Below are 247561 nucleotides of genomic sequence, written 5' to 3' on the forward strand. Positions count from 1 at the left end.
CCTTCCGCATTTGCCGCTTCACTGCTGGGCTGATGAAACTGTTCGAGCAATTGGAAATGCTATAGGTAAATACGTGGACAGATCAGAACCAAAGGAAAATATGTATGCATGCGCAAGGATCTGTGTGGAGGTAGACTTGGGCAAAGGCCTTCCAGAGGCAGTTAAACTCAGAGTGGACCAGTGGACGCATATTCAACAGGTGGACTATGAACAGCTCCCCTTCAAATGTAAGGTATGTCATGAGTATGGTCATTTTGCAAATAGGTGCCCTAAATCCAAACCAGAAGTCAATAACAATTTGTCTGAATCTCATGAGGAAGCGTGGGAATTAGTAAGAAAAAAGAAGAAGTCAAACCCTCCTCCTGAGCCTGAGGCACCTCATGCCGGATCCCCTCTCTCTTCCCCTGTCTTCCCCTCGTCCTCCAATCCCTTTGGATCTCTTGCTTCAGAGGAACCCCCTTCTCCCCCTCCTTCCCCCAAAGATCCCAGAATCTCTCCCTCTTCCCCCCTCCGAGCTTCCCCTCCTCACTCAGTTGATAGGAGCTTATTCAAAAATAAATCGAAAGTTTCCGATGATGGCCCTCAATCTGATCAACCAGTTCTGACCCGCATTGAGCCCCCTTTGATCTCTTCGACCCCAGCTCAGCCAGTTCTCGGATCTCAGCCCATAAGAACCACCAGAAGTTCCTCCAAAGACCTTGGTGCATCCGGTGACACCCACAAGAAACCTGGACCAGGCAGAAAATCAGCCAAGCAACATCGGGAAGAAAGTTCGCAAAAGGACATAGCTCTAGGGATTCAGACCCCTATGGATTCATTCATTACAGGTTCTCAAGAGAAAGATACAGCAGCCAAAGAATTTGAGAGGCGAGCACCTCCTCGACCGAACGCCTTATGATGAAGCTTTTATCTTGGAATAGTAGGGGTATGGGGCACCCCTCCAAAACAGCGGCCCTAAGAGACCTTCTTCATTCAGAAAGGCCTGAAATTGTTCTAATTCAGGAAACCAAGCAAAACCAGAATGATATGCAGTTAATCATAGATGCACAAAAATCCTTCATAGGGATCAGTAGCAGTTCCAGAGGAGCCTCTGGAGGAATCACTACTATGTGGAATAAGCAGCAGTGGAATTGTGTTTCCTCCGTCATCAATTCAAATTGGATCAGGACCAATCTCGTCAATAAGGAAGAAAGCTGTGATATAATCATTTACAATGTCTATATCCCCAACCATTTTAGGGAAAAGGATCAATGCTGGAAGGAATTGAAGCAGGAAATAGACAAGGAGCAGAATACAAATCTTATCATTGCGGGAGACTTCAATCTAATTCTCCACGCGAATGAGAAAAGGGGGGGAGTCTTCACCCCCGACCCTTTCAGAAGACAGTTAGAAACCATCATGGCTGAATACGAATTGCTGGACATCATCCCAAAGAATAGAAAATACACCTGGAACAATAGGCGTATGGGGCCAGGTAACATTATGGAAAGGCTGGACAGAATCTTGGTTAATGTTTCTCTCCTTTCCTATTTTGCTGCAGGACACACCAAAATTCTAAGCGCTACAGCTTCAGATCATTTCCCCATCCTTCTAACGATGGACTCCCACGCCAATTTGGGACCAATCCCTTTCAGATACAATCCACTGTGGAGAAACAGCCCTGAGGCTGAGTCTATTATAGAAGAAACTTGGAAGAAGCACGTTGAAGGCTCCCCAAACTACATTTGGGAAACTAAAATTCGAAACACAAGGAAAGCTCTCAAGGATTGGGCAAAAGCTAGCTACAAGGAACCAGAAAAAATAAAGGAAAAATTACAGCAGAGATTGGAAGACATTCATAAGCAAATAGAAGAGCATGGATTCACTAATCAACTCAAAGGCAAGGAATGGGAACTGCAGGGACAGCTAACTCAAATTAAAAGGGCGGAAGAAATCAAATGGAGGCTCAAGTCGCGAGAAATATGGTTAAAGGAAGGTGATAAAAATACGGCATATTTCCATAAGCAGGCCACTGTCAAAAAATCAAGAAACATTGTAACTACTATCACAGATAGTCAAGGCAGCAGGCATGAAGATCAGGAATCTATTAAAAGGGCAGCATTCCAACATTACAAAAGTCTTCTCACTGAACACCAAGGCGCCAGGGACTATACGGCCTTTCTCCAACACCTTCCAGGAAAAATCTCTGCTGAGGAGAATGAGAGGATGAACAGAGAAATAACTGAGGAAGAGATAAGAAATGCTATCTGGACTCTTCAACCAGATAAATCTCCAGGTCCAGATGGGTTCTCTATAAATTTTTACAGAGACCATTGGCATTTGATTAAAAAAGATCTTGTAAAGATGATAAAAGGAATCCAAAGAAAAAAGAAAATGGGGGGGTTCACAAATTCAACATATCTTGCTCTCATTCCCAAGGAATCCAGGCCCACTTCCTTTTCCAGGTTTAGACCAATCTCCTTGTGCAACACTTCTTATAAGATCTTTGCTAAAATCATAGCTGCTAGACTCCAACCCTTGCTTCCTTCTATCATATCTGAAAATCAGGGCGGCTTCATGACCAACCGATAAATTCACGACTCCATCTCCTTGGTTCAAGAAGCTATCCATTCTAGTACCTCGAGACAAGAGAAAGGCTTCGTCCTCAAGCTCGACTTAGCCAATGCATTCGATCGAGTAAGACATTCCTTCTTGTACGCTGTCATGAGAAAAATGGGCTTTAACTCTGACTTCATAAGCACCATTGCTGCATGCATCTCTGGTCCATGGATCTCGCCTCTCATTAATGGCCGCCCCTGTGAAGCTTTTCAATCTTCAAGAGGACTAAGGCAAGGATGTCCACTATCACCCTATCTTTTCATCTTGATGGCGGAATCCTTCAGCAGCAATCTTGACCACAACCGAAGAGTCGGCCTCATCTCTGGCATCAAGTATGGGAATGGAGTTAAAAATATCAATCATTCACAATTCGCTGATGATACCTTGCTAATTGGCGGGGCTTCCACCACAATAGCAAGGCGCTTCAAATCTCTCCTTGATCAATTCATGGAGTGCTCTGGGGGAGAAGTCAACTTTCAGAAAAGTTGCATCTATGGATGGAACATCTCTAAACAAACAACTCACAATATTGCCAACATATTTGGAGTAGCCTACAAAGAAATTTGGGACCACTTCACATATCTGGGGATGCCGGTTACCTTGGGCGCCCTCAAAGCCTCCACCTGGAATGAAATAATCGACAAAGTCAAAAGAAAGATGCAGCAATGGGGGACTCAATGGCTCAACCCAGCGGGCAGACTAATCTTGCTTAAATCAGGTATTTCCTCCTTACCGTTGTATCGTTTCACTCTTTACCAAGCTCCAGTTTCGTTCCACAACAAGTTAGAAATTGCTCTCCGTAATTTTTTATGGCAAGGAGGAAAAAAAGAAAAAAATAGATACAATTTGGTCAACTGGAAAAGTGTAATTCAATCTCCAGATAGAGGTGGATTGGGAATCAGAATGCCCAAACTGCTAAATCTCGCCTTTGGGATTAAAATGGCTTGGAGACTTATCAGTGAACCAAAAGCCTGGTGGAAACAGGTCCTTGAATGCAAATATCTATCAGATCACAGACAAAGACTTCTTGAATCTGATATCCCAACAAGAGACTCCACTAAAATCTGGCAACTCTGCAAAAAAGCAATCCCCACTCTTATTCAAAACACTTCGAAGATTCCGGGGGATGGGAGCAGCATTAACTATGCCACTGACAGAATTATGGGCCTTCAACCCTTAATTTCTGTTGAAGAAGCCATTCCCATCATTCTTTACCTGCACAGTAAAGGCATTCAGAAGTTGGATCAAATCTCAAAATGGGACGCAGAGAGCGGTGCTTGGCTTAGCTGGGAATTCCCGGTTATTCCCCCACACTTGGACTCTAGCTATCAAGTCCTCCTTAAAAATCTTCAAAATAGAGCTCCTATTAAAAAAGGAACTCTAGATGGACTTAGATGGGACCCCTCGGGCTCAGGGTACACCATTAAATCTGGCTACCAATTCATCTGCAACAACAATTATCAAGCACCGGTTTGGAACCAATGGCGAATAATCTGGAAGTCTGAGGCCATCCCAAAGGTCAAATTCTTCATTTGGCTGCTGCTTAAAGGGAAAATTCTCACTTCGGAAAATTTGCGAAAGAGAGGGATATATGGTCCATCAATCTGTCCTAACTGCTGCTCCGAGGAGGAAACCATCCATCATCTTTTTCTTGACTGTGCCTTTGCGAAGAAATGCTGGATTATTATGGCCAACCTTGGCAATATAACATGGCATCCTCAGCAAAACATTGCTGAGACAATCCAAGATTGGAAAAGAACCTGCCCCTGGAAAGATAAGCGGAGCAAGATTGTCAAAAGAACCTGGGACTGTTGGCATTATGATTCAAGTGTTGTCCTTGATGGCAACTCACTCAGAGGATGGTACAGGTGCTCAGAGGTTGGTACAGGTGATGGCAACTTAATCAGAAGACAGATCTCAGTACAGCATGCCAAGGAAGCTCATACACGCCGTTTCGTTAAGCCCAAGTCGCGTGTACACGCTAGTTCGATTCAGAAAAAGCGCGTGTATGTGGAAAGGTTCCTTTGGTTCATGGTGGTTAGTCTTTGGAAGTTGTGCCTATGATTTCGGACCATTATGTCTCGACGGGCGTGTCGATCCCTAGTTTTAAAGTTGATGGTATTGTGTTACTATGGTTTTGGCTCTTGGTATTGAGAAAGGCCTAAGGCTATATAAGGAGAAGAAGATCATTAGGCAAAATCATCTTTCGACAAGGCTTGAATATCTAAGAGAGAAAGAAATCTGATATGCAGGTTCTGAGCTGCTTGATCTAAGCCAAGGAGAGATCACATCGGTTGATGGAAGACTAGATCTAAGGAGAGATCGGGATCTAATGGTTTGAAATGCACTATCATGATATGGTTGATTATGCGTATTTCTAGATCTGCATATTGTCGCAATGTTACGTTCTGGGTCTAACTAATGTCTGGTACAGCTGCAAATTGAGAAAGTTTATTTTTAGATCTGTACGCAGGTTGGCTTCGGTAAAAGAGCGTGTATACGCGGGTTCTGCTCATTAAAGTAGCGTATATCTTTTGAAGCTTGATTTTGGGTTTACAGTGGGGTCTGACTGTTATTGCAGAGTTCTGTAGTCTGCTCTGTGTTCTGGTAACTGGTGATTGACAGGGTTCAGTGGTTCAGTGATTCAAAGTTTGGTTGTTTTATGCTTCAATGATCTGTTGTGAAAATTGAATGAATTGTGGTCTTCAGATTGTAATGATGTGCTTCAGGAATATCCAAGTCTGAAAATGTATGAAAAGTGATACCTGAAAGAAGGAAGATTGTAGGTCAAGCACCTACGTACTAGTATCTTGGCTAGTACAAGAGCAAAGGGGGTTGGAGCTCCCTTCCAAGAAAGTTTGGAGAACGAGAGAAGGTTGAAGCCTTCTGCAGGTTGTAGCCTGCGTACTGGTATAAGGCTGCACCAGTACAAAAGATTGTAAACTGAAGTTTCATATTAAAGAAAGATAGAGACAACTTGCAGCAGGTGGTTTTCACCCACATTGGGTTTCCACCTTATATCTTGGTGTTCATGTGTGTGGCTTTTTATCTGTTCTGTTATACTGCACATGTTTACTGCTAATGTGATGAATAATGTCCTGATGCACTTAATTGAAGAATAAGCTAACTAAATTGAGAGTTTTCTTCTTATACGCTGTTTTACTTCGTCACAGTAGCGTGTACACGCTGGTTCACTTAACTGAAGTAGCGTATATGTTTCTGGGCATTTAAAAAGTTTGATTAATCTGATAATACTGATTCACCCCCCCTCTCAGTATTATTTCCAACAATTGGTATCAGAGCAGGTCCTTCAGAGAAGCTTGATCGCTTGAAGGAAGATCATTCATCATGAGCAACTACGAGAAAGAAGCATCAATCAGGCCACCGGTTTTTAATGGAACAAATTTCAATTATTGGAAGGTAAGAGTTACTGCATATCTTCAATCTCTTGGTACAGAAGTTTGGGACATTGTAGAAACAGGCTATGCTTTTCCTTCAGCTACTCCTACAGATCCAGCTGAGAAAAAGGCATATGAAACAAATGCAAAAGCAGTCAGTACTCTATTAGGAAGTATATCTCAAACAGAATTCATGAAGGTCATGCACTTCAAATCAGCAAAAGAAATATGGGACAAAATGATCACTAGCTATGAAGGAGATGAACAGGTAAAGCAAGCTAAACTTCAAACACTCAGGATTCAATATGAGACTCTCAAGATGTATAATGATGAAAGTGTGGCTAATTATTTTCTTCGGGTAGATGAGATTGTTAATTGTATGAAAAAATTGGGTGAAGAAATAAGAGAAACTATAGTAGTTCAAAAGATTCTAAGATCATTATCCCCCAAGTTTGAATCTAAAGTATCTGCAATAGAAGAAAAAGAAAATCTCCGTGTTCTCACTATGTCTCAGCTACATGGAATTCTAACCGCTTATGAAATGAGAAAGGGAGGTCCATCTGACAGAAGGGAAGCTGCTTTTAAGGCATCAGGAAAAGAAGATTACTATGAAGCAAGCCATGTTCCAGAAGAAGAGGAAGAAGAATCAAATTTTGTCAGAAATCTTCAAAAGGGTTCTGGAAGGTTCAGAGGTAAGCTACCTTTCAAATGCTTTGCTTGTGGGAGAGTAGGTCATTATGCTGCAAAATGTCCTTATAAGGATAAAGGAAAAGAACCTGCTAGATGGAACAAGAAACAAAGTGCAAATAAGAAAAGCTACTACACCCATGAAGATAGTGATGGTTTATCAAACAGTGATGAAGATGAACAAGGTAATAAATATAAGCTGTTAATGGCATTTGAAGATGATGATTATGAGGATGTTGTAGATGTGGATAATCTCTATAATGAAATCACTAGACTCAAGAGAGGCATAGAAGAAAAGAATGTGATCATTGATACTTTGCAATTTCAGATTGATGAAAAGGAAAAACATCTTGAAAAACTAGAAGGTGAAATTGTTGGTCTCAGAAAAGAAATTGAGAAAACAAAAGCTATTAATCTTAAATTTGTCAAAGGATCTGAAACTTTGGATGAGATTATCAGTGTGCAGCGGTCTCCTCTAAACAAGACAGGTTTGGGCTATAATGGAGAAACCTCTCAAGCATCCACCTCAAAAAGTTATCTTGATGCAGCAAGAAGAAATGAGCGGAAGAACAATGAAGATAATCAGGTAAAGCAGGGACGAATTACAAACAGAAACTATCAGGAACAATCCTCCTTAAGGATGAACAAAAGCTACAACCAACCACAGGTAAAATCTTCTCAGTTTGGCTCAAGAATAGATGAAAATAGAAATTACAATCAGTTGGCTGGTAGATTCAATAACCGCAGAAGCTTCTTCAATGGACAATGCTTTTCTTGCCACAACTTTGGTCACAGAGCAGCTCAATGTGTTGCATATAAAACAATCATGACTAGGGAAGCTCAAAAACAAAGAAGTATGACAGGGATTACAAAAAGGACCTATAACAACTTTTCGGTGCTTGAAAATGAAGTTGAATGTTCTATTTGCAATAATTTTGGTCATAAAGACTCTGAATGCAGGAGCAGGTTTCAGGAGAAAAAGGAACAAGCCACAAGCACCAAAACATGGAGAATAAAGGAACCTCAAACAGAAAGATGTGGGATAGCATTTTATGCAGAAGGACAGGAAAATCTATGGTACATTGACAGTGGATGTTCGAAACATATGACAGGTGATAAAGAAAAACTTGAATCTTATTCTACTTTAGAAAAGGGAAAGAAAGTTTCTTTTGGAAATGATACTCCTGCAACTATAAAAGGAAAAGGTATTGCTCCTTTGAAAGAAAAGGTCAAGGCTGGAAATGTTTTGTATGTTGATGGATTGAAGCATAATCTTCTAAGTGTCAGCCAGATGTGTGATCAAAAAAACAGAGGTTATTTTCAGATCGAATGGATGTCTTGTTCGTGATCTTGATACAGGTAAAACAGTTCTCAAAGGCAAAAGAACTCCAAATAATCTGTACATATTTGAAGAAGGACAACAACAATGCTATCTTAGCAAGGATGAAGAGCACTGGTTATGGCATCGAAGGTTGGGACATCTAAGCTTCTCACAAATAAGGAAAGCATGCAAATATCAGGCAGTTCGCGATCTTCCAGATATCAAAATTCCAGACAACACCATATGCAAATCTTGTCAGTTTGGAAAGCAAACCAGAACTAACTTTCCAGAGAAGGAAGGATCAGCTAGCTTGCCTCTTGAGCTAGTCCATACAGATGTATGTGGTCCATTTAGGAAAAGGACACCTCGAGGAGAAGAATATCTGATATTATTCATTGATGATTTCTCAAGGTTTGTTTGGTTAGGGCTTATGAAGCACAAAGATGAAGCATTCGAAAAATTCAAATCCTTCAAAGCATTGGCTGAAAATGAATCAGGACACAAAATCAAGTGCCTCAGATCTGACAGAGGTGGGGAGTTCACATCAAATGAATTTTTCGATTTCTGCGATGAACATGGGATAAGAAGAGAATTCTCTACAGCTAGAACTCCTCAGCAAAATGGGGTTGTGGAAAGAATGAACAGAACTATCCAACAAATGGCTCGTGCTATGCTCGATGAATCAGGTACTCCTGCAACCTTCTGGGGTGAAGCTGCACATGCTGCTGTTATCATTCTTAACAAAACAAATGTCCGAGTAAACAGCACTCAAACACCTCATGAGCTTTGGAGTGGTAAAACTCCTTCCGTGAAGCATTTCAAAATCTTTGGGAGCAAATGTTATATTAAGAATACTGATGAGCAACTTGGCAAACTTGAACCTAGAGCAGATGAGGGCATTCTTCTTGGTTATTCTCCACATAGCAAAGCATACAAGTGCTACAATAAAAGACTTGGCAGAATTGTTGACAGTATTGATATAGTGGTTGATGAGAAGGGATATATTCCTAGGCAAGTTCATCATGAAGACATTGAAGAAGATGAAGGTTACTCTCAAAGGCGAAATGATGAAGAAGAAGAACCTCAAGAAGAAGAAGAATCTCAAGAAGAACCAGAGGAGCAGACAAGAATAGAAGAGAAGACTCCATCCAGATATGTCCAAAAGAATCATCCAGAAACTCAGATTGTGGGGCAGAAAGAAGCAGGAGTACAAACAAGAAGGACACTTGCAGAAGCTTCAAGCTACTTGGCTCTACTCTCCTCCATTGAACCACAAAATGTGAAAGAAGCATGCAAAGATGAATGTTGGGTCAAAGCAATGGATGAAGAACTTGAGCAAATCGAAAGGAACAACACTTGGGAATTAGTTCCTAGACCAAAAGATAAGAATGTAATAGGAACAAAATGGGTCTTCAAGAATAAGTTAAATGAAAATGGAGAAGTAATTAGAAACAAGGCCAGACTTGTTTGTAAAGGGTATGCACAGCAAGAAGGAATAGATTTTGAAGAGACCTTTGCTCCTGTGGCAAGACTAGAGGCCATCCGAATGTTCCTTGCTCTCTCAAGCTTTCAAAACTTCAAGGTATTTCAAATGGACGTGAAATCAGCCTTCCTGAATGGAGACTTAGAAGAAGAAGTATATATTGAGCAGCCAGATGGGTTCATTCTTGGGAATGATCCAAACCTTGTATGCAGATTGAAAAAGGCTCTCTATGGGCTCAAACAAGCTCCAAGGGCTTGGTACTATCGGTTGGACAAATATCTTCACCAACAAGGCTTTTCAAAAGGATCAGCAGATAGCAATCTCTATATAAAAGTTGAAAATAACAAATTGCTAATTCTTGTTGTTTATGTAGATGATATTATTTTTGGCAGCAATGAAGAGACTATGAGTCAAAACTTTGCCTTGGTTATGCAGAAAGAATTCGAAATGTCACTTCTTGGAGAATTGACATATTTTCTTGGATTGCAAATCCAACAAAATGAAGGAGGTATCTTCTTGTCTCAAACCAAATACCTCAAGCAGATCTTGAAGAAGTATGGCATGGAAGAGTCAAAGCCAGTATGTACACCCATGGTTACAGGATGCAGCCTCAGTGCAAATGATGAATCAGCAGCAGTCCACCAACCCACTTATAGATCCATGATTGGGAGTTTGCTTTATTTGACAGGTACTCGACCAGATATTACACATGCAGTAGGAATGGTTGGAAGATTTCAAGCCAACCCAAAGGAAACTCATCTTCAGGCAGTCAAAAGAATCTTCAAATATCTTCAAGGGACCCAAAACTATGGCTTATGGTATCCTAGAAATACAGATCTCACTCTTCATGCTTACACAGATGCAGATTGGGCTGGAAGTGTGGATGATAGGAAAAGCACAAGTGGAGGTGCTTTCTTCATGGGTTCCAGATTAGTATCTTGGTTCAGCAAGAAACAAAGTTCGATTGCCTTATCTACAGCTGAAGCAGAATATGTGGCTGCAGCATCTTGTTGCACACAACTTCTTTGGATGATGCAGACCTTGCAGGACTTTCAAATCACTTGCACTCCACCTGTCTCTATCTTATGTGATAATACAAGTGCAATCAGCATTTCAAAGAATCCAGTCATGCACTCAAAGACCAAGCACATACCAATCAAGTACCATTTTCTTCGGGAACAAGTGCTTGAGCAGAAGGTCAAGTTGGAGTATGTTCCTTCTAAGGAGCAAGTTGCTGATATTCTCACAAAACCACTGCCCAGGGAAACTTTTGAATATCTCAGACAAAAGCTGGGAGTAGTTGATGCTTCATCCTGTTGTTGAAGTTTGTTTGTTCTACAGAAAAGTTGGTATACGCAGGTTACGGAAGGGGTATGAGCGTATACACGCGGATTCATGCTGGGTAAGTCGCGTGTATGCTGGACGCTTGTTGCAGAAAGAATATCCGCGTACATACGCTGTTTTATACAGGATAAAACGCGTATATGAAGTTCTGAACAGCAAGGGAAAACTCTGAAGTTCTGAACAGCAATAGGAATGTCAGAATTATTCAGGCACAGTTTCAGGGAGTGCAACAGGCACAGGTTCAGGGGGAGCAGCTCAAAAGTCTCATAAAGCATTGTTGGCATTCAGATGTTTTGGTTGTTGGTTTCAGGAGAAGGAGCTCAGAAAGAAATTCTAGTTGCTGATCTAACAAGATGTTTATCAGATGCTGCTGGTGTCCTTCCTAAGTCTTGGTCTAGATCTGTTGTCTCTATGTCATGTATCTCTCTTGTCTCTTTTATGGTGTCAAGGTCATGTAACGGCCTTTGTTGGTTTCCCCACTATGTCTGGGATGAATGCTGTAATATAATTGGTTGTTTCTGATATGTTATGGTTGTATGTATTGAGTCCTTTGGTGATAGAAAGGTCCCTTATGGTGTATAAGTCTTGGTTCTTGTTGAAGAACATCTTTTGCAGATCTGGCCTACTGTCAGGGGGAGCACGAGTCAGCACAGCCAAGCAGAGGTATCAGCATGTCCTCAGGGGGAGCATAGCCCTTTGCCCTTGATGTCAAAGGGGGAGAGTGAACTTGGTGTGGTGGTTGCCATCAAGTCCAAAGGGGGAGATTGTTGGCATTATGATTCAAGTGTTGTCCTTGATGGCAACTCACTCAGAGGATGGTACAGGTGCTCAGAGGTTGGTACAGGTGATGGCAACTTAATCAGAAGACAGATCTCAGTACAGCATGCCAAGGAAGCTCATACACGCCGTTTCGTTAAGCCCAAGTCGCGTGTACACGCTAGTTCGATTCAGAAAAAGCGCGTGTATGTGGAAAGGTTCCTTTGGTTCATGGTGGTTAGTCTTTGGAAGTTGTGCCTATGATTTCGGACCATTATGTCTCGACGGGCGTGTCGATCCCTAGTTTTAAAGTTGATGGTATTGTGTTACTATGGTTTTGGCTCTTGGTATTGAGAAAGGCCTAAGGCTATATAAGGAGAAGAAGATCATTAGGCAAAATCATCTTTCGACAAGGCTTGAATATCTAAGAGAGAAAGAAATCTGATATGCAGGTTCTGAGCTGCTTGATCTAAGCCAAGGAGAGATCACATCGGTTGATGGAAGACTAGATCTAAGGAGAGATCGGGATCTAATGGTTTGAAATGCACTATCATGATATGGTTGATTATGCGTATTTCTAGATCTGCATATTGTCGCAATGTTACGTTCTGGGTCTAACTAATGTCTGGTACAGCTGCAAATTGAGAAAGTTTATTTTTAGATCTGTACGCAGGTTGGCTTCGGTAAAAGAGCGTGTATACGCGGGTTCTGCTCATTAAAGTAGCGTATATCTTTTGAAGCTTGATTTTGGGTTTACAGTGGGGTCTGACTGTTATTGCAGAGTTCTGTAGTCTGCTCTGTGTTCTGGTAACTGGTGATTGACAGGGTTCAGTGGTTCAGTGATTCAAAGTTTGGTTGTTTTATGCTTCAATGATCTGTTGTGAAAATTGAATGAATTGTGGTCTTCAGATTGTAATGATGTGCTTCAGGAATATCCAAGTCTGAAAATGTATGAAAAGTGATACCTGAAAGAAGGAAGATTGTAGGTCAAGCACCTACGTACTAGTATCTTGGCTAGTACAAGAGCAAAGGGGGTTGGAGCTCCCTTCCAAGAAAGTTTGGAGAACGAGAGAAGGTTGAAGCCTTCTGCAGGTTGTAGCCTGCGTACTGGTATAAGGCTGCACCAGTACAAAAGATTGTAAACTGAAGTTTCATATTAAAGAAAGATAGAGACAACTTGCAGCAGGTGGTTTTCACCCACATTGGGTTTCCACCTTATATCTTGGTGTTCATGTGTGTGGCTTTTTATCTGTTCTGTTATACTGCACATGTTTACTGCTAATGTGATGAATAATGTCCTGATGCACTTAATTGAAGAATAAGCTAACTAAATTGAGAGTTTTCTTCTTATACGCTGTTTTACTTCGTCACAGTAGCGTGTACACGCTGGTTCACTTAACTGAAGTAGCGTATATGTTTCTGGGCATTTAAAAAGTTTCATTAATCTGATAATACTGATTCACCCCCCCTCTCAGTATTATTTCCAACAGGGACATCATCCCCCACAACCTGCTTTGGAAAATCTGGCTTACTAGAAATAAAAAAAAATTTCAAAATCAAGAAGGCAATGTTAGAAAAACTTGTAACAGTGCTCATCTTCTGGCACAGGAGACGATGGCTGTCAAATATTCAGGCATCATTAAAGCTACTGACTATACAACTGAAGAGAGAATCATGATCAGGCACATCTTAGGTAGCACAGGCCAACATCAGAGTACTCTGAGAAGTGGAATGAAACCTCAGCACAAGACCAAAGAATGGGAAATAAGGCTTTCTTCTCAGGATTTCAAGAGATGGATTTTGAGCAAAAACTGTCCAACTTTATTCTTTGATGGAGCCTCCAAGTCCAACCCAGGACCAGCAGGAGCAGGAGGAGTTATTTTAGATGAAAAAGGAGAAGAGATATGCAGCTATGAATGGAGTTTAGGAGTAAAAACAAATAATAATGCCGAGGCTCTTGCTCTGTTTCAAGGACTGCTGCAGTTAAAAAATAGGGGAATCAAAATTGCAACTGTTTTAGGAGACTCCTCCATAATCATCGGCTATATGAACCATCACAGGACTTCCTCAAACTGTAGTCTCCAACAGCACCTCCATCGCATCACCCTCCTCATCGATTATTTTGAAACAATTCGATTCTACCATATTCTACGAATACACAATGGAAAAGCGGATACTCATGCTAATAAAGCAGTTGGAAACCAGGAAGGAACTCTAAGGCACAGTCAACGAACTACCTTCCAGCCCCTGCCATGAACCAGGCCAACTCTGACAATGCCCAAGCGCGCAATCCCAGCAAGCGTGTGAGGGGTATGGTGAATCCCGTCTCTGGATACAGCTCGAAAAGCTCTATCAATCAACCTCAGAAAATGACCGGCAGACCAGTGGATATCCCAAGCAAATCTCATATCTACAGGGAAGGACTGAGGAAGGACTTCACCGCCACAGTCAATCGTCCTAGAAATCTCGAAAAACATTTAATTGCTGCAGAGGATCGGGTTGCGGATACGAATCCAGGGCGCTGCAGTCGAACTTATCCCATATATTTGAGCATAGGAACTCATATCTCTCAGCATTGTGACCAAGAGCAGCTCTGCGAAAGTCAAGGAAGCGTCCAGGATCAGCCTCGACAGAGAACTTTCGCTCTGGTATCGGGTCTCTTTTTTCTGTTTAACATTTCTCTAATAAATCTGTTGATCTCTTTCAGGAAAAAATCCAAAGGGAAGCTCAGAGCTTCAGTTGCCCTCTCTCATAATCTTCTTCTTCTCTCACAGCTTCTGTGCTGGCCGTCGTCCTGCTGTCCGCCATCCGGCTCCCTCTCCTTGCATCTTCCCGACTCATTTCCCCTCTTTTCAAACTCTTATTCCCTTGTCCTGTGCGCCTTCATCCAGATCTCTCTCTTTTATCTTCCATTGAAGTTGAGATCTGGGATCTCGAATCTCCTCTGCCTTTTCTTAACCCCTCACTGCTCTTTCTTAATCCCTTACAGACCCGCCAATAATCTTCGATTTATTTCTCGGCCCCCTCCCTCTTGTAGCCTGAAGAAGTCAATAGATTATTCTTGTGATCCCGCCTCTTTTAGAATCCATCCCATTTCTGTGATGGCTCGTGCGGAGCAATGTTTCCATTGCCGAGACCTACAAGCAGAATTCGACGAAGTCAGAGCTCAACAGCGAATTCTGGAAGATCAAGTGCGAAATATGGAAGCTAGGCATGCTGAGCAGATGCGATGTCTGGAAGGAAAATTTGAGGAGCAGTTCAGAAACATCCATGCTAAATACCGCACAGAAATGGGTCTATTTCTCCACAGGGTTCATTCGCTTCAGGAGCAGTTCAACGGGCTCAACAATAGATGCATTCATGCTGAGGAATCGTTGGCAATTTTAAGGGAAATTTTGGAAGCCAAACAGAAAGAGAAATCAACTTCTTCAAGCGTAAAGCCAATGGAAGCAGATCAGCACCCAGAAGACTCTACTGCGAGAAATATCAGTCATATTTCCATTGATTAATTATGTATTGCAAATGCAAACTTTTGAATCATCAGTTCGTCCGGGTCTATAGTAGTTCTAGTTCTTTAGTAGTCAGAATTTTCAGGAAGCAGCTCAGGGATAGGAACCTCAAGCTCTATCCTTGGATTTGTAATGCTTTTGAAGCAAACTATGTACGGCTTTATGCCTTATCACTCTTTTCAATCAATATATAGCATCCGACTTTTTAAAAAAAAAAAAAAAAGTTATTTATCAATAAACATCGAAATAAAAACAAATGCAGCCTTCACACATATATAGATCAACAACTGAAATGACTGAGACAACACAAGGGACACCGTTATTTTTGGAAAATCGTCCCCGGATAAACCCAATGCAGGAAAACATATGCAATAGATGAGGGTTTTATTATTATGCAGTACTCTGAATACAACTAGGGTGCCAGAAATGGCTCACCCAACAAAGAATATCCTTGACAGTAGTACCTTTCTTCGGAGACAGATATTCCACCTAATTAGCAACCAGATGATGAGCCTCATAGAAAATTCTATTATTCCTTAGATGGACAATGAAAGTTGCTCCAAGATTCCATCTGGAACTGCGTCACCCTCTACGGCTATACATCAGCTCACCATCATTCAGTCTACCCCACGAAAATCACTCGGCACAGCCTCTTTATCCCTCTGCATTATCCTGCGTCAGACTCTTGGCCCTTTGCAACCTCTGCATTGACCTCCTCAGCCTCTGCGTCAGTGCTAGTTGTCTTTGCATCAGTCCTAGTTGCCTATGTGTCAATTCTGGCTGCCTCTGCGTCAGCCCTCGTTGGCTCTGTGATTCCTCTCTGACACTATCTTTTCCTCTCTGCTATGTATTCTTGGCCTCCTTCCAAACTTCCCCTCGTTGCAACAGATCACTGGTTCGATTCTCTCAGCAAACCTCGTCCCAAAAAATCGAACTGACTGATCAACTTGGTGTATCTCCAACTGACCCTCAAGCCTTCTCTTATACTTTTCTTATTGACAAATCAACGTCCAAGATTAAGTCTCTAATCAACGGCTAAGATTAGAACTGGCTTGTTTCTCATATTTCGGAACCTTATCACCCAAATTATATTAATACTCATTAATATTTTAATTTTTCTAGGTTTAGACTTAGGACCCCATTAAAAATATTTTTTTTTTAGTATCTCCTCATGCGGGTGGAATTTCTCCAAACGATTTCTGGGTCTTGGATATCTCATGTGCTTTAGCCTCTCCACCAATTTTCATGGATAGAGAATGCCTGATGCTACCCAAAATCAACACTTCACATGTCTCATGGGAAAGGAAAATAATTACATTCTACTTCTGTGCATAAGAATACTATAATATTAGAAAGAACCTCCATGGCTATTACCATCTCTTCTCACACGAAGAAGGAAATCATTTCATAGATACCACCACAATAACTATTATTTCTTTACCACTGCAACTACCTGCATTTTTCTAGAGGACAACTAGCACAATCACTATTATTTTTGTGCATGCAATTACATAAACTTTATCCAAAAGAAATTATCCCCTCAGCTATTGTCCTTGTGCATGCAAATGAGTATTCATTTTCCAAAAGAACCTAACACAACGGCTATTATTCTTGCATACAAATACATAAAATTTTCCAAAAGAAAACTAACATAATAGTTATTATTTTCATGCATGTAAATACATATTTCTTTTCAAGAAATCTAACACCATAACTATTCTTTTCGTGCACATAAACACATATCTTTTTCAAGAAATATAACACATTAACTTTTCTTTTCGTGCACATAAACACATATTTCTTTTCAAGAAATCTAACACATTAGCTATTCATTTGTGCATGTAAACAAATACTATTTTTTCAAAAGTAACTAATACCATAGTTATTATTTTTGTGCATGCAATTACATGTCTCTAACATAATAGCTATTATTTTGGGCATGCAATACATATTTCTTCCCCAAAAAATCTAACTCATTAGCTAATTATTTTATATATATAAACACATTCTCTTTTTCAAAAAAAGTAATGCAATAGTTATTGTTTTTGTGTATATGAATACGTGTTCTTTCTAACACAATAACCATTACTTTTGTGCATACAAACACATAATATTTTCAAGAAGACAAACATGGGTTCTTATCTGTACAAGATTCATATGTTTTCCTTTCCAAAATATTAGCACAACTAATTTATCTTTTACCTTGCAGTCTTTCCAAGAAATAACATGGTTAATCTTTTATGCAAACGATATTCACATGCACCTTTTTTTAAAGAAAATAGATACTTTCTTTTCTTTTAAATGCAAAAGATTTGTAACTAATTTCTTCTTTCAAGAAGAATAACATGAATACTTATCTCTTGTGTTTAGTACCCATGCATTCTTCCTTGTCCTTGAAACCACGCAGTTGTGGATATCATTGATCATCACAAATATTGTATAATTTTGTCCTTAAATCAAAATTACTAGACTTACGTTCCCCACACAGTTGATCTTAAAGTGAGGTACATCGCATCCACACTTTCTTACGTCGACGAGATACAAATATGTAATATTGGCACAACTACTACCTTAATTTAGGCAATATTCATAGTTTGTGTCCAAGAATACCAAGTATGGGAGTAGAGAGGCACATAATACAGTTATTCCAATAAAGAAAAGGAGGGGTCAAGGCTTGGATTAAAGGCCAAGAACATATATTTCCATTGGAAGAAAATATGATGATAAACATGGGACATGACCTTTGAAAAATAAAAAATATTTCCCATCACTCATATGCAACCACCTTGCCAAATTAAGTGCAGAAATCTCCCAAATAAAATATAGCAATTAGCCACCTATAAAAATTATTGAATATTTTAGCTTGGAATAGATCATGAGGCAAGTTCAAATCATTTCAAAACCCTAACAAATACTTGGCATTAACCAACTGAGAGCATGTTAATAATATACTTTTATCTTAATAAATTAGATATATCACGTAAACATTATGGTTGGGGATATTACATATTCCCCTCCTTAAGATAACATCATCCTTGTTGTTCATCTACTCATCTCCCACTGTGATTTTATCTCATTATTTAGATTGTTTTTATTCTTCACAACCATATTGCATTCATGCCATAATAACCAAAGCAACCAGAAGGGGGTCCTTCCCCTTCCCCTTCAAAATGAAGGATTTTGTTTCTAGGAAATACTAATAAGAAAAAACAATAATGTTTTATCAATAATCATAAGCATTTACAACTACAAAATATTCAATTTTTACTTAAATAATTTATCCATTGGTCAATTTATTAGAAACAAAAACAAAGTCTCTATACCAACTTATTATTACTGGCCAGTTACTCTTGGAAATCATGGTCACTTTCCACAAAAAAATTAATTACAGGTGTTTATCAAATGTGGCAAGCACTCTAAGAGTGGTTTGATAACCCAACAATAAGCACCTAGGGTGGTTTCACAGCCTCCATGGCAAGCACCCTATAGTGTATGACCAATAAATTCAATATAATCATAGTAATCACAACATTTCAATTATTAATTATTTATGCAATGTTAGGTGATATTTTAATCACAATACTTCTACAAGTACTCAAAGAGCACCTAGCTCTCTAATCATCGAAATGATCAATAACTACACCAAGTGCATATTGTCTTAGCCCCCTCTAAATATATCCACAAGATTGGAAATACAATAGGGGAACTACACTTCCAGTAATTCCTTTCTGAGCACTAAGCTCCTTTCCTATCAAGATGTACATAAAATTCTTACACAATCATATAGAAAATTCATTTTTAACACATCACTTATCTGATTAGTTAACTTGGTTTTCTATGAAAACCATAGTGGGCAAACAAATTCTCCTCCTAACCAATGGTAACTAGTTTCCACAACCAAATTGAGTGAATTTCACATCTATGACAATTCCCTCACAATGACCACACTTGGTCTAACACAGGATTCGTCTTAGCAGTGTCTTGATTATTCCTCTGATAATGTCTTGTCCTAAGGAATTTAGATCTCAATATCTCACTCTTTGGGCCTCCTCCAACAAGCTCCAAAATCAATAGGGTTGTCTCAAGCTTTTCCCCTCTCACCATCTTGGCCAACCCCTTTCCCTTACTGAGATCATCTATCTATAGGGAGAGGAAATATAGGCAGGAAATTACCTTTGCTCATGACCCTCCTTGGGCCTTTCCAAACTCTCCTATAACTGTTTGGGATGTGGAATTATCTTTTAGCATCATTTCCCACTGTAATTTACATAACCGACCATATGCGCATTAATATTAAAGCAGAAGGAACATTTATGTACATCATGTATTCATACTTGACCCTCAGCGTGGGACCCATAGTCTATAAAATTAATTTTGACACGAAATCATAACTGAAATCTCATCTCATATGGGTGGTATTCATAATAATCAACATGCAATTTAGAAAAACATTACCATATGTTGCATATCATAACGGTAAACATTACGCCTTCACTTTTGTAGTTGAAAATCACATTGCAATGTTTTATCTTCCACTAGTTCTTATATTCCATGTTATTTGAATATTAGTGACATCATTATGTTTCCATTAAGCTATTCCTGCTTAATCACACTAGAAACATTAGTCACAAATCATTTTGATAAAACCATACCTTCTACAAAATATTTCGCCAATTTTACTTTGCAGATGCATCAATGTTCTCAATATTTCAACAATGTAGAAAGGTATTGGTCCTGTTTCTTTTTCCATAAACCATTTCCATGCATTAAAAGTAAGCATAAAAAATAAGTATACATCTTCCATATGCTACATCCAAAGAACTTTAAAAAAAAAACTTCCATGAAGTTGTTTTCCAAGCAACAGTTAAGGGAACATGATCTTCAAAAATACCATAGTTCTAATTCATGCAAAATGACATTTCATTTACGCATGTCTAATCGAAAATCATTAAGAAACATTACTAAATTCAAGTCAATCACAAAAACTTTTCTTGGTTAAACAAATTAGTAATTCCAATATATTCAAAATGTCATCCAGATTTTTGTTTAGCGACGTCAATGGAGACACCACATGTCCACAACACAATGGAATTAACTGATTAGGTTTAATATATAATTTTACCAAAATATTCACACACACTAAATGGATTTTTAAAAGATGAAATTAACTTATTTATTAAATATGGGATGCATACTAGCTATCATCATCATTGAATCATCAACTCGCAGAGTTGTGAATTTTGAACAAACAACATAGTCAACAACATCTGATTACCACTAGTTGTATCTTTAAGTTGGTAAAACATACATAATTTATTTCATATCATGCATTATAATATTATCAAATAGTTTTGACTGCTCTTATCAAACCAATTATCATTTATGTATGTTCATATGCAAAGCCACAACCCTTTTTTCCATTTCTATTTTTTATTTATGACATAACAATGCATTTCTATCAAATTAGTCGCTTTAAAGACACTACTGTATCATGATCTGAGTTCTTCAAGAGCTTACAAACATATGTATGCATTGTTAAACATTTACCACTTCCACAATCATCATGGTTTTCTTCCAAATGCATAAAAGCCTACAAAAAAAATGATTCATCATTAGTAAGTGAGTGTTGATAACAATTATGGTAGCAACCCAATCAACCTTAAATTCAACTATGTATAGACACCATTATGCATGTTTCAATATACCTTCGAGGATAAGTTTATTAGTTAGCCATACAATACTAATTCATCAAAGGTAGTGCAATATACTAAATAATTAATGTTACCAACCATCATAAATTCAATCAAAATCCATGAGGGTACTTTCAATGTCTTTTAAAAAATTCCATTGTCCTCTTCAAGGATAAACCCTTTTCTATATTCCTTTTCTATCACACAAAACAATACATGTATTCATTCTTTTATTATAAGCAATGCATTGTAATTCTAATCACTTTTCTTTAAATGCACCATTAAGCATTATTATAAGAGTATGCATGCAAAGGTTGGTAGTTAATCCACACTATCACTAGTGAGTGCTCAAGATTGTCCATAAATGCAACATGAATTTTATGATCATTTATCCACATAAAGATTCAAATATCGTGAGCATGTTTATTTTTTTAAAAAACATTACACTTATCATTTTTCAATGTGGTAATTAACACCGTCATGCATCTCATATCAAATTCAATCTACAACATGCATTGCCATGTAACTTTTGTTAGTGTCATATATGAACTTATAGCCATTGGCATCATACCTCTACTTCTTTTCTGCTTACAGATTCCCAAAAGGTGTCAATGTTGCAACCTAGCTCTGATACCACTTGTAACATCCCTTTGTAAAACTCGTGTAAAAATACATAGGATTAGAAATTTTTTCACATAATGTAATATTTCCAATCATCTATTCCATATTTCTTAACTAACCATTAGATAAACCATTGTCATTACATGAAGTAACTTTAGGAATGTAATAGTAAGTTACATAACATAACAACCATTGTATCATATTCACATAAGCTTCCTATTGTAATATTGCATCATTATCATGGATCTTTTAATTAGTATAGTTACTCACATATTTGATAATGTAAGTGTCACTTCACAAAAGGAAGCAAAATCATAAGAATAGCACAATAGGAAAACACATCAATAGACACAGATATATCATGGAAACCCCGAAGGGAAAACCCAACAAACGCTTATTTGATTCAACATTATGTGAGGGTGTTCACCCCTCACTCATTTGTTGTAAGGGAGTCCATCCCTTAACCATTGTTAAAAGTCTTACAAAGAAATATCGTCTTTAAAAACAAAAAACAAAAAACTAGCTAGAAACTATTACACTAATCATGATATCATTTACCCCATAGTTCCTCAAACACTATGTCTTTGTGTCCTGGTTGTTCCCTGCAGTAGATCATCTTGCAATTGGCATTCCCTCAATCTGCATGGACCATTAGTTTATTTCCTGCAATAACTTTAAATATAATCCATCCTTCACATAAGATACAATCCTTTCCTATAATTACTACCATCAACAGTTATGACATCATGATTATAAAATATTTATCAAACCAAAATAATAAGTCTTCACTAGATATGCTTCAAACATCTTTTCATATGCATAGTTAAAATGTATACAAAGTATCGAGACATGCCTCTTTTATTGACACTGCACATGCATTAATTACAAACACAAAAATACCAAAACATGATCTATTTATCTTTACATGTGTTTGGTTATGACACATGTTTGTCCATCCAGGTTTCACATGCATAAAGTAAAATACATAAAGACTACCAAGGCATACTCATTATGTCTGCTTCACATGTATCATGAGAAAGGAAAATAGCTACGTTCTACTTCTACCCACAATAATATTTTAATGTTAAAATGAACCTCCGCGGTTATTACCATCTCTTCTCACACAAAGAGGGAAATAGTTCCAAAGATAACACCACAATAACTATTATTTCTTTACCATTGCAACTACCCACATTTTCTAGAGGACAACAAGCACAATCACTATTGTTTTTGTGCATGTAATTACATAAAATTTATCCAAAAGAAAATAGTCCCTCAACTATTGTCCTTGTGCATGCAAATACATATTTTTTTACAAAAGAACCTAACACAATGGATATTATTCTTGCATGCAAACAATATTTTTTTTCCAAAAGAAAGCTAACACAATAGTTATTATTTTCATGCATGCAAATACATATTTATTTTCAAGAAATCTAACACTAGAACTATTCTTTTCGTGCACATAAACACATATTTCTTTTCAAGAAATCTAAATCATTAGTTATTATTTTCGTGTACATAAACATATATTTATTTTCAAGAAATATAACACATTAGCCATTCTTTTGTGCATGTAAACAAATATATTTTTTCAAAAGGAACTAATACCATAGTTATTATTTTTGTGCATGCAATTACATATTTCTCTAACACAATAACTCTTCTTTTGTGTATGCAATACACATTTCTTCCTCAAGAAATATAACTCAATAACTAATTCTTTTATATATGTAAACACATTCTCTTTTTCAAGAAAACAACTGCAATTACTATTGGTTTTGTGCATCTGAATACATGTTCTTTTTAACACAATAGTCCTTATTTTTGTGCATACAAACACATAATATTCTCAAGAAAACAAAAATGTGTTATTATCTTTGTATGCACAAGATTCATATGTTTTCCTTTCTAAAAGATTAGCACAACTAATTTATATTTTAACTTGCATTCTTTCCAAAAATAACATGGCTAATATTTTATGCAAACGATATTCACATGAACCATTTTTTTTAAAGAAAATCAATACTTTCTTTTCTTTTAAATGCAAAAGATTCGTAAGAAAATTCTTCTTTCAAGAAGAATAACATGAATACTTATCTATTATGTGAAATACCCATGCAATGTTCCTCATCCTTAAAAATCATGAAGTTGTGGTTATCATAGCTCATTGCAAATATTATATAATTTTGTCCTTAAATCAAAATTAATGGACTTATGTTCCCCACACGGTTGATATGAAGGTTAGGTACACTGCATCTACACTTTATTACACTAATAGGATATAGATAAGAAATATTTCCACAACCACTACCTGTGTTTAGGCAATATTCATAGTCTGTGTCCAAGCATACCGAGTACGGGAGTATAGAGGCACACAGTATAGTTATTTCAATAAAGAAAAGGAGGGGTCGAGGCTTGGAGTAAAGGCCAAGAACATATATTTCCATTGGAAGAAAATGTGATGGTGAACATGGGACATGACCTTAGGAAAACAAAAAAAATTCCCATCACTTGTATGCAACGCCTCCCCAAATTAAGTGCATAAATATCCCAAATAAAGTATGGAAATTAACCACCTCTAAAAACTCCCGAATGTTTTAGCTTGGAACAGATCATGAGGTAAGTTCAAACTGTTTCAAAACCCTAACAAATTCTTGGCATTAACCAATCGGGAGCATGTTAATAATATGCTTTTATGTTAATAAATTAGATATGCCATGTAAACATGTTGGCTAGGATATTATAGTGTGTGTGCATGTGTGCTTACACTAACAAATGTTGTCTCTAAATGTCAAACTTGACAATGAGGGAGAGACTAATATCGGTTAAGTTAGCTTTGGGAGGATGTTTTGCAGTCGTGTTGTTAATTTACATAGAACACCATTTTTTAATTATATTTTTCATTTCTATTTTAATAACATTTTTCATTTTTATTTGTTTATCTTTATCTTCACAAATTTGATATGTTTTATATATTTTTATTTATTTTTATACCTTACACACTTAAATTATATGAATTTATATATTTATAATCCATTATAATAGAAGTGTAATATTTCAATAAAATGCAAAAGTTAAATATATAAAAGAAAATGTAAATTCAAAAAAAAAATTAATCTTTAAATTTATATAAATATATATGGGGTTGCCTGCATTGATGAAATACACTAATGAAAAAAAAATAAAAAATAAATATATATATATATATGGTTTCCTACGCTAACTAAATGTTGTCTTTGAATTTCAAACTTGATAACGAGGGAGAGACCAATATGGGTTAAGTTAGCTTTGGGAGGATGCTTTGCAGCGATGTTGTTAATTTACATAGAACACCATTTTTTTAATAATATTTTTCATTTCTATTTTAATAATATTTTTCATGCCTATTTGTTTATCTTTATTTTTACAATTTTGATATATTAATTTTTTATTTATACCACACACACTCAAATTATATAAATTTATATAATTATGAATAGTTATAATAAAGGTGTAATATTTCAATAAAATATAAAAGTTAAATATATAAAAGAAACAAAATATTTCAGTCTTTAAATTTTGTTGTTATATCTATATATATATATATATATATATATATATATATATATATATATATATATCTATATATATATATATATATATATATATATATATATATATATATATATATATCTATATATATATATATATATATATATATATATATATATATATATATCTATATATATATATATATATATATATATATATATATATATATATATATATATATATATATATATATATAATCTAACGTATACTTATGTGTGTGTATGATGATTATTAACGTCCACTAAGACCAATGAGGCCTATCTGCTATAGCTCCAAACCTCACTCTTGATGTTTGTGATGCTGCACTCATGGCCTAGGGCAACCCCTCCTTCCAGACCTGGTCCAAAATTTAAAAAACAGTGTTTTACTCCCTATATGCGACATTGCCCTGAGCTAAACGCGTGTGTACGCGGGTATGTGTATACCCAACCCGTGTATATGTCTTAAAACACTTAAAAAAATTAAATCTCCTTAATTTCGGGCGGAGATCACTGGTTTCACCTGTTGATTACCTATGAGTGCCCATGGCCCAACTATTCCCAACGAATTCCCAACTAAAAAACTACTTTGGGAGAAGTATAAAAGGCTTCAATGGGAAGGCCTAAGGAGGAGAGAATAGAGAGAAAGATCACTCTGCTGAGATTATCCCTGACTAGGTCTGTAGATCCTAGTGCTTCCAGCACTTCCCCCATTTACAGGAAACCCTTGTTTCCTTGTGGGATGATGTCTTTCTACTACTTGAGATATCATGGAGTAAGTCATGGAAGGAGTTTGTTGAAGGCTTGAGATTGGATGAATACGGAGGATGGTTCTGCTTGGAGCCTGCGAAAGGACGACTCAGGTGAAATCATTCATTTCTGTACTTTAGTTATCTATAATAAAAGAAACACTTGTCTTGTTCTTGATATAAATCGTCTTCATGTTTATGATATCAATGTTATGATTCATATATGAATGGTTGTTATAATTGCATAACTAACTATCTTTTAATATGTCATGAAGATGATTTCTTTATGATGCTTGGTCAATATACTACTGTACTTTCTTGAATTGATTGTTTTGCAGGTTGAAGAAGCAAAAGGAACTCCAAGAGGGTTTGGACCCTAGCTGGATCTTCCCAAACGAAGGACCCCCAGGTGCACCTCATTTTGTTCAATTTGTTTATATTAGCTTCATGGCTATATGGAATGTTTGTTTCTCTGTGTAAATAACCTCTGATCTGCTAGGGTATTAACCCAAGACCCTAGGGGAATTTATCCCTTAACAGAATTGGCGACTCTGTGGGGGACAACAGTATTGTTGTTCCTAGTTTGGGTTTATTCAAGCCAATCAGGGCTCAGCTGTCTGTTTGCTTGTTGTTACATGTAGTCTGTTCCTGTAGGAACTTTAATTGTAAGTTTGATCAGTTTCTTCAGAATGTTTTTTGTTTTTTCTTGTAATATTTTATATACGTTGTTTTTCCAGTTTACAGAAGCGTACATACGCATGTTTCCTTAAGTAAACCTGTGTATACGCATGTTTCCTTAGGCTGAGTCACGTATACACGTAGTTGTGCACTAACACAGTCATGTATATCCTAAAATTTTCAAGATTTTTCAAATCTTTTTGTTTCTGAAGATCTGTCTACTGGTCTGAATCAGTCCTGAACTGTTATTTTTCTGTGTCAGTCTTTATTTTTACAGCAAGTATATGATTTCAAATTCTCTCTGATTGTGGAAATTGTTGGTCTTGTTTTGTTTTATTGCAAGCGTCATCTTTCTTGTTTAAGCACACAAGATTTCTTGCTAGGAATCTTGGCTGCTCTGTTTTGTCAGGGCAGAAAGGTTGATTTCAATCTTTGTGTCAAATCTTGTTTTGGTGACTTTGTGTTTGCATGTCAAAACTACATTTTTATGACCATCTGCTTTTCTTGCTTTCAGAAAGTTGTTGGTTCACACTTTCCTGAAAGTTGTCTTTTCAATCTTTTGGTCTTTATTTCCAAGCTCTTGTTGCTACTTTGTGATTGTTAAGAGCATCTTGAAACACATTTTTCGTTGAGTTTTCACCCGTTTTTGTGTTGTCAACTTGCAAAGTGTTTTGTTGCCTATTCTTCAATCATAAAGTTTCAGTCTTGTCTAGAGCACTTCTGAAAAGTCATTTTTGTTTTGCTTTTGAAGAAAACTTCTTGAAAACTTGGTTTTTCTTTCTTGAACTTTGTTTTGATTTAGTTTCCTTTTTGTGGGTGAAAGTGCATTTTTGTTTGTCTTGAAACTTGCTTTTAATGTTTGGACGAAAATGAGCATTAGCAACTTATATTCTATCTAAACATCTTAAGTGGCAAATTAAAATTGATAAACAAGTTACTTTCATTTCTTGATTTAGAGTAGTCTTAAGTTTTGCATCAGCATGTACTCATTGCATTAGGATAAATTTGTGCATATTTTTAGGAAATCCATAGTTTTGTTAATTTTTGTGAGTGTGAAGCTTAAGTAATAGAAAATAAAAGAAAAATGTGTTGCTTTCTTTGAAGTTCCTCTGAACCTAGTAGAAATATCTTTCATCAAAGAACAAAACGAGTGCATTTGCATATAGTTTGGTTTTTATTAATTTCTTTTGCATCAAAACACCACTAGTTTCATTTCCGCTTACCCCTTGACTTAAAGAACAACCCATTTAAGAACAAGCGCTAATTAAAATATACTAGAACTTTTTATAATTGTCAAGTTAGACACACCAACAAGTTTTATGATATTTTAGGGCCTCGGATTAGGCGAGTGGAGAGATAACTCTCCAAGGCCATTTAAACTGTCAAACATAGGAGTCTGAATAGTGAGTGAAAATCCAATAGCGTTAGGGAGACCAGGAAAGCTCCAGATCTAGGAGTTAAGCACGAGGGTTTTTGAAGACAAGGAAGAGAGATACCCCCTCTCCTACTTGTCGGATCTTACCTCAAGACTATTCCGCCTGGCTTCTGACACGAGTTGGTAACCTTAGTTGCTTCTCCTAGGGATCTACATAGGTGGCTGCGGAGGGGAATCCTGTGGCACCTGAGGTCGACGTTGTATCACTCTCAACGGTACTATTGGAGGGCACCCTTGCGAAGCTTGGGGGCTTGCATCGGCGCAGGTTGTTGTTAGGAGGTTAGCGTAACTTCCTCTGTTACCTTCGCTAGTAGGACTGGGTCGTCATTATCCCAGACTATCTTCGAAAGGCCCCTTACTTCACTTTCTTGTATTTTGGTGTCCGGTCCTCATCACCCGGAGTGGAAATACTTGAAAGTTGTTTAATTGGCTGATATCTTTTAGGGACTTTTTAGTGTGTGCTCTGTGCTCTTAGTTGGCCTAGCTTTCATTTTTCTTGAGTCTTTAACTAGATCTTAATAAAAAATTCAAAGTGGTTGACCGATCACCTAGACGGTCTCGAAGACTTCGTGGTCTTTCACCACCAAGTTTAGAGACTTATCCTAGAAGGCGCAGAGGTAATACTTCCAGTGGGTTTCATCTCGTGGCAGCTGACTCATCAGGGATTGATCCTCCTCTCGGGGGCATTAGTGTTCAAGACAGGCCTCGTACTTCCCTAAAACAAGAGAGGAACATTCCATTTATTTCTCAATTTCTCTTTCAAACGGAAGATAACATAGAGGTAGAAGAACTCCGAGAGTCGTTAGCGGCTCCGAATTCTCCCCTACCTTTCAGTTATCCAGAAGTATTACAATACGTTGGGACTCCGACACATAGACCGTCAAGTCTAGGTCACATTACACACTTACCATCGATGACCACTACTGGAAGCATGGCTTCTACTACAAGTGCTACAACTATGCAGACTCCAACATCAGTACAAGGGGGAGGAACTATTTGCATCCCCTCCACTTCCTTATTTGGGTATTTTTCTAGCACATCCTTAGTTGGGTCTACCTCCATTCCTTCTATGAGTGGAAATTCCCAAGCCAATGCTTTTAGTTCTGGATTCTTCCCGTTTAGCACCCATTCGCAGGGTATTCTATCAGTTCCGTTTAGTGCCTCCACATCCATGATGGGTGGATCGACTTCATTTCAGGGTTTTCCTTTTGGAAGTGGTCATATAGCACATTCCAACCCAACAATAGGATCTATGCCTTTTTCTTCTATAGGACAAAGCAACAATCCTTTTCAGGGCTAGACTAACCCTGTGGTTAGTGGCATGGGAACTGGGAATCTATTTTTTGGCCAACAAGGGAATAGGTCGTACTCCACAGTTGGTTCATTTCGAAGTATTCCTCCCTTAGCTTCTGCTTGGAATCCTTATCAAGGTTTATCAACTCCTTATAATCCTTTAGGAGGAAGCTTCGTCGGTTATGGAGGTTTTTCGGCTGGAGTTGGTTAAACTCCGAGTTTTGCTGGATCACAAGGTTCGCCTTTTGGTTCAGCTAGTTTTGCTAGTTACTTCGGGCAGCCTGGTGCCTTCCAAAATCCAAGCCAATATTTTAAGAACTTTGGGAGCTCCACCCAGTCTGGGTGGAATCCCCAAGGTCCTCCTAGGCTTCCTTTTCTGGCAACTTTGAACTTGCCAGATCTCACGAAATTAACAAATGATCCAATCAAATACAATCCGGACCAAACTCCCTTTGGACATTCCAAAATTCTAAGGGAAGGGCGGTGAAGACCCAGGCGACCATGTAACCACATTCCATTTGTGGTGCTCATCAAACTCCCTTATTGACGACACGACTAGGTTGAGACTTTTTGAACGCACCTTGACTGGTAATGCGGCCAAGTGGTATATAGAGTTGCCAGGGGGTAGCTTTAAATCTTTCGCCAACTTAGCTAATATTTTCTTAAATCATTTCTAGTTGCATGTTCGTTATGATGTTGGAACTGAACTTCTGGCCACTTTTCGTCAGGACACGGCAACTCACATCTCTGATCATATTCAGGAATGGAGACGGAGAAAGAGGCTCATTAAAGCTGAGATTCCGCCGAAATATCGTCTCGAATGGTTTTTGAAATCTTTACAACCTGAAATCTCTAAGGATGTCTCCCTGTCCGAATTCTATTCGGAGGAGCAAGCTATTTTTAGGGCCCAGCAATTAGATATGATTTATTCTCAATCTGGGATTCTACAAAAAATCTTGCCTGATGCTCCCGGGACTAAGGTCGAAATAGCCAAGTCGAAGCCAAGTCCCCATGCGGAGGGTATCGTTGGATCAGTAGACACAAATGCGGTGAACTTGTTGAGCCAATTGCAGCAGTTGTCTTTGCAAACTGCTCCTAACAACTAGGTCACATCGTCTAACCCTTCGTCTTCCCAACCCTCTTCGATTAATGCTGTCCAATCTGACAATCCCAAAGGAAATCAAAATTCCAATGGGAAAAAGAAAGGACGAGGTAAGAAAAAGAGTCAAGATGGGAAGGCTGACGCAAATAAATCTGGCAATAATGCTGGTGGTGGTAGAAATGAGTCTAGAAATAAAGTCAAGTTTCCATGCAAGTTATGCAGTGGAGACCATTTAACTCATCTCTACCCAAAGATTCAAGACGCTCAGTGCTTGTTAGGGCAACAAGGGACTTCTAGTTCTCAAGTTGTGTTAACCAACCCTTTTCCCCAAGGGCAACAATTGCTTGTTGGCGCGAGTTCAAATCCTGGTACCTCCGCAGGGGGCAACCAGGAAGGGGAGAAATCATCAAATGTCTTCATAATGGGTTCTAATGTCCATGTGGCCACTCGGTCATGTGATTACGGTGAAGTTGAAACTTCCAAGGACAAAACTGCTCCCGGAAATACCGACCTTCATATTGGGTGACCCCTGTCGATACTATACCACGGATACCGAAAGGTTCCGCTAAATGCGCGACTATTAATCCTAACGCTAGGGCCGCCCAGAATTACTCCATTTTTTAGGATCTGGCTCAGAGTCCATGCGCCATGTCTGCTTTAGAGATTCTCCAGTCGTGTCTAGCTCAACAAAGTGCTTTACTTTCAGCGATTAGGGTAGTTGATCCAACTAACTCTTTAGTGCTCACTTTCGACATGTTAAATATCAAAAAGCGACTCCCTGCTTTTCAAATAAAGTCTACATACCGGAAAATTAACATTTTTCGTACCGTTATTGATGAAGGAGCTTCCACGTGCGTCATGTCGATGTCATGCTGGAAGGCCATTGGATCACCTTTGGTTGTTCCTTCACCTATCCTCCTGACTGCATTTGATGGGCATTATCATAAGCTGCACGGGATTATCCCAACCTTTCCCATATGTGTTGGGGGGAAGGTTGTTAATATTGAAGTAGAAGTCATCGATGCTAACCTAGACTACAATATGATCTTAGGAAGGAACTGAGTATACAAAATGGACGTCATTGTTTCGACTCTATTTCATGTCATTTGCTTTCCTTATGAAGGGAAAATTGATAAGATTGATCAATTGGATTATTGTCGAGTTGATCCTCAAGCAACTTCTGACTCTACTGTTCCTTTAGTCGATAACCCTCATCCGCCTACTAAGAATCTAGGAGTTGGGATGTATTCTTCATTGATGGGTACCTTTGATTTTCCCTCTCCTATCGCTAGAATCAATGTCGTTTCATCGTCTAAGGAGCCCCCTTGAGAAGAGTTCTTCCGAACTCATTATTTTTCAGACCCTTGGACCTTGCCTTCACCTAAAACCACATTAGTTGAAGGACAAGTCAATGGAATGGCATTTCCTATGTCTGCAGCTGAGCTTAGATATCAGTCTATCGTCAACTCTGCAGACAACCATTCTACTCCTTTCTAGGAAGAGGAGCTAGATGGTGATGTGGCCCCGGCTTTGACCCTTGATTCTACCTCTACCATGGACTGCTTAGATACGGTGTTACCTTCTAAAGAAGCAATCCTAGAAGTAATGATGGGTGTGGATCGACCTTGGGAAGACTTACACCATTGTTCATATTTTCTTCCTCTATTGCAGGAAGTAGAATCTAGGTTCTCTGAGCTCTTTACTAGTGATGTTTGTATGATATCAAATCCTTTGGCTCCAGTACACTTTCGTGCCGAAGGTAATATGTCAGTGATTTCAAAAACGATATCTATAAACATCTCTAGGAACCCTAACTAATCGAGAATCTCTTCATCGGTCTTGAATGTTCCCCTGAAGAGATTCAAATTTACACCGACCTTTTCAAGGAATTTCGGGATGTATTCGCTTGGTCTTATGAAGAAATCCCTGGCATTGATCCTTCTATAGTTCAACATGAGATCAAGACGTATGAACACGCCAAACCAGTTCGTCAAAGACTTCGACCAGTTAATCCTAGGAAAGTAGCAGCCATTAAAGCTGAAGTAGAGAAGCTGCTCAAGGCGGGTTTTATATACCCTGTTCCTCTTACCGATTGGGTTTCTAATCCAGTCCCTGTGGATAAAAAGCAAGGAACAATCCAAGTATGCATCGACTTTAGAGACCTAAACAAGGCTTGTCCGAAAGATAATTACCCCACACCATTTATTGATCAGATTATCGATGAGTGTGCGGGTAATGAGATTTTCTCCTTCATGGACGGTTTTTCCGAGTATAACCAGATCCCTATCCATCCTGAAGATCAGCATAAGACAACGTTTATATGTCCCTAGGGTACCTTTGCATACAGAAAGATGCCTTTTGGTCTTAAAAATGCTAGAGATACTTTCCAGCGGACCATGTCATATGCTTTCCACGACATTAAACATATCATCGAAGCATACTTGGACGATCTAGCTGCTCGTTCTCGAAAGAGAACTGATCACCCTAGTCATCTTCTATTGGTTTTTGAGCGATGTCGGTTTTACAAAATCTGGTTGAATCCCAATAAGTGTGTTTTCGTGGTTACATACGGTCGGTTATTAGGGTTCATTGTGTCAAATGAAGGGATTAGGTTTGATCCCTTCAAGGTAGAGGCAATAATTCAGTTGCCTCCCCTGTCCTCAATTCAGCAACTTCAAAGTCTTCAAGGGAAGGCTAATTTCTTAAGACAGTTTATAGCGAATTATGTCGAGATCGCTAAAGGGTTTATGCGTTTGCTACGTAAAGGAGTTCCATTCTTGTGGGATGAATTTGCACAGCGGTCGTTCGATGCTTTGAAAAAGGAATTAGTCTCTACCCCGCTTTTGAGTCCACCGGATTATGGTAGGGACTTCCTTTTATATCTCGCTGTAGCAGAATCAACCATCGGTATGGTTCTCGTTCAGGAAAACGATGCTCTTACAAAGCATGTGATTTATTATTTGAGCCGAGGCTTGATAGGTCCTGAACTTTGCTATTCTCCTGTTGAGAAGTTGGCCTTGGAAGATGTCCATGCTATCCAGCGGCTTCACCATTATATTTTGCTACACAAAACTTTTGTCTTAGCAGCAGTCAATCCATTTCAGTTTGTCCTCAGTAGGCGAGTGATTGGGAGCAAATATAATCGATGGATAGTCATTCTACAAGAATTTGATCTCAAGTTCTTGTCCGCCAAGTCTAAGAAATCTATGGTTTTTGCCGAGCTAATTTCTGAGCTGCCTTGTGGAGAGGATACTATTTACGAGGAAAGTTTTCCCGATGAACATTTATTCCTCATCTCTTCACTTGACCCTTGGTATGGAGATATCATTTTCTATCTCCAAACTTTGAATTTCCCCTCTACTTTCTCTAAGGATGAACATCGAAAGTTACGTCACCTGGCTAAAAATTATGTTATCATTGGTGATACATTATATCGCTAAGGGGTTGATTCAGTCCTTTGGCGTTGTTCAACCTTATAGGAAGCCGATTCAGTGCTCAATGACTGCCATAGTGGAGCTTGTGGTGGTCATCTATCAGGGCTTGCTACAGCTCAGCGTATCTTGCGTGCCGGCTATTTTTGGCCTTTTCTCTTCAAAGATTGTGTTGAAGCGGTCAAACACTGCACCCCTATCAAATTTATATTCGGAAGATGTGCACACATCCAGCTCCTCTGTTTCCCGCTGTCACTGTCGGTCCTTTTACTAAGTGGGGTATTGATTTTACAACTTGTAATCCGCCTTCAGCAGCGAATCACAAGTACATTATCGTGGTCGTAGACTACTTCATGAAGTGGGTTGAGGCCATGCCCACTTATAAAAGCAATAGTGAAACAGCGACATTGTTCCTTTTTAATCAGATTATCTCAAGGTTCGGTATCCCGAGAGAGATTGTCACTAACCATGGCAGTCATTTCCAGAATCAACTAATGTCTGAATTGGCTCTCAAATTGGGTTTTCGACAGGAACATTCGTCTCCTTATTATCCTCGGGCCAATGGACAGGTCGAGGCAGTAAACAAAACTCTTAAGATGATCTTGCAAAGGACAATTGACAAAAATCGGTCCAATTGGCATCTTATGTTGTATCCAGCTCTTTGGGCATACCAAACCTCCGTAAAGACTGCTACAGGTTTTACACATTTTCAGTTAGTTTATGGGATGGAATCTATCTTTCCTATTGAATGTGAAATCCCATCCCTTAAGTTAGTTGTTGAGCTCCTTCCAGAGACTTCTAGTCTCGAAGAGCGCCTCCTTCATTTGGAACATCTCGATGAGCAGGTCGAGATGATGCCGCAATAAATGAGGCTCATAAGAAAAGGGTTAGAACTCAGTATGATAAAGTTGTCCGTCCTCGAGTCTTTTCTGAAGGCGACCTTGTCTTGGTCTATGATAAAGATAAGGACACTTTGGGGGCAGGTAAGTTTAAGCCTATGTGGTACGTTTCCTTCATAATTAAACGAGTTTTAGAAAAAGGATCGTATGAGTTAATCGATTTTGAAGGAAACAAGTTGGCGGAGCCCCGAAACGGGCTCTACCTTAAGAAGTACTTTGCTTAAGTAGTAGCTAGGCAATAGCTTCTTTGTACATTTTGTATATTTGTACATATCTCATTGAGAGTTTTTGATATCAACACTTTTTGGTCTGTTGTGGCAGGTGTTGATGGATGACTTGGTTTATTTTGGATTTGTCAATGATGCTAATCGGCACACTGGGAATCTCGCTTCCGCAGCTCGGGTACTCTACCATCCAACTGGTCAGTTGCTGGTATCAAGGGGAGTATGCATTGGTCCTGCTTGAAATAATATGGTTGAGTATACTGCCATCATTAATTTACTATCCGAAGCAATTTCTTATGAAATTGACTCATTGGTAGTTTATCTTGATTCAAAATTGATAGTGTCACAATTGAATAACATTTATCGGGTAAGGGATCCATGTTTATATCGCCAGTATTTAAGGGTGAGGTTGTTGCAAAGATCATTTACTTATATTAATTATTTACACATTCCAAGATCTCATAATTGGTTAGCTGATTCTATCACTAATCAAGCATTAGACTGGCACATCAATCATTCATCACAATAAAATCAAACATCAAAAGGTCAAACTGTATATATATATATATAGATATATAGATATATATATATATATATATATATATATATATATCATAAAATATCTCGAGTGTACATAAGTCTGTACAAAATAATATACAAAATTGGGACTCAAATGCCCATAATCATGTCCAGTACATCTAATGCCTCGGCTCAGGATGAGCGGCTAAGTAGGCAACTACTTCATTGCCCACACGTCTAAGAGTGCGGACCCAATCTCGTGGCATGCCAACCACATGACACTGCATATCTACAGGAAGATCCTCTACGGCTGCAATCGGTACTCCATGAGTTAGCCTCACCAAGTGCTGCTGAACTGTGTGAAGAAGTCGCTCTGTGTCTGTAGCTGCCTCTTCGACCCCTCGACCACGACGTCTGTGCTATGGGAACCCATCTGGTCGTACTGGCCCAATATCTGGAACATGATCATTATATTAGTCATTTGAATCCTATCAAAAACAATTTTCAAAGTTCATTATTATATTTGAAAAAAAAAATTCATAAAATCAAAAAACACTTATCAATGTCGCCCCATGCTGCGGTCGGTAGTAATACTAGATCAGGATCTCCTCGGAAATCCAACCCAGCATAAGGGTAGTCATCTATGGCGATGATCTACTGATCCCACCAGGAGAAGAAGTCATCGTCAAATGCAGTCCGTGGGACGTCCCCACCTCCTAGATATTTCATCAGGTTAGCCCACCTGCCCATTCGTGGATCTCGTGGGGTGTTGATTGAAACCGGTACTCTAGGACGAAGTGCAAGGACCCTCTCAAAAAAGAAAGAACACAAAATAGTCCCATATCCAAAGTTTTTGGTCTGACCTCTCTTGATGGAAGTGAGTTGGTTTTTCTGGCTGGCCAGAAGAGGAGTACACCAGTCGAATACGGTGGTGAGACAATCTACCGCCAAGCTCATGGCTAGTCGTGATGCCTGGTGCAAAGAAGCTGATTCGTTCACTCTAGCTATAGTGAACAAGATTATCCTCAGCGATAGACTCTCCACATGTTTTATTGGAATTTGACTTCCAATCTTCTCTGGATGTCCCGGGCAATATATATGTACGTAGTCCTCGATTGAGAGACTACCTTGTGTCCTGCCCCTGGAATGTACTACCTCTCCCCTTCGGGAAAGGCCTGTGATGAAATAAATGTCTTCCACTTCAATCCTAAGTGGCATCTGGTCAATCATAAATGAATCATCCTCGATGCTCCAGTAGTGAATGAGCATCTCAAGTAGGCAAGTGTTTGCTTTCATATTTGGCATTTTGAAGGATTTCAGCAAACCACATCCCCGTAAGGCATCCAAAGCATTAGGATCATTCATAACCTCATCATCCACTAAGGTATGCTCTCTTTCTCGCCAAGTGACTGGCATCCTGAAGAAAAAATGAATTTAGACTGTTAGTTTCTTTTGTTTGAAATGTTCGCAGCGTATACGCGGGTCCATTTACACACAGTCACGTGTAGGGCCTACGTGTACGTGGGTTTCATATATCCAACCCGCGTATACGCCGCGGTGAAATTTTTGACAACAAATTCAATGGTAAAACTTAAATTAAAAATTCCAAAACTAGTCACAATTGAATGCAAGACAAGTATAAGGGTTACCTAGTGATGTTGGAAGGAACTGAATGGTTGAATTTGGTGTATGGAAAAGTTTGCTCCTTTCGCTCCACTCCTCTGCTCTCAAACTCAAATGGTGAAAATGGTGAGTCCAAAAACTATTTTATAAGCTTTGAAAATGCAAAAAATTTTCAAAACTTGATTTTGTTTGGTCTCATGTAACTTTTAACTTGGGAGATTGGAATGTCGAGAATGGTTTGATTTTCAGGACATTTTGGACGTTTTCCGACAGTTTCGAGACAGTTCCATAACTTCTGACCCGTCATGGCAGGTATTGTTTTCTCACTGGCATATAGGTTAGGAAAGCCATTTTTCTGTTGCATTATGCATACTAGCCTCCATTTGTCGATACGCTTGCTATAGGGTCGATCCCATCGTGTTATGGTTCGTAAACCACCTTCACTTGCCAATTTTTTAATCATGACACTATGGTAGAGCCATCCTTTTCATGGGCACCGTAGTTAGCACCTCACTGACATTTGTTGCCCATGCTGCTCCGATCTGAGTAGGTTCGGGAGTCCTCTGTAGTCCTACCATGACTTATGCGATGAAGACTCATTCCTCTTTGCTTCTTCGCTTCGTTCTGGCCTTATACCCTAGAGGCTCCTTTGTGTTGAGTTGTACTACTGCATTGCATTTTGACCATTTGCACCTTTTGGCCTTGAGCTGGCTTCACTTGGACTCATGTTTAAGCCAACTTTTGACCATGACAAATGCAAAATAAAACTTACATGCCTTTGACTTCTGCAACTTGACACACCTTGACCTGTGGAAGGAACACACCTTTGAGTGTCTTTGACCAGTTTTCGCCTCCCTGCATTGAGCATAGGATTGTTCCAATCCCAGGAACTAGATCATCTGCTTCACCGACACTCGTTCTTTCCACTGTACTATAGCATTCTTTTATTCTTTTTCCAGCTTAAATAAAAAGACAAAAAAATTATATATTCCAAAAAGAGCGGGAACGGGACAATATTTTCATGTCGCCCTTGAACAAAGCACTCCAAAAAAAAGTCTCCTCCATCTGGGTGGGATTTAGTTTGAGTTAGGTACGCCTTAACCTTGTTATTGAGTCAGTTCTCCCCCGATTGGTTATCTCTTCCAATCATATGGAGGGTTCGTTCGTGCCTCCTGCACAACGAGCTTATACAGAGTCATCATATGCTGCCACATAGTCACATTGAGTCGTGCTTTTGTTCAAGGGAAGTTAGCTTGAGTCGGCCTCTCTGCGGTGTCTCATGACTCATTTTTCAGTCAGCCATCCCTGGTTGTCAGTATCATGTCTATCATCACATTAGCTATATTGGTCCTTTACTCGTGCCGGTTTGAGAAGATCCCCATTGACTTCTTGCTGGCGGGTCTTGTCCGTATTGATGACGACATCTTGCTCTGAGGATGGGCCTAGAGCTGCACCCTGGCCCTATTTTCATTATTGATAGGTCACCTTGTGCTCAGCATCGATCAGTATCATGGGTCTTTGACTGAGTGGTTTCCCTTGTGTTCAACATCAGCTTACATTATCACACATTGGGATTCGTGCAGTACCTTGGTTTCCATTTGACCCTATTGGTGGACACCTCGCCTCTATGTCAGCTTTCATTATTGGTTGGTTCAGAGGGTTTCTTTCGTACACTAGCCACATCTTGTGTACGCTGGAAACGTGCTTCGGTTGGGTTACTACATCTTTTTTCGTCCAATTCCTTCCACATTATTGGCCTACAGGTTACACTCGTGCTAGATTGATGAAGGATGCCTTAATGCCTTCCTTCTAGCGGATCTTTCCCTATCGACTATGACTCATTAATTTGGGGCAAAGATCTAGAGTCCATTTGGCAGTACCTTGGGGTTTGTAGTCATTAGTGGCAGATCCTTCACTATCGACAGTAGGAAACCATCATTGTCTCCTGATTGATAGATTCTTACAGGTGTTCGACTTCAGCTCATCTATTCACACTTGTTAGATTGTACTAGGTACCTTGACGCTCATTATCATTATCGGTGAGTAGTCTCGCGTTTGTTAACGGTATACATCAATGACTAGTAATCAAACGATTTCTCACATGGTCGACTTCAGATCATTTATTCCCATGATGTAGAAATGTACCACGATGGTAGGTGAAGACCTCAAGTTGCATCAGAATTCATTGGTTCACTTGATAGTTGCTCCTATTGCTACTATTTGATACCACTCCACTTTATATGTTGCAGTCATTCATGGCGACATTTTATATGCTGGCACCTGAGTTTGTAGTGTAGTACCATTTTACTCCATCATGTTCATTTGGTACTTTTTGGGATCAGTCTTTGATATCAGTGATCCGCTTCATCCTTCAGCATCATTGACATTCTTATATGTGATATTCAGACATGTACTTGTTCGATCATGATCAGATGATTCATTATGTATTTTCCAGTCTTTTATACTTGTATACTTAGTGGATCCGCTTGTACTTGGTATGCGGACATGCTGTACTTTCTTTGACCATGGGTATGCCTACCTTAGACAGTGTTTCTTTTTGATCTTTTTTTGTGGCTTGGCAGCTTGAACTCTGGTGAAGTCCTTCTCAGTTTTTGACAGATTTCCTTTCCATGAACTTTCTTAATACATTTCGTCCATCATGTACCCCTTATGACCTCATATATTAGGGGGCATCTGTTATAGCTCCAAACCTCACTCTTAATGTTTTTGATGCTACACTCATGGCCTAGGTGTTGTGGGGAAAAGTATCCGACTCGGAATGACCCTATCCCTACTCTAAGGGTGATAGTTCCTTAGCAACAACTGAAAGTAAAGCTTTGATATTTTCCTTTATGAAAGTACAGAGAAGGAAGAAAAGATTGACCAATCGATATCCTTCGCTTTTGTCGATCTTGTCTTCTCTCTTCGTCCCTTGCTCCCAGCTCCTTGTTCCCTTGCCGGCCCAGCTACACAAAGATCCTGCACAAACAAGAGAGGGAAACTACAAGAAACATGTACTCATAACTGATGCATGGATTAGAGTGAATCAGATATACAAGTAAATACAATACATCAATGCAATACAAGTATATAGGAGAACATTCAAAGCTTTATTGATAGAAGTAAAAGGTTCTGAGAAGGTTACAACCATCAATGGCTCCAATCCAGCAGCACCTCCCCAGCAGCAAGAAATCTCCTCTTCACCTCTATAAAAGAAATCACCCAATAGCTCTAACTGTAAACCAACAGCACTTCCTTGCTTTGCACAAAATTCCAACCTCCCTAGACCTCATGAGAGAGCTCTATATATAGGAGATTTGGAGAAAGGATGAGTCAGCTTGAGGCTGGCATAAAGCTGACTAGTGTCCTCTCCCACTTTAGTTAATCTTCAGTTCTTGAGTCCACTTGGAGAATCTTGCTTCCACTTGGAGATCAAGACCTTCTTACTCATCATAGGGCGAATTCCTTGAACCAAGTGTCAGTTTGGAAGCTTCCTGGGCAGTTGACACCTTGCAGAATGACTGTGCCACTTGGCCAATCTCGCCCAGCGCAGGTAGCCTTCATTAGATTTGACTTTCAGCGCAGGTACAAGGAGGAGCAGTTGACATTCAGCGCAGATGCTCAGTGGAGCAGCTGACATGATCCAAAAATAGCCTGTTTTTGAGTGTTTTCAGGTGGAGAACTGATAGGAAGTGCTGTGGTTTGCTGACCTTGTTCCTCTAGGGGTAAGAACAACATGTTTTAGGGACTTTGGATCCCTGTAATTATCGACATTTCATGCTCCATGCTGCGAGGCACAAAAATGTCTATAACAGTTGCCCCCTAAAGTATGAGGCCGTTTATCGGGTGAAATGCTTTATCCAGAGGGTCCGAAGTTCATTCAAGTGCTGAGAGGTGCCCTGTAATACAATACAATACAATACATTATTTTTCATTCTGTTTTCATGATCTAGCTGAGGCGGGCATTCCCATGCTCAGCTTTATAAATACATTTTGGTACATAGAACAGATGATCGTCTGATGGAAGACTGATAATTCTCTGCTGAAATTATCATCCTGTGAATAGGATGATCATCTGTTGCAATGATGTACATGACAAATGCTTTTATATTTCCTGAATATATATCGCAGCCCGGATGGATGAAACTAGATCCGGGGTCTTCAAACTCGTTCGATCTTCACTCTAAGTACAGGTCGATCCATGTGAGAATTTCGTTGAAGTCGAACATGGAAAGACATCGCTTGATTACCGGTCAATGATGAAAACCATTCACAAGCGTGAGAGGAATCACCGATAATGATAATGACCCTCAAGGTACTGCAGTACAATTCACGTGGCGTGAATAAAGGACTTGGCGTCGAACGCCACGCAAAATCTTCTGGTCGAAGGTCATTGATGTATACCTATCGCCGGAAGTGAGAAACTTGCCATTGAGGCATGCAAGCTTCAAAGTACTGATGGGGTTGTTCCTAGATCAACTTCTTGGATAATGAGCTGAAGTCGACAAGAAGCGATCCGTCAAAGGAGGGCCTTAATGAATCCCACATCAACGACACGGAACGGAGCTAATGATTTTAGTGGAGGTGAAAACAAACTGTGACATATGATTCAGGGTGGCGATCATGAATGGATGAAGGATAATGTATGGCAGTGGATGGGACACGGTTGACACTTTCAGAATGACCTCTCTTGAACATATAACGACACTGATGCGATGGATCGGTAGCATTACCCAAAAATGTGGATGGTTTGGCGAAGACCATGGTGATGAGACCGGTGAATGAAACAACCCAACCCGATGTGGTACGGAAGAAAAGTGTCATGTTCAAGAGCGACTTGCTACCATTAAGCTTTGATGTTCTCCCAATTTTTCCCCAGTCATTTCTGACCAGTACCTCTTTATTTTTGTCAAGCTTGAGGAGGATAACATATGCTTGTTCTATAACCTGCCCTTCGGGCAAGCCCATCGCTATGATTTAACGAGCTTAGCGATAGGGAAACTCGTTCTCATCTAAAGACAAGTTTGTCGCTATTTAATCATTTTAACGAGTCTAACGACAAGGAAAACTCGGTCCTTTTCATTTTTAGAGAGTCTGAAAAGGTACAAAAAGTTAACTCCAAACTTCCTTTTTCGTCATCTAATCCCTTAAGTCCGAAAAAGTATAAAACAATACAGAAGGGATGGGTGTTCGGTACTTTTAACGAGCCGAACAAGACAAGCGCTCGATCTTTTTGTGTAATAATCCCTCAGGTCCAAAAAGATTAAATTCTAAATGAGGGATAGCTCTTCCGGTCCTTTTAACGAGCTGGAAGGCCAAAACTCGGCAAACTTTTCATATTTTACGAGTCAGAAAAGAGCTCAAAGATGACTCGTCTTTTGAGGAACGAGTGATAAACAGGGATAGCAACTGATTCCAGGTACAAGTTGGAATTTTCCAATCACGGCAGTGTCACAAGGATGGCTAGGTGAAACCACTCTTCGCAGATGTTCCTCAAAATGGGTAAACACACAAATGGAAGTGAATGATCGGCCAAATGACGGTGGAGGTGACGGTGCACAAACACGACCAAGGCTTTTATGGCTGATGAATTTACGATCTCAAAAGGGTATTTACCGGTTCATTTTTTCTGAATGAGCTTGAACTCTAAAGGAAAGCCTGCTCATAAACTTATGTTTATTTTTTAACGAGCATGAACTATGCGCTAAAACTGCTCGGATCTTGCGTTTATTTTTTAACGAGCATGAACTATGTGCTAAAACTGCTCGATGATAAGTTTGCATGCCCCCAGCATAATAATGCAAATCGAGGTGCATGCCCCCCAAGCTTCATTGCATTCAACTTTGTTGATTGGAATGAAGGTTTACCATTGAGATCTGGAAAGGGGATTGTTTCATTTTTTAATGAGGTTGACATAGTAAAAGAACTATCCTCATGGTTTTTCATTTTTTAACGAGGTTGACCTGAGATAGGAACTATCCTCGAAGCCGACAAAATATCTAGGAATCTTCCGAATCCAACCAGAAGATTGGATTAGATTTCATTTTGTAGGTTTCCACTGTGGCCACTCCCGCCAGATTACTTGGAGGCGGTAGGGCGAAAGTACCCATTAAGGCAGGGTCTTTTAGGAGGCCTACTCCGATATTTTGGAGCAAATGATTCCTTCCATGGATCATTGGAATGCTCTCTGTAACTTGTGAACTGTCGTGGAGAAAAGTTTGTTGGTCAACGATTGTAATTCCCCCTTTGAAGGGGAATGCAATCTTCCTGAAGTAGGTTGACACAACTGCGGCCATGGCATAGATCCATGGTCTTCCAAGTAGGATGTTGTAATCGAGGTTTCCATCAATTACTTCAACATCAATTCCTACTGTTTTGCCCCCCAGTTCAACTTGCAAGTTACTTAAAATCCCGTATGGATTGTATGATCGTCCATCAAATGCTTTTAACGTCATTGACGATTTCGACAAGGGTGGTGAGCCTAAATCTTCCCAGCAACTCATCGACATAAGACATGTAGATGCCCCCTCATCAATAATTGTTCGATGAACAGTTTTGTTGAGGGCTTTCACTTGAATAAGGAAAGCTAGTTGAGCTGGTAACTGAGGGTCATATCCTTTATGATCAAAGGCCACAAGATTGGAATCCATTGGGCCAATCCCACCTATTGCTGATAATAAAGCTTGCTCTTGGGAGGGGCAATTTTGTTGTACTTCAAGTGTCGACATAGTGGACGGTGATTGGGCCAGGTCCTTTACTATATTATAATTCTGTGCTCCTTTGGCACGAGGATTAAATGTCGATTTGTGTACTACTCCCTTTGGCGACTTTATCATCGGCTCAGGAACGATGGGTGGCACAACTTCGGTCAAAGTTGTTGTTGAACTACTAGGTCCTTCATTAACCTTTTTCTTCGACAACTTTGGATTCCCGTAATCTTTATTCCTTGTCAAAGCATTATTCTGTTGCTTTGAGGTAGACAACATAAGCACTTGGGATCTGGAAGCATTTTGATTAGCAACCATATTTTGACCTGGATTAGGAAACGGATCAGTCAATACTGCTGGGGTTTTTGAACTCTTGAAGAGTTTCTTAACTTCAGCTATATGTGGACAATATTTCGTCCAATGATCCTCATCGCATATATGACACCCTGCCGGGGGTTTCCTTTTTCTTCCTGTCTTTTTCTTCTTGCCCCCTAGTTGCTTCAGTTGTTTGCCCTTGTCAGTCGACATGGCATTTACTTCTGAGGCAAGAAGTTTTTCATTTGCATTTTGACTGTAAATTTTGTGCTTGCCAATCACGTCATCGCTGGCGTGAGAGTCATTGTTTGATTTAGGAGGAGGAGGAATTGAGAATTCCGGTCTAGGGGCGTCAGGTATTTTGTCGTAGAGCGTGCCAGACTGAGTATAAACCAAGTCTAGATATTGCGCACGAGCTATAACTTGCTCTTCTGTTACGACTCCTCCCTTGGCCACATCTTCCGTTATGGCCGGAAGTAATGACTTTATAAACCATTCAGCTAATAGCTGATCGGGAACATATGTTTTTACCATCCTACGACGACATCGCCATTCATGTATATGATCAGATATATGAGTGGCCGTTGTCTGTTTGAAGTTGGTAAGGAGTTCTGTTCCCGTCTCATACCTTATTGGTAATTGAAAATGGGTTAAAAAGGTAGTAGCTAAGGCACTGAAGTTGTCGAACGAAGCTCTAGGCAATTCAATATACCATTTTGCCGCTGGACCCGTTAACGTCCTTTGAAAAAGGCGAAGTCTTATCGAATCATCATTCAGGGTGTTTGATGAACACCATAGATGGAATGTCATCACGTGATTCGACGGGTCTTCACCTGGATTTCCATTAAATTTAGGAATGTCTGATGGAAGTTTGTGTGGAATCGCTGGCCACCAAGGGGCATAAGAAATTGGATCATTCGTCAGCCGGTTTAGATCTGGTAATTCTAGAGTTGCTACAAAGGGCAACTGTTGATTCAGGTTAGGCGAAGCATATCCAGGATAAGATGGAATCGCCTGAGCAGTGGGTCTTTGCATACCAGCATAATGTTGGCAACTTTGACAAGGTTGATGGGTATAACCATTATAGTATGGTTGCCCATTGCTTACAAAGACTTGTTGCTCAGGTCCTTGATATGATTGCTGGAATTGTGGTTGTTGAGTTCGAACCAGCTCTGGTTGTTGGACCATTTGCTGATGCCCAATACTAGATGATTGACCAAGATGAGGAGTCACAGTACTTGTTTGATCCTGAGTCGCTCCAGATAAGGAGGCACTGACCTGAGGTTGCGATTGAGATGTCGAGACAAGAGGCTGTTGTATGGCAACCTGAGAAACTTGGGGTTGACATACAGTAGGCAGCGCTTGTACTTGCGACGCAATCACCATACCAGGTATAGTGGCAACATTCGACACAGGGTGGACTGGTTGCATAGAATATACAACTCCTGGTTGTTGAGGCAGTATTGGTACCCAACTGCTGGATGTAATTCCAGTTTGACCTGAACTTTGTTGTGAACTCACGGATGGGCATCCTCCCGGAGGAGGTAATGAAAAGGCATACTGCCCCCCATATGGTATCAATCCGGAACTCAAGGGGATCGATTGCCTAGATTGACCTCCAAATGGATCAATTTGGCGAGTTTCAACATAAGAAATACCAGATGATAATCCGGATGAAGAAATAGGAACTAACCATGTCGTTGTCCCTGATGGGACTCCGGCTTGTTGTTGACAATTTGCCGGGACAGATGGTATACCAGTGAACATCGTTGGAGTAGCAGCAGGAGGCTCTGCTGCAGCTGTGTCGGACGACACAGTCCTAGATGTCGACGGTTGTTCAGACATATCTAGTCTATCCAAAAGATTTCTTAGCGATTCTACAGGAACTTCCACTTGTGGTGGACTAACTTCGAAGATCAACGAGGGAAGGGTGATGATTATTCCGCTTAAAATAAATTTTATGACGACGCTTTAGACACAACTTGCTTTTTCAGTTTTAAAGAGTCGAGAAAAAGCTAAAGATGACTCTAGTCTCCTTCGATGTATTAACGGGCCCGAAGTGACAAATGCTCGGTTGGACCTTTTCAGTTATAGAGTTTGAAAAGGGCCAAAAGAAACTGCTCTGGAGATCTAGGCAGAGGGTGTGCCAAACCTTTCGCGAAACCACAGAATACGTTTTACGGTACGGGTGGTCGATCTTCGTGAATGTTGTGTTCACTGCATCGCGATCAGTAGGGCGGCTGACACGGCTTCCTATGGATAAAGGATAATTGCCTATAGGGGTCTCCCAATATATACTCGACGGTACGTGGGAGCACAAGTACGTATTAGTGCCACCGACTCTCAGGAGGAATCACCCACCTTCGTAGAGATCGACAGTCACTACGTTTAACGACGCCGGAACACGTCTCTACCTAGACCTCTATTGTGAGCGTTATGTTACAAAGCGTTTTTAGATTCATTCAATATATTTTAAGTTGATCTTGTTTAGCAGTTTGTCTTTCAGGATCACCACGAGATGTATTGGTACAAATTCCTAAATGCAGCTAAAATGATAAGCAAGCTTTACAATCTTTTTAGCTTTGAAAATCCTAACTACTGAGGGGAGAGAAAAACATTATCTTTCCACACAGAGCACAAAGCACAAACTAATGCACTTTCCCCTAGATCAATCACGCAAACTTATCAAAAAATGCAAATGCAAGATGCATGTATTTCTTTTCTTTTCCCTTAATGTTGATGTAGACAAAAGGAAACTGTCGTATAATTTTCGAATTCAATTTGAAGCGTAAACAAACAAGTTTTGTCTAAAATCAAAAGACGCCTTACAAGCACTTGTTTCGACACTAAAAATATATGAATTCAAACCATAAGATGAAAAACAAACAAACTCAAACAGCCATGAACAGTAATAAAACTAGCTCTTAAGATCATAAAGACACTTTTACAGTTCAGGATCTAAGAGGCCACAGCTATACTGGTTTGATTTTCACAATGGGAAACTGTAACTGGAACAAGAAATACGGAAAGAACAATCACAGTTTCATCACACAACTGAGGCGGAATAATGTCAAGGAAAATTGGTTTACAGCAAGTACAATGACAAGCAATCAGCAGCAAAACAACAGTGAAAACAGGGCTAAGACACAGTGGGAAACCTCAGGAAGACATAGTCTAACTGGATCAGCGCAGGCTCTGGTCTGTCAAATTGACTCTCAGCGCAGTTCCCGAAGGGAGTACCTGCGCTGGAATGCAGACTGCCTGTGGACAGCCTGCACTGAGACACGAGAGTTGCGTTTACAAGGATTTCCGTGTCATAAAAAGCTCAAAAATGCACTGTTTTTGCTGAAATAAAAAGCTATAGGTCAAGTACAAGCTAAGGGATGATCAAGAGGATGAAAAGCTATCACAAAGAGTACAAGAGTCTTTTGTAGATCAGCTCTTCAAATCGTGAATCTGCTCAAAAATGAGCAAGAGTAGCAGCCCCTCTACTTCGCTTTTGATATAGTCAAAAGCTTTTCGATTCGATACTCTTTGGTTCAGGAAATGAATAGCAAAGATACTACAAACACCAACAAGATACTAGGCTCCCCAGCGGAGTCACCAGTTTGTTGTGGGGAAAAGTATCCGACTCGGAATGACCCTATCCCTACTCTAAGGGTGATAGTTCCTTAGCAACAACTGAAAGTAAAGCTTTGATATTTTCCTTTATGAAAGTACAGAGAAGGAAGAAAAGATTGACCAACCGATATCCTTCGCTTTTGTCGATCTTGTCTTCTCTCTTCGTCCCTTGCTCCCAGCTCCTTGTTCCCTTGCCGGCCCAGCTACACAAAGATCCTGCACAAACAAGAGAGGGAAACTACAAGAAACATGTACTCATAACTGATGCATGGATTAGAGTGAATCAGATATACAAGTAAATACAATACATCAATGCAATACAAGTATATAGGAGAACATTCAAAGCTTTATTGATAGAAGTAAAAGGTTCTGAGAAGGTTACAACCATCAATGGCTCCAATCCAGCAGCACCTCCCCAGCAGCAAGAAATCTCCTCTTCACCTCTATAAAAGCAATCACCCAATAGCTCTAACTGTAAACCAACAGCACTTCCTTGCTTTGCACAAAATTCCAGCCTCCCTAGACCTCATGAGAGAGCTCTATATATAGGAGATTTGGAGAAAGGATGAGTCAGCTTGAGGCTGGCATAAAGCTGACTAGTGTCCTCTCCCACTTTAGTTAATCTTCAGTTCTTGAGTCCACTTGGAGAATCTTGCTTCCACTTGGAGATCAAGACCTTCTTACTCATCATAGGGCGAATTCCTTGAACCAAGTGTCAGTTTGGAAGCTTCCTGGGCAGTTGACACCTTGCAAAATGACTGTGCCACTTGGCCAATCTCGTCCAGCGCAGGTAGCCTTCATTAGATTTGACTTTCAGCGCAGGTACAAGGAGGAGCAGTTGACATTCAGCGCAGATGCTCAGTGGAGCAGCTGACATGATCCAAAAATAGCCTGTTTTTGAGTGTTTTCAGGTGGAGAACTGATAGGAAGTGTTGTGGTTTGCTGACCTTGTTCCTCTAGGGGTAAGAACAACATGTTTTAGGGACTTTGGATCCCTGTAATTATCGACATTTCATGCTCCATGCTGCGAGGCACAAAAATGTCTATAACACTAGGGAAACCCTTCCTTCCAGACCTGGTCCAAAATTTAAAAAACAGTGTTTTACTCCCTATACGCGACATTGCCCTGAGCTAAACGCGTGTGTACACGGGTCTGTGTATACCCAACCCACGTATATGTCTTAAAACACTTAAAAAAATTAAATCTCCTTAATTTCGAGCGGAGATCACGGGTCTCACCTGTTGATTACCTATGAGTGCCCGTGGCCCAACTGTTCCCAACAAATTCCCAACTAAAAAAATACTTTGGGAGAAGTATAAAAGGCTTCAATGGGAAGGCCTAAGGAGGAGAGAATAGAGAGAAAGATCACTCTGTTGAGATTATCCCTAACCAGGTTTGAAGATCCTAGTGCTTTCAGCACTTCCCCCATTTGCAGGAAACCCTTGTTTCCTTGTGTGATGATGTCTTTCTACTACTTGATATATCATGGAGTAAGTCATGGAAGGAGTTTGTTGAAGGCTTGAGACTAGACGAATCCAGAGGATGGTTCCGCTTGGAGCCTGCGAAAGGACGACTCGGGTGAAATCATTCATTTCTGTACTTTAGTTATCTATAATAAAATAAACACTTGTCTTGTTCTTGATATAAATCTTCTTCGTGTTTATGATATCAATGTTATGATTCATATATGAATGGTTGTTATAATTGCATAACTAACTATCTTTTAATATGTTATGAAGATGATTTCTTTATGATTCTTGGTCAATATACTGTTGTACTTTCTTGAATTGATTGTTTTGCAGGTTGAAGAAGCAAAAGGAACTCCAAGAGGGTTTGGACCCTAGCTGGATCTTCCCAAATGAAGGACCCCTAGGTGCACCTCATTTCATTCAATTTGTTTATATTAGCTTCATGGTTGTATGGAATGTGTGTTTCTCTATGTAGATAACCTCTGATCTGCTAGGATATTAACCCAAGACCCTAGGGGAATTTATCCCTTAACACTATCAGACCTTAAGAAAGAAAGAGATTAAGTGAGACTTTTTAATATGTATTCCTATGATCAAAGAGGAGGGAAATAAGAATTCCTAGATCACCACAATTTTTCTAACTAAACAAGTCAAGAAGGTTGGTAGTGTGAAAGATGTTTTGAAAATGAGAACATATGTGAGTAAGAGTAGGGAAATACAAGAGAAAGTGCTTTTCATCTTAAACTATCTTAGTATTGCACAGTTGACAAATTGTTTCATCCCAAGGTGTTTTGGGAATGGACCAACATGTGGTATCACTTTGAAGCTCATCATAGTTCTTATATTTGCAATGCTCTTTTTCTTATTAGCATTGGTTAAGATAGAGAGATAATTCTAGTTAGTGAGAGTGGGGTTGATCACCTCCTTATAATACCTTAGCTTCCTTTTCCCCTCTATATCCTTAAAATCCTAAAATTAGTCCTTAAATTTGGAAGTAATAGTATTTTTTATATTATCTTTATTCTCCTAAATGATCTCCTCCTTTAACCCCCAATAGTCGAGCCAAGACTGGGCATCCTTGTTCCAACTACACTTGAGCCAAAGGTGGGCGTTTGGATAGAGTTAGAAGAAATTTTGGGGAACCTCTTGGTTTCCATGTTGTAAATCTTCTTCGTATACATCAGAAAGAAAAGCATAACCATGATTTCAATGGGGTAAAGGATAGCTTCAATCAAAAGGATAGGATAGGGAGTACTACCTTTAATCTTGAGATTGTAGGTTATAAATTGCTTTTGGATCAACTCTATCTTTCTCTACGATTATCTAGATACATTGCAACCCCAAACCTCACATCCATATGAAATAACAGGGGTGATGAGAGTCTCAATGAGAAACATGTTTTTACTCCAAAACCAAAGATAAATTGTCTTGCAATTGTTTTCAAGCTCATAATAAGCATTCCAGTCGCCAATAATCATTTTCTCAATGCTATAATTTGAGTTGAGCTTATGATGAATGTTAATACCTAAATATTTGTATGAAGAAACCTTCTCCAAGTAATTTTTGTCATAGATAAAATTGTCACAGATGATCCTTTTGGATTTAATTATCATGACTTTAGTCTTGTTGTACTAACAGTCATATCCATCTTGGAGTAGAAATCATGGAGGATTTTAAGTTGTTTGTCGATATCCTCATGGATTTTGGCTAGAAGAACAATATCGTTAGCATAAAGTAGAATAGTAATGACCATATAAGTAAGCTTGGGGCTAGCGCATCCTACAACTTCCAAATATACTTCAAGTTTATCAATAGAAATTCTGAAAAGGGTATGGGATAAGGGACACCCTTGCTTAATGTCGATATTGCATTTAATTTATTTATACCAACCCTCGATGGTCTTAATCTTAGAAACAAAATTCTTGTATAGTCAAATCATGACAACCCTCAACTCAAGAGGAACCATTATCTCTTCAAGTATTTTTTGTAACTTATCTCAAAGAATTGTGTCGAAATATTTTCTAAAGTCAACAAAACAATAGGAGAGATCAGTTTTACTATTGCGACATTCCTCGGCAATGATCCTAAGAGTGAAAAGATGGTAAATAATTGAGTGATGCCCTCTAAAACCATCTTTCCCTTCATCTCTTTTACCATGGTTTTCAATCCATACACTAACCTTCTTTTCCAAAATGAGCCCATGGAGTTTTGCTAAAATGTGGCTAATCATAATGGTTTTATAATTAGAGAGAATATTTTTATCCCCTATTTTAAAGATAGGCACAATCAAGCTCTAAGTCCAAGGCTTAGGGAATTTATGCTTTACTACCAAATTGAGAAGCTTGTGAATATGAGGGATCAAAATAACCTTCCCATTTTAAAAATTGCAGTTTGGTAGTCTTCAATATCTCTAGCTTTCCCATTAGGGAGTTTCTTAATCCCAAACTCCACGTCTTCCAGGTAAAAATATCCTCCTCTATAGGAGTTTTGAAGATGCTTCCCATGGTGTCTGGAGAGTCATAAATATTCTTAAGATAAGTATCCCAACTCTTCACGGGGATCGAATACTTTTTTGTTTTATTTTTTGAGCAAGTATATTCCTCCAAAATTTCTAGGCTCAACTTTGGAAAGGTGGAGAAGATGCTCTTGCCTCTTATTAATGCAGGACCTCTTCTTATTTTTTATAAGAGTTTTGTACATACTTATTTTTTCAAGCTTTGCAGTTTTGTTATGAGCATCTCTAATCACTTTTTGGCAATTTAATAATCATTGTCATACTAAGGATTGGAAGTTCTATTATTCTTTTTATACAACACCTTGGTACATAATTTGTTAATGGTAGTGGAAAGGGTTGCAATAAAATTGTGGTAGATGAGATCAATGTTGTTGTTATATATTAAGAAACCTATATCCCTCTTTAAATCTTGTAAGAAGAGATCCACTTTACTTTTTTCAAAATGAATATGTCTTTGACTATCACAATTATTTTGCATGTGGTTGGTGTGCATGTCAAGATTTAGACTTCATATATATATATATATATATATATTCTAACTTATAGATGAAATAACATTATCATTGAAATCCAAAAATACAATTTCAAGTAAGATTGTGATTTTTGTTGTTTAAAATACATTTTTAAATGCATAAATGGATTTAGCACCCTAAAAAACCCTTGTCGCACCCTAATTATATAGATTAAATAACTTAAATTCAAGTTTTTAAAAATATCTACCACATTTTGGTTAAAATTAACGAGAAAAAGATCCCCCAAAAAAAGACCATTTCATTTATAAGTTAGATTATGCTTATATATATTCAAGGAAAAAATTCAGACACAAATTCAATACAAAAATATTTAACCCCCATTGACTTTAAATGTCTATGTGTTAATTTTATATTTATAATATACACACTTAAATTTAATATATATCTATATATATATATATGTGTGTGTGTGTGTGTGTGTGTGTGTGTATATATATATATATATATATATATATATATATATATATTCCCAAGGTGGGAAAACCTATCATAACTCAGTTTTCAAACCAACAGTGAGGGCAACCATCTTTGGCTGTTAACTACGAATATAGGTTGAATCATCACCGTTATTCAAGGAAAAACCACACCACCTGGAATACGCTGCTGGTGGTCCGTAAGGGGGCATGCTTTCACTCAGATGCCTCTCGGTCTTGGGTCATTAACATGTTTCCTTACATCTGAGGAAGACAAACTCTTAGTCAAGAAGACACAATTTTAAGACATACTATAGGTCCACAATAAATTTATATATTAATAAATAGAAATGTAATATTTCAATAAAAATATAAAAATTAAAGATATACCAAAAAAATCATATATATATATATATATAGAGAGAGATATTATTTTAATTTTTAAATTTTGTTGTCATTTATTATTTTTCATAAATATGAGCGCTAATTTTTTATTTATACATTTATATACAGTAATAATAGAATTGTAATATTTCAATAAAATATAAAAGTTAAATATATAAATAACATATGTTAATTTTTTTATTTATACCATACATATTTATATTATATAAATTTATATATTTATACATTTTTTTTTTGTCAAGTTGTCGTGAGCCTCCAAACTTGACCTATGGCTTGAGGAGTCGCAACCTAGGGGCATCTAATCCATTAAAGTCACCCGGGGAACGCACACGTCTAAGGCCACACCAACCCTAAGTTGACTAGATTTTTTCAGCATGTCTCCTCCCCCTAGAACAGGGCACACCCACATGTCGTGAGGTTTGATCCTGGGTCGCCTTGCTAATGAAGTCCATCCTCAACCGGTTGTGTTAGTGGGACTTGACATATTTATAAACAACTATAATAGAAGTGTAATATTTCAATAAAATAATATATATAAAAAAAACATATGTGAATTAAAAAATATTTTAATCTTTAAATTTTGTTCTCATTTATTATTTCTAAAAATATATACGTTAACTTTTTATTTATACCATATACACTTAAATTATATATATTTATATATTATAATACAAGTGTAATATTTCAATAAAATATAAAAGCTAATTTTTTATTTACACCATATACACTTAAATTTAATAAATTTATATATTTATAAAAGATTAAAATAAAAGTGTAATATTTCAATAAAATATACAAGTTAAATCTATGTATACTAAAAAATATTTTAATTTTATATTTTGTCGTCTTTTATTATTTTTGAAAATATATATATGTGTGTCACTTAATTTTTTTATTTATACCATAAACACTTAAATTATATAAATTTATATATTTATAAATAGTGATAGTAAATATGTAATATTTCAATGAAATATAAAATCTAAATATATAAAAGAAACATATGTAAATTGAAAATATATTTTAATTTTTAAATTTTGTTGTCAATTATTATTTTTGAATATATGTGTGTTAATTTTTTATTTATACTATACGCATTTAAATTATATAAATTTATATATTTATAAATAGTTTCAATAGAATTGTAATGTTTGAATTCATACTTTTGTGATCTATATCGCTTTTGGGAATGTTTTTCAAATTAATCACATTATCACTGATTGGTTGATGTTTTGAACCATCTAATGTGATTCATCCTCACGATAAAGATGAAAAAACTAATATATCCATAGCTTTAAATAGCATAGATACATCCAGTTCCAAATATAACTATTTGAAAAAATAAAATTAATAAAATATTTTATATTTAATTAAACATCAAAATCAAATTACAATATTTAATCATTTTATAATTTTTTAAAAATATTAAAAAATTAAACAATTAGTTATGGAAACTAATTGTTATACAATTAAAAACCTATAGGAAATAAAAATAATAAATAAGAAAGAGAATTTAACTCGTATTCTAATAATAATATAACCAACTATATTACCCTAATATTTATATATTTAACAACTTGTATAACTAACTATTAATTACTCTAATATTTATATATGTAATAACTTTTATAATTAAATTAATTTATTTTATAATTTAGTTTAATATATATTTATAACTATAAGTTTATTAAATGGTCCCTTTACTTTTATTTTTATTTATTTATTTATTTAAATATAGGTTTTTGCGCCTAATCTAGTCCTTCTAACCGTTTCCCAGTCAAATTTAGCCATTAGACATTATAGCTGTTATCTGGTCGAGAATTATAGCCGTTGATGTTCTAATCTAACTATTTAAGATGCTAAGATAGATCTGATTCTTCAACTTGTCCTGGCGATGAACCACACTGGTTGGTTCGAAACACGTCGACAAATGAAATTTCTTGTGATTTACGCCGAAAAATCTCTCATAAACTTGATATGGATCACAGAAGCCTCAATTCAACAATGTTATTATTCTATTTATGGGATTCAATATACTAATAAGGTCAAATGGGATTAATGTTTTATAAAATAACCATTATAACATAGAAAATAAAAATCAAAGGTTAAACTATATATGGAAAATAAAGAAATCAATCCACATGAATGTTAATATAATTTTATAATGATGAAAAATATACTTTTATAATATTATTATATATACTATAATATTATGATTATGAATTTTATATATTTTTATTTATGTTTTATATATATATATGTGTGTGTGTGTGTGTGTTAAAATAAAGAATTATCTAATGTGATTCATCTTCATGACAAAGAAAAAAACTAATTTATCTATAAGTTTAAATAATAGAGATACATCCAGTTCCAAATATAACCATTAGAAAAAAAAAATAATAAAATGTTTTTATATTTAATAAAAAATGACTAGATTAGAATATTTGGTCATTTTATAATTTTATAAAAAACTATTAAAAATCAATCAATTAGTTATGGAAACTAATTGTTATACCATTAAAAAAACTATATAATTAAGAAATAAAAATAAATAAATAAATTCACCAAAGTAATATTTTTTCTGTAAGCTTGGTAGGTCCTTCCATTTTCATTAATAAATAAGCAAGTTACAACCACATAAAACAGGTTAGGTGACCTCAACTTGCCCAGTGGGAAATTAATTTTGTTGGCCACCTAACCGCATGATAAGCCATCCAGTAGCAAAAAAAAATAAGTCTTTTTACCTAAGCTATATAAGTTTGTATATCATGTCCATGCCCATACTTTATTTACCTGTAAACATATATGACTTCAAACTGAAAAGTAAACACTATCCACATAAGCACTAATCAAAAATGAAAATCAGCAAAAATTCTAATCATCCTGCTCGACAAGGATAGATTCATCGGAGCTGGATCCTTGGCATTGGAACCAGGCAGCTCTGTCTGTGAGAATAGACAAGGGAAGTGTTTCTCAATGCGGCCAAGACGTCCATCTTGTTTTTGCATTTGGAATTGCGGCTTCTGGAAATCCTGTTTGTGATTGAGAAAGTCTTGTACAGTTGTCACCATGCTCAATGAAATTTGCTCCATGCCCTTCCCCAAGAGACTTTTCATGATCTAGTACAAGTACGGGGTATGCTTGAACTATGTCACTCGCCCTCGAGTATGCCCTGGGTCCAGCACAAGGATGTGCCAATCCTCCATCTCTATCACTGTCGTGTTCGCATGGTGATTCAGGTTAGCTTCCCATTCCTCAATTAGACTTATAATCTCCATGTTGGTCCCCTCCCTGTATGTTGTGGCCGCTTCATTAATGAGGATGTTGACCGGTCTTCTGCCTCGTCTCCCGCTTGAGGAGATGGGATCATCCTCTTGCTCGGCCACCCAAGGCCTCCTACCTCGGTCCCTAGCCTTCACTGCTCTTGCCATCACTACACAATCTCAGATCCTGGTAATGAAATAAGATTGACAAACCCCTATGCAGGTGAGGGAGTGAGCCCAGAAGCCCTTCACGCCCAGGAGGGCCTAACTCTCTATACAACTACCATGGAGTAAGAAACCAAAATTGACGTAAAATTATGCTTTGTCTCTCCACCACACGCAGACCCTACAACCAGCCAAAATCTACCACCCCACCCAGGCATGCATTCTCCTGCGCCCCACGCCCCTTTTCATAACAACCAGAAACAAAAATCTCGATCCCATTATGCCCAGCCCCCGCACCATTATGAAAATTCCCTTTCCTTGAATGACGCACCACCACGAAAACAACCTCGTGGATGCTTTGACATAGTCCATGGGTGAGGAGTGTCGAAAGCCAGCAAGCCATAGGCCCATTTGCATAGCAACCCAAAACGAAAATTTCAAGCCCCTCATGACCAACTCCAACACCATTATGACAATTCCCATATCCCGAGTAACGCAACACCTCCTCAATGACTTTGCAGACATTAGGGTGACGCAACACCTCAACAGTGACCTCGCAGACGCTTCGACACAAGCCTTGGGTGTGAGGCACCGAAAGCTAGCCAGCCACAGGCCCATTTGCAAAACAACTAGCAACTAACATTCTCAACCTAGCATAGCCAGCTCCACTATCATCATGACAATTCCCAAACCCCGGTGGACATTTCCCTGCAACAACAACCTCACAAACACTTCGACACAAGCCATGGGTGTGCATCCCTATAAGCCAGCCAGTCAAGTCATCCCCATAATCCAGAGTAAAGTAGGCTCCAAAAGTAAAATAGAAATTGACAGCATCCCGACCCTTGACCCCCTGGTCTTTGAACTAATCTAGACAACAACACTCCCCAGGGTTAACACCCCTGCCCCAGAGCCCAATTAACCCCATGCGGGAGAGGAGGATCTCATAGATAATCGACACCGAAGTGGTTCTGGTGAGGATAAAATCCTTCTTCCAAACTACTAACACCATACATTTCCCCCAGCCCAATTGACCCCCTCGCTGGTCAATTTCCCCCATGCAGAACCCAAATACAAAACCAGACACTCGGATGCATGATGGGGGGGGGGGGGGGGAGAACAATTTACATACTCGATTTCCCTCACCTAGAGCTGAAGGATCCACTATTGCTTTTGGAGACATTGTGCTTCACTGTTTGCAGAGTCCCTTCGTCGGAATCGCTGCACTACACTCATTTAGCCGCGAAAACAACCTAAAACCCTCCCATTACACTTGCCATCGGACTGAAAACTTAACAAAATACCTCTTCCACCTTCCATTGTGTTGATAACCTTCTAAATGTAGCCACCGCACCCATCGCCTCAAGCGTGTGGGGGGCGGTGGTGTACCTTGACATACTTGACATTTAAACTGCCTTGATGGGGTTGCCCTCCAGCTCGCACCCCGATAAGGGGTTTGACCAAAGTAATATTATTCTAAAAAGTAATCTAAATATAATTTTAAATTTACATTATTATTATATAAACTCTTAAATTTATTAAAATGTTATTATTCTATTTATGGGATTCAATATACTAATAAGGTCAAATATGATTATTTTTTTATAAAATAACAATTATAACATAGAAAATACGAATCAAAGGTTTGACTAATATATAATATGTTAAATAAAGTAATCAATCAAGGTTAATGTTAATATAATTTTATAATAATGAAAAATGTAATTTTATAATATTATTATATATACCATAATATCTTATGATTATGAATTTTATATATTTTTATTCATATGTTAAGATAAAGATAGAATGTAAATAAATAAATAAATATTTTTAAATTAAAATAATTATCAAAACAAAAAAACAAATTTAGGGCATTGAAATCTAAAAAATGAAGAGAAAGAAACCTATAAACTATAAAGACATGAAAAAGAAGCAACGAAAAAAGAGGAGGAATAGGATTCAGTCATGAAGGAATGGTAAGAATCTAACTGTTACTTAATTTCCAACCATCGTCCATGTTGAGATTATTCGTCTGCTTCTCAATTTCAATGGTTTCCCTTAACTTCCTATGATGAAAGTGATCAATCTTTGTGATGACCCAAGAATTCTCAATGTAGACATGGTGTCTAATTTTCTCTGTATGCTCAATTATAGTTGAGGAGTGGGAATGATTGTGTTTAATGTTTGTTGCATGCTCTTAAATTCTCTGATTAATGGAACGACTAGTTTCCCCAATGTAGGGAATCCCACAGGAGCAAGGGATAGAGTAAATATTTTTCATGTCTTTAGGGTTTACCGAGTCCTTAATGGATTTAAAGGAGATTCAAATGGTATTAATGGTTTTGAAGATGGCGGAGACTTTATTCTTTTTAAGAATATGAAAAATCTTATCAGTGGTCCCATGGATGAATGGAAGTTTAACATTGGTAACCTATTCATCATGAGATTTTTTAATCCTAGGCACTTTATTGGCTATATGAAAAGCTCTGAGTCCTTAATTTTTGCTATATCCATTATTTTAAAAAACTTTTAGAAGTTGGGATTTCTCCTCTTCTAGGTGATTATCATAAAAAATCCTTAGAGCATGGGTAGCTAATGTGTTAAGAACTTTGAATTTCTGAGCTGGAAAATGGTGAGAGTCGACATGAAGATATTGTTCAATATGAGTTTTTTTCGTGCTCTATTGTTTGAATATTTCTTTTGGGAAGATTCATTTTAGAAAACATATGCATTTACATGCCTAGGAACAACATCCATTGTGTTAGTTTTCTTTTACGAATTTACATGCACCAAAAGTAATAGTTGAAGGGCTAGTTTCTTTTGATAAATTTTATGTAATCACATGCATGAAGATCATAACTAATGTGTTAGCTTCCCTTAAAGGAATTTTTTGACAATTGTAGCGATTTGCCTTGGAAATATTGTGTGTTTGTGCGAGGGGAATAATAGTTAATATGGTATTTATTTATAGACATGTTTTGATAGTTATATGCTTATAATTAATGCATGTGCAGTGTTGTTAAATAAAACATGTCACAATATTTTGTTTACATTTTGTGAATGCACATGAATAGATGATGAAACATCACTAGTATAGATTTATTATTGGTTTGATTAATACTTGATCTAATCATGATATCAAAGGTTGTTGACAGTAGCAGTTGCAGGAAAAGACTGTGACATATGCAAAGATGGATTATGTTTACCATTATGGTAGGAAATAAGTTAGTGGTCTATGCAGATTGAAGGAATGTCAGTTGCAAGATAATCCACTGATAGGAAGAACCAAGCCCCAAAGACACAATCCTTAAGGGTTTGTGGGTAAATGATGTCATGATGATTGTAATAGCTTATAACTAGTTATGTTGTTTTTGAAATGAGATTTTTTGTAATATTTTATGCCAATGGTCAAGGGATGGGCTCCCTTGTAACCATTGAGTGAGCGGTGGTCACCCTTACAAGCGTTAAATAATAAAATTAAACAATTGTTAGTTTTCACCCTACGAGGTTTCCAGGGTATATCAGTGTCCAATTATGTGATTGTTTATGGTGCCATTTTTATGATGTTAATTCCTTACATGATGTGATATTTACATTATCAAGTATGTGATTAACTAATCTAGTTAAAATAATCACGGAAATGATGCAATGTTACATCAGGAAGTTCATGATAATATGTTACAACAATGGAAGTTAATGGTTGTGTAAATTACTATTCATTTACTAAATATTAGTCTATGTAATGATGATGGTTTATGTCATTGAAGTAAAATGGAATAGTAATCCAGAAAGTTACACGTTGGTAAATTTTGTTAAAAAATTCTAACTCCAAGCTTTTTAATGTGAAGTTACCAAGAGATGTTACAAAACATATGTAAATTAAAAAAAAATATTTTAATCTTTAAATTTTATTGTTATTTATTATTTTTTAATATATGTGTATGTTAATTTTTATTCATACCATACACACTTAAATTATATAAATTTATATATTTATAAATAGTTATAATAGAAATGTAACATTTCAATAAAATAAAAACAAATTAAATATTAAAAAAGAAAACCATATATAAATTAAGATAAATATTTCAATCTTTAAATTTTCATATATATATATTACACATTTAATTATATAAATTTATATATTTATAAATTGTTCTAATAGAAGTGTAATATTTCAATAAAATATAAAAGTTAAATATATAAAAGAAACATATCTAAATTAAAGTGGGTATTTATTTTTTAGTCATACCATATATAAATAATATTAAGTTATAAATAATTATACAAATTTATATATTTATAATTATAATAAAAATTAAATATTCCAATAAAATGTAAAACTAATTTTTTTATTTATACCATATACTAATTTAATAAATTTTTATATTTATAAAAAGTTTAAATAGAAGTGTAATATTTCAATAAATATGAAAGTTATATATATATATATATATATATAGATATATTAAAAATATTTTAATTTTTAAATTTTGTTGCCATTTATGAATTTTGAATACACATATTAATTTTTTATTTATAAATTTATATATTTATAAACATTTAAATACAAGTGTAATATTTCAATACAGTATGGAAGTTAAATATATATGTTAATTTTTTATTTATGCCATAAACATTTAAATTATATAAATTTATATATTTATAAATAATTATAATAGAAATGTAATATTTCAAAAAAATATATAAGAAATATAGGTAAATTGAAAAAATATTTTGATCTTTAAATTTTGTGTTAATTATTTATTTATATCATAAAAATTTAATGGTATATATTTATATATTTATAAATAGTTATAATAGAAGTGTAATGTTGCAATAAAATATAAAAGTTTAATAGATAAAAGAAATATGTATATTAAAAAATATTTTAATTCTTAAATTTTAAAAGGTATATATTTATAAATAGTTATAATAGAAGTGTAATGTTGCAATAAAATATAAAAGTTTAATAGATAAAAGAAATATGTATATTAAAAAATATTTTAATTCTTAAATTTTTTGTCATTTATTATTTTTGAGTATATATATATATATGTTAATTTTTTATTCATATAGATTTAAATTATATAAATTTATATATTTATAAATAGCTATAATAGAAGTGTAATGTTTCAATAATATATAAAGTTAAGTATATAAAAGCACCTCAACTCCATCTCTCCGGAAATAAAATTTACTATGGAGCTAGAAGAAAACATGAGCATCCCATTTTTAGACATACTCATCATTAGGAAGGAGGATGGCTCTTTAGGACATAAGGTTTTCAGGAAGTCAACCCACACAGAAAACTACCTCCACGTTGATTCTCAGCATCACCCAACCCGTGTTCTAAACACTCTTGCTATTAGAGCCCTTCAAATTTTTGACGTTGAGCATCTAGATGAAGAGAAGAAGCATTTAGTTTCAACTTTTAAGGGTATAGGCTACAAAGAAAAAGAAATTTCTACCTTATATTCAAGGAGTGACAGATAAGATTGCTAAAATCCTGAGAAAGAAAAACATAATCACGCATTTCTCGGCACCTGGAACTATTGGGCAAGGTATGAGGTATGTCAAAGATAATATTGATAGACATCAACTTAAGGGAGTCTGTAAAATAAATTGTTCATGTGGAAAAAGTTACATTGGTGAAATAGGTCGCTCCTTGCAGACAAGACTCAAGGAACATGGAGCTGATATTAGGAATGAAAGGTCTCGTACTTTGGGCCTAGCAGAGCATTCCTCAAAAACTAATCACCATATCTGTTTGGAAAATGCCTCAATTGTCGCAAGAGAATAACAACATCATAGGCGAAAGATTAGAAAAGCTCTTGAGATTATCAAACATCCACATAATCTCAACTGGGAAAATGGTGTTGAGATTAGTGGAAGCTCGCTTCCCTTAATTAGAGAAATTAAGATCACCAATACATCTCAGATATAGAGCTCAGTGGGTAGATTTCTCCCTCTCCTATTCCAATAGTTAGTGGTATTAATATCATTGTTACTCTTAATAATAATTTTCAAAACTATTAAGTATGATAATATTAATAATTATTATTATTTAATTATAACATTTACCATAATAATTATGATAATAACTATTACTATTATCATTAATTATTATTATGAATTGTTATTATTAATTATTAATTAAGATCTATTAATAAATAATAATAATTATTTAATAATAATTAGTATTTAGTAAATAATAATTAATAATTAGTATTTAATTATAATATTTACAATAATAATTACGATAATAACTATTATTATTATCATTAATTATTATTATGAATCGTTATTATTGATTATTAATTAAGATCTATTAATTAATTTAACTATTAACTATTATTAATGACTAATAACTATTAACTATTATTAATTATTAATAATAATAATAACTATTATTAATTATTATTTACTATTATTAATTATTAATTATTAGTAACCATTAACTACTAATTATTATTAACTATTATTAAATTAATTATTAATTAGTAGTAACCCGTTAACTATTAATTATTATTAACTATTAACTATTATTCATTATAAATAACTATTCACTATTATTCATTACGAATAACTATTGACTATTATTAATTATTAATTAAAATCTATTAATAATTCATCTAACTAACTATGAATTAATATAGATTAAATAGTTTTTAAGAACAAAAGAAATTATCTAATCATTGATATTTAATCAATAATTATAATGATTATAATAATTATGATTATTATAATAATTATAATTATTATTATAAAACAATTATTATTTATAAATAGCTAAGATGTATTAATTAATTAAATTATTAATAAAAAAATTTATAATAATAATTGCTATTTTTAAATTATTAATATTAATTATTAAGATTATAATTATTAATCAATATTAAGATTTAGTTATATTAAGATTAAGCATTAGTATTTGATTAAGATTAAGGGTTAAGTATTTATTTAATATTCCATTAATAACTGGATTTAATAATAATAATTTTAATACTTTAAAATTAGTAAACTAACTTTTTATTCAAAAAAAAAAAACTAAAAACTTTAAAAAGATAATAATAAATATTATTAATCAAGTCGACCTTCATCTCATCCTTAAATCAACTCACCTCATAACTATTTAAATCTCTCAGTTAAGCTCTTCTACTATCAACATTCAAGAAGTCCTGATGATGGATCCCTGTTGGGATTTGAAACGTTGACGAAAAATGGTTTTTACATGGGTTCTCCGATAACTAAGTCAAAAGATATAAACCACAAATGTCTAAAATCCAGTATATAAAAGCAACATATGCATATTAAAAAAATATATATATTTAAATTTAAATTTAAATTTTATTATATATATATATATATATATATAATTTTCGAATGTTTTTAGTATGTTGAACTTAATACAGAATTTTATTTTCAAAATTTTAACTATCGATTTTTTGTTGAACTTTAAAGTCATCAAACTCGAACATGAACATGAATTAGGTGACTTAGCTTGGCATTGTTTAACAGGAGTTGTTTGATACGAAGTCTAGATGATGGCAATCATCCCTAATATGACAAGAGAGGACTTGTGCTCACACTTAGAGCCCCAACATTGGACATAGATAATTCCACTTCATCCATCTAGCCCTTGAGAGTGTAACATAGGGCACCTAGAGGACAGTTTTGGCATGGAGGGACTTTGAGGAACTTCTTGAGGTCTCCTCTTAAGACTTGGAGTTGATTATGATGATGGCACATCTCATTAGCCCAAATGATACCTTTTTGTACCATTTATGGCCCAAAAAGGACGTGACATCATGATTTTAGAGGACATCGGCCCACACTTATGGGCATTTATGGCATGATTTTATTGACTTGAGCTATGGGGTTGCCTTGTAACCCCTTTTCTCGTCAAACACTCAAATTCAAACTTGTTTTAGGTTGTTTATGTTAATATTTTTGTAAAAGTGAAGAGATAGACCTCATATAAGTAGAGGATCCCTCCAATTCATTTTTTCATCATCGCACATGTGAATTTGGCCTCCTTAAAGAGTGTGTGATTTCCTTGTCTACTTCTATACTTAGTAAAAATGTGATTTTTTTGGAGCATCTTATTATTGAAGATTGATTTTTTCTTCAGAGATGTATTTTTGGGATTGAAAGAAGGCTTTCTTTGAAGAATTTATAAGTTTATTCCTGATTTTTTTATATTTTACATGTGAATGAATTATTCTTCAGGGTTATAAATGTTCAATGACTAAATGTATATTACCTGTTAGAGATCTTGGTAAATTTTTGCATGCTAAAATTATTCACCTATAGAAGAACTCCTAGGTTGCATCTTCTATATTTAATTTCTCCCCTTACAAGCAGATAGTTTTTTTTTTCTCAGTAAAACTATGTTATTCTATTATATTATGTACAGATAAACATTACAGACAGAAAAACATGTTGCCAAAGGCTGTCTGTGGCACTGTGGGTTGGCAGCTTGCAACTCCAAAATAGCCCTTACAGGGGCGACATTTCCATCCGAAGTTGTAACCAGTACAGCAAAACACATCATAGTTTTCATTCCAGACCAAAATCACCCACGCAGGGGCTTTGAAGCAAAAACTACCCTCGCAGGGGCGACCTACTAACTGAACCAAAGCATATAAAAACCTGGACATGAACTTCAAAGACCCAGACATAAACATATAACTTATCTCATACCCAGACACAGATAGCAACCGAGACAGAAGACTTAAACAGAACCTGGACAAAAAGATGGTCGACGGAGCCTGCCGCTGAGTGCTACTCCTCAGGCTTCTCCTCAACAATCGGAACCCATCCATAATACTCAGGGAGGCCTTCCCCTTCTTCCCCTGCAGCGTTCTTGGAGGACGACGCCTCCTGCTTCTGAGGTTGGGTGGGAGCCTGCTCTGGAGCTCCCTCTGTTCTTTCCTCAGCAATTGCCGGTTGTTCAGCGAATAGCGTTGCCCTGCTGCCCTCACCGTCTTCATTTTCCTTGGTATCCTTAATGAATAGGACGGAGAGGTGTGCACTAATGCTTCCAAGAGTAAAAACTGCAGTGCCAAATGCTGGAAGGGAGGGTGGTTCTGTGGTGGGGCTGCCTGCGTCCATGAACTGGGTGGCCTGCATGTGGGTAGCCGCGGCTCTTCTGTGACAGTAGCAACAGCAGCAATGGTGGTGGGAATCCGCTGCTGGATGGCGTGAGGAGCTCCCTCGACCAGAGCCGCGTCTGCATGGCATTCTTTCCCTTGGCTTGACCAATTTGGCAGTGGAGCTGGCGGTGTAGAACAGAGCTTCAATTGTTGGTTGCCCCTGCTCGAGTCTCTTCCCAATGAAGCGAAGTACTCTCTCCTCGACTCTTGGCAATAACACAGTGATACCCGCAACTCTGTCAACAGGGAGTTCAAACACGCAATATTCCTTGACCTCTTGTGCATTGTCTGTAACAGCCGCAACGTCTGCCAGAAGGAAGAGATTGCCCACACCAGCCTGCGCAGCGTGCCTCTCACTCTGAAAATGGTTCTTCCCCATACAATCCTCCGAATTAACCCTCTCAACATTCTCTTGAATCTTGGGCGCCATAAATGCGCTCTGCAACCTCCACTCTTCGCCTTAGATTTCATTGAAGGCTCTGAGCTAATGCCTCAGAATTTGGCGGCAATCTGAGAGTCCTCCCGTATATCAACTTGAGGCGGCACATGTTGGCCATGTGGCCTCTCACCTTCTGCCGTGCGAACACCCGCATCCGGGGATTACAAGCAGATAGTTAGGGTTTTACAAGTTCAAAATTGTCTTCCCCCCTTACTCCAAACAATTTTCATTGCCCCTTAAGATTTTTCCTTAAAAATCCCTTTGCCCAAGTTAGAATAGGCATTAGTTAGGTTTGTGTTGATAAAAAAAAACTTTAAAACTAAAATACTAAATTTCCTTATTTATTCTCACCTAGGCTTTTTAAGACAAGTCACTAGGGCTTTTCTAGGGCCAAATTTCTTGTAGGGTAATTTTGGATGGATGTTTGAGGAGGAAAATATAGGGTTTTCCTCTTTAAAACACTAAACTGCAAAATCTAGCATTTGTTGTGGTGAATCCTCCCTAAATAGGGTTGAAATCACCCTCCTAAATAATTTTGTGTCCTAGATACCCTAAACCCTAGCTAAGCTTCAATTTGAAACCTATTAGAGGGTTTACCTCATTGCTTTATTGATTCAATCACTAAGTAAACCCTTGCCCTAACTCCTACAACTCTAGGTACTCCTTTATTTTTGCACATCAATAAGCCATAGCCATTAGTGGTTCTTATATTGTGTAGGGTTAGTATATTTGTTGCTTTATAAAGAGGATTTGGGCTTATTCCATCAGTAAGGTATCTTTCCCTAGCCCATTTATATCACTTTGAGCCCTCTAATTACAATATCCTTATAGGTGAATACAAAGAAGCCTCCCTTGTGGTGAAATTGCACTAAATAGTAGGAGGAAGATTGTTGAGGTGACAGTGGTAATCCTTCCTTATTATTTACATAGGGTCTAATCTTCGCCTTCTCAATCCCATCATAAGGATTGCTTGATTTTGTGGCAACACATTTGGTGTCGTTGCCATGGCAGAATTGAGTCAACTTCCTCAAAATATAAAGTTTATGCTTCCATAAAATATTTGTGAGAATAATTTTGAAACAACAACATATATTCTCACCTGGAAACTCCAAAATTTAAAACAACTATTTCCTCTAGTAGCTCATCTGTTGAATCCATAGCTCCAAGGAAGAAAAGAACTATCTGCAATATGACTACTACTTCCACTTCCCCTAAAGTTCTCAAATCTCCTGTGGTTAGGCACCTCTTCAATACTTTATCTACCCCTAACACCTTGGCTATTCCATGACTTAGTGCAACATGCAAACCATTGGATGTAAGTGGGTTCCTTGATGCTCCTCAATAAATTTCCTAATAAATATCAAGAATGACTACCCAAATTCAATGGTATTAATGCTATTACAACTAAAAAACATATGCATGAATTTTATTAAGATGTGAGTGGAAATTTGATAGAAGAGGAAGATATTGTTATGATGTTGTTTTACTTGTCCTTAAAAGGACATGCTAGGGATTGGTACCTAGATTTACCTGTAGGAAGTCATAAAATTGGGACCATTTCCATCAAGCATTTTACAGAAGATTGGCTATGATCAAAGGATGCATGAATCTCTTGGATAAGTTCTAGGGAGCTAAAAGCATTGAAAATGAAAGTGTTCATGAGTTTATGCAATAGTTTGACAAATTGTTTAAAGAAGTTTCTCTCTTATATAAACCAACTAATCAAAATATCCTTGACCAATTCATAGAAGATTTCATGTGACACATGGCTTGTGAATTAAAATATAAAGGACCTCAAATCATAGATGAAGCTAAAACCTTAACTGTTACTATTGAACATAATATAATCTCTTTAAAGATTGATATGCTTTCATATCCGAAGGTTAAACTCGAATAAAATTTCCTAAATTGACACTGCCCTGCAAGCTCTTACTAAAAAAATTGATACAAGGATAGATGGCCATGATGAACAAGCTTTTAATCCTCGAAAGGAAAATAAGATCTCAAAAAAATTTCCCTCCCCAACCACAACTTAATAATGAGAGGCCTCCTAAGTGAAACCCTTAAAATTGTCAGAATACCTCACAACATAATGTGCTTAATACTCTTTCTCCAACTAATGTGATTTTCCAATAAGGGTTTTCTTGGTGTCAAGCATGTAAGGAGTTCCATATTTAAGAGGGGTGCCCTTATAACTGAGTGAAAGAAGATAAAATATTGGAGCACTTAAATATGATCAATGATCATGCTCCATTCATTTCCTTGTTAATGGATCATTCCCCCTTTCTCAACAATATCATGAAGAGACTAGTAAAGAACTTTGTCATGATGGTGATGAGATACTGAATGTTGTTGAAGGAGGAGGTATGTTTAAAGGGTAGCATTACTCTACAAATATTAGTGGGGAAAGCCACCCTCAAGAAAGTAGGAGAAATAGTAATATCTATCAAAAGAGTTTTGGGCCACCTATAGCTCCTAAGAATATCCCAAAACCAAATACATCTAACTTCAATGATAAACATTTTTTGGATGTAGACTTAGGGAGTGTTTTATCAAAAGTAAATGTGTCACTACCTCTTTTAGAGTTGATTAAACTTGAACCCCAAACAAGGAAAGTTAGAGAGATACTTAAGCATGAAAAAGAGTCTAAGAACCCTCCTATGATACTTTAAAATATGTATAATAATCAAAGAAATGGAGGGCATGATCCGTTCCTATTATCCTTAGTGGTAAAGAATCTAACATTATATAATAATTGATGTTTCAAATGCTTGGGGTATGAATTTGTTTAGGAAGTGGTGTGCCTTTATAGGTGGAAAATTACAGATGGATTTGTCATATGCTATAATACTCACCATTGATGGGAAATCATTTATCTTCTATAGATAGCCACAAATTCCTGAGCATGTTGAAGATGTAGAATCTTTCCCATTCTCCGAGCACCCTTGTAGAGCTAAGCCTAATACACCTCCCCAAAACCTGTAAGTTGAATGGAAACACTTTGAACCAAAATTCCTTGAGAGACCCAAACAAACTAAGTCAATGTCAAAAAAAATTTGTCAATTGAAAACAATGCATGCAGGTGAGAGTAAGAAACAAATGTAACAAATTGTCAAAAAGAAGATATGGGTGCAAAATCAAGGCAACGATTTCAAATTTAGTGGTATGCTCTTTGTTGATGACAACCCATATCCTTTTAGAGTCCATAGAAAAGTAGGGGTAGGTTACTTTTATCTTGAAAATCTTGATGGTGATCCTTCAGAAAGAAAGTACCTCACTTTGGTTAGTGGAACTTGATACATTTACATTTATATCATAACATTTCATTTGTGTGCTTACATTATTGTGTGTGCATCCTACTTATTCATTATTCCTACTGATGTGTGCATAGTAGATTAGACTGCATTTAGATAAATTTTCTTTCAAGTATTATCTTGTTTATATCCTATTAGCACAAGGGTGAATATCAGCACCCTACTCACATGTTATCAACAAATTGCAATTGTTGGGGTTCTCATGAAATCTCCCTTCAAGCATATGGATCATGTTCTCTACAATGAGAACATATCCCTGAGTTGGAGCTAGATGTTACCCACCAAAAAGTGGGTAAGCCCATAAGATAATTTTGTTTTCCTTATTTGGATAGCCAGCTAACAACCCAATATTTCTCAATACATGATGACATACCATGATCCTCCACCATTCATATTGATTTAACACCTCTCACCATCTGACATTCCTCTTGAAGGAAGGTCGGTCATCATTTAGTTGCTACTTTAACCATCATGCAATCATGTTCTTTTACTTTATGTTTTGGTCATTCTAACATGAATTAAGGGGTGACCAGGATGATTGACTGATCTTAACTATAAACATGGTCTCTCTCTTTACCAGGGAGGTTATTTTTTGACCTTAGTCTAGTGGGACCTCTTCTAAGGCCTTACATTTATAGGAGGGACACTACTTGGGAGACTTAGATTGAAGTAGTGTGTGCATGATTATTCCATACAACTTTTCATCATTCCCCATATTCCATATCCATTGCTTAGGCTTGTGGTCATTGGTTCGTGGGAATTGGAATTCACTTATCCTCATCCTTAAGGTTGGGCTTGAAACTTAGCCATAGAGGTTGATGCAACTAAAAGAACGTTTAAAGCATAAACTGGCTACAATGAAAAAAAAAAGGTTAAAATGCAAAAGATGCCCTGAAAATTAATTAACACATGGGCAAAAGCTTAGCATGAGCTTTACCCCCCTCATTAGCCATCACCCACTTCCTTGAGCACTTGATTCTCCATCACATAATAAATAAACTCTTACTTGTCCCAACAATAATGAGTGATAAATTGAATCATCATTGTGGGATAAATAAATGTTAAATCATTATAAGCAAGCTTGGGCTCCTAAGTTATGTTTTTATTCAAAGCATTATAAAAAAGAAGTAAAAGGTGCACCAAAGGGATAAAAAAAGTAAGTCGGAAAAAGGGGTAACTCATGCCTCCACGATTTTTCCCTCCTTACTTCTATACACTTAGGATGGTGAACCTCCATCAGTTGGTCCCATGGCCATAGTACCTTGCCTTGAATTCTTCTCCTATGTTCCCACTATTATCATAAGCACCTACGGATTGAAGGGCTTCCCTACAACATGTCACCTCCTCTTAGGGGTTGGAAATGTAGGAATTTACAGGGTAAGTTCCTCAGAAAGAATACCAAAAGGACACCGCTCACAACCAGATCTCAAATCAATACACCAGTATTTTTGACGTGGTTAAAACCCTCAGAGTGCAAGGAGGGAAACAGTCCACGGCCTGTCCCAACGTGGGTACAGACAATTTATTAATCAAAGAATGAAAATTTACATAAGCTTCTCTCATGCACGGATTACCCGAACAATGACCCTCCATGCGCTTTAAATAGAACTCATGGACCAATCGGGTGTCAAGCCACGGATCAAGTGTCGATAATACCGAGGTGAGAGTGAACCGTCGGATCACTACATATCGTGACCGTCGGATTGTAAGTTACAAAATGTACAACGGTAAAGAAACACACTTTACCTAACTCTATACCTAACTCTAAACTAGACCAAGTTGAACTTAACTATATCCTATGTGTCGGAATATCCTAACATCCCCCCTTAAGAACAACTTGGGATAGGATTGAAGGATTTACAAATATGACACAATAGGAGAAGGAAGGAGGCACTAGAGCCTATCCCCCCTTAGTGACAACTTCCTGAACTCCAAGCATATATCGAAGTTTAGTGAACTTCGCCTCTGTGAGAGCCTTTGTGAAGATGTCTGCAACCTGATCATCTGTTGGACAATATTGCACTTCAAGAACATGGTCATGAATGAGCTTTCTGATGAAGTGCATGTGTAGTTCGATGTGTTTGCTGCGCTGATGCTGAACTGGATCTTTGCATAGCTGAATGGCACTTTGATTATCACACCAAAGTGTGGTTGGATGCTGCTGCTCAAAGCCAAACTCTGATAGGATCTGACGAAGCCACAAGGCTTCCTTACTAGCTTCCACGGCACCACGATACTCTGCTTCTGCTGACGAAAGAGAAATGGCAGCCTGTTTCTTACAAGCCCATGTAATAGGTCCTGAACCAAGAGTGAAGACATAACCGGCAGTAGACTTCCGATCATCAGGGTCACCAGCCCAATCAGAATCAGTGAAACCAACTAACAGAGGAGCTGCTTTGGCACTGTAATGAATCCCAAACTGTACTGTACCTCGAACATAACGAAGTATTCTTTTGGCTGCTTTCCAATGACTTTCACGGGGGTTTTGCATAAAACGAGCAACAAGGCCAACAGCAAAGGAAAGATCAGGACGAGTATGGGTTAAATACAAGAGTTTTCCTACAAGTTGACGGTATAAGGTAGCATCAACTTCAGGAGAAGTACAAGAGACTGAAAGTTTGACTCCAGACTGAAAGGGAGAAGGGGCTGGCTTACAGTCTTCCATGTGAAAATGACGAAGAATATCACAAGCATACTTGGACTGGGAAAGGGAAATACCCTCCTTGGATTGCAAGACTTGAAGACCGAGAAAATAGTGTAAGTGTCCTAAGTCTGTCATTTCAAATTTCTTTTTAAGGCTAGACTTCACATGGTTTATAAGGTTGGGATCACTACCAGTAAGGATAAGATCATCAACATAAAGAACAAGGATGATAAGAGAGTTGCCCACTTTCTTGGTGTAGACAGTATTGTCAGAATGACACCTAGAAAAGCCAGATTCTAAAAGAAAGCTATCCATTTTGGCATACCAAGCCCGAGGAGCTTGCTTGAGACCATAAAGGGATTTCTTAAGTCGACAAACAAGGCTGGAGTCTGTTTGTATGAAGCCAATGGGTTGTTCCATATAGATTTCTTCCTGCAAGTCCCCATGCAAGAAGGCAGATTTAACATCCATCTGATGGACTTCCCATTTTAAAGAGGCAGCAAGGGAAAGAACAAGGCGGATAGAGTTCATTTTGGCAACAGGGGAAAGGTTTCAGTGTAGTCAATGCCTTCAACCTGTGAAAAGCCCTTAGCAACTAGACGAGCTTTATGTTTATCAACTTTCCCATCTGGTCCATACTTGGTTCTGTAAACCCATTTGCATCTAACAAGTTTGCGTCCCTTTGGTAGAGGAACAAGATCCCATGTATCATTTGTCATCAATGAATGATATTCTTCATTCATAGCTGCTTCCCAATGTGGATGGCCTGAAGCTTCTGCAAAAGTGTCAGGATCATGATTTACTGGAGCTTGAGCCAGTAAAGAAGAGGCTCTTTCAAACTGAGAACGTGTACGTCGCTGATCTGTAGGATCACCGGCAAGATCACCTGCTGCATCCCGAGTAGCACGGACCCATCTTGGAAGTTGAGGATCCTGAGAAGGTGGGGGAGGATTATCATCCTCGCTTTCATCATCAGAAGAAGAAATGTTTTCAAAGATAGAAGAGATAGGAAGAGGTGGCACATCCGCCGGACTAGGCTCGCAGGCCGATTTATTTTCATCAAATTTTACATCTCTTCTAATGATAACATTTTTGGACTTAAATGGAATAAGTCTATAACCTTTTACATCTTCAGAATATCCAACAAAAGTACATTTCTCACTCTTAGGTTCTAAAGCTTTATGCTTTTCATCTGGAATATGGGCCCATGCTTCACTTCCAAACACACGAAAGTGACTTACATCTGGTTTAATGGAACTCCAAGCTTCTTCTGGAGTGATATTCTCTAGAACCTTAGTAGGAGTGCGATTGATTATATAATTTGCACAATTAATTGCTTCGGCCCAAAAACTAAGACTGAGTCCTTTAGATTGCAGCATACAATTAGCCATTTCCTTTAAGGTGCGATTTTTCCTTTCAGCTACACCATTTTGTTGTGGAGTGTATGGAACAGTATGTTGCATTTGAATTCCATTTTCGGTGCAAAAGTTGATGAATGCGTTTTTAACATATTCTCCACCATTATCAGTTCTTAGCTTAAGAATTTGATGTCCAGATTGTTTTTCAACAAATGCTTTGAAGGCCAAAAAAGTGCTAAATACTTCGCTCTTGAGTTTTAAGAAGTATACCCAAGTGCGTCTAGAGAAATCATCAATGAAAGTTAAGAAGTACTTGCAGCCAGAGAATGAAGCAACAGGAAGAGGACCACATAAATCACTGTGCACAAGCTGTAAAGGGGCTGAGGCGTGCCAAGAGGCACGTTTGTCAAAACTGTCCCGATGATGTTTTCCGAGTACACATCCGGAACAAACACCATCTTTGCAAGATACCATAGGAAGACCTGTCACCATATTTTCTTTACATAGATGCTGAAGGGAGCGATAGTTTAAGTGACCAAACCGCTCATGCCAAAGTTTGCTCACTTCATCATTATGAGCAACAAACACTGAGGGAAGATGGGATGACCCAAAGTTGTGAAACTTATACAACCTTTTGGAATCATCAGCAAGACCAGTAGCTAGAATCTGTTTAGGATCTTTTAGATCCTTGATTACAACATCATGAGGTGAAAATTCAACAATTTTACCTTCACCTGAATGAGTTATCTGATAGACAGATAGAAGGTTGCAGGATAAGTTTGGAACACATAATACATCATTGAACTGACCATTGTCTAGATGAACAGTTCCAGTCCCTACAACATTAAGAGATCTATCATCACCAACATATATATTTTTGGTGTTACAATCATTTAAAGAAGAAAACATGGCTTGGTTTTTGGCCATGTGACAAGAGGCTCCAGAATCAATGAGCCACTCATGAGAATGAGAAGAAGAAGAAGATACATTTAATGCATAACCAGACTGAGATGATTGACGATGACATGCAGAAAGTGCCGTTCCGGAAGTTGAAGTTGAAGTAGGCTCCAGATGGATGTTATGTTTCTTCATTGCGGCTTCCAAGGCTTCCATCTTCTTAAAGCATTTAGATTCTAAGTGGCCATCTCGATTACAAAAGTTACAATGTCTGTCAGTCTTCTTCCATTTGTTTTTATTGGTCTTGTCATTTTGCTGAAATGATCTTTCATCTTGAGGCTGAGTTGGTTTAGGACCATTCCTTTGAGGATAAGACTTCTTAGGATTCTTTGAATTTGGTTGCTGCTGGGCGGCTAACGCTTTCGAGGAAGAGTTTCCAAGATTAAGAAGACCAAGGTGTAAGAGTTTTTCTTGTTCTCTTATTAAGGAATCACAAAAGGAGTCAAAGGAAGGGGGTTTGTAGTCTTTGCCTTGACAAATGAAAGCTTCCCTTGTAGAATGGAAAGTGGAAACAAATACAGAGTAGGCTGGTCCCAACTTAGTAAGGATGGAATAAATAAGGTTACCATCTTCTTTCTTAACTTTAACACCTTCCAAGAGATATCTAAGGGTCTTGAATTTGGACAAGAAATCTTCAATGCAAGAAAAATTATTAGGATCCAAAGTAAGCAACTCATTCTCAAGTTGATGGGCTCTAATTTCATTTTTAATCCCAAAAACTTTAGCAAGTTTTTCTAATGCTTCATGAGGAGTTTCAATTTCTGCAATGTGGAATCTAAGATCAGGAGAAACAGACATTCCTATCAAACCACGTGCTTGATCTTGTCTATTTTCCCATTTTTCGGCCTTGTCTTCATCTTTGGGTTTCTTCTCTTGGTCTGTGGCTATTCTGAAGAGACCTTTACTTCTAAGTAAATCTCCCATGTAGGCTACCCATTGGAAGTAGTTAGTGCTGTCAAGAATGACTTGGCATGGACTTTCCATTTTTTGAAAAAAAACTGAAGCTGAAGATGCTGAAAGTAAGTGGTCCAATGGATAGATCTCGAAAAAATAGGCGGTTTTAAAAAAAACGGCTCTGAAAAAGGCTTCCGGATGAAGAAGTTATGGCTTTTTGAAAAAAAAATGTTGACGTTGCCGGCAAAGTGCGCGAATGTGCGGGAATGAAAAAAAATCCGCCCCCACAAAATGGAGACTTGAACCCAAGACCTCTACTCTCTTAAAAAGTCTTTGAACCAATTGATCTATACAAAATATTTGAGAGAGAGAGAGAGAGAGAGAGAGAGAGAGAGGGGGGGGGGGCCTCGATTTGCGTGCTTGCCTTGGGAAGGCTCTTTTCCCCTACAAAACACAAAACACAAAACCCAACACGAATATGCAAAAAAAACCGAACCTTACGACTCAAAATTAGCTTTAGCCAAAAAACTAGAATTTTTTAAAAAAAATCTCAAAGTTAGCTTTTAACCGAAAAACTAAATATTTTTCTCAATGTTTCTGATTTTCCAAGATCACACTAAGGTGCAGGGAAAAGAGCATACGCATGAGAAAAAATCTTTCTTTCTGTTTCTGATTTGCCCAGATCGCACAGAGTCGCAGGGCAAAGAGCATACGCAGAAATGAAAGGTATAGATCCGGGAAAAAAAAGGCTAAATAAACCGAAACCGAAATAAGCAGAGAGAAAATGACAGTAAACTGCAAAAAAAAACACTGTATACCTCCCGATCTGAAAAATGACGCAGCTAGGGCTACCGGAAACCTTTTCGCGTGAAACGAAAGGGGTTCCTCACTGAAACAGATGCTCCGAACGCAACAGAGCAGTCCTCTCGGCCCGAAAGCAGTCAGAAACAGCAGATCTAGGAAATGACAGCCGCATGCAGTTCTACCGGCTTCAGATTTGGATCACCAACGGACGCGGCCCTCAAATAGCTCTGATACCATGTAGGAATTTACAGGGTAAGTTCCTCAGAAAGAATACCAAAAGGACACCGCTCACAACCAGATCTCAAATCAATACACCAGTATTTTTGACGTGGTTAAAACCCTCAGAGTGCAAGGAGGGAAACAGTCCACGGCCTGTCCCAACGTGGGTACAGACAATTTATTAATCAAAGAATGAAAATTTACATAAGCTTCTCTCATGCACGGATTACCCGAACAATGACCCTCCATGCGCTTTAAATAGAACTCATGGACCAATCGGGTGTCAAGCCACGGATCAAGTGTCGATAATACCGAGGTGAGAGTGAACCGTCGGATCACTACATATCGTGACCGTCGGATTGTAAGTTACAATATGTACAACGGTAAAGAAACACACTTTACCTAACTCTATACCTAACTCTAAACTAGACCAAGTTGAACTTAACTATATCCTATGTGTCGGAATATCCTAACAGGAAACAACTAATAAGGTTGAACATGTAGCCATCCTTAACACAAATAGGGAACAATTTTGTGGGACTTGGTCTAGTTAGACATTTGTAGGTGATCTCATTTGAAGTGTTATTATGCTTTTAATAATTAAGTATGGTCCAATGTGATGCATCTATGGTCATTGTCCCTAATGATTGGTTTCTTTCACTTGACCTTGTGATGGTTTTTCCAGGTGGTTCCTCACACAACAACAATAGCCTTTGAGGGCACATCACAACACTCCACTACACAACATGCCCAAACTATTTTGCACCTTCTTGAAAGTAGCGATGACCTTGCAAATGCAGAGTTGACCCTCTAGAGCAGAGCATTGAGCATTTTGATGTTTCCAAATGATTATTGAAACCTTATTGCACCCCCTAGATGTTGAAATGTTGGGTCCTCTTGCTTGGTGTGGATTTACATGATGTTGCACCTAGCGATCCCAACATGTGCTTAGGCTAGCATTGACACTGTTTAATGGGTGTTGTTTGATCCGGAGTCTCGATGATGATGATGATCCCCAAGATGACAAGGGAGGACTTGTACTCACACTTGGAGGCCCGATGTTAGAGAGAGATAGTGCCACATCACCCATCTATCATTTAAGAGGGTAAGGTAAGGTACCTCGAACATGGTTTTTGGGCATGGAGGCACATTGAGGCACTTCTTGAGGAGCCAATTATGATGATGGGACATCTCATTATCCCACATGATACCTTATTGTACCATTTATGGCCCAAAAATGGCATGGAGCCATGCTTTTAAAGGATATTGACCCACACTTGTGGGAATCTATGGCCTTATATTATTGATTTGAGCTATGGGGTTGGCTTGTAACCCCTTGTCTTGTCAAACACTCAAAGTCAAACTTGTTTTAGGGCTTGTAGGCTAATATTAAAAAAACATGAAGGGATAGGCCTCATATAAATAGAGTATCCATCCACTTAGTTTTTTGATCATCACACATGTGAATTCGGTCTCCTCTGAGACAGACTGAATTGCCTTGTCAATTTTTACACTTAGTAAAAAATTGATTTTGTGGAGCATATTACTATTGAAGATTGATTTTTTCTTTGGAGACATCTCTTTGGGATTAAAAGAAGGCTTTTCCCCAATGAATTTGTAAGTTTATTGTTGGTTTTTCTATATTTTATGTGTGAATGAATTGCTAGGGTTTCTAAATGTTCCATAACTAAATGCTTAATTTTGATTGGAGACCTTGGTAAATTTTTGCATGTTAAAACTATTCTTCCATGAAACCTATAGGCTATATTTAATTTTCCCCCTCACCAAAAAGATATATAGGGTTTTAGAAATGGAATTTTTTCTTTCCCCCCTTACTCCAAATGATTTTCATCTTCCCTTAAGAATTCACCCTAAAACTCCATTCACCCAAGTTAGAATAGGCATTGGACAAATTTGTGTTGATCAAAAGCATTAAAAGTAAAATATTTTTCCTTATTTATTCTTTTCTAAGCTTTTTAAGGCAAGTTATTAGCGATTTTCTAGGGCCAAATTGCTTGTAGGGTAATTTTGGATGGATGTTTGTGGATGAAAATCTAGCACTTTCCCCCTTAAACCTATCAAATGCAAAACCTAGTATTCGTTGTGGTGAATCCTCCCTAATTAGTGATGATGTCATGCTCCTAAACAATTTTTGCCCTAGATACCCTAAACCCTAGCCAAACTTCAACTTGAAACCTATTAGAGGGTTTACCTTGCTACTTTGTTGATTTAATCATTAAGTAAACCCTTTCTGTAAATCCTACATGTATAGGTACTACTTTATTTTTACACATCAATAAACCCTAGCTTGTAGTGGTCCTTGTCTTGTCTAGGGTAAATATATTTGCTCCTTTATAACTTAGGATTTGAACTTATTATATCATTAAGGTATCTTTCCCTAGCCCATTTATATCACCTAAAGTCCTCTAGTTAGAATATCCTTATAGATGGATATAGGGAAGCCTCCCTTATGGTGAAACTCCACTAAACCACAAGCGAAGGATTGATGAGGTGACAACGACAATCCTACCCCATTGTTTGCGTAAGGTCTATCCCTCACCTTGTGAACCCCCTCCCAAGGCTTGCTAACTTTTGTGGCAATAAGCATCAATAATGAGATCTTTGCAGGTACATTTTCACTCTATTTCTTTTCTTTTTTTTTGTAGATTTTACTTTCTCTCACTTTTTTCATTCTTTTTTCTCATACTTTCTCTTATCCTCTTCACTTGGCAGTGCGAGCATTGTGTTCCCTCTTTGTAGGAATATTACAACAATGGATGAAATTTAACATACTTGGACCTCCTCACTTCATTCCTTCTCCACATTTGAATGGTTATCGTTGGTCCATCTATGGAGGATGTAACTTTTGGTAGAGAAATCAAAATGGGGTGCTCTTTAACTCACTTAAAATATCTAGAGGATTCCTATGCAATGAGAGACCCAGGGAAGGTATTTGAGGTTTCCATAATGTTTTAGGACCAAAAGACCATGGGAAATGCTCAAAAATGGTTTCAAAATTTTAGGATACAAAATAGACAAACATGATGTTTGTTGAATGCCCCAATTTTCTTGGATGATCACCTAGTAGAAACTCAGTTGCATTATGGATATCCTAAAGAAGCGAGTCTTATACTATCCCATTCATTCTTCCACTTCACAATCCAATTTTTATGTTCACATGGAGAATAACCATGCTCATTACGAGTGGATAAAGGGAGAAGGAACTAACGTAAAGAGGTCAAAGTGAACTAAATGGTTACTCTACCTATAACGGGTGGGATTATTTCATGTGTAAAATATAATCAATGGAAAGTTTAGTCGAGGAGAGAATGGGATAGTGAAGGAAGACGAGGGAGGGAAGTGGGGGAAGAAAAACTAATTCGGCCTCAAAAGGTCTATGTTTGAGTTATTGATGGAATTGGAAAGTGCTTGAGAATGGAGGATACAAGGAAGTGATTGCTCCATCACTCAAGTCATATTTGTGTTATCAGGTAGATATGGTTTTTGGATCACCACTTGATGTGGCAGTGTGGGGGTGTGATAGCTTGCCCCTCACAATAGTCATAGGTATTCTCCACCTTGCACATCAACCTACACAATGACCTTTCCAATGACGATTGCACCAACAATAACATCTTTACATGTATGATTTCATTCTATTAATTTCTTGATATCCTTCACTTGGCAGCATGAGCATTATGTTGCCTACACATAGAAATATTATGAAAACCATATAGGCAGGATGGTGCTCAACATATTTCAACCTTTTTGCTTCATTCTTTCTCCATGTTTGAAGGGTTTCCATTGGCCCACCTACAGAGAACCTAACTTTGCTAGAGAACTTAGATTGAGGTGCTCTTTGGCTCCTTTGAAAGCTCTTGAGGAGTTCCATGTGACAAGAGGCCAAAGGAGAAAGCCAAATTCTTTTTGCAACATTTTAGGGCTATATGAGCATCACAAGTGCTAAAAATGGATTTGAAATTCTAGGATCTAAAGTTGATAAATACAGGGTTTGTAATGAAGACACTAGTTGTCCTAGATGATCACCCCAACAAACACTCACAATTGCATTATGTATATCCTTAATAAAAAAGTCTCCCATTGTCCTATTCATTTTTCTACTTCACAATGCAATCATTATGATCACATGCAGAACAACAACACTTGTTGTGTGTAGAATTATTGAAGAGAAAAGAAACTAAGGTAAAGAGTTCAAATTAAACTAAATGATTACTCGTATATTTAATGATTTGTTAATTTTCTATTTATTTTTTTAACTAAAATTTAATACAAAAACTACAAATCTTTTCCATTTTTTTAACTAAAATTTAATTAAAAAACTACAAATCTTTTCCACGCTTTCTTATATTATATTTTATTAAAAAAATACAGTTTTAAACAAATCATTGTAACATTTCCAAATTATTAAAATAATAATTTGATAAGGCCAAGTGCACGCAAATTCACTCGAAACCAAAATAAATGTCAAAGTGCATGCACCTTCCAACCCTGTAGAGTGCATGCCATATCAAACTCTCACGTCTATTTTGGTAAATACGTCCTAAGGTCACTTGCTATTTTAAGCAAATTAAAATGATCTGATGCTGCAAATTGGAAGAGCTGCATCTTGTGCTTTGGATTCCCGATTTCCCGAGCATTGATGCTGCAAATTGGAAGAGCTGCATCTTGTGCTTTGGATTCCCGATTTCCCGAGCATTCAACGCAGAACACCAGCACTGTCAAATTCAAGTGCTTCCCAGATATCAAATATGACGATGCCGACCCTTCCCATTGCGGAGAAAGTAGATCATGTCATGGAGATGTTTGGAGATGTCCGAAATGATCAATATTACTGGCTCAGAGACGACTCTAGATCGAACCCCAAAGTCCTCTCCCATTTACAGCAAGAAAACGTCTATACCAACGCAGTTATGGATGGTAATAACAGCATTCGTGTTTATTGATCGAACTTAAACTTGGGGAGTTTTTATTTTCAAGAGAATATGCTATTCTGTCATTCTGTCAATGGGCTTATGTATTATTATCATTTTGTCAATGTGTTACTTTTATGTCGTTCTTTTTAGTTTTCTATCATGAACGTCAATATAAACATAACTCCAGGTTTGTTAGGCAAATGCATTCTCCGCATGAATTGGGATGTCAGCTGACCATTAAACATTTCCACAAAACTTTGTCTGCATTTTGTTTTCCCATTCGGAGGCTTTGTTTATTTCATTTTGATTAGTTCCACATGGTCATCCCTATAGGATTGGAGCTCTCGAACCCATTTGAGGTTATTTGATGTGTAATTTAATGTTTGTGTCCAACCCAATTGAAGTGGTCACGGGTGTTGAAATCTGTCATGTTGTCAAGAGCAAAAATACAGAATATGTGTTTGTAGTGAAGCGGTTTATGTCCTGCACTACGATGCAAACCATACACGCAGAAATATTATAAACTTTTATTACTCATTTCTGCATATCCATTCATTCTACAACAATTGTATTTATATGAATAATAAGGAATTGCTTGAACCAAGAAAGATTGGTTCATATCCTCCATTCTTAGAAAATATGAAATCCAGTCACTTAAATATCTCTAACTATCCCCAAAACTACTCAACTCCTCCCACTATTTGCTTAGTAGAAACAACCTCGTCCCTTGGTAGATCAATTTAGTAAATTCTAGATCCTATCACAACTTGGGAAAATAAATTTAAATGATGCTCCTGCATAAGAGTACGAGGGAACGAAATTATTTTATGGACTCCTGTCCATAAAGTCTTCATTGTTGTTAACTTCACTCGGAAGTCTGAAATATTTTTCTCCTAGATCCTGAGGTCTATTTTTTGGATGTATATGTGCTTTACTTCTCATTTGTGCTTTAGTGTTTTCGTCTAGAAACTTGATTTCTTCTTGAAATTGATCAAACATAATAATATCTTTATATAACTAAAGTATTTTCATGATTTATTTTTTCAGTTTTCATCTTCAATATGATATTGTCTTCTTTGATTACACCCACACATGAAGCAAACATGTTAAAGAGAAAAAATTGTTCGTTAGGCTTTTTAAGCCCACCCTTAGCCATCAAAATGATTGCCATGTATATAATTGCCATGATGACTTGAACGAAAATTGTCTACTTATTCTTTTGCCTTTTCTTCCTTTCTTCCACATATGTACTATTAAATTTGGCAACTAGGGCCAAACTTCACTTTGGACAGCTCATATGAGACAGCTGATATTGTTATTGGATTCCTCTCTCCAAGAGGTGTAGGATTGATCTAAAGATCATCCCATTCTGACATGTACAAATGGAATTATGAATTTATTTTGATTATGGACAAATTGTCAAAGTCGGTCAGCCATCTAATTTGCACCCTCAAGCCCACAACGTTGTATATAAATACAAGGAGCCTCCTCCTCATTTTGGCATCTCATCTCACACTCATTCTTCTCTCTCCTTCATTGATTGGGTACGAATTTCAGAAGCATCTCTCCACATGTGCGAAGAAGAGAAGGGTTTTATGTCCCTGCAGCGTTGACTGAAGTTGTAGAAGGGCTGTTTTGAGGTGTGTTGACCTGTTTTGACTACGGTTTTGTGTGAGGGATCTCTGTTTGGGTAGGCTGCATTTCTGGGCACAGAAATCTAGGCTATTTGACCATTGTTTGACCAACATTGACTGCTGAAGGATTCTCTGCAACATTGACTTTTGTTGACCAGATTTGACTGGACTTTTTCAAACTGTTTTTGGGCTGATTTGACTAGTTGTTGGAGACTGAGTTGACCAAGTTAGATTGAGCTGTTTTGGAGGTCATAATCTGCCCTGTTGACCAGCGTTGACTTTCTAGTTAGGGCTTTTTGTTACGGCTATTTGACTGGTCAGATTTCACTTTGATTGGGCAAGTGAAAATTGTATATTGTACTCTCTCTCTCTGCTCTATTTTTGAAGAATTATAAGAATAATTGATCAAGGGTTTTTCCACATTGGGGTTTGTCCCTGGGTGGTGCCATATCTTGTGTCCTCTTGTCTTGTCTTCTACTGTTATTGTTTATCTTCTATCTACATTTTACTATCATGTTGATGTGATTGCTAAACTGGATATTGACACTGTGCTAATAAGAAAATTGAAGTAAAATTTCTCTTACGCATAGAACATACCATTGTTATCTAAAATTAACATGGTATCGAAGTTGTAGTGAAGACAAGGCCTAAGCAAGAGTGAGAAGAGCAATCACTAAGAGGAGCAATCACTAATCAAGGACAAGAGTCATTGGCCTGCACATCCTACTTCAATTCTGATGACAAGCTTCATGATACGTCTGATTATCATGCATGGAAGATGTCTCTTGATTTGACTTTAGAAGAGCAAGATGTTATGGATTATGTGCAGGGAAAGATTTCGGAACCTCCTTCAAAGGCACCGACTACTGCTAAGACAAAGTACAAGAAAGGTGAAGTCAAAGCCAAGAAGATCATTAGGGATTCTATTCTTAAGAATTTAGTTGCTTGTATCTCAGATTTGAACACATCAAAGGAGATATATGACAGGTTGGTTGGCATGTTCAAATCTAGCAATGCAAACCAACTTCTTTTCCTCAAGAACAAGTTGAAGGATATAAAGAAGGGAAGAAATGAAGACATTCAATCCTACTCCATGAGGATTATTGAGATAAAAAATGATTTTCTTTCAATTGAAGAAGCTATTGCTGATAGGGAGCTTACTCTCATTTCCCTTGGAGGACTCCCTCATGAATGACACATGTTCAACACCACTATTCTTAACAATGACAGAATTCCAAGTTTCGAAGAATTGTTGACTAGATGTTCTCAAGAAGAAACAAGGATGATGGAACTAGATATGCCTTCAAATAGGAATGATCCTACTGCATTCTTCGCTCATGCTAAAAAGAAGAACAATGCAGGTTCAAACAAGCCATGTCAAGGAAGGTCGGGTTTCAAAAATGAAAGGAATGGAAGATGCTTCATTTGTAACAAGTTTGACCACTATGCTAGGGAGTGTCCTAATAGAAGGGATACATCTCGTGATGATGACAACCATAACAACAACAATTTCGGGGCAACAACAATCAAATGAATGGCAGATTCAACAATCGAGGAAAAAGGAATGCTCCCGCTCCTCATGAAGGAAATGGTCACCCTCCCAAGAGATCAAGAAGCACCAGGTATGATGAATCTAATGTTCTTGATAACAAGAAAAAATAATTTTATCTTATATCTGCCCTCTCTACTGCATCTCATTTGAACACTTTGGGATATTGGTTGATTGATAGTGGTGCCTCAAGGCAGTTCACAAGGTATAAGGAAGCTCTTTCAAATCTGATTGAAAATGATATAAATTTGGAAATTATCCTTGGAGACAATGCCATCTATCTTGTGAAGGGAGTTGGGAATGTTACTTTTCAATTGAATCAAGGTAACACCATTCATCTACAAGAAGTACTATATGTACCTGATCTAAAGTAGAACCTGGTATCTATTTCGACGATGGAGGACAAAGGATTCAAGGTGGCATTCATCGATGGAAAGGTATGTGTGTGGAATAAAAATTTTAAAGATGCAATTATACTTGGATTCAAGGTCAATAGCGTATATCAAGTTGGAGGAAGTCCATTGGGAGCTATATCTTGCGACACATCACTTCAATCTGAATTATGGCACCAGCTGTTTGCTCATCTACATTATAAGGATCTACCCGATGTGAGGAAGATGGTGACAGGTATGCCTGAATTTAAAGTATAACATGAAGGTGTTTGTCAGGGGTGTGCCAAAGGAAAGCATACAAGGGGACCATTCCCCTCAAGTGATAGAAAGACTATCGACATATTGCAATTTGTTCATTTTGATCTATCTGGTATGATGCCCGTGAACTCATTGGGAGGATATTTATTATGCTATCTTTATGGATGATTTCTCTCGCAAGACTTGGAAATATTTCTTGAAAAAGAACGACGAAGTATTTTCATGGTTTCGTTCTTTCAAAGCTTTGGTTGAAAATCAAACCGGGAAGAAGATCAAAATATTAAGGACCGATAATGGAACCGAATATGAATCAAATGAGTTCATTAATTATTGTAGAGAAGCTGGCATTAAGAGGGAGACTACTACCGCATATGATCTTGACCAAAATGGTGTTGCTGAAAGGAAGAACCGTTCTATCGTAGAAGCCACTCGTGCCATGCTTCATGATCAAAGCCTTCTGAAGTTCTTATGGGTCGAAGTTGCAAACACCATCGTGTATGTTCAAAATAGATGCCCTCATCAAGCATTGGACTCCAAAACTCCCGAAGAAGTTTTCACCAGTAAGAAACCTGATGTTTCTCACTTTAGAATTTTTGGTAGTCTCGTATATTTTCATGTGCTGAAAGAAAAGAGAAGCAAATTGGATGCTTCTGGGAAGAAAGGAACATTTGTGGGCTACAATGAAACTTCTAAGGCATATAGAATCTATGTGCCTGGTCAAAGAGAAGTGGAGATAAGTCATGATGTCACCTTTGATGAGGATGTTGCCCTTGGGAAGATTAGTAACCTTCCTCTTCCAAGGAAGGACAAAGAAGCAGATTCAGGAAAGTAGGGAGAACCGCAGGATGAGCCGATGCCCGATGTTGAAGGACCAATGGATCCCGTTGATCCACCCCCTCATGAGCCCTCCTCCTAAAAAAGGAGACCCTCGTGGTTTAGGGAGACTCTTGAAGATTCCGAGAGACATGTTGTGCCTAAGGGGACATTTCGTAAAAGCAAGAAGCCGAATAGGTACCAAGGGTACTTAACTATAATGAGCACTATTGTTCAATCTGAGCTTGGCACGTTCGAAGAAGATGTGGAGCACCAAGTTTTTAAGGATGCTATGAATGAAGAGTATGAGTCGATTATGAAGAATGATGTCTGGGATGTGGTCCCTAGACCCAAGGACAAATCTGTTGTCACCTTGAAATGGCTCTACAAGATCAAGCATGGAGCTGATGGAAGTGCTAAAATATTCAAGGCTAGATTTGTTGCTCAAGGCTTCTCTCAAAAGGAAGGTGTAGATTATGATGAGATATTTGCTCCAGTTGCCCGCTACACCATCATCCATTCGATTATAGCCCTTGTTTCCTTGCAAGGATGGAATCTACACAAGATAGATGTCAAGACTGCCTTCTTGCATGGTTCACTTAAGGAGGAAGTCTATGTAGAACAACCTGAGGGGTTCGAAATTCAAGATCGCCAGACACATGTATGTACATTAAGGAAAGCCCTCTATGGGTTGAAGCAAGCTCCCCGAGCTTGGTATGAGAGGATCGACAACTATCTGATGAAACTGGAGTTTACAAGAAGTGAAGTTGATCTGAACCTTTATTTTAAGGTTGAGAATGATAGACCTCTCATCTTAGTACTCTATGTGGACGATCTCTTTCTGGCAGGTGCAGACCCTCTTGTTCATCAATATAAGAGGGAGTTTGCTTTCGAATTTGAGATGAAGGATCTAGGATTGATGCATTACTTCCTAGGGTTGGAGGTCTGGCAAAAGCCAGGTGAGATTTTCCTTTCTCAAGGAAAATATATTGTGAAGATACTTGAAAGATTTGGGATGGTGGATTGTAAGTCCGTGACTACTCCAATGGAACTTAACTTCAAGAAGTTATGTGGAAGTGTTGCTGGGTTCGATTTGGGAAATCCTTTTAAGTATCGTCAACTCGTGGGGGCCCTAATATTCTTGGTGAAATCCCATTCGGACATATGTTTTGCAGTGAATACATTGAGTCATTTTAAGGTCGAGCCTCATCGCATACATTGGATTGCTACCAAGAATCTCTTGAGATATCTTCGGGGCACAATCACTTATGGATTGAGATACACTATTGGGAATGTGAGGCTCCATGGTTACTCTTATGCAAACTAGGCTGGCAGTGTGGTGGATCATAAAATCACAACTGGATGTTGCTTCTCTCTAGGTTTTGCTTCGATATCATGGATGAGCAGGAAGCAAAAGTCGGTTGCCTTGAGCACCGCTGAGGCTGAATACATTGCTTGTTTAGTTGAGGAAGCTCTTTAGTGAGCTATTTGGACATGTGCTGGATACCACCGTGATCTTCTGCGACAACCAGAGTGGGATTCGTCTTTCTGAGAATCCCGTGTTTCATGACTGCTCCAAGCATATTGATATCAGGTACCACTTTATCCGGGATATGGTACAACGGGGAGCAATAAGGCTCCAACAAATTGGGAATGATGATCAGGCCGTCGATATTCTTATGAAGCCCCTGGGAAAGGTCAAATTCTTAACCTTCTGTGAATGAATTGGAGTCGTGGAGAGACCCTCTTATGAGGGTACCGTATGAGATGGATGTTGAGCTCTAGGAGCTCCCGGGGGCTTGGGGTACTTCTTGGAGCGATCAACGACCATAGGGTGAGTGGTTCACCTTCCCCTAATGATGCGCGATGTACATGGTGAGTGGTTCACCTCAGTGTTGGGAAAATCGAGATTTTATCGCGATAACATCGAAAAATTGCGATTTTTTCATTTTCCTGATAATATCACGTGATTAATTCAGTGATTTTTTCATTTTGAAAAAATCGGGATTAAATCCCAATTTTTTAGGATTTTTTTTTTGCCGATTTGTTGATGAAGAGGAGGAGGAGGAGGAGGAGCAACAAGAGGAGGAGGTGACACAACCTACCCAGGCTCTACCCCTATCACCAGTAGAGGATGTGGTTTACCTCCTGTAGCTCCTAGTTCTTCAACTTCTAGAGCACAACAGAGTCCACTGCCAACTCCACCGGCATCTACATCTAGAGGGAAAGCTATTGCATTTTCTCGCAAGAGGGGCAGAGGAAATCAATAGTATTAGTTATTTGGTTCATTTCATTGTATATGACATTATGACTCATGATATGAGATACATTATTATATTTTTTGTTGATATTTTGAGGCTGAGTTGGGACTCAGGAGTCAAAACTGCCTATGCAGGACATGATTCACTGTTATGTGTGATGTAGCACTAGAAATGATATTAAACATCTTATATATTATTTCTTTTATCATATTTATGTGTCAATGTATTTATTTTATGTTGTAGATGCTTTAGATATTAAAAAAAATTGAAAAAAAATGAATATTTTTGTATTTTACGATTTTTTCCCGATTTTTACGATTTTTTCTTATTTTTTTACGATTTTTTCCCCTTGCCGAATTAATCTCGATAACGATTTTCGCAACATTGGTTCACCTTCCCCTGTGATACCCCATGTTGAGATATGCATAGGTTGAGTGGTTCACCTTCTCCTATGGCATATGAGCAGGATGAGTGGTTCACCTTCTCCTGCCGACACATCCTACCGATGTAGTCTGGGACTCATGGGAAGTACTTTTTATCTGGCCAATGAGTAGGGAAGTGAGGATAGGGACCATAGTACTACCGATGGATGCATCGTGTACTACCATACTCCCTATGCTAGGATGTTGATATTGATCTGGGATCAATGGAAACTGACTTCGGGTCAGTTAAGAGTGGTATGACACACTCTCTATTATTGGAGACTAATTTCAGGTCAGTGGAGAATGGTATGACACATTCTCGATCATTTCTTCTTTCTTCATAGTTCAACAGAGCAAAGCAGAGACAGGGATGGTATAGATTGTCAAACAATTTGGCAAGTGAAGTTCTCTCTAGTTGAGAGGGAGTGTTAAATTTGGCAACTACGGCTAAACTTCACCTTGGACAGCTCATAGGCAACTGATATTTTTATTGGATTCCTCTCTCCAAGAGGTGTATGATTGATTAAAGATCATTCCATTATGACATGTACAAAGGAATTATGAATTTATTTTGATTATGGACAAATTGTCAAGGTCGGCCAGTCATCTAATTGCACCCTCAAGCCCACAACATTGCATATAAATACAAGGAGCCTCCTCCTCATTTTGACATCTGATCTCACACTCATTCTTCTCTCCTTCATTGATTAGGTACGAATTTCAGAAGCAGCTCTCCACACGTGTGAAGAAGAGGGGTTTTTTGTCCCTGCATTAACTAGCGTTGACTGAAGTTGCAGAAGGATTTTTTGACTTGCGTTGACCTGTTTTGACTACAGTTTTGTGTGAGGGATCTCTTTTTGGATAGGCTGCATTTTTGGGCACAAAAATCGAGGTTGTTTGACCAGCATTGACTATTGAAGGTTTTGCTGCAACATTAACTTTTGTTGACCAGATTTGACTAGACTTTTTTGGACTGTTTTTGGGCTGATTTGACTAGCTGTTGGAGGCGGAGTTGACTGAGTTTGACCGAGCTGTTTTGGAGGTCATAATCTGCCCTATTGACCAACGTTGACTTTCTGGTTAGGGCTTTCTGTTACTACTGTTTGACTGGTCAGATTTCACTTTGATTGGGCAAGTGAAAATTGTATATTGTACTCTCTCTCTGCTCTACTTCTGAAGAATTATAAGAAGAATCGATCAAGGATTTCCCCACATTGGGGTTTTTCCTTTACTAGTGCCATATCTTGTATCCTCTTGTCTTGGCTTGTCTACTACTGTTATTGTTTATGTTCTATCTGCATTTTACTATCATGTTGATGTGATTGCTAAACTGGATATTGATATTGGGCTAATAAGAAAATTGAAGTAAAATTGCTCTTAAGCATAGAACATACCATTGTTATCTAAAATCAACATGTACGGTCCACTACCTCATTTTGTACATCATATGCATGAAATTGTACTTGTATTGCTTGTTTTTGCTTCTCCTTTCAGAGATCCCCAATTACTTTCTCTTCCACAACCTGCTCACAATAATATTTACTCATATTGTTTTCAACATCAATTTGAGGTTTTCACACAAAAACCCCTTGTTTATGTTGCCGCAAAATATAGCATTCCATGTGAGGGGACTCATTGGGCGAGACTAGATGATCAAAGTGGATATTAGTGGTCACCCACCTATTCCACCTAGATTTCCAGTTGGTTTCATCTGTTTTCTTGATTATAACAAAATTTACTATTTTTAACAATTTTTTAGGTCCTGAACTTTTGGAGCTGTTTTGACCCCCTAAATGGCATTTTTTTGAGGTCCATAGTAGGCCCATAGCCATAGGCAAGGGCTTGAGACAAATCCTGTAGTACTTGGAGAGATCTTTCCAAGAAGGTATCGTACGCGCCAAATGGAGATCATATGACCAAGTTACGACCCGGGGAAGTTGGATGCCCAACTAACCCCAATGGGACCCACAAACTCTTGGCGTTCCATCTCCTGGGGTTAGGGTTTTGGTGTTTAGGGTTTTCCCTTATTGTTCAATAATAAAAAAACCCTTGAGCCTCATTGTAACACAATTCAGAGAAATGTAGCCGCCACATCTCTTCTCAGAGATAAGCTACCATTGCCCAAGTTAGTTTATTTCTCTTTTGTATGTAAGTATATTTCAGTTCTTTGATATTAATGAAATGAAGTTTTGTTTTTGCTGCACCTCGGTGTTTATGTTTGTATCTGTATTCTGTAGTGTTTATGTATAAGTATGAATCAGTGGTATTAGAGTAGTCTTCTCTTTCTCTGTTTTTCTTTGCATGTCCCCAATGAGGTCGGAGTATAAGCAGTTAGGGCTCGAACTGGTTGAACCTTTGCAAGACCAACCTTGCAAACCCTAACGACCTGCCATGGCATAAGAAAAGAAAGATGAGGGAGCAGGAGATCTTTTCAAAACATTGCTCGAGGAAGCCCTCGAGCGAGAAAGGAACGAGATGATGGATAACTATGCCCAGATCCTTCGGTGGCTACCCACAGGAGACGCTTCTTCATCTAGTAGCCACTTTGGAGGAACCACCTCCATTTAAGGTACAAGTAAACTTTGACATTCCCATATTTGAAGGCCAGATAGATGCAGATGTCGTAGATAGATGGTTAAATCTATTGGAAGGATACATTTCGGTTCATGACTTTTCCAATTAGGAAAATATTGCTTTTGTACTCCTCAAAGTTGCCCCCCATGTCAAGGATTGGTGGGAAAACCTACTGTGAATAGAAGAACAAGAGTGAACCCTCACTATTTTCAGCCGCACCCACCTGGAATTCTTTCTGAGACACCATCAAGGAACAATATTACCCTGTCGGGAGCTATGAAGATAAATACATAAAGTGTACCACGCTACGACCGGGAAGGGACCAAGACATGCCAGAGTTCACAAATATTTTTCATACCCTTCGCACGAAGTTGGGTATCAAGGATTTTGAACGGAATTTGGTACTCAAGTACCGTGACTATCTACACAGGTACATCCAGGACGAGATGGAGTTCCTGGACATCTCCTCGCTTGGCGCCGCCTATTGATATGTTGTCAAGATCGAGCATAAATTTAAACAAAAGAAGAGAGAGTTTGGATTTGCGAATCTAAAAGGGAAAGATGCTTGCAAACCGCAGAACAAAGGACAAAGGCAAGGCAGGGGAACCCAGGACTGTGAAAATTCCAAATTGGAATCCTATTGCAGCAATTAGAAATTATTCTCCTAATTGTTAATTTAATTTTAACAATTTATTTGTTGTTTGCTATGGCAAATATTGAATAAATCACATTTCAACCTACATAAATAAAATGGCAGAAGAATAAACGTTGGTAGAAATGCTAGCACACACACATAAAATAACACAATTGTTTTTGGACAAAAGTCCCCGAAAAAACCCAACTTGGGAAAACCGATGCAGCAGATGAGGGTTTTATTATTATGCAGCAATCAAAATAATCCGAGTATAATCTGGATGCCAAATATTGGAAAAAATCTAGTGAGGAATTTTCCTAACTCCACAGGCAAATCAAGGCTCTAAGTGCAGCTCCAAGTGAGCTGTCCAAACTGCCTCTGCACAGGTTCTGTGTCACCCTAGCGCAATCCCTTTTGTGCTCTATCTGAATCAGCCTCTCCTCAAGCCATCTAGTCTGTTGTTGTCTAGGAAAATGTCTCTCCTGGCCCTATAGAACCTCTATCTAGCTTCTGGAACTGAAACTCGGCTTTCCCCAACATAATCGAAACTGCCTCTAGAGACTACTACGTTGCCCCAATGTCAGCCTCTCTGTGGCTCTTCTGGCTCTGTGCAAATGCACTCACCGGATCTGAAAATCTTCGTCTGACTTCACTGTATCTGCCCCTCTTACTACTTTGATTTTTGGCTCTCTCTCCAACAACTGACTGCTGCTACTCTGGAAATCGATCTACTCACGAAATGAAACCTCTCAAGTGTGTTCTCCATCACCACATCGACCTCCTCTTATAATCATTTGTTGGAGCACCAATGTCCAAGATTAAAACATAATCGATGTCTAGGATCATCTTTGGATCGATCCGAGTGACTTTCTAGATGATTCATGCCTTGACTTAATTACTACTGATTAATTAACCATATTCCCTAAGTTTAGGCTTCGAAAATATTTAAAAACTGGTTAATAATCTAATTAAGTCATTTTTAGGCGGAATTTCTAGAAGTCTCATGTATTATAGCCTCTCCACCAAATTTCATGGCTAGAACACATCCGATGCTACGAAAAAATGACACTCCCTCTTAGCGAGGAATGTGTTATAGTGCTACTGCACACCCTGTAGCAACACCTATTCTGCATCATCTCCTATCACGTTGCTGATATCTGGCCATACTACCCACCAACCACTGCGGAACTCTGATATTTGTTGCATTTGTGCTGTAGGTGACCCTGCTGAACTACTGCCAACACTGCATCTGCACTACAACTCCCTCTCATCTGTTGCTGCTGCAACTGCAACATCTACAACTGAAAAGCATCGAAAATACTTAATCAACTGTGATCAGTATAATGCATCTATCACCCGAGTCTCTGAATGCTACTAGTATCTGCACTGTCACTGAAGAATCTGCGCTATTGCTGACTCTGCACTATGCCAATTGTACTGTTGTTGACTCTTCACTGTGCCAATTGCACCACTGCCAACTCTGCACTGTGCTCCCCAACATCTGACTGCTACTAGTCTCTGGAACTGTCACTCGATCTCTGATTGCATCAACTGCCAATGATCCATCCTACTACTGAAAACTGTGGGCACCCGTAGCAAGGTATTGATCCATGAGGTGAACTCCTCAAGGATCCTGCCCATTTGTAGTACTCTGGGGCCATAGCACCAAATCTCCTCACCTCACTCCTGGAGGTATATCAACAAACATGGCGAAGTCTTCCTCCAACCTGGGGGAATGCTTATCAATCTCTGCTGAAGCTGCCTGCTGGTCCTACTTCTCCTCCTTGTCCTTCTTCTTGAGAGGATACTGGGTACTGTAGTGACCAAGCTCACCACATCTGAAGTACTTGACCTTCAACAAGTCATTCCTTTTCCTCTGCTCCCCCTGCCCCTGACTAGGACCCTTAGAAGCGAGGACCACATTCTTCTCCTCCTTGACCTGCTTCAACAACTGACAATTAGTCCCAAACCTCCTGAATCCTAGTGTGGAAGGGGTTTATGACTTCCCCCTTCTTCATTTGGATGGTCCTCAACTTCTCCTTGAGGTACATCTTCTGCTGCTCAAAAGTATCCCGATACAACGTGGCGAGAGAATTCCACATCTGTTTGGCAGTATCTTTGCCAGCTATATGTGAAACAACATGATCCCGGACTCCATCTAGGATAAGTCGTTTTGCCCGTGCCATCTCCTTTTTCTACTCCTTCAGCTGATCTGCATCTCAGGGAATTGTTGTGACTGCAACAATATATGCTTTCAGGCCAAACTCATCTAGAAGGAAGCCCAATCCAACCTATCCTGATCACGAAGCCTAGCAGTGGCCATCTTAACAAAATGTTGAAAATATCCTCTTTCCTTCTACTCAACTGCTGCTCTGCTATTCACACTCCCTTCTGGAGTGAGAAGATCTGCTCACAACGACTGTTGATCTGCAAGGAAAAATCAAACTTCTTGAGACTAGAAGTTCCTTGATGAAAATTTTCCCTCTATGTGTGCTCTTCTTCCTTCCACCCAACGCTGGCTCTGCTCTAGCGTACGATGCAAAACTTTTGTGTCCAGCTAGAGATATGCTCAACAAAAAAATCTGAGTTGCTCCCTCTACCTCTGGAATCACTTGATTTGGAAAGATTGAATTTTTCTATCCCACTCAGAAAAATCGAACCTCCACAAGTAATTCAGCCTCTTGGTAGAATCACTGCGTTGCCCTTGGGAATTTCGGCCTGCTGCCGACAATGAGTAGCGAAATTCCTTTTCTCTTTGCCTCTGCAAACAAAACACCTGCCCTTCTTTCCTCTCTTAGATCCAGGCTTTCCATGGAAATGACCTTTAGACCTTGCATTATTTCTCCTTTTGGCATGAGCGGAGAATGCAGTGGGGTTGCTTCTAATAGAAGGCATTTCTTGCTCCACCATTCTTGTTTCTTCTTGAATGCATCTCGACATCAATTCTTCAAACCTTGGAATTCGATCATTGTTGAGTATAGTGGTTCTAAATACATACCACTCAGGTGGGAGTCCTCCAAGGGTGGTGAGAGTAAGTTCCCTGTCAAGAATGACTTCTCTAATCGAAAGTAGATCATTCTTGATCTTAGTGATCCTTAAGAAGTAGGATTGAATATCCTCGTCCTTGCCCTTCTTAATATCTTTCAACTTATTCTTGAGAAATAGAATTTGATTAGCATTACTAACCTTGAACATGTTGATCAACCTGTCGTAGATCTCCTTGGAGGTCTTCAATTCGGAGATGTAGGCCACCAGACGCTTGTCAATGGAATCCCTGATAATCTTCTTTGCTTTGACTTCAACCCTATTGTACTTGGTCTTCGCAGCAGCTAGTGCATTTGAAAGAGGCTCAGGGATTTTACCTTGCACATAATCCATCATTTCTTGTTCTTCCAAGGTCAAATCAATAGACATCTTCCATCCATGACAGTCAAATTTATCATGGAGCTTGTCTTTAGCCGGGAAGTGGGATCAGGAACCCATTGAGCCTTTTGTCCTTGTCCAACTGTTTTTGGTGATTTCTCTTTCACTCTTGCTTGGGCTTTGTCTTCACCTCAGCTCTGATTCCATGTTAATTTTAGGAAAAATGGTATGTTCTATGCTTTAGAGCAATTTTACTTCAATTTCTTTAATAGCCCAGTATCAATATTCAAATTAGCAATCACTTCAACATGATAGTAAAATGCAGATAGAACATAAATATAAACAGTAGAAGACAAGCCAAGACAAGAGGACACAAGATGTGGCACCAGCCAGGGACAAACCCCAATGTGGGGAAACCCTTGATCAAATGAGGCTAAGGAATTATGTATTTATAGCAAACATGGAGGATGAATAGACGTGACTGTTGGGCTTCTGAGCCTACATAAGTTTGTTGGCCGACCTTGACAATTTGTCCATAATCAAAATAAATTCATAATTTCATTTGTACATGTCGGAATCAGATGATCTTTAGATCAATCCTACACCTCTCGGAGAGAGGAATTCATGAAAAATATCAGTTTTCATAAATAAGATGACCCATGTGGAGTTTGGCCCTAGTTGCCAATTTTAACACTCCCTCTCAACTAGGGAGAACTCCATCTGCTAATCCATTTGCCAATATGTGCTATCTCTGCCATCAATGCACTGCTCTGCACTGCTCTGCTCTGCTCTACTGAACTATGAAGAAGAAGAAGTGATCGAGAAGTGTGAAGATGAGTGTGTCCAAATGAGGCTAAGGCATCATGTATTTATAGCAAACGTTGACGATTAATAGACGTGACTGTTGGGCTTCTGAGCCTACATAAGTTTGCTGGCTGACCTTGATAATTTGTCCATAATCAAAATAAATTCATAACTTCATTTGTACATGTCGGAATTAGATGATCTCTAGATCAATCCTACACCTCTCAGAGAGAGGAATCCAAGAAAAATATCAGTTGTCATAAATAAGATGACCCATGTGGAGTTTGGCCCTAGTTGCCAATTTTAACACTCCCTCTCAACTAGGGAGAACTCCATCTACTAATCCATCTGCCAATCTATACTATCTCTGCCATCAAGGCACTACTCTGCACTACTGAACTTTGAAGAAGAAGAAGTGATTGAGAATGTATCATACCATTCTCTACTAACCCGAAGTCAGTCCCAAATAAAAGAGAGTGTCTCATACTATTCTTACTGACCTGAAGTCAGTTCCAATCAAAAGAGAGTGTCTCATATCACTCTTATTGACCCGAAGTCAGTTCCATTGATCCCAGATCAATATCGGTCATCCTAACTAACATAGTGAGTACAATAGTACACGATGCATCCATCGGTAGTACTATGGTCCCTATCCTCATGTCCCTACTCATTGGCCAAATGAGAGGTACTTCCCATGAGTCCCAGACTGCATGGATAGGATGTCTCAGTAGGAGAAGGATGAACCACTCATCTTGCCTACATGTCGCCGAGGGGTATCATAGGGGAAGGCTGAACCACTCACCTTGAACATGCTGATCAACCTACTGTAGATCTCCTTGGAGGTCTTCAATTCAGAGATGTAGGCCACCAAAAGCTTGTCAATGGAATCCCTAATAATCTTCTTTGCTTTGAATTTAGCCCTATTGTACTCGGTCTTTGCAGCAGCCGGTGCATTTGAAGGAGGCTCAGAGATTTTAACCTGCACATAATCCATCACTTCTTGTTCTTCCAAGGTCAAATCAAGAGACGTCTTCCATCCATGATAGTCAGATTTATCATGGAGCTTGTCTTTAGTTGGGAAGTGGGATGAGGAACCCATTGAGCCTTTTTCCTTGTCCAACTGTCTTTGGTGACTGCTCTTTCACTCTTGCTTGGGCTTTGTCTTCACCTTAGCTCTGATTCCATGTTAATTTTAGGCAAAATGGTATGTTCTATGCTTTAGAGCAATTTTACTTCAATTTCTTTAATAGCCCAGTATCAATATTCAGATTAGCAATCACATCAACATGATAGTAAAAGGCAGATAGAACATAAATATAAAAAATAGAATACAAGCCAATTTTAACACTCCCTCTCAACTAGGGAGAACTCCATCTGCTAATCCATCTGCCAATCTGTACTATCTCTGCCATCAATGCACTGCTCTGCTTTGCTGAACTATGAAGAAGAAAAAGTGATAGAGAAGTGTCAAGATGAGTGTGTCCAAATAAGATGACCCATGTGGAGTTTGGACCTAGTTGCCAATTTTAACACTCCCTCTCCCTTCACGGGATAGGTGGCATCATCTCCAAGGATGATCTCCAAGTTTTTCTCCTTTTCTATCAGATTAGAGAGGGCTTCCTTGTATCTGGTGAAGTGCCTTGAGGCACCACTATAAATCAACCAATTTCCCAAAGTGTCCAGAGCAGAGGCAGTGGAGAGGGTCGATATAAAATAGTACACTTTTTGCTTATTGTTAATAACATTGGATTCTTCATACCTGGAGTTCTTGATTTCTTGGAGGGTCGACCATTTCCTTGATGTCCCGCATTCCTTTTTCCCTTGCCATTAGACCTGCCATTCCTTTGATCGTTGTTGTTGAAGCTGCCCTTGGAATGATTGTGATCATAATCATGTGATGTGGCCTTTCTATTTGGAGACTCCCTTGCATAGTGGCCAAACTTATTGAAAACAAAGCACCTGCCCTTCCTCCCTTACATCTAGGCTTTCCATGGAAATGAGCTTTAGACCTTGCACTATTTCTCCTTTTGTCTTGAAATTTCGGCCTCCTGAAATTTCGCTCTCCTGAAATTTCGGCCTCCTGAAATTTCGCTCTCTTGAAATTTCGAACGTGTGGAGGGTGAGAGGCCCATAAATCCACACCCAATCAATGAGGAGAGAGAGAGAGAAGTGTGAAGATGAGTGTGTCCAAATGAGGCTAAGGCATCATGTATTTAATAGAAAATGTTGAGGATGAATAAACGTGACTGGTGGGCTTCTGAGCCTACATAAGTTTGTTGGCCGACCTTGACAATTTGTCCATAATCAAAATAAATTCATAACTTCATTTGTATATGTCGGAATCAGATGATCTGTAGATCAATCCTACACCTCTCGGAGAGAGGAATCCAAGAAAAATATCGGTTGTCATAAATAATATGACCCATGTGGAGTTTGGTCCTAGTTGCCAATTTTAACAATCTAGCTCTTAAGCTCAAATCTAATTGACTTGAACTCTTGTAAGAAGATCACGTCAATTGGAATCATTGCAATACACCTCTAACAAACTTCTTGCAATTGGGAATTGTCATCTCTCACATATTCCATGACAATAAGGAGAGCTTATTTCCAACAGGAGATGAAGTCCTAAACTAAAATATTAGTTAGCCATTCAAAAGCCCTAAGCATTTGACGATTTTGTGAGTGAATCATCTCATATAGTATTCCATTTGCTGCTAAGGACTTAGATCACTAATTGGCTTGTCCATGTGAGTGGAGGAGGAATTCCTCTTTCACTTCCGAAACTTGACTTGTTGACCATGCTTAATCCCCATACTAGTAGATCCCTCATGCACAATAGTTCCATTGCTTTTAAGAATTGAAACCCAAAGTAAATGTGGTTGTCCCACCACGAAGGATGCATTAGAAACCAATGATTGAACTCCCTAACCACTAGAAGGCTAGGCAACACTAGCTCCATAAATAGAAGAACCACTTGCACTTGAACCCAATCCACCAAAGCTTAACTACCAAGACCACCATTGGGACAACCAAGTGTGGTGTCGCCTGCTTTTGAACCTGTACTACCACTTGAGGAGCCATTTCCTCTGACACTTGTACCCCTTGAAGAGCCAACACCACTAACACTTTGCTTCAAGGTCTTAGAGAAACCCCTTGCCCCTATGCATTGGTAAGAAGGTGTTGCACCTGCTCCCATACTCCTCGATCTTGGGGTATGAAGTGAGTAGTGCTACATCAAATGATCCTGAGCTTGGTAGGAAAAGGAGGCATTTAGTAGGTTGAGATACCAAACTTCTATTATTTGACTCCATCAATAGTGCAGAATAAAATGAAAGGGGGAAGCTTCCACTTCAAGTCGACCTCCACACACATGTGTTAGTTATGAATGAATTATGTTAGCCATTATGGATGATAACTTACCAAACTAGAGGGGAAACAAATCAACAAATGGGTGCATATCCATTGGAAGGATAGGGAATTCTAACCAATAGGATAATTTGTTTGTCCACTAGATTCTTATTTAAAATACGCCCTCCATTATTAAGCATAAGCAAGGGAACTAGAAATGTTCTAAGTATCATGCTGTAACACTTGGCGAGTTGCAACATTTGACTTAAACAAAACATAGACAAATTTTAAACGCAAACCCCAATAAAAGTTTAAGGATACACCCTTGGACACCTAGCTCAATAGATACTAGCAACTGAAAGCATCTTTATCCAGCATGTGACATAGAAAGAACAAAATGACTCCTTGAGCTTCCAAATGCATGCGCTCCTAATACTACTTGTTGTTAGTAAGGAATATGTTGAAGTTATTAAAATCTAGAGGGGGTGGAACATCAGTATGAATAAATGACTAAGAGGGGATCTTGGTCTACTTGGACATGGGCACTACATGAGGTTGCACTATGTTGGAATGAATTCAACTTTCATTAAGAATGATATACATATAAATACAACATTTATATTGTTGGATTCAACTTCCAAGGTTTCTTGGACTTCTAGTAACTATTCACCATAACCCTAACAGATTGAGTGTCCAACATTCCCCCCCTTAATCCGAAGGGGTATATATGAGTCCAAGAAGAGAGATAAAGTGCAGAAAATCATAGTAGCCAATGGCTGATATGCTCTCTGAAATGGTGGTTAGAAGACCACAAACCAAATGAGGTAGAATGTGTTTTAACGAAGACCACAAAGTAAATAAGTTAGGAGAATTCGAGGTGTCTATCAGTGGTGGTTTAAGGCTGACCACCAAATCTGGAACTAAAGCTCGAAGTGGTGCTTGGAGCAATTCCAAATTTGGCTAGAAGTTGAAGTCTTCTACTGGTAGAAGTGCTCCTTGATAATGGTTTGAAGATGACCACAAACTAGTGTCAGTTTGAGGATGACTGCAAATTGATGTAGCAGAAACCAAAGTCTTCTGCAGGTGGTGGTTTAAGGCAAGCCACCAACCAAAAAGCATGCTCATGGAGCATGAATCTATCACTGAGTACAACTTTGAATTTGGTTATGGCCGACTCTAGCTCTAGGCTCTAGCAACTAGCTCTGGTTCAAGCTTTGGCTCATGCTCACTTGATAAATCTTCGAAGCAAGTAGTTGACCATCAATTCCCCCTTTATCAGATACAAGGTGAGAAGATGAAGAAATATCAACTGCAAGACGTCTCAATACTTGAGAACAAATTCCGTGATATGACTGATATATCTTCTTCACTGTTGAAGACCATTTCCAAGAAGTGATTCCTCCAAGGTAAATCTTCATTCTTGCAAGGCCCTTGTTTCTGGAGCATCTGTTTGAATGATGAGTGTACCTACCACAATGCTCACAAGGGTGAAGATCAAAGCACTGATCTTTCACATGGCCAACTCGATCACAATGTTGGCATTTGACAATTTGTGGTTGTGGAACAAGAGCAAGTGAAGATAAATCATCTTGAATAAACCCAACACTTTGAAATTGGATGGGCTTGGAATAGTCTAGAATATGAAAGGAAACATCCTTGTCATATCCATGACTAGTTCTTTTCCTATTGTTAACAACTTCTTCCTAAGGTCTATTGATGGGCTTGGGAAGTGCAGGTTGAACCTTTACATTTTTATGCAAATCTGCTCCTGAAATGACCTCACAAATCTTATTAATATTTGACTGCTAATGGGAGTCACATTCAAAAAAGGAGTTGTTCTGAACAAGAACTAGTTCAAAATCATGACTCTTATGTTGCAGTTCATCTCGTTGGAACCGAGATTCGAGTAGTAGAAAATCAATCTCATCTTGTGAATTTTGCAAACAGGTTTGAATGTCAAAGAGAGTGTCCTTGCTGATTTTTACTATGTAATGCGCAATGGATATTATCAGTGCATTTAGTAACTCTAATACTCCATCAATTCGGGCTATTTTACAATAACTCAAGCTTAGAAGATTAAGGGTGTCGGCTTCAACCAAAAATGCATCCGTTTACAATGCAATTTAACAAATAAAAGATAGATGGAATGTTGGAATTTCTAAGTCTAACATGTTAGAAACCCTTCATGCACTTTACTGATTTATTCCTACCTACTTGTTCTGTTAATTAACAAGTTATTTACCATGTAAATATTGGAAATAAATACAAGTACATGCTCAACACATTACAGATCATCAACTGAAGGAAACCGGAACAAGCACACAAGTGACACCATTGTTTTTGGACTAATGTCCTTGGAAAAACCCAATGTGGGAAAACTGGTGCAACTATCTGAGGGTTTAATTTATTAAGCAGTTTCATAATACAATCTGGGTGCCAAATCTAGCTCACCCAATAGAGAAAAAATTTCGGCAGTAGTACTTCTCTACTCGGAAGCAGATATTCTGGTTGAAACCCCGGTTAAACACTCCGACAGCTCCACAGCTCCAATCTGCCCCAAGAAACCCCCAAGTCAGCCTCTAGGGACTGCGTCAGCCTCTCTTTGGCCCAACGTTAGCCCAGCGTCACTCTGGCTTGGCCTGCCTCAGCCTCTGGAGGCACTACATTAGTCCTCTAGCCCTCTGCATCATCCACGCTGGCCCTCTAAGGCACTACACAGCTCCTGGCTGCCTCTGCATGAGCCCTAGCTGGCTCTATGTGAACCCTTGGCTGATTCTGCATCCCTCTCTCTAGCTACAAAGCTGATCCTCAAGGTGCTATCTCTGCCTCTCTGCTTCTGTATTCACTACCCCTCAGCTGCAATTCTGATCACTCTCTCAACTTTCTCAGCAAACCCAACCCCAAAAAGTCGAAATCTTGATCTCTTGGTGTGTTCTCCAAGTGACCCTCAAGCCTCCTCTTATACTTTTCTCGTTGACAAATCAACGGCCGAGATTAAGTCCCTAATCAACGACTAAGATTAGATCTGGCTTGATCCATGACTTTTGGACCATTCTAACATAGTTTTATATTAATTCACATTAATATTTTATTTTCCCTAAGTTTAGACTTAGGGACTCCATTAAAAATATTAATTATTTTAATATATCCCAAACTGTTTAGAATTTTCCCAAACGCTTTCTGGGTATTGGAGATCTCATGTGCCTTAGCCTCTCCACCAATTTTCATGGCTAGAGCACATCTGATGCTACCCAAATCAACATGGAACCCAAATGTTAGATAAAAGAAAATTTCCAATCAGAAATTTGTTGTTAAAACTAACAACTAAAATATAGAAATTGAGAAGCCTCCAATAGGTAGGACCAACCTTTGAAATAAGGCACCATTCTCATATAAGTAAAGGCATGACCACTATATAATCTAGGTTCCATAATCCCTACATGACTTGTGATCCTACGACAATCTGCATGCTTGATGATCACTTCAGGGCCCGGGCATATTCACTAGCTAGATAGCGATGTTTGTCAATGGGCTAATAAAATATTAGTAGAAATTGAAAACTAGGTTTCTTTCCATCTTTTTATTTGTTCTTGTAAGTTCTGAATCTCGTTATAGTATTTGCAAATACAAAATATAATACAATAAAGCAAACATGAACAACAGAAAGTACAACATTTCATTGCACCTTATAGATCGATTTTTCATAATGATCCTTTAAACAAAAGTACATACTTCAGATGTACACATCAAGCGATGTTCATTCTTCTAGTATATATCCATCAAAGTCTGCCAACGAAGACTGTCTTCTTGGTTGTTTTATAATGCCATCATAGTCTTCTTCAAAGGCTTCAATCCTTCAGCTCTACGTCTTAAAAAACTTTCTCAATCTTTGATCCTTACAATTGTAGTAGCTTCCTACAACAATAGTGATATAGAGACAGGAAATGCCTCACAAGCAATTGTCATATACCTTAATAATCCTTATTGCTGTAGCAGCCTATCAATATCCAACAAAATTCTGTTATGAGTATCTTCCACAGATCTGAGATAAAGACAGATTGACCGAGCTTCTTCCCAAGTAATTGTCTGAGGCCTTGAAAGGTATCCAAAGTCTGCTGTCCGAATTATGGCAGGACTGTTTTCTGTCCCAAAGTCTGCACTTCTTCCATAAAAACCAAGGCACAAGAGTCTGCAATCTGTCCACAGGAGACTGTTCTTCAAAGAATGTCTATCCAAGCCACACAAGATTGTCAAACAGTGATCCGTGCTTCTCCAAAAGGTGAAACAGGTCCTGAGATAAAGAGATATTTATTACAAATAATCCTCCAAAGGTGGCTGTCACAAGTTCTGTTCTTCTGTCCTTAAGTCCAAGCTCTTTAAGAATATTTTAATCACTGAAAATGCCCAAACTGTGATCTTAAAACATCCTCCTCGACCTCCTAGCTGTTTTGTCCCTTTTCTCTGTGTTTTCACTGAAATTACTTGAGGAAAACAGAGGTCCGAGCCTCTCTTTATATACCCTTTCCATCCTTGAAATGAACAGTCACGTCCTCTATTTGGAGGCCGACTTGTGTAGGCTGCTCAGGTCGGCTCCATGTCTAGATTTAATAAATTAAATTAAAAAATTCATAACTTTCAAAGCGCTTGGAGTTTCGGGCTGTGTAATAGCTCATTGGAAAGGAAAAACTATGCTCTAAAAGATGGTCTAGGTCTCATAATGAGATTCTGCCTCTAAGGAGGTGAAAAATAATTTTTAATGTGACTGGTCATTATTTTGTGCAGAAATGATTAGGACAATATGGGCTTCTTCTTTGTCACCAAGTGTTTTTAAGTGAGGTCTCCACTTGTTATGTCTTTAATCATCATGTCATCAAGTATCTCCAATTCCTTCATTTTCCATGTCATCAAATGTAATGTCACCATATATGAACAATAGGCATCTAGGACAAGACTTATTCTTCAAGGCTTGACATCTTCATTCATGGTATTCTTGTCAAACAAGAGTCTTGACTATCATTAGCCATCTCAAGAATATTGACATCTCGGTCAATGCCATATTGACATCAATGACAACCTAGATTAACAATCTCCCCCTTTGTCATTGATGGCAATATTCTTGTGCTTCCAACATTCTCTCCCCCTTTGACATCAATGGCAAACGGGGTGCCCAAGTACTCCCCCTGTCAAGCTGCTTCTTTTCTTCAAAAAGTAGTTCTTCATAGGTACGTTACTCCCCCTGTCATGGTGCTCTTCTTTCTGGCAATGTGATCCATGATAGATGTATTTCTTCATGTGATGAACCAACTCCCCCTGCCTGCATAAACTCTTCTAGCTCATGAAAACTTGTTGTCTTGTAAACAAGTGGAAGAAGTATTCAACAATAGTTCATTGGATAGATAAGAGATCATGTTCTTCAATGGAGTGTTCCTGAGAGATGATCTATGAATGTCCAGATATGACTCATCAAGGTTTTCATAGGATCCATCCATGAATAGCTTTTGCAAGAATGCCTAATCATCATAAGCTCCCCCTAACTATATGCATGATCTTCCTTTTGGTAGAGTCTCCCCATAAAATGCTTAGATTGTCGAAGATCAAGTCAACAACATGTGTTGTTGGCTAGAGAGTTCAGGAGATTTTTGAATTGTATTTGCTTCCTTCTCCATACTTGTGTAACTTTCTTCTTTGGCATGGTTCTAGCTTGTGTAGGAGCCCAAGTCAAGTTACAATCACATGCCATATGACCAATGTTATGACACTTGAAGCATTCTATGTTGTTCATGAATAAGAATTCATGATTTCTTGCAAAATTGCTTCTCGGAGATTGACAGGGACCATAATATTTATCTTTGTGATATGCCCTACAATCTTTTGCCATGTGTCCAAAGTTTGTACAAGCATAACAATAACCAAGAAATAAACTTTGGTACATGGGAGATGGAGATTTCCTTGATGTACTTTTGAAGCCTTTCTGCCTTGGGATTCCTTGATAATATTCATCGCCTTTTGTATTCTTGACATCATCTGCAAGTCTTCTTGGAGCAGGATTTCGTCCATTGTTGTCTTTACTCTTCTCTTTGCTTTTGTTGGAACTGGGAGCATCATTATTTCCACCAGACTTCCTCATGTCCTTGTTGTTTGATCTTTGAAGTATGGTCACCCTTGCTTGAGGATTCGCCTTCATAGCCAAGACCTGATTTATCAAATGGAGACCTTTGATGATTGAGCATGTCATCCAATGCTTGAGAGCTCTTCAAGGTTTTGTCCATTCCTTCAACCTTTTTCCTGACGGAGACAATCTCTTCTTCCAATTTTTCACAGTCATTATTCCTTTTAGCTAGTTATTTTATTCTTCCTTGATACGAGTAGCTTCATTTTCTTCTATTTTAAGGGAGATGATATCTGATTTCATTTTGAAAATTTCTTCATTTTCCTTAGCTAGACTGCTCTCCATTTCTTCCTTGATCCTTGTAGCTTTACATGTTTCGGCCTTGAGAAGGTTGATGTTGGATTTTAGTTTGAATATTTCTTCATCCTTGGCTTTTAGTTGGCATGTCATGGTGTTTCTCTCCTTTTCTGCTTCATCAACCTGTCCTTCTATGATTGCCAATGCTTCCATTGTCTTCTCAGCTCCTTGTGCTAGCTTTCTTGCTTCTTCTAGTTGAGATTTAAGAGAGGAGACCTCTACCTTGTATTGACCAATCTCTTCTTCAAGTTTATTCAAGCTCTTATGCCTTTGTTCAAGGTGGCTTGACAAGGTATCTTCCTGTTTCTTTGCCTTATCCAATTGATTTGTCATGGATATGACTTCTTCATGATGCTTTCTCTTGTTTTGATGAAATTCTTCCTTAATCTTGGCGAGCTCCTCATCTCTTTCTTGTACTTGAAGCTTGACAAGGTCAACTTCCTTTCTTATCTTGTCCTAGTCACCAATTTGCGCTTTCTTCTTAAGTTCCTCATTTTCCTTTTTCAATTTGTTAATCTCTTCCGTGGTAGCCATAAGCTTAGTGAGGAGATCTTCTTCAAAATATTTTTCATTCTCTTCATCTTCTAGGTCTTCTTTAGCCTTGATGTTATCACTCTTATCTTCAGCTTCCTTGATGGGCTCTAGATTTCCTTCTTGTTTTCCATCATTTTCTTGACTAGAGATCATTGTCAACGCTCCTTTTGAGTGAAGATCGTGAAGTTTATCCCATATGCCTTTTGCTGACGAACATTTTTCAAAATTGGCCTTCATAGAATCAAGTAGCCCATTCAAGATTGCTTTCATTGCTCTTGTATTATGTTCCTTGGATTCTCCATCCATCATGCTATCAGCAATCACCGATTTCTAGACTTCAATGCCTTGAGTCTTTAAGAAATTCCTCATTCTTGCCTCCCATATATCAAAGTTTCCATTGAACAATGGAGCCTTCACAAATTGATTGACTTCAATTTCGGTGGTTGAGGGAGACACAACTTTAGGAGGATTGGAGACTTTCTTCCTTGGCTTCGCCATTTGTGTTCTAATGATCAACCTTCAAGCTGTTAAGCTTTGAGTGAAGGTACTGGCTCTAATACCAATTGTTGGAAATACTGAGAGGGGGGTGAATCAATATTTCTTTTCAATTGTTATTTTTACCAGTTAGATCACTTATATTTAGAACACAAAATGAACAATAAGAATAAATGCTTTTATTAATTTCTTCTTTACAATAAATCAAGTACAATATATGTAGGGCTCCAACCCTAGATGAAGACATTGATCTTCAATCTCCCAGGCTCCAACCTGTATTTGCCAAGCACTGACTTGGACTTCCAAGGCTCCAACCTTGTCAATTTTGAGGCACCAACCCCAAGGGCTCCAACCCTATATCCGGTTCAGGCTCCAACCTGGTTTCTTGAGGACTTTGATCCTCTAGGGCTCCAACCCTATCTTCCTAGGCACCAATCCTATCTTTTCGAGGCTGCAAACCTTCGTTTACTTTGTCAAGATGTATTTTGTTATACTTCATGGCTCCCAATGTCTTCTTCAATGAGCCTTGTCTATCTTCGTCTTCACTGTAGTCTCCATGTTATGTTATCAATGACAACCTTGATCTTTTCACATGAAGGTGTCCCCGCTGTCCTTCATGGTACCCAAACAAAATCTCCAAGGTCACCTCATGATGACATCAGCGCTGCATTATGATCTTCAATACAACACTTCAATGTGTCTTCAATGAACTGCACCAAGTTCTGCACCAGCTCTAATAATAGTTCTGCACCTTCTTCAAATCTGGTCCAAGGTTAGTCCCAAAGATTACTTCAAGTTACCTCCAAAGGTCTGCACCAAAGTTTGCACCATGACTTCTGCACTGCACCAATATTTCAACACCAGATTATCTCAAGACTATTGGACCACTGCTGCACCAAGACTTCAGCACTAGATTGTGACAATTCTTCTTTACAAATGTCCTTGCACCACACTGCACCAGACCATTGTTCAAACTGTTCCAATACTTCACTTTACCAATCTGCCTTATTCTGCACCATCACCCTTCTTCATAAACACTTTACTGTAGCATCAAAATTCTTGCACCATGTTAACTGTATTAAGATGTTCACACCATACTGCAACAATTGTCCAAAGAAGATCACACTGCACCAGAACTTTTCCCTACTCCACACACCATATCAACTGCTGCACTAAGACTGTCTTCTGGGTTGTTTTATAATGCCATCATAGTCTTCTTCAAAGTCTTCAAGCCTTCAGCTCTATGTCTTAAAAAACTTTCTCAATCTTCGACGCTTACAGCTGTAGTAGCTTCCTACAACAATAGTGATATAGAGACAGGAAATGCCTCACAAGAAATTGTCATATACCTTAATCCTTATTGCTGTAGCAGCCTATCAATATCCAACGAAATTTTGTTACGAGTATCTTCCGCAAATCTGAGATAAAGACAGATTGACCGAGCTTCTTCCGAAGTAATTGTCCGAGGCCTTGAAAGTTGAAAGGTATTCAAAGTCACTAGAGTCTGCAATCTGTCCACAGGAGACTGTTCTTCAAAGAATGTCTATCCGAGCCACACAAGATTGTCAAACAATGATCCGTGCTTCTCCAAAAGGTGAAACAGGTCCTGAGATAAAGAGATATTACAAATAATCCTCCAAAGGTGGCTGACACAAGTTCTGTTCTTCTGTGCCATGAAGAATCGACTTTGCAATATTAAAATGACTGAATCAGATTTTGTCACCTCTTATCTTATGAAAATAACTTAGGTCAAAGATGAACTTATAGCCATTGAAGAGAAAATTGAATATTCAGAATTAGTTACAGTTGCTCTAAGTGGCTTTCCTTCATCATGGGAACCATTCATTCAAGGAGTTTGTGCATGTGGAAAACTACCATCATTTGATGATCTATGGGATGATTGTATTCAAGAAGAAACCAGGTTACAAGCTAAAAATGAACCTCAAAATGAGAAAAATACCATCATTTGATGATCTATGGGATGATTGTATTCAAGAAGAAACCAGGTTACAAGCTAAAATGAACCTCAAAATGAAGAATCTCAAGCCCTTGTTGCTCACACAAAGAAAGGGAATGAAGGAAGGAATCATAGAAATTCGATAAAAGGAACTTTGGAAAATTTAATAAGAAGAACTTTGGAAAATTTGACAAGAGGAACTTTGGAAAATTTGACGAAAGAAGTCCAAATAGATCAGATCAAAAGAAGAAAGACATCAAAAGTCAAATGCTTCATCTGTCATAATCTTGGTCACTATGCATCATGATGCCCTGAAAGAAAGAGGAAGGAAAAGGAGCAAGCTTCTACTGCCAATGTCAATGAAGAAAAGAATGATGTGAAGCCACCTCTAAAGAAGTCAAAATAATTCTTCATTTGAAGAATTTGACAATTGAAAGATAAGTATTTATCTTCTTCTCTTTCTCATTTTTTTAGATCTTTATTTTTCTATTGGTTGTAGCCTTGGTACTTTCTTCCTATTCTTGATATAATAAAATGGATATTTTTTAAAGGACTGTTGTAGTACAAGGAAGTGTAGTAGGAAGAAGGAATTTCCTATAAAGGAAAAATAAAATGATCTATAAATACTTAGGATCATGGATGATCAAAAGGAACTGATCTCTAAAGGCAAAGGACAACCTATTGAAAACTTCTAGAAAGCAAATTCTAGAATTAGATTTGGAATATTGTATATAAGGATTGTAGAAGAATTTGAAGGATATTTACAAGGAGGAAAGGTTAAAGAAAACAATTCATATAAATCTCAAAAGATAAGTACTATGTATCCTTCTATCTTGATTTTTTATCCCCTTCTCTTACATTTCTTTGTTTTTGTACGTTTTACTCAATAATAATTACTTCTTCTATGTTAAGGATTGCAGGAACATTGTTGATATGTTTTCTCAAATAAGAGGGAGTAACAGTGGTATGAAATGTTGATTTTTGGGTAGCATCGAATGTGCTCTAGCTCCGAAATTTTGTGGAGGGGGTAGAACACATGAGATCTCCAAGACCCAAAAATCGTTTGGTGAAATTCCACCGGGATTGTATTTTATTAAAATAATTAATATTTTTAATGGAGTTCCTAAGTCTAAACTTAGGAAAATAAAAATATTAATGGGTATTAATGAAAATATGGGTGAGAAGCTTCTAAGAGATGAGGATCAAGTCTAATTTAATCTTAGCCATTGATTATGTGAAAATTTCTCAATCTAGACACAGAAATCCTACTGCAATCACTAGTTTAACATGTCTGACTTGTTATTTCATTTAACAAGTTATCTAATTACACAAACAATGATGTAAACACTACTGCAGACTCCACTGACATATAGATCATAAACTGAAACGATAAATGAGACAAACACACAAGGGACACTGTTATTTTTGGACAACACATCCCCAGAAAAACCCAATTTGGGAAAACTGGTGCAACAAATAGAGGGTTTGTATTATTAAGCAAGTAGAATCTGAGTACAACAGGTTGCCTCTCACACCGGCTAACCTTACAGAGAAATCACGACAACAAGAAATACATACGAGGGTTTACCTCGCTCCCCAAGTCACAATTGATCCAATGAGTGATCTGACACCCTCCTGGCAAACACTGCGAAGTCCCTATGCAATCATTGTGTGGGCCTGCGTCTTGCCTCTAGAGGATTGCGTCACCCCTTCTGCTGGATCGATTTGCTGGGTGAGGACTGTCATTCAGCCCTCTCGTCTCAGAACCTTGCTTCCCCAGCAAAATCTCAGACTACTGATGAATAGTCTGCACTGCCACTGCAAGAGCCCCTCCTTGACTACGTCAACTCTGCGTGAGCCCCTCCTGAGCTGCGTAGGCCTTTGAGCTGCCTTCCTTTCGCTCAAACTGCCACGTACTCTTTGGCTCGAAACTTACTATCCGATCCAAATCTCTCCTTCTGCCCCTCTCACTGCAACAGATCACTTGTTCGATTCTCTTAGCAAACCACGCCCCAAAAAATTGAACTGAATGATCAACTTGGTGTCTCTCCAACTGAGCCTCAACCCCCCTCGCATAGTTTTCCTGTTGATGAATCAACGACCGAGATTAAGTCTCTAATCAACGACTAAGATTAAATTAGATTTGATCCTCGTCTCTTAGAAGCTTCTCACCCATATTTTCATTAATACCCATTAATATTTTTATTTTCCTAACTTTAGACTTAGGAACCCCATTAAAAATATTAATTATTTTAATAAAATACAATCCGGGTGGAATTTCACCAAATGATTTCTAGATCTTGGAGATCTCATGTGTTCTAGCACCTCCACAAAATTTTGGAGCTAGAGCAATCCGATGCTACCCAAAAATCAACACTCCCTCTTAGCGAGGAATGTGCTCTAGCAATACTTCCCAGTAGAAGTATCACACTGATCCACATCATTGGTCCTCTGTGTTGTTGATGCTCGGCCTGATGCCCTTCATCCACTGCGCTACTGCAATCTATATTGCTGCCCATGGCATTGCCAATGTCACTGCTACATCTGTACTACAGCTCCCTCTCAATATGCTGCATCATGCTGCCAATAGCACTGCCACTGCTAACTACTACACTGCAACTCAATTGCTGAGAAGTAAGCAATTGAAAAGTCACCCAAAAGTTGACATGCTAGTTAGTCTGGATACCCCGTGATGCTGAAGCTTCCTCTGCTGATAATATGTGCTCACCCTCTAATGGTACTGCGCTGCTGTTGTATTTGCTCTATGCCTCCCGCACTACTGCAACACTCCACTACGCTGGTTCAGACTCTGGCACTCTAGCTCTGCCACTATTGCTCCATCATCCCTTGCACCAACTTACTCCCGCCATTCTACTACTGTCATTAAGGGCTCCTGTTGCCATTTTTGATCCAAGAGTTTGGGTACCTAAAGGATCCTGCCCTTTTTAGTCCTCCTGACTACAGATCAATATTGCCCACCTCTTCTCTAGAGGTGCATGAGCACTCATGGTGCAATCCTCATCATCGTCCTCCTTGTCAGCTTTCGTTGAGTAGCCTTTGAGTCAGACTTCTCTTCCTTGCCCTTCTTCCGAGGGCACTGAGTGGCGAAATGTCCCAGTTCTCCACATTTGAAGCATATGACTTTGGATATATCTTTCTTTTTCCTCTTCTGCTGCCCTTGCTGTCTCGTTGATGCGAGAGTTGCATCCTCCTCTTCCTCCTTGACTCTGATTCCTTTGCTACTGCTTCCTGCCTTGGTCAACCATCTGATCTCTTCTCGTCGAAGAGTTGCCTAATCTCCTCCCAACTTGGGAGAGAAGCCCTGCTCAAGATGCTCTAGACAAAGGTCTCCCAGCCTTCAGTGACTGCATTTAGGGCATTCCTAACCGTGAATTCAGGATGTTCTTGGATCCCTTACAACCTAAGAAGGAAGGGATTGATTTCTTCTTCCTTCTGCATCTAATACTGTCTTAGCTGGTTCTCAAGCAACATCTTTCGTTGAACAGAAGTTCCCTCATACAAAGTGGTCAAGGTCTCCCACATTTCCCTTGTTGTGTCCTTTTCAACAATATGTGGGACCACATGATCCTTGACCCCGTCCAAGATCATGCACTTCGCCTTTTCTTGAGCCTCCTCATATTTCTTGAGAGGTTTAGCATCGACCAGAACAACAACTGTCCTCGAGGCATAATCCTTGATGTGATTTTTGTCCAAGACTGCCAGGATCCCGAGCTTCCAGATGACAAAGTTGGATGCTCCATCCAATCTATCCTGATCCCTCAGTCCATTTACTTCCATCTCTGCCAGTGTTTTACAAAACGGCCGAACCGAAACGGAAACGGCCGTTTCGTACCGTTTCGAACCCCTCCGCATTGACCCGGCCCTTGACCCGGCTCGGTTGACCGGGTCAGCTATGACTCGGCCGGGTCATCCAATGACCCGGCCGAGTCATAGCTGACCCGGTCAACCCGGCCGGGTCCCGTCATGACTCGGCCGTACCGATACAAACCGGCTGTGGCAGCGTATTAACCCAAAAAAAATGACTTTTTGCTGTTTTTTAATAAAGTGCTGTAGGGTTTGTGGAGCTGAAAGGGTTATTGTGATTTGTTTAATGCTTTTGGGGTCCATTTCCCCTCCCAAACTCTATTTAAGACAGCCAAATGCTCTCATTTCACTCACAGCAGTCTTATGCATTTGAGTGAGAGTCTTCTTTGAGAGTTAGTGAGCAGTTCTTGAGCTTGTTTTGGAGCAGCAGTGAGGAGTCTTGGAGGAGCATTGTAGCTGGAGTGAGGAGCTTCTTGGGCAGCCATTTGGAGCAGCATTGAGGAGCTGATTTTTGGAGCAAGCTTGAGGAGGCAGTTTGTGCCTGGAGGTATTTTTTTCCACCTCTATAAATCTGTTTTTACTTAGTAAATTTTAGGTGCATATCAAGATAGCTTAGAGAGTGTTTTTAGTCAAATAAATGAACATTGAATCAATTTTTATTTTTTTTTTCATTTTCAGATTGTTTTCCTAGTCAAAAAATGGCACCTAGAGCAAAAGATCCTGCTTGGGCATATGTTGAAATGGTTGATGATGAGATGTGTTGCAAGTTTTGCCATAGGAAAATTAAGTCAGGTCCTGGGGGGATTAATAGGCTGAAACAACACTTGGCAGGGATTAAAGGCAATATTACTGCATGTAAATCTGAGGAAATTGGGGAGATTAGAAAGAATTTGTTGGAAAGCTTTGAAAAATTTAATGCAGAAAAGACTAGGCAAAAAGAGATACAGGATGAAATTGGGAGGAAGAGGGAGATACAAAGAATGATGGCTGCCAAGGCCAACCCCCACTATGAGTTTGAGGGTTCTTCCTCTATCCCTCAAACTGATGCATCAAACCCTTTCCGTTATGTTCCTCCCTCTTATGCTTCTGTTCAAGATAAGGGAAAGGGTAGAATGAAGGGTGATGGGACTATCAAAAGTTTTTTCACTCACTCAGCCTCCTCTCCATCAGATGCACATGGTCCTGAAGTTAGTAAAGGTCTTTCTCAGCCCACTTTAGATGACCATTGGAAGAAAGAATTGAGGGAGACTGCTTGTGACTACATAGCTAGATGGTGGTATGATGCTGATATCCCCTTTAATGCTGCTCGTTCACCATATTATGAGCCTATGTTTGAGGCCATACATGCTGCAGGAAAAGGCTTCAAAGGCCCTACTATGCAAGAGCTAAGGGGGGTTCGTTTGCAGAAAGAAATTTCATCAATTAATGAGTATTTGCAAGATTTCAAGGAATCATGGGCAAGAACAGGGTGTACCATCATGTCAGATGGATGGACTGATCAAAGAAACCGTACCATCATAAACTTTCTTGTCTTCTGCCCACAGGGAACCATGTTTTTAAAATCAGTTGATGCATCTGATAAGGTAAAAGATGGCCACTTGTTGTTTCAGCTATTGGATGAGGTTATTCAGGTTGTGGGGGTGGCTAATGTTGTTCAAATCATCACAGACAATGCCTCTAACTATGTTCTTGCTGGTAGACTGTTAGAGGAAAAACACAAGACCATCTTTTGGACCCCATGCGCTGCACATTGCATAGACCTCATGCTTGAGGATATTGGGAAATTAGATTGGGTCAGAAACACTGTAGATAATGCCAAAAGCATAACAAAATTTATCTACAATCATACACTGGTTTTGAGTCTCATGAGGAAACACACTGGAGGCAAGGATATTATTAGGCCTGCCATCACTAGATTTGCTACACATTTTTTGACATTGCAATCTATGCTTTCCCAACATAGAAACTTGCAAAAGATGTTTTCCAGTGATGATTGGAATAATAGCAGTTGGTCTAACAAACCAGAAGGCAGAGAATTGAGAAGGAAAGTCCATGATGAAACTTTTTGGAGAAAGGCAACAGAGATTGTGAAGGTTGCTGAGCCACTAGTTAAGGTGTTGCGGTTGGTGGATGGGGAAAGGTTGGCTATGGGCTTCATTTATGAGGCTATGGATCAAGCAAAGGAGCAAATAAAGGCAGCATACAAGGATAGAGTGGCAAAGTATGGGCCCATTTGGGCAATCATTGATGAAAGATGGAACAATCAACTCCATCGCCCTATACATGCAGCTGGGTATTTTTTGAACCCACGGTATCATTATAAAGCTAAGGAGTCAGGAGCTTTGAGGGGGGAGGTCAGAGATGGACTGGTTGATTGCATTGAGCGCATGGTCCCATCGGAGTCTGATCAGCTACTGATACATCAGCAGGTCACATCCTTCACCAATGCAACAGGTACCTTTGGGAAGAACCTAGCAAAGATTGCAAGAGAAGCAGATGAGCCAGGTAAACAAAAATTTCAATTTTCAATTTCTCAATTTCAAGTTAGATATAATTTGTAATTTTGTTGAGCTTCAGCCTTCATCTAACTCATAATTCATTACACTCCTATGTTTTTTGCAGCACAATGGTGGGAGGCCTTTGGTGGCCACTGCCCTGAATTGCAAAGGTTTGCAATTCGTATTTTGAGTCAAACTTGCAGTGCATCTGGGTGTGAGCGCAATTGGTCTGTCTTTGAGAGGATTCACACAAAGAAGAGAAACCGTTTGGAGCAAAAACGGTTGAATGATCTAGTTTTTGTCCAATACAACCTTCGGCTCAGACGGAACCAATTGCTGAACAAAAGACCTGATTCAGATCCCATTGTGTTGGAAGACATTGATCCAACATCAGATTGGGTAGTGGAGAGTCGTCTACCAGAGTTTGATCCTGATGAGGATCTTGATGAACTTGATGTTGGAGATCCACTGCACCGTGTTCAGTTGAATGCAGATCCCAATCCACCAGCCTCAGTCTCACAGCCAGCTAGTAGGACTCCAGTTGTAGGTGCTTCGCCTTCCTCTGCTCAGCCACGACAGAAGCGCAGCCGCATTTGTACTCTATCTCAGCTTGCATCTGCTTCACAGCCTAGTGGTACTGGTACTGGCACCACTTCTACAGTTGCAGTTGGAGACGATGATGATGAGGAGGAGCCATGGGGCCCCTTGTCTGGCTCTGCCTCTGATGATGATGATCCAGAGATTGGTCGAGATGATCTTGGCTCCTCTGGCAGTAGCCAGTAGCTACTAGCCTCCTTGGTTATTTGTATTTTGTTTTGACTCTTGAGTCTTTGATCATGTATGACAGACTACAGTTGACTATGTATTTACTATTGCCATTGGGTACACCGTACCGGCGTACCATTTTGATATAATGGATTGGTTCATGAGCCTACTTTGATCATATGTTGTCTTCCATGTATATTATAATGTTGTGTGTTTCGAAACTTGAATGAAAATATTTAAAATTATGTTTAAACTATTTAAAATTATGTTTTTTTATAAAAAAAATAAATATTTAATGTATTTTTTACAACGACCGAGTCATTGAAATCGAGCCGGCCGAGTCATTGCCGTTTCCGTTTCCGTTTCCGAGTCGATCCTCGGCCGAGTCCGAATCCGAGTCCGTTTTGTAAAACATTGATCTCTGCTCAAATGAGTGTCAAATCGATTCTCTTCTCCTTCTTTCGTTGCTGCCCCAACAAAAACTCAGATCTAGATTTCTTTAGCGCTAGAAATCCTCTAAGGAATGAGCTCCCTCTAGACTCCCCCTGAGTCCTGATTTCCTTCACGGAAATCCTTCTGCCAAAAAAAAATGTCGAATCACCCCTCCGATCCTCCTTTGCTGCTGCTCAGCAACTCGAATTTAGATTTAATCTGATAAGGCAGTGACTCCCTCTACCTTGGTTCAGTCTCCTCAGACACTGTTCTGCACCAGCAACAACAACGTCCCACCAGCACCTTAGATCTGATCTGCACTGCTCCCTCTACCCCAGTAACTAAAGAATCTGAGCTCCTCAGGCTTTACGCAGTCACTGTGTGAGCTAGATCAGCTCCTCCTTGCTTTTGTGTTGTCCAAGAGAGCTGACACAATCACTGCGTGGGCTCCTCCCAGCCACTGCGTCACCCTCTTCTGGTTCAGAATGCTAACACAGGAACTACCTCTATGTCACTTCTTTTGCACTGCGTCACTCTTCCTCTGCGTTTCAGGCTTTGGAACAACGTTTTCACTCGGGACAGCGGCCTCTCTGCAGCAGATTCACTAGATCTCTCGGTTGATGGCTTCAATGTCCTATGATCTGCAATCCTCTGATACCATGTGAAAATTTCTCAATCTAGACACAAAAATCCTACTGTAGTCACTGGTTTAACATCTCTTACTTGTTATTTCATTTAACAAGTTATTTAATAACATAAACAATGATGTAAACACTACTGCAGACTCCACTGACATATTGTTAAAATGGCAACTAGGGCCAAACTCCAGGTGGATCATCTTATTAATGGAAGTTGATATTTTTCTTGGATCTCTCTCATCGAGAGGTGTAGGATTGATCTAAAGATCATCCGATTTCGTTAAGTATTCATGGAGATATGAATTTATTTGTGTTATGGGACAATTCGTCAAGGTCGGCCAACAACCAAATAAACTCCACTTGTGCTCAACGTTTTAGTATAAATAGAGGTGGCCTTCAAGTCATTTTCAACACACTTGGGATCTCTTCCTCTCTACTTGTCTTTGGGTTTTAATAGGAGGAGAGATCCTAAGGGATAACGCTGCCCTAATCTAGAGGGCAGAAGCCGGAACTGCCGGGAACTGTCGAGAACTATCGGAACTGCCGGGAACTGTCGGAACTGCCGAGAACTGCGGGAACTGCAGGAACTGCCAGAACTGCCAGAATTGTCGGGAACAACCGGGAACAGCCGGAACTGCCAGAACTGTCAGGAACTGCCAGAACTGTCGGGACTGCTAGGAACTGCCGAAACAACTGGAACTGCCGAAACTGCTGGGAACTGCCGGAACTACTGGGAACTGCCGGAAACTGCCGGAATTGCCGAGAACTGCCGGGAACAGCCAGAAACTGCCGGAATTTTCGAGAACTGCTCGGAACTGCCGGGAACAGCCGGAACTGCAGGAACTGCCGGGAATTGCCGGAACTGTCGGGAACCATCGGAACTACAGGAATTTCCGGAACTGCCGGGACTACCGAGAACAGCCGGAACTGCTGGAACTTTCGGGAATAGCAGGAACAACTGAAACTGCTAGAAATGCCGGGAACTGCCTGGAACAACTGGAACTGCTAGAGGAACTACCGGAACTGCTCGGAACTGCCGGGATTGCTAGGAATTGTCAGAACTGTCGGGAACTGCCAAAACTACCAGCCACTGCTGGAACTGCCGGGAACAACTGGAACTACCGGAACTGCCCGGAACAGCCGGGAACAGCGAGAACAGTAGGAACTGTCGGGAACAACCAGGGCTGCCAGAACTGCAGGGAACTGCCAGAATTGCTAGAACTGCCGGAATTGCCGGGAACTACCGAAACCGTCAGGAACTGCTGGAACTACTGGGAATAGCTGGAACTGTCGGAACTGCCGGGAACAGTCGAAATTGCCAGGAACTGTCGGAGCATCTATCTCCGAAGGAGAGCAGCATGCAAGGGACAACTAACTAACATTGGGACAATTGTATGGTACTTAGCAGCAAATACACCAAGCATGCAATGTTACAGCTAGCATGAAAGGGACAGCTAACATGCAATAGCAAGCATGCTAAGGACAACAAGCATGCTAAGGACAACAAGAAAGCAACGGACAACAAGCAAGGAAGGTGCAGCCAGAGCATAGGTCAGTATGGTAACATGGTGTAGCAATGGCACATAATGCGGTACAGTGATGGGTACAGTCATGATTAATGAAGCGTGATGAGATGCAGCATAGTGACGATAGGTGTAGCATGGTGCAGCGCGTTGAGGTGCAGCATGATGACGAAATGTAGCACAACGAAAGGTGAAGGAGTCACCTTGGAGAATCAGTTGAAGAAACATGTCTTCAACTGATCTCATGTATCATCTTCTTAGAGATGATCTATGCTCTTATCTAGATAAGTCAAAGTGTTGACTTCTGTTGTAAACGTACTATCTCTCTCTCTCTCTGCTAAACTATTGAAGAACATATAAGAAGAATTGATCAAGGGTTCCCCCACATTGGGGTTTCTCCTTGGCTAGCACCACATCTTTTGTCCTCTTGTCTTAGCTTGTCTTCTGCAATTTATGTTTATGTTCTATCTACAGTTTACTTTAATGTTGATGTGATTGCTAATTTGGAAAAGATATTGATCTAACTGTGAAAATTGAAATAAATTTCTCTAAGCATAGAACATACCTAAAATTAACACATATAGATCATAAACTGAAACAATAAATGAGACAAACACACAAGGGACACCGTTATTTTTGGAAAACACATCCTCAGAAAAATCCAATTTGGGAAAACTGGTGCAGCAGATAGAGGGTTTGTATTATTAAGCAATCTGAATCTGAGTACAACAGGTTGACTCTCACATCGACTAACCTTACAGAGAAATCACAAAAGCAAGAAATAAATACGAGGGTTTACCTCGCTCCCCAAGTCACAACTGATCCAATGAGTGATTTGACAACTTCCGCGCAAACACTGTGCAGTCCCTACGCAATCACTGCGTGGGCCTGCGTCTTGCCTCTAGAGGACTGCGTCACCCCTTCTATTGGATCGATTTTCTAGATGAAGATTGTCGTTCAATCCTTCCGACTCAGAACCTTCCTTCCCCAGCAAAATCTCGGACTACTGACGAATACTCTGCACTGCCACTGAAAGAGCCCCTCCTTGACTGTGTCAGCTCTGCGTGAGCCCCTCTTGGGCTGCGTGGGCCTCTGCGCTGCTGTCCTTTCGCTGAAACTGCCTCTCTGCCACATACTCTTTGGCTCGGAACTTACTCTCCGACCCAAATCTCTGCTTTTGCCCCTCATTGCAACAGATCACTTGTTCAATTCTCTCAGCAAGCCACGCCCCAAAAATCCGAACTAACTGATCAACTTGGTGTCTCTCCAACTGACCCTCAAACCTCCTCTTATACTTTTCCTGTTGATGAATCAACGACTGAGATTAAGTCTCTAATCAATGACTAAGATTAAATTAGACTTGATCCTCGTCTCTTAGAAGCTTCTCACCCATATTTTCAGTAATACCCATTAATATTTTTATTTTCCTAAGTTTAGACTTAGGAACCCCATTAAAAATATTAATTATTTTAATAAAATACAATCTGGGTGGAATTTCACCAAACGATTTCTAGGTCTTAGAGATCTCATATGTTCTAGCCCCTCCACAAAATTTTGGAGCTAGAGCACATCCGATGCTACCCAAAAATCAATAGATTAGAGATTAGATCACGACAGTTGATATCTCAACAGGAAAAGTATAAAGGAAGACTTGAGAGTCATTTGGAGACACACTAGGCAAATACTCAGTAACCCGAGGGAAATCGATTCTCAAGGAGTAAGAGTTCGATTTCAGAGGGAGAGTTGCAGGGTGAAGGAAGAGGAGGGTATCAGCATCATTCAGAGACTAAGGAGGGGATGCAATGCATCAAAGGAACAATGCAGAGGGACATCTCAGAGAGGTAGCACAGCAAGGGACGCAGTCCTCACGCAATGATGATGCAAAGGTGACGCAGTGAAGGCTGGAGGGTCTCTTGGGTGTCAAAATTTCTTCAAAGGGTGGTGGAAAATTATCTCAGGTGTTTTCTCAGAGGTTTCTCTATGTTCTGCAAATCATTCCTTGTAAATAGATTGTTGTTGTAGAATAATAAATAAACCCTCATTTGCTGCACTGGTTTTCTCGCATTGGGTTTTTCTAGGGATTATTGTGCAAAAATAACTGTTTTGATGTGATTGCTTCTTGTGCTTGTATTTCACTGTTCTTTTCTCTATACTATTATGTGACAACTACAGTAGAATTTACTTTGATGTTTACTGAAGGGTTTTGTAAATAACTTATTGTGGAAAATAAGTAGGAGAAATAAATCAGTTACTGCAGTAGAATTTCGTATTTCACATAAAATACTTCCCTATGTGATATAGGGAGAAAAAAAACCTTTTTATGGAAAAGGGATGATGAAAGGATTGTTATCGTGACAAAGGGAGTAACCAAGATCACCACAAGGAACACCTCAATTTAGTACATGTTACCCACCACTTGTGGGTAGTGTATATTGTTGGAAATACTAAGAGGGGGTGAATCAGTATTTCTTTTCAATTGTTATTTTACCAGTTAAAACATTTATATTCAGAACACAAGATGAACAACAAGAATAAATGCTTTTATTAATATAATCTTTGCAATAAAATAGATACAATATATATATATATATATATATATATATATATATATATATATATATATATATATAATTCTAATCTGTTGCCAAGCACCAAATTGGACTTTTGTGAGGCTCCAACCTCCAGAGCACCAACTCTGTTTAGTCAAGGCACCAACCTTGGACTTAGGAGCACCAACTCCCAGGACACCAATCCTTTCAGTTTTGAGGCACCAACCTCAAGGGCTCCAACCCTCTACTGCAAGCTGTCTAGATTTGTTTTGTTAAGGCACCAACCTTGGATATAGGAGCACCAACTCTAAGGACACCAATCCTTCAAACTTCTGAGGAACCAACCCCAAGGGCTCCAACCCTCCTGTCAAGGCATGTTTGATAGTAATGTTCTGCTCTCAGAACTCTTCTTTACGGAGTTCTGTCTGTTTACAGATTCACTGTAGTCTCCATGCTACAACATCAATGGCAATCAGTGTTCATATGAAGAAGTCTATACAACTCTTCATACCGTCCACACAGAGTCTGCAGTAGCCATCATGATCTTTAATAATGTCTCCACACAACTTTAGTGAATCTACTATTAGCTACACTAAGCTTTGCACAAGAACCAACTCTCTGTTCAAGCCTCTGTTCTAACTGTCACAGTGAATGCTTCAAGAGTGATTGCTTCTCTGCTGGCTACTTCTCCCTTCAAACAATGTTAGATAAAACTTTATTTATTACATCACAGAATTGTTCTTCAGAATGCATTGTGTACCTGATTAATTCATCACAGGTCTCAGTCTTTCACAGGGTAACATGACCAATAGAGTTGCTCGTCCTTCGACTGCCTCCTGTCCTGCTGGACCTTCGGCCCTTTTCTGTTCTGCTGGACCTACAGTTGCCTCTGTTTCTTCTAGTTTTCCAACAACAACTGCATAAAGGCAATTCTCTGTTTTCTTATATTGATACGCCTGACCTTTGGCTTCCATTTCACTCGCTTGAACTTCCGCTTCCTCTGTGCTCGCTCGACCTTTTGGCTTCCTCCTTTGATCGCTTGATCTTCGGCTTCCTGATCTCTGGCTTCCTCTGTCTCTTCATGTTCACCAACGCTCATTAGACACGTTCAGGAGGAAGAGAGGCCGAAATACAAAGAAATGTTGCTTATTAAATATATCAGAGAGGTCCTTTTTCCTTTAATAATATTCATATATTAGACTTCATTGTTTACGGAGGATTTCATTGGAGAGACTGTACCAGCAGGGAGGTCCCACATGCCACATCATAATTGCAATCGCAATCGGAGCTTTAATATGACAAGGCCTTAAGCCTTTAAACCCGGGCAACACATTTATTGGAACCATAGGAATACACGGAAATACACCCTCCGAACACATAAGGTTGGACTTCAAATGCATTTCGCCCGCATCTATAACTTCATTGGGTCCGCTCCTCCACAATTTTATCGCAATCGGCAGATTTGCACATAACATAGCCAATTCCCCGATACCTGGACGCGATATTACATAAGGTATATTTTATGGAGCTCGGGTCCGCGTAGTATATCACAATCAGCGTTTATATCGTTACACTCCTTCAAGTCTTGCGATTGAACCGGATGTTATATTGTATTAAACGAAAGTTAATACACCTGTCGAGTTCGTATATATATATCGCAATCGCAGTTTATAGTGTGCCAATTCTTTTGAACATTACGATTCAATGGATGCGATATTTCAATCAGTCATATTATAATGTTGTAGCGGGTTCGCATACATATCGCATCTATATATATATATATATATATATATATATCGCAATCGTACATTTAATGTGTCATCCCTTTAAAACTTATGATATGATATTAAGCGGTATTCCTTAGCGATCCTCCACCGTTGATCTGCTCACGATCCGACGGTCAACACTTAACTTTAACCCATTTCTTGATTCTGCCAATATTATATTACATCATATTGTAATGGTCCCGTGGGTCCATATATATATATATATATATATATATATATATATATATACATATATACATATATATATATATATATATATATATATATATATATACATATATATATATATATATATATATATATATATACATATATATATATATATATATATATATATATATATACATATATATATATATATATATATATATATATATATATACATATATATATATATATATATATATATCGCAATCGATGCTTTCAATGTCGCACATAATAGAACCCGCCGATATCTCAATCGGCAGTCCGGTATATATATATATACTGCTCCGCTATAATATATTCTCTCTGATATATATCTATATATATATATATATATATATATATATATACTGCTTCGCTCTTATTTGCTTTGATCTGCATTTTCTTCACTTGTCGCTCCTATGGCCTCCGATACACTGCTCCAATAGCTCTTCTCTGATATTCCTCCAATATGTGTTTCTCTTTGTTTCTCGTGGCTTCCAATGACCTCTTCTCTGCTTTGATAGCTCTGCTCTGATAGCTCCTATGACTTCCAATATTCTCTCCAATGGCTTGACTGTCTTGGCTTTCCTCTGGTTTCTCCTCATGGCTTCTTGCTCCGCTTCTCCTAGAATATTGCCATATTGACATCAATGACAATCTAGGTCAACAATCTCCCCCTTTGTTATTGATGGCAATATTCTTCTTCTCTCCCCCTTTGACATCAATGGCAAAGGAATGCTTAGGGACTCCCCCTATCAAACTGCTTCTGTTCTTTATGAATAGTAGATCTTCATGAGTATGTTACTCCCCCTGTAATAGTGCTCTTCTTTTTACTCAAGATAGAAGGATTGATGCTTTATCATCAATTAGCACATTATCCCCTCTTCATGTCTCAAAACTACTTTATCATGGCTTCAACAATGCTTAAAGATGCTCCACTTCAATGCTTTCAAACAGATTGCAAATAGCCACACACCAAATGTTCAAGTCCAAGTTTTTATGCTTCAATCCATATTTTGTTGTCTCCACAGTCAGAATTAAGAGGCCTTCATAGTCCAAATCAAGAGAAAATGCCACTGAAATTGTCTTTCTTGCTATCTCTCTTTAGATCAGAGTTCCTTTGTATTTTTGTGCTTCTCCTTAAGTTACTGAGCTATATTCCACTGCACAACATTCTCCTTTCTATAGTCTTTTTGATGAGCCATCTTTTCCTTGTGTTCTTGTAAATGTTTCTGCAAGTTATCTCCACTAGTTGATTTTTATATCCAATCTGTGACAATCTTTCAAATTCTTTTTGCTGATTTGCATCTTTTTGCAATGCTTCAGTTTTGGTTAGATGCTGCCAATTGCTCTTTCTTCATGCTCCATTTCAGATGTATTTGTTTGTTTGAAGGTTGCCTTTATATGTGTCCATAATCTACCTATTCTCACATCAAATCCCTGAGTCGAGACATTTTACCTCTGCAATATCAGCACCATAGTTATTTGCCCTATTTCTCTAGTATTAGATGACCTTCTCTGTTGCTCCAATTACTACTTAGTGATGAAGTGGAAAACATCTTCAACAACAATTCAAAGAATAGTTAAGAGATCAATTCTTCAATGGAGTGCTCCTGAGAGATGATCTTTATCTAAGAATGATTGTTAATATAGCTCAATAAGGATTTCATAAGGACCCTTTCACTAATAGCTTCTGCAATAATGATCAAGATTCACAAGCTACCCCTAACTGTATGCATCATCTCTTTTGGCTGAGTCTTCCCATCAAATGCTTAGATTGTCAAAAATCAGGCCAATAACATGAGTTGTTGGCTGGAGAGTTCAAGGGACTTTCGATTGTATTTGCTTCCTTCTCCATACTTGTGTAACTTTCTTCTTTTGCATGGTTCTAGCTTGTGTAAGAGCTCAAGTTAAGTTACAATCACGTGCCATATGACCAATGTTATGACACTTGAATCATTCTACATTGTTCATGAATAATAATTCATGATTTCTCCCTGCAAAATTGTTCCTTGGAGATTGTTGGGGACCATAATATCTATCTTTATGATATGGTTGGGGACCATAACATCGATCTTTATGATATGTTTTACAATCTTTTGCCATGTGACCAAAGTTTGTACAAGAATAACAATAACCAAGAAATAAACTTTGGTACCTAGAAGATGGAGATTTCCTTGATGTACTTCTGAAGTTTTCTGTCTTGAGATCCTTTGATGATAACCATTGCTTCTAGCATCTTTGACATTATCTACATTTCTTCTTGGAGCAGGATTTCTTCCATTGTTGCCTTGATTTTTCTCCTTGCCTTTCCTGGAACTGGGAGCATCACCATTTCTTTTTGGCTTCTTCACATCCCTTTTGTTTGAAGCATTATCATTCTTGTTTGAGGATTCACCTGCATACCGGAGACCTAATTTATCAAATGGACATCTTTGATGGCTGAGCATGTCATCCAAGGCTTGATAGCTCTTCAAGATTTTGTCCATCCCTTCAACCTTTTTCCCGAGGGAGACAATCTCTTCTTCCAATCTTTCACAATCATTATTCTTCCTAGCAGGTTGTTTCTCAGTTTCTTCCTTGATATGAGTAGCTTCATTTGCTTCTATTTTAAGGGAGATGATATCTGACTTCATTTTGAAGATTTCTTCATTTTCCTTTGCTAGACTGCTCTCCATTTCTTCCTTGATCCTTGTATCTTTACATGTTTCGACCTTGGGAAGTTTGATGTTAGATTTTAATTTGAAGATTTCTTCATCCTTTGCTTTTAGTTGACATATCATGGTGTTTCTTTCCTTTTCTGCTTCATCAACTTGTCCTTCTATGATTTCCAATGCTTCCATTGTCTTCTCAGTTCCTTGTGCTTGTTTCCTTGCTTCTTCTAGTTGTGATCTAAGGGAGGATACCTCTTCCTTGTATTGACCAATCTCTGCTTCAAGTTTGTTCAATCTTTGGTGCCTTTGTTCAAGGTGGTTTGACAAGTTATCTTCCCGTTTCTTTGCTTTATCCAATTGATTTGTCATGGATATGGCTTCTTCATGCTGCTTTCTTTTGCTTTGATGAAATTCCTTCTTAAGCTTGGTAAGCTCTTCATCCCTTTCTTGTACTTGAAGCTTGACAAGGTCAACTTCCTTCCTTCTCTTGTCTTGGTCACCAACTTGCACTTTCTTCTTAAGTTCCTCATTTTCTTTTTTCAAATTGTTAATCTCTTCCATGGCTGCCATAAGTTGAGTGAGGAAATCTTCTACAAAATCTTTTTCATTATCTTCATCTTCTAGGTCTTCTTGAGCCTTGATGTCATCATTCTTATTTTCAGCTTCTGTGATGGGTTCTGGATTTCCTTCTTGATTTCCATCATCTTCATGATTGATGGTCATGGTCAATGCTCCTTTTGAGTGAAGGTCATGAAGTTTGTCCCATATACCCTTTGTTGATGAATATTTTCCTAAATTGTTCTTTATAGAATCAGGTAGCCCATTCGAGATTGCCTTCATTGCTTTTTCATTGTACTCCTTGGATTCTCCATCCATCATGCTATCAACAGTTACTGATTTCCAGATTTCAATGCCTTAAGTCTTTAAGAAATTCCTCATTCTTGCTTCCCATATATTAAAGTTTCCATTGAACCATGAAGCCTCCTCAAGTTGATTGTCTTCTATTTCAGTGGTAGAGGGAGACACGTCTTTAGGAGAATTGGAGACTTTCTTCCTTGACTTCGCCATTTGTGTTCTAAAGATCAACCTTCAAGCTGTTAGGCTTTGAATGAAGGTACTGGCTCTGATACCAATTGTTGGAAATACTGAGAGGGGGGTGAATCAGTATTTCTTTTCAATTGTTATTTTACCAGTTAAAACATTTATATTCAGAACACAAGATGAACAACAAGAATAAATGCTTTTATTAATATAATCTTTGCAATAAAATAGATACAATATATATATAATTCCAATCTGTTGCCAAGCACTAACTTGGACTTTTGTGAGGCTCCAACCTCCAGAGCACCAACTCTATTTAGTCAAGGCACCAACCTTGGACTTAGGAGCACCAACTCCCAGGACACCAATCTTTCCAGTTCTGAGGCACCGACCTCAAGGGCTCCAACCCTCTGCTGCAAGCTGTCTGGATCTGTTTTGTCAAGGCACCAACCTTGGATATAGGAGCACCAACTCTAAGGACACCAATCCTTCAAACTTCTGAGGCACCAACCCCAAGGGCTCCAACCCTCTTCAAGGCATGTTTGATAGTAATGTTCTGCTCTCAGAACTCTTCTTTACTAAGTTATGTCTGTTTACAGCTTCACTGTAGTCTCCATGCTACAGCATCAATGGTAATCAGTCTTCATATGAAGAAGTCTATACAACTCTTCATACCATCCACACAGAGTCTGCAATAGCCATCATGATCTTTGATAATGTCTCCACACAACTTTAGTGAGTCTACTATTAGCTACACTAAGCATTGCACAAGAAGCAACTCTCTGTTCAAGCCCCTATTCTAACTGTCACAGTAAATGCTTCAGGAGTGATTGCTTCTCTGCTGGCTACTTCTCCCTTCAAACAATGTCAGATAAAACTTTATTTATTACATCACAGAATTGTTCTTCATAACGCATTGTGTACCTGATTAATTCATCACAGGTCTGAGTCTTTCACAAGGTAACACGATCAACAGAGTTGCTCGTCCTTTGACTACCTCCTGTCCTGCTGGACCTTTGGTCCTTTTCTGTTCTGTTGGACCTACGGCTGCCTCTGTTTCTTCCAGTTTTTCAACAACAACTGCATAAAGGCAATTCTCTGTTTTCTTATATTGATACGCCTGACCTTTGGCTTCCCTTTCGCTCGCTTGAACTTCCGCTTCCTCTGTGCTCGCTTGACCTTTTAGCTTCCTCCTTTGATCGCTTGATCTTTGGCTTCCCGATCTATGGCTTCCTCTGTCTCTTTGTGTTCACCAATGCTCATTGGACACGTTCAGGAGGAAGAGAGGCTGAAATACAAAGAAATGTTGCTTATTAAAAATATCAGAGATGTCCTTTTTCCTTTAAAAATTAATAATATTCATACACTTCATTGTTTACGGAGGATTTCATTGGAGAGATTGTACCAGCAAGGAGGTCCCACATGCCATGTCACAATTGCAATCGCAACCAGAGCTTTAATATGACAAGGCCTTAAGCCTTTAAACCCGGGCAACACATTTATTGGAACCACAGGAATACACGGAAATACACCCTTCGAACACATAAGGCCGGATTTCAAATGCCTTACGCCCGCATCTATAACTTCAGCGGGTCTGCTCCTCCACAGCTTTATCGCAATTGGCAGATTTGCACATAGCATAGCCAATTCCCTGATACCCGGACACGGTATTACATAAGGTATATTTTATGGAGCTATCGGGTCCGCATAGTATATCGCAGTCGACATTTATATCGTTACACTCCTTCAAGTCTTGCGATTGAACCGGATGCGATATTGTATTAAACGGAAGTTCATACACCTGTCGGGTCTGTATATATATATCGCAATCGCAGTTTATAGTGTGCCAATTCTTTTGAACATTGTGATTCAACGGAAGCGATATTTCAATCAATCGTATTATAATGTTGCAGCGGGTCCGCATACATATCGCATCTATATAATATATTTATATATCACAATCACACATTTAATGTGCCATCCCTTTATAACTTATGATATGATATTAAGCGGTATTCCTTAGCCATCCTCCATCGTTGATCTGCTCACGATCCGACGGTCAACACTTGACTTTAACCCATTTCTTGATTTCTGCCAATATTATATTACGTCATATTGTAATGGTCTCGTGGGTCCATATATATATATATATGTATATATTGTTGGGAATCATGATTATCGTTAGACCAAAACGCGCAGGTGTTAGTCAACGATTACATTGCCAGATATAAGGATCCATGAGAGGCGGTTAGTCCATGTCGCAAAACACACAGGGAGTGTTGGTTTATCCAATGTCCAACAATCTCCCCCTCAACATGAGCCGGGTGTGTATCGAACTCGTGACCTATGCTCTGATACCACTTGTTGGGAATCACGATTGCCATTAGACCAAAACCCGCAGGTGTTAGTCAACGATTGCTTCGCCAGCTATAAGGATCCACGAGAAGCGGTTAGTCCATGTCGTGAAACACATGGGGAGTGTTGGTTTATCCAATGTCATTATCATTGGGGTCGACTGGGACAATTATTACCTTCAAGGCGAAGTTCTTGACACGATTCTTGTCAAGCACTGATAAGATTCTTTCCTTCCAGACTGCGAAGTTCGATCCTCCATCCAATCTATCTTGGTCTCTTACCCCGTGTAGTGCCATGATACTCCTCTACTTCCCTCCTGGAAGTTCTTTGTTCAACTCCTCTGAGTCTCTACTTCCCGTCTGGAAGTTCTCTTCTTGACTCGCTCTGAGTCCTGATTTCCCTCCTGGAAATCCTTGTGTCGCTTGTCGAGATGCCCCCTACTCTGATCAACTTGTGCAATTGCACTTCTGATCTGAGTTCCTCGACTAGAAACCCTTGGTAACAACTCCTCTGGCCCTGCTCTGTTAGGTATTGTTCTGACTACAGTACCTCACCAACTCCACTTTGCAATATTCTTGCAGCCTTCTAGATCCTAGCAATTGCCTCTCTGTGAATTGCGCCAGCCCCTCTCTGCCTCACACTGGCTCTGCGTCACCCCAGATGGGTCTGCGTCAGCCCTGGGATGCCCTGCGTCAGCCCTCTGGCCCTTTGCGTCAGCAACGATGGCCTTTCTGGGGCTCTGCGTAGTTCCCGGCTTCCTCTGCATGGCCCTGGCTAGCTCTGCGTCACACTCCTTGGCTTCTGCGTTGCTAGAAACAACTTCTGTCACCTCAGGACAACTGTTTTCTGCTGCTATTGCTCCGCTCGACTGATGTCTTTTAGTCCTCCTGTGATCTACAATCACCCTCTGATACCATGTTGAAGTTTCTAAGTTTACTTAGTTAGAAACCCTCCATGCACTTTATCTGATTCATTCCTACCTACTTGTTATCTTCCTTAACAAGTTATTTACAATGTAAATACTGAAAATAAACACTAGTGCATGCTCAGCATATTACGGATCAGCAACTAAAAGAAATAAAAGCAAACACACCACATGACACCATTATTTTTGGACTAATGTCCCCGGAAAAACCCAATGCGGGAAAAGTGGTGCAGCTATCTGAGGGTTTTCTTATTAAGCAATATCAGAGTGCAATCTGGGTGCCGAAACTGGCCTACCCAACAAAGAATTTCCTTGGTAGTAATACCTCTCAGTTTTTGACAAATCTACTGACTGAAACCCCGGATAATCCTTCCGACAGCTACTTAGCACCAATCTGCCCCAGAAACCCCAGCGTTTGCCCAATCTGGACTGCGTCAGCCTCTCCTAGCCCAATGTTAGCTCTCTGAGCCTTTGCGTTAGCTTCGCTAGCCCCTCTGGTGCTCTGCGCAGCACTTAGCTGCCTCTGCGTGGCCCTGGGTGAGCACTGGCTACTCCTACGTCTCTCTCTCTGGCTGCTCTGCTGCTAACCCAGCACTATCTCTGCCTCTCTATCTCTTTGTACTCAATGCCCCTCATCTACTCTCTTGATCACTAATTCTATCTTTCTTAGCAAACCCCGCTATAGAGAATAGAATGACTAATCATCTGGGGTCTCCTCCAAGTGACCCTCAAGCCTCCTCTTATAATTTTTTCTGTTGACATCTCAACGGCCGAGATTAAGTCCCTAATCAACGACTAAGATTATATTTGGCTTGACCCGTGTCTTTTGGACCACTCTAACACAGATTCATATTAATACACATTAATATTTTATTTTCCCTAATTTTAGACTCAGGGACTCCATTAAAGATATTAATTATTTTAATATCTCATGATCTGTTTAGAATCTGCCCAAACCCTTTCTGGGTATTGGAGATCTCATGTGCCCCAACCTCTCCACCAAATTTCATTGCTAGAGCACATTCGATGCTACCCCAAATCAACAGAGGTTGATGCAGAGGCCAGAAGGGCGAGTGCTGAGCTTCAGAGTCGCCAGAGAGGGTTTCGTGGGACAGGTTTTTTGAATACTTGTTTCCGAATATAGAGGTATTGCTGCCATGTATTTTTCTCTGTCGGGTGAGCCGGTTAAGCACCCAGTTGTACTCAAGGAAATACTGCATAATAATATATCCTCAGAATAGTTGCACCGGTTTTCCCACATTTGGTTTTTCCGGGGACAGTTGTCCAAAAATAATGGTGTCACTTGTGTGTTTGTTTTCTTTCATTTGATGATCTGTAGATGTTGTGACTGTATTGTGTTTATTTCAGTATTTAACTATTTTAAATAACTTGTTCAGAATTTACAAGTAGAAGAAATAAACCAACAATATACAGACTAATTTTCTAATGGATAGACTTAGAAAATTCAACAATGATCACTAAACACACACCCAAAGTTGCATGTAGAAGATTGAGGCATGCTTGAGCCTTCTACGAAGTCTTTGGCAGCTTGAACAAATAGGAGAGAGTCATGTGTGAAGTGATTTTAAACCACATATTTGACCCATCATGAAGCAAAGTGCAACAGTGAAAGGGTTAACAATGAGCTACATTCCCTTGTGTGACTCAAACAACCAACCTCCCCACACGTGTGCCTCAAGATTGAGGGATTGAACCTTGTGCAATGCTTTTGGATCAAACTGAACCATTTTTTTCGGTGTTTGTAGCTTGGACAAGTACTTTTGCACAGGCCTAAATGTCTAGGTGTGTGAAAGTCATCTAATTAACCCTTATCGTTAGCAGTTACTTTAATTATCAAAATAATTGATTTTTATAAGATAAAGTGAGTAATCTAATGAAATGCAAAGGCTATTTGCATTAGTGAATTAGATGAATCTCAACCATTGATCTCAAGTGAGGTGAGGTCTAATCTCAACCATCAATCACTTTGGAGATTAGGGTTGTTAATTTAGTCAATGACTCAAACTTATAAAAGTAATGCAAAGTGAATGGAGGAAACACAAGAGACATCTTAGTGAGCACAAGACATTGAGAGAAGGACATATCAGTGATTGGGTGCAGAAGGACTTCCATTCAAGTGTGTAGGGCAGATCAGCCTAGCAAGATTAAAGGACAGATCTAGGGTTTGATCAGCTGGAATAATTCCAGGTTCTTGTTGTATGTATTTTCCCCAGTGGGCCATTCTCCTAGGAAGAGCCCTGAAGTTATTTGAATGAAGAACTGATTTGAAGGGCAGAAATCTTTGTGTTCATGTAAATGTGAGATTGGTGTTTCCACTGTTATAAATGTTAAAATCATAGTCGTGATTTTATTCAGTATATTTATGTAATAATTAATTGTTACAAGAAGGAAATCTTCTAGGTAATAAATTAACAGGTTGCTAGGGTTAGAAATTAACAGTTTTCAACCAAATAATTCAGATGAATGTAAAGATTGTTGAATTTTGGACTTTTTGGCCTGATTCAGGTGAGTTGCCAGTTTGATAACTATGATTATAATAGCCATATCAAAAGAGAAGGTTAAGGATGTTGAAAATGTAGCTTGCTACTTTTTTATGTCTAAAGTAGAGAAACATGCTGCTGGTCCCCCTCTATGATGTGTTAGCTTCTTAGGTTGATGCCTTGCTTTTATACTTTGCAAAATGGAGGACAAGAATCAACATGTTTTGTTTCTGACAATTTAAGTTTTTTTCTTCCTCACTTACATATTCATTAGTACGGTACACTCTACATTTGTTCTAAATAAATAGAGAACCAATGTATATCGTATGCCTGTAGTTAGTTCCTTTTTCCATACACAATTTTGCTTGAGCCATGTAACATTTTAATTCAAGGCACTCTGTTATTCTTTAAATTGCTGCCAGATACAAGACAATTGCAAGAGGAGCTGTATAATGAGTTAAGAGAACGAATCCGAGAAGCTGATATGACTGTTCCTTTCCGCAAAGGAACTTATTTTTACTATAAAAAAACATTAAAGGGAAAGCAATATAAACAATATTGTAGACGGCCTATTGTTGGGGGTGAAGGGCCTGGGTCAGTTAATGAAGTAATGAAGACAGGACCTGATGAGCCCGTGGAGGAGGTTTTATTTGATGAAAATGTGGAGGCTGAGAAACATGAGTATTATCAGATTAATGCTTTCAAGGTACTGCTGTCATAGACATTTGTCAATTCCTATCCAGATAGGAAGATTATTTTGGTTCATCATCCCACCTTGGGTCTTTTTCAGGTGAGCCCGAATCACAAGATGATTGCATATGCAGAGGACACTAAAGGTGATGAAATCTACAACGTATATGTCATTAATGCAGAAAATGGAGAATTGATTGGCAGCCCGTTAATGGGAATTACCTGCCATTTGGAATGGGCTGACAATGAGACGCTTCTGTACATTACTATGGATGATATACATCGACCCTTCAAGGTTAATATTTCTATACAATGTATTTGCTTCTTATTTATATATAAAATTTCGAAAGTTGATGGTATGTTTGAACAAATTCTTTTACAAAGTTTGTGTTAAGCATCAATTTAAGGTAATGTCAGTCAGATTTACAAAATCATTTTTAGGTAAGGGTTAAATATACATGATATCTGCGTCTTTGATATCCCTAGAGAATTGAGATCAGCGTATGAGATTCAAGATACTTATCAAAATGGGAATGAGCTTAGCAACTTGTAAGTTGCTGAGTTCTGCCAAACAGCCAGTGCAATCATCATAATAAGTTATTTGCAGCAGTCTACTTTTTTCTTGATTTCCTGTGAAAGCGTATCCCTCTTTCATGGGTTCAGTGTTGGAATTTAGAACTGTCCATATTGTAAGCCTTTTTTCAGTTTGTTTGTGAAAATCTTCTAGTCTGTTATTAACTAGCAAGTAAAATCACATAAATACATTGCCTTCATTCGTAGTTACTTTGACTTCTGTTTATCCCCTGCTTTGCTTGCAGTTACTTTCTAAGTACCTGACTAAAATTTTGTAAACATAGAACAACCACTGATGTTTCACAATATCACAATCATGTGGCCATAATTGATAAAATAACCAAAGAATACTCAGATGTATATGATAGCATTAATGGAAAACAAGAATATTGAGAGGATAATAATGACTAAAGTCAAAAGTAAGGATCAATATGTTGTTTTTCCATGGCACTGGAATCTACGTTAGGGTCTTAGAAACTCTGATACTACCAATCCAAATAACACAGCAAACTACTTTCCACAATTGAATATAAATAGCAATAAATCAACACGTGCACAATATAGACAACATTTTACAAATTTAATTGCCCAACATTGTTATATTAACAAACTATAATACAATAGTCTAGGGCTCTTGTACTAGGATCATGGCCCTCATACAATCACACTAATACAAGAATACAAACTAGGGTTTGGTGTCAACTACTATGACAACCAATCTACCCTGAACAAAGTACAACTGACCTAGTTGGTGTAGCGCGCTTCACAGTGTGAAAATTTCTAAATAGAAATCCAACTGTAGTGATTGATATTACTTCTTCTACTTATTAATTCAGAAATAAGTTATTCACTGTGTTCTACATCAAATATCAAAATAAATTCTACTTCAGCCTTCACAATTAAAATATTGTGGAAATTAAATGCAAGGAAAAATACTAGCACAAATATAATCACAATGACAGTTATTTTTGGACAATTGTCCCTAGAAAAACGCAATGTGGGAAAATCGGTGCAGCAGATGTTTTTTTCTTTATTAATCTTCAACAAAAATCTCATGTACAAGATACAACCAGTAGAATAGAAGAGGAATTTCTATGAGAAATTTTACAAACAATTTTCTCACACTTCTCAGCGAGATTTTGACTCTAGAGAGGACTTGCTGCTCCCTCTTCGTCGCACTGCATCAGCTTCTGTGTAGGGACTGCACAGTCCCAACATCACAGCCTCTAGGCTCTACGTTGTCCCTCCTTTGCGTCTCCAAGTGGAATTTCCAGAAACGATTTCTAGGTTTTGGAGATCTCATGTATTCTAGCCTCTCCACCAAATTTAATGGCCATAACACATCCGATGCTATAGAAACTAACACTCCCTCTTTGCAAGGACTATGTTCTCTCTCTAGTGCTGCACATCTTACCACAACACCCTGTCTGTGTATCACCTCTGTTACGCTATTGATGTCTAGCTGTTGCTTCCCACCAACTACTGCGCAACTTTGATGTTGCATCTGTGTTGCCGCTAACACTGCCATACTACTGCCAACTTTGCATCTGCATTACAACTACCTCTCATTTGTTGTTACTACAGCTGCAACTACTGCAACTGAAAGCATCCAAAATATTGAATCAACTGTGTTCAGTATGATGCATCTGTCTCTCGAGTCCTGACTGCCACTAGCATTTGCACTGTCACTAAAGAATCTGCGCTGCTGCTAACTCTACACTGAGCCACCTGCTCTATTGTCAACACTGCACTGCTCTCATCAACATTTGATTGCTACTAGTCTACAATTGTCACTCTGGTATTGACTACATCAATTGTCATTGATCCATCCTGCTATTGAACACTGTGGGCCCCCGTAGCAAGGTAATGACCCATGAGGTGGACTCCTTGAGGATCCTGCAATCTTTGTAGCACTCTGGGGCTACAACTCCAAGTCACCCCACCTCACTCCTGGAGGTATGGCTGCCAACATCACAAAGTCTTCCTCCAACCTGGAGGACAACCTATATATCTTAGCATGTGCTACTGCTTGGTCCTGCTTCTCTTGTTTGTACTTCTTTCTGAAAGGACTCTAGGTACTGTAGTGGCCAAACTCGCCACACCTGAAGACTTTGACCTTAGATAGGTCCTTCTTCTTCTTTCTCTGCTCTCCCTGCCCTTGACGGGGCCCTTTGATGCGAGGGCCACATTCTCCTCCTCCTTCACCACCTTCGATCCGCTACTACTGCTGCCATTGATGGAGATCTTTAACAAAGATCGCCTCAACTCCTCTTGCTGCAAATCAACCCACATCCTATCACAATTTGGTAGCTTGTCTCTACCCAATATACTTTGGACAAAAACTTTCCACTCCTCAAAGACATTGTTCAGTGCCAATCTCACTAGCTCTGTTGGTTGAGGCGCTACCCCAACAACTACAAGCTAGTCTCGGACCTCCTGAATCCTAGTGAGGAAGGGATCTATGCCTTCCCCCTTCTGCATCCTAATGCATCTCAAGTTTTCTTCCAGCAACATCTTTCGCTACTTAGAAGTTCCCTGATATAGCATGGAGAGAGCATCCCGTATCTCTTTGGCAGTATCCTTTCTAGTTACGTGTGAGACAATATGGTCCCGGACTCCATCCAGGATCAACCGCTTCGTCCGCGCCATCTCCTTTTTGTATTACTTCAGTTGATTTACATCCTAGGGAACTGCCACCACATTATCTATGTAGAGCTTTAGGCCATATTCATCCAATAGGAAGGACATCTTGGCCTTCTAGATGACATAGTTGGAGGAACCCTCCAACCTATCTTGATCTCTAAGTCGTGCTATGGCCATCTCAAAAATTGTCCAAAACCCGCTCTTTCCTTTTACTTGGTTGTTGCTCTGCTACTCGCACTCCCTTCTGGAATGAGCAGATTTGCTAGCTGCTACTACTAATCTGCTTGGAAAAATTGAACTTTTGAGACTCGAAGTTCCCTGAGAGAAATTTTCCCTCAGCTGTGTGTGCTTTTCTCTTCCACCCAATGTTGATTATGCTACTGCAAACTGCCGCAAAGCCCTCTGGGTCCAACCAGAAATCTGCTCAGCGAAAATTTGAGCTGCAACTTGTCCCTATGATTGCTGGAATCACAATCCCGGGCAATTCAACTTTTCTACAACCCTGCAACTGAAAATGGAATTTATGCCCAACAATTCAGCCTGCCTGTTTGAGCACTGCACTACCTCTAGGAATTTGGACCTGCTGCTCCTTCTGAACAGTGAAATTCCCTTCTTCGCTTCTGAACTTCCCTACTGATCGCTCACGCTCTGATACCGTGTCAAAATTCCAAAATTGGAATCCTATTGCAGCAACTGGAATTTATTTTTCTAATTATTAATTATTTTAACAATTTATCTACTACGACAAATATCAAATAAATCACAGTGCAACCTTCAAAAATAAAATACTGCGAAAATAATAGCGCTGGGAAATGAGAAAATTCTAGCACACACAAAATACAAATGACACCGTTATTTTTGAACAAAAGTCCCTAGAAAAACCCAATGTGGGAAGACCCATGCAACAGTGAGGGTTTTTATTATTATGCAGCAGTGAAATTCTAAGTACAATCTATGGATGCCCAACTGACAATCAATACAACAATAAAATATGGGCAAAATTACTTGAGGGAATTACCCTTCTTCCACAAGCAATCCTGACACAACTTCTCTTCAGAAACTTGTCCTCTTGGACCCTCTACGTCAGCGTTTGCACTTCTCTGTACAAACCCTATGACGTTTAGCTTTTGAACTGCCTCTGATGAAATTGTTCTGCCTGTCTCTGCCGAGGAAATCACTTCTCCATCACTCTGGACCTTCTGCCCGACCTCTGGAACTAAAAACGAATTTCCCTCCAGCTAAATCTAATTGCTTCTCTGAAGCAACTGCACAGTCCTCTGCGTTGCCTCACTGGGAATAACTCGACCCCTTGCTGCTGCCTCTCTGGATCTGGAAAACTTTCTCCAGATCACTCTCTCTGCCCCTCATTGTCTTTGGTTTGATCTATGGCTCTCTAGTAACTGCTGCTGCCATCTGGAAATCAATCTGCCAAGGAAATCGAACTGTTAGTGTGTTTTCCAGTGCCCATTGTCTTCCTCTTATAATCCACTATTGGAGCACCAACGACCAAGATTAAATCTTAATGAATGGGTAGGATCATCTTGGAGTCGATCCGTGTGGGTTTTTAGATGATTATCACCTTGACTTAATTAATTCTGATTAATTAACCATATTTCCTAAGTTTAGACTTAGGAAATATTTAAAAAATTGGTTAATAATCTAATTAAGTCATATCTAAGTGGATTTTCTAGAAACAATTTCTGGGTTTTGGAGATCTCATGTATTCTAGCCTCTCCACCAAATTTCATGGCTTGAACACATCCGATGTTGCAGAAACTAACAATTGTTACCAAATAAACCCCCTAAATCAGCCTTAGAACACTTCAAACAAAATTTGGAATTCACCTTGATTAGCCACCTAACTTTTAATTTGCTTGATACATTCCATTGGTGGGGAATTGGGTATATATTTAGGAGTTAGGACATCTTAGACTTGATTGTATCTTGACTTAGGAGTCCTAAGTCCTTCCAGGGAATCCTCCCTTAGTTGGATCTGTTCATCACTAAAACGAGGGAAGTTGTTGCTTGGGTGACAGGGGGAACACTTTTAAGTTTTAATGTTCCACTCCTCTTAGCACCTTGTGAAGGCTTTGCACTAAGGTGCTAAATTTTGTGATAATAGATCTCAATTGTTGATGTTCCTTTCTGTCCCATTTGATGTCCATAACATTGAAGCTAATAATTGCATGGAAAAGTTCAATTGCTTTTTTTTTGTTTTAGTTGAAAAATGCAACTTTTAATTTCAAATATACAGTAGATGGTACAAATCCCAACGAAAACATTATATATTCTTTACTCTGTTTCAAATGCATTATATATATATATAATTCTAAAGAGCTTTGTGAAGTAATTTTTACTGTAGATGGTACAAACATGGAAGAGAATATCAGATTTTCTTTACTCTGAATAAGGCCGCAAATTGGTTATTTACTGGATTATGTTTGTATCATGCTTAGTTGTTTCATGTCTGTTCTTCCATACTGTTATTCATGCAACTTCTTATTTCCCAGGTATGGTGGCACCATCTGGGTTCAGATCAGTCTGATGATACTTGCCTATATCATGAAAAGGATGAAGAATTCTCTTTATCACTTAACGAATCTGAAAGCAAAGAGTACCATTTTGTTGAGTCTGCAAGTAGAGCCACACAATTTGTCCTCTACCTAAATCTTTCTGATCCACAGAAGGAACTGAAATACTTAACTCAGCGCATTGAGGGAGTTGACATACAAGTAAGTCATCGAGGAAGCCACTTTTTTCTCATAAGGAGGAGCGAAGAGATCTTCAACTCTGAATTACTCGTTTGCCCCATAGATGATTTAACTGCCACAACTGTGCTACTTCCTCACAGGCCAAGGTTTTTTCAAGATCAGTTACTCATATTTGCTCTTTTATAAATTCAATTAACTTTATGTTTTTGCCATTTGGTTATTTTTTCTGCAGATTCATTTTGATTAAGAATTCTCAAACTAGATTTTGATTGGGTCACATACATCAGGTTTTGAGTAGAACTTTCTTTTGTGTCCTATTGTCAATTTCTTCCGATCAGGAACTCCTGAAGGTGTTCCTTTGGTGATTTATAGAGTAGACATCAGCTTTACAAGAAAACCACTAACCTTCTACGAAGTTTTGCGTTGCTTAATGTTGCTTCTCCTATATATCTCTATTAGCTAAGCTGGGCCTTTGTTACTAGTTTTGATACAAGTAGGAGAGTCACCTTATTTAATGACCCTAACAACAGTTGTGAACATTACATGTTTGGTGTGAAAATAAACTCGTTGAATGTTTGTGTTCATTGCTTTCTGTTATTCCCACTATTTCTGAAATGAAACTATTTTAAAGCATTTATATGTTTCTATCCTTTTAAGGGTAAAATGCTAGCAGAAAATTGACACAATTGTCAATCAGATAATACATATGTTATTGTCCTTTTAAATGTTGTTGAGCAATGCAATGAAAATCAATAAGATTATTGTACTGAATATTAAAATGATCAAGATTAATGCATATACCAATAAAGGATAATTGATTTCAATGCTAATGAAGCTTTAAAAACTCTATTTATTCCTATTGGTCCATGGCATTTCAAATCTATTATAAGTCATGGGAATTTGTGCATAAATTTGATCTTTCAGATCAATCTGTTATAAACATTTTTCTGATTCTTGCCTGGTTAAGGAGGGGTGGCAATATTCTATTAGATTATCTTGGAAATTTCAATATGTTTTGGGAGATTCTGAAAGCTATTTATAGCTTAGTCACATTCTATATTCTAAGAGTTCTGGGAATAGGGGAAACGGAGCTGATGTTTGAAACAGCTAGTAGTTTCCCTGAATTTCTGGGGATGAGAAGAAGAGAAAACAAAAAACACATTGATATCAAATCGCTGAATTTCACTGGACAATATTTGTTGTTCAGGAGACAATGTATTTTAATTTTTGGCCTTGTTATCACACAAACTCCCACTTCTTGAGATAAAGTCTGAAAAGCTCAAGTGTGATCTGAGTGAAAGTAAGAGGAGGCTACTGTCATCTCACCAACCCTCTTGTCACTTTAGTTTGGCTCTCCTCTGGCTCAAGAGGGCTTCTCTAAGCTAACACTGCTAGATTTTAGGCAATGAGTTCTAAGGTGATGTGAAGAGCAAGTCCATCAAAATGGTTTTGGTAGGATGTCAGGGTATGAAAGTTGATGGGAGGACTAGAGACTAGTGTCTTTTCAGAGACCAGAGTCTTTTCATAAATTCATTCAGCATAGGGGTCAACTAGGTTTACCTTGAAAATCTATGAATGGATCCAGGGTGACGACTAGGGTTGTCCAGTATTAACCTTGGAAGATTGTCCTAGTACTTATACATGCTCCAAGATACCTTCAGGGAAAATTTCTTCACTAGAACTCTTCCTAAAGTTTACAAGATAGGATTTATCAAGAAAAATAAAAAGATAATGCACCCCCACAAGTAGATAAGGGCATTTGCACTTAACATATCCAACAAATAAATCCACGAGAATTAGAGAAACTACTTATTCCAGGAATCACTGCTCATCCATAAACCCTAGCCATGAAAATCAACGAAGTTGCAGAAATCATCAACGAATCATTTCGTCTCAATGAGCCACATTAGCCTTCCATCTATTGCACCAAATCCAAGATAAAAATGCTCCAACAAAATTTCAGAAATTTCAGAATTTGCTATGGGATTTCTCCCCCAATCTAAGCATGATTTTCAGATGAGAAAGTGCTCTCTATTTATGGGGAGATGTTCAACTTCCTTTATATTATAATATTAATTTCTCAAGTAAAAACCCTAATCTACCCTATGGATGGGCAAAGAGGCCTCTTCTCTAACTAATCTTGAATACAGAAAATATGGTTTGTACATGACACATGTGCAATAAAATCAACCCCACAGAAGGGTATCTCCATAAATGATGGAAAGTAGGGGCTTCCATGTGTAACATCTGGCCTCTAAAGGCCCTTCCAAATGTAGATGCTTCATCCATTCTTCAGAATGTGCTGTTCTGTCCCCTTAAGGTCTCTCTGAGTGGATCATGGGCTTCAAGAATTATCAAATGAACTTTCCACCTTGGTTGCATGAACCATGTGAAGGAAGCACTCTTGAATTTACTCAAATATCAAGGATTACAGGGTTCTGCCCTGGGCTTTACATCCACAGGTCAACCTAATTTATGGCTGTAGGTCAGCCCCAATCAAGGATATTGTTGCACAAGCATATACATATGTGTTACAAAATCAAACACCTATCCTCAAATCCCCATCAAACCAATCTGTTTGTTTCAAGCCTGGAAAATAAACTTTTTAAAAGAGTGCCCTTCACAGTTGGAATGCTTTCAATCACAGCCTTCCACAACAATTGCGGGGGAAACTATTGTAACCCAATCTTATAATCCCTCTACCTTATCCAAGGAAAAAAGTGTCATACAGAAAATCTACGCCCTCAGAATCTTCAAAATCAACCTGATTTGAATCCATATAATCTTCCATAATTCCCACAACAGTCTCTGTTCCACTCTGAGCAATCTGTCAAGAATCATAATCAGTTGAGGTAATCATAGAAAGATCCCCCAAAGCAGTTCACACTCAAATAATACCAATGTCATTTCTATTTTTTGCAGGGTTCTCTTGCCATCTATCATTGCTTCCTGGCATCTGCCCATGTGAACCCTGTTACTTCTCAAACTAGCAGGGGGTCCTAGAGGGGCACTTGCTAGGTCAAGAGAAATAATGAAGTTAAAGCCCATTGTCACCATAGCTAAAGCTTCCTACTCTTTATGGACTTTCACCGATGGGAGGAGACCCAATATATAGAGAATCACTTATGAAGGATAGGTCAACTAAGATGGACGTGAAGTGATCTCAGAGATCCTTTTCCTAGGGGAGACTCAGGAATGGGACTTTCTTGCTTCGTAAGCAAGGTACAAGGTTTTCTAGGAAAAGGGGATGAGGATTTAAGGGCTAGGTTTAAGGAGTGTGAATTGTAAAGGAGCTTCCCAATCCCTAAAATCCTTATGGGACTTGGTTTCCCAAGTGGTTTTTGAAGAATTAATTTTGATGAGGTATGGGACCACACAGGACCAAGTGGACCCAGGCTAGGTCAAGAAGAGGGAGTTTAGCAACCAATGATGAACTTGACCTAAACAAGGAGGAGAAGGGGATCAAAGAAATGATTTTCACTTAAAGGTACAAAATGATCCATAGAGGAACTAGCCTAGGGAAACTTAGGGCAAAAACTAATCTCAAGGCTAGGGCTTGGGATATCTCACAACCCCACCATCGGAATTCCCTCAAATTTGGAGGAGGCCTAGGAGACACACCAGCACAGTAGAGGCCAAGAGATTGAAGTTTTTCTATGGGTGGTTTGTCGGAAAATGATGCCCTAGGAGCCCTAATGTGGCTAGACCTAGAATAAAGAAGGAGAGGTGAAGAAAAATGGTTCTTTAAGTGATCACCTTATGGTAGACCAATGCCTAATCCTTTGGGGAGATTGGAGTCAAGAAGAATATGAGAATGGACTTCGTTTCTAGGTCAAGGAGGCTTCAAGGACAACTTCGCTTGTCATTAGGGCAAAGGAGAGTGACCTTAAAGCTTTTACACTTCATTTTGCAAGGTAAGATGGCTTGTCAAGATAAATTCAACCATAGAATTATCCCTAGGAGAATTCGTTCAACATACATGGCCCATACATAGAGAGATGCTATATAGAAACATAATTCCACAATTTTGCAGTAAATGCATGCAACAATTAGCCCTAGTATAGCGAAAATCTCATCATCAATGCATGTGACAAAGTAAAAGAAGAAATAGCATTAAATTTGTACTTACATGTAAGAGAATATATCCAACCATCAATAAACTTGCCAATCAAGAAGCTCCAAGATAAGAAAAGATAATCCAAACATCAAAATTCATCCATGCTCCAAAATTTCGTCCACCAAGAAGGAATAGCGAAAATCTCTAGAGAGATACAAGTCCAAACCAAGTGATGATGAGAAATGAACTCTCATCATTTGTATTTATACACTCCTAATGAGTTCGATTTAGCTACTTGAGCCTACATTAGCCCCTAAAATAAAAATAATGTGCAAATAACTAACTTTTGGTGACAAGCCCACCAAACTAGCTATTAAAAAAAATAACTAGCCTCTCAAGAGGTCGAATGATCAGTAATACATGTCGTTCGACCCTCTAAGTGTGAAAATTCGAGAATCCCACCTGAATCAACTATTGTAGCAACTGATTAAACTTCTCCTATCTGTTAATTACTGAAACAAATTATTTACTGTTTCCTACAACAAATATCGAAGCTAATACAACTGTACCCTTCACATAATTAATTAATTTGCCAAAAACAAGAACAGAACAATAGAGAAATATTCACACAAGTGACAGTATTTTTTAGACAAATGTCCCCAGAAAAACCCAATGCGGGAAACCGGTGCAACAAATTTGAGGGTTTTATGTTATTAAGCAGTAGTTTCTGAATACAACTCTGGATGCCCTTTTGGCAATCTAGTTACAGAGAAAATAAACTGGTAGAAAAACTTAGTGAGATTACCTCACTCTACTCGGCAATTCCCGGTTGTTCCGATAGCTGAACCAACTGTCCCTTGCTATCTCTGCACTGGCAGGGTCAGCCTCAAAAGGCTCTGTGCTAGCTCAACTGGGAAACGTTTGCCCTCTGGAGCAGTTTACAGCCCTCCCGGCTCAGAAATGTTAGCTCCCTCAGCAAACTCGGACTTCTGCGTTGAAGACTGCACAACTTCTGCATGAGCCCTCCTGGCTCAGCGTCAAGCTCTGCGTGGGCCCTTCTGGCCTAGCGTCAACCCCTCCTAGGTGTTCGCTACCTCCTCCTAGTGTCTCTCTGCCTCTCTGCTACTTGTCATGGGTCTTGGAGAAGATACTCCAACCCAACTATCCCTACCCCTCACTGCAATAGCCAACTATCGAAATTCTGTCAGCATATCCTCTACTCTGCTTCAGAAAATCGAACTTCTGAACTCTCTATGTGTTTTTCCAAGTGACCCTCAAGCCTCCTTAAATAATCTCCTCGTTGACATTTAATGACCCAGATTAGAAGCTAATCAATGGCTAAACTCATTTTTTCTTGATGCTCGTCTTCTTCTAGAAGTTACACCCACAATTTATTTTAATACCCTTTAATTGTTTTAATTTCCTAAGTTTAGACATAGGGTCCCATTCAAAATAATTAATTATTTTAATAAAATTATTTCTGGGTGGAATTTCCCAAAACGCTTTCTGGGTTCTTTGGAATACGTGTGCTTATGCCTCCTTGCAAAATTTGACACTTCCGATGCTACCAAAAATCACCACTTCCGCTTAGCGAGAAATCTGATCTAGCAATGCAACTTGTTGAAGCATCACTCTATTCTGCAACATCTCCCTCTGCGCTGCTGATGTCTAACATGTTGTCCACCAACGACTGTGCAAATGCTACATCTGTATTGCTGCTGACCCTGCCACTGTCAACAATACATCTGTACTGCAACTCCCTCTAAAATTCTGCATCCGTGCTATTGTTGGCACTGCCACTACAGTGCAAATTATTGTTGCTACTCCATTAGCAACGAGAAAACATCCCAAATTACTGAACTAACTATGTTCAGTATGAAACCATGTGAATGTTGGAAACTGACTGCCGGTAGTCTCTGTGCTGACCTTATAAATCCACTGCATTGCTGCTGACCTTTGCTCCGTGCCATCTGCACTGCTGCCAACTATGCTCTGCGTTGTTCAGTCTCTGGCACTCCTATCCACTGCAATTATCTCTTGGACACTCCTCAGCACCAACTGACACTTGTCCATCCTACTACTTCCGATCTGGGCACCCGTAGCAAGGAATTGATTCGTGAGGTGGGTTCCTCAAGGATCCTGCCCATTTGTAGCTCTTTCGAACTACAACTCCAAATCATCCCACCTCCCTCCTAGAGGTATCTTGACTGTCATGGCAAACTCTTCCTCCTCGATCTTCACAGGTGCAGCCTTTGGATCGTGCTTCTCATTGTTTTCCTTCTTCCTGAGAGGACACTGAGTTGCATAGTGAACCATTTCACCACACCTGAAGCACTTTATCTTCAAGAAGTCCTTCTTATGTCTCTGCTGCTCCTGCTGCCCCTTAGATGCAAGGGCTGCATTATCCTCCTCCTTGGGCTTTGACCCACTGCTGCTACTTCCGTCAAGCTTACACTTGACCAAGCCTCTCCTCAACTCCTCTTGTTTGAGAGATGCCCACATTTCATCCCAATTCGACAAAGTCGCCCTACCCAGGATACTCTAGAGTTTGGACAAGACTTTCCACTCATCTGAGATAGAATTGAGGGCCAATCTAACCAATTTTGAGTCTTGAGGTGTAGACCCCATAGTAGATAACTCATCACAGATCTCCTGAAGCTTCGCGAGGAATGGATCCACACGCTCCCCCTTCTACATCTGAGCAGATCTCAGCTCCTGCTCCAAGTACATCTTCTGGTGCTCGGAAGATCTCTGATATAGCGTAGATAACACTCCCACATCTCCTTTGCAATCCCTCTGCTAGCGATGCGACAGACAACATGATCCTTCACTCCATTGAGGATCATTCTTTTTGCCTTTGCCATTTCAGCTCGGTACTTCTTCAACGGATGTACATCTGCAGGCACAGCCACCCCGCTGTCGACATATGTCTTGATGAGCAGACAATAATTAAGACGAGCAGACAATAGAATAAAGCTTTGGTGCATTCGAACTTACTTCTGATTAAAGTCGAAGTGTCCTAAACAACAGACTTGAGGTATGTGACTTTTCCTCAACCGAACATGCACGCGCAACACGACCTCTCTCCATGGGTCTTCAAAACGCCTTCGCCTTACAGCTCAAGGTTCTTTTGGATACAGAAACTGTCCTCAGACAGGCGGCCCAGTAGGCTTCGATATTAATAAAAACAAGCAGAGTACATAAAGCTTATTACAATAAGAGATCTCAGAGTTCTCTGTCAAGCGATGATCTTGAACTTCTGCAGACCCTTTCTTATATAGACTTCCTAACTTCTACTGCTCAAAAATAAAATGAAAAAATAGAAATAATTGAGGGTCCTATCGGCATATTTTCCATCGATGGTGTCTACTCAACTTTTCTGGTACAAATATTCTATCCTATCCTACCAAGGTCCCATTGGACTCCTATCCGAATCATAGTCATTATCATGATCAGAAGAATCATGTGCTGGCTCATACTCATCGAGTATCTTCTGGTAGTGGCATGTCATCAGCCGGTTGTATTCTTCATCGATATCTGCTACTGGGTCCTGAGCATCTGTCAGATCGTCTTGTAAAGTAGATGTTGTTACTTTTCCTTTGGCATCTTCATCTAAAATTATTGTCCTCCTGGATGCTGCTTTTGAAGATTCTCCCTTTTCCGTATTTGTCTTTATCCTGTGGAGGCCCGGTTGCTGAGGTGTGTACATTGCTTCCTGTTTCTCCCACTTGTTAAGAAAAGGTAAAGCACTGATCTCGATGTCTAGAAAAGAATCTTTAAAGACATTTCTTACTGTGGGTGATCTTTGTACTGCTAATTCGATGTCGTTTAAGAGTTCCCACTTAAAAATTTGAAACATATTTGTGGAACTTTCTATAGCATGTTGAACCCATGATCTACAATTATCGCTCATAAAATCTTTATGCTGCCAGCCTAACTCAAAAATCATGGATGTACAGATTCTTTTTGAAATCATCAAACTTATTATATGGATGACATTGCTATTCCAATTCGGTGAGAGAACACTTATAGTTACCAAGGCCTTTTGATTAACCACAAATTTTAGTACTTTGGGTTCTCCCTGTAAATCTATGTTGCACGAAACTTCAAAGAACCCAGCGTTTTGGGCCGTACCCGTACCCGAAACTCGGAAACTTGGCGGAAACTCGATGGAAACTCGACCATCATGTAATCATATATTAGAGTTAATATAGACTTCTTTTTCCTTTTAAATTGTCATATATGGGTCTTATTCCCTTTTTTCTGGCAAGATAATGTGTTATTCACTTATTTCTTTTATATATATATATATATATATATATATATATATATATATATATATATATATATATATATATATATATATATATATATATTTATATATACATATATGACGTTTCCGCTGACGTTTCGGCCGATGTTTCCATTTTTGGGAGGTGACGTTTCTAAACGTACCCGTTTCAGAAACTCCGAAACGTTTCGTCGTTTCGTGCAACTTAGCTGTAAATCATCCATTTTTTGCAGAATCTGTATTTTTTCTCCCAGCTTTAAGTTTCCAAATTCATGGAACCAACCAGCATGCTGCTTAATCATTTCTTCATTGTTGCTGGTCTCGATTTTTCCGATCCTCTCATGACTGAACACTTGTGCAAACGGATTAGGATCAATACTTTCTCTTATTCTGAGGCTGTGAAAATCCCAAGGGGATGAGAAAGTTCTGAGATATTGCAACGTCCGTTGGATGCACTGAGATATCCTGGTAGTTGGCTTTTTTTCTGCAGAAGCCATCTTTTATCTCCCAATCAGCAAATCCTTCAAATATCTCGTATTGAGGAAAAGTATCATTTGCTGCATAGTTCTCGTCAAACCTTTGTAAGAAAGAGGCTTCCAATTCTTCAAAAATGTCGGGAATTCTTAAAGATAAAATAATTTTTCCTAATTCAGGTTTTATAGGAATTTCTTCAAGATCTAGTAGTTTTGCTCCTGTGAAAATGCTGAGAGCAAAATCAAGTCCTCCAATGAGCTGATAAAAATTTAAAACTTTGAGGGTCCAGATCATTTTGTCAGTGTATTCGCTAGACCATAGATCAGATAAACTTCTGAAAAAGAATTTCACCTTCATATTAGGCAAAGGATATACCTTTACCAGTGTATCATCTAGGCCTAGAGAAGTACCTATATTTTTGGACTGCCATGCTTGGCATTTTCTTATCCAAATATTTCTTCTCAATCTCATTCCTACAACCTTTTTTATTTCTTCTGCAAGGTGGCTTGCATGTCCTTCAAAAATCCTGAATCTATCAACAAATGTAGAAAAACTATCGTCCTGTGGACCTTTACCTGGAATGGTAAAACAAGAACCTGTACAAGTCATGAATGCTTTATTCATATCCCTGGTTAATGAATCTGTTAGAAAATTTGAATTACCTAGGATCCACTCAACTTCAAAATCAAACTGTTGGAACCAAATCTGCCAAGAAAGAATTCTTCCCTTTGCAATTTGTCTTGATATTTTGGCAATAAGAAAATATTTGAAATTCTTGGAGTCCGTTTTGATCAAGAATTTTACGGGAGTAAGATATAACTCAAATCGTTGTATCCCGTTGAATATAGCCAATGTTTCTTTTTCGGCTATGAAGTAATTCTTTTGACTGGGTGTAAATTCACCCGAAGCATAAGCACAAAGTTTTTCTTCACCTTTCTCCCTTCGTTCTAAAAGAACGACTACCCAAAAATCTAGAGAAGCATCAGTTTGAAGAATAAGCAAACCATCACCTGGTGGCTGAAGCTTTGGCAGTTGTTGGCATTCTGCTTTCAATTGTTTAACTGCTGCTGTTGCTTCTTGTGACCATCCCTATTTGAGATGTTTCCTGATCGGCGCTGTTTTCTCTGTCAGATTTGGGATATATTTGTGAAGATAATTCAGAACTCCTAAAAATCTTTGAATTGTTTTGGTATCCTTCAGTTCATCTGGAAACTGTGTCAATTTGGTTAATACATGGGGTTGCATTTGAATTGCACCATTAACAACATTAGTTCTCAGAAAATCTATACTGTCTTGAAATAAAGACATCTTCCTTTCTGACAAAACTATACCATGCTGCTGGACTTCTTTTAGAAAAGATTCTAAATGCTCTAAATGAGTTTTTACATCGGGACTATGAATGAGGATGTCGTCTATATATGTAACAATGAAATCATACTTAGAAAAAATAAAATCCATTCTTCTCTGGAAGAATGCAGGGGCGTTTTTCAAACCGAAGGGGACAACCTTCCATTGGTAAAATCCGGCTGGACAAATAAAAGCAGTTTTATGCTGGTCCTCTGGCTGGATCTGAATCTGATAATACACAGACTTCATGTCAAATTTATTGAATACCTTGCTGTGCTGAATTTTTTGCATTATAGTCTCTGGCCTTGGCAATGGATAGTTAAAGCTTTGAGTGATGGCATTGAGGGGTTTATAGTTTATCACCATTCTAGGTTTTCCCCTAACTATCTCAGAATGATTCCTTACCAGAAACGCTGAGCAAGCGTAATGGGACTCGCTTGGCTCAATGAGCTACATCTGTAGCAATTCTTTTATCTGTTTCTTTATTTCCTGCTCATCTGAGGGAGTGCAGGGAATCAACTTTCCCTTGACTCCATTGTCATGCAAGGTTATAATTTCTTGCATCGGACTTTCTGTTTCCCAAAACTATTGTGGGTTTTCCGAGCAACTTTTTAGAAGTCTTTTTTGGATATCATCTTGTTCTGTAGACCAATTGGGATCTATGCATGCCAATTGTTTTGTTTTAGATTCTGCTCTTGCTTCATAGAACTGCAGGACTTCCTGCCAATCATCAAAATCTTTTAATGGCTTTCTGGCTCCTACTCTTTTCTGGCTATTTTCATGTCTTGCTTCTGAGTTTGCAATAAACAACCTAGGGACAGAAATAGCTTTCTTTTTCAAATTGATAATCAGCTTATCTTGGCTGATTGTCACTGGAAGCACAAAATTTAAAAATGGCATTCCCAACATTAAACTAGCTGAGGGATCAAAATGCTGTATTGCAGAGATCTTAACAATACTCAATATTTTCTACATAATGAGTTAAACTGACAGATCCTCCAATGGTTTCTGAAACCAGTATATTTTGCAGTGGTTTCCACAGAGATTTAAATAAAGATGGTCTAGCCAAATTATTAGATCCACCGGTATCAATGAATGCATCTACAGATATCCACTCATTTCTTACTTGAACTTGAACTGGGATATAAATAAGGCTATTAGTCTTTACTATCTTTTTTAACAATGTATTTTCTTCTGCTCGAAGAATCTCTGGTTGTGGAAAACTCGTTGATGCTGTAGTTCTTTTCTCAGATGGGCAAAAAGCATTCACTTCAGGAAAAGGTAATAGAGATTGCTTACCTTTTTGTATCAACTTCTCTGACTGCTCTGACTGTGAAGTTACAGATTCATCATCTGAATCATCTGATGTTCCACTAGTAATTTCAGTGTCACTTTCTTCTTCACTGTAATGGTTTTCTTCTGAAAACTCATCGTCAGAACATGATGGACAAATATTCATTTTTTGAACATTTTCTTCTTCTTCTGCATCTGATATTTCAGTTAGAATATATACATCTGAAATATCATCTTCTGACTCTACTACTGACCAATCATCTTGAAATTCTTCTATATCTATACAAGATTTAAGCTTACTAGATGAATTCTGTGGGCACTTACGTGCAAAATGTCCTTCTTTTTTACAAATGAAACAACAGTTGTTGTTTCTGGGTCTTGATCTTTTCTTCAAAAATTTATATCTACGAAAAGGCTTTCTTGGATTTGAGACTCTCTTGGGTTTAAATCTACCATACCTTTTTGTTTTCTTCTTCTTTCTGAAAGGTGTCCATGGTAGCATTATTTTGCAGACATCTGAACTGGGTGTGATGTCATGCGCCTTCTTCTGCCAGCATAAGTATTTAACTTTCTCTGTAACCCTGAAAAGAAGGTCAACCCAATAAACTTGATCTAGTCTTTTGTTCTATACATCTAGATCTTTCATAATGAGGTCTCCTAGATTGCCTGGTAACTTTGACAAAAATGAAATTTTTTGAGCCACATCATTTGAGAGATTAGCTTTAAAAACCTTAGCCATGAAATCTTTACTGAATTGATCAAGATATTTCAGATCTTTTAATTCCATCCGACTAAGATCTGTTATTAATTGCTTCTTCTCATCAACTGGTTCTGGCACGAACTGTGTCTTTAACAATAATTCCAATGTGGACAGTCCGGCTTCCATGACGGCTCTTCTTTCTGCTTCTGATGGTCCCATCCACCAATCATAGACTATACCAGTCATACGTTTTTCTGCTAGGACCATGATGGATACATTATCCAATTTTGTAGTAACCTGCATTTGATACAAAGCTCCTATCCAAATCTGGATTGATTCTCCAGGGTTTGAAGAATTATCTAGATCTAAGATATAGCCACTAGTATTGGCTGCATATAGGTCTTCTTCAACGCGAGGGTATTTATTGACTTCTTTCAAGATGTGTGCCTTATTCTGATTATTTATAGATGGCAAAATGAAAGAAGGGAATTTAGAGGCAGCTTGTTCAAGGGTCATGACTTCTTTCTTTGACTCAAAAGGTTTATCAGTTTTGTATGTCTCTCTTTCATTAGTTAGCTTTCCAGTGTCTTTAGAAGTACCCTCTTCTACACTAGTTGCAGTTACTGCTTCTTTTGCCTCTTCTTCTTCCTCTAGATCCCAATAATTGGGTGCACTCATATCTATATGAAACTTTGGAATTTCTTTGGCCTTCTTCTTATGTCTCCTTCTTCTCCTTTCTTCTTTCTCTAGCTTTTCTGATTGTTGCTCATCATAGAGCAGTTTCAGATTTGCATTTATCAGATCAGCTTGTTTGCCTAGGTCATCTAGAACATCTTCTGCGTGAGCACACCAAGTGGTTAGATAGTTACCTATCTGGTATACTTGGTCCATGTCATTTGGATTCTGTGAATTCTGTTCTAATAATGGGGCACAGTCAGCTCTTGTGGGTGGCTGTTTGGTATTGGATGAAGAAGTACAGAACTTCGTTTTAGACGGCCACTTTCCTCCTTTTACGAATCTACGATTTGCAAAATGAAATTCCTCTATTGATGGAGTAGTATTGACATATGTTCTAAACATTTTATTTACAACAAAGAATGGTTTTTCTTCTGGTATATATGCAAAATGTCCTCCTTTTTTACAAATGAAACAACAGTTGTTGTTTCTGGGTCTTGATCTTTTCTTCAAAAATTTATATCTACAAAAAGGCTTTCTTGGATTTGAGACTCTCTTGGGTTTAAATCTACCATACCTTTTTGTTTTCTTCTTCTTTCTGAAAGGTGTCCATGGTAGCATTATTTTGCAGACATCTGAACTGGGTGTGATGTCATGCGCCTTCTTCTGCCAGCATAAGTATTTAACTTTCTCTGTAACCCTGAAAAGAAGGTCAACCCAATAAACTTGATCTAGTCTTTTGTTCTGTACATCTAGATCTTTCATAATGAGGTCTCCTAGATTGCCTGGTAACTTTGACAAAAATGAAATTTTTTGAGCCACATCATTTGAGAGATTAGCTTTAAAAACCTTAGCCATGAAATCTTTACTGAATTGATCAAGATATTTCAGATCTTTTAATTCCATCCGACTAAGATCTGTTATTAATTGCTTCTTCTCATCAACTGGTTCCAGCACGAACTGTGTCTTTAACAATAATTCCAATGTGAATAGTCCGGCTTCCATGACAGCTCTTCTAGGAGGAATGACATCCTTGCCTTCCAGATGACATAGTTGGATGCTTCGTCCAATCTAGCCTGATCCCTCAATCCACTGGTTTCCATCACTGCAACTGAAAAATGTTGAAAATCTCCTCTTTGGTTCTTACTACTGCTGCTCAGCCAATAAGAAAGTGGACTTCTTGGCGCGAAGTCTTATTGAGGAAAAGTTCCCTCACATTGTTTCTTCCTTCTCTTCTGATGTCTTTCTGCCCAGCAAAACGACCTGCAGAAAGGACTGCGTCCCACCAGCTTCTCCTCACACTAACGCTTCAACGTTTCTCCCTCTGCCCTGTAAACTTTCGAATTGGGGGTCCTTCCTCTCTGTCGACTCTCTTAGAGAGAGATTGCCTCGAAAATCAGCCCTTCGGCTAGGACTATGCAAACCCTTTATGGTTTCGAATTGTTGCCTCCTGCAGCTTTTTCGATCTCCCTCTTCTACTCAATGCTGGGTTCTCTGGCACTTTTCTTCTTGCTTCACCTGCATTAGCTCTGATACCACGTGAAAATTCGAGAATCCCACCTGAATCAACTACTGCAGCAACTGATTAAGCTTCTCCTATATATTAATTACTGAAACAAATTATTTACTGTTTCCTACAGCAAATATCAAAGCTAATACAACTGCAACCTTCAACAGCAACTCTGAGGGTTTTATATTGTTAAGCAGTAGTTTTTGAATACAACTCTGGATGCCCTTCCGGCAATCCAGTTACAGAGAAAATAAACTGGCAGAAAAACTTAGTGAGATTACCTCACTCTACCTGTAATTCCCTGTTGTTTCGGTAGCTGAACCAATTGTCCCCAACTATCTCTGTGCCGGCCCTACATAGGCCCTGTGTCAGCCTGAAAGGGCTCTGTGTCAGCTCAATTGGGAATTGTTTGCCCTCTAGAGCAGTTTCCAGCCCTCTCGGTTCAGAAATGTCAGCTCCCTCGGCAAACTCGGATTTCTGCACTAAAGACTGCATAGCTTTTGCGTGAGGCCTCCTGGCTCAACGTCAAGCTCTGTGTGGGCCCTTTTGTCCCAATGTCAACCCCTCCTGGGTTTGCGCTACCTCCTCCTGGTGTCTCTCTGCCTCTCTGCTGCTTATCCTGGGTCCCTATAATACTAGTGATTCCCCCATTATTATTGTCATTGTAGCCCTTATTGTTATTATTGTGCCCCTATTGTCCTCATATTGTTATTAGTGTGCCCAATAGAAGCCCACAATTGTTATTATTGTGCCCTATATTATTATTGTTATGTCGGCTTTGATTATATTGTGACCCCTTAGACTCCTATATATAGAAAGGAGGCTTAGTCATTTGTATCATCGAAGAATTGTTCATTTGTGTAATGTAAAGGAGGTTTCCCCCTTGAAGAGGCTAATTTTGAAGTCGTTGATCTATTTTTTCTATCTTTTTGCGAGCTGGTTCACAACATTTGGTATCAGAGCTTTGGATTCTAGGGTTTCACTGCCCCAAACAGGTTATTGTGGCATTTTAAATGTAACTTTTTTTCTGCAACATTTCAGTAGCTAAAAAAAAACCGATTTGAGCTGAAATCTCAATGATCCTCGGGTTCGAATTCCAGATCTTGTCTCGCTATATTTTCATAGATATGATCTAAGGAAGTTAGGTATTCTGTAGGCTCCCGAATTACATCCCAAACAGTTGACCATGGGAAAATCACCATAATTTTCTCTATGAGTATTAGATTGAAATTTCGTAAGAAGTTCCAGAAAGAGGACAAACTATAGTTTTTTGTGCATCATTTTTAGGTCCGAAGGTTGAAACAGTGACATGTGGCACTTCGTACAAGTTCACTCTACTGAAAAAGTGTATAATAAGGTCATCTTGGGAGATTGGGCATAACTCTTTCTTGGAGAATCCAATTTCAATCAGACTGGTGGCATTGGAAATAGGACTCAGAGGGCTACCACAGTTCGCAATTTCAAATCTTGGAGATCCGAAATTTCAGAGATACATCAGATTCAATATCGAGCTCCTACAAAGTGAAAAAAGGTGTGTAGGTTTTTAAAATTTTACATAAGTTTGGTTTGAAAAATTAGTTTGAAGAAATTCAAAGGGCATAGTGAAGCATAATTATCATTAATTGATGCCCCGAAGAAAGAAAATGGAAACACCTAGTAAGCAACCTAAAAGCTCTAACGTGACTCATGAAGAAATGGAAGAAATGCAACATGATATATCAAAATTACGAGACCAAGTGCAACAAAATTCACTCTCACAAAAAGTAACAGAAGCTAAAATGGATGGTTTAAAGAAAGACGTGGAAGCTAAGATGGATGGCGTGGAAGATAAGATGAATGGTTTAAAGAAAGGTATAAAAGCTAAGATGGATGGTTTAAAGAAGGTGTGGAAGTTAAGATGGAACGGAAAATGGAAGATTTGAAGACATATTTGACAAAGTTGCTACAAGAAATGTTTACTAATGGTGAAAGGGTAGTAAAGGAAACTCATGATGAGAACAAAATAAATGTTAGTCATGATTTCATAGATTCTAACGTTGGATTGAAGACCCACCATGTTCCAAAGATCGATATGAGGAAGTTTGATGGCAAGGATCCCGTAACATGAATACTATAGATGGAACAATATTTCGATCTCCATAATGTGAAAAACACACAAAAGGTACGTGTTGACCACTACCGGTCGACTACCCATGCAGTACACCCCCTTTTCTTGGCAGAAAGGGGTAGCACCTAATCGACGTGTCCGTGCCATCCTGCAGTCATCAGCAACTTAATCATTTTAATTGTAAACCCAGTCTGCATGTATAAAATTGTAAATAATCTTAGCAGATATGAGTTGTGTATGTAAATTGCCTAGGTGGACCTAACTTTCTAGTGGTAATCTACGTCCCGGAAGGTTTTTCGTCTCACCGATCCATGATCGGCAGAGTTTTCCTTCAGCCTGACCCCAAAGCCGGGATGGATTTTGTCATTAGAATTTTAGGAGAATCCTAGTGTGTTAATCTGCTAGATTATAGTTGTGTCGCAGAACTGGGTGGTTTATGAGGGTCTATGTTAAGTGGGTTTGTCCCCTTAAGATGTAAATTGTAAAAGTCATGATGTAATGTATCTTGAGGGTTGAAAAATGTTTTAAATCCCCTCATGAGTCCTAAGTCCTAGGTCCTAGGTGATGTTTCCAAAGGCTTAGTTTGATGATCCATTTAAGAAAATAAATAAAAATAATAAAATAATAAAATAAATAAAAATTAAAAATTAAAAAATTAAAAATTAAAAAAAAAATGAAATAAGTAAAAAATTATAAAAAATTATAAAATAAAGCGAAAACCCTAAATAATAAAATAATAATATTTTGAGTGAATGCATGCAAAATATTATTTTTTAATGAAATAACGATTTCGACGGATGAGATTAAGAGATGTCTTGATCCTCATCAACGGTCGAGATCATTTCGACATGGATCACTCGAACTAGCCGTTGGGATCATTTCCTTTATGTAGGGTGCTAGGGGTCATTTTCAGAGGAATTGGATCTGTGAGTCTTGTACTGAAGAAGCTCTCTTGTAATCTGTTTCTGGTTAATAAAAGAAGACTTTGGAGTCCAAATCTAGCTGGTGTTACTCTCTGGAAGTGCTGTGAGCTAATTTAGTTTCTGCATATTTTATTTTCAGCCATTAATAATAGCTTATTGTAGAGTAATTTGAGCACAGGTATCTTGTTCACTTGCTAGGGTTTGAGTGGTGTTAGGGTTTCTGAAGTAATGGCAGGTATCTCCATTACTTTTTCAGATATAGCAGCATTTTTGCCCTCTTTACTGATGGTTGTTCTGAGCTGTGCAGAAAACCCTTACTGAAGAAAATTGGTGGGCGTTTGGGGAAGTTCTCGGCTGAACCAGCCAATTCCCGCAAGCATTTTTTGCTGAGCCCAGTTGGATTTGATCCTGGGTCTATCATTCAGTTTATTTTTTTAATTTGCATGAGAGATTTTCTGAAGTTCTTCACAGTAAATTTGAAGTTTTTCTGACATTCTGAAAATATTTTTGTTCTTATTGCCAAATCTCGCTGTTAAGGGGCCAAAATCTGTAAATTAACTAAGCTGATCTAGGGTTTCAAATTTTTGCTTTATGCAGTTTTCATTAGGGTTTTGTTTTCTTGTACAGGGTTTTCATCAAGATCAAATTTTCAGAAAGAGATTCTCGAAATCATAAAGGGATTGATCGAATTCCGGAACCCAGCAAGCCTGCACTCCAATTCAGATATTCAAGGCCACCGTCACTGTCTATCGAATCTGCGTGTTAGCGTTGAAATCACAACCGATTCGCGTTTCATTTCCTATGCCGTCTGGTTACTGGTCTCAAGAAATGGTTTAAGGCTCTTACAGTGATGAGCAAAATCTTCAGCGTGGGCATCAGCATTAGAAAGACGTTACGGCTGCCTGCTGTCTCTGCCGTCAATGCAAAATCCTGCCGCCAAGCTCCCATTTGATCTGCAAACGTATCGACTTGAAAGCCAGTTGTTGATCGGTGTAATCGGTGACTTTAGCATTCATCCGCCGTCAAATTCCTCATCCGCCGTCAAAATCCCTTCTGTTAATGAGCTCAATCGCAGATGAGGAGAAGTTTCAGTGTGAGCATCAGCGAAAAATTTCTTTGCTACGCAGTCTCATTCACGCAGACGAGCCACGGCTTCAGCGTAGGTGGCAATCAAAATTTTGTCGATATACAGTGAACACCAGGTATCAAAGGCAGATCGAAATCATTCAACGAATTGAAACATTTCATCGTGCCAGGTAATGCGTCTTGGTTCTGTGCATGAACGAAATTGTATGAGTGGTAATGCGTTTTGTTTCCTTCAGTCAGCATTAAAATTTGGCTACGATTTTCAGTTAGCGGCTAGGGTTCTCTGTAATATCCGTGCCCAGTTTCGATTTTCAGTCTTAGTTTGATGCGTTTCGATTTTTTTTTCATTTACGTAGCTTAGTTCTTTGTAATTTTTATTTTTGGTTTTATATATTAGATCTTAGCTTTTATTTAGACTTAACTTTTATAATTTAGTTTTATGTTTAGAATCTAGATTTAATTTATTTATTATTTTTTTTTTTTCTTTAGACGTTATGTTTTAATTAGATTTAATGTTTTAGATTTAGGTTTTGATTTATGTTTAGAATAGATTTTAAGTTTAAGGTTTTATAAATTTTAGATTTTTTTTAATTTTCATTTTTATAATATGAAAAATAAAAAATAAAAAGATTTATTTTTTTAAATTTTTTTAGGCTTAGTTTTATTTTTGTATAGTTAGGTTTTAGATTAATATTAATTTAGATTTTTTTCAATTTTGGGGTTTTGTTTAAAAAAAAAAAAAAAATTAATTTTGAAAAAGTATAAAAATATTGTGGAAATTTTCTTTGTCAGATCCAGTTTTTTTTTCGGGAAATTATCATGTGGAATAAATGTTTATCATTTTAGACAAGTCTGCACATGAATGATCATCTTAAATATTTGTTGCATTTGCGTGGTTGTTTAAAGCTTTGAACAAAATTTTCTTAACTACTGAGAGCGTCGTTGTTTCAATTGATATCTTGCGTCGTTCTAGCTTTCATGATAAATGCTTGCTCTGCATGGTTTACATTTGTTGCAGCATCTGACAATTTAACGATTAAATATTTACTCCACAAGGCACTGGTCTTTTTAACTTCTAAATCCATCTAGTGCTTATTGTATCGTGTCTCCCAACCAGCTGGTCGACAGTTGGTCTTCATCATATCATAGGGTCTACCTCCCTTAGCCGCGGGAGACATGCTTAAACGGAGAGATCGGGGATCAAGGTGACAGCCCCCGGTCTGAGTGTTGTCGTGTCAATCTGCGCGACAACATTTTTTGGCGCCGTTGCCGGGGATACTTTATTCTCGGTGTTTCAACGACTTTTTATCATTCATCGTGCATCTTTCTATCATTCGTTTGAACCAACAACGCCAACATTTTTTGGCGCCGTTGCCGGGGATACTTTATTCTCGGTGTTTCAACGACTTTTTATCATTCATCGTGCATCTTTCTATCATTCGTTTGAACCGGCATATTTTTTGGCGCCGTTGCCGGGGACACTTTATTCTCGGCGTTTCAACGAATTTTCATCAATCATCCTTCTTATTTTTATCTTTCCATCTGGCCCGGCAACGCCAACATTTTTTGGCGCCGTTGCCGGGGACAGAGTTTTTCTGTTCCTGGAGTTTCATCAACATTCATTTTCTCACCTTTCTCATCTCTCATTTGAGCTGGCAGATTCAATATTTCGGCATCATTTGGATCTTTTCATCACATATCAGCAACATCTCTTTGGTTTGTTTCTTGTTTGGGTGGCGACTCCATTTTCTCATTTTTCCAAGACAAGAAACCTTCCTCATATCTGCTTGTGTTTCCTTTTTGGATCTTAGAATCAGATTCATTGTTCAAGTGGTGACTCCACTTCTTTCATCTATTGATTTTCTTGAGCAAAGATCTCGTTCTATCATCCATTTGATCTCCTATTATTCATCATGGATTATTCATTTAAACCATGTCATTTCACTGACCGTCTCCATGATTTTCCGGAGGAGGCCATTTCTAAATTACCTATTTTTTCGGGTGGTGATTCAGTCGCTGTCAGAAGGCATCTAGGCTTGTTTACTCGCATAATGATCATATATTGTAGACCCCCTCAGTTTAATCATGAAGATATCAAAATGCGTCTTTTTGTCTTTTCTTTAGAGGGTGATGCTTTGAATTGGTTTAACAGTTTTCCTAAGGATTCTTTCATTTCCTTACAAGACATTGTCAATGCTTTTAAAGATAGATATGATAATCCAAATAGCTTGCCTTCTGCTCCTAAAATTGTGCAACAGAATAAAAGTAATTTGGTAAAAGGTCCAGCTGAGGTGAAAGATTCCAAGACGATTCTTCATATCAGAATGTGTCATCCACCTGTACTATTTCAGATCAAGTTCATGATGGTGGAAAATCAGGGACAAATGACAATCAAAAGCAAATTATACAAGACATAATGCTGCTGGTGAAAAATATGGAAAGCAATCAAACTAGTTATGTCAATGATGTCAAAACTTTATGTACCCACTTGGAAAAACGTAATAGGGAGATTGAGATTATGCAAAATCAGCATGCTAAGGAAATTGAGGCCATGAAGACTAATCATGAAACAGAAATTAGATTCATGCAAAGCAAAATGTCAGGCTTAGAAGAAAATATGATGACCATAAAAGCTGATCATGATAGGGAAATTAATTCTATGCAAAACAAGTTATTAACTATGGACGAAGAAATGACTATCATGACGTTCAATCATAATAATCAGTTGGCCACCATGCAAGCAAATCAGGAAGAAGAAATAAACTCCATGCAACATTGCTTGATGAACATAAAGGAAAAGAACGATAAAGTAATAAAAGATATGAAAGAACACCATGACAGGCAAATCAGTGCTTTAAAGGTTGAACACTCTAGTCAGATGGATGCCATTAAAATACAGGTTCAAAAGTTTCAACAATGGTCAGAGGATGAGAGAAACCAGGGGACATCAACAGATCAGGAGCCTTCTCATTTGCTGCAACAAGCTCCATCTTATTATGAGGAGGTCATTGGTTCAATTGAAAGATGGTTAGTTGAAGGTGATCCAGATAGAATTAAAAACGATAAATATCAGATGCAAGATGAAGAAAGACATGTCATGCATATCTTACACACTTCATCTGATAGTTTTGAAACAGAAAGTTCCATGTCATCAGTAATTCAACCTGCCACAAAGAAAAAGCGCAAGAGAAAGAGAATGAGACGAAGATTTGATGCATCAGACGGCCGCGAGCAGCTTGATTTTCGGATAGGAAAAAGTCCTACCTTATGCAGAATTGGACATGGCACATCCGACAAGCAGCCGACAGATTTGCCTGAAAGCAGGCAAATGCTCAGTATGCACTTTATTGAACACATCTGATGCCGTGGGGCATCTTTTGTATCGTATTTCTAACCCTACTCCTTGTTTTTTCCGCATTTTCATTTTTGTTTTAGGATTAGATTTACTTTTCTAGATAGTTAATAAATGAAGAGCTTTTATCTTTCCTTTGCTTAATGTATATGATGATTTTTGGATGGACGCTACTTATTTTTGTGTTGTATGGATGCAGATTCTGGATTCTCACATTCCTACAGAGCAGCAACGTGTCCCCAAGTAGAGCCAGATGTTGACCACTACCGGTCAACTACCCATGCAGTACACCCCCTTTTCTTGGTAGAAAGGGGTAGCACTTGATCGACGTGTCCGTGCCATCCTGCAGTCATCAGCAGCTTAATCATTTTAATTGTAAACCCAGTCTGCATGTATAAAATTGTAAATAATCTTAGCAGATATGGGTCGTGTATGTAAATTGCCTAGGTGGACCTAACTTTCTAGTGGTAATCTACGTCACGGAAGGTTTTTCGTCTCACCGATCCATGATCGGCAGAGTTTTCCTTCAGCCTGACCCCAAAGCCGGGATGGATTTTGTCATTAGAATTTTAGGAGAATCCTAGTGTGTTAATCTGCTAGATTATAGTTGTGTCGCAGAGCTGGGTGGTTTATGAGGGTCTATGTTAAGTGGGTTTGTCCCCTTAAGATGTAAATTGTAAAAGTCATGATGTAATGTATCTTGAGGGTTGAAAAATGTTTTAAATCCCCTCATGAGTCCTAAGTCCTAGGTCCTAGGTGATGTTTCCAAAGGCTTAGTTCGATGATCCATTTAAGAAAATAAATAAAAATAATAAAATAAATAAAAATTTAAAATTTAAAATTTAAAAAAAAATAAAAATGAAATAAGTAAAAAATAATAAAAAGTTATAAAATAAAGCGAAAACCCTAAATAATAAAATAATAATATTTTGAGTGAATGCATGCAAAATATTATTTTTTAATGAAATAAAAATTTCGACGGATGAGATTAAGAGATGTCTTGATCCTCATCAACGGTCGAGATCATTTCGACATGGATCACTCGAACTAGCCGTTGGGATCATTTCCTTTAAGTAGGGTGCTAGGGGTCATTTTCAGAGGAATTGGATCTGTGAGTCTTGTACTGAAGAAGCTCTCTTGTAATCTGTTTCTGGTTAATAAAAGAAGACTTTGGGGTCCAAATCTAGCTGGTGTTACTCTCTGGAAGTGCTGTGAGCTAATTTAGTTTTTGCATATTTTATTTTTAGCCATTAATAATAGCTTATTGTAGAGTATTGTGAGCACAGGTATCTTGTTCACTTGCTAGGGTTTGAGTGGTGTTAGGGCTTCTGAAGTAATGGCAGGTATCTCCATTACTTTTTCAGATCTAGCAACATTTTTGCCCTCTTTACTGATGGTTGTTCTGAGCTGTGCAGAAAACCCTTACTGAAGAAAATTGGTGGGCGTTTGGGGAAGTTCTCGGCTGAACCAGCCAACTCCCGCAAGCATTTTTTGCTGAGCCCAGTTGGATTTGATCCTGGGTCTATCATTCAGTTTATTTTTTTAATTTGCATGAGAGATTTTCTGAAGTTCTTCACAGTAAATTTGAAGTTTTTCTGACATTCTGAAAATATTTCTGTTCTTATTGCCAAATCTGGCTGTTAAGGGGCCAAAATCTGTAAATTAATTAAGCTGATCTAGGGTTTAAAATTTTTGCTTTATGCAGTTTTCATTAGGGTTTTGTTTTCTTGTACAGGGTTTTCATCAAGATCAAATTTTCAGAAAGAGATTCTCGAAATCATAAAGGGATTGATCGAATTCCGGAACCCAGCAAGCCTGCACTCCAATTCAGATATTCAAGGCCACCGCCGCTGTCTATTGAATCTGCGTGTTAGCGTCGAAATCACAACCGATTCGCGTTTCATTTCCTATGCCGTCTGGTTATTGGTCTCAAGAAATGGTTTAAGGCTCTTACAGTGATGAGCAAAGTCCTCAGCGTGGGCATCAGCATTAGAAAGACGTTACGGCTTCCTGCTGTCTCTGCCGTCAATGCAAAATCCTGCCGCCAAGCTCCCATTTGATCTGCAAACGTATCGACTTGAAAGCCAGTTGTTGATTGGTGTAATCGGTGACTTTAGCATTCAACCGCCGTCAAATTCCTCATCCGCCGTCAAAATCCCTTCTGTTAATGAGCTCAATCGCAGACGAGGAGAAGTTTCAGTGTGAGCATCAGCGAAAAATTTCTTTGCTACGCAGACAAGCCACGGCTTCAGCGTAGGTGGCAATCAAAATTTTGTCGATATACAGTGAACACCAGGTATCAAAGGCAGATCGAAATCATTCAACGCATTGAAACATTTCATCGTGCCAGGTAATGCGTCTTGGTTCTGTGCATGAATGAAATTGTATGAGTGGTAATGCGTTTTGTTTCCTTCAGTCAGCATTAAAATTTGGCTACGATTTTCAGTTAGCGGCTAGGGTTCTCTGTAATATCCGTGCCCAGTTTCGATTTTCAGTCTTAGTTTGATGCGTTTCGTTTTTTTTTTCATTTACGTAGCTTAGTTCTTTGTAATTTTTATTTTTGGTTTTATATATTAGATCTTAGCTTTTATTTAGACTTAACTTTTATAATTTAGTTTTATGTTTAGATTTAATTTATTTATTTATTTATTTTTTCTTTAGACGTTATGTTTTAATTAGATTTAATGTTTTAGATATAGGTTTTGATTTATGTTTAGAATAGATTTTAAGTTTAAAGTTTTATAAATTTTAGATTTTTTTTAATTTTCATTTTTATAATATGAAAAATAAAAAATAAAAAGATTTATTTTTTAAAAATTTTTTAGGCTTAGTTTTATTTTTGTATAGTTAGGTTTTAGATTAATATTAATTTAGATTTTTTTCAATTTTGGGGTTTTGTTTAAAAAAAAAAAAAAAAAAAAAAATTTGAAAAAGTATAAAAATATTGTGGAAATTTTCTTTGTCAGATCCAGTTTTTTTTTTTTGGGAAATTATCATGTGGAATAAATGTTTATCATTTTAGACAAGTCTGCACATGAATGATCATCTTAAATATTTGTTGCATTTGCATGGTTGTTTAAAGCTTTGATCAAAATTTTCTTAATTATTGGATATCGTTATTGAGCTTTGCCCATTTTAAGAGCGTCGTTGTTTCAATTGATATCTTGCGTCGTTCTAGCTTTCATGATAAATGCTTGCTCTGCATGGTTTACATTTGTTGCAGCATCTGACAATTTAACGATTAAATATTTACTCCACAAGGCACTGGTCTTTTTAACTTCTAAATCCATCTACTGCTTATCGTATCGTGTCTCCCAACCAGCTGGTCGATAGTTGGTCTTCATCATATCATAGGGTCTACCCCCCTTAGCCGCGGGAGACAGGCTTAAACGGAGAGATCGGGGATCAGGGTGACAGCCCCCGGTCTGAGTGTTGTCGTGTCAATCTGCGCGACAACAGTACGGATTGCAACTTTATATTTGGAACCAAATCAGTTTGTATGGTATCGATGGCTTTTCTCTCGTAAGCAAATTGTCACTTGGGCAATTCTAACGGAAGAAATGATAGCACATTATGAGGATACAAAAAGCAATACTTTTTTTAGCCAATTGATAAATCTTAAACAAAAGGGTTCAATGATGGAGCACATTGAGGACTTCAAAAAATTGAATATAAGGGTAAAAGATATTTCGAAGGAGCATAAGATTGATGTGTTCATAGGGACTTTAAAAGATACCATCCAACATGAGGTTCGCCTTTGGGAATCTGATTTATTGGAGAAGGCATTTAGGTTGGCAAGAAAAATGGAAAGAAAAATTATGGAAACCAAGAAGCCTACCACTCACAACTACAAAGATGGAAGTGTTGTTGTCCCTAGCCTTCCACAACCTACAAGGTTGACACCACAACAATGGGAAGAAAAAAGAGCAAAAGGACTTTGTTACAGTTGTGATAGCAAATACAGTAAAGGTCATAAGTGTGTTGAAAAGAAATTATTTTACATAGATTGTGAAGAGGAGGAAGAAAATGAACAAGAAACGTCAAAAGAAGAGGACATACACTAGGGACAAACCCTAGAGAAGGAAGAAATGAATTCAATCATATCTTGTAATGCATTGGCTGGAATTACCACTCCTCAAACTATCAAGATAGGACATATAAAGAAGAAAAAGGTAATAGTGTTGATTGATTCGGGTAGTTACCATAATTTTATTCATTGTAAGATAGCCAAGGAATTGAATTGCTTCCTATATCCAGCACCAGAGTGTCAAGTGATGGATGCAAGTGGAGGAACCAGAAATTGCTCTAGAAAGTGCCATAATATCAAGCTATCCATGGGAAAGTATGTATTGAATAGCCCAATGCTTTCCATTCCAATGGGTGGTGTTGATGTTGTACTAGGAGTTCAATGGCTACAATCCTTGGGTACGATAGCTTTTAGTTTTCAAGAACTTTTCATGGAATTTTGTTCGAAAGGAAAGGAAATTAAATTAAAGGGTAGCGTAGGGAAACCAGGAAATATAATCATCTCTAACGGAATGACAAAGCTTCTAAAGAAAGAACAACGGGGTGTAATTGTACAATTATGTTCACTAGAGGTTCCCACATCGAAATCATCTATTTCTCCAGATCTACAAAAATCCTTGGACAATCGTTCCAAGGTATTTGAGACTCCCAAAGGTTTCCCACCTTTTCATGATCATGATCATGCTATTCATTTGATTCCAGGAAGTGTTCCTCCAACATCAGGCCTTGCAGATATCCATATGCCCAAAAGAGTGAAATTGAACATATGGTTGCAGAAATGCTAGAGGTTGGTATAGTTCAACCTAGTCAAAGTTCTTTCTCTGCTCCAGTAGTATTGGTGCACAATAAGGATGGATCATGGCGCATGTGTCCAGATTATAGGGAGCAACAAGCTCAATATTAAAGATAAATTTCCCATTCCTGTCATTGATGAATTATTGGATGAATTGCATGGATCAATTTACTTCACCAAGTTGGATCTTCATTCAGGATATCATCAAATCATAATGAAGATTGAAGTCATTCCGAAAACAACATTTAGAACTCATGAGCGTCATTATGAATTTTTGGTCATGCCTTTTGGCCTTACCAATGCAGCTTCTACATTTCAAGGTTTGATGAATTCCATTTTCAAACCCTTCCTTAGAAAATTTGTGTTAGTATTTTTAGATGATGTACTAATTTACAACAAGTCTTGGAAGGATCATGTTCAACATGTTCATAGGGTGCTCAAACTATTGGAGGAAAAACAATTATATGCAAAAAGCTCCAAATGTTTCTTTGGAGTACAAGAGGTGTAATATCTGGGACATATTGTATCTCATGAAGGTGTTAAGGTAGACCCTAGCAAAATTAAATTCATTAAGGAATGGAAAATCCCCACATCCATAAAGCATTTGCGAGGATTTCTCGGGTTGACAGGGTATTATCGCAAATTTGTTAAGAATTATGGGAGAATAGCAACACCTCTAACAACATTATTGAAGAAAGATGCATTTTCATGGACTCCAGAAGCAACCAAGGCCTTTGAACATCTTAAAGAGGCAACGTGCCAAGCACCAGTCTTAGCTATGCTGGACTTCACAAAAACCTTTATTGTGGAATGTGATGCCTCAGGAAATGGAATTGGTATTTTTTTAATGCAAGAAGAAAGACCCATTGCTTTTGAAAATCGTCCAATCAAAGGAAAGTATTTACACAAAGCTATTTGTAAGAAGGGAATGTTGGCAACACTACATGCACTTAAGAAATGGCGACCCTACCTAATGGGAAGACACTTCAAGGTAAAAACAGATCATGATAGTCTTAAATATTTTTTAGAACAAAGATTATCTTCAGAGGAGCATCAAAAGTGGGTCACAAAGATGTTGGGCTATGATTTTGAAATCATCTACAAAAAAGGGAAGCAAAATGTTGTGGCAGATGCACTCTCAAGAAAGGATGAGGATGTTGAAGCATTGCTTTGTGCCATTTCTATTATCCAACCAGATTGGATAAACGAAGAAAGGGATGAATGGAAGAATGACGAAGAAGTATGGGCACTCATTCAAAAGTTACAACAAGATCCCAGTACATCTGATACAGTTAGCTGGAAAAATGATTCGTTATGGTACAAAGATTGCTTATACTATGTAAGAATTCCTAACTCAAACAAAAGATTCTTATGGAATTGCACACTTCTCTCTTAGGAGGGCACTCAAGATTTTAAAAACTTACCACACGGTTAAGAAGGAATTTTTATGGGATGGCCTTAAATCGGATATTCAAAAGTTTGTGGCAGAATGTTTGGTTTGCCAACAAAATAAAGTTGAAACAATTAAGACCCCAGGGCTATTACAACCTTTATCCATTCCAAGCCAACATTGGGAGGATGTTTCAATGGATTTTATCACAGGTTTACCCAAGTCCAAAGGAAAGAGTGTCATCATGGTGGTAGTTGATAGACTTACCAAGTATGCACACTTTTGTGCATTATCTCATCCATTTAAAACCAGTACAGTTTCTACTGCATTTATGGAAACAATTCAAAAGCTACATGGAAATCCAAAGATTATTGTAAGCGACAGAGATCCCATTTTCACTGGAAAATTTTGGACATAATTATTTTCTTGTCTCTGTACTCAGTTAGCTCATAGTTCATCTTATCATCCTCAATCTGATGTGCAAACTGAGATAGTAAACAAATGTTTGGAAGGATATCTTCATTGCTTTGTCTTTGATAAACAAACACAATGGGTCAAATGGTTGCCTCTGGCTGAATGGTGGTATAACACTTTCTTCCATACTGTAGCAAAAATGACCCCATTTATCGCAGTTTATGGATATCATCCACCATCCGTCACATCATATTTAAGAGAAAATTCTAAGGTTCAAGCAGTGGAAGATCACATTGAGCATCAACAACAAGTTCTCTAACTCTTAAAGAATAACCTCACTTTGGTGTAGAATAGAATGAAATAACAGGCAGATCAACATTGTAGCGAAAGAAGTTTTGATGTAGGTGACTGGGTATTCCTACAGCTACAACCATATAAACAAATCTCCCTCAAGCAAGCTAAGAAGGATAATAAATTATCACCAAAGTATTATGGTCCATACAAGGTGTTGTAGAAGATTGGTACTATGGCATACAAATTGGAGCTTCCAGAAGCTTCCCGAGTGTACCTAGTTTTCCATGTTTCATGTTTAAAGAAGGTTATAGGTGATAAGCTCCCAGTTCAAACAATATTGCCAAAACTTGACAAAGAAGGAAAAATCATATTGGAACCTGAAGCAGTCATAGAAACAAGAACTTGACAGCTACAAAATCGATGAATTTCGGAGTATCTCATCAAGTGGAAGAACTTACCCGCTGAAGATTCCACATGGGAGGATGAGAATTTTATATAGAAGCATCCAAAACTACTCAAGCATTGAGGAAAACACTTTTTTGAAGGAGAGGAGCATGTTAGGTCCCTATAATACTAGTGATTCCCCCATTACTATTGTCATTGTAGCCCTTATTGTTATTATTGTGCCCTTATATTATTATTGTTATGTCGACTTTGATTATATTGTGACCATTAGACTCCTATATATAGAAAGGGGGTTTAGTCATTTGTATCATTGAAGAATTGTTCATTTGTGTAATGTAAAGGGGGTTGCCCCCTCGAAGAGCCTAATTTTGAAGTCGTTGATCTATCTTTTCTATCTTTTTGTGAGTTGGTTCATAACAGTCCTAGAGAAGATACTCCAACCCAACTATCCCTGCCCCTCACCGCAATAGCCCACTATTGAGATTCTCCCAGTAGTTCCTCTGCTCTGCTTCAGAAAATCAAACTTCTGAACTCTCTGTATGTTTTTCCAAGTGACCCTCAAGCCTCCTTAAATACTCTCCTCATTGAGATTCAACGACCTAGATTAGAATCTAATCAATGGCTAAGATCATTTCTGCTTGATCCTCGTCTTCTTGTAGACACCCATAGTTTATATTAATACCCTTTAATTGTTTTAATTTCTTAAGTTTACACTTAACATCCTGTTGACCCTGCCTCCTACACCTACCTACAAGTTAGTGAGAAAAGCCTTCAACCCCATAAGGTGTGGTTGGTGGTAGGGAACTCAGAGAAGGGGCTATCAAACTAATTCTGGCTCTCTCCGTTTAAGCTATCTCCTAGGTTAGCTGGGGGGGGTCCCTAATGAAAAATTAAGTTAAAAATAGATGTGAGTTTCTAGGAGAATTGTTAGAGTTAAATAGATTATTTCTTTAAGATTTATAACCAAAATCTGATATGAGCAATAACCATCATAAGATAAGCATGAAATACATAAAAAACCAATGCCTTCCAAGTATTTGCTCTTTAAGAAATGAAATTGTATTTTGCTTAAAACAAAAGTAGAATGCTTCAAAAATTGAAAGCAAAGTAATCTTGAAATGGAGACAAAGATGACATGAAATAGTCAAAATGATAATCTACCATTAGTGTACAAGAACTAGATCAAGACATGCAAGTAGAACTCCATAATTGTCTAGTTAAAACAATGCTCTAGGTAGCAAATAAAATCCTTAAAAGCACAAGATATTGATAAAGAAAAACATTTAATTTAAATTTACGTAATCTTAGTAGGCTAGAGAAAAGGAAACTCCCTCTTTCAAAATCGTTTGATGAGATCTTTGAAGCAAACCGATTGGGTCCTTCTATTCTTGATCTTAAGAGTTAGTTCGTCTATTGGAAAGCTACCCCACGCCCAAGTAAATCCTTCAACCAAATCTAAATATCTCTACACACTTGGAAAAAGATGTCAGCAATCATAAGGGATTAGATAATACAATGGAGGAGAAGGCTAGAGATTTCACCAAAAATCTTCTAGTGCTCCTCTTCCTAGAGTATTTATCTAATCCAAAAACCATACAAGATAGCTTGCATATGCTAATCCAAACAAGTGGCAAAATGATAACTAGCATAATCCAACATACATTTAGAATGTAAAGCACAACAATTGAAATAACATCACCTCAAGAAATGGAAGGAGAACACCTACACAATAGTACTCCAAAGTCTCTTTTATTATATGAAAGATGAATACAAAATCCAACAGAGTCTACGTAAGCCCAATATCTTGTTCTATCATCCAATATGAGAGCCAAAGGCTCATTTAAATAGAACTATGGGAGCCAATCCCAATGAAAAATGAAATGACAAGTGTAACTTGATGACAATCCCAAAGACTAAGTCAAGTTTCAAGTGGCAATGTGACTGTCCCATGTGTTCCCAAACTGCTGGTGTGAATTCCTTGATGGCTGGTACGTACTTCACTTGTGTATCAATGTGCTAGTTCAATTTCTGGTCAAGTGTAGACATAATTGAAGAGTGTGGTAGACAAAATTCCTCAAAAATATGTGCTGGCTGCCACCACAGGCAGCGTATATCTTTTTCCCATGTGCAAAACTATTGAGGCTGCCATGTGCAATCGAGTGGGTAAGAAGGGGAGACACACTCCCAATGAATCTTCAACAAAGAATCATGCTCTACCACCTCTAACAAACTGCTGCTCATAATCTTCGTAGGCCGCTGTTTGACTGCGTAACATGTGCAACTTTAATTATAAACCTATGATTTATGGCATGTGCATATTTATCTCCTTGTTGAGTTATACGTATTCAAAGGAATGAGGTGAAGTGGGTCCCTTCCATTTCTTTTTGAACTTTTCACTTTTAGTTTTTAATTAACATTTGATTTGAATTAAATCAAAGTCACTTCAAACATTTGCTTGTACGTACTTCTCATGAGCTCAATGTGAGCCCCTTTAACTTTGACTTGAAATCTTGACTTTCTTTGTGGCTTCATGTGGTGGGCCCCACATAATTGCCACATCATCTTTGGATTTCATTTGGAACTACCACGTCATTTGGTTGACTTTCTTTGACTCTGGAAAAATTTAGAAATTTTTCCAATTATTGATTTCTTTTTCATTTTTTTCATTTCTTGCCACTATCACTAGGAAAATCGACTTTTGAGGGACTATAAGTCGCCTTTTGACCATCAAAGTGGGTCCCAGGATAATGTTGGGTCTCTGAGGATGAATTTTGAGTAGTCACATGCCCCAACCATTTCCTAAGGCCACTTAAACACTAGTGCATGCTCAAAATACAACAGATCAACAACTAAAAGAAACAGAAACAAACACACTGTATGACACCATTTTTTTTGGACTAATGTTCTCGGAAAGACCCAATGTGGGAAAACTGGTGCAGCTTTCTGAGGGTTTTCTTGTTAAGCAATATCAGAGTACAATTTGGGTGCCGAAACTGGCCTACCCAACAGAGAATTTCCTTGGTAGTAATACCTCTCATTTTCTGACAAATCTCTTGGTTGAAACCACGAAAATCCTTCCGGTAGCTACTCAGCACCAATCTACCCCAGAAACCCCAGCGTTAGCCTCTCTCTGGACTGTGTCAACCCCTCCCTTCCTCACGCTGGCCTTGCGTCAGCTCTCTGGCCCTCTGCATCAGCAACGCTGGCCTCTCTAAGGCTCTGCGCAACTCCCGGCTGCTTCTGTGTGGCCCTGGGTGAGCTCTGGCTGGCTCTGCGTCACTATCCATGGCTACTACGCTACTCCCTCGGCACTATCTTTGCCTCTATGTCTCTCTGTACTCAAATGCCCCTCAGCTGCATCTCTCGATCACTAATTCTATCTCTCTTAGCAAACCCCGCTCTAGAGAATAGAATGACTAATCACTCTGGTGTTTTCTCCAAGTGACCCTCAAGCCTCCTCTTATACTTTTCCTGTTGACATCTCAACGGCCGAGATTAAGTCCCTAATCAACAGCTAAGATTAGATCTGGCTTGATCCATGTCTTTTGGACCACTCTAACAAAGATTCATATTAATACACATTAATATTTTATTTTCCCTAACTTTAGACTTAGGGACTCCATTAAAAATATTAATTATTTTAATAACTCTTGATCTGTTTAGAATTTGCCCAAACCCTTTCTGGGTATTGGAGATCTCATGTGCCCCAACCTCTCCACCAAATTTTGTGGCTAGAGCACATCTGATGCTACCCCAAATCAGCAAGTATGCTGCAGACGGTAGCATAGAGAAGTACAAGGCAAGGTTCGTGGCAAACGGGTATGCTTAGAAAGAAGGAATAGACTATGAAGAGACCTTCGCCCCAGTTGCTCGATACACCTCTATCAAATCTATTACATCCCTACCAGCTCAAATGGGATGGGAGATTCACAAGATGGATGTCAAGACAACATTTTTGAACGGAGTGATAGAAGAGGAGGTGTATATAGAACAACCCGAAGGCTTCGAAACTCATGTTTGCAGCTTAAAGAAAGCTCTGTACGGGCTCAAGTAGGAACCCAGAGCATGGTATGGTTGAATTGATATTTACTTGCAACAGTTGCGATTTGTTAAGAGTGAAGCTGATCCCAATCTCTACTATTTGTTGGTAGAGAATGAGCCACTTATTCTGGTACTATATGTAGATGACATGTTCCTAACTGGGTCATCTAGACTCATCCAGGACTGCAAGAAGAATCTTGAAGCTGAATTTGACATGAAGGACTTGGGGATTGATGCATTATTTTCTAGGGTTGGAAGTTTAGTAGAAGAATGGGGAGATATTCCTTGGACAAGGAAGGTACGCTACAAAAATTCTGAAGAAATTCAAAATAAAGGATTTCTGACCCATGGCTACTCCCATGATCACTAAATGGAAGAAAATAGATGCATCAAAGGACAAAGAAGTAGATCCCACCTTGTATAGTCAGCTCATTGGGTCGCTTATGTATTTGGTCAACACTAGGCCAGACATTTGTTTTGCTGTCAACACTCTTAGTCAGTTCATGGTGGAACCAAAAAGGGTGCATTGGGCAGCAACAAGACATATTCTTAGGCATGTACATGGAACAATCGGATATGGGTTGAAGTACTCTAGAGGGGAGGACGTCAGTTTGACTGGGTTCACTGATATAGATTGAGCAAGTAATTCATTAGACCAAAAAAGTACCTCAGGGTACTGCTTCAGTGTTGGATCAGGGATGATATCTTGGTGCAACGGGAAGCAGAAATTGGTAACATTGAGTTCAACAGAAGCAGAATATATGGCAGCCAGCACAGCGACGTGCGAAGCCATATGTCTCATAAAGTTGCTTGTGAGCTTATTCATAAAAAGGATGGAAGCGACCAAGGTTTACTGCGATAATCAGAGTTGTATCAAACTCTCTGAGAATCCAGTATTTCATGATCGGTCGAAACATATAGATATATGTTGCCACTTTATCGGAGATTGTGTTCAACATGGGGAAGTAGACTACAGTATGTTCCTACGGGAGAGTAGGTGGCCGATATACTCACAAAGGCTCTCGGAAGAGATAAGTTCACTCAGTTCAGAGAGTAGATGGGTATGGTTGAAAACCCGTTTCAATAGCAGCAGCAGTTTGCAGTGCAGGATAGTTGGCAGTGGCAGTGCCAGCAGCAACACAGATGTAGAAATTCAGAGGGAGTTGTAGTCAGATGTAACATTGGCAGTGGCAGTGTCAAGGCAGCAATATAGTTACAATAGTAGTGCAGTAGTTGGTGGAAAACATGTCAGACATCAACAGCGTGGAGGACGATGCTTCAAAGTCAGAGTAGTATGCAACAACAATATATTGCTAGAGTACATTCCTCGCTAAGAGGGAGTGTTTATTTGGGATAGCATCGGATGTGCTCTAGGCCTCAAATTTTGTAGGGAGGCTTGGGCACATGCATTCCAAAGAACCCAGAAACCGTTTTGGGAAATTCCAGCCAAAGATGATTATATTAAAATAATTAATATTTTTAATGGGGTTCCTAAGTCTAAACCTAAGAAAATTAAAATATTAATGAGTATTAATCTAATTGTGGGTGAATCTTTCTAGATAAAGATGAAGATCAATTCAAAACGATCTGAGCCTTTGATTAGGAGTTAATCTAGGTTGTTGGTTGTCCAACAGGAAGATATAAGAAGGGGCTTGAGGGTCATTTGGAACATACACCACATGCAAATACTCTGTTACCCGAGTGAGATCGATTTTCTCACTGGTCAAAGTTCGGCAGGAGAAAATCGATTCAGAGGGAGAGTTGCAAGTGAGACAGAGAGAGAGGGCATCAACACATTTAGAGAGTCCAAGGTGGCAAGACGCATAACAGGAACAGGCTGCAGCAAAAAGAAGCAGTGCAGAGGCAGTGTGATGCAAAGCCTTCATAGGCAGCTTGATGCTGAGCCTAGGAGAGCAGTTTGACGCAGAGAGAATCAGAAGGATTCCGGAGGAGGAGAAGTGCTTCATCTAGGGTAGAAATTGGTCAAGAAGTGTCTTTAACATTTCTCATTCCTATTTTGCTAGCTATAATTGTGTACAAGAGAATTGGCTAAAGAATAATAAAACCCTCATTTGCTACACTGGTTTTCCCACATTGGGTTTTTTCGGGGACGATTGTCCAAAAATAACTGTGTCATTGTGATTGTATTTGTGCCAGTCACAGTGCCAGTGTATTTCCTTACATTTACTTTCTGCAATGTTTTAGTTGTGAAGGCTGTAGTAGAATATATTTCGATATTTGCCATAAGAATACTGTAGATAACTTATTTCCAAGGTAATAAGTAGAAGAAATAATATTAATCACTGCAGTAGGATTTCTATTTAGAAATTTTCACATAGGGGAGGTCCCACAAGACTAAGGTCAAAGATTAACCCCCTTGGTAAGGTGAGAGAACAAAATTATGGTCAAGGTCTGTCAATATTCCAGATCACCCCACCATTTGTACTAAATGCCCAAAACAAACAAGTATAAGCACCCAATTGCAAAATGATCAGAGTACATTTTGAATAGCAGTCCACCTTCATTCAAGCATTAATGCTGGATCGGGATGATGAGAGGCACATGGATGATGCAAATGGCTGAGACATATGGCATATCATTGTCTAATGGTGGCTGGCAGGGACTGCTGGTTGTCAAATATACAAGAAAAAATTTCCTCCTATGGCGCTACCCATTTTGGTGGGTAACAGACACTATGGATAGAGCAATAGTTTCGTTGGAGTTATTTGTTAGAGATTATTTGGATTAAAAGCTACAATTTGGTAACTGTAACCCTGGATTTGGGGCAATACATAACTCCTGCACATTGAAGCTGTTGCAAAATGTTATGTACTTTGCTGGAATAAGAGTTTACATATGTGTTCTATGTTTGAAGGCTCTAGCTGTTTCTTATTTTATCCCTGCCAAGACTGGATGGATAGCCTCCATGAAGTTGTTGAACCAATGTATGCCGATGCCATGGTATGATATCGATGTTCTTCTAACTGTTAATATGCATTCTGAAGTCAAATAAGAGGTGGGAATGATTTAATATCTACTTTAGCTATTGGATTTCTTTTTGTCAGTTGTTATTGCATTGCATAACGGTGTATAGTTGCAGTATATGCTATAAACAGTATATCTTTCCAATTCATCAAACTGCACAAACAAAACTCTATTGCTGCAAAGAATAAACATGTAAGCTGAGCTATGATGGTGTTTTACAAATTGTTTTTCTGTGTGTTGTTATCTGCAATACGTATTTGGAGGCAATTTAGGTAATGGTGAAAGTTCTGAACTACATACTCATTTCTAGATTAAAGCACTCGTAGAATTAGAATCTTGCTATGACTACTACATATCATATATGGAAGGATTAAACAGGAAACTGAACTATGCTCTAATGGCTATAATTTTTAGTAAGCTGAAAAAATATTGCTGTTATATAAATTGGTTTTCCATGTAAGCATTTTTTTTTATTTTTTTTTTCTGGGAGCCTACTTTCAAAAGGAAGGGCCATTGTTTTACTAAAAGGAAAGAAGAAAAAAAAAAGGATGTAATTTCGTTCATGGCAAAAATTGAGATGCATTAATTTATGTATGAGAGACAAAGGTACTGATAGATATTTGCTATTTCTACAATATAAAATTGCAGGATTCGCGAGCATTCAAGGATCATCTTGTTGTGTATGAGCTTGAAAATGGTTTGGTTAAAGTAACTATCTATCACCTGCCACCTGTAGGAGAACCTATTGAAAGCCTTTCCAGTGGTCAGACTATTCAATTTTTTGATCCCATCTATTCAGTTTCACCAGTGGAATCACAGTTCAATTCTCATATACTGAGATACACGTATGGTTCATTGCATACACCTCCATCCGTTTATGACTATGATATGAACCCTGGGAAATCAGTTCTAAAGAAGGTTGAACCGGTATGTGTTTTATCTCATGTATTTCTGATCATTGATAAGGATATGAACAATCTTTTTGTTTGTTCTTTTTATATTTAATATAATGCCAACTTTATTGAACTGCATGTTTTATTTTTTTATTAGTTTTCCTTGGTGCAATTTTCCTATTTGGTTTGTCATTATAGGGTGTAAACTTTTAACTTCATGTCTAAGTTGATGTTAAGATAAGAGCTTCATCTTAATAGAGACATGTGGATATCTTAATTTTACAAATATTGATACAAGCCCCAAATCTTTTGAGACAGATGGATTCAAGGTACTGTTGAAATTCAAATGAAAGGTTGAATTTCTTATCATGGTAATTACATGTGATTGTTTATGTATGTATTTTACATTTAGTTTTTACTTCATTCATTAGATCATCGAGCAATTACACAAATACTATGCACAAAAAAGACAACAGAAACCAAAGATTATGCCAGAGGCTAGGGCAAAACCCACAAAGGGAAAACCCAACAATCCTTTCCTTATAGACTCTTTGCCAACAAGAGAAATCCAAGTAAAACTAACCACTGATCCAAATGACAATTCAGCCCTCCATCCATAGCCCAAATTATGCCTTCAATAAGTCTGACACATGCCTGTCCTTAAATGTCATGTCTCGTAGAGATAGGGTGTCTTAGATGACTCGTATTCCATAGAGATAATGACCCTTCCTGCAACTCGCATTTCACAAAGATATAGAACCTTCTTGCAACTTGCATCACAAAGATATAGACCCTTCCTGCAACTCACATCACAGAGATATAGACCCTTCCTTCAAGTCGCATCATAGAAGTATAGACCCTTCCTACAACTTGCATCACAAAGATATAGACATTTCTTGTAACTCGCATCACAGAGATATAGACCCTTCTTGCAACTTATGTTTCACAGAGATAACAATCCATCTTTATCTCACATTATCCACAGAGATAATACTCTTCATATAGCTTGTGTTCTTCGAAAACAACAGTGCCTTAGTAAGTTCGTATGTCACATAATGATATGCCTCAGTCATCCGAATTTTTACCATGGATGTTCACTGAACTTCTTGCCAAATGGTGGAGGATAGGTGCCAATTTATAGTTGTTTCTTCATGCGAAGGGTCACGTCCTTTGGGCAGGCTGACTTGTCTTCCTAGAGAGATGACTTGGCAACTTGGAGGGACAAATGACACTTTTAAAATTCATTTTTTCTTCTTTTCTTTATGTTTTGGGTTTTGGAAATGTTATGGTAAAACCCTAGCCTTTTAGGATTTGTTGTTGATGCGTAGAAACCCTAGTTTCCTTAGGGTTTTGTAACTTAGGGATTATGACAAAACCCTTGTAATAGTCAATATGAAATCCTAGAAATGGATCTTTGGGTATATATGCTTCTATATAATTGAAACACTAGCTTGGTTAAAAAAATTGTTGTGTATCTAATTTTGGAGTTCCGTGTTTGTATCTAGAGTTTTACGATAAAACCCTAATATGAGACTAATATAAGTTTCTAGGAAATAGTAATGGAATCCTAGAGATGAAATGTTAGTATGCTAACTTGATTGGTCATATTCATGTTTTAGATTTTGAAATATAGGGTTTGTAACAAAACCCTAGTAGAGAGTGTTATTATAGGGCATGACAATGAAACCCTAGAATTACAATGTTTTCGATTATTTATATGATTCAGTTTTGATTATGAAATCTAAGGTTTATGACAAAACGCTAGTAAATGTTGCTGCAAAATTCTAATGGATGAAACTTTTGATTGATTATAAATCCTAATTAGGTTTAGGTATTGAATGTCTAAAATCTGATATTCTATAATGACATACTTGACTTCATGCTCTTGCACATATGTATTTTTGTTTGGTTGTACTTGTTGTTAAAGGTTTACAGGTATATAGTCTTGAAGATGACGAAGATGCTTACCTCATCTTTGATGGTAATTTGATGATGATGTGGAGCATGATGGAAAGAGGGAGCTTGAAGAGAAGTGAATGACCTGATGAAAAATCCATAAGGATGTTTTAGCTGAAGCAATACTGATGGTTATTCGTGATTGATAAAGTTGTGAACAAGACTTGGATGTTTTTGGAAGAAGTGTTGAGGCTGAGTTTGGTGCGCTGGAAATGTTAAAGAAGTAAAGCTTCCGATTAGATGTGTTTGATATGATTATCTAAACAACATTAGAATGATTAAGGACCCTGAAGGTTTGTGTTAAATATGTATAGTGAAAGTTGATTACTAATGGGGGTTGTGTTTATGCAGATCTCTCCATAAGAAGGTTGAATATTTCAAGCATGCTTGGATTGGTGGACATATTGTAACAGTCCAAAAAATAAATATCTAATTTAACATTAATTTAAATGAGAGTGCCACTTACCTAGCCCAATAACCATGATTTTAATTAACTAAATGCAAATTGAATGAATAGTGCTTACCTGTTTTCCTGTGGTCGAAGTAGGCTTACCGCAACAAGGTTTTTGTTGGGTGTGGAGCCTGATTATCTTCTATATTCAAAGGTATCGCCACATAGGACCCCAGTTCGAAATGGGGGCGGCAACGCCGCCCGTAAAATATTCGCTGCAGGGGGGGTCCAGGGGGGGCGGCTGCGACCTTTGGGAGCCCCCCCCTGGCGGGGGGTTTCGGGGGCAGCGCCCCCGAAGCTAAAAACAGCTGTAAAATTGCCTTGTAAAAGTATAGTAATTTCTAGTCAATCTGGGCCGTTCATTAGACGGATGATCTGACGGTAGAACTTATGTTTAGTTTAGGGTTTTTTGCCCTAGAAGGCAACCCCTCTCTTTATATGAGGGCATTGTATTTGAGGCTGTGAGATAGATTTGTATTCGGTGAGCGAGAAACATAGAGGTGAGACTGTGAGAGAAAACAGAGGATATTACAGCGGTTTTGCTGTAGGTTGTATCTCTTCATTTTGCTGGATAATAGAAAGGAAGGACTGGCTGTTCGGGGTGGACGTAGCCCAAACTGGGTGAACCACGTATATCTGTGTCTCTCTTGTTTTGTGCGTTTTCTGTGTTTATATTTCTGCAATATTTTATGTGTTCCATTGCTCCGTAATATATAATTTTCTAACAACTGGTATCAGAGCCGAAGGTCTATTTGGCTGATAAACTCACAGGAAAGAAGGGTTCCTGGTTCGAGTTGGAGCAATGGCGGAAGATGGTAAGTTTAGGGTCGAGAAATTTAACGGCCAAAACTTCTCGCTGTGGAAGATGCAGATGGAAGATTATCTGTATCAGAAAGATCTATACGTACCATTGGGCGGAAAAACAAAGATGCCGACGGGTATGAAAGACGAAGAATGGAACCTTCTCGATAGAAAGGCACTCGGAACAATACGGTTGTGCCTTGCTGCGTCAGTCGCCTTCAACATTTCGAAGGAAACCACGACAGAGGGTTTGATGCAGACGTTGTCGAAACTATATGAAAAACCCTCGGCCTCAAACAAGGTATTTCTTATGAAACGGTTATTTAATATGAATATGTCGGAAGGTGGATCTATTGCAAACCATTTAAATGATTTTAATACAGTTACAAGTCAGTTAAGTTCTGTAGGGGTAAACTTTGATGATGAAGTTAGAGCTCTGTTATTCTTGTGCTCATTACCAGAAAGTTGGAATGGTTTGGTAATGGCCATTAGTAACTCCGTTTCTGGATCTAGTACTTTAAAGTTTGATGATGTTGTCGGTGCTATCCTTAGCGAGGAAATGCGACGGAAAAGCTCCGGTGAGACATCGGGAAATGCTTTGAGTGTAGAATCTAGAGGAAGAAAAATGGAAAGAGGAAAGAGCTCAGGATATCGCAGTAAATCAAGGAAAGGCAGATCCAAGTCCAGATCGGGGATAGTGTGCTGGAAATGTGGAAAGAAAGGGCACCTAAAGAAAGACTGTAGATCTCGGAAGGGAAAAGAAGGAGATGCACAGCAAGAAAACAATCATGAAGCAAATGTGACAGGTGAGGTGTTACAAGATGCTTTGATTCTTTCTTTCGAAAATATTACTGATTCCTGGGTGGTAGATTCAGGGGCTTCATTCCATGCCACACCTGATAAGAAATATTTTCATGACTATGTTCAAGGAGATTTTGGACAAGTTCGTCTAGGTGATGATAAACCCTGTAAAATCGTTGGAATGGGTAAGGTTCTTGTAAAACAGCAGAATGGAAACCAATGGCTATTAAAGGAGGTAAGGCATGTTCCAGATCTAAAGAAAAATCTGATTTCAACAGGGCAGTTAGGCGGTGAAGGTTGTGTGACAACTTTCACAGATAAAGCTTGGAAGGTCACTAAAGGAGCCCTGGTAATAGCAAAAGGCGAAAAGGTTGGTACATTGTATTTATGCAATGGTATTTCTAACTCTGTTAATGCTTTAACTTCCAGAGGAGCAGATGCAGCATTATGGCATCATAGGCTCGGACACATGAGTGAAAATGGGATGAAGATTCTTCACTCAAGGAATTTGTTGCCGGGTTTGAAGAATGTTGATTTGGACTTCTGTGAGAACTGCATTTATGGAAAACAGAAGAGAGTCAGATTTCTCAGAGTTGGGAAAGAAAAGAAGAACGAAAAATTAGAGCTTGTGCATACAGACGTATGGGGACCTGCTCAGGTATCATCTCTCGGTGGCTCTCGTTATTATGTTACTTTTATTGATGATGCAACTAGAAAAACTTGGATTTATTGTATTAAGAATAAATCTGATGTATTTGATACTTTCAAGAAATGGAAAGCTTTGGTTGAGATTGAGACAGGAAAGAAATTGAAGTGTCTTAGATCAGACAATGGAGGTGAATATTGCAGCAAAGAGTTTGATAGGTACTGTTCAGAGCATGGAATTCGCAGAGAGAAGACAGTTCCAAGAACACCACAAGAAAATGGTGTGTCAGAAAGGATGAACAGAACAATCATGGAGCGTGCAAGGTGCATGAGATTGCATGCAGGATTGCATTTACAGTTTTGGGCAGATGCTGTAGATACTGCTGTTTATCTAATAAACAGAGGGCCTTCAAGTTCCTTGGATGGTGGTGTTCCAGAGGAAGCATGGACAGGTAAAAAGGTAAACTACTCTATTTTAAAGCCTTTTGGTTGTGAAGCCTTTGTCCATATTGATAAAGAAAATAGAACAAAGCTTGAGGCAAAGTCAAAGAAATGTACCTTTATTGAATATGGTGTTAATGATTTTGGTTATCGCTTATATGATTACGAAAATCACAAAATCATTAGGAGCAGAGATGTAATATTCAATGAAAAGGTCTTGTATAAGAATCAGTTGCAGGAAAAGAAACAGGAAAAGGAAAACAAGGAATACGCAGTTCTTGATGAAATCACTGAAAAAATAAAGGTGGCTGAAAATAATAATAATCAACAACCACAACAACAACAACCACCACAACAACAACAGGCACCCCAAACACCTGAAAGTGGTGTTAGAAGATCTACCAGGATAGGTAGACCCCCTGAACGATACTCTCCTTCATTATATTATTTATTGTTGACTGATTCCGGTGAACCCGAATGTTATGAAGAAGCAATGCAGGTTGAAAGCAGGAAGAAGTGGGAGGTAGCCATGGAAGAAGAGATGGACTCCTTAATGCATAACCAGACTTGGGATTTAGTCAGGTTGCCTGTAGGAAAAACTACATTGAAGAATAAATGGGTTTACAGGCTGAAGGAAGAAGATGGAGGAAAACAGAGGTATAAAGCTAGACTTGTGGTGAAGGGGTTTGCACAAAAGAAAGGTATTGATTTTGATGAAATATTTTCTCCTGTTGTTAAAATGACTTCAATCAGAACTATTTTAAGTCTTGTAGCAGCTGAAGATTTGCATGTTGAGCAGTTAGATGTAAAGACAACCTTTCTCCATGGGGATTTGGAGGAAGAGATATATATGCAACAACCACAAGGATATGAGGTGAAAGGGAAGGAGAAACTAGTGTGCAGGTTGAAGAAGAGCTTGTATGGCTTAAAACAGGCTCCAAGGCAGTGGTATCTAAAATTTGACAAGTTTATGTCTGAACAAGGTTATACTAGATGTCACTCTGATCATTGTGTTTATTTGAAAAAGCAAGATGATGGCAGCTATATTATATTGTTACTGTATGTAGATGACATGCTTGTTGCAGGATCTAACATGCAGGAAATAAATGTGCTCAAAAGAAAATTGGCAAATTCATTTGCAATGAAGGATTTGGGAGCTGCGAAACAAATCCTTGGTATGAGAATAACTAGAGACAGGAAAAATCGTAAATTAACATTGTCTCAGAATGAGTACATACAAAAGGTGTTGAAAAGATTTAACATGCACAATGCAAAACCAGTTAGTACACCTTTTGCTAGCCATTTCAAACTTAGCAAGGAAATGTGCCCAAAGACCCAAGAAGACATGGATTATATGTCTAAAGTTCCATATGCATCAGCAGTTGGAAGCTTAATGTATGCAATGGTCTGCACAAGGCCTGATATTGCACATGCAGTGGGAGTTGTAAGCAGGTACATGAACAATCCAAGAAAGGAACATTGGATGGTAGTGAAATGGATTCTCAGATATTTGAAAGGTACCACAAATCAAGCATTATGCTTTGGTGGTTCAAACATCTCCCTACAAGGATATGTTGATGCAGATATGGCAGGTGACAGAGATAATAGGAAGAGCACTACAGGATATGTATTTACTGTTGGAGGAACAGCTGTCAGTTGGGTTTCAAAAATCCAAAGTGTTGTTGCACTTTCAACAACAGAAGCAGAGTATGTTGCTGCTACAGAGGCTAGTAAAGAAATGATTTGGTTACAAAGGTTTATGGGTGAATTGGGTAAGGAGCATGATATGGGCACGTTATACAGTGATAGCCAAAGTGCCATTCATCTTGCAAAGAACTCAGCATTTCATTCCAGGACTAAACACATACAGCTCAAGTACCATTTCATACGATCAGTGTTGGAAGATGGAGAGTTGAAGCTGGAAAAGATACACACTAGCCAGAATCCTGCAGATATGCTAACAAAAGTTGTAACCAGGGAGAAACTGAGAATATGCTTAGTTTCAGTTGGTCTTCAAGGATGACGATGAAGATGAGAAACAGCCAGGTCCAAAGAGGAGTCATTGTCCAGCAAATGAAGCAGCGATGGAGTTGCTACAATCAGTCTCCAAGTGGGAGATTGTTGGGTGTGGAGCCTGATTATCTTCTATATTCAAAGGTATCGCCACATAGGACCTCAGTTCGAAATGGGGGCGGCAACGCCGCCCGTAAAATATTCGCTGCAGGGGGGGTCCAGGGGGGGCGGCTGCGACCTTTGGGAGCCCCCCCCTGGCGGGGGGTTTCGGGGGCAGCGCCCCCGAAGCTAAAAACAGCTGTAAAATTGCCTTGTAAAAGTATAGTAATTTCTAGTCAATCTGGGCCGTTCATTAGACGGATGATCTGACGGTAGAACTTATGTTTAGTTTAGGGTTTTTTGCCCTAGAAGGCAACCCCTCTCTTTATATGAGGGCATTGTACTTGAGGCTGTGAGATAGATTTGTATTCGGTGAGCGAGAAACATAGAGGTGAGATTGTGAGAGAAAACAGAGGATATTACAACGGTTTTGCTGTAGGTTGTATCTCTTCATTTTGCTGGATAATAGAAAGGAAGGACTGGCTGTTCGGGGTGGACGTAGCCCAAACTGGGTGAACCACGTATATCTGTGTCTCTCTTGTTTTGTGCGTTTTCTGTGTTTATATTTCTGCAATATTTTATGTGTTCCATTGCTCCGTAATATATAATTTTCTAACAGTTTTGGGGACGACTCTCCACCCAACCATAGGCTCAATTATGCAACGTCTTGCTACAACTGGCCACCCCCGAGCCCTCAATCAACGTTCTACTGCCAGTGACTCCTAGGTCTTAGTATACCATTCTCCCAAGAGAATGAAAGACAGAATCTCGGAAAGATGGAATGCCCCCTCTCATCTTCCTCACCATCTATTAAATAGAACAACATTGGAAGGGGAACCACATGCACACACTCCATGTGTCTACATGCAACTTCTTTTGATTTTTAGCTTTCTTGTTTTATTTCTTTACTTTTCTTTTGATTTTTAGCTTTTCTTGTTTTATTTCCTTCTTTTTGATAGTTTTCTTGTTTTATTTATATTTATTCTTATTTAGAGTTTTAGTATGGTTATTACTATTTTTATTTTTATTATTTTTATTTATTTTCTTTGTATATATTTTTAATATCATTTATTATTTAACATTTATGATTTATTATTTTTTTTATTTATTATTAAGTGATTTATTTATTATTATTTATTATTTCTATTATTTATTATTTATTATTAAGGGGAGGGATATTACACACTCTCCCACTTTAAGGAACTTCGTCCCGAAGTTAAGTTGAATTATTTATTACTTATTATTTATTATTTATTATTTATTAACTTCATGTTGCCAACACCCTCTGCTGAACTAGTATAACCAGCAGGCATCGAAAGTCCCCAACACCCCGGGAAATCTCAAGGAATCTCTGTCCTTTTTCCCACTTTCGGCACCAGGCTAAGCCTTTCCCGGTCTGTATCCTAGTCCAAGGCTGGCCCCAAGGCTCGCGCCTGACTCAGACCTCATCTGCCCCAAGGCAGACATCCGGTCCGGTACTCAATGACCCCGGGCATCTGGCAAGGCTGGCCCACTCCCTCCACAACTACTAAGGTGCACAGCCCCAGGCATCAAAGTCCTTTACATCCCTTCCGGACTTCGGCATCCCAATCCAATAACAGGCACCAAGCCTAGAACATCAGGCACTTGGCCTCCTCAAGATGGTCCCATAGCTCTTCTAGAGCTATCCATCAAGAGCTATACACAAGACAAAGGAACCACTGGCATATGTAGTGTTGATTGAGTTTTGTCCCCAGCCCATATGGTGTTACTTATTCTCCCTCATGCGTATGGGCTCGCACGAGATCATCAAATAAACCAGCCCTCTCGGCCCATTTGTGATTTCCTGTCAATCACCACATCTCAACATGCAACCAATGCATTAGCTATACCATCATAGTATCATAGAAAATAATCCACATGCCAAGTCTTGCATGTCATCATGAGAACATTCATCATTGTTAATCACAACATTATGGATAATAACGAACTGCGTGCTCATGCATGTCATAAATTTGTATGCAACTATCACATGCTTCACCTCATGAAATACCATCATAAGTTATAACATCAACATATTTGCATCAAATACATATCATGAATTCACATTTTAAATGAACCACATGTCAATAAACCTCATATTATAGCATCATAATTCCTATGCCACGTTATGCATATCATATCCATCATGAGTATTCAACATTAAATACCTATCATCACGTAGTAAATGAATATGTCAATATACCTCGACATAACATCATAGTGCCTATGCATATCATAATCATCATAATTATACATCATCACTATTGTAACAACTATATAAATATAAGCCACAACTTCATAAAATTCATCTTCTTTGTTAATGATATACAATTGCTATCCTTTAATATTTTCCTATAGACATTTTCTTAGTCTATCACTTGTCAACTTACACCAATATGAGTGTTCTAGTTCATACTTTCTATCTTGGCCATTTGAAATTGTATAGGTCATCAATATGACCCTCACTAATCATCATCAATCATCATTCACTTGTGAGTGCCAAGCTATTCAATTATGATAATTCCTAAATCCAAAATCTTCCATCTAGTTCTAGAAATGACTTCTTGTTGATTTATTACACCTATTTATGAGACTTTTCCTTACCCGCCACAAGTATCATTCTATTATTCTTTTCCATTCATCTCAACATTCCATGTTGGTTATACTATCATCAATAGAAAATTGTAAGTTTATCATTTTCCCTTCCCTTCATAGCATAACTTTCTTAGTTATGTACCGCTAACTTTAGAGATCAAACTTATAAACTTTTCCTCCTTTCTCACTATCCCTTCGATATTAAATGGATAGTATTTTAAGGGCTATAATTATTTCTTCCAATTTGACTTGATTTGACATGTACTCCTTAGGGGGGTGTACTTCTATTCTCATAGTTGTGTAAGTAATCAAGTATGGTTCTCATCCTTGCACGTTTTCTGAATTCAAGTATTACGAATGTGAAAAATACCTTCATAGTTTAAGATGTATTTCCATGAATTCATCACTTGATCTTAATTTCATGGAAACATCATCAATTTATTTCCTTTGTTCTATGTTTATATCTTTGTTTTAAATCCTCATAAAAATATTAAAATCCAAACTCTTACCAATTTCAAAAGTTCACAAGAATTTTAATAAGTAAGATAATTTAATTTACAGATGTATAGTTTCACTGGCCATCAAAAGTAAAGTAAAACCATATTTCTATTATGCTACTCTTGTCATAAATTGGATTAAAATAAATATAATTCTAATAATTTACCAATTATAAAAGTAAAATAAAAACTACATAAATATATGTGATTTGTATCTTATCCTCCCAATATTGTTATAAACTTACTTGTTGAGATATTAAACAATGTATAACACATCATAAATTTTATAGACATTGAAAAGTCATAATATATAAATACTCATTAAAATAATAATTATCTAATTATGAATTTAATAAAGTTTTACCTTCATTAAATTATCTCATCAATTTCAAAAATAATTAAATATATTAAATATATTTATTTTTCCAAAATCACTGATTAAATATATTAGATGTGTCTTAAAATTTAAATGACCAAAGTCCGCTTTCATTCCTGAATATATATTATTTTTATACACTTATATTATTAAATTATATCTCTTAATATCGTAATGGAGAATTTTTATGTTATATTATGATGAGTCACATACGGATACACATGATATACTTGCATCTATCTAGAATTCAGTGCTCAAAGGGTTTCCCCTTCGAAGGAGAATAGTGACTGAGGTAGCAATATTCACAACATAGAGTCCAAGAAAATAAGTGGATATTATTGTTGTTGCAGCCATTACAATGGTAAAATCAACAATAGATATGAGCTCAACATATTATTTGTATAAATTGAACTTAAATTAAGTGTAGAGGATAACAATCATTTTTTTGACTAACAAAGATAAATCTAATTGACAATATCCTTCATAATTATCATTAAAAAGATGTGAATTAAAGAAAAAAAATAAATAAATAAAACTTGAATCATGAACTACTCCATAGGAAACATGATCCAAGCAAACAACACATAGATTAGTAGATGCGCACATGGGTATCTCTTCAACAGATATAGTGCCACTATCATAGAAAAAGGCATTACTTCTCATGCAAGAAATCTCTACCACTACCAACTTATTTACAAACCAATAGTGTACATTGTATACCTAAGTTCTATATTTATTATTGATATTTTAAAACTTAAGACTTCTCGCCCTCACTTCACTCACTAGTTTACCAAACATGAAAGATCTCTATCTTGCAAATTGTTTATCAAAAATGGAATGACAAAAAACAATCAGAACGTTTCTTTAAGACAAGCCTACGTATGCTCATTTATCCCTTTTTCTTCCTTCACAAACCAATAAGGTCAATTATCCTCTCATTTACCAGGATTTTCTTCTAAAAGGATTGTCAGAAGCATTGCAGTAAACAGATTTCATAGCATATTTATTGTAATTAAGATGTATTCAAATATTGAATTAGGATCTGAGTATCAAAATAAACCACTGCCATTTGTGGGGTTTGCCTGTTCTAAGTTCAAAGAACTCAATCTTTAACCATAGAGAATCTAGCATCAATCTGTCTATTCAGCATATGTAGGAGAAATTCCCTTTCCTAAAGAAAAATCACCATTTCGATCCAGAGAATGAATATAAATACTAAGTAAACAACGGAATTGGAATTCATAATTAACGGAATTGGAAGGGGAGGGGATCGTGTTTATGAAACAAAACCAGGAAACTCTTAAACAAACCTATTAGCTATGATACATAGGCATCGACATAATTTTAGAGAAAAAAAAAAATTATGAAGAATTTCCTTAAAATTCCCATTTTCAAACCCGCAAAATTTTTTTTCCACCTCTGTAATACGTCCAAAAGGGAGCATATAATTACACAAAGGAAAGGCAACAATTCTTCCTTTCAAGAGACAAAAACCGATCGAAATTAAGACCGCTTACCATGCACGCCATTCGAACATTTGCTTGGGGCCATATGGTTGATTCATCCCCAGATCTACCTACCCTCTGATGGACAGGACTATAAAAAAAATTGTAAGTAAACATTTAACTTAGATCCCTGATTTTTAAATTAGTGAAGTATTTGAACCTCATTATTTTGACCCTACTGATATCTGCTAAAATCAAGCTTTCCTTTCAAAGGTCGTTCTGTATCCAAGAAGGAAATAATTCAGGAGCATAAATTTCTCTGTTTCACCAAAAGAGGATGAGCACAGTAGTGTTGGACGGCAGTACAGTTCGAAAATTTGTTGAAGACAATGAGGCTTTCAACAAAACAATGGATGAGAAGTTCGTGGAGTTGGACGCGAACCAGGATGGGATCCTGTCACGCTCTGAGCTCCGGAAGGCCTTGGAGAGCTTCCGCCTGTTGGAGTCCGAAATGGGCATGGAAGTTAGGACCACCCCGCAAGAGCTCAACGCCCTTTACGACTCTGTCTTCGATGGATTCGATACAGACCAATTAGCCATGGCTTCCTATGCCAAGGTGATGGTGAAGTTTCTGGTGAGCTCTGAAGTCCTGACTGATTACATGAAGGGTAGACACAGGTGTTTTCAGGGAAAAATCAAAGTCAAGGCCAATCATTAAACCCCATGGAAAAAAACGGATTACTGAGTCAACCTAACAGAGTCTCTGCTGCAATACCGCTTCCACAAGGACATTCTAGATACTTTATTGTGAAGAGCAACAATTTCATGAAGATAAGATATGGAAAAAAAACACTGATATAGGACACAAACTAATATACTAACTCATTTTTTAATAATAACTAAGCCACACTTACCAAACTTCATACGAACCTCTTTTCCATGAACTTAGTACTACTAGCTTCATTTCTAAACTTACCGTTTTCTGCGATACACCATCTTAAATTTTAATCTAAATCAACTAAATACTTGAAAATGCAGTTGATCTCATTTGGGATGTAAAAAAAAAAAATGGAATATTGAATATTGCGTGAAGTGGCTTGGTTTAGTCATATGAGAGAAGTCTTTTAAATTCGAAAATGCTGAATTTCTGGCTCGCTAAATAAATATTGCAACTGTGTATTTATCTGAAAACGTTCTAAGCTTCATTTCTAAGTGTTTCATTTCCGGACATAAACCACCTTACATTTCAATGGAAATCCTGTAAAGCGCATTGGATGCTATTTCGGTTATAGGCTACAAGAATATGACAATTTTGTGTATATTTTTTGTTTTATATCATCTCATTATTATTTTATTTTTTTTCTTTCATAGCTCGCTATCAATTTGCAAAACCTAGGAATGTTTGAAATGTTACATACCTATTTATCAGAGTTTGTATGTAAAATAAATCATCATCCGCTGCAACAACCCTTTGCTACGGCAACATCTCAAGTAAACCAGAATTCACCTGTTTACTTTGTAAAAGAATATGCAAGCATGTGAAGTAACATTAACGATTATTTTGAAAAAAAAAAACATTCCTTGTCTCTGTGGTCTGATCGACCCTGTGAAAATAGCTCAAGTGTACTATGTAAATCATGGAGTCTACTTAAAGCTTCACAGTTGTGGATCTACTCGTCCTTCTCCAACTGGGATGATATCTCATACATTGAATCCGGCTGTCTTTTTTTTTTCAATATTCCGGCGCTCATTTTAAAACGATAAAAATGGCTTTCAAAAGAACTATAATTGATATCAAGTTGTTTTTATCATCCAAGTTTGAATTTGATTGAGTGATTAATGGATTAACATGAAATTTAATCTTCATCGTCTTTGGATCAAATTTTGTGAATTATTTTAATGTATCAATATTCTTGGAATACAAAATAGATAATAATAAAAATAGGAACACACACAATAAAATATTCATGTGTGGAAAGAAGAATTTTCCTCTGGCCATCATCTACTGAAAGAGAAGATGGATGAAAGAGAATATGGCAAACATGTGCAATGACATCCACTAAATATATATTCTCTCTTGGGCTATTAGCGGAAAGAAAAATTCTCATTCTATGTGTGTTGTTAAAAGCTGGTGCAATATGTACTCAAAGTATATAGTTAGAGCTTCGCAGATGTCGATGTATATGTATTTGTTTGCAATAAAATAAATTGGAGAGAACATCTAAAAGAAGAAGGTTTCTGGTCATTAGGGACAGAGTATTATGAGTCTTCATGATTAAGGATAATTGCAACTTGTAAAAAGACGAGTCCTAACTTTCCATTAGGAACAAAGTTATTATATATTTGTTCTTGCACGTGCAAGAAGGAAACCTGTGATACAAAAAAAATAGTCTTTTAAAAGATTGAAAAGTACCCAAAGAATAATAAAGAAAACGTTAATTGTTAATTTGAAAAATATAATAGAGTGCAAATTTTAACCATTGATTGAGAAGGAAATCCTTGGGATAACAGAAATCTTGAATTTCTGGAGAGTAGACAGATAGCATTGAAAAGAATAGTAAATCATATTGGGTTCTAATTCTGGAAAAAACAAAGGTATAGAAATGCAATGATCACGGACTCTCACACATAGAAAGGGTATAGACAGGGTATAGAAACTGCTCTGTTGTAGAATGTGTGCGAGAAGTTAGGAAACTTGGATAGTGGAGATTGCACATAAATTTAGCTCTGATCCCCGGACTGTTGTTAAGAGCAACAACAAATTGGGGAATTATAATACAAGGATGAAATCTGTAGCAAGCACAGGCTTTAAAAAACAAAATTCGCGGCAAGCAGAGGCAAAGAAGGCCAAAGCGGAAACTTGCATTGGATAAAGATTTAGTACAGTGGAGGAACCGCAATGCACCCTTACTGCACGCAAAGGTAGAACTGCTTTGTGCAGTACAGCCCTAGGGGACATGTTTCTAGAATTATTGCCAGAATAGAAATAGTTATAATAAAAAAAAAAATAACAACAAAACGTCTGCTCGACTGGTTTGACCTGTTTTAGCGGTTCTACGAATGTCTCTAAAAACTCGTTTTAAAGAGCTTTATAAGTTGCTATGGTAATATTGCTATACTTTAAAAATAGTCAGTTTGCCACAAGTTTCTAGCCACAGATAGGCGCGGTCTATTTTCCAAACGAAACTCTGTGCTTGCTTCTAAAAAATAAAAACAAAAATGAAAACCCTAATACCGTAAATCATAGATCGAAGTTTTCTTCATTAAAATGTTTATAGGTCGTGAGAGTTGAACCTGCCTCTGATACAGGTAAACAGGATATAAGCCACCCTCAAACAGTTAAATACGGTTACCTGCCGCAAACTCACGAGGAAGTGCACAGTTCTCTGCCTGTGTTTTACTAACTAAAATTTTACTAACTAAATTTTACTAAATTTTAAAGCCATAAGGTCCCGAAGGGTTTGAACTTGCTCTGATACCATATGTAACAGTCCAAAAAATAAATATCTAATTTAACATTAATTTAAATGAGAGTGCCACTTACCTAGCCCAATAACCATGATTTTAATTAACTAAATGCAAATTGAATGAATAGTGCTTACCTGTTTTCCTGTGGTTGAAGTAGGCTTACCGCAACAAGGTTTTGGGGACGACTCTCCACCCAACCGTAGGCTCAATTGTGCAACGTCTTGCTACAACTGGCCACCCCCGAGCCCTCAATCAACGTTCTACTGCCAGTGACTCCTAGGTCTTAGTATACCATTCTCCCAAGAGAATGAAAGACAGAATCTCGGAAAGATGGAATGCCCCCTCTCATCTTCCTCACCATCTATTAAATAGAACAACATTGGAAGGGGAACCACATGCACACACTCCATGTGTTTACATGCAACTTCTTTTGATTTTTAGCTTTCTTGTTTTATTTCTTTACTTTTCTTTTGATTTTTAGCTTTTCTTGTTTTATTTCCTTCTTTTTGATAGTTTTCTTGTTTTATTTATATTTATTCTTATTTAGAGTTTTAGTATGGTTATTACTATTTTTATTTTTATTATTTTTATTTATTTTCTTTGTATATATTTTTAATATCATTTATTATTTAACATTTATGATTTATTATTTTATTTATTTATTATTAAGTGATTTATTTATTATTATTTATTATTTCTATTATTAATTATTATTTTTATTATTTATTATTTATTATTAAGGGGAGGGATATTACACATATCTAGTTTAGTTGATAAGGAGAGATGAAGCATCTTGGGGCAACAAGATGCTTGACAGGACATCTGGCTTGCCTGTGATGATGTCTAGATCTTGAAGTAGGGAGGGCGGTGTTGGTCTTGGAGCTCTAAACTTGGATATACACCTAGATCCCTGGGTTGGTGTTAGAGCTAAACCCTGATGATACCTAGAGTGGCTAAAGATTGAGACACACCTTAGTCCCACCCGGTTAGATACCCTGGTCAAGTATCTAACCTGTAGCATTGTGTGTGCTATAACTCTTCATAGAGAATCATTTGAGATCTTCCATGTACCTCTGTATATATGTAGTTATGAATACCTCCCTAATTAAGAGGGAGTGTTGAAGAATGTAACTAGTTTCGGTCTTCATAATTATATTTGAGTCATATTGTAATGAATTTGTAAAAAAAAAAGGAATTTTATTATAAAATAAATTGACTTATTAAAGCATGGGTTTCATTCTTGGGTCAATGATTAATAGGTCAAAGCCTCCATTGTAGGCTTCTAGGGTTTATATCAAGAGTCCTTGTCCATTTCATCAAGTAATAAACCCTTCTTGGGCTTTGTTTAGCAAGAAAGAAATTTATTTTAATGTAAAGTGAGTCATTTTGGCCTCCACCAAGTTGGCCTCAACCTAGACAAGTCGTCCTCATTGGAATGCATGATCCACTATATAAAGGCAACAAATCAACCTCATTTGGAGCACAGTCACAACAAGTTTGATCTGCAGTTGTTGGAGAAGAAAAGGGAGTGTGAAATTGTTGGAAGAAGGAGAAAAAACCTAGCGAAGGAGAAGAAACCCTAGCGAAGACGTTTGGAGACTATTTTCTCTCTTTTGAAATTTTTCACATGGTATTAGAATGTGTTTGAAGACAGATCAATGGCTTAGTGACGATGGAGAAATTTTGAAGCTTTAGAGGGAGTATCTGGGCAAATTTTTTGGATCTATGCAGAGGCCAGCTAGGAGTGAAAATTAGTAGAGGAAGGGTTCGATTTTCAGTTTGCAAGCAACGAAAAATCCAAAGAGCCTCAATTGCAGTGATTTGCAGGTAGTGGTATTGCTGGGAAGCAATTCCGATGAGTAGATCAAAGATTTTGTTGAGCAGATCCGGGCACAGTTAATTTGCAGTAGCAGATTAGTGTGCGAAGGAAGAGAAAAAGCACATGAACTTATACTCAAGATGTCTTTAGTAAATTTTTTAGAATTCTCCAGTACGGCCACAAACATATTTGATATTCAAGGGGTTACAGATTTGTCTTCGAGATTGGAGGACGAGTTCGCTCAAAGAATTTGCCTATCTAGCTTAGCTTCACAAGGAGTCCGGTATATAGATAGTGGAGCATTAGCTCACATGAGAGGAGTTAGAGATTACTTCTCCAACTATAATAAGGAGGAGATGGACTTCCAGATAACAATGGGAAATAGGACTAATTGTACTCCAATCGACAGAGGTACCATTGATATTCGGAGGGAGTCAAGAGCAAGAACCAGTGTTACAGATGTATTGCATGTGCCAGTAGTAGGTATGAACCTAATTTCAATATCCCAACTACAGGATAAGGGATATGTTGCCCACTTTGTAGGGAAGAAGGTGTTCATCAAACACCAGAACTGGAAGAAGGTAAAATAGATTGGAGTACGAAGCAACAAATTGTATAGGTTGTAGCTCGACTCTCCAATGGCACTAGTTAGCAATGGTAGTAACAGTGGGAGAGACTTGAATGAGTTATGGCATAGGAGGATGGGACATTTACATCATGGAGCACTTAGAATTCTCAGGGAGACAGTAACAGGTGTTCCAGAACTAGGCACAGAACATGATGATGTGTGCAAAGGGTGCATACTTGGGAAGTATGCTAAGGCAACATTCCCAAGAAGTGACAACAAATCAGATGGTGTGTTACAACTTATACACTCAGATATTTGTGGCCCTATGTCCACTAGATCTCTCGGAGGGTATGAGTACTTCGTCACTTTCATTGATGATCATTCCAGGAAAACTTGGATCTATTTCTTGAAGACCAAGGATGAGGTCTTCAGTCGCTTCAAGGAGTTCAAGGCTATAGTAGAGAATGCGACATGGAAGAATATTAAGGTGCTTCACTCGGATAACGAAGGTCAGTACACGGATAGTGACTTCACTAGTTTCAATGCAAAGGAAGGCATCAAGAGAGAATGGATAGCTGCATACAATCCACAACAGAGTGGAGTAGCGGAGCAAAAGAGCATGTATATAGTTGGGGCTGCAAAGGTGATGTTATATGACCAAGATTTTCCCAAGTTCTTATGGGCAGAGGCATGTAACACAACTTTGTATATACATAACAGGGTTCCTCACAAGGCATTGGGAAAGATAACGCCTGAAGAGGTCTTCTAAGGAGAGATGCTAGGAGTCAGTCACTTCAATATCTTTGGCAATATATGTTATTTCCATATACCAGATGAGAAGCGTACTAAGTCAGATTAGACTGCAAAAAAGGGGTTCCTCGTTGGGTATAACAAAACCTCTAATGCACACGATTTACATTCCTAGTAGTAGGAATATTATTGTGAGACGAGACGTAAAGTTTATGGAGGAAAGAGCCTTCAAGAAGTATCACGAGTTGCCAACAGAGGATCAGAATGGGCCAACAAAAGCTCCATTAGTCTAGCAACAGGGTCAGCCACAAGGGCATCCGCAGGGACAACCACAAGGATAGTCATAGGGATCTAGTACTATTACAGTACTAACACATCCTTAGGTGCTAGAGATCCAGTGAGTTCACAGCAGAGGAAGGATGAGGAGCTGGTTGATCCTCCGACCACTAGTGGTCGAACTGTTAGTTTTTGTAGCATTGGATGGTGTTCTAGTATCAAAAATATGGGGAGAGGCCAAAGCACATGAGTTCTCTAAAACCATAAATCGTTTCTGGAAATTCCACCTAGAGATAGCTCAATTAAATTAATTGACCATCATTTAAATTTTTCCTAAGTCTAACATGGGAAAATTGCTTAATTAATAGTAATTAATTTAGAAAGGTAAGAATTCTCTAGAAACTCACACGGATTGACTTGGCGATGATCACAACCATCGATTAAGTTTTAATCATGGTATTTGGAGTCCTAATTGGAGATTATAAGAGGAGTTCGATCGATAGATGGAGAACACACCAGTGTAGATACTCAGTGATCAAGGAAATTTGATTTCCCACTTGCAGGTGATTCAACAGTGAGATCGATTAGCAAGAGGAAGAGGGGCAGTATAGCATTATTTAGGACGAGCTTCCAGTTCTGGAGAGGCAATGAGAGTAGGTCTTATTATTTCTCCAAGAGGCTGCGCAAAGCCTCAACAGGAGTAGTTCGATTTGGCTGTGGAGCAGGTCGTTTTAGGTGCTAGAGGCTAGGGAAATATCTAGAGGGCATGGCCAGAGACTTCCAACAATAGAGACAGGAAGGACGTTTGATTTAGAGCGAGTTCCAGGATGGGTATACAAGGGACTGCGCAGGGCCTGCACAGGGGTGGACGCAGATCATTCCAGGGGTCAATTTATGAGTTTATACTGAGCCGAGATTGCTTGGAGAGGAGGGTAAATTGCCTCATATATTTTTGCTAGTATTTCTCTCAGATAGAAACATCGGTTTGGCGTCATTTTATTGTACTCAGAATTTCTGCTGCTGCATAATAATAAAACCCTCATTGCTGCATCCATTTTCCCCATCGGTTTTTTCCGGAGACAATTGTCCAAAAATAATTGTGTCATTTTTATGTGTGTGTGCTAGCATTTCTTAGTTCCTATTTTTTTTGCTTCCACAATATTTATTCTATGGTGAAGAAATTAAAGTGTGAATAATTCGTTATTTTTCTATAAACAAAATAAACTGCATAAATAATTTATCAGTTAAAAGAATTATTTCCAGTTGTTGCATTTCAAGGAATTTTCACATGATATCAGAGCATATTTGACAGACAGGAGGCTCAGAGTCGAAGAGAAAAACTTTGTTGTTCAGAGGGAGCAGTAGGACGAAATTTTCTAGTGCTGCTCAGTGCCTAGCTAGGAATTGCAAATTGCTCGACAATATTCAATTTTTTCAATTGTAGGGTGGTAGGAAAGTTCGATTGGTTCAAGGAAGTGATTCTAGTAGGTAGACAGAGAAAGAACTCAATATTTTCGCAGAGCAAATTTCTTGTCTGGGCGCAAAAGGGTTTTACAGCAATTTGCAGAAGCAGAGTAACTGCTGGGTGGAAGAGAAATAACACACAGATTTATACTCAGGATGTCTTTAGTAAACTCTCCAAAATTCTCTAGTATGGCCATGGACAGATTTGATATTCATGGGGCCTCAGAGTTGTCTTCCAGATTGGAGGACGAATTTGCTTGCTTAAATAGCTCATCTTCATAGGGTGTCTGGTACATCAACAGTGTTAGTTTCTATAGCATTGGATGTGTTTTGGCCACAAAATTTGGTGGAAAAGCTAGAATACATGAGATCTCCAAAACCCAAAAATCGTTTCTGGAAATTCCACCTAGATATGACTTAATTAGATTATTAACCAATTTTCTAATGTTTCCTAAGTCTGAACTTAGGAAAATTGGTTAATTAATCATAATTAATTAAGTCAAGGTGTGAATTATCTAGAAACTCACACAGATTGATCCAGAATTGATCTGAGCCATCGATTAAGATTTAATCTTCGGCGTTGGAGTCCCAACAAGAAGATATAAGAAGGGATCGATGTGGTGATGGAGAATGACCAAAAGTTCGATTTCCTTCGCAGATCGATTTCCAGAGAGTCGTAGTAGTTTCCGGAGAGCCAGAACTCGAAGTAGAGTCAGTGAGGGGCAGGGACAGTGATCGAGAGGAAGTTTTCTAGATCCAGAGAGGCAGTAGTAAGAGGCTGAGTTATTTCCAGTAAGGTATCATAGAGGACTACACAATTGCTTCAGAAGAGCAACTCGATTTGGTTGGAGGAAAATTCGTTTTTAGTTCCAGAGGCCAGGCAGAGGGTCCAGAGTGCCAGAAAAGTGATTTCCTCAACAGAGACAGGCATAACGATTTCGTCAAAGGTAGTTCCGGGCTTAGATGTCCAAGTTTCTAAGCAAGCACTTTGAAGAGGTTGACGAAGAGGCTCCAAAAGGACGAATTTTCTGAAGGGAAGTTGTGCCGAGGTTGCTTGTGGAACAAGGGAAATTCCCTTAAATAATTTTGGCTAGATTTTCTTGCTATTTAGATTGGTAGTTGGGCATCCATAGATTGTACTCAGATTTCACTGCCGCTTAATAATAAAAATCCTCAGTTGTTGCACCAATTTTCCCAAGTTGGTTTTTTCCAGGGACAATAGTCCAAAAATAACAGTGTCATTTTATGTGTGTGTGTGTGCTAGTATTTTCTAGTTTCCAACACTATTTATTTCCGCAGTTTTATTTGTGAAGGTTGCAGTATGATTTATTTGATATTTTTCGTAGCAAATAAATTATTAAAATAGTTAACAATTAGAAAAATATATTCCAATTGCTGCAATAGGATTTTAGTGGTGAAATTCTCACAAACAGTGGAGCGTCAACTCACATGACAAGGATTAGAGAATATTTCTCTAGCTATAATGAGGCGCAGATGGACTTCCAGATTATGATGGGAAACAAAACCAAGTGCACTCTAGTGGGGAGAGGTACCATCGATTTTCAGAGAGCCAGGATCAAGTACTAGTGCTACAGATGTACTGCATGTGCTAGGATTAGGTATGAACTTGGTTTCAGTATCCTAGCTATAGGATAAGGGATATGATGTCCACTTTGTAGGGAAGAAGGTGTTTGTTAAACACCCAAGCTAGAAGAGGGTGAAACAGATTAGAGTTCGAAGCAACAGGTTGTATATGTTGCAACTCGATGCTCTAATGGCACTGATAGGTAGCGCCAATAATAGGGGGAAAGACCTGAATGAGCTATGGCATAGGAGAATGGAACATTTACACCATGGAGCACTTAGAATGCTCAGGGAGACAGTGACATATGTTCCAAAACTTGGCATGGAACATGACGATGTATGTAGAGGCCCGAGGGTGTGTGCTTGGGAAATATGCTAAGGCAACATTCCCAAGAAGTGACAATAGAGTAGATGACATTTTGGGACTGATACATTCAGACATTTGTAGTCGTATATCCACTAGAAGTCTCAGTGGGGCCGAGTATTTTGTCACCTTTATTGATGACCATTCCAGGAAAACCTGGATCTACTTCTTGAAGACCAAGGATGAGGTCTTTGATCACTTCAAGGAGTTCAAAGCTCTAGTGGATAATGTGATAGAGAACAAGATCAAGGTGCTTTGCTTAGAGAATGGTGGAGAGTACACAGATAAAGAATTCACAAATTTTTGTGTGAAGGAAGGCATCAAAAACGAGTGGACAACTCCATACAATCCACAATAGAATGGGGTAGTAGAGTGGAAGAACAAATCCGTAGTTGGGGCTGCGAAGGCAATGTTATATGACCAAGATTTTCCTAGGTTTCTATGGGCAGAAACATGTAACACAGTGTTGTATATTCAAAACAGGATTCCTCACAAGGAATTGGGAAAGATAACGCTAAAAGAGATCTTCTCAGGAAAGAGCCCAAGGTAAGTCACTTCAATATCTTCGGCAGCATAGCTTACTGCCATGTGTTAGATGAGAAGCGCACCAAATTGGATCAGGCTGCAGAGAAGGGGTTCCTCGTTGGGTATAGCAAAACCTAAAAGGCATATAGAATCTATGATCCTAGTAGCAAGAAGATTGTAGTAAGATGGGATGTAAAGTTCATGGAGGACAATGCCTCAAGAAGTCTCGTGAGATGCCAACAGGTGGTTAGAGTGAGCCAACAAAATCTCCATTGGTCTAGCAGTTGGGGCAGCCAGTGGGACTGCTGATTGGACAATCACATGGATCTATTACACTTACTAGTACTAGCATATCCTCAGGTGTAGGATACCCCCTCAGTTCACAATAGATGAAGAAACAAACACAGAGGTAGGATGAGGAGCTAGTTGAGCCTCCCACCACTAGTGGTCGAACCAATAGAGAAGTTCATCAGACATTGGGAGATGCAGAGGAGTTTGTTGGAACTCCTAGGACGAACAAGAGAGAATGCTAACAACTAGACAAGTACCAATCATTGGTGGGACAAGTTGAAGAACCTTCCAGCTATCAAGAGGCCGCACAACATCAGGTGTGGATAGATGCCATGGTGGAAGAGTATAGCTCCATCATGACAAATGATGTTTGGGAGGTAGTGCTGAAGTTTGAGGATAGGTCAGTTGTGGGATCTCGATGGATCTATAAGATCAAGTACGCTGCAGATGGCAGTGGAGAATTACAAGGCTAGGTACATGGCAAAGGGGTATGCGCAGAAGGAAGGGATAAAATATGAGGAGACCTTCGCCCTAGTTTCCAAATATACTTCTATTTGCTTTGTTATATCTCTAGAAACGCAAATTGGATGGGAGATTCACCAGATGAACGTAAAGACAACCTTCTTGAATGGGGTGATAGAAGACTATAAGAGGAACTTGGCATCGGGGTTTGACATGAAGGACTTGGGGTTTATGCACTACTTCCTAGGATTGGAAGTGTGACAGAAGGATAGGAAGATCATCCTTGGTCAAGGGAGATATGCTACAGAGATTCTAAAGAGATTCAAGATGCAAGATTGTAGACCCATGTCTACGCCCATGATCACCAACTAGAAGAAGATATGTGCATCAAAGAACAAGGATGTTGACCCCACTTTGTATAGACAACTTATCTGTTCTCTCATGTATCTGGTCAACACTAGGCCAGACATATGCTTCGTGGTCAACACTCTTAGTCAGTTTATGGTGGAATCGAAGAGGGTGCACTGGACAACGATAAGGCACATTCTGAGGTATTTGCATGGCACAATAGTGTATGGGTTGAAATATACCCGAGGGGATGACATTAGGCTATGTGGTTTCATAGATGCAGATTGGGAAGGTAGTTTAGTGGACAAGAAAAGTACCTCTGGGTACTGCTTCAGTGTTGGATTAGGGATGGTTTATTGGTGCAGAAGGAAGCAGAAATCAGTAGCACTGAGCTCTGTAGAGGCAGAGTATATGGCAACTAGCACAACTACGTGTGAACTATGAGGCTATATGGATTTGGAAGTTGTTGATGAGCTTGTTCAGATAGAGGATGGAGGCGAGCAGTGTCTACTGTGATAATTAGAATTGCATCGAGCTCTCTGAAAATACAATGTTTCATGACAGGTCGAAACACATAGATATTCAGTTTCATTTCATCAGAGATTGTGTGCAACATGGAGCAGTCCAGCTAAAGTATATTCCCACAAAAGAGCAGGTTGCAGATATACTCATGAAATATCCAGGGAGAGCTAACTTCATAAATTTAAGAGAAAAACTGGGTATAGTGGAGAATGTGTTTCAGTAGTAGTGGGACAAAGTATTTTGGATGCTTCTCAGTTGTAGCAGTAGCAACAACAATAAGAGAGATGTTAGCTGGGTTGCTGTGTGGATGCAAAGTTAGCAACAGTACCAGTTGTGCAGTGTAGTGTCACCAAAAACACAAATGCGTCATGGTTCAACTATAATCAGTGGTAGATGAATCAGAGTTAGCACAGTGTTGATGGACAATGGTAGGAAGCTACATCTGTCAGACATGAGAAACATGGGAAGATGTTATGGAGACAGTTGGAGAACACCTTCCTTGCTAAGAGGAAGTGTTAGTTTTTGTAGTATCAGATGTTGTTGTAGTCTCCAAACTTTGGGGAGAGGCTAAAACACATGAGTTCTCCAAAACCCAAAAATTGTTTTTGGACATTTCAGCTAGAGATAGCTCAATTAAATTAATTGACCATAATTTAAACCCCTCCTAAGACCCCTACTAGTTTGAGCGGTAACATGGTCCACTGCCCCCACCTAGTGGAGGAGATTTCTTACCTACTGGTGGAGTCAATGCTTCACTTCAAGGAGTTCTGAAATATTTGACACTGTGGATTAGAGGCATAGTACAAGGAGAACAAGTATTCGTGTTGGTGGACAGTGGGGCAATTTTGTTGATACACAGATGGTGGAGCATAGAGACATTAAGACAAAGGCTTTCGAGGGGTTTTTAGTACTAGTGCCAGGATATAGGACTATGCAGTGTACCCAGTATGTTCCCAACATGATAGTGACCATGGGGAACTATTCGGTGACAAACCATTTCTTCGTGGTGGACATTCTAGACACCAATGTGGTGATGGGAGTTTAGTGGTTGTATTCTCTTGGGTGTGTCACCATTGATTGGAAGAAATTGGAGATGGAGTTCATAGGCCCAGATGGGTAGCTAGTAGTGTTGAGGGGTATGCATTCATATCCTCCCAGACAACGTTTGCACACAGGATGGAGGTTGATTTGAGGCATGGTCATATAGCTTGGGCGGTAGAGTTGCAGATTTTTGAGTCAAGTGCACCAGCGCGGGAGACACATTCAGACATATTGGCTCTTTTGGAGAAGCATCAGGCAGTATTTGGAGACATTCCCCCAGGTCGTCCACCAGATAGAGGATTTGAGCATACCATAGAGTTGGAGGAGGGGACGCATGCAGTTATTACCACTCCCTATCAACATCCTAAGGCATATCGGGATGAGATCAAGAAAGCTATATAGGAGTTGTTGAGATTGGCGCACATTAGGCCCATTTCTAGTCCCTTTGCTTCTTCAGTTGCGCTGATGAAGAAGAAGGATGGGACCCTTCGCATGTGCATTGATTAAAGGGCCGGCAACAAGAAGACATTGAAGAACAGGTACCCAATTCCACGTATAGATGATTTGATGGATGAGCTTAGAGGAGCTAAGTACTTCTCTAATATAGATTTGCGATCGGGATATCATCAGATTTGGGTGAGGGAGAAGGGCATCCCAAAGACCGCTTTTCGCTTCCACTACGGTCATTTTGAGTGCTTGGTGATGCACTTTGTGCTAACAAATGCACCAACCACATTTCAGTCTTGTATGAACCATGTGTTCTGCAAGCAGCTACGCCGTTATGTATTGGTATTTTTTCATGACGTATTGATATACAACCAAACATAGGAGGAGCACCTCCAACCAAGGAAAATTTTAAGGATGGAAATTTTTCTTGAAGTTTAAAAACATGGCGAATCTCACTAATCCCTAATATGCAAACTATAAAATGTTTATTGACATATTGGTAAAATTATTCAAATTTATAATGATGTTATATATAGTCTCTATATAATGTTGGCGATTTTTAACGTAAAATAATTTTATATTCTAAAATTTGGGCGAATCGTCTTTTATAAAATTGGAAATTAGCGAATCTTTTTTGTGGAAAAATCATGGAAAATTAGCCCACTGGGCGAACATTAGCCCCTAAAATTTTCCATGCAGGCTCCAACATTTGGAGGAGGTACCACACATTATGGAGGAGTAATAGTTATATGCTAAGATGTCCACGTGCGAGTTTAGGCTTATAGATATGCTTTACCTTGGGCATGTGATTGGGGAGGATGGTGTGTGAGTACAACAAGAGAAGATTAGAGCCATCCTGGATTGGCCTACAACCAGGAACATGGTGGAGTTGGTGGATTCCTGGGCATATGCACATACTATAGGAGGTTTGTGAGGGGATTCTCTTAGTTAGCAGCACCCCTCACGGATTTGACAAAGAAAGGGGCGTTTGAGTGGACCAGAATGGCATAGAAGGCTTTTGAGCGCCTTAAGGGGGTGGTAGTTGTCTAGTTTTGGCCCTACCAAATTTTTCACGTCCATTTGTCTTAGAGTGTGATGCATCAGGGGATGACGTTGGAGCAATTTTATCGCGGGGAGGTCACCCCATAGCGTTTGAGAGTCGAAATTTTTAGCGACACAAGAGGTTGTATTCCATATATGATAAAGTGATGCTAGTAGTCATGCATGTGTTGGCTAAGTTTCAACAATACTTAGTGGAGAACAGGTTCGAGGTAAATATTGATCACAACAGTCTTTGATTTTTCTTGGAGCAGCAGAACCTGCAAGAGAGGTAGCAGAAATGGGTCTAGAAGATCAAGCATATGATTTTTAGATTTGAGTATGTCAAGGGCAAACATAACATAGTAGTCGTGCATTATCATGGAGGCTCGCGACACTCTCTTTGATGGATATCATGCAGGATTGGAAGGCACAACTCTTGGTGGAGTACTCCAAGGATCGACAAGCATATGAGATCTTGGATGGTACTCATGGGGATGACAAGTACTGGGTGATGGATGATGTTATCTACTACAAATAAAGGATTTATCTAGTGCCAGGGTCACAGTTGAGGGAGAAGATCCTGCACGTAGCTCATGACTCACCTTTGGTAAGGCATCAAGGGTTCTACAAGACATACATGGCCATTAGGGAGCATTTCAATTGGCGGGGTCTTAAGGAGGATGTTCTGAAGCATGTCAAGGAGCGTGATGCGTGCCAGAGGAACAAGGGAGAGCACACACATTTGGCTGGATTACTACAACCTCTTCCTATTCCTAAGAGGAAATGGGAGAGCATATTGATGGACTTTATTATAGGGTTACTGACAATACAAGGGAGAGATTGCATCTATGTGATTGTTGATAGGATGACGAAATTTGCACACTTTTTCGTCATTCCAGCTCGATACTCAGCATCACAAGTGGCCGAGTTGTTTTTCTGAGAGGTGTTTAGGTTGCATGGGCTGCTTAGGACAAATTTTCAGTCACAAGGATACCAGATTTATGGGAGGATTTTGGTACGAGTTATTTCACCTTGTGGGCACAGAGCTTACACCCAAAAGTAGCTACCACCCTCAGACAGATGGGCAGACGAAGATAGTGTGGTTGGAGAGATTTGCACAACTATGTGACTAGACAACAGAGAGCATGGGTGAAATGGTTGCACCTTGGGGAGAATTGCTACAACACCACGTATCACATGTCCATAGGTATAACACCCTTTCGTGCTTTATATGGTTATGATGCATTGACCTTTGCTGATATGGTTTTTGGAGATAGTAGGGCCCCGAGGGCCAAAGATTGGATATATGAGAGGCAAGATATCCTTAGGGCACTCAAGGATAACTTAGAGATGGCATAAAACTAGTACAAGTTGTATGCAAACAGGGGTAGAGTAGAGTGACATTTTGAGGTGGGAGATTTGGTTCTTCTGAGATTGCAACCATACAAGAAGTCCACATTGAAGCAGAAGGGATCTGAAAATCTCCAACCTCGCTTCTATCAGGGTGATCTCCAATCTCCATATAGGGTGATCTGACAAGTCAGAGAGGTAGCATATGAGTTGGAGCTTTGTTAATTTTAGGTATGTTCTATGCTAGAGCAATTTATTTCAATTTCTTTTCCAGATTAGCAATCACATTAACATAAAGTAAACTGGAGATAGAACATAAATATAAATCACAGAAGACAAGCCAAGACAAGAGGACACAAGATGTGGCACAAGCCAAGGACAAACCCCAGAATGTGGGGAAACCCTTGATCAATTCTTCTTTTATGTTCTTCAAAGTTCAGCAGAGAAAGTGAGAGAGATAGTACATTTACAATACAAGTTAACACTTTGACTTTTGATATTCGCAGAGATCAGTTGAAGACATGTTGCTTCAACTGATTCTCTAAGGTGACTCCTTCACCTATCATAGTGCTGCCTCTCGTTCATTTGCTGCACATTACCGTGTGACACCTTGTTGTACTGTCACATGTGTTGAACCTTGATGACTGAGCTGCTCTCATCTTCATGCTGCTCATCATGCTGCATCTTCCATGATCTTATTCATCATCAAGCTACCCATGCTCATGATCTCATTCATCATCATGCTTCTCATGCCCATGATCTCATTTATCATTATGCTGCCCATGATCTCATTTATCATTATGCTGCCCATGATCTCATTTATCATCATGCTGCCCATGCTCATATCATCATGCATCATTATGCTGCTCATGATCTCGTTTATCATCATGCTGCCCATGATCTCATTTTAATGCTGCTGTAGTATTTCATAGATCCTCTTGCCACAGGAATACGTTGATGATACATGTGCCAAGGATTTCCTCACCGAATCCTTATCTCATCATTGAGTCATAGAAAGATAGTACTATAACTTTCTACGGTTCCATGACCTTGACTGTGACTCCATTTAGTTGTGACTTTGCTTGACTGCTGTTTCATGCCTTTACTGCAGCTAGGCCTTCATGTATTGACCCAATTCATAGATCATAGCTGCGTCCTTATCCTATTGAATATGACTGCACCTAATACGTCTCCTTTGCCTGCGAAGTGTCTACTTTGCCTGTGTATAAGACTTGTCTCCATGACTGTGTAGAAAGTGACTTCATTACAACGTGTAAATGTCTTCTCTTACTGCTGCTAAGTATCTATATTACAGGGTGTAAATGTCTCTATTGCTGTGTATACATATTGCCATTATTGCATATATGTATCACCATCACCAACATATATATATATATTTCCATTGCCTGCATGTATATATATATATATATCTTCATTTACCTGCGTATATATATGTCTCCTGTGTATAAGGTCTTTTATGTCTGCGTATAGATGTCTCCATAGACACAAATTAGGGCATCACGTTGACTGTAACTAGGGCTTCATTTGCAGCTAGGGCATTCTTCATTAGTATCTCTCCTTCACCAAAAACCCAAGACGTGGAGAGGAGATCACATGAAGTGTGCCTTTTAAATGACTTCAAGTCCTCTCCTATTTATACTAAAACGTAGATGATGAAGAGGCATGACTATTGGGCTTCTGAGCCTACACAAGTTGCTGACCGACTTGACAATTTGTTTTATAACATAAATAATTCATAACTTCATAAATACTTATCGGAATTGGATGATCTTTAGATCCATCCTACACCTCTTGATGAGAGGGATCCAATAAAAATATCGGCTGCCATAAATAAGATGACCTACATGGAGTTTGGCCCTAGTTGCCAATTTTAACACTCCCTCTCAACTAGGGAGAACTCCATCTGCTGATCCATATCTCTGACTGTACTATCTTTGCCATCAGTGCCCTGCACTGCTCTGCTCTTCTCAGCTCTGCTCTGCTTAGCTCTGCTTTTCTCAGCTCAACTCTACTCTGCTTTGCTCAGCTTTGTTTTGTTGAACCATGAAGAAGAAGAATTGATCGAGAATGTCTCATACCATTATCCATTGACCCGAAGTCAGTCTCAGAGTGCATACACTAGTCCCAGACCAGTCTCAACTGACCCAAATTCAGCATCATAGTTGGTACCACTCCTACTAATGGTCCCAGACCAGTATCATCAGCCTCAGAGTGTGTACCACTGGTCCCAGGCCAGTCTCAACCGACCCGAAGTCAACGTCATAGTAGGTACCACTCTTACTACTAGTCCCAGAGCAGTCCTCCACTGACCTGAAGTCACTCTCAGAGTATGTACCACTGGTCCCGGACTAGTCTCAACTGACCCGAAGTCAGCGTCATATTGGGTACAACTCCTATAACTGGTCCCAGAACAGTATCATTGATCCCAGATCAATGAAGGTCATCCTAGCATAGGGAGTACGGTGGATACAATGATGCGTCCATCGGTACTACTATGGTCCCTATCCTCATTTCCCTACTCATTGATCAGATGAGAGGTACTTCCCATGAGTCCCACACTACATGGGTAGGATGCCTTGACAGGAGAACTAATCATCCTGTCCACAGGAGAGCGAATCATCTTGTCTAGTGGATGCCACGAAGAACTAATCATCCTGTTCCACATCGCCATGGAGAACACATCATCCAGGCCTTACAGGAGAACTAATCATCCTGCTACACAATCATCATGGAGAACACATCATCCAGACCTCATAGGAGAACTAATCATCCTGCTACATAGTCGCCACGAGGTGTCACAGCGAAAGTTTTGATTCTTTTACCTTGTACATGTACACCACCAGGGGATGGTGAGTCACCCTGTGGTCATATGTCGCTCCAAGAAGTACTTGATGGTGTGGTCATATGTCGCTCCAAGAAGTACCCCGCGCCCCCCAGAGCTCCTAGAGCTTCAAGGCATGCCACATGCAGGACCCTTATAATAAGGTCTAAAGTCACAGATTTGACCTTTCCCTGGGGCTTTGACAAAATGTCAGCGACATGTACATCAGTCTCAATGCAATGGAGCCTCCTCGCTCATCGACTTACCATACCCAGATAAGGTAGTATCTGATGTCTATCTGCTGGAGCAAACATCGAATACGGGATTCCTTAATAATCAAATCCCACCTTTGGTTGTCACAGAGAATCACAGTGGTATTCATCATGTGTACAAACAACTCACTTAAGAGCTTCTGCAGCCATGCAGCTTCACACGAGATCATACTCATAGCTATGTATTCGGTCTCGGTGGTGCTTATAGCAACTGACTTCTGCTTCCTGCTTATCCATGATATCGAAGCAGAATCCAAAGAGAACCAGCACTGAGAAGTGCTCTAGTGATCCTCCACACTGCCTGCCCATTCAGCATTCGAATAATCATGCAATTTCATATTTCTGGTAGTGTATCTCAATCCATGAGAGATTGTGCCCCGAAGATATCTCAGAAGATTCTTGGGACCAATTTAGTGAGGCTCAACCAAATATGAGCTCACCATGCTAACTGCAAAACATATGTCTGGACGGAAGTTCACCAAGAACATTAACACGAATGAGTTAATGAAACTCGGAGGTATTTCTCAAATCTGGTCCGGCATCACTACCATATAACTTCCTCGAGGTAGTCATAGACTTGCAGTTTATTTTTCCACATCCGGAATCCAACTCCCTCTTACTTCTACAAATGGGAGGGTCTGCACCTGTCAGAAATAGGTCGTCCTCAAAAGGTGCCGGTATGAGAGGTTTGTCATCCACAACCTTCGGGTAATGGTTTGGATTAGTTTCATTCCTAGTGAATCTCAGCTTCATCTGACAACTATCAATCATCTCATACTACGCCTGGGGAGTTTTGCTTCAATCCATAGAGGGCTTTCTTCCACCTACATATGTGAGATTCCTGATCATCAATCTCAAACCCCTCAGGTTGTTCCAAACTTGTGGACCTATTACATGAGGGGAATTGTCCCCTTGTAAGATTCTTCTTCAGTACATCTCAAACATGTACTTTCATGCTCTTTTTGAATTCAAGCATTCCGGTCACTATCTGACTCACAGACCTCTGGTGCTATGTGTCAGTGGACCTGGTTCCCAGTGGACTTCCTGCAACTTGATACAACCTTGAACTCAAAAACATCTTTGAAAATTCTATTTTCAAACACGTACCTTTCCATCGATGAGTGCCACCTTGTAACCTTAGACTTCCATTGCTGAAATGGACACCAGGTTCTTCTTGCGATCAGGGACATAAAAGAGATTCTGTAAATGAATCGAGTTACCCTCATTCAATTGAGGGGTAACATTCCCTACACCCTTTCCGGGATAGGTGGCATCGGCTCCAAGTATAATTCCACGATTGTTTCCATCTCTACCAAATTAGAGAGTGCACCCATCTATCCGATGAAGTGCCTTGAGGCACTACAATCAATAAGCCAGATTCCCAAAGAATCTGAAGGAGAGGGCCAATACAAGATAACACTTCTTTATCTTATCAAAAACAACATTTGATTCTTCATACCTGGGGTTCCTTGCTTTCTTAGAAGAGTCGACCATTTCCTTGATGACCTGCATTACCAGTCATTCATTTGATCATTTAAGATGTCCCGGAATGATTGTCATCTTCATCAAGAGATGTGTCTCTGCCATTCAGACACTCCTTCGCATAATGGGCGAACTTTTAGCAACCAAGGCATCCGCCTCTCCTTCTACCCTTAGATCTGTACTTCCTGATGAAGTGATCTTTAGGTAGGCTATCAGAAACTTCCGCTGCGCCATTCTGATAATATACTCAGCTTCGACTTCACCCTTGGTGAATTAGAAGAGGGACGAGGAACCCATTGATCCTTTTGTCCTGTCCCAACTATCTTCGGTGATTGCTCTTTCACTCTTGCTTGGGCACTATCTTCACCTCAGCTCTGATACCATGTTAATTTTAGGTATGTTCTATGCTAGAGCAATTTATTTCAATTTCTTTTCCAGATTAGCAATCACATTAGCATAAAGTAAACTGCAGATAGAACATAAATTTAAATTGCAGAAGACAAGCCAAGACAAGTGGACACAAAATGTGCCGCAAGCCAAGGACAAACCCCAGAATGTGGGGAAACCCTTGATCAATTCTTCTTTTATGCTCTTCAAAGTTCAACAGAGAAAGTGAGAGAGATAGTACATTTACAATAGAAGTCAACACTTTGACTTTTGATATCTGCAGAGATTAGTTGAAGACATATTGCTTCAACTGATTCTCTAAGGTGACTCCTTCACCTATCATAGTGCTACCTCTCGTTCATTTGCTGCACATTACTGTGTGACACCTTGTTGTACTGTCACATGTGTTGAACCTTGATGATTGAGCTGCTCTCATCTTCAAGATGCTCATCATGTTGCATCTTCCATGGTCTTATTCATCATCAAGATGCCCATGCTCATGATCTCATTCATCATCATGCTCATGATCTCATTCATCATGATGCTGCCCATGATCTCATTTATCATTATGCTGCCCATGATCACATTTATCATCATGTTACCCATGCTGATATCATCATGCATCATTATGCTGCTCATGATCTCGTTTATCATCATGCTGCCCATGATCTCATTTTAATGCTGCTGTAGGATTTCATAGATCCTCTTGCCACAGGAATACGTTGATGATACATGTGCCAAGGATTTCCTCATCGAATCCTTATCTCATCATTGAGTCATAGCAAGACAGTAATATAACTTACTACGGTTCCATGACCTTGACTGTGACTCCATTTGATTGTGACTTTGCTTGACTGCTGTTTCATGCCTTTGCTGCGGCTATGCCTTCATGTATTGACCCAATTCATAGATCATAGTTGCGTCCTTATCCTACTGAATATGACTGCACCTAATACGTCTCCTTTGCCTGCGAAGTGTCTCCTTTGCCTGTGTATAAGACTTGTCTCCATGACTGCGTAGAAGGTGACTTCATTACAACGTGTAAATGTCTTCTCTTACTGCTGCTAAGTATCTATATTACAGGGTGTAAATGTCTCTATTGCTGTGTATACATATTTCCATTACTGCGTATATGTATCTCCATCACCAGCATATATATATATATATTTCCATTTCTTGCATGTATATATATATATCTTCATTTGCCTGCGTATATATATGTCTCCTGCTTATAAGGTCTTTTATGTCTGCGTATAGATGTCTCCATAGACACGAATTAGGGCATCACGTTGACTGTAACTAGGGCTTCATCTGCAGCTAGGGCATTCTTCATTAGTGTCTCTCCTTCACCAAAAACCCAAGACGTGGAGAGGAGATCACATGAAGTGTGTCTTTTAAATGACTTCAAGTCCTCTCCTATTTATACTAAAACGTAGATGATGAAGTGGCATGACTATTGGGCTTCTGAGCCTACACAAGTTGTTGGCCAACTTGACAATTTGTTTTATAACATAAATAAATTCATAACTTCATAAATACTTATTGGAATTGGATGATCTTTAGATCAATCCTACACCTCTCGATGAGATGAATCCAATAAAAATATCAGCTGCCATAAATAAGATGACCCACATGGGGTTTGGCCCTAGTTGCTAATTTTAACAAGCTTCCACCAGAAAGCAAGGTGCATAATGTGTTTCAAGTCTCTTGCCTAAAAAAGGCTTTGGGACAGCGGGTGACGACTACCACAAAGTTACCACCATTGGATGATGAGGGGCACGTGATTTTGAAACCAAAGACTATTTTACAAGAGAGGGAGAGAAAGTTGAAGAGCAAGACTGTTAGAGAATTCCTTTTCAGGTGGAAGGATTTGCTTGAAGGGGATGCCACATGGGAAGCGAAGGAAATTTTACAGCATCTAGCACTACAGTTACTTGAGGACAAGCAACATTTGGGAGGGGAGGACCATCATGTCCCCAATTAAAATTTTTTCAAGGAAATTCTCAATTTTGCAATTTTGGCGATTAATATATTATTAGATAAATAAAACTTAGGAATAATAAGTTGTGGAGGTATTAAATACTTTTTTGGAGAAACGACAAAAGTTGGGACTTAGGAAAAGAAGAAAATTAAATTGAGGATAAGTTGTGGGGGTCACCAAAAGGGAAATTGAAACCCCTAGGAGAAAAAAGCAAAGGGGTCGAATTAGTGGAGCCCACAAGGAAGGTTGAGAAGCAACTATAAAGGAAGGCTAGATCCTCATTTTGATCATTCTACTTGGCATTTCATTTCTGATTTTGGAGGGTTTGCTTGAGTTGCTTAACCAAGTCAACTAATGCTGCTTAGCACAAGGATTTCCAATTGGAAAATCCCAACTTTCCCTTGATGAACCAAGAGTGTCACCCTAGGAGAGAAGCTTGGAGCTAATTGGAGATGTCTTTTCCTAATTTTTGTGAGCATTTCATCTCTGCAACAGGTGGTGCGAAATTTTCAGGAGGAAGAAGTAGCAAAAATAGAGCTGGTTGGAGGTGGAATCTCACGAGTAAATTTGCCTCAAGAATTTGCATGAATTTCACTTGGAGGAGGAAAAAGTTTCCTTGGGAAGTTTTAGAGCCAAAGATTGTTGCATTTGTGAGGGCCAAATTGTTCTTCTCTTGGGCCTATACAGGGGTTTATTCTGAGCCAGATGGTGGAGCATTTGCCAAGCAAAATTTGTGCCAGATTTTAGTTGGGATTCCTCTCTATAATTTTGGAGCTATTTCTCAGAGTTTTCTTAGCCAATTGGAGGAATTGGGGTAGATTTTCTATAGTTTTCTAGTGGGATGCAAAGTTGGGTAGTTTGAGGAAATTCGCTCAAATTTGGGTAATTCCATTTAGCTGAAACTAGCCCAAAATATTTCTAGGTTTTGTTGGTCCGTGGTTGGAGAGCATTGTCGTAATTTTGCAGAATTTTTGGAGTAGATTTGAGGCCCCAAATCTCAGTTTTCCTCAAGCAGCAGCGACAGAAAAATTTCTGAGCAGTGCATAGAACTAGTCAGCCTATTTAGCATAGAGTTTCAATCATATTCACCTGCGTTTTGCTTGCTTGCTTAAGCAAGCCTAGGTGCACTCATTCCACTATATTTTGTACTCATATAACCATTGGATATTCAATAAAATGGCTCAGCGGTATTGTTTCTTCTCAATAATGTTCTAAATTGTTGTTCTTGTGGAGATTTCAAATTGCATGCTTATTTGTTTGTTGTAGCTAGTTCATGTTTTGATATTTCACTGTATTTCTCTAGTTAGAATATTACAAGATCAAATGGCACAATACATCAGCTATACCTGTGGTTGTTAGGGGATATTAGCTGCCAGCTGAAGAGATGCCTAGGAGAAAAATTCTCCTATGGGGTCACCCACTTTGGCAAGTAATAGGTCCATTTAATTCTTCATCTCCCATCTTATCCTCTCTTGTAGTTTCAGGGGTTTGAACTTTATTAGATGTCGAAGAGATTTTTGTCTCTTTGTTAAATGTAAGTCCTTCCCCTATTGGTTCCCCACCTTTCAGTGGTTTCCCTACCACACTATTCTGAACAAAAGGGCCCCTCACCAGTTTCCCTTCCTTGTTTGCCAGAATGTTAGTAGGTGTGTTTCCTACTACACCATATATTGGAGTTTTTACAAACTTTTTTTTTCACCTATGTTGTTCTATCTATACTAACATGCTTTTAAATGCAAGACATTCAAGATGTAGGTTATTGAAAGGGTCAACTAACTATCTCCCTTTGGTCACTTCTACTCTAAGTGTCATTTCCTATTTGATAGGAACCTATAATACTCTTGAGAGCCTCCCCAACAATGTCGCCAAAAATGATAGTGTGAATGTTTATATTTTTATTTAAGATAATTCACGTAATCATTTAATTATCAACTAGGGTTTGTTAACTTGCGAGGACTTCGTGTTGTATGCACAAGAACCAAAGTTCATACCAAGTTATATGCTTATACATGAAACCTACAGGTGATGCAATCAAGATTGAGACAGGTTAAATTATTTGAATTGGTTTAGCCATAATTTTATCCAAATACTGGAGCTTAAATCTTAAGAGTAATACCCAACTACAAATAGGATTCCTTTCAAGGTTTGATTTCGCAACAGTTTCTACAGTTCTGCTGATTTCACAGTAGTAACGGTTGATTATACAACAACTGTGCAATCACCTCTACAGACACACTAAAACAAAAAACATGGCCTAGGAAAGTACGAAAATGAAAATAACATCAATCACACTCAATTAAACACATTGAGCAGTTAATTCAACCGATCTTAATCTAATGAACAATTAACGAAATAGATATTATAAGAAAAAAAGACACATACATATAAATTACTTGAAAGAAAGTGGGCATAGGGCCTTACCTCGAGTGGGCCCAACTCGGGGTTCAATGTGCGCCGAATGCTCAAATTTACGATGATAAGCTTAGCAGATAAAGTGTGCATACATGAATAATTTTATTACCAAGCAAAAACGTAGCAGAGTTTCAACAACGACGTGCTATTACAAGTTTATACATACATATTTATAGATAATAGAGAAATCTTTGTCCCAATAGCTAGCTAAGTTTAAAGGCTACATTATCCAGACAATTTGCCCCAATTTCTAAAATGAGACCAGACATATTGACATAAGTTACATATGGAATGCTATATTGAACCTTGGCGACACGACAACTATTGCGCGCCGAGGTATCTAGACTATTAATACATTAATTCACAAGACATGAAACACCTCTTTTGAACTTTGGAAAGAATCCAGGAAATAGTTAAACCATCTAATGGGTTCTGTTGTCGCATAGTGTCTAGGAACCGCGACAATGCTAAGAGTAAGAGTTGTCACTCTAATTCTTACTCACTCTGTTTAGACTCTCTCCTAAACAAGTCAAGGGGGGTAGTCCCTAAGGTGAATGAATGAGAATAGCCTGTGAAACACAGGCTCTAGGAGACTTAAAGATGGACAACTTGATGAATTTAGAACAAGTTTCACAGGCTCTAGGAGACTTAAAGATGGACAACTTGATGAATTTAGAACAAATCTTGGTCAACTGAGATGGATAGATAAAATAATTAATACAAATAAGACACAATCACAAGAAATAAATGATTTTAGACCAGTGCCTTTGTATTCAATTAACCATAGACTAAACAGAAACAAGTTATCCCGAGCAATTTATAAATGTGGCAAAGCGATGATCATGAACAATTAAATGTCAATGCCCAAAACTTTATCATGCAAGAGTTTCTAGCAATTAAATCTTGTGAAGAATTATGAAATTTAAATGCTAAGCAATGATTCCAGATTTAAAATGATTTTCATTAATAACCCAGATCTAGAATAATTTATCATTCTCCAATAGTCAATGATTTTAAAACATTAATCGCACCTGACAATAGAGAAATCACTACCACGAAAGGACACCAAGGAACTTTAGATTAACAATTTAATTATTCCTTAGGCAATTAATTTAATGTGGTAAATGAAGAAATCAAATGACTAAAAATCAAATAAATAAAAAATAAACCTTAGTCAAATTTAATTTTTATGGGCTGTAGGCCACATAAAAATAAAAATTTCTTAAATGTAAAAGCTCAGATTCCACTTTCTATTTAATTCCTTAGCCATTCTAAAGTCACCAAAATTTAAAGCTTTTAGGTTTTTTAATGTTTTTTTAAATTTTTAAATATTTTTAATTTTTTTTAAAGCAAAATCAAAAATAAAAAAATAAAAGGAAAGGAAATCAAAATCAAAATAAAAAAAATCATAAGTAAAAATAAAAGAAGAAAATGTGAAATCAAAACAAGATAAAAAATAAAAATCAAAAAATCAAATTTTAAATCAAAACAAATTTAAAAGACAAAATAAAATAAATCTAACCCAAATCCTAAACTAAACAGACACAAATAATAAAAATAAAAAATAAAAAAATGAATAAGTTAACAAACAAAAAAAAATCAAATGAAACCAAAAAGAACTAACTAATCAAAAATAGAAATAAAAAAAAGTAAAATCTAATCTAAACTAATGTATACTTCTGAACAAAATAAAAAAGGGTCGAATGTTTTTGTTTGCATCAAATATTTGGTTACAAGTCAGGCGGCGGAAGGGAGGAACGACAACAGCGTCAAGGAGCAGGGATGACAACAGCGAATAGATGAGAAGGGAGGCGAGGGTTTGCAGCGAGTTAAAGGGAGAAAAGACCCACGCAGCAGGGAGGGATGCAGAGGAGGGAGGAAAGGAGCTGGGATGTGGACGAAATGAAACTGCGCACAGAGGGACAGGCTGCGGCGTTGGTATGGAGGAAGGGGTAGCACAAGCTTTGACAAAGGCCGTGGCTTGCCTAGACAGGGATGAATGGAGTGCGGCAGGAGGAATGCTTGGACGCAGGGAGGAAATGGCACGTTCTTTTAGGTTTGCAGGGAAAGGAAAGACTGCGAGCAAAGGAGGAAGGTGACAGCACAGAGAATGAAGTAGCAGAAGTGGCAGAGGAGCTCGAATGGGTGAGGAGAGCTGGAAGAAAAGGCTGCGAAGGTGGTGAGGCAGCGTGAGCAATAGAGGGATCAATGGCAGATGGAGGGGCAATGAAATCTGTAGATTAGTGGAGGAAGGACTAAGGAGTGCCGAAGAGAGGGAAAGATGAGGGTTTTGAGGTCGCAACTACGCATGGATGATCCACAACAATGGAGAAATAAGGGGTTTCTATTTTTTTCGAAATTTGCAGCAAATCGAAAACCCTAGGCAACAGATTGGAAAACTCATACAATAGATAAATGGTAGCCAGAAAATCCTTCAAAATATTTCCAGAAATTCTGATTAGAGCTTTGAATCCTTTTGCTTCAGATTTCCTTGAAACCCTTAAAATTTCCAGATTTAAAATTTTCAAACCCTTGGACTACAAAAAATTTGAATAATATCCCTGGAAAATTGTGTTGATAAACCCTAGAGATACAAATCTTACCCCCTAGGGCCTAGATCTGGACTTTACACAAATTTCTTCCTCAGATCTGTGGCTGCACGACAACAAGAAAACACCCAAATGATATATACAATGATAAAAACTAAAACTCAGAAAAACCCACATTAGAAAAATAATTACAAAATTTACAAACCGTAGGCTCTAATAAGCTAGATCTACCATTATGTCACACAAAGAATTAAATTTTTAAATTTTAAAGGGGGTGTTAACTCAAAACCCTCGTGCATCAGTAAACCAAAAAGAATCTAATGATAAGCCTGGGATTAATTTTGTTGGAGTTGGCTAGTTGAACTAAAAACTTCCCCTAACACCCGAGGATCTAAAAAAACCAAGATTTCTCTGCAAAACTCAATCCAACCATCCAAATAGAGCGAGAAAATAATAATAAAAGTTAGACAAATAGAGATACCTGCTATTACGTTCAAAATTTAGATTATTATTCAAACTCCACCGACTAAGCAAGATACATGTACTCAAATCACTCTTTAGAAGCTATCATTAATGGCTTTAGAAAAGAATTATGCATGAAAACAAAACATCTTATAGTATTCCCATGAAGAGTAACACCAGAAGAACTTAATCCCAAAGTCTTTCTTTATTATCTAGAAAAAGTTTACACAAGAACTTCTTGCTACGCACATGACTCAAAGGTCATATAGATCGACTGACAAATGACCTCCTATTTAAAAATAAATCCTCCAACGGCTAGTTCGAGTGATCCTTGTCAAAGCAATATCGACCGTTGATGAAGATTAAAATTTCTTTTAATCTCATCCGTTGAAATATTTAATTCTTGAGGAAATTCAAATTTTTTAATTAAATGCATTTTAATTAACTCAAAAATATTTTTTTTGAGTTAAGTTCCCCAAAAATTTGACTTTGACTTAACCCCTAGGGATCAAAGGTTTAAAATTTGGCAAAATAATTAATTTACCTTAGTCTCAGGACCTTTTAAAATTTAATTTTTAAGGACCAACGAATTTTTCCTTTGGAGAATTTAAACTTACCTAGGACCTAGAATAATTAAATTTCTGGCTTAGGATTTAAATTAATTATTGGCTAAGAAAATTAATTAATTAACCTATGAGGGGATAAATTATTTTTCCAACCCTTAAGACACTTTATATCATGATTTTCATATTTTTTACATCATAAGGGGGAAAACCCATTTGTAATAGACCCTGATGGACCACCCATTTCTACGACACAAATATAATCCAGCAGACCAAGCAATTTGTAATAAACTAACCTAACCAAATAGTTAGGATTATTCCCAAATCACTTTTACATAGACTCGATCTAGAACATTAGGACTCGCCTAAGATCCTAGCGACAAAATCCATTCCAGTTTTGGGATAAGACTGGAGGGAAACTTTGCCGACCATCCGAGAATGGATCAGTGAGACAAAAAACCTCTCAGAATGGAGATTGTCACTAGAAAAATAGGTTTACCTATGTCGTTACATACATGACACGGATTTGCTGAGATTATTTACATTATACACATGCAGAAAGGGTTTACATAACTTCTTAGAAGTCAAGTTGATGATGATAACTGGACGGCACAGACACATCGATCAAGTGCTATCCCTTTTGCAAAAAAGGGGGTGTACTGCTATGGGCCGTTGACACATAGTGGTCAACATCTGGCTCTACTTGGGGACACGTTGCTGCATCAGAGGAATGTGAAAATCCAGAATCTGCATCCACGCAACACACAATATAACATAAGTAGCATCCATAAAAAAATCATCATATAACATTACGCATAGGAAAGATATAAGCTCTTCATTTATTAACTATCCCAATGACATGAAAAACACAAATCTAACTACAAAATAAAATACTGAAATAACAGGGTATAAGGTTAGAAATACAATACAAAGATGCCCCATGGCATCAGATGCATTCAATATAGTGCATACTGAGCATTTGCTTGCTTTCAAGCAAATCTGTTGGCTGTTTCTTGGATGTGCCATGTCTAATCCTGCACATGGTAGTACTTTTTCCTATCCGAAAATCAAGCTACTCACGGCCATCAGATGGATCAAACTTCTTTCTCATTCTCTTTCTCTTGCGATTTTTCTTTGTGGTAGGCTGTGATGTTGATGATGATGTGGTCAGCGCGCAACTTCCTTCTTGATCCGAAAAAAGCTCATATGGAAAATTTGGAACGTTCAATACTTCTTGACCTGCGCTTCTTTATGAACCTAATCTGTTATGACTAGTGGATCAACCAGGTAAGCATCAACCTGATTTTTATCAATTTCTATTTTATCTGGGTCACCTTCAATTAGCCACTTTTCAATGGAATAAATGACCTGCTCATAATAAGATGGAGCTTGCTGCAACAAACAGGTAGGCTTATGATCTGTTGACGTTTCCTTGTTTCTTTCATCCTCTAACCAATGCTAAAATTTCGGTACCTGTATCTTTTCCACTGTTATGGCATCCATCTAGTTAGAGTGTTCAACCTTCATAGCGCTGATTTCCTTGGCATGGTTTTCCTCCATGGTCAATAACCTATTCCGAAGACATATCTGACCAACTTCCATGTCCTTTATAATTTTATCATTCTTTGTTTTCATGCCCATGAAATAGTTTTGCATATAGTTTATCTCTTTCTTATGATTTGCTTGCATGGTAGCTAACTGATTATTATAATCAAATCTCATGATGGTCATTTCTTCATCCATAGTTGACAATCTGTTCTGAATCAAACTTATTTCTTCTTGATAACTTGCTTTCATGGCAGTCACTTGATTTGAATGATTGAATTCCATGATCATCATCTTTTCCTCTAGGGCTAATAACTTGCTTTGCATAAAATTAATTTCCCTGGCATGATCAACTATTAATCTTGCTTGATTAAGTTCCATATCTTTAATAAGTTGAACCTGATTAACTTCTGCATTCTTGATTACTTGAGCCTGATTTAACTGTATGTCTTTAACCATTTGAATTAACTCCTTGAAATTATTTTCAACTTCTATAGTTTCCTTTACTTCGACTTTTGCTTTGACCTTTTCTTTATCCCCATATCTATCTTCAAAGGCATCAATGATTGATTGTAGAGAATCAAAAGTGTTATCAAGGAACTTAGTAAACCAATCTAAAGCATCTCCAGATAAGGTGAGAACAGAAATCTTCATCTTCACATCTTCATAGTTAGAATATGGGCAACATTTGCTTATACAGAGACTGACATTCTGAACGTGAGTCTTGACAGTAAAAACATTGTTACCTTGAAAAGGAGGAAATTCATTGATGGCTTCACCAAAATAATAAGGATAGCCATGCAGAGCTCCCTGAATGTTAGTAAAATCACAAGGAGCAAACAAGTCAGAATCCATGATGACCTGCCTAACGGGAAAAAGATGGGTCAAATGGATATGAGAGAGAGAAATCCCTACTCAAGAAAATCAAAACATCTACAAGAAGCAAGCTTCTAGCAGAAATTCTTGTAAGAAATGGAAGAAGTGGAGTCGCCACTTGAGCATGAATCTCTCACAAAGTTTCCAAAGGCGAAACCGAAAAGTTAGTGGATGGAGGCAGATGGATATTCAGGGAGGGCTCCTTGTCTGGGATTAAATGAATGAATAAGTGGAGTCGCCACCCAAACAAGAAACCAACCAGAATGTCCAGGTGCAGAAAGTGAAGATGAAAGGATTAGATGAGAGATGACGAGAGTTAGGATGGTGAGAAATGAAGAGATGAAATGATGCCAGAAAAATGAGATGAAATGTCATAAAGCCAAGGTCCAATAAATTGGTCCTTGGTGGCAATGCCAAGAAGTGTTGGCTTTGCTGGCTCGAATGAGAGATGAGAAATGAGAAGAATGATGAGGAAATGTCGTTGAAATGCCGAGAATAAAATATCCTCGGCAACAGCGCCAAAAAATGTCGTGCCACTTGACGGGCTAATGAATGGCGGGAAAGATTAGATGACTAGAAAAATGTCACGAGGACCAAGGACAGAAAAACTCTATCCTAGGCAATAGCACCAAAAAATGTTGTGCTGTTTGATGGGCTAATGAATGGCGGGAAAGATTAGACGATTAGAAAAATGTCGTGAGGACCAAGGACAGAAAAACTCTATCCCCGACAATAGTGCCAAAAATGTTGTCGCACAAAGTGTCTAGGCACCGCAACAATGCTCAGAGTAAGGGTTGTCACTCTAATCCTTACTCACTTTGTTTAGACTCTCTCCCAGACAAGTCAAGGGGGGTAGTCCCTAAGGTGAATGAATGAGAATAGCCTGTGAAACAAACGCTCTAGGAGACTTAAAGATGGACAACTTGATGAATTTAGAACAAATCTTGGTCAACTGAGATGGATAGATTAAACAATTAGTACAAATGAGAAACAATCACAAGAAATAAATGATTTTATATCAGTGCCTTTGTATTCCATTAACCATAGGCTAAACAGAAACAAGTTGTCCCGAGCAATTTATAAATGTGGCAAAGCGACGATCATGAACAACTAAATGTCAATGCCCAAAAGTTTATTATGCAAGAATTTCTAGCAATTAATCCTGTGAAGAATTATGAAATTTAAATGCTAAGCAATGATTCCAGATATAAAATGATTTTCATTAATAACCCAGATGTAGAATAATTTATCATTTTCCGATAGTCAATGATTTTAAAACATTAATCGCACCTGACAATAGAGAAATCACTACCACGAAAGGACACCAAGGAACTTTAGATTAACAATTTAATTATTCCTTAGGCAATTAATTTAATGTGGTAAATGAAGAAATCAAATGACTAAAAATAAAATAAAAAGAAAACCTTAGTCAAATTTAAATTTTTATGGGTAGTAGCCCACATAAAAATAAAAATTTCTTAAATGTAAAAGCTCAGATTCCACTTTTGATTTAATTCCTTAGCCATTCTAAAGTCACCAAAATTTTAAATTTTAAGATTTTTTAAGATTTTTTTAATCTTTAATTTTTTTAAAAACAAAATCAAAAATAAAAAAACAAAAGGAAAGGAAATCAAAATCAAAATCAAAAAAATCATAAGTAAAAGTAAAAACAGAAAATGTGAAATGAAAACAAGATAAAAAGTAAAAAAAAAAAGATCAAATTTTAAATCAAAACGAATCTAAAAGATAAAATAAAATAAATCTAACGCAAATGCTAAACTAAACAAACACAAACAATAAAAATAAAAAATAAAAAAAAATGAATAAGTTAACAAACAAACAAAAATCAAATGGAACCAAAAAGAACTAACTAAACCAAAATAGAAATAAAAAAAGTAAAATCTAAATCTAACCTAATGCATAGAAATGAACAAAATAAAAAAGGGTCGAATGGTTTTGTTTGCATCGAATATTGGGTTGCAGGTCAGGTGGCAGAAGGGAGGAACGACGGCAGCGTTAGGGAGTAGGGATGGCTACAACGAACAAATGAGAAGCGACACGAGAGTTTGCAATGAGTTAAAGGGAGAAAAGACCCACACAACATGGAGGGATGCAGAGGAGGGAGGAAAGGAGCTAGGATATGGAGGAAGTGAAACTGCACATTGAGGGACAGGCTGCGGCCTTGGTATCGAGGAATGGGTAGCACAGGCTTTGACAAAGGTTGCAGCCCACCTAGACAGGGATGAATGGAGTGTGGCAGGAGGAATTCTTGGACGCAGGGAGGAAATGACGTGTTTTTGTAGGTTTGTAAGGAAAGGCAGGACTGCGAGCACAGGAGGAAGGTGACATTGCAGAGAATGGAGTAGCAGAAGTGGCAGAGGAGCTCGAATGGGTGAGGAGATATGGAAGAAAAGGCTGCGAAGGTGATGAGGTGGTGTGAGGAATAGAGGGAGCAATGGCAGATGAAGGGGAAATGAAATCTGTAGATCGATGGAGGAAGGAGGCCCTAGAGGGTAAGATCTAGATCTTTGGGGTTTATCAACATAATTTTCCAGGGATATTATTCAATTTTTTTTGCAGTCTAAGGGTTTGAAAATTTTTGATTTGGAAATTTTTATAAGGGTTTCAAGGAAATTTGAAGCAAAAGGATTCAACATTTTAATCAAAATTTCAGGAAATGTTTTAAAGAGTTTTCTGGCTACCATTTATCTGTTGACTGAGTTTTCCAATCTGCTGACTGGGTTTTTTGATTCGCTACAAAATTTCGATTTTTTTATAGAAAACCCTTATCCCTCCATTACTCCAACCTTCATCTGCTACCTGAGGTTTACTGTTGTTTGCTATAATTTTCGAATCTGTTGTTCCTCATCCTCGAAACCCCATAAAAAATCGCAGCTCCTTCAAAACCCAAGCTTGTAATCTCCAAATGTTGCCCTCATCTCCTAAACCGCAACTCCCATCAAAGTGTAGATCTTGCCTCTCCTTAAACCCGTGTTATCCATTCCTACAAAAAACGCGTAGATTCCTCCCTTGAGCTGCTCCCTTTCGCCGTCGAATACTGCCAGACCCGCATACCCCCAACTCACTGCTCCTGCTAGAGCTCGATCTCTGTCCATCGCCATCAAAAACCTGCATACAAAAACTCAAACATTCGATTTTTTTATATTTTATTTTGTTTCTTTACTTTATGCATTAGGTTTAGGTTTTTGTTTTATTTACTTTAGTTTTCTTAAAGTTTTTCAATTAATTCAATTTTATTTTTCTTTACTTTTCGATTTGTTTAATTTTGATTTGATTTGATTTTGATTTCTTTTTCTTTTATTTCATTTTTCTTTTTTTTTGCTTTAAACATTTAAAGTTTTTTCAAAAAAGCATTAAAAAAATCTACAAATTAAAAAATTTCATTTATGTGACTTTAAAATTCCTAAAAAAAAAAAAGATCAAAAGAGGATTTGCGCTTTCACATTAAAAATTTTAATGTGGCTATGGCCCATTAAAATTTCAATTTATTAACCCTTTTGATTTGTTTTACTTTTGTCACATTAAAAATTTAATTTCTTCATTTACCACATTAAATTAATTGCCTAAGGGATAATTAACATTCAAATTTAAAGTTCCTTGGTGTCATTGTTGGTAAGTGTAATTTTTTTTGTGGTATTGATTTCTCTATTGGCAAGTGCCATTAATATTTAAAAAAATCATGTTGCCTATAGGAGAAAGATAAATTCTTCTATGATTTGCGATTTAATTGCTAGAAACTCTTGCATGATAAAGTTTTGGGTGTTTACATTTAATTGTTCATGATCGTCGGTTTGCCACATTTATAAATTCCTTGGGATATCCTGTTTCTATTCAGTCTATGGCTAATTGAATACAAAGACACTGGTCTAGAATCATTTCTTCCTTGTGATTGTGTCTTATTTGTATTAGTTGTTTAATCTATCCATCTCAGCTGACCAAGATTTGTTCTAAATTCAGCAAGTTGTCCATCTTTAAGTCTCCTAGAGCCTATGTTTCACAAGCTATTCTCATTCATTCACCTTAGGGACTACCCCCCTTGACTTTTCTAGGAGAGAATCTAAACAGAGTGAGTAAGGATTAGAGTGACAACCCTTACTCTGAGCGTTGTTGCAGTGCCTAGACAATTTGTGCGACAATAGGTTCATGAGCAACGACTGAAGTATGCTCGCAACTAAGATGCCCAAAGGCCTAGGAAGATGCTCACTTGTTTGTTCCTTTCTTATAATGTTCTGTCTGCTCGAATGTGCCAATTGTCCCTTGAATAGTAGGTGCCTGTAACAATTGCCCATTTGTGTATCTCAAAAAATGGACATTCGTGCCTCATATTTATTTAAAATATATATCTATAGTATTAAGGCACCCTTTAACTAATTCCTAGTTCTATTCTTTAACGTGAAATACAAAGCTAATCAAACATGTATCATACCTTAGCAACCCATGTCATATATATAGGATCAAAAGTGTTGTATAAAGGAAAAGAGGGAAATCTAGTCAAAATGAGAGGAATGATTTTGTAGAAAAAAGTGTCCATTTCATAGCTCATCAGGGATTAAGGGAGGAACCCTAAGTTTCCACTTTAAAACCCTAACTATTATTCAATACAGCGATAGAAAAGAGAAAAGCTATCTACGAGGTTCTCAAGGGAAGTTGAAGATTCTTAGTTAAAGCATGCAACATTTCACCAAGAATTTCATAAAGATAAGCACTTAGACATGGAATAAACATTTGAAAGATTTGCATGAAACTTTGGACAATGGTAGAGTCTTCTTCCTAAAGAACATGCTATTTTTGATGATGATGGATGAGCATGCATCCCTATAGGATCATTTGCTCAAGATCAAAGATATTTAATAGCATGTGATGTTCATTGTTTAGAAAGTGGAGGAGGAAGACATGGTGTTAATCACACTAACAATCTTACTATGTGCTTATGAGCACTTTATTGAGATCCTAAACATCACTTAGATGAATGTTGACTTGAATTTTGATGATCTTTGCTATATAAGCTCTTATAATAAGACAAATGGAAGAAACAATTCGGTAGTGGCAGTGAGATAGAGCATTTCGAGTTGCCAAATTAAAGGCAAAAGGTAAATGGGCCAAGGAGAAAGGATATAGCAGTGATCAGGATGTCACCACGTATTGAAAGATCATCAATTCTTGTTACTGTGACAAGGTGGGCCATATGAAGAAGCATTGCAAAAAGAGGTTGTTTGACTACAAAACAAACTAGGGAGGGTGTTAGCAATAGGATGATGTCACAGAGCATGCAAAGGAGGAGTCAACCTACTATGCCTTTATGGAAATGACACATGCAGATCAGCCAATGTCATCTGTTTGGTTCATTAATCGAGGTGCATCAAGTCATTTCACTAATGTAACGACCCGTCCTTAAAAACACATATTATATGCTCCTGTATAAAAAAATAAAAATAAATAAATAATAAAAATAAATATATATATAATAATAAATAAAAAAAAATTTATTATATAAAATAGAACAAAAATCAAGTATTAATATCAATATTAATTAACCTAAAATTCTAAAGTTTATATTAAAAAGAAAACAAACATAAATGAAGTTTATGGTAAAGTACTCAATATTATAAAATTAGAAAAGGGCGAAAGTTATAAAGTGAAATTCTAAGGTTATAAATCTAAGTGCTTCCTATAATCACCTGTACGGGAGGATGACTCACGGCTGGAGGAAGCTGTCACCGCGGGAGTAAGCGGTGGAGTCGTAGGTGTACAGGGCGGCCACCGCTTAGCCCTGGCTATAAAACCGCCGAGATGGGGCTGAGAACGGGGGAGGGAAAACCGAGAGTGGAGGGCAGGAGAACACCAGGAGCAGGAAATCAGGAGTACAAACCAGAGGAATAAGATTGACCATTGGAAGAGCTTTACTCGGTCTGAGGTTCTGGGCATGGGGGCAATGAGCTCCTACGAGAAGCTTACTGGATTGAGCAGCCAGGCTCTGCTCAGTCTGGCTGGGAGGAATTGGTTTCCCGGTAATTGGATCAGAATAACCGCGGCGTCATCAACTACATCGGAGCAGGTAGCAGTTCAGGTAGGTGTTCAAAATCCCTTACGGTTACTGTATTTCTGTTCTGCTTATCACCTTATTTCAGTTTATGGTCTTTACAACTAACAAGAAGGACTAATTCACAATGTACATGTCTTGTTCTTCCAAGGATGCATTGTCTTTGGTGGTTGAGAGGATTATATAGTCGTTGGAAAAGGAAATGTGCAGATTTATTTTAGAAGAAGATTGATAATATTTTTCAATATATACTACATGCTAGGTATAGAGCTTAATCTGCTTTAAGTTTGTTAGATTATGTAGCATTTCCCTCAAATAGCTATCAACTTTTGCAGTCACAAGTCCTACATAGTTGGCAAGGTGACTAAGAAGACTATTGTTCTTGGTGTCAAGAACGCAGATTGTTTAGATTGGTGGATATTGAAAAAGTCAAAGAGCATTCACAAGCAACTAAGAATGCCTCATATATGAATACAATATGGAATTAGAGGTACAGGCACCTCAACTTGACCTACCTCTCTTAGTTTCCATGAGAGGATCTGGTAGATGGACTTTTAAACATTAAACAATAGATCTAGGGATTTTATGGAGCTTTCCAGGCAGAGAAAAGTAGCGCAGAGCAACATTTGATGAAGGAAAAGTGTGGTGAGGATAGAGAGTCCTTCAATTGGCTCATGCATATATTTGTGGACCATTGAATATGACATCAATCATCACTGCTAGTTATTTCCTTGTGTTTGGTGATGACTAGAATAGTAAAATGTTGGTGTATTTTTTAAAATTGAAATCTAATGTGTTTAAGAATTTCAAAAGTTTAAAGTCTTAGTAGAAAAAAAGTTAGGTTGTCACATTACCTCTCTTAGGTTTGATAGTGGTGGTGAATTTTGTTTTAAAGAATTTGGTAACTTTTTGCTAAACATGGGATCAAAAGATAGTTCACCATGCCTTACACTTTACAACAGAATGGAGTAATCGAAAGGTGGAACCACACTATCATAGAGATGGTTGTGTATGTTGAAAACAAGTGCTTTCTGAATAAGTTTTCGGCCAACACAGTGTTCACAATAGTACACTTGTTGAATAGATCTCTATCAATTGTGATGAAACAAAAGACTCTAGAGGAAGTGTGGTCTAGAAGAAAGCCCATAGTTGACCATCTTAAAATCTTTGGTTCTATTACCTACTCTTGAATTCTAGATGAAGAAAGAACCAAGTTAGATCCTATGATATCCCCAATTTCATAAATTATTTAGGAATAACACAATCTTGACAATTTTGGTTTTGGAGGCATTTTTGGCATTGGGAATTAGGAGAAAAAGGAAAAATTGCAACCTTAGTGGAATGTGGTGGCCACAAAAGGAGGCAATTCGACCCTTAAGAGGCAATTCACACTTGTGAAGGAGGAGAGAGAAGAAAGGGGTACAATTTGGTGGAAGATGGGGTCCACCAAGGGAGAGGGGACCAACAATTATAAATAAGGGAAGGAGGCCTTCGTTTTGCATCTTTTGTCTATCTAACTTAGAAATTGAACTCTCTTGTAGTTGTTGAGGACAAGTAGAGTAGTGTTGTTTAGCACAGGAATTCCAAGTGGAATTTCCACCCTCATTTTGGAGAACTTCAAGTGTCTACCTAGTGAGGTAATTTGGGAGCTCAATTCAAGGCTTCCATTTGGGCTTCATTGCAGAAGTCTACCCAACTCTGCGCATTTCATTGGCGCAGAGGCAATTCATGAGCATAATTGCAACAACAGGTGTGGGTTGGAGGATTTGGATGTTTGCAGAGAGATTTCCCTTATTGAGGTAGGAGTATTGATAAGATTTTGCAGGACAAAAGTTGAGGCTATTTCCTAGGATGAATTTTTCCATTTTGGTAGTGCGTAGAGGTCACTAAGCAGAGGCTATGCAGGGGTTGGACGAAGAGGAGTTTGGAGGAGCTAGGTGGCCTGAGGAATAAGGTATTTCCAGAGGATATTTTTACAGGGATTTAGGGAGGAATTTCAATGGAGGAATTGGGAATCCAACAACAAAAGACTTCCTGTAGTGCGCACAGCCAGCTAGAGTGGGCAACTTGCACTTTTTGGGAGCTTCCGAGTCAACTGTAATCAACCCGAACCCTCTTTTGGTTTTTGTGGGTTTGGTGAAAGGAGACCAAGGTTATTTTTGCATGGTTTTATGTGCAATATTGAGGGCAGAATTCTAGTTCCATTCTAGCAGTAGTTGACAATTTTTTTTTGGAAGTGCGTAGATTTTGTGGGGAGCCATTCTAGCACTTGGGTCAGCACTCTTTCACCTGGGTTTTGCATAGCTTACAAAAGCAAGCCGAGGTTCCATTGTTCTCTTTCACTTGTACCCAAATTTCTTGATATTAATAAATTGTCTCAACATTTTTGTCTAGTTTCTTTGGTGTACTGATTTGTGCATGTGTGTTAAATTTTATTTGTTGTTACTAGTTCATGTTTTTGTATTTACTGTTATTTTCCTAGTAGGAATATACAGACCCAAAGAGCAAAAATATGATGATCACAGGTTACAACAACAATCATAAGCCCCACAAGTTTGTTGATATTGACACCAATATGGAGAGCTTTAGTATAGATATTGCTGTTGATGAGGAAGTTGGACTGTCCTAAACGTTTTCCAAATTCAAAATTATTGAGCAGCCAACAATGGATAAAGATTCAGATGTCAAGCTTTAGGTAGATCCAACCTCCACCTGAATGTGGGAGGCTAAGATTCTAAGTATGAGGAGTGTTCTAGGCCAGTAATTTCTGATGCAAATAGCCAGAATCAACATTCAGATGACATTGATATAGGTGGGGATGAGGAGAATCTGTTATGTAAAAATTAATTAGGGTAATTTTAGGTCGATTAAGATGAAAGGGCACGATCATAAGATTATGCCCTTTCCTGAAAGGGTACCCATGGCAGTATATAAGCCAGGGATCCTCAGTGTAAACCATCATCATTCAAAATTTATTAATAAAATACATATTCTTCTGTTAATTAATGGGTTGTTCGCTCCATTTGGTATCAGAGCAAGTTTACGACTCTCAAAAAAAATATTCGTGCTGCACAGTGAATTGTTTCACGCTACATCATCTTTCTCCATCGTCCAGTCACTTGTTCCTAGCCGCTGACCATTTCCGTCCACTTGACACCATGTTTTCCCTTATACCATAATCTCGTCCGTTGGCCGTTGTTCCCTTTTACCATAACCCACTTCCATTCATTTTCTGTCACATTTTGTATCACTGTTTCGTAGTCCCTGTTTGACCACCGCCATCGCCCGACCATATTTCTTCCCCTGCCGCAAAATTCCGCTGTCAAGCTCTCTCTCGAGCCTTGGATCTTCACACCCTTTTTTTTGCCATGCCTTCCACCATCTATGTTGTCCCTTGTTGTTGTGGATTTGTCCCCATTCTGTTTCTATTCCCTCATCAATCCTCTCAGCCACCTTTTTGTCCACTTTACATACCCTCGACATCATACGTCTAAGGTTATAATCATTCTATATTAATTGTAATGTTTATAGAGTGATTAATTAATAATTAATTAATTATAATTATTATATATTTTTTATTAATTATTATTTATATATTTATTAAAAAAATTAGGGTCAAGTTAAGAATAAAGGTTAAGCTAGATAAGTATACTCCACCTCATACCCGATCAATGTCGTCATCAATGTTGATGGCCGATTTTAGTAAAACATTTATTGATCTTGACAATAAGGCTACTAGACATTCCAATGAAATCAAGGAGATCCAAGATACAACAAAGAGAATAGAGAGTTAGCTCGAGCAGAACCATAACGAATTTAAAAAGGAGCATGCAATCCTTTCAAATAAGGTGGATCTATATCATAATCAAGCAATGGTGATGTTGACCTGTATTTGTGACAAGTTGAATATTACGCCTGATCAAATTCCCCAGAATAATGAAGCTACTCAACATCTCAATTCGCCAGATACATCAAATTCATCATACTCACATAAGAAACCCGAGTTTCCAAAAGCATCGTCCATACCCCATTAACAAAATAGTAACACGGATTTTCAAAATATGCAGTTCGCGAATCAATACCCCTTATTCACTCCACCAATTGCTACATATCAATGAAGAGCAAAACTTGAGCTCTCCAAATTTGATGGTAACGAGAAGTGCAATGTTGCATGGTTCAATAAAGCAGAAGAATATTTTGAGGTTTACAATATTGACAATGATGATGAAAAGATCAGGCATGTGTCCATGCAAATGGAAGGCAAAGCATATAATTGGTATATGTGGTGGAAAAAGACGACACTTGCTATCAGTTGGAAGAAATTCAAAAATGCATTCTTTAAGAGGTTTCAAGGTGTCAAGGAAGAAGAGTTATTCTCAGCACTCACTAGACTACAACAAAAAGGAGATGTGGACGAATACACTCGAGAATGGGAAACTTTAGCTACACGAGTACCTGGATTATCAGAAACTCGTCTCATTCAATCATACATCATGGGACTTAAACCCCATCTCTAGGCCGAGCTTGAGCTTCATGACATCACTTCTATAGAAGTAGCAAGACAAAAGGCAAAATCTGCTGAAAAGAAGCACGAAAAGATGCAGTGGCCAAAAGTTGAAAGAGTATATTTGAGACGAAGATTTCCCCAAATTGTGAACACAGATAATACAAAATATGTTCCACCACATCTCTGTGAAGGAGAAAAAACTAACTTGGAAATGCAAAGAATGAAAGAAGGCAAGTGCAAACATTGTGGCAAAAAATGGGACCCTAAACATAGATGTGCTAAGGGAAAAGAAACCAAGAACCTGTATAAGTGTGAAACAACTAATGATTCAGACAGTGAAGAATCAGACGTAGAAGAGATCGAAGATTCTCCACAATTTTCTCCAAAACCAGATAACGAGAATATTCCGCAAGTGTCATTATCGGCCATGATAGGTATATTGCAACCCCAAACATTAAAGTTAAAAGGTCATATAAAAAAAACAATGTAATGGTTCTAATCGATACCGATAGCACCCACAACTTTTTAGACTCAACTATGGCGAAAAGTCTCAATATTTTCACATTTCCTATGCCCAACATGAAAGTTATGGTAGTTGATGGTAAGAAAATTGAAAAGGTAGGGAAATGCCATAAAGTCAAATTACATATTCAAGACTATAATTTAGAGTCTCCGTTCTACATTGTACCATTAGGAGGAGTGGATGTGGTCCTAGGTATCCAATGGCTACAAACCCTAGGCACTTACTCTGCCAATCATCAAAAGCAATTTATAAAATTTAAATGGGAAGGGAAGAAATACAAGTTATATGGGTTCCAACCCCCTGAGAATCAAATTGTATCATCATCTTAGATGATGAAAATGATCTGGAAAGGAGCACCAACTTATTTAGTTCATTGTCATCAATTAGAAATGCTAACTTCAAATACGATTAAAGAAGAATCACCTAATGTTCAAGAACTAATTCAAAAGCATGAGAAGGTGTTCCAAGACCTTCCAATGAAGTTGCCTCCTAAAAGAGAAATCAAGCATACAATCGAAGTCAAATTAAGATCAAATCCCATCAACATCAAACCACATCGATATCCACATCATCAAAAAACCAAAATTGAGAGATTAGTCCAGGATCTTTCAAAATTTGGCATTATCACAAAAAGTAGAAGTCCATATGCTGCTCCGGTTGTATTAGTTCGAAAAAAAGATGGATCGTTTAGGCTATGCATAGATTATTGAGGGCTAAACAAGATAACGATTAAGAACAAGTTTCCAATTCCATTTATCGATGAAATAGTGGATGAATTAGGCGGAGCTAAATACTTCTCAAAATTAGATTTGAGATCAGGGTACTACCAAATAAGGATAAGGTTGGAAGACATAGCAAAAATTGTGTTCTGTACACACGAAGGTCACTATGAGTTTAAGGTAATGTCGTTTGGTCTAACTAATGCTCTAGTAACATTCCAAGCCACCATGAATGAGATATTCTATCCTTATGTAAGGAAATTTGTGTTATTGTTCTTCGATGATATTCTAATTTATAGTAAAACATGGAAGGAGCATCTACAACATTTAGAGCAAGTTCTCACTGCATTAGAAGAGCATCAATTTTATGCAAAAAAATCCAAGTGCACCTTCGAGAAAGAGGAAGTCGAGTATTTCAGACATATAATATCCAAGGAAGGAGTGAAAGTAGATCCTAATAAAATCAAGGCTATAAGAGAGTGGCCCAAACCAATTAACATATCCAAGTTAAGGGGTTTCTTAGGGTTAACTGGATACTATCGAAGGTTTATTAAAAACTATGCCCATGTAGTTGCACCTCTGACAAACCTTCTAAAGAAAAATTCATTTCACTGGGATGATGAAGCAGAAAAGTGTTTCGAAGACTTAAAAGAAATTATGTCTAATGCACTTGTATTAGCAACTACTGAATTTTCAAAACCATTTATAATCAAATGTGATGCTTCAGGTTTTGGTATAGGAGCAATATTGATGCAAGATGGTCATCCAATAGCTTTTGAATGTAGGAAGCTGAATAAGCGAGAACGTCTTAAGTCTACATATAACAAAGAGATGCTCACTATTATGCACACACTAGCCTAGTGGAGGCGATATCTTTTGGGAAGTAAGTTATCCATATGAACAAACTATAACAATCTCTAGTACCTCCTCCAACAAAAAACGCTCTCTGAAGAACTGTTAAGTTTAGATATGTTCTATGCTAGAGCAATTTATTTAAATTTTCACAGTTAGCAATCACATCAGCATTAAGATAAACTGCAGATAGAACATAAATATAAATTGCAGAAGACAAGCCAAGACAAGAGGACACAAGATGTGGCGCTAGCCAAGGACAAACCCCACAATGTGGGGAAACCCTTGATCAATTCTTCTTTTATGTTCTTCAAAGTTTAGCAGAGAAAGAGAGAGAGATAGTACATTTACAACAGAGGTCAACATTTTGACTTATCTAGATCTAGCATAGATCATTTCGTATAACGATGAGATCAGTTGAAGACATTCTACTTCAACTGATTCTCCAAGGTGACTCCTTCACCTATCATCATGCTGCATCTGGTTCTCTTGCTGTACCACTGCATACTGCACCATGTTGCACTAATCATGATTATCATCATGCTGTCCATGTCCATGATCTTATCCATCATCATGTTGCCCTTCATGTCCATGATCTCATTCAACTTCATGCTGCCCATGTCCATGATCTTATCCATCATCATGCTGCCCTTCTAATGTGCATCATCATCATGCTGTTGTCCTAACAGATGGCATTCTATCACTGCTGTTCATTGTGTTAGGGCTGCTACAGGTATGCCATTCTATCACTGTTGTTCATCATTTACGCCTCCTAGTTACGACTGTACCTCAGAGACATCTCTATGCTGAGATTGTCTATTTGATGACCTTGCTGCTCTCTATCACCCTTGAATGCTAGTCCCTGTACCCGAGTTCATTTCACTTCTTGACTGTGGCTACTATACTCGGAGGCCAAGTGTTACATGTCTCCTTTGACTACGTTTTACTTCTGGACAGTGTAGTGTATAAGGCTTCTGTACAGTGTGTTAGGGCCTGTTCATAAGGTTTCTTGAGCAGTGTATTAGGGCCTGTTCATAAGGCTTCTTGAATAGCATTTTAGGGCCAGTTCATAAGGCTTCTTGACAGTGTGTTAGGGCCTGTTCATAAGGCTTCTTGAACAACGTATTAGGGCCAGTTCATAAGACTTCTTGACAGCGTGTTAGGGCCTGTTCATAAGGCTTCTTGACAACGTGTTAGGGCCAGTTCATAAGGCTTCTTGACAATGTGTATTAGGCCTCTCCTTAACCATGTTGACAATGTATAGGAGCTCCCTTGACTGCAGCTAGGGCATGGCTTGACTGCGGCCAAAATACTCCTTGTTGGACTGCGGATGAGGGCTCTTCAAGAGCAGCAGGTCAGGCCTGTAGTTAGGGCACTTAGGACTGCGGACAAGGCCTCCCCTTTACTGCGTGTAAGAGCCTCCTTTAGCTACATAAGGAACCCTCCTAGACTGCAACTTTGGACAACATATGAATCTCCTTAGACAACATATAGGTGTCTCTGTTTGCTGCGTAGATCGACCTGCGGCTAGGGCATCACCATTAGGCCACCATATTACTCTTGGTGTCTCACTCCTTATCCAAAAAACTAAGACGTGGAGAGGAGGAGATCACCTCAAGAGTGTGTCTTCCAAATGACATCAATCCTCTTCTATTTATACCAAAACGTATAGGTTGAATAGACATGACGTTTGGGCTTCTTGAGCCTACATAAGTTGCTGGTTGGTTTGATAATAATTCCATAATCAAAATAAACTCATGTCTCCATAAATACTTATCGGAATCGGATGATCTTTAGATCAATCCTACACCTCTCGACGAGAGGGATCCAATAAAAATATCAGCTGCCATAAATAAGCTGACCCACATGGAGTTTGGTCCTAGTTTCCAATTTTAACACTCCCTCTCAACTAGGGAGAACTCCATCCACTGATCCATATGTCCAACTGTACTATCTCTGCCATTAGTGCCCTGCACTGCCCTGCCCAGCTCTGCCCAGCTCTGCTCGGCTTCGCTAGCTCTGCCCAGCTCTGCTCAGCTTTGCCAGCTCTGCTGGCTTTGCTAGCTCTGCTCTGCTCTGCTCAACTTAGCTCTGCTGAACCATGAAGAAGAAGAATTAATCGAGAATGTCTCATACCATTCTCCACTGACCCGAAGTTAGTCTCAGAGTGCGTACCACTGGTCCCAGACCAGTCTCCGTTGACCCAAAGTCAACATTATAGTGGGCACCACTCCTACTACTGGTCCCAGAGCAGTGTCATTAGTCTTAGAGAGTGTACCACTGGTCCTAGACCAGTCTCAACCGACTCGAAGTCAGCGTCATAGCATGTACCACTCTCACTGGCCCCAGACCAGTCTTCCATTGACCCTAAGTCAGTCTTAGAGTATGTACCACTAGTCCCAGACCAGTCTCAACCGACCCGAAGTCAGCGTCATAGTAGGTAAAACTCCTAACACTGGTCCCAAACTAGTATCATTGATCCCAGATCAATGAAGTTCATCCTAGCATAGGGTGTACAGTAGTGTAACAGTCCAAAAATAAATATCTAATTTAACATTAAATTTAAATGAGAGTGGCACTTACCTAGCCCAATAAACATGTAATTAATAAAACTAAATTCAACTATGAATAGTGCTTACCTGTGGTAGAAGTAGGCTTACCGCAACAAGGTTTTGGGGACGACTCTCCACCCAACCATAGGCTCAACTGCGCAAGGATTTGCTACAACTGGCCACCCCCCGAGCCTCAATCAACGTACTACTGTCAGTGACTCCTAAGTCTTAGAACACCATTCTCCCAAAGAGAATGCAAGATAGAATCTCAGAATCATGGAATGTAGGAATGCCTCTCATCTTCTCACCATCTATTAATAGAACAACATTGGAAGGGAACCACATGCACACACTCCATGTGTCTACATGCAACTTTCTTTTGATTTTTAGCTTTCTTGTTTTATTTCTTTACTTTTCTTTGATTTTTAGCTTTTCTTATTTTATTTCCTTCTTTTCTTATAGTTTTCTTGTTTTATTTCTATTTATTCTTATTTAGAGTTTTAGTATGGTTATTACTATTTTAATTTTTATATTTTTTTATTATCCTTCCTTGTATATTTTTAAATATCATTTATTATTTAACATTTATGATTTATTATTTTTATTATTTATTATTAAGTGATTTGTTATTTATTATTTATTTATTTGTATTATTTATTATATATTATTATTTATTATTTATTATCTTTATTATTTATTATTTATTATTAAGGGGAGGGATATTACAGGTAGATACAACGATGCATCCATCGGTACTACTATGGTCCCTATCCTCATTTCTCTACTCATTGATTAGATGAGAGGTACTTCCCATGAGTCCCATACTGCATGGGTAGGATGCCTTGACAGGAGAACTTAATCAATCTTGTCCTCACAGGAGAACTAATCATCCTGCTACACAATCGCCATGGAGAACACATCATCCAGGCCTCACAGGAGAGCTAATCATCCTGCTACATAATCGTCATGGAGAACACATCATCCAGACCTCACAAGAGAACTAATCATCTTGCTACATAGGAGAGAAAATCATCCTGTCCCACAAGAGAGCGAATCATCTTGTCCCACAAGAGAGCGAGTCATCTTGTTTCATAGGAGAGCAAATCATCCTGTCCCAGTGTACACCACCAGGGGAGGGTGAGTCACCCTGTGGTCATATGTTGCTCCAGTAAGAACCGCAAGCCCCCAGAGCTCCTAGAGCTCAATGTATGCAACATGCAGGACCCTTGTACAAGGGTCTCTCGACGACTCCAAGTCATTCGAGAAAATCACAAATTTGATCTTTCCCCGGGGCTCTGACAAAGTGTATCGACCTGTACATCATCTTAATGCGATGGAGCCTCCTTGCTCATCGACTTACCATATCCCAGATAAGGCAGTATCTGATGTCTATCTGTTGGAGCAATCGTCGAATACAAGATTCCTCAATAATCGAATCCCACCTCTGGTTGTCACAGAGAATCACAGTGGTATTCATCATGTGTACTCACTGAAGAGTTTCCACAACCAGGCAACTTCATACGAGGTCATACTCGTAGTTATGTATCCGGTCTCAGCAGTACTTATAACAACCGACTTCTGCTTCCTGCTCATCCATGATATCGAAGCAGAATCCAAAGAGAACCAACACTGAAAAGAGCTCTAGTGATCCTCCACATTGCCTGCCCAGTCAACATTCGAATAATCATGCAGTTTTCATATTTTTGACAGTGTATCTCAATCCATGAGAGATTTTGCCTCGAAGATATCTCAGAAGATTCTTGGCACCAATCCAGTGAGGCTCAACCAAATATGAGCTCACCATGCTAAATGCAAAATATATGTCCGGAATCCAACTCCCTCTTACTTTTGCAAATGAGAGGGTCTGCACTTGTTCGAAATAGTTCGTCCGCATAAGGTGTTGGTATGAGAGGTCTATCAACCACAACCTTCGGGTAATGGTTTGGATTGGTTTCACTCCTAGTGAATCTCAGCTTCATCAAACAGCTATCAATCCTCTCATACTACGCCCGAGGTGTTTTGCTTCAAGCCATAGAGGGCTTTCTGTATACATGAGATTCTCGTTCATGAATCTCAAACTTCACGGGTTGTTCCAAACCTGTGGACCTGCTACATGAGGCGAATGGTCCCCTTCTAAGATTTTCCTTTGGTACAACTCAGACATGTACCTTCATGCTCTTTTTGAATTCAGGCATCCCGGTCACAATCTGACTTACAGACCTCCGGCGCTGAGTCAATGGACATGGTCCCCAGTGGACTTGATAAAACCCTGAATTCTAAAACATCTTTAAAAAGAATCTGTGTACTTTTCCATCAATGAGTGCCACCCTAAAGCCTTTGGCTTCCATTTTTGAGATGGACACCAGTTCTTCTTGCGATCAGGTACATAAATGTGATTTTGGGGCTCCTTGCTTTCTTTGAAGAGTTGACCATTTCCTTGATGACCTGCATTACCAGTCATTCCTTTGATCATTGAAGATGTCCTTGGAATGATTGTTTTCTTCATCAAGAGATGTGTCCCTATCCTTCAGACACTCCTTCGCACGATGGCCGAACTTATTGCAACCAAAGCATCTGCCTTTCCTTCCAGCCTTAGATCCGAACTTCCTAATGAAGTGATCTTTAGATGGGCCATCAGAACCTTCCGCTGCGCCATTCTGATAAAATTCTCTGCCTAGACTTCACCCTGGGTGAATTATGAGGAACTCATTGATCCCTTTGTCTTGTCCCAACTATCTTTGGTGATTGCTCTTTCACTCTTTCTTGGGCATTGTCTTCGCCTCAGCTCTGATACCATGTTAAGTTTAGGTATGTTCTATGCTAGAGCAATTTATTTAAATTTTCACGGTTAGCAATCACATCAGCATTAAGATAAACTGTAGATAGAACATAAATATAAATCGCAGAAGACAAGCCAAGACAAGAGAACACAAGATGTGGTGCTAGCCAAGGACAAACCCCACAATGTGGGGAAACCCTTGATCAATTCTTCTTTTATGTTCTTCAAAGTTCAACAGAGAAAGAGAGAGAGAAATAGTACATTTACAACAGAAGTCAACACTTACACTTATCTAGATCTAGCATAGATCATTTCGTATAACGATGAGATCAGTTGAAGACATGCTGCTTCAACTGATTCTCCAAGGTGACTCCACCTATCATCGTGCTGCATTTGGTTCTCTTGCTGTACCACTGCATACTACACCATGTTGCACTAATCATGATTATCATCATGCTGCCCATGTCCATGATCTTATCCATCATCATGCTGCCCTTCTAATGTGCATCATCATCATGCTGCTGTCCTAACAAATGGCATTCTATCACTGCTATTCATTATGTTAGGGCTGCTACAGGTATGCCATTCTATCACTGCTGTTCATCATTTACACCTCCTAGTTACGCCTGTACCTCAGAGACATCTCTATGCTGAGATTGTCTATTTGATGACCTTGCTGCTCTCTATCACCTTTGAATGTTGGTCCCTGTACCCGAGTTCATTTCACTTCTTGACTACGGCTACTAGATTCGGAGGCCAAGTGTTACATGTCTCCTTTAACTGTGTTTTACTTCTGGATAATGTAGTGTATAAGGCTTCTGTACAGTGTGTTAAGGCCTGTTCATAAGGCTTCTTGAACAACATATTAGGGCATGTTCATAAGGCTTCTTGAACAGCGTGTTAGGGCCAGTTCATAAGGCTTTTTGACAGCGTGTTAGGGCCTATTCATAAGGTTTCTTGAATAGTATATTAGGGCTAGTTCATAAGGCTTCTTGACAGCATGTTAGGGCCAGTTCATAAGGCTTCTTGACAACGTGTTAGGGCCAGTTCATAAGGCTTCTTGACAGCGTGTATTAGGCCTCTCCTTAACCACGTTGACAGTGTATAGGAGCTCCCTTGACTGCAGCTAGGGCATGGCTTATTTGTGGCCAGAATACTCCTTGTTGGACTATGGATGAGGGCTCTTCAAGAGCAGTAGGTCAAGCCTGTAATTAGGGCACTTAGGACTACGGACAAGGCCTCCCCTTTACTGCATGTAAGAGCCTCCTTTAGTTGCATAAGGAACCCTCCTAGACTGCAACTTTGGACTACGTATGAATCTCCTTAGACAATGTATAGGTGTCTCTGTTTGCTGCGTAGATCGACCTGCGGCTAGGGCATCACCATTAGGCCAACGTATTACTCTTGGTGTCTCACTCCTCCAAAAACCCAAGACGTGGAGAGGAGGAGATCACCTCAAGAGTGTGTCTTCCAAATGACATCAAATCCTCTTCTATTTATACCAAAAACGTATAGGTTGAATAGACATGACGTTTGGGCTTCTTGAGCCTACATAAGTTGCTGGTCGGCTTGATAATAATTCCATTATCAAAATAAATTCATATCTCCATAAATACTTATCGGAATCGGATGATATTTAGATCAATCCTACACCTTTCGATGAGAGGGATCCAATAAAAAGCTGGCCCACATGGAGTTTGGCCCTAGTTGCCAATTTTAACAAGAACAACAAAAGTGGATTGAAAAAATTGCTTCTTTTGACATGGAGATATTATATAAAAGGGGAAAGGACAATGTAGTCACAGATGCTCTCTCCAGAAAATATGAAGAAACATCCTTGTTTGCAGTCTCATCTATAATCCCAGAATGACTTAATGAAATCTGAAGTGAGTATGTGAAAAATCCAGAAAAAATTGCTATAATCAATAACCTCCCTCAGAATTCAAAATTCGAATGGAAAAATGATATTTTGTGGTACAAGGGAAGGATTTACCTAAGTCCAAATTCAAAATTTAAAGTTAAGGTTCTGAAAGAGTCCCATGATTCAATGTCATCTGGACATGTAGGTTTCGTTAAAACCTACTATAATGCACGTCAATCATTTTTTTGGAAGGGAATGAATAATGATATTAAAAAATATGTAGCAGAATGTGATCAATGTCAGCGAAATAAAAGTGAGAACATTATGACCCTAGGTTTGCTCCACCCTTCAAATATTCCAAACCAAAAATGGGAAGAAATATCAATGGATTTTATTGAAGGATTACCCATGTCAGATGGAAAAGATAAAATTCTTGTAGTAGTACCCAGAGTCACAAAGTATGTACACTTCATAGGAATGAAGAAATTGGATTCCAAAAAAGAGATCACCGAGATATTTTGCAAGAATGTCTACAAATTACATGGATTTCCTAAAGTCATTATTGGTGATAGAGATGCCAAGTTTAAAGGGAATTTTTGGAAGGAGCTTTTCAAACATATTGGAACATACCTCAACATGAGTTCTGCATATCACCCTCAAACAGATGGTCAAACAGAAATTGTCAATAAGTGCTTAGAAGCTTAGCTTCGTTATTATGCAACAAACAAACAAAATAAGTGGGCTCAGTGGTTACATCTCACTGAATGGTGGTACAATTTATCTTATCACACTTTCGCAAAGATGACCCCATTTCAAGCTTTGTATGGATATGAACCTCCTAAATGGAAGGATTTGGCCATTTCTGAGATAAAAGTTCCAGTAGTTAAGGAGAAATTAGAAGAAACCCAAAAAGTTTTTCAAACATTAAAAGAAAATATAAGTATTGCAAGAAATCACATTAAACAAAAGGTCGAATGACATAGAACAAAGAGAGAATTTGAAGTTGGAGAATGGGTATTTGTTAAACTTCAGCCTTACAAGCAATTATCCCTAAAACAAAAGGAAAAAACAAATTAGCGCCAAAGTTTTATGGACCATATCATATTAACAAAAAGATCAGCTAAATAGCATACAACGTAAGCTTCCCAGATAATAGTCGAGTTTACTACATTTTCCATGTATCTTGTCTTAAAAAGGCATTGGGCAAACACCAATCAGCACATACAATGCTTCGGATATTAGATGATGAAGGGAAGTTCATATTAGAACCAGAAGGAATTGCTACCACTCGAGAAAGGAGGTTACGATCTCAAGTAACTAAAGAATACCTGATCAAGTGGAAGAATTTGCTAGAAGAAGAAGCCTCTTGGGAGACAAAAGCATTTCTCCAAAAACACCCGACGTTACGTATGCAGCATGCTTTGAGGACAAAGCATCTTTTCAAGAGGAAGGCAATGTTATGTAAAAATTAATTAGGGTAATTTTAGGTCAATTAAGACAAAAGGGCACGATCATAAGATCATGCCTTTTCCCAAAAGGGTATCCATGGCAGTATATAAGCCAAGGACCCTCAGTGTAAAGTTAAACCATCATCATTCAAAAGTTATTAATAAAATACATATGTTTCTCTCAATTAATGGGCTGTTCGCTCCAGAATTCCAAGATGAGACGCAAGTTGTGGCACAAACCATTAGAGATGTTCAAACTTCAGATAGGTCAAATGATCAAGGGACGATCTTCAAGAGGAAAGAGCAAGCAATAACCAAGAGCTTCAATCTCGAACTGTTAATTATTTATAGAGTAAAAAATGGACCTCAACTCGCACTCAAGCATTAGCTTGGTCACTTCTAATTTTCATGGTGTTCTTGGAAAGATTGTGTAAAGACATATTCACGTGGTAGTGCATTTTTAATTTTTGTGCACAGTTTTGGGAGAATTTCCCAAGTATCTGTCTGTAAACATGTAACAAAAAGATTCTATGTTACAAAATGTTGCTTTGTTCCAGTTCGGCTTCTGCGTCTGTATATTTTATAAAATATTCATTCGCATAGTTATAGGCTATAGCCTTAGTTTCCTTCATACTAATTGATGTTACATTATGAAGATACTTCATACTTTTGATACTACAACTCTACACAGATCGCAGATGTCCAAACATGAATTTGTCTATTATTCACTTCTTTATGTAAGCAAACTGTTCTTGTATTTCAGAATATATTTTGAAATGCTCTTGACTTAATAAAAGTAGCAAAGTTTCCAAAGTTCCCAACAATATGTATATCATTGAACTCAACAAATCTGCAGGATTTGAGATTTTATAATTTTTCTTTTTCTTTTTTTCTGTCCTTCTGTTTGAATGATCATTTGCTTTGACCCATTCTGCAGGTTTTGGGAGGTTTTGACAAGGAGAAATATGAAACTCTTCGAAAATGGGCTGTAGCTTCTGATGGAACACAAGTGCCAATTTCCATTGTTTATAGAAAAGATCTGGTAAAACTAGATGGCACAGATCCTCTACTTCTTAATGGATATGGCTCATACGAGGTATGCTTGTTTGTATATCTCAACATGATTATGGATCATTACATTAAAAAACAAATACTTAATGATTCACTCAGACTTATTAAGAATGTCTTGTTGTATTAGAGGAGAAAAACTTACGTAAATATTATGGAGCTTGTACAAGTCAGCATAAAAAATAAAGGAATACCTTTAGCAATTGAAATGTATTTCCCTGCCCCGTTCATTAACAAAGTTCTTACAAAAACTCACACACAGATATTGATGTTAACAAAATGGTTTTGATTACTCAAACGTTAATTAGTATTCATAGTAATTGATATAGTGTACTGACATGTGCCAACTCTAGCTTGCTGGTAAACTGCTGAACAATCTCATCTTGTTTAGAATGACTGCCAATAATAGTCATGTTGTAAAATTTGGATCCAGAAACAGATGACCATCAACTATAGAGTAACATATCAGGACTAGGAGGTCTGAAGAGACTTGTGAGTTTCATCAAACTATGGAAAACCATCCAAGAATACATTTTTATTGATATGACTCAAGAAACTACATGAACATTAATGCCAACATATTGTTTGTTATATCATCTAAGATAGCAATGTTTGTCTTCTAACAATGGTAAGTGCACTTTGAGATATTATAGGTGGCAATGGAACTTGTTTTGCTATTTCTTTAAATGATCACATTAGATAACTTCGGTGCTGTCTTCTCATATTCAGGTAAATCTTCCAAATAAATTATTGTGTTTGGCTTGCAACGTATTTAGTTTGTTAATTGTCAACATTTTTTGGAGTTATAATCACTTGGTTCATGTGCAACATTTGAAATTGCAGGGCTTTATATGGGTGCAAACAATATTTTTAGTTAGAATATAAAGTTCAGTATTCTTCATTGTGTTTGCACATGAAATTGCACCTTGAGAATGATACAAATTAGTTCAAATAAAATGATGAAATTCTTAGCTCGAGTGGTTGGGATTGTGGCTTGTCAACCCATCCACCCAGGTTCCAGTCTCTGGCGGCACACTTTAGCTTGTATTGATTAGACTCAAGGAGTAGCCCCAGCGAGTTTTCACTCCATCCATTTGGGACATCTTGGCTCTTGCTAATGTGAAAATTCGCTGTAATAATTGATTTATTTCTCCTACTTATTTATGATAAGTTATTTCCCAATACTTCAGTAAATACCAAAATAAATTCAGTTGCAGACTTCACAAACTAGAACTGAAAACTAAATTGCAAGAGAAACATCAGCGTATGAACAATCATATTGACACACTTGGGTCCCTAGAAAAACCCAATGTGGGAAAACCAGTGCAACAAATCTGGGGATTCTTATTATTGGAAGTAAATATCTTAATACAATCTAGGATGTCCATCTAGCAATCCTTTACAAAGAAAATACTGGCAGAAAATCTGAGTGAGTTTTACCTCACTCCACCTGACAGAATTTTGGCTAATCCAGCACAAGACTGGCTAACCCCGCTTATTTCTGTGTTGGCTCTACGTCAACCCTGTGTCACCTTCTCTGCCCTCTGCGTCATCTCTCTCGGTTGTTCCAGCAGTTCCCAGTAGTTCCGACAGTTCTTGGCAGTTCTGGCAGTTCCCGATAGTTCCGTCTGTTTCGATAGTTTTGGATTCTGTGTGACAGGCAACTTTTCTGCTCTACATCAGGACTGTGTAGGCCCAGACTAGCCCAGCGCCAGCTCTCCCGACTATTGTGTTGCTTCTCTGCAATCTCTCTCCGCCTCTCTGTTCTGTACTTTTGGAATGTCCTTCTCCCCGGATTCTCTCTGCCCCTTTGCTGCAAGGTCTCCCCAATCTATTTTCCTCTTGAGAACTTCGTACCTCAAAAAATTGATTTCCTCAATCTCTCTGTGTGTTTCCAAATGAACCCCAAGCCTCCATTTTATACTTTTCCAGTTGAGTCTTCAACGACCGAGATAAAGTCTCTAATCAACAACTAAGATTAAAACATGACTTGATTTGCCTTCTAGATCATTCTCATGCATATTTTGATTAATACCCACTAATATTTAATGACTTAGGAACTCCATTAAAAATATTAATTATTTTAATAAAATACAATCCAGGTGGAATTTCACCAAACAATTTCTAGGTTCTTTAGAACTCATGCGCCTTAGCCTTTCCACCAATATTCAAGGCCAGAGCACTTTTGATGCTACCAAAAACTAACACTCTTTTAGTGAGGAAAGTGCTCTAACAACAATGTCCACCTTCATGTTGCTCTGTTTCTGAAGCATCTCCTTTCTGCACTACTGCTGCCACCAACACTGTGCTATTACTGCTACTATACTACTGCCCATGACACTACCACTGCCACTGCTACATATGTACTACAACTCCCTGTCAAACACTGCATCATTCTATTGAAAGGGATTTTCCAACATACCATATGTTCCCAAAATTGAATAATCTTGGCTCTTCCTAGAGCCTTGGTGAGCATGTCTCCCACCTGATTTCCTGTGGGAGTGTACTCCAACTATAACGTTCCACGCTAAACACAGTCTTTGATAAAGTGACGCAGAATATTGATGTGTTTGGAGCGAGCATGAAATACTGGATTTTCAGAGAGCTTGATACAACTTTGATTATCACAGAAGATCCTTGTCACTTCCATCCTTCTCATGAATAGATTTACAAGCAGTTTCTTGAGCCATATAGCTTCACATGTTGCTTTGATCGCTGCCATATACTCAGCTTCAGCAGAGCTCAGAGCTATAGACTTCTGCTTCTTACTGCAGAGGTCATCCCAAATCCAATACTGAAGAAATACCTAGTGGTACTTTTCCTATCTACTAAAATTCCTCCCCAATCTGCATCAGTGAATCCATTCAATAAGATATCATTGCCCTTGGTGTACCTTAATCCAAAATTTAGTGTTCCATGCACATACTTGAGAATGTGCTTTGCTGCTACCCATTGCACCCTTTTTGGTTCCACCATGAACCGACTAAGGGTGTTGACAACATAACACAAGTCTGGCCTGGTGTTGACCAGATACATAAGTGACCCAATGAGTTGTCTGTATAAGGTGGGGTCCACTTGTCTCCCGAAACATTTATTTTCTTCCAATTGGTAATCATAGGTGTAGCCATAGGTCGAAAATCTTGCATTTTGAATCTGTTTAGAATTTATGATGCATATCTTCCTTGGCCAAGGAAGATCTCACCATCCTGCTGCCAAACTTCCAATCCCAGAAAATAGTGCATTAGCCCCAAATCCTTCATATCAAACTCAGTTTCTAGGTTCTTCTTACAATCCTCTATGAGTCTAGATGATCCTGTCAAAAATAGATCATCCAAATACAACACAAGAATCAACAACTCACCTTCTACCAACAGATAATAAAGATTGGGATCGACATCGCTCTTGATGAATCCCAACTGTTGTAAGTAGCTGTCAATTTGACCATACCAAGCTCTGGGTGCTTGTCTTAGCTCGTACAAGACTTTCTTCAACCTGCACACACGAGTTTCTCTTTTCATGTGTTTCGAAACCTTCTGGTTGTTTGATATATACCTCTTCTTCTATCACCCCATTCAAGAATGTTGTCTTGACATCCATTTGGTGAATTGCCCATCCCATTTGCGCTACAAGGGATATGATGGATCCAATAGAGGTATATCGAGCTACCGAGGCAAAGGCTTCATCATAGTCTATTCCTTCCTTTTGCGCATATCTTTTTGCAACAAACCTAGCATTGTACTTATCTGCACTGCCATTTGCAACTTACTTGATCTTTTAGATCCATCTCGAACCTACAACTGATTTGTTCTCTGGTCTTGGTACAATTTCCCAGACATCATTTGTCATGATAGAACTGTACTTTTCTACCATGGCATCCACCCATACCTGGTGTTGTACGGATTCTTGAAAACTAGAGTGTTTTTCGACCTGAGCTACCAATGCTTGGTACCTGTCAGGTTGTCTACACTACCTTTTCTTGGCTCTAGGAGCTCCAACTAATTCCTCTCTGTCCCTCAGAGTCTGTTGTACTTCTTGGCTTGTTCTTCCGTTGGTGGTGGGAGGTTCCATCTGTTCCTCTTCTTGTACCTACTGTGACACTCTCAGCTCCTCTTCTCTTGAGGAGATGCTAGTATTGGTCACTGTGCTTGAACAAGATGCTTGTCTTCCTGCTAGATCTGATCCTTGTTGCTAGACTAGAGAAGCATCCTCATCCTGTTCTTCAAATTGCATCTCATGAGATTTCCTGAAGGCTCTATCTTCCATGAACTTCACATCCCGCCTTACTACAATCTTTTTGTAGCTCGGAATGTAGAACTGATACACCTTTGAAGTCTCACTATAACCTACTAGATACCCAACTTCGGCAGTCTGCTCTAACTTTCTCCACTTCTCTTCTAGAATATGGCAATAAGCTACACTTCCAAATATCCTGAGGTGACTTACTTCTGGCTTCTTTCCTGTGAAAATTCCCTCTGGTGTCTTTTTTCCTAAAGCCTTGTGAGGAGTCCTATTATGAATGTGTACAGTCGTGCTGCATGCTTCTGCCCATAAAAAATTAGGTAGATTCTGATCATATAACATCGCCTTTGTTGCTCCAACAATAGTTCTATTCTTCCTTTCTGCAACTCCATTCTGTTTTGAATTATAGGGTGTTGTCCATCCTCTTAAGATCCCTTCTCTTGGACATAAAACAATGAAGTTCTTATCCGTGTATTCTCCAGCCATTGTCTGAGCGCAATATCTTGATCTTCCTTCCTGTCAGGTTTTCCACTAGAGCCTTAGACTCTTTAAACCGATCAAAGACCTCATCCTTGGTTCTCAAAAAATAGATCCAAGCTTTCTTGGAATGGCCATCTATGAAGATAATAAAACACTGAGCGCCACTAATGGCCCTTGTAGACATCGGACCACAAATGTCTGAATGTATTAACCCCAATACACTTTTAGCTCTATTGTTGCTTATGGAATATGCTTCTTTGGCATACTTACCTAGCATGCAACCTCTGCATGTATCATCATGCTTGGTAGTAAGCACTGTAACCCTCGTAACAGTTTCCTTGAGCATCTGTGACACCCCAAGATGTAAGTGTCCCATCCTCCTATGCCACAACTCATTTAATTACTTTTCTCCATCGACATTACTCTTATCAGTGCCATAGGAGACTCGAGTTGCAACTTGTATAATCTATTGCTTCGAGCTCCAATCTGGGTCCTCTTTTTCCACCTTGGATGCTTGACATATACTCTATTACTAATGAAGTATACATCGTATCCCTTATCTTGTAATTGAGAGGCAAAAGTCAAATTCATTCCCATACCTGGCACATGCAGTACATTCATGGCCCGAAGACTATCTCCTGCTATTGTCTGGAATATAGCGGTTCCTTTTCCTACTGGGGTGCACATTTTCCTATTACCCATTGTGATTTGAAAGTTCATT

General features: G+C 38.4%; 1 protein-coding gene across 1 annotated transcript; it reads left to right on the forward strand.

The window, feature by feature from the left end:
- Positions 1 to 80689: 80689 nt before the first annotated feature.
- On the forward strand, positions 80690 to 242320 carry LOC149208310 (uncharacterized). The gene is made up of 6 exons (XM_089394050.1): positions 80690 to 81067; positions 132669 to 132952; positions 133037 to 133231; positions 138663 to 139010; positions 175663 to 175953; positions 241991 to 242320. The coding sequence occupies exons 1-6, from the start codon at positions 80899 to 80901 to the stop codon at positions 242249 to 242251; spliced, it is 1548 nt and encodes a 515-aa protein (XP_089250176.1). The 5' UTR covers positions 80690 to 80898; the 3' UTR covers positions 242252 to 242320.
- Positions 242321 to 247561: the final 5241 nt, after the last annotated feature.

Source organism: Pinus tabuliformis, chromosome 1_2, assembly GCF_031772625.1.
Source record: "Pinus tabuliformis cultivar Carrire ecotype Pingquan chromosome 1_2, CPIR1, whole genome shotgun sequence".
NCBI lineage: Eukaryota > Viridiplantae > Streptophyta > Pinopsida > Pinales > Pinaceae > Pinus > Pinus tabuliformis.

What these genes read in the sequence shown, in the direction of transcription:
- LOC149208310 (XM_089394050.1), top strand. Translation starts at nt 80,899, where the DNA reads ATGACGATGCCGACCCTTCCCATTGCGGAGAAAGTAGATCATGTCATG. An exon ending in ATATACATCGACCCTTCAAG is followed by an intron (nt 133,232 to 138,662) that starts GTTAATATTTCT and finishes CTTATTTCCCAG; the next exon opens with GTATGGTGGCACCATCTGGG. An exon ending in TACTTCCTCACAGGCCAAGG is followed by an intron (nt 139,011 to 175,662) that starts TTTTTTCAAGAT and finishes TATTTCTACAAT; the next exon opens with ATAAAATTGCAGGATTCGCG.